Source organism: Anastrepha ludens, chromosome 6 (genome assembly GCF_028408465.1).
Source record: "Anastrepha ludens isolate Willacy chromosome 6, idAnaLude1.1, whole genome shotgun sequence".
Classification (NCBI taxonomy): domain Eukaryota; kingdom Metazoa; phylum Arthropoda; class Insecta; order Diptera; family Tephritidae; genus Anastrepha; species Anastrepha ludens.
Window position 1 is genome coordinate 126,856,285 of NC_071502.1, and position 223,857 is coordinate 127,080,141.

At 37.1% G+C, this 223,857-nt stretch overlaps 10 protein-coding genes across 39 annotated transcripts; 3 read left to right on the top strand and 7 right to left on the bottom strand.

Moving 5' to 3' along the window:
* Positions 1 to 9,698: 9,698 nt before the first annotated feature.
* Positions 9,699 to 13,206, bottom strand: LOC128866738 (RNA polymerase-associated protein Rtf1). 2 transcript variants are annotated; one of them, XM_054107699.1, is made up of 5 exons: positions 13,023 to 13,206; positions 12,072 to 12,936; positions 10,698 to 11,983; positions 10,455 to 10,620; positions 9,699 to 10,393 (listed from the first exon to the last, which is right to left on the bottom strand). In XM_054107699.1, exons 1-3 carry the CDS (start codon positions 13,095 to 13,097, stop codon positions 10,782 to 10,784), a joined length of 2,142 nt encoding a protein of 713 aa, XP_053963674.1. In that variant the 5' UTR covers positions 13,098 to 13,206; the 3' UTR covers positions 9,699 to 10,393; positions 10,455 to 10,620; positions 10,698 to 10,781. The 2 variants fall into 2 exon arrangements, with proteins under 2 accessions (XP_053963674.1, XP_053963673.1); XM_054107698.1 differs by having other exon boundaries at positions 10,683 to 11,983.
* Positions 13,207 to 15,959: 2,753 nt separating this feature from the next.
* Positions 15,960 to 16,911, top strand: LOC128867693 (methylosome subunit pICln). Its single transcript, XM_054109137.1, has 2 exons — positions 15,960 to 16,183; positions 16,243 to 16,911. The coding sequence occupies exons 1-2, from the start codon at positions 16,065 to 16,067 to the stop codon at positions 16,826 to 16,828; spliced, it is 705 nt and encodes a 234-aa protein (XP_053965112.1). The 5' UTR covers positions 15,960 to 16,064; the 3' UTR covers positions 16,829 to 16,911.
* LOC128867694 (uncharacterized) lies at positions 16,895 to 17,785 on the bottom strand. Its single transcript, XM_054109138.1, has 2 exons — positions 17,263 to 17,785; positions 16,895 to 17,198 (listed from the first exon to the last, which is right to left on the bottom strand). The coding sequence occupies exons 1-2, from the start codon at positions 17,635 to 17,637 to the stop codon at positions 17,115 to 17,117; spliced, it is 459 nt and encodes a 152-aa protein (XP_053965113.1). The 5' UTR covers positions 17,638 to 17,785; the 3' UTR covers positions 16,895 to 17,114.
* A 3,963-nt stretch (positions 17,786 to 21,748) lies between these two features.
* On the top strand, positions 21,749 to 48,380 carry LOC128866355 (E3 ubiquitin-protein ligase Smurf1). Of its 7 annotated transcripts, none has more exons than XM_054107004.1 (12): positions 21,749 to 22,013; positions 22,087 to 22,557; positions 38,759 to 38,908; positions 39,014 to 39,157; positions 39,222 to 39,260; positions 43,956 to 44,192; positions 44,250 to 45,226; positions 45,292 to 46,648; positions 46,845 to 47,034; positions 47,092 to 47,291; positions 47,373 to 47,536; positions 47,613 to 48,380. In XM_054107004.1, exons 4-12 carry the CDS (start codon positions 39,103 to 39,105, stop codon positions 47,895 to 47,897), a joined length of 3,504 nt encoding a protein of 1,167 aa, XP_053962979.1. In that variant the 5' UTR covers positions 21,749 to 22,013; positions 22,087 to 22,557; positions 38,759 to 38,908; positions 39,014 to 39,102; the 3' UTR covers positions 47,898 to 48,380. The 7 variants fall into 7 exon arrangements, with proteins under 7 accessions (XP_053962979.1, XP_053962980.1, XP_053962981.1 ...); XM_054107005.1 differs by having other exon boundaries at positions 38,759 to 38,903; XM_054107006.1 differs by lacking the exon at positions 38,759 to 38,908.
* Positions 48,381 to 48,747: 367 nt separating this feature from the next.
* On the bottom strand, positions 48,748 to 51,309 carry LOC128866358 (damage-control phosphatase ARMT1-like). Of its 2 annotated transcripts, XM_054107016.1 has the most exons (7): positions 51,034 to 51,309; positions 50,863 to 50,968; positions 50,684 to 50,780; positions 50,354 to 50,622; positions 49,407 to 49,870; positions 49,216 to 49,355; positions 48,748 to 49,159 (listed from the first exon to the last, which is right to left on the bottom strand). In XM_054107016.1, exons 1-7 carry the CDS (start codon positions 51,123 to 51,125, stop codon positions 48,978 to 48,980), a joined length of 1,350 nt encoding a protein of 449 aa, XP_053962991.1. In that variant the 5' UTR covers positions 51,126 to 51,309; the 3' UTR covers positions 48,748 to 48,977. The 2 variants fall into 2 exon arrangements, with proteins under 2 accessions (XP_053962991.1, XP_053962992.1); XM_054107017.1 differs by lacking the exon at positions 51,034 to 51,309 and having other exon boundaries at positions 50,684 to 50,740; positions 50,863 to 50,937.
* A 69-nt stretch (positions 51,310 to 51,378) lies between these two features.
* On the bottom strand, positions 51,379 to 54,206 carry LOC128866356 (damage-control phosphatase ARMT1-like). 2 transcript variants are annotated; one of them, XM_054107014.1, is made up of 8 exons: positions 53,988 to 54,206; positions 53,811 to 53,955; positions 53,638 to 53,743; positions 53,322 to 53,418; positions 52,988 to 53,262; positions 52,465 to 52,928; positions 51,806 to 51,945; positions 51,379 to 51,739 (listed from the first exon to the last, which is right to left on the bottom strand). In XM_054107014.1, exons 2-8 carry the CDS (start codon positions 53,900 to 53,902, stop codon positions 51,588 to 51,590), a joined length of 1,326 nt encoding a protein of 441 aa, XP_053962989.1. In that variant the 5' UTR covers positions 53,903 to 53,955; positions 53,988 to 54,206; the 3' UTR covers positions 51,379 to 51,587. The 2 variants fall into 2 exon arrangements, with proteins under 2 accessions (XP_053962989.1, XP_053962988.1); XM_054107013.1 differs by having other exon boundaries at positions 53,811 to 54,205.
* Positions 54,207 to 57,730: 3,524 nt separating this feature from the next.
* LOC128866357 (damage-control phosphatase ARMT1-like) lies at positions 57,731 to 60,020 on the bottom strand. Its single transcript, XM_054107015.1, has 7 exons — positions 59,737 to 60,020; positions 59,537 to 59,642; positions 59,345 to 59,441; positions 59,001 to 59,269; positions 58,465 to 58,928; positions 58,227 to 58,366; positions 57,731 to 58,170 (listed from the first exon to the last, which is right to left on the bottom strand). Exons 1-7 carry the CDS (start codon positions 59,841 to 59,843, stop codon positions 57,992 to 57,994), a joined length of 1,362 nt encoding a protein of 453 aa, XP_053962990.1. The 5' UTR covers positions 59,844 to 60,020; the 3' UTR covers positions 57,731 to 57,991.
* A 2,510-nt stretch (positions 60,021 to 62,530) lies between these two features.
* Positions 62,531 to 72,179, top strand: LOC128866359 (synaptojanin-1). 10 transcript variants are annotated; one of them, XM_054107026.1, is made up of 6 exons: positions 62,531 to 62,657; positions 63,334 to 64,120; positions 66,463 to 67,895; positions 68,188 to 68,697; positions 68,769 to 69,906; positions 70,448 to 72,179. In XM_054107026.1, the coding sequence occupies exons 2-5, from the start codon at positions 63,445 to 63,447 to the stop codon at positions 69,903 to 69,905; spliced, it is 3,756 nt and encodes a 1,251-aa protein (XP_053963001.1). In that variant the 5' UTR covers positions 62,531 to 62,657; positions 63,334 to 63,444; the 3' UTR covers position 69,906; positions 70,448 to 72,179. The 10 variants fall into 10 exon arrangements, with proteins under 10 accessions (XP_053963001.1, XP_053963002.1, XP_053963003.1 ...); XM_054107027.1 differs by having other exon boundaries at positions 70,821 to 72,179; XM_054107028.1 differs by having other exon boundaries at positions 70,928 to 72,179.
* Positions 72,180 to 72,205: 26 nt separating this feature from the next.
* Positions 72,206 to 78,264, bottom strand: LOC128866360 (outer dynein arm-docking complex subunit 4). 3 transcript variants are annotated; one of them, XM_054107030.1, is made up of 2 exons: positions 78,001 to 78,264; positions 72,206 to 73,023 (listed from the first exon to the last, which is right to left on the bottom strand). In XM_054107030.1, the coding sequence occupies exons 1-2, from the start codon at positions 78,127 to 78,129 to the stop codon at positions 72,388 to 72,390; spliced, it is 765 nt and encodes a 254-aa protein (XP_053963005.1). In that variant the 5' UTR covers positions 78,130 to 78,264; the 3' UTR covers positions 72,206 to 72,387. The 3 variants fall into 3 exon arrangements, 2 of the variants coding, with proteins under 2 accessions (XP_053963005.1, XP_053963004.1); XM_054107029.1 differs by lacking the exon at positions 78,001 to 78,264 and adding an exon at positions 73,247 to 73,886; XR_008454925.1 differs by lacking the exon at positions 78,001 to 78,264 and adding an exon at positions 73,937 to 74,027 and having other exon boundaries at positions 72,934 to 73,023.
* An 18,742-nt stretch (positions 78,265 to 97,006) lies between these two features.
* LOC128867815 (mucin-12) lies at positions 97,007 to 223,326 on the bottom strand. 10 transcript variants are annotated; one of them, XM_054109348.1, is made up of 17 exons: positions 182,833 to 182,848; positions 182,571 to 182,769; positions 180,158 to 181,439; positions 115,796 to 115,832; positions 114,077 to 114,559; positions 113,191 to 113,208; positions 112,890 to 113,015; positions 112,474 to 112,805; positions 112,227 to 112,395; positions 111,291 to 111,485; positions 106,984 to 107,050; positions 104,908 to 105,156; positions 103,406 to 103,668; positions 102,957 to 103,306; positions 101,499 to 102,876; positions 101,026 to 101,435; positions 97,007 to 99,548 (listed from the first exon to the last, which is right to left on the bottom strand). In XM_054109348.1, exons 5-17 carry the CDS (start codon positions 114,248 to 114,250, stop codon positions 97,763 to 97,765), a joined length of 5,517 nt encoding a protein of 1,838 aa, XP_053965323.1. In that variant the 5' UTR covers positions 114,251 to 114,559; positions 115,796 to 115,832; positions 180,158 to 181,439; positions 182,571 to 182,769; positions 182,833 to 182,848; the 3' UTR covers positions 97,007 to 97,762. The 10 variants fall into 10 exon arrangements, with proteins under 10 accessions (XP_053965323.1, XP_053965316.1, XP_053965321.1 ...); XM_054109341.1 differs by having other exon boundaries at positions 102,957 to 103,668; positions 180,158 to 180,333; positions 181,053 to 181,439; positions 182,833 to 182,847; XM_054109346.1 differs by having other exon boundaries at positions 102,957 to 103,668; positions 181,053 to 181,439; positions 182,833 to 182,847.
* Positions 223,327 to 223,857: the final 531 nt, after the last annotated feature.

Below are 223,857 nucleotides of genomic sequence, written 5' to 3' on the forward strand. Positions count from 1 at the left end.
ATATTACTAACGAAATATTGAGCAGAGGGCCTTTAATATCTAAAATGTAGCCAATACAAATTCATTCAAGGTGGTGACACTAGCAGATTTTGTGTTTTGTGTGTCAAAGTAGTCTACTTCCTTGTTTTTTTTTTTGTTTGTTTGCATTCACCCAATTCCACATGGGAATGCATGTGCAAGCCGGCGCGTGCTTAATTCATTCTGCTGCTTCTCTTTGTTTTATTTTATAATTATTATTAGCAGAGCATATCGGTGCCGGAGAGAAAGTGAGGTGTTGGCTTTCCATTACTACCACAAAAGGTTTGTTTTTAATTACACATAAATATAGTCACAAATAAGTCTTTTAATTTTACTACTATGAAAAATAATTAACGTTAAATATTGTTAACGTTAAAAATGCCCTGTTCCATGGGCCTATTTCACTTATATACTAACACCGAAAAGAAACAATACTCACTTATAAACACACTTTATTAATTGAAGATTTGATTTATAGCTATTTTTAATAAATAATACTCCGAATTTTCTTAAAATTCTAAACGTTTTTAATACCGTGCAAAATAAATGTGCGGGACAAAGCGTCAAAGGAAAGAAGTGAGAAAAGAATAAAGCGAAACACGAAAAAACGCAGTCAATTAAAAGAGAACAATTCTTATAAAGGGTTTTTCAATTGGCGCGGGTCGATTTTGGAGCCCTGTGACAGCCATTTTGTTGTGGTGACATCTGTCAAATCTTTTGTTTATTATTCAGTTGTTTATGCCAAATCATCATGTCAAGTTACACGTTTGAACAGCACGTTCAAATGATAAAACTTTATTATCAAAATGAGTGTTCATTAACGCAAACGTTGCGCGCATTGCGCCCATTTTTCGGTAGACGTGGTGGCCCTTCCAATTTCTTATGGAGCTAGACGACATGTGGTTCCAGCAGGACGACGCTACGTGCCACACAGCAAACGCCATTCTATTCCCTTTCAACATCTACCCGCCCTTATTGAAAACCCCTTTATTATTTATTTTAGTAAATAAAAAAAAATACGCAGGAGAGAGGCATATCATAATACTGCGGTTAGAGAAATAATTTAGTTGATATTCTACACTTTTCTGTAAATTAATACTTTCATAAAGTCTGATATCCAATGGTTGCCTGACTCCGAATAGCTCCATTTTTTCTGCAGAGGCATAGGCATGTACAAACAGCTTGTCAGTATATCTAGCGTTGAAAAATATGTATATGACACTATAGGTCATTTGTCGAATCAGGGATAAATTAATAGAATATCCTAACAAAATAAAGTTTCTATGTATACCTAGCCATATAGGCATCCCTGGAAATGTAAAAGCTGATGCAGCAGCCTAAAATACATATTGCAACCCCTCCATCACTTTCGACACATCCTTCTCGAATGACACCCTAAAATGATCAACCTTCATTCTTCCCACTTGAAAAAGGTTGAATAGTCTCATTTTAATCATCCACACCCTGTTGTTGTTGTTGTTGTAGCAGTATCTTCGCCCTGTCAGTGTAGTGTAATCACCGGTCGTCTTCGTCTAGCTCATCTAACGCTAGGCCCAGGAAACTAGCTGTTTCGACGGGTTGGGTCCAGAGGGAGAGAGGTGTTAGATGAGTGGGTTTGATAGGGCATGTGAAAAGGTGGTTAGTGTCGTGCGGGGTGCCTTCACATGCTGGACATATGTTTAGTATGTCGGGGTCGATTCTGGATAAGTAGGAGTTTAACCTGCTACAGTATGCAGAACGTAATTGTGCCAAGGTTACGCGGGACTCTCGGGGAGGCTGGAGCTCTTCGTTTACATTAGGTGGTGGTTGGACTCCGATAACGGCATTCGGAGGTCGGGAGCTTAAGAAGGTGGTAAGGGTCTCCCGACGAATGTCGTTTATGGCCTATCTGTACACTGTCTGATCCAGGAGTGGTCTGTCGGTTTTGTCCAGGATCTCGTCCACGTAGTTGAGGAAGTACCTCCTGATGTGCCTGGGAGGTGGCTCAGGCTCAAGCAGGTGTCTGCATGGGTGAGGCCTACGGTGACACCCCAGAAACTGCTTGCTGAGCAGTTTGTTATGCTCCTTTACAGGAAGCATGTGAGCCTCGTCATGCAGGTGTTGTATTGGGGACATCAGGAGACATCCTGTCGCGGTCCTAATAGCAGTATTTTGGCAGGTCTGGAGCCTCGTCCACTGCGTATCACTGGTTCCTGGCGACCAGACAAGCGCAGCATAGTTAATAACCGGTCGGCCTATTGCTTTGAAAGTCGACAGCAACATTTCTTTGTCTTTGCCCCAAGTGCTGCCGGCAAGCGACTTTAGGACCTTGTTGCGATTCTGTACTCTCGTTGCAATAGCGGTTGTGTGCGCGGAGAAGGAGAGTAAGCTGTCAAAGGTGACTCCCAATATTCTGGGGTTGTTTACCGTCGGTATTGAGGTATCATCGACGTTTACCTGAAGTGGCAGCTTGACCTCCTTTGTCCAGGTGGTAAAAGGGTCGCCGTGGATTTAGTGGGAGAAAGTTTAAGTGTTTTTCGCAGTGAAGAAGCGAGAAAGGCGGGCGAGGTAGTCGTTTATCTTAGAGCATAGGCCATCAGTGTCATTGCCCGACGCCATTATCGTGCAGTCGTCGGCGTATGAGACCAGTGAGACTCCCTCTGGTGGCTGGGGGAGTTTCGAAATGTAGAAATTAAAAAGCAAGGGTGAAAGGTCACCACCCTGCGGTACTCCCTGCTTTATTTTTCTCTGTTTTGAAGTTTGGTCTCGAAATATCACCGACGAGTGACGACCACTCAGGTAGTTCGCGGTCCACCTCTTCAGCCCTGGCGGGAGTGTCGACTGTAAAATGTCATCTAGTAGCGTGGCATGGCTGACTGTATCGAAAGTCTTTTGTAGATCCAACGCTACTAGGATAGTTCTCTCGCAGGGGCGGTTTTGGTTTAGTCCACGGTTTACCTGGGTGTTTATGACGGTGAGTGCTGTGCACTCTTCGGAAATCATGCTGGTGTGAGGTGTTCTGTAAGGAGTCGGAGTAGAAGGGCTTCAAGTGTCTTCACTACTGGGGAAAGGAGAGTTATCGCACGATAGTACTCCCCTTGGTTGGCGGGTTTCCCTGGCTTCAGTAGTGGGACCACTCTCCCTGCTTTCCACTTGTCAGGGATGATGAGAGTGGCCATAGACAGGTTGAAGACCTTGGTGAGAAATTCTACTCCCAGTGGACCCAGCTTTTGTAGCATCAGCAAGTTTAGCCCGTCAGGGCCAATGGCTTTAGATGGTTTCATATGTTTGATGCCCCCCTGAACCTCGTCGCTGGAGAAAGCAAGCGGCGCACTGTTGTATGCCAGTTTGTGCAACCATCTGGTGGCACAACGTTTGGATCTGTCGGCCGGAGGATGCAGTATAAATTGCCGGCTAAAGTAGCTGGCGCATCTCTTCGGATCCGACGAAGTACGACCGTTGAAGGTGATATCCACCTTGGCGTTGTGCTTCGTCGGGTTCGACAGGGACCTTACGGTGGACCAGAGCTTGCTCACACCAGAGGTGAAGTTGCAGGACTTCAGATGCTCTACCCATTTGATCCGCTTGTGTTGGGTTAGAAGTTGCCGGGTCTCTGAATTGAGATCCTTTATTCGAGGATCCCCGGGATAGGCATGGCGTAGGCGATCACGCTCGTTCGCCAGAACAGCTGCTTCAGCTGAAAAATCGGGACGTAAGTCCCGGATCCGTCCAGCGGGTATGAAGCGAGCCGCGGCGGCTGTGATCGCCTTGCGGAATGCGCGTTCGCCTGCGCGCACATCGGTGGGACTATGAACGCTAGGCCACCACCGTTGTCTCGCTCGCGGTCCTTTCTATGCACGTTGTAGCCGTCCCTGGTAATCAGGGGGGAGCTAGCGTGCAGTTTTGTCTCCTGGATCGCAGCTATCTTGATACCATACCGGTTTATGAAATCGACTATTTCGTCAATCTTGCTCGTGAGTCCGTTGCAGTTCAGTTGCAATAGCTTGAAGCTTTGCGGGAGGATGGTCGTAACTTGGAGGGTGAGGGATGTGTGATGTTGTCTACGTTGGTCCTGCTGTGCGTTCCGCAAAATTGGTTGTGGCCTGATGTTGACTGGCGGCCGCGCCACTGGGGCTGGTTGCGGGTGCAGAGCTCTGCAGCAGGGGCAACGAAGTCGCTTGCCGGTTCTACGTTACCGGAATGACTCGGGTTTTCTCATTCCCATGGCAGCCGGTTCTAAGTTAGCGGAATGACTCGGGTTTTCTTTCCCGACCAAGGGCTGCCGCCCCAGTATACTAGCCCTGTCTAGTGTACCGTACTTTACCATAAATCTCACGTCACAGGAGCAACTCATAGCAGCCAGTTTGCTCCAAATACTTCTCTTCCGGGCTGGCGTCGAACCCAACCCCGGACCTGAAGTATTCTACTGCTGCATTTGCCACAAACGGCTCCACCCGAACTCCACCTCGGTTAGGTGTAACCAGTGCAACGGGTGGTGCCATCTTAAGACCTGCTCAGGCCTTAAGACACACAGGGAGTGGTCCACAAGGTATGTGGCCACGTGTTGCTCCCGCTCACAGGCGGCCCCCGCCTCTACGGCTACACTGCCCTCAGTGCCGGCACTTCACACCGCCGCCACTAATAACACCTCCACGGTAAAGAGCCCCCAAGAGCAACACAACTCCCTTTCAAACCCACAACCCTCCTGCTCCTACCCCAGTGCGGGGACAAACCAGCAGCTCTTGGTCCCCCGCACAGTCTGCTCCGTGTGTCAGACCGTAGTGCCTCGGAACTTGTCAACAGTTCAATGCAATTCTTGCAGTGGCTGGTGCCATTTTCGGAGGTGCTCCGACCTGCACACCACCCGTGAGTGGACACGCGACTACGTTGCCCCCTGCTGCAGAGCTCTGCACCCGCAACCGCCCCCAGAGGCGCGGCCACCAGACAACATCAGGCCATTACCTATTTTGCGGAATGCACAGCAGGACCAACGCAGACAACATCACGCATCCCTCACCCCCCGAATTACGACGACGCTCCCGCGAAGCTTCAAGCTTTTGCAACTGAACTGCAACGGACTAACGAGTAAGATTGACGAGATAGTCGACTTCAGGAGTCGGTTCGGAATTAAGATAGCTGCGGTCCAGGAGACAAAACTCCACGCTAGCTCTCCCCTGATTACCAGGGACGGCTATAACGTGCACCGAAAGGACCGCGAGCGAGACAACGGTGGTGGCCTAGCGTTCATAGTACACCATTCAGTGCAGTATCGTCGTATTGATGAAGGCATCGACCGCAGGGACAGCACCTTAGAACGTCAAGGTATAGCTGTCCGGTCAGGCGATGCTGAGCTCGAAATATATAATATTTACATACCCCCTGTCACCTGCTGCCCGGCAGGATATCTCCCCGATATTGGTGCGCTCATCAGGGGAGAAAACCGATTGATAGTACGTGACTTTAACGCGCATCACGATCTTTGGCATTCAAGCCTGGGGGGACAGCTATTGGCAGAGCAGATAGACGATTCAACGTTCAGCACTGTAAACGACGACGCCCCCACTAGGGTAGTGGGCAATTGCAGCAGCTCGCCTGACATAACAATTGCTAGCGCAGGTCTGATAAATAGCATAACTTGGCGACCTATGCTATCGCTTGCATCAGACCACTTGCCCATTATCATCTCGATCGAGAGACCTGCCGACTTTGTTTCCGCGGATCACCGGTCATACATCAACTTTAACAAAGCTGATTGGACCAGATTCGCGGAATTTACCGAGAACATCTTCGCAGCCCTACCCACTCCCACCGATGTGCGCGCAGGCGAACGCGCACTCCGCAAGGCGATCACAGCCGCCGCGGCTCGCTTCATACCCGCTGGACGGATCCGGGAGTTACGTCCCAATTTCCCAGCCGAAGCAGCCGTTATGGCAAACGAGCGTGACCGTCTACACCAGGCCGATCCCGGGGATCCTCGAATAAAGGATCTCAATTCGGAGATCCGGCAACTGGTCACCCAACATAAGCGGACCAAATGGGTAGAGCATCTGAAGTCCTGTAACTTCACCTCTGGTGTGAGCAAGCTCTGGTCCACCGTAAGGTCCCTGTCGAACCCGACGAAGCACAATGACAAGGTGGATATCACCTTCAACGGTCGTACTTCGTCGGACCCGAAGAGATGCGCGAGCTATTTTAGCCGGCAATTTATACTGCATCCTCCGGTCGACAGATCCAAACGTTGTGCCACCAGACGGTTGCACAAACTGCCCTACAACAGTGCACCGCTTACTTTCACCAGCGGCGAGGTTCAGGGGGCCATCAAACGAATGAAACCATCAAAAGCCATTGGCCCCGACGGACTAAACATGCTGATGCTGAAAAAACTGGGTCCATTGAGAGTAGAATACCTCACAAAGGTCTTCAATCTGTCCATGGCCACTCTCATTATTCCTGATAAGTGGAAATTAGGGAGAGTGGTCCCACTACTGAAGCCAGGGAAACCCGCCAACCAAGGGGAGTCTTATCGTCCGATAACTCTCCTTTCCCCAGTAGTGAAGACACTTGAAGCCCTTCTACTCCCACTCCTCACACAACACCTGACTCCAGCCCCACACCAGCATGGTTTCCGTATAGTGCACAGCACCACCACGGCACTCACCGTCATAAACACCCAGGTAAACCGCGGACTTAACCAAAACCGCCCCTGCGAGAGGACTGTCCTAGTAGCGTTGGACTTACAAAAGGCTTTCGATACAGTCAGCCACGCCACGCTACTAGATGACATTTTACAGTCGACCATCCCGCCAGGGCTGAAGAGGTGGACCGCGAACTACCTGAGTGGTCGTCACTCGTCGGTGATATTTCGAGACCAAACCTCTAAACAGAGAAAAATAAAGCAAGGAGTACCGCAGGGTGGTGTCCTTTCACCCTTGCTTTTTAATTTCTACATTTCGAAACTCCCCCAGCCACCAGAGGGAGTCTCACTGGTCTCATACGCCGACGACTGCTCGATAATGGCGTCGGGCAATGACATTGATGGCCTATGCTCTAAGATAAACGACTACCTCGCCCGCCTTTCTCGCTTCTTCACTGCGAGAAATTTAAAACTTTCTCCCACTAAATCCACGGCGACCCTTTTTACAACCTGGACAAAGGAGGTCAAGCTGCCACTTCAGGTGCACGTCGACGACACACCAATACCGACGGTTAATAACCCCAGAATTCTGGGAGTCACCTTCGACAGCTTGCTCTCCTTCTCCGCGCACACAACCGCTATTGCAACGAGAGTACAGAATCGCAACAAGGTCCTCAAGTCGCTTGCCGGCAGCACTTGGGGCAAAGACAAAGAAATGTTGCTGTCGACTTTCAAAGCAATAGGCCGACCGGTTCTCAACTACGCCGCGCCTGTCTGGTCGCCTGGAACCAGTGATACGCAGTGGACGAAGCTACAGACCTGCCAAAATACTGCCATTAGGACCGCGACAGGATGTCTCCTGATGTCCCCAATTCAACACCTACACGACGAGGCTAACATGCTCCCGGTTAAGGAGCACAACAAAATGCTCGGCAAGCAGTTTCTGCTAGGGTGTCACCGCAGGCCTCACCCATGCAGACACCTGCTTGAGCCCGAGCCACCTCCTAGGCACATCAGGAGACACTTCCTCAACTACGTGGACGAGATCCTGGACAAAACAGACAGACCACTCCCGGATCAGACAGTATACAGACAGACCATTAACGACATCCATCGGGAGACCCTTACCACCTTCCTAAGCTCCCGACCCCCGAATGCCGTTATCGGAGTCCAACCGCCACCCATCGCAGATGAAGAGCTCCAGCTTCCCCGAGAGTCCCGCGTAATCCTGGCACAATTACGTTCTGGATACTGTAGCAGGTTAAACTCCTACCTATCCAGAATCGACCCCGACATACTAAACATATGTCCAGCATGTGAAGGCACCCCGCACGACACTAACCACCTTTTCACATGCCCTATCAAACCCACTCATCTAACACCTCTCTCCCTCTGGACCCAACCCGTCGAAACAGCCAGTTTCCTGGGCCTACCGTTAGATGAGCTAGACGAAGACGCCCGGTAATTTACACAACACTGACAGGGCAAAGATACTGCTACAACAACAACAAGTCGCTTGTCCACTCACGGGTGGTGTGCAGGTCGGAGCACCTCCGAAAATGGCACCAGGCACTGGAAGAATTGCATAGGACAGTTGTCAAGTTCCGAGGAACTACTGTCTGACACACGGAGCACACTGTGCGGGGGACCAAGAGCTGCTGGTTTGTCCCCGCACTGGGGTAGGAGCAGATGGGGTGCGGGTCAGAGAGGGAGTTGTGTTGCTCGTGGGGGCTCCTTACCGTTGAGGGGTTGTTAGTGGCAGCAGTGTGACGTGCCGGCACTGAGGGCAGTGTCGCCATTGAGGCAAAGGCCGCCTGAGAGCGGTAGCAACACGTGGCCACATACCTTGTGGACCACTCCCTGTGTGTCTTAAGGCCTGAGCAGGTGTTAAGATGGCACCACCCGTTCCACTTATTACACCTAACCGAGGTGGAGCCGTTTGTGGCAAATGCAGCAGTAAAATACTTCTGGTCCGGGGTTGGGTTCGACGCCAGCCCGGAAGAGAAGTATTTGGAGCAAACTTGCTGCAATGAGTTGTTCCTGTGACGAAAGATTGGGAGTGGGATACGGTACACTAGACAGGGCGAGTTTACTGGGGCGACAGCCCTTGGTCGGGAAAAACCCGAGTCATTCCGGTAACGTAGAACCGGCTGCCATGGAAATGTATACACCCTTATAAGCCCTGATTGTAAAAAATCCCTAATCCCAACTTCCCTTTCCAAACACCAAATCACAACTTTCATACGTCTCAGACTCGGCCATACTGAACTAACACACGAACATCTTCTCCTCAACTCTCTTTCCCGGACTTGTCAGTTTTGTGGAGGGCATCTCTCAATCCAACACATTCTAAACCTCTGTCCAACACTAACCACCAAACGGACTACTGAATTTGGTACTATTGTACCATCCACTCAATTAAATAACGTTACCTTTGACAATGTGATTAAGGTATATAATTATATGAGATGTATTAATACATCAAACCTTATTTAAAAGTCATTTTGTCATTATTATGAAGCATTGAAGGCCCTAGTAGCCAGCGTGCTAATTAAGTTAGGGTTATATTGTATATATCCCCTACAAATAATAACACATTTAGGTCTAAGTAACCGTTTCGCAAGACAAAAAACCAACAATGAATTTCCATAGAAATTTTGGGACTTTTAAAGAGTTAAATCTTTGTAAAAAAATTTGTAGTAAAAATTTTGACCAAAAAATCGCGCTTTCTTGTTTTGAAATATACATGGTACACAAAAAAAAAAAAAAAAAATATATATATATATATTTTTATAAAAAATCACTTGATGTATTCCTGAAAATATCCTACTGTTTTATTTATTTATTTGAATGATGCGCCTTCCCAATTTGCCGTAACGTCAGTGCTGCGGATAAACAAACAAAAAAAAGAGGAAAAGTAAGTAGAAATCATCAAACAAACACCAGAGAACTTTATAAGCATCCGATCTGTAAAAGAACACCAGAAAACTGAGCGAATTACGTGGGAAGCAACAACACAAAATATCCTACTTGAGTTGATACCATCGGTGAGTTAAAAGCGCATAACTATGTGAGGCCCATTTATCTTGTATTCTATCATTCTTGAAGTATAACCTTACTTGCTAGTGACGAATCTTTAGCAATAACATAACAAAACATAGGACATGACACGTTTTTACGGGTATATCCGTCAGCCAATTTGCGTCAGCAGTATTCCACAAAAGATTTAAATCATAACAAAATGTCTGTAATAGTACGAGACATGGAGCAAAATTGCTAATACCAGTCCTGTCCATCTCAGACAAGCTAAAATTTTTAGTCGCCTAAATCAACAAATTTTGGGAATTGAATTTTATTATTTAAGAAGATGTATATTTTTTTACATCTATTAATCGCCCAAAATTTGTGATTTCTAAATACATGTGCAGAGCTAATTCGGCATGCGATAATATTATATAATTCTACTATTATGATTTTCTGACAAGAGGAAAGTACATGTGAAGCTCGGCTTAACCTCATACTATTGTCACGATTTTATGGCAAAACGTAAATTTTTTTTACCGACATTAATCGCAAAAAATACAGTTTTCCATGTGTAAGGGAAAAATATAATCAGTATAATTACAACAATATTGCGGCCGTTACTTTCTGATGTCCTGTTGCTTCGGCTGATTAGATGACGCAATATTGCAGAAGTTATGTTGAACATGTTGTTTGAAAATCAGGACTAATAACTGCGTTTCATTTGAATTTAATTTTGCGCTAAAAACAATAAATAAACAATATTAAACTTTAAAGTAGTATTTATTAAAAAAATACTTACTTTTCCTCTCCGCAGATAAAACTTCGACATATACTGGGCTTGATTAGCTAGTGGCGACCACCAAATGTCGACAGAACGCATGACGTGTTGCAGAAATTTTTTGACAGAAAGTGATGCTATTTCAGACCAAGTAAAACTGCTGCAATTATTGCAACTGGAACACACTCTATATATTGAAAAAAAAAAAAAAACGAGCTAAAAATATATTATTCATGCACATATATGTACCATTGTAATTCCAACCACAAATCCAATTTTTTTTTTATTAAGACAGCTTAATTTCTTTGAACTGACTATCGTTCCATATAATAAAATTCAATTTAAATATTATCGTGTGGTCGGTACCGCATTCAAAAGTGATACGTCCAAGTCGATATCAAAATCATGCAGAGCATATAGGCTGTAGTCAGCTTTGGGTTCGGTTGGTTTTGAAGCACTAGTAGCACTTTCCTCTACTTTTCGTTTCACCGCTGGAGGAGCTGGTGACTGGTGAACGGAAAGTTCTTCTTTTTTATCAGCAGATTTGAAGCCCATGCGCGGTTGTGTAATACGCCGTGTGAATGGATCCGAAATTTTTAAACCTCTATTAGCACGAGCTTCTTCCAAAATTGCCTTTTCAGCATCCTCTACGTTTCGTTTTCTATTGCGATCATTTATATAAGAGATTAAACTAATGCTGCTAGATCGCTTTTTATCAAGTTCTGAAGCACGACTTTCAAGTTCGTCAATTTGCTGGCCTAGATCTTGTGCTACATCGTAGTCACCGCGCAACATTGCTGCATCTCTCTCTTTCATCAGACACGTCTTTCTCATTGCATAATTAGTCGGTCTATTTCGAAACCGATTTTTTTCCTCAATTATTTTGTCAACGTCCTCATCCTTGAACTCGTAATTAAGTGCCTCCTTAATATCCTGTTGCTTCCGCTCTATCATGTCTACTGTTGGCATCGTCACGTTTTGTTGTGTACATATATCGCGCCATTTAGTATATTCACTTTCTGTGAACTCTTGATTAGAAATAAACTCTAAACGAAACACACGTTCCTGTGTACCGTGTTTAAGCCTCAAACCACGATTTGTTCGAGTTTTTCCCAGGCTGTAAATTTTTGCAGTTTCTACTACTCCAACTATTTCAGCTACCCTATAAACTGGTTTTTGACCGTTGTTGCCAATACTGATGCGCACAAAACAGTTCATAACTGTGCGCTCGAACATGGGGAGATTAATAAACCGTTCCATTTTGAACCTTGATAACCGTAATTTGTTTAGTTCTTCTCGAGTGCTAATATATACTGGTGATCTTATTGTATCATCTTCGTCTTCAGATTCGCTAGAAGATTTACTGCTACTCGCTGAGCGTGAACGCTTCTCTGATGGCTTCTCGTCATCAGAATCACTACTGCCTGAATCATCTGAGTATATTTCAGAAGCTTTAAGTTTTACGGATGATTTTCCTCCAGAAACACCTTCCAACTCTTCTTTCTCATCTTCTCGGTCGCGTTCCGCCTGACGCTTAGCCTCTTCTTCCTCTAAAAAAAATATTTTTAAAAAATGCAAGGACGTTTTTATTTGTATATATGTATGTACAAAATGGTGCGAGTATATACAAAGTTTTACCTCGTTTAGCTTTGCCTTCACGCTTCGCTTTTAGCATTGCCATAGCAGTACTACGCTTATCGTCAGTCCGATTCATTTCAACATTTTTCTTACGCTCTTTGGAACGCTCTTTATGATCTAAATTGTCCACAGCATTCTGATCATCTATAGAAGACTTTCGGTCAACCAAGGTTTCCCCAGCTAATGATGTTTGCTCCCCATCATCTTGAACCACATTTGGTGATTCCTTTTCTACGTCTGGCTCTTTTTCAGCAACTATGTCAACCTTTTTCGGTTCAATTGGCTCTTCCTTCTGCTTCTGTTTAGATTTTTTCACCACTTTCTTCTTTTTATCTTTTTTTCCACTTATTTTTGTGGTCTTATCCCCACGTCGTGCAAGTTTTAATTTTCGTTCAATTTCCCAGCGCGTTTTTAACAAATCTCTTTGTTCAATACGTTTAAAAATCTCAGTTTCACGCTCTTTTTCAGACAAACCATTGAGACGTTTGCGATCTTCCTCATCTCCCATGAGATTTTCATCATAACCGTCATCAAATTCAGAATCAGAACTACTACCTGTACTTTCTCCGGATGAACCTGAATCGGTTGAATTGCCATCATCTCTATCATCGCTGTCCGAAACTTCCCCTTCCTCTCTATTTGTAGGTTCAGTTTCTATTGTATTGTTTTCATTTCGGTTGTTATTTTCTTCTAGATCAGAGGAGTCAGATCCCTTGTTAACTTTTTTTATTCGTTTCTTCTTTCCAGCAGTAGAAGTGCTTGCACCCTGCGCCCAATCCGAGTCTGAATCAGATTCGGACAAAGCAGTTGCATTATTTTGAACCATATTTGTTTTGGGCTTTTTCTTAGCTAAAGACAGTAATTCCTACAAAATGGATTGAAATTATTTTTTTCCATAAAATATAAATCTGGATGTGATTAATATAGATTTTCTGCAAATGCTGTTCATACCGACTCGAGATTAGACTCATTATCACTAGAATCGTCATCAGAATCGATTAAAGTTTGCTTTCGACGCTTGCCCATTTTTTTAAACAAGTATTGTACAAAACTAATTACTTTTCGCTGAGAAAAAACAAATGACGACAATAAATTGCGAACACTTCCAAAAAGTCAATTTTTTAGAGAGGAGAACTTCTTCAGTAATCATTGAACTTATCGATAACCACTCTATTGATTGCCACATTAGCGAACATGTTCGTCAGCCAAAAATTCATCAGTTTGAATCAAGGCGAATTGAATACTGAAGGTGGCATCTTCTCAAAACAGTTACTTTATTTTTCGAGAAGTATGACGTCAGGCACATTTCCAATACAAGTCAAACGAACAAAACAAAAGAAGGAAGAGAACTTGCATGCTTGTGAAAACTTAGTAAATGGCTTGGTACCCTGTGATTTGTGATATATAAACTAAACCAATTAATGAAAACGGTTAAATTATAAGAGCATACATGAATGTAATGCCTTCACATCCAGTTTTTTTTTCTTTTTTATGCAGATGATGCCGTGGCAAGAATGTGTATGTGTGTGTTTAATTTCTTGAGTTTGAAAGTTTCTATTGTTTTCGCCTACTATTCCTCGTCACAAACAAATAATTCCCTTGCTTTTGTTGGTTTATTCATGGAGCCTGACAACACAGCGAATTCGGAAGGCACAGCTTTGTATTCTATCATCCTTGAGCTTAAATTAAGGTTCATGGTGAAGGTTACGATCCTTGGGATATTTATAGTTCGTGCTAAATTGTGTCACTTTGAGAAATTTGTATTTTGCACAATGGCAACATCAGTGACCCATTCACCACCAATGCAGGCGTAAGGCAAGGTCGCCCTGACACGCCTTTCTTCGCCATCGCCCTAGAGGACGTTACGACCCAATTTACCCTGTACAAAAGAGGCATCATATGGAGTTTCACCATATATCTTGGGGACCTGGATTTAGCCAATGACATCTGCCTCCTCTCTCACAAACTCACTGACATGCAAGCAAAGATGAACAGAATAGTCACGTTGGTACGCACTGTCGGACTGGAGGTCAACATCGTACCAGCGAAACTGCGAATATTCAGCTCATGTGTGAAATCTGTGTAGTGTAACGGAAGTGAAACGTGGTTGGTCCAAATCCATCACAACGAGGCTTTCGTCAACAAATACCTCCGTATCATCTGTACAATATTCCGACCTAACACCATTAGCCGCATTGTGCTGTGGAGATAAACGAATGAGGAGCCTATTCAATAGCAAATCAAACGCAGAAAGTGGCGTTGGATAGGTCACACGTTTAGAAAAACACCAGATAGCATCACGATAATAGCACTGGACTGGAACCCGCAAGGGAGCAGAGGACGCGGTCGGCCAAAGATCAGTTGGCGAAGGTCGATGTTACGCGAACTAGCAGATGCCGACATCACATGGGACGGCGCAAAAACAACAGCCCAGAACAAGGATATATACAAAAAAATAGAAAGTTTAATGAAATCACGAAAAATGCCAGCTACGCATTACCACTAATATATGACACTCTCGACACTTTATCCAGTGCGAAATGGTTTTCCACGCTTTATTTAAAAAGTGGTTACTGGAAGGCAGAAGTTGAGAATTACTATCAGCCTTCAACATAGGAGATCATTTGTGGCAGTTTTCTGAGATGCCTATCGGATTATGCAACGCACCTGGATGACGTCATCAGCATGGGTAAAAATTTGAGCGACCGCGGTATTACGATATGCGAAGTTTCCTTGGACCGTGCACGTATTACCGTCGTTTTGTTCCAAGATTCACAAATGTTGCCCGGAGCAACAGAACAAGAGGGAGCGTTCCAGCAGCTGAAAAATATTCTTTGTACTGCGCCAATGTGGGCGTATGAGATGCTAGCGCGTACGGAACAGGAGGAGTACTTAAAACATTTTCAAAAATACTTAGAGGAGCGTTCCAGCAGCTGAAAAAGCTTCTTCGTACTGCGCCTATGTTGGCGTATCCGGTCGCGGCAGAAAAGTTCGATGTGGATGGAGATGCTGGCGCGTACGGAACAGGAGGAGTACTTAAAACATTTTCACAAATACTTATGCGGTCGATGATTCCAGTTAGAACAGAACGTGCAGCATTGAGATGATTATTCCAGTTCAAGCATACGGGAGGGCAAATTTCTCGGAGGATCGAAAATGTCAGCTGTCATATGTAGAAATTAAAACAATTGTTAAGCACATGTATAAATACAAGCAAAGAAGAATGCGTGCAAGGGAATGAGTCTTAAATTGAACAAAGTGATATAAAGTGACTAGAGATTGAAACTAAATAAATCAAGCAAGATGTGTTACCATTTGCTTATGTAGCAATCCAGTGAAAGAATTCGGAAAAGTTATGGACCCGTTTATTAGAGAAAAACTATGGTTCATAAAATTTGAAAAACCGATTTAAGCTAGCTAGTGGGTTTAAACTAAAATGTGTTTTAACGTTGGACAATGGCTATGAACTATTGTGTTTTCATTTCTTAGAAAAAGTGTTATCTGTTTCAAACACAATTTTGTTTTGCATTCGTCATTGCGTAACAAGAATGATAGAATACAAATTTACGCCTTCCCAAATTGCCGCGACGTCAATGCTGCAAATACACAAACAAAAGAAGAGGAAAAGTAAACGAACGAAGGAAAAACTGTTAAATATATCGCAAAAAAGCAAAAAACAAATCGTTTGAAAGTATTGTTATTATTTACATTTATTTCACGATTTAACAGGTGTTTAATAAAAATCACAATATTCAACAAGCTATTCACTCAACATTCACAAACAAGTAACTTATTTTTCTTTTATTTGTTTATTCGCAGCAGTGGCGTCAGTGGTTTATAAAATCGCGGAAAATAAAGTAACTGTTTTAGGAATGGGTGATGTGAAAGCACCCTAATACATTTTTACTATTAACCGCCGTGGGCTATTGTTTTTCGTTCATTATAAAGTGCCGGCTCTTTTTGTTGCTTAAAGTTTGCAAATCGTTCAGAGTAATGGCTTTAATAGCACATATAACCCCACCTGCAGAAGGCCTGATTTACACTGCTAGAAATATAAAGTTAAAAATTGGCGAGAAGATTATTGGAAAGGGATCATTATATATAAGTCAAAAGTATGATTCGATTGAATGGTGTACATATGTTAGACATTATATGTATCTACTTTTTTTAGTTCTTTAGGGTGGCAAGCGGAAGATATGAACGAAGGTATATCCATATTTTGGAAACAAATTAGTATACATGGTATATCAGCAAATCCAAGCAAATGCATATATTTCATGCTAGACCACAATCTTGAGTGGCGCGGGGTATATGATAAGGCAACGCGGGTGTCTGCCAATATTAATCACAATGGCAATGTTGATGGCGCAGAAGGTGGTCAGGGGGATGATAATGGTTTTCCTATGGAGCAGCAACTAGATAATGGAAGCGATGGGGATGTAGATGAAGGTAATGCTACTGATGAGGAAGACGAACATAATAGTGACCAATTGACTGAATGCTGGCTTATTCCGGATGATGTGAACACTGTTGATATTATGTTTCAAGCAATGAATGAATGTCAAGCATTACATCATGATTCCGCAGACAGTATTTCTGAAGAAAGCGATTTTATGGATGATGAAGATGGCGAGAGTTTTGGTAATGGCATTGGTCCGGCTGGGAATGGTGGAAGAGATGATGCTGAAGAAGCTCAAGGGGGAATGCGTAACTTAAATTTAAACGATGACGAACGATTTGCCGATGCGGAGGAGTAACCATTACAACTAATCTAAATTAATAATTTAGTACTTAGAAATTTCTGAATAAATATTGCTCATCCATAATTTTTCTAATTAAAGTTTGAATGTATATTTTTTTAAGTCGTTTATGGATATGGTCAGTACAAAGCGGTATCTGTAATGCTAAAAAGTTGTTATTGTAGGATAAAACATTCCCCATTCATGTACGGGAGTGCTGATGTAATGACCTTTCTTGGCAGGATATATAGTAAATCCGAGTTGTTCCGGTAACGTAGAACCGGCTGTCGGGAGGGAACGCATGCTAAAAAGTATTTTCCTTTGCTTCACATCTCCTTTTTTTCTCTATCTCAGCTTGTAGCGATGTGTCTGATATAGATGCAGTAAACTGGAGGGATATACATATACACATTATTATAAAAATTACACGGATTTGTATGGTTTAAAAATACCTCTTCACATATATCGAGCAATTGCAAGGCTTGCTTGTATGTGTCAGCTTTAGTTGGTATTTTATCATAATTCCAATAGCAGAACTTTTCGAAGTTACCCGTTACATATAAATTGCGGTGTTCAGCATTCAAAGGCTTTTGGGATTCTTGCAATATGAATGCCTTGTGTGTTTCAGGCACCTCCAGTGTTTCACCCTTTAGTGGAAAACCACGAACAGCGTTTGTTAAAATGCCGTCATGCTCCACACTTGTATAAGAATTGAAGTAATTATTTACGTCTGTTGTACCGTCCCCGTTTACTTTAACTGGTAAAAAATGTAGATCTAAAGTATAACTATTTGCCAAATTTTCACGCACTTTGAATAAAATCGACATTGGAATAAGTGAATTTATCAGAGCTGCTTAACCAAAATGATAGAATACAAGATTGCGCCGTCCCAATTTGTCTTTACATCAGAGCTGCGAATAAAAAAACAAAAATGAGAGGAAAAATAAGCGAAAGTAAATGTAAACTGAAAAGTGCGGTGATACGCGATGCAGAGAACGTTAATGTACGTGTATTCATCAATGTTCTCTGCGCGATGTACAGAATACGGAGGGTGGCGCCTTCCGAAAACCGTTACTTTGACAACCAATGACGTCAGTACTGTAGACAAAAGGAAGAGAACTTAGTTGTTTGTGAATATTCAGTAAAGAGCTTGGTGATTGCTGTGATTTTTAATCAAAATAAAATAATAAAGTTCCGCTTGTTAAAGCACGAATTATAGCAATACAAAATGAGTAATTCGCTAAGCATTTCTCTAACTCTTCATAATGAAAATATAAGCACTTATTTAATATTCCTTGTCTTTTTCGTAAATTAACACACATATTTATAAATTAACACACATATAGTAACGGCAATCGCCATGACGATATTCACGATTCACCACATTTTGACAAATAATTCTAAAAAATGAGAAATATTACACAATTGACTATTTTCGAGTGGCCGTCAGTGATTTCTTTAATTTTAGATTTATAATTTATAAAAATTGGTATATAGCCGGCTGAGGCGCGTGAATTGGACTTATAATACGTTCACATATAAGTAGGAGTTCACAGAGAGAACGTAGGTTCGAATCTCGGTGAAACACCAAAACTAAGAAAAATATTTTTCTAATAGCGGTTCGAGTATATTTCTGATAGGAAAAATCTGCTCGTAATGTGCGAACATTACCATGATATGTTATCGGCGTTTGGAAAATGCGGTCAAGTTAGACAGTACGTTGTATTCGCGCTCGGCCAAGTTCTTGGAGAGTCCTTTTTGAAAAGACTTGTTGCATAGTCTGGAAAACTATAATTAATCAAGACGCTGCCAAAGTGAGCGTCACAAAAAATACCAATTAGCTGTCAATCATTCAACATGAAAGCCTATTGTTTCACAGATGACTTATTCAACACATCATGGCATGAATTGCCAAATTCATTAAATTTGCTGTCTTGATTGGCAATTTCGTTGCAATTGACCTTTGAAAGCAATGAAAAATTTGCTTGCTTACAAGCGACTTATTACCAGTAATTTCTATTGGTTGTTAGAAATTTTATTTTTGTACTACTGATATTATCTTGTTTAGAGTCCCTTTGTGAGATTTCTTAATATTCTTAAAAGCCATGTTTCAATAATAAAAGGTTTGCTTAGTAAGCAGCTTTCTCATTCCCTCTTAACAAATCGGCTCCCTTAGCAAGACACTGGGTTGCTAGCTCTAGAAATTTTGACTGAAAGTGGAGGAAAAAAGAGGTTGTCTGTAAAGTCGGTTTACTGACGATAGTTTAACGTGACAACGTCATAAGAAAATATTGATGGAATGGTTGCAATTTTCAAAACAAAATTTTAATTTTATTTGTTTGATAGATATTTTGTATGGATATAGAGGAGGAGGTAAATGTAATTGCAATGGAATAGGTCAAGTTACATTTACACAAACGTGAAAAATGACGAAACATTTATTAAATTCATGAAAGATATCTTCAAATTCGATTGTGCATCAGACGTTAATAAGTCAACAACACTAAGAGGCACCATCATCGATTTGCCTTTTTCAAGACACTTTACACTCGAAACACTCCCTTTCATTTCCTACTTTTTCTATCATCGTCCTATTCTCAACAGAGAAATGGTTCATTACCATTCACACAGAAAGAAGGCATTTGCCAATACAAGTATGTGAATTTATATACCTACATATGCGCATATACATACATATATATGCTCACTCAAGTAGGACAGAGCCAGATGTCGAACGTTGCCGAACGCGGGGGCCGATTGTGCTCTTTGTCGTTCGTTCCGCGCTCTCGCTTGCAGTTCAAGCACATTAGCTTACATTTGCTTGCGTACGGAATAGATTCGTATATTTGATATGTCCATATGACTTGTATGCATCTTTACATATAGATTTGTTCTTTTTGAAAATAGTGCGAAATTGTATATGTATATGCATGTTTATATACATATATTAGTATACAACATATCTTATAAGGTATGTGGTAAATATTACCATACATTTTTTCCTTCATATATAATAAAAAAATTAATAATAATAACATTAAAACAACAGGTATTATTAACAAACTTGGTTTTATTTTAAATTCTTCAAGTAAATCAAATTAATAATAATCAATAAGAAGGCATATGCAAATACAAATACGTGAATTTATATACAGGGTGGCTGATGAAAGCCGCTACCAAAAAAAAATTGAATAACTTTTTTTCGTTTTAAGTTATCTGTTCCAGTTTTGTTTTAATTTGCAGATTGATCTTTAAAATTTATTAAAATGGATAACTGGGACACGCAAACAAGAATTTGGATAGTCCGCCGCTATCACGCACTGGAGTCCGTAGTTTTGGTACAGAGAGAGTACAGGCGGATGTTTGGCGGCGATCCCCCGAGCAGATGAGCAAGGAACAGTCGCAAGAAGGCCTTATCATCGAAACCTACCAGTTCGGACGGAGGAAACGATCGCTGCTGTAGCTGCAGCTATACAAAGCAATCCAAGGGTTTCAACAAGAAGCTTATCTGCTCAACTTGGTGTCAGCCGACAGTCTTTGCAAATAATAATGCACAAAGATTTAGACTTATTTCCCTACAAAATTCAAATGGTTAACAAACTGAATGCAGCAGACTTGCCGATTCGCTTGGAATTTTGCCAGAAGATCCTGCAAATGGTGGAAGAAGACCAAAACATGTTAAACTGCCTTGTCATGTCTGATGAGGCCCATTTCGATTTAAACGGCAATGTGAACAAACAAAATTGTCGAATATGGAGTACTTCTAACCCACAGATACTCCACGAGACGGAATTGCATCCTCTTCGCGTGATAGTGTGGTCTGCGGTTTCTTCACGCTGTATTGTCGGGCCTTATTTTTTTGATGAAAATGGTCACACCGTTACGGTTACTGGAGACCGTTATTTGAAAATGCTGAAAGAATTTTTCTATCCAGAACTACGCCGAAAGAGAATTCCTTTCAACTCTGTGTGGTTTCAACAAGATGGGGCAACGTCTCACATAGCCCAGACTGTTATGACAGAGTTGCGACGAAAATTTCCCAATAAACTGATTTCAAGAAACTCCGAATTTCGTTGGTCCCCCAGGTTGCCTGACCTTACTGCACCTGACTTTTTCTTGTGGGGTTTATGTAAACAAGAAGTTTATAAAACAAAGCCAACAAATTTGGATGAACTAAAACAATCCATTCGGGCAACAATTGCGGCTATTCCTGTCGCAACTCTCAAAGCAGCAATGAACAACTTTTTACTAAGATGCCGCACTTGTGTCAACGAGCATGGGGGGCATTTAAATTCAATTATTTTTAAAACTAGTTAAGCTACATTTAATAAAATTTATGACCTTCATTCATCAGCCACCCTGTATGTACATATGCGCATATACATATATATATACGCTCACTTAAGTAGGAGAGAGCAAGATGTCGAACGTTGCCGTTCGTTTGCTTTGTTCGTTCCGCGCTTTCGCTTGCAGTTCATTCAAGGTAACGGCAATGAGCAAGGTAACGACAAATGAGCAAGGTAACGACAAATAAGCAAGGTAACACTAATGAGCAAGGTAACGACACATTTTTTCGTGCGTGCAGGCGGCTAAATCGAAAACAAAATAAAATCTTGGATTATGTGAAATAATTTCTTTTTTTAATATTAGACTTGGCAATTTCCGCTAATCACTTCTATCTATACCATTATTTACATTCAAATATTAATTAAAATTTATTTTTTAAGCCGTTCGCAGTTTGTTTCCATTTAAGTAACAAAATACTATTTTGCTACCATTTTTACCAAAAGAATTTAATTTTTTCCTTTTTATGTCAAAATTCGAATGTCACTAGTGAGCCAACCTTTAATAATTGAATCATGCTTAAAAGCAACCTTGTTTGAATTAATATTCACAATAGCTTCAAATTCACCACGAAGGAATAATAAAAGGGAATCCCGATAAGAAATTGTTCAATAAAAATGGCGTTTTCCATTTTGCGATATTTTGCAATTGCTGTAAAAATTACTAATTAATATTAATAACAATAAGAGGTTCTGAAATTTTGTTTCGTTGATTTTATAAATACGTTGCTGTTGTTTTAGAGAAAAGAAAAACTCTTGTATTAAAAATTGCAAATGTGTAACCAATAAGCTCAAATATATATACGTGATCGAGGAGAATAAAGTTTATATTCACACATGCATATATTCTATACGCACTGGTATCGGATTGAAAAATTCTTATATCTAATTTCAAAAGCGAATGAGAATTCTAATGACGATTCCCTCATTTAGGCACAAAAAACATGTTCATATACACAAATGCCCATTAGAACAGGAAATGCGATACGTTTGCAACGGAGTACCACAAGTTTCGCACGGTTTTTTTGACTTCATTTTTATGAGTTTCATCCATTTCCTGCTCTAGTTCAATAAGTTGCACATCATGCAGGCATACCTTATTAATTTGAATTGGCTATATGATCCGACTATAAGTACATTAAATTATGATCGTAAAGTTCTGAAAGAGTGAGTTATAAATTTGTTGTCTAGTGGAACAGGTAAATAGTACATATGGGAAGAAATATGTGAACTTAATTAAATAAAAATATCTGAAAATATTGCGATAATATTCATTTGTATCCTAAAAGTGCACTAACAATAGTATAAGAGAAAGGAAGAAAGATATACAAAATTATGGGTATATTGTACATGCACACGTGGAAAGAGTATTTCAGGATTATACAAATATAATTACATTTCTAGGTAAGTAAAACAATATATATATGTACTTTTGTTATGTATTAAAATACTTAAATTTTTCATTTAAACATAAATATCTGAAGCGTTTGTAATCTTACATTAGTATAAATCCCAACATTTCAAGAAGGCACAAATGACCGTTTTGCGCCACCCTCCTCTGCCTGTAATCTTGACCTATGGAAATCCTAACCATCTTATTTGTGTATATAAATCACACATATGAAGAATTATTCAGATTAATAAAAAAGGTTGATTATTTCGTTTAAAACATTGCAATATATTTCAATAGAAGGTACAAAATTTGCATATATACCTATCTACATACATATAGCGGTGCTTACACCCTTTCGTGAACGTTTGGCCCAGTCCCTCCTCTATTTTGTGGTGTGCGTCTGGAGGTCTTTCCACAAACGGAGGGACCTACTACACTCGGCGGTTTACAATAGCCTACCGCTATTAAAAAAAAACTATAATTTGGGGTTCCATGCCCGGTGTTTCGAACCCGGGTTCTACTGAATGGTAGTCACTAACCAACCCATTACGTTATGGTGATATATACATGTATACAATTTTTATGAATATATATATGTAAATAAAAAAGGATGTACAAATATTATTTTAAATATATATATATTTTCCAAAAGTTCTATTTATATACAACTCTCTGCACAACGAGGTGGACTTTTACAGCGGATCACTCAATCCCATGGCAGCCGGTTCTACGTTACCGGAATGACTCGGGTTTTTCCCGACCAAGGGCTGCCGCCCCAGTACACTAGCCCTGTCTAGTGTATCGTATATCACCCCACCCCTTACGTCACAGGAGCAAACTCTCGCAGCAAACCTGCTCCAAATGCTTCTCCTCAGGGCTGGAGTCGAATCCAACCCTGGGCCAGAGGTATTCTACTGCTGCGTCTGCCATCAACGGCTTCACCCGAACTCCACCTCGGTTAGGTGCAATAAGTGCAACGGGTGGAGCCCCCTTAAGACCTGCTCAGGCCTTAAGTCGCACAGGGAGTGGTCCACACGGTATGTGGCCACGTGTTGCTCCCGCCAACAGCCGTCTGATGCCTCCAAGGCTACCACACCCCCTGATAGGCCGGCACTACCAACCGCCACCACAACCCACACCTCCACGGTGAGGAGCCTATCGGAGCAACACAACTCCCCTTCAACCCCTCCCATCCCTTCCTGCTCCAACCCCAGTGCGGGGACAAACCAGCAGCTCCTGGTCCCCCGTACAGTCTGTTCCGTGTGTCAGACCGTAATACCTCGGAATCTGGTATCAGTCCAATGCAATTCCTGCAGTGGCTGGTGCCATTTTCGGAGATGTTCCGGCCTGCGCACCACCCGTGAGTGGACAACTGCCTACGTTGCCCCCTGCTGCAGAGCTCTGCACCCACTACCGCCTCCGGAGGCGCGGCCGCCCACCACCATCAGGCCGCAACAACCACAGTGGATTGCGCAGCAGGTCCAACGTAGACAACCCCACGCGTCCCTCACCCCCCGGATTACACTGACCTCACCGAGAAGCTTCAAGTGCAGTATCGTCTCATCGATGAAGGAATCGACCGCAGGGACATCACCTTAGAATGTCAAGGCATAGCTGTCCGGGCAGGCGATTCCGAGCTCGAAATATTTAACGTATATATACCCCCTGTCACCTGCTGCCCGGCAGGATATCACCCTGATATAGGTGCGCTCAGCAGAGGTGAAAACCGATTGGTTGTAGGTGACTTTAATGCGCATCACGATCTTTGGCATTCAAGCCTGCCAAATGATCGTAGGGGACAGCAATTGGCAGAGCAGATAGACGACTCGACATTCAGCACTGTGAACGACGACGCCCCCACCAGGGTAGTGGGCAATTGTAGCAGCTCGCCTGACCTAACAATAGCTAGCGCGGGTCTGATAAATAGCATAACGTGGCGACCTATGCTGTCGCTTGCATCAGACCACTTGCCCATTATCGTCTCGATTGAGAGACCTGCCGATTTCGTTTCCGCGAATCACCGGTCCTATTTTAACTTTAAAAAAGCTAATTGGGCCGGCTTCACGGAATTCACCGAGGACACCTTCGCCGCTCTTCCCATCCCCACTGATGTGCGCGTGGGCGAACGCGCATTCCGCAAGGTGCTCACAGCTGCTGCGGCTCGCTTCATCCCAGCTGGATGTTATAAGGACATCCGTCCTCATTTCCCAGCAGAAGCAGCCAGTTTAGCAAACGAGCGTGACCACCTACGCCAGGCCGATCCCGGGATCCCGCATAAGGGATCTCAATTTGGAGATCCGGCAACTGGTAAATCAACATAAGCGGACTAAATGGGTTGAGCACCTGAAGACTTGTAACCTCACCTCCGGAGTGAGTAAGCTCTGGTCCACCGTTAGGTCCCTGTCGAACCCGACGAAACACAACGACAAGGTGGCTATCACCTTCAACGGTTGTACTTCGTCGAACCCGAAGAGATGCGCGAGCTATTTTAGCCGGCTGTTTACACTGCATCCTCCGGGCGACAGAACCAAACGTCGTGTTACCAGAAGGCTGCACAAACTGACGAACGACAGTGCGCCACTTACTTTCTCCGGTGATGAGGTTCAGGGGGCCATCAACAAGTCGAAATCATCGAAAGCCATTGGCCCTGACGGACTAAACGCGCTGATGCTGAAGCATCTGGGACCTCTGGGAGTAGGATACCTCACAAGGGTCTTCAATTTGTCTCTGGCCACTCTCATCATCCCTGACAAGTGGAAAGCAGGGAGAGTGGTCCCACTACTGAAACCTGGGAAACCCGCCAACCAAGGGGAGTCTTATCGGCCGATAACTCTCCTTTCCCCAGTAGTGAAGACACTTGAAGCCCTCCTACTCCCACTCTACACGACACACCTGGCCCCAGCCCCACATCAGCACGGATTCCGACGAGTGCACAGCACCACCACGGCACTCACCGCCATAAACGCCCAGATAAATCGCGGGCTTAACCAAAACCGCCCCTGCGAGAGGACTGTCCTAGTAGCGTTGGACCTAAAGAAGGCTTTCGATACAGTCAGCCATTCCACGCTACTAGATGATATTTATCAATCGACACTCCCGCCAGGGCTGAAGAGGTGGTCCGCAAACTACCTGAGCGGTCGGCACTCGTCAGTGATTTTTCGAGATCAAATGTCAAAGCAGAGGAAGATTAAGCAAGGCGTACCGCAGGGTGGTGTCCTTTCACCCTTGCTTTTTAACTTCTACATCTCGAAGCTCCCCCAACCACCAGCGGGAGTTTCCCTGATCTCATACGCTGACGATTGCACGATAATGGCGTCGGGCAATGACATCGATGGCCTGTGTTCCAAAGTGAACAACTACCTCACCGACCTTTCTCGTTTTTTCACTGCGAGGAATCTCCAACTTTCCCCCACCAAGTCCACGGCGACCCTTTTCACCACCTGGACAAAGGAGGTCAAGCTGTCCCTTAAGGCAAAAGTCGACGACACACCAATTCCGACTGTGAATAACCCCAAAATTTTGGGTGTAACCTTTGACAGCTTGCTCTCCTTCTCTGTGCATACAACCGCAATTGCCACTAAAGTCCAAAATCGCAACAAGGTCCTCAAATCGCTGGCCGGCAGCACTTGGGGCAAAGACAAAGAACTGTTGCTTTCAACATTTAAGGCAATTGGCCGGCCGGTTCTAAACTATGCTACGCCTGTCTGGTCGCCTGGTACTAGTGATTCGCAGTGGACAAAGCTTCAGACTTGTCAAAATACCGCCATTCGGACAGCGACCGGGTGCCTCCTGATGTCACCCATACAACATCTACACAACGAGGCACAAATGCTCCCAGTTGCGGAGCACAACAAATTGCTCAGCAAGCAGTTCCTGCTGGGGTGTTACCGCAGGTTTCACCCCTGCAGATACCTGTTTGAGCCTGAGCCGCCTCCCAGGCACGTCAGGAGACACCTCCTCGACTACGCTGACGAACTCCAGGACAAAACTGACCGAAACCTACTGGACCGGACAGTATTTAGACAGTCAATAAACGACATTCACCGGGAGACCGTTACCACCTTCATGAACTCCCGTCCTGTGAATGCCGTAATCGGAGTCCAACCACCACCTATTGCAGATGAAGAGCTCCAGCTTCCCCGTGAGACTCGTGTAACATTGGCACAATTACGTTCTGGATATTGTAGCAGGTTAAACTCCTACTTATCCAGAATTGACCCCGACATACCAAACACATGTCCGGCATGTGAAGGTACCCCGCACGACACTAACCACCTCTTCACATGCCCCCTCAATCAGACTCATCTAACCCCCCTCTCCCTCTGGACCCAACCTGTCGAAACAGCATGTTTCCTGGGCCTACCCCTAGATGAGCTAGACGAAGACGACCGGTGATATACTTACACTGACAGGGCTAACTATGCTGTTAAAACAACAACAATACCTTCGTACCAGATATTAAATCACGTCTATTACCATACCCCTAGATCAAACAACATTTCGTTTTTTTTTTTTTTTTTTTTTTTTTGAATCAATTAATTGTTACAAATACCCAATTAATTTGTTTAAACCTTCCCCCTCAAAATTCATTTTTTCTCTTTTCATTAATTGTTACCAAGTTGTATATTGCCGATTGGCGTTTGTGTATTAAATAAATAAATAAATATTTTCCAAAAGTTCTATTTATATAGCGGGAAAAAAATCAAATATTTATTGATTGGAGGTTTGAGTTTATCTTACACGTATACGTATGTTTTAGTCAGTATTGACAATCTTTATGAAGATGTTTCTTTAAAAATGTGGAAATGGGAATTCCGAACTTCGAATCAGCTGTATCGTGCACATTTGACATTTGTTTTTAAGGGGGAAAAAGTAAACAAATTATCCATAAAAATTAAAATTAAATTGAACAAACTGTAAATTGCTAAATTGCTGCGTTTATCTGCAGAGGAGGCAGAGCACAAAGTTATGCCCGAAGGGATTGCGCAACAGCAACTAAGAGGTGGAATGATTCCTTTAGAGTTGCTTGAGCCTTTGTAAGTTTCAAGGGTATCTGAAACAGTTTTTAAGGGCACTTTCTTTGACGCCCCTCTGCTAATTTTCGCTCTTTTTTCTCTCGGTAGTTCTCCAGAACCGGACAACAACCCGTAGCTGAATCTCCGGGCATGAAACACTAAATAATAAAAATAGTTTTTTTCTGAAAGTGGTCGTCCCTCTGTAATCAATAGCAAGCCTCTGAGTGCATTTCTGGCTCATAAAAACGCATTTGCCGTTCGGAGGCACAAAATTCTAGTTCCCTCCATTTGTGGAAAATATCAAGGTGCACACCACAAATAGGAGGAGTAGCTCGGCCAGGCATTTTTAAAGAAGTGGGCCGAAGGTAAAAACACTTGGGCTCATTATAATGGTAACTGTTCTCCACTATTTTTCTAATACAATAATATTTTTTGGCAATGCTGCTGGAGAGAAAGTTCTGAATAGTTGAATAGCTTCAACCGTATCGTATACAAGATGGGAAGTCGAGCTGCAATCTGGTTTGCCGAGCTCCCAAAGTTACCCATAATTCTATCTTAGATTTATTATCTTTATAATTGTTTGAACGCCGTAATTATAACTCGCAATTATTTCCCGGTATCGCGGTTTTCCTAGTGGGTAGGCGGAAGATGAAAATGCCAGACAATCTAAATCCTTCAAGCATTAAAATATTTAAATTCTACATATCATTTACATGAATAAATGGTCGCTCCGGTAACGTAGAACCGAACGTCGTGGTTCGAGTCCAATCAATTGATTTCACTTAATATCTTAAAGTAAACTAAAAAAAAACCTGAACTCGTTCTATTTGTATGTTTTATATGCGTATGGTATACATAGGCACCACACTTTAACTACGAATATGTGTGGACAGATCATTGAGATATTTTGAGTGACAAATTACACTAGTCTACAACGAAAAGTATCCGAAATAATTTAAACTAATATCTGCTTCTCTGTCCATGCAAAATTCGGATTGATAACTAAAATTAATTTATTAGTTTGAGTTTTCGAGATATCCTAACCTAAAAGTGCAAAAAACCCCATTTTTGCCCATATTTGAGGTTATGTAGCCTTGCAGATGTTTTCTTTCACCAAAATTAAAGGATGGCATCTTTAAATACAATCCTTCTTTTTTCAAATGGCGTTTTGTTTGCTCAAATATCATTTTTTTTCGCAGAGATATCGCATTTTGAAATTTTCATGTTTCGAAATGTTCCTACACCTGAAAATCGATTAAGATAACATAGACATGATATATTCGATTACTAATTTTCTTGAATTGAGTCTTATTTTTCTTAAAATTTTGTCTCACACCATAAGTGTGCTGACTCACCACATCCCTACACTATCTAACCTTTGGGTACCGAGTCACACACAGCCCTAACCCCTAGAAACCACCCCTATCATACCGCGAGCAGGCTAACCCACATAACCGCAAGCAGGCTTTCCCACAAACTCCAAATTTACATACTATTAATCCATATATTTCAGGCCCTCAAACCCAAGAAAATTAGTAAGCGACTATATCATGTCTATGTTATCTTAATCGATTTTCAGGTGTAGGAAAATTTCGAAACATGAAAATTTCAAAATGCGATATCTCTGCGAAAAAAAATGATATTTGAGCAAACAAAACGCCATTTGAAAAAAGAAGGATTGTATTTAAAGATGCCATCCTTTAATTTTGGTGAAAGAAAACATCTGCAAGGCTACATAACCTCAAATATGGGCAAAAATGGGGTTTTTTGCACTTTTAGGTTAGGATATCTCGAAAACTCAAACTAATAGAGCAATTCTGAGGCCAGATTTGGATTCAGCGCATCATAAACCTTCGGAAATATATAGTCTGGTTTCTGGGTCTGAATGTTGGTTAAATTTTGTCGGCCTGTGTTATTTGTATTCGTTAACTAAATTAGCCTTCAATCTAAATTAAGAGCGTATACGAAAATTCTCTTCCAAAGAGAAAAAAAAGCAAAAAAGTTAACGAACGGAAAATTAGATATAAAACCATAAATATTCTGTATTACAGTGCACTCGCGATAACTCGAACTAATTAAAACAGGCGCTGTTCGATTTATCGAATTTGTTCGACTTATCAATTGAGTGTGCTATGTTAAAAAAACAGTCATTGATATCGATTTTTCGATCGATTGTTGAAAATGGAAGCCAGTAGAAAATTTCTGTAGTATAGTTTCGTTATACGAATTACATTTTGGTCCATTGGCTGGATCAATGGTGTCACATTCGGCGGCATAAACATAGTTAAAATTAAACCATCCTCGGACTTTAATTCGATTTCGTTGGGATGTGATGGGGCATTATCAATTAGAAGAAGAGCCTTCTCAGGTAGTCCCCATCTTTCAAATTTTTTCTTACCTAAATATTAAAGTCATTTAACTTGGTTAAAAAAATTGTTTTAATGAATCTGGATTTTACCTGCGGCACGAACGAATTATGAAACCAGTCTTTGAAAATCGCGAAAGTCATCCAGGCTGATTTGGAATTTTTGTACTCCACCGGACAGTTAAAATTTTTGAAAACACGAGGATTTCTTGCTTTGTCAATAACGAGAAGTTTAAGCTTATGGTTGCCGGTAGCGTTAGTGCAAGCCATAAATTGCCTTATCTTTCTTTTTTATAAGACTTATGGTGGACTTGGCTACCCCATATTCCTTCGCTAGAGAAGTAACACTACGTCCACGTTTAATTTTGTTAAGGACTTCAGCCCTCTCTTTTAATGTTAAACACTTCAACCTTTTACGATCCATTACTCACGTGCACTGATATACTACAAATGACAAATTTAAAGCAATTTGGTCAATGCAAGATGTTGTTCCCAGAAAACTAACGGGATATTAACGCCGAAATATTCATATGGACAATACACTAGTATACATATAATTTATATACATATACTATTACATATGTATCTATGTACAAAATGTACATGTTTGAAAAGAATGTGTGTACAAATTAATTTGTTTTTTTGTTCGAGTTATAGCGCTTTTTTATTGTTCGAGTTACAAAGAAGTCAATAGGGGAAAAAATGTGTTCGAGCTAGCACGTCGTTCGACTTAGCGGCTATTCGAGTTACCGCGAGTGCACTGTATATACTTATGTTTTTTGTTGTTAAGCTTTCCATTTTATCGTTTCCAGATTCCTCAAAAAATAAATTTGTTAGTTTACAATCATATGCACAATGCTCAAAATGAATGTCTCTCTTGCATCGAACTGTCAGTCTTCTGTTTTGAATTCCCTTTTTAGCGTTTGTTAATTTTTTTTTTTAATCTATATATACATATCTTCTATTTATCTACACTACCGGTCAAAAGTTTGGGTTCACTTTAAAAATCGTAAAAAAATTTCAAATAATCATGATTTTCTTCGTCAAAGATTTTTTAATATTGTTATTTTACAGAAAGTAATTGTGTTTAATACAAAATATGTTAACTTTTAAAGAAACCCGCAAGTATTTGTTCATATTTTCGTTTCCTTGAAATATCCGCCTTTGGCTCGTATTACAGCATCGCATATTCTGGACATCCTATCAACTAATTTACGCAAAGATTCTGCTGTTATTTGATTCCAGCAATTTTGTAGAAATGTCCAAAGTTGTTTTGTATTAGTAGGTTGCAATATTCTTACTTCTCTGACCAACTCGTCCCACAGGAACTCGATGGGGTTACAATCCGGCGACTGAGGATGCCATTCCATATGTTTGAGTTGTTTTTGATTTTCTTTGGCTGCAATGTAATCCTGGCAAAATTTTGAAGGGTGCTTAGGATCGTTATCCTGCTGGAAAACGAATCCACTGCCCACAAGTCTTTTCCCACACGGAAAAGCGTGCCGTTGAAATATGTTGTGGTAGACTTTTTGTCCATGATACCCTTAATTTGTACAATGTTTCCAACTTTTTCTCCAGCAAAGCATCCCCAGACTAACACTAACCCTCCACCATGCTTAACTGTGGGAACAACACATTGGTTCATCATGCGTTCACCGACAAACGGCCAATATGTTGGCGGCGTCGTTTGTTGAAAATTTCAAATTTGGACTCGTCCGTGAACAAGACTTTAGACCATTGTTCAGTTGTCCACTCTTTATGTTTTTTAGCCCAATTAAGTCTCTTTACTTTATTTTGCTTTCGAAGTAAAAGTTTTTTGGCGGCGACGCACCCTTTTAGGCCGTAGTTTCTTAGTCGTCGCTGTACCGTCGAAACAGATACTGGAGCCTCGCGCGAGGAATTGAGTTGTTCGCGAATTTCAGGGGCTGTTAGAAAACGATTTTTTTTTGCTTACAACACATATGAATTTATCCTCTCCATTTGTCGAAGTTTTAGGCTTTCCAGAACGATGACGACTCTGATTGCACCCAGTATCGCTCTTTCTTTGTAACGTTCTCATGACAGCATTTTGAGAGACATTACATTTCGAAGCAAATTTTCGCGTTGAATAGCCTGCTCCATATAGTGCTACAATGACTGCTCGTGTTTCTACACTAAGCTCTGCTTTCCGACCCATTTTAAATAATAAAACAAGAAATATGTAGTTTTATTTAAATTTTAATGATTGGAAGATAATTTTGGTATAACGTCGACTTGTACATATGTAAGTTTTTGTAAGACAGTTATTTTTTGGAATACAAAAAATTGTTTTACTTACCTTTTTGATAACAAAGAATTAGAAATATAACTCTTGAATCGAGTTTTGCAGCAGTAAGATGTTACGCGTAATAGGCACTAGACGCATTGACAGAATGCAGCAAGTCATAACCCGTTAATGCTTGATCTACGCGTCTCCCACAGTCACTTTGTAAACAATAACATTCTCCTAAACTCAAACTAGTAGCACAACGCACGTTTTAAAAACAAAACCACTAATAAGCCGACTTTATTGTGTAAAATTCCAAAATAATGTAAGTGAACCCAAACTTTTGACCGGTAGTGTATATATATAAAAACTAGCAAACCCGGCCCGCTTCGCTGGGCACACTAAAATATAATAGATATGGTTTAGAACAGAAAAGATATGGTTTTCATATTATTTATTTCTTTATTCTTTATTCAAGCGCTTTGGCATAAACAATATTTTTTGTTTTTCTTTTTGTTTTTGAGTAAATATAAAATATAAATTGAAAATCAGGAAAAAAGAAGATTGTTTTTAAATTTCAAATCAACGCAAATGAATAACTAAGAAACAATCGTCTTTTTTCCTGATCATCGAAGAATTTTTTGTTTCAATTTATATGTTTTATTAAGCATTGGAGCTTTTTTAACCATTATCCATTTATATTTTTCAAAAAAAAAAAAAAAAAAAAAACGAAAAATTTTTTTTTTCCACGAACACATAATTTCTTTTGAACATTCGGATTCAAATTCTCAAATTTCGTAAGAAATTATTCACTGTTCCAAAATCCACTCCAAAAAAATTCACAAAAAATTTTTACACTTTGCCCTTACGTCTTCCCCTTATGGCATCCAAATCAGAAAGAAATATTGACACATTGTAACTCACACTGTCAATTTGACAGTTCAGTTCCGCCCCAAGCGTTATAAAAGTAAACGACATTATGGCTGGTTCAAAAGAACGCTGTACCCGTTGCCAGTGTTCCGAATTACAACCAAACTTTACGAAACCCATTTTCAATACTTACTTAACAATGTGTGTAAAGGTTTAATTCGGTGCAAAGATACGGCGGGTCCACGTTTTGGCATATATTTCGAGATCCTAGTCATCAATAGGTATGAAAATTACCCCGTATTAAAGCACTTATCAACAGCTTTAATTTGATACCCATATTGTACATACACAACCAAAGGTTACCCGGGTCCACGTTATGACCTATATCTCGAGACCCCAGTCACGGAGCGGCATGAAAAATACTCTGTACTAAAGCATTCACCAACAGCTTCCATTTGATATCCATATTCTACAAACACATTCTAGGATCCACGTTTTGATCTCTATCTCGAGACCCTAGTCACGGAGCGGCATGAAAAATACTCTGAACTAAAGCATTCACCAACAGCTTCCATTTGATACCCATATTGTACATACACGTCCGAAGGTTACCCGGGTCCACGTTTTGACCTATATCTCGAACCCTACCCACCAATAGGTATCCAAACTATACGAAAACCATCTTCAATATCTTCTTAACAATGTGTATAAGTTTGGTTTAATTCGGTGCAAAGACACGGCCGGTTAGCGAACACACACAAAAAATAGACTTTATTTTTTTATATATAAGATGAAATTATGTTCGTTTGTACGCATTTTTTTGGGCCGATACGAGGACAATTTTATTCGTTCTTTTTTCATATTATAGGGATCCACTAGGGGAAGGTTTTTAACAAAAATTTTTTTTTTTTAATATTTTCTTCATATAAAAAAATCAAAATATTGTACAAATTGTGTTTTTAGTGAAAATTGCCGCAGAACTTGCTTGATTCTTAGATTAAGATTCGAATTAACATTAATTTTATGTGTACAACTTTTTTTTGAATAAATATACGAATTTTTCGTTATTGTGAAAAGATTTGTGTCGTATTGCTAAGTTGCAAATTTTTTTCGACGGAGAGTAAACATAAACACAGGGGTTTGTACGCCGAACTACTGATTTGTGTTTTGTGTGCAGTTCATTTGTGAGAGCAACGAGTGTGTTGACCAAGGATAATAGATTTACCAAGGTTTGCCAGACAAGAAACAGTTATTCGGCTCTCAGAGAATTTGACAGAAGTTGTTTTTGGGTTTCGTCAAACGAGGCAAGGATGATAGATTTACCAAGGTTTGCCAGACAAGAAAACAGTTATTCGCCTCAGAGAATTTGGCAGAAGTTGTTTTAGGGTTTACGTCAAACGAGATATACATTTTGTAAGAACAAAGGAAATGTTCAAACGGTTTGTTTACGAATACCGCACACCAGAGCACACCACTTTATACCTTTCCCCATGTGATGTGGTAGAAAAAATTTGTTTTTTTTTTTGTTTTTGCAGTTTCAAGCAGACCTGGTAAATCTATAGGCCTTGTGTGTTGACAGTTTTCTTTGGGTATTCACATCGATAATATTACAATAGAATACATTGTTCCGGATTGATACGAATTGAAAAAAATAACATTACATTTTCGGAATGGCAGATTTAAATAAAGTTGTGGATTTATTTACCGAAGAGGCTGAACAAATGAATACACAAAATTCAGATAACTCCAACGATATGAGCGTGTTTGAAGACATGGGAATTCAGATCGATGAGGACAATGTGATTGTTGTTTCAGACGAAAATTCAACGAACAACGAGTCAAAGACGGAAATTGTTCATCACGAAGCGAAAACACAATCCGAAGTTCTCAATCGAGTTGTTGTAATGAATTAAACACATTTGTAATATCAAATTTAACGAAATTGAATTACCCATGTTGCTGTTGGCGATACAATCATGAATAATGTTAGCCATGGAACTGGTGGATTGTTTTTCTTCGATGTTCCTGGGGGAACAGGAAAGACCTTTTTGATTTCATTGATATTAGCAACATTGCATTGGCACTCGCTATTTCCGGAATTGCGGCTACATTACTTGAAGGCGGTCGCACAGCACATTCTGTATTAAAGTTGCCTTTGAATATGCAGGTAAATGAAACATCAACATGTAATATTTCGAAAACATCTGGAATGGCAAAAGTTCTTAAAGTATGTAAGCTCATCGTATGGGACGAGTGTACTATGGCACACAAGAAACCATTGGAAGCACTTGATAGAACTTTGAAAGATCTACGAGGAAGCCAAACAGTCTTTGGAGGTGTCATGATTTTATTGGCTGGAGATTTCAGGCAAACCTTACCTGTGATCCCAAAATCTACGGCTGCAGATGAAATCAATGCATGCTTAAAATCATTGTATTTATTGAGACATGTAAACACGCTTACACTTGCTACAAACGTACGTGTTCAACTACAGAACGATCCGTCAGCAGCTGAATTTTCACACCAATTACTGAAAATCGGAAATGGCCAAATGTCTGTCGATCCAACAGGAATGATTACATTGCCTAACAATTTCTGCACTTTTGCACAGTCTAAAGAGGCATTGATACAGAGTGTACTTCCAAACATAGTTCAGCATTACAAAAACCATGATTGGCTCAGCGAAAGGGCAATTTTAGCTGGGAAAAATAAGGACGTAAATGATATAAATGAAGCTATTTTGGATGAAATACCTGGTGACATAGTTGCATGTCGTAAATTATCCAACTGAATTCTTAAACTCACTCGATTTGCCAGACCTACCATCTCATAATTTACGATTAAAAATTGTAGCACCGATTATTATGCTGCGCAACATTAATGTGCCACGACTTTGCAACGGTACCAGACTCGCTATGAAGAAGCTAATGGGTAACGTTATCGAAGCAACAATTTTGAAAGGGAAGTACAAAGGAGAAGACGTTTTGATACCCAGAATTCCACTGATTCCGACGGATTTACCATTCGATTTCAAACGTTTGCAGTTCCCATTCGCCTTGCCTTCGCTATGACAATTAATAAGGCGCAAGGACAGTCTCTACAAATGTGCGGTATTAATTTAGAATACCCAATTTTTTCTCATGGACAATTGTATGTAGCTTGCTCACGAGTAGGCAAACCATCGTCATTATTCATTTACGCGAAAGATGGAAAAACCAAAAACGTTGTCTACCAAAAAGTGTTACCATAAAGTTCGAATGAAATTGTATCAAAGAATTTGCTTTGTTTCGTATTAATTTTATTCTCTCTCAGCAAATCATTGAATTTATCGCCTAGCGAAGCGGGCGAGGCTACGCTAGTTTCGTATAAATTTTATACATTTGATTTATTAGGTTTTTGTTATATTTAAAAAAAAAAATCCAAAAAAATTTAGCATGAAAAATATTGCGAATATTGTAAAAAAATAAAGTGACTTAATTATGTAGGTACAAGCGTATATACAGTAGGTTCTGTTTTTATGCGGTAGATACGTTCCGCAAGAAACAGCATAAAAAAAAACAGCATAAAAAAAGCTACTAGTTCTATAGTTAAACTATAGATACGTTTTAGAAGTGCTAAAACCGCATAAATCTGAAATAATGTAATAAAATCGCATAAAAAAGGGCACTAGTCCCATATTATAACTATAGATACGTTCCATAGACCGCATGAATCTGAAATAATTAAATAAAATCGCATAAACAAAATATTGTATTTTTGAAAATTATGTCTTTATTTAAGAAACGTCAGAATCGAAAAATAAATTTAAGTCAGAAATAGAATCAGACAATACCCGCATGTTGCGCGTTCGTTTAGGATTTGGCGTAAAATCACTTTCGTCACTTGAGGAAATGTACACGTCTGATCTAGATAGTTATGCAGGCGGTTCCATACTTGTAGGGTTAGCATTTCTGATGTAATCTGTGATGAGTTTTTGCTTAGCTGGTTTAGAATCTTGTTTATATGTACAATTCCCGATAGGTCGACATGCATTTTGTAATTTAAAAAAAAAACCGCACTATTTCAAAACCACATAAAAAAAGCCGCATAAAAACAGAACCTACTGTACTATATACACACATATGGTCATTAAAATAGGTGCCTTTATCTATTGATTTTCTTGTGCCTCTTATTTTTATAAAGTGCAATTTGGTGTGGCCACTGAATTAGGTATTTTACGGATAACTGTTGCATTTTAACTACTTAAGCGAAAAATATTGAATGTAACGTAAGTAGCGAATTAGTTAGTTCATTTAATAACTAATAATTAATATGAATTTCTGTCAAAGATGGGTCGTGCGCATTGGGCAGTTGAGGAGTGGAGGCTTGTTGTCAAGAAAAATTGTACAAATTTATCGCTGAGTCACTTGGACGGTTCAAAAATTTGGTTGTAGGGCAAAAAATCCACAGAACGACGTGCCAAGAGGGATCTTTTATAGTCGTCAAAAGCCATTGCAGCTGAAATCAACAACGTAGTATCAGTGAGAATTTTACGGCGTCGATTGTACAACATGAATTGCTCGTAAATTCGCTCTGTTGGAACAACCAAATTTAAGGAAGAGGAAGAGCTTTGCTCAAGTGAATAAGTCATGGTGTGGACCAGCGGATATGAAAAAATGGTATAACATACTTTCGAGCGATGAAACAAAAAAAAATTTATTTGGAAATGATGGGGATCGAAATGGCAGACGTCCTAAAGGGCAACAAGCACGGTGGCGTCAACATAATGATTTGGGGATGCTCTCTTGGTATGGAGTAGGATCTATTTACCTCATAACCAATAAAATAGACAAATATATTTACAAGGACATACTTCAGAAAGTGATACTACCTTTTGCTGAGGAGAATATCAGATGTCTTTTTATACAAGATAGTGAGCCACAACACTCCTCAATGTTAGTTCGGTTAGTATGGTTTTTATGAAATAATGTTAAAGTTATAAATCGATCAAGCTAGTCAGCGGGAAGGAAATATTCAAAAATAAGAAAACTTTATGGCAAAAAATCAAAAAATAAGGTAATCCACTCCCAACGAAATCTGCCGTAGGATTATCCATTCTATGCCAAATCGAATACAAAAAGTGATTTACAATCAATAATTAAACTTGGATCATTTAAACAGCATTTTGAATAAAATCACTTAGTTCTTGTATCGTATCTATTTCTATTTTAATTACCACATGAATATTTCCTTTTTGTTCCTATTGACCTAGCTGAAGTTTTAAGATATCCTTGAAATATTATATTAATATATGAAGTAAAGAAACACAATCTAATATCTCTTATTATTAATTTAAGAACTTGCATTTTCCGTATGAACGTGGGGGTACATATTTTAATGATCATATGTGTATGTACATACATACATTAAATTTAGGGAAATTGAACGATCACGATTACCTTCACTTCTTATAATGGGTAGAACAACTAACTTTTCCCGGTTAGAGTGCAACAACCACAACAACATTACGAGAAAAAGAAACGCTATAAGATTAAAAAGTATTTATACAATATTACAAAGTAGGTGCTGGTAGGTATTTATCTGATATCGTTTTTATCTTTCAGAAATTATTTAAACTGTTCTTGTAGCTGAACCATTGTTTATTATGTAATTTTGTTGCTATCGTTTAAATTTAAAAAATATCGTAATATTTGTTTCGTATTTTACTTTTATTTTAGGTGAATGCGGCTGTAACAGTTATAAAAAAGGACTCATTTCAATAAGTATCAATTTTGAGCTTATGTAAATAATGACGACGTTTCTGCATGCTGCATATTTTAAACTACTTTAATAAAGTGCTAAGCTATGTAGTTTCAATAATATGTTAGGTGAATCGATAAATATGTATTTGAAGATTTTTTGTTTGATTTTTCTTAAATAATTCCTTTCCACTAAAATTGCGCTTGTTTATTTTATTACTCATTTACGCTTAGTTTAAAGCATAGACATAATTGGTAATATAAAATTTGAAATTGTACGCTGTTTTTGAGTAGGCGAAGGAGTGTTAGTTAAAATATATAATATGAATAAATTAGATTATCCCCGGCGGAATGGAGCCCACAAAGTACGAATAACGAGTAAGTTGTTAACAATTTATATTAATTCCATAAAATGATCAATAATTTATTAATTATATTTCAGTATTGTGTGCACGGAACTTGGCTCGGAAGGATTTATTTCGTAAGTAGTCATATTTACTTATAGTAATAAAAGAGTTAGTAAGTCAGGCTTGAGTTTTGTCTTAACCTTTAACCTCTTGCGCTGGCAATTGATTTCCAAAGACAGGTGACTGTATCGTGTAAACCAATTTATGACGAGCTTTTGCTTGGAATAAGTTCTATTAAAGCTTTTTGCAGTGTGTGTTTAAAAAGTGCATATATGTAGTCACAATATTTAAGTGAATATAAACAAAATTAATATTTTAAGGAATTTTATTAATATTATTTTATGTATATTTTTATATACAGTGAGATATATTTCAAAACCATCAGGAATATGCAATGCAACAACATATTCCCACACAGTTTCTGTTTCGGGCATACCTGACATCTTCGCTGAGGCTTTTGTTTACTTTGTCCCCACTGTTTTGCCTGCAAACGCCATGGTGTGTTATTTAACTATTGGAAATGACTATTTCTTAGATTTCGAATTTGTTTTGTATTTCGAAATACTTTTTACAGTTAATTCAGCAGGTAACAAGTCGACAAGCACGTCTTTCCAGCGCAAGAGGTTAAAATTAGTTTTTTATTATATATTAATATTTAAGATCTTGCAGATGTTAGCAAAACTTTGGCTGATAAACGTTGTGAAATGAGCCAAATTTGATTGAAATAGATACTGGTATATATATAGATATATTCCGTTTTTAAACTAATTGTAATGGAACTTTAATGCAGAAAACTATATCACGTAAGCGGCTTGTCCAGCAAGATAAAAATTCTTGTTTTTCCATTACTTATGTTGAGTATAACTGAGTAGAAATGAAGCGTAAACATAGCAATATGCATTCCAATATATCTGAATTTGAAAAACGTTTTCAGATGTACTATATTCAAATTCCGTGCGCTTGCCCTAGTTGTTGTTTTTGTTATAGAAGCAGAAACATTCCCCATGCATATATGAGGAATGAAGTGACAGTCCTTGGCCGGATATAAATCCGGGTCGTTCCGGTTACGTAGAACCGTGGGAATTTATTTTATTCTCGGGTGCTTATACCACCTCTTTCTTTGCAAGTAAAATTGCCGAGGCAGAGTCCGTAGAGTCATTCCCATGACAGACGGTTCTACGTTACAGGAATGATTCGGGCTTTGACCCGACTAAGGGCTGCCGCCCCAGTAAACTATCCCTGTCTAGTGCACCGTACCTAGGCAGAGTCTGGTTTCTGCACTGACAGTATACCGGAAGTAAAATAAAATTTTATGTTTGGATGAGTCATGCTTGTATGGTGTATGAGAAAATAAAAAAAAGTAGGTTTACAGTAGGTTTTCCAAGTTGAACAGTAAGCTAGTCTCGTTTGTAGAATTAATGTTAATCGGACGATAATCGCAGAATTGGTTGAATATTCTATTAAGAAATATCCGTTCAGGGGCACACCTCAAAGCGGGGCTAATCTCCCCACTTCTCTGGAACCTCACAATTTTCCAGATACTTGAAAATATTGGAGGAAAGATAATTGCATACGCCGATGATGTTGTAATACAAATCTCGGGGAAAACACTCCAACATTTTGTTAACTTCAACAAAGATCTCTCAACAAACTCCCACTTTGGTGTAATAGTCGAGGAGTAGGAGTAAATCCGGAAAAAGTGGATCTGATACTTTTTTGTCAGGAGGCATAAACCTGTTCTTAATCAAAGATCTCAGGGGGAAACGCTCTAGGCCTCGTACTGGATAGGAAGCTAAATTGGGAACTCACAGTTGCAGATACGGTAAGGATAGCAACGACGGCATTGTACTCCTGCAGAAGGTTAATTGGGGAAAAATGGAGGATGGAACCTAGAATAATACATTGGCTCTACACAGCTGTAGTCCTCTTTTATTTTATTGTAGCAGTCCTTGAGAAAGGTGTGAATATTAAAAGGGTTGACAATATTCAAAAAATTCGCGTCTACCATTATATGCGACACTAAACTTCTCTCCACTAAATCTACAGACAAAATATCGCTAGCAGTGCAATCGCAATAAGGTTGAACACATTAAGTAAGTGGTCAAACATGGGCTATGGCCACGTTAAGATCTTGACTGGTATTTCGGAGCTTTCCGGACTGGGACTATGCACTACCGCCTACAATTACCATTGCAATGTACACAACCCTCCTTATCTCAAGGGACGAGTGGTACGGTGTGAGACAGGGCGAGTACGTCCATGTATACACAGATTGCTCAAAGTTCGAGGGTACGGTGGGCGGAGTTTTCGGCGGAGATATCTACATTTTCACTGATAGCCAGGAGGCGATGAAATTCCTCACAAAGCAGTCGACAGCCTCTATGGTAACCATGAGATGCCGCTCTGCTCTTGACGAGATAGCTGATTTATTTCACCCAAAGTATGGGCGTACAGACACATATGTAACTCCTCCAGAAGCTATCTAAATGAGGTCGATATATATTCACCACGTTAGGTAGACAATTTTGTTACGCGTTTGAAGAACTCAGTACTGTGAAATCAGGGATTTTCTAAAATTTTTAAAAAGTTTACTTGGGTTTTGGGAGAGACAAGTTTTAACAAGTTTCTCACGCTGCATCACAATGGGCTATGAGCTGAGTGTGTCCTAATATAACATAACCTAAACTCTGCCGTTTTGAGGTCGCCTAAACGTGGGAAAAATTTGAAGACGATCGTGTTTTTGTGATTAACGTAAATAAGACCCCTATCAGGTATTACGAAGATTTGAAAGTTTTTGCAAATTTTGAGTTCGTGTACTTTTTTTTTTTTGATGTTTCTCTAGAGAGTATTGTGAGTTAATTCTCTTGCAAGTTGTTGCTGGATATCTTTACCCTGGAGATTTATTCGAACAGACTATAAGTTCAGTAAAGAGTCGCCGCTGTACCCGACTGCGCTTGTGCGTGACCACCATTCGGTAGGGCCCGGGTTCGAGGGACATAGTGGTCGACCTTCGGCAGGCAATGATAAATCTCTGAAAACATTGCTGGCATGAAAAAGCTTCTCATAAAAAACCATGTGCCGATCGGAGGCGGCGTAAAACTGTAGGTCAGCCCATTTATGGAACAAACACCCATTACAGGATGTAAGCGCCAATTATGTATATATATGTAAATATTAGAGCTGTAAATTCTTCAGAATAAACAAATATAAAACGATAAGCAATATGCAAGTGCACGAAGGCAAGAGCCCTCGCCCAGTAGGCGAAAGTACTAGAAAAACGGTAAAGTAGGAAGAAGAGAGGATAGCAAATGGCCCAACAAAATTTACACAGCCATGGTAGGCAGGTAGGTGAAATGGTTGAAGTGCCAGCCTGGCTCTCCTCAAGTAGCACCGAAGGGCCGTTTGATACCATTATGAGACCGCCAACAGGCAGATATCTACAGCCAGCTGTTGATATAATGGAGAAGATTGATGAGGTTTAGTCGTCTAGCTGCCAACCCCGGACATTTGCAGAGGAAGGGCTCAACAGTCTCCTTCTCTGAAGGGTCCCCACAGCTTCTGCAATGTGGGTTAAATGGTAACCCTAGCTTTTTGGCGTGTGTGCCGATGGTCCAGTGACCGGTAAACACAGCTTCGAGTTTGGAAATTGAATGGCGAGGAGTCCAAAGCACTTTTTGAGTCCTTCGTATATTGTTCTGGGGCCAAAGGGGTTTCGAAATAGAACATGAAGAAATGGAGCTCCATTTTTTCTGCGCTTTCCTGAGAAATAATTTGTACAGTTTCCCTTTAACAACTGTCAGGAATGCCGATAACCGGGTAGGAGATCTCTGAGGCTAATTCAGTCCCCTTCCTGGCAAGCTCATTGTTGTTGTTTTAACAGTAATGGCTCATCAGCAATTTCACTTCCCTCTATGTTCCTGTGACCTGGAATCCAGATCAGAGAAATCTTACCTGCATAGCCAAGAGATTTGGTAGAAAGGAAAATTGTTATTATTGAATTGATTATATTATACAATAGAATTGAAAGAAACTGCTATTTTAGAAGTCTATCCTCAAATTGTAAGAAATGTTGTACATTCCCTTGATTTTAGGGTACGTAAGTTGCGCAACAAGCCTTATTTATCAACGAAAACTATTCGTTCCCACGATAATAACATTTGGGATACTGTAATTTTTACAGATGAGTCCAAGTTTAATTTATATGGGTCCGATGTTTTGCGTTTTGTGCTCATTGCACCTCACACTATGACGCTCAAATTTAAAAGTAGAAATGTATCTATCATGTTTTTAAGCTATATACATACAACTTAAAATGAAAAGATTTTAATATATGAACGCGTAGCTTTCAAAAGTAGTACTGTTTTAGAAATACCATCTTGATCAAAAAGTTCCCGGAATATATTCATACAATATACAAGTTTATTCCTAAAAAGTGATGTTATCGCCTTGAAAATACTCCCCATCGACTACAACGTGCGTTTGATCCGGCTCTCGAAAAATTCATGGAACCATATTTATGGTATAGGCATCATTGTGAAAAATCGAAAACAAGATGGCATAACTTTTACAAATGTCAAGCAATGGCGTTGCAATTTTGGTAGAAATGTTAATCACAGATGTGGCTCACAAAAAAAAGAAGAAAAAAAAAACAACTCAAATCAGTTGATTTAGAGCGCCACCTGGCGGTTGTTCCGGGAATTTTTTGTCACTTTGCAGTTTCTAACTTATCTTCAATCAAAATATGATTCGATATACTTTCTATATTTCAGGGCTCCCTGATCCATTTGCCAAAGTGCAAGTGGATGGGACAGCACAGGTCTATACCACGGATATTAGTAAGTCGTCTCTAGATCCCAAATGGAACGCGCACTACGACCTTTTTGTAGGTAGTAACGATGCTGTTACGATTACTGTATGGAATCAGCGAAAGATACATAAAGCTAGTGGTTTTCTCGGCTGTGTACGCATACCTTCGGATTCAATACAGAGGCTGAAGGGCATGGGATGTACGTCAGTATTTTCATTATTATACGAAAATTTATTAAGTATCTTAAAATTTTTAGTTACGCGCTTGAATTTAGGCAAACTGTCTCCTGAAGATGATGATATGGTTCGTGGCCAGATTATAATTGCTTTATTGTCAAAAGATGGTCCATGTGGTGGCAATCCTTTGGCAGTAGTAGGTCCCAGCGGTGACATTCGCGGTCCATCGGAGGATGATTCGTCTGAGGACAGTTTGCCAGAAGGTTGGGAGGAGCGTCGCGCGGGTAATGGTCGTGTATATTATGTTAATCATGCAACGAAATCAACCCAATGGGATCGACCCAATACGCGTCATCGTCAACGCTCGGCTGGGCAACATAGTCAAGTTACTAGCTTGAATCAGCCTGCTGGTCCAACTCGCTCGACAACTTGTACAAACCTTCTTAATGGCCAAAATAACTGCAGCAGTGGGAGAAATGGAGGCGAAGCAGCCGACGAAAGACGTCATTCCACGGAAATACTCACCTCATCGAGTGTGGGGAGTAGCAGTATTAACAATGGTAGCAATACAAACACTGCCATTCAATTGGGCAAAGAAAATTGTAGTCCAAAGCGGTTAGAGAAAGATATTAGTAATATGCCATCGGCAGTACCCAGCACAAAAAAAGCAATCCAACAGGCTCGGGCTAATAATCAACAAAATCAAGCATGTGCTAGCGTGGCTAAAGTATCTGATGGACCTCTGGCAGCCACACAACAGGTGCGAGGAAATGATTATATAGCACCGGCAACAAATACAATGACAACCACAACAGCAGCAACAGTTTCAACGACAACAACAACAACACCCACCACGTCTTATTTTGTGAATTCGGAGGGTGTTGCCCATGGAGTATCACGCAATGACAATCAGGGGAAATCATCGAAGTCAGAAACAATATCACATACCAATCAAGGGGCGTCTTTATTTAATGGGCATAACTTATCGGAGTTAGGTGATGGACCTCACACTTTAGGAACACCGGCAACACCTCAGCGTCAACATACTCAAAATCAGGTGATTGAAAATAGTACCTTTATTGTATTTTTAAGTTTTATATTTTTGGTTTATGACATGGTTAGGCCAATGGTAATGCTAGTACGAGCGGATCAAATACTCCTCTGTCGCAGACAAATGGTTGGAGTACCGAAGCAAGTGAACAACTTTCGTCGACGATACCTACTACTATGCTACTAAGTCCGACATCAGGCAATGGCAATGCTTGTGGAAGCAGCGTTGTTAGCAGTGTTGGTCTGGTGCAGAGATCCAACTCGAACTCGAACTTACAATTATCAACACAAGCAAGTTCAACGCCGTCAAATGGCAATCAATGCGAGAGGGACCGTGATCGTGATAGAGAACGTGAACGAGATTCACGTAATGGGGGTATACCGCCTACAAACTCCATTGCTTCAACAGCAATTACTCCTGGTCAACGTTCACAGCGACGTGCTACACGTGGTAGTGAAGATTCATCGCGTCGCCGTTCTTCGCGAAGCACGCGAGCTGCTAATAGTAGCGGCAGTGGTGGTAGTCATCGATATGCGATTTGTAACACCAATGGTGCTAATCTGACAGCACGTCCTTTTATGGACCTACCCGCAGGTTATGAGATGCGTACAACTCAACAAGGTCAAGTGTACTTTTTTCACACTCCTACGGGTGTATCGACTTGGCACGATCCGCGCATACCTCGCGATTTCGACACGCAACATCTAACACTTGACGCAGTGGGACCTCTACCTAGTGGTTGGGAACAACGAAAAACTGCATCTGGAAGAGTATATTTTGTAGATCATAACAATCGGACGACACAGTTTACTGATCCCCGATTTAATTGCAATATATTGCAAATGATACGACGGGGTACGCTGTCTAGTAATGGAAGTGGTTCCAGTGTGGTGGCTGCTGTGGTTTCAACGGGTAATGGTAGCATTGTACAGCACCTTTCTCCTGCAGCCTCCCATCCGCTGTCTGGTAATAATAGCGGAGGAGCAAGCAGTAATGGTGGTGCTGCTAGTGGAGGTTCTAGTACGCCTCATCGCATAGCAAATAGTGCGGCTGCCCCACCCGCAGATCTTCCACAAGGTCTTCTAGAAGGTGCTGAATTGTTACCAAAATATCGTCGCGATTTAGTTGGAAAAATGCGCGCTTTGCGTACCGAACTGCAGACACTGCAACCACAGTCCGGTCACTGTCGTCTTGAAGTGTCACGTAACGAAATCTTTGAAGAGAGTTACAGACTGATTATGAAAATGCGACCTAAGGACATGCGCAAACGTTTAATGGTAAAGTTCAAGGGAGAGGAAGGCCTCGACTATGGCGGCGTTGCGCGTGAATGGCTGCACTTACTCTCACGGGAAATGCTTAATCCCCAGTATGGATTATTTCAATATTCACGCGATGATCATTATACGTTGCAAATTAATCCAGACTCTGGTAAGTAAAGAGAATGCACTTCGCATATCTATATTTATATAGTTTCCAACGTGTGCATGTGGTGTAAAATGTGTAATGTTGTTGAGTTACATCACTTACATACATATGTGTGTACTATGTACATTTGCTAAAACAGAGTTGAGCTTTATAAATAAAATACTAATACTTTATTTTCATAACCAAAATTATGTTTCAGGTGTTAATCCAGACCACTTATCATATTTTCACTTCGTTGGGCGCATCTTAGGAATAGCGGTGTTTCATGGACACTGCTTGGATGGTGGCTTTACGACACCTTTTTATAAGCAACTACTTAACAAACCCATCACATTAAGTGATATTGAAGGGGTTGATCCAGAGTTGCATCGTAGTCTAACATGGATGCTGTAAGATAATGAACTGATGTTCTAAATTAAAGTCTAAAACAAAAATTCTACTTTTAGCGAAAATAATATAACAGGTATTATAGATTCCACGTTTAGTGTGGAAAATAATAGCTTTGGTGCATTGGTAGTTCACGAACTAAAACCATCAGGTGCCTCAATACCAGTTACCGAGGATAATAAGCGCGAATATGTCAAGCTTTATGTGAATTATAGGTTTATGCGCGGTATTGAGCAACAGTTTTTGGCATTGCAGAAAGGTAACTAAAAAACCCAAAGCATGTTTACCTACATGTATGTACAACTTCTATATTTATATACGTGTTTGGTTTTTGTATTAGGTTTTTGTGAACTCATTCCAAGTCAACTTTTACGCCCATTCGATGAGCGAGAGTTAGAGTTGGTGATTGGAGGTATTTCGAGCATAGATGTTAGTGATTGGCGCATAAATACAAGACTGAAACATTGCACACCGGAAACGCCACAAGTTATTTGGTTCTGGCAGGTAAGGTTTGAATGGATTTATCGCGTTCGAATTTCTACACATATTACTATGTATTTCAATCTCTACTATCTTTTAGGTGGTGGAATCCTATTCCTCTGAGATGCGAGCACGTCTTTTGCAATTCGTAACTGGTTCATCACGTGTTCCATTGCAAGGTTTTCGAGCGTTGCAAGGCTCAACTGGAGCAGTTGGACCACGCTTGTTCACCATACACCTTACTACAGATGTGCCAACGCAAAACTTGCCAAAAGCACATACGTGCTTCAATCGCATCGATTTACCGCCTTATGAAACGTATCAGTTGTTGTGCGATAAACTGACGCAGGCTGTGGAGGAAACTTGTGGATTTGCCGTAGAATAATTGCATAAATAGTGGTTACCTGGTGGTAGAATAAAACGAATAAAATACATACCTAACGACTATTGCGGCAATAAATAGGGCCCATTCGTAAATGATAACATGTATTTTTGCATTACTTGTTTAGATGGAATGAAAGAACACACATCACTGCTACTCTCATTTTCCAATTTGTTAATTTATTAGTTTTTATTGATTTATTGTTGCCGACTTGTGTTGTGGTTCGTAAGCGCCGCAACGTAATTATACATACTCATGTATAAGTAAACATGCATACATAATATATATGCTTCCCAATAAAGATATACACATATACACCTATATGCATAAAGTCTTTGTTCACACACATTTATACAGTTAGCCGAGAATATCAAAAACATATAGGTTTCAAAGCTATAATGAGACACACATTTTATTTGTAGTTTTAACATTCTAAGTATATCTCTTGTGTTTTTGAATTAATAAAAACTGGAATCTATTCAACTATATTGAGGAAAATTATTAAGACTTTTAATGAAAAGCTCTTTAACAATTACACCTTTGCTCATATAATATTAAATTTGACCCTCATCTCAAACAAGTATAGGAATTATTTTGTACGTACTTTTATGCCGACCAAATAAGGCAGCTTTTGTATAAGAATGTTACAAACAACGTAAGAAAAACCATACACCAAAATTGAAACTTCACAATACTGAAGATGCTCAGTCTTCACATCTGTCATATTCTATTACTTAATTTAAAAGTTTATATTTATTTATATTTTCAATCCGAAAATTCTCTTATATTTTAAAATGTAGCTCAATCTCAAATACATTTGTACGAGTATGTATATGGATTAAAAACTATGTTTTTGGAAAAAAAAAGAATTCTTGATTGTTTTCTTTCAAAGTAATGATTTCAAAAAAGACTCAATAAATTTGTAAAGTATTGTACAACAATTCACAAGAATTCTTTTGATTTTTATTTTATGGCTTCATAAATAATTGCATAGAACAAAATGTTCGCCAATGCTTTTCTCCATCTCCATCAATTAAGTGAAAAAGAAAGGAGCAGATATAACAATTCACCTGAGTCTGCTTTCTATTCTGATGATTCTGGACAACTGCAATAGTTTTTTTCTATGAACTGTATGGTTCCATATTCGCCCCCAAGCCTCCAATCCTTGTCGATTTTTGTTAAAACTTCATTTTTCTCGGGACTTAAGCCACATATTATTTCAGTTTTTACGATTCTTAAACTGCATATGTTAGCTGGTTGAAACCCTTCAATTCCATCAATATATTTAATATATGAATAAAGTAATGTTAGAGGCAGTTACCTCGAATGCAAGTTATGAAAGGCTCCGAAGCATCCCAGAGAAAATCCCCTATTAGTTTTCTATAATTACAGTCACCCTTTATGATGATCATATAAGCTTGAGCTAGTTGTCTATATAAATCTGGACGAACATCACGCATTCTAAACGAAAATCATAATTATTTTAACAAGAGTTGATAAAAAAAGCTATACCTATAGAACTCGTAAGGACTTGTCCAAAAATATTCGGTTTCCGCTACTTCGAATTTACCATCGCTCAAATATTGAAGCCACAATTTAGCATATTCTTGTGTACAACGTCCAGTCTGTTTTTTTAATTGATCAAGTGTCCAGTAGAAATCAGAAGCCGTCGCATCCGTAACAAACCAAGGAACAGCCTTTAGATGAAAGCGAATTTTATCCGCCAGCTTAGTTTCAAGCAAATAATTGGCCAGCATGAAGTCAACAACCAGCTCATAACCGGTGTTGTCTGAAATGAAATCCACCAACACAGGCTTGGAATGGTCTGCTGATTTAAAACAGTTAATGATCGAATTCGAGCTATCGATTATTATGTTTTTCTCGTATTCTCGTAGGTGTTCGAAGGGGCCTTTTTTTTTTACTTTATATTTCGTTGTATCGGCTGATATATCACATTGATTACCCCATAGATTTAGCTACGGAAACGATGGCAGTTTATTTGACACTCTGAAGATTGATAGTCTTAAAAGCTAGGAATGTTTGTATTGGTTTCAGTTTAATAATAGTATAAAGATAAAATACAAATTATTGGAGTTTTCGATACACTATTTGTTTGTTTGATCTACACTTTTTTGGGTTTTAAGAAGATTGTCAAGTTTCAATTGAGGTATAGAAAACCGAAAGTATTTTAGATAAGTGGAGACAAAACTATATTAAGATGGGATATCTCATCTAGAAGCTTGGCTCTCTCAACAAAGAACCCGAATTGAAGAAACACTCATTATCTGGATGGTAAAAGGAATTAGCCGTTAAATGGAGAAACATTACAGCATTCTTAGAGAAAGACAAACATATAAGATTATTGTCGCCTATTTGTTTTTATTTTTTTATTTCAAAAGTACTATTTAGAATTTACTTGCATGTTCACGTGTTTCTATGTATTTACATGCGATACATACCCTTAGGAGAAACCGTAATACATCATCGGAAGCCTGAACCGCACGTATTCCAAATAGCATGACTTCTATTGTTGTCGAAAAATTTATTAGGGCTCTCTCTTTCTTTAAAGCATAGTAGTCGAATTTTTTTAAGGTTTTCGTGTTTTCTAAGTAGGAAATCAATCGACGGAAGACGTAACACTCAGAATAAAGGAAGCAAGTGCCAAAGAAGGTGTTTTGGCCTTCCTCTAGGTTTAATAGGAAGTTGTTCCACAAATCTTTATCAGGCTCTGTTTATGGAGATTATAAAATAGATTTTTTATATTTAAAGTAAATAAGAAATGCATTTACCTGTTCCAGCAAACTGGTGAAATATTCCATTGTTTTCCATTCGAATTTTTAACTGACCTATTTTATAAATAACCTTTTTAAAATCTCCTCGAGATTCCTATAACAGTTTACAAATATTTTTTGCATCTCGCGGTGAATATACATATTTTAAAAATACATTTGAAGATACTTTTCCCTACCTCACCGTATTGTGACACCAGTGTATCCAACTTGTCAATTAAGCTATTCTTAATCTCAGCTAAATGACTTGGGAGTCTATAACGCAATACATAATAGGCAAAGCTTCTGAAAACGGTAAAAGTCCAAGATATATAAACTGCACATGTATTACTGCATTTGGTAAACTTAACTGCTTGAATCGGGCTGATATAAGCGAATGCCGTGCAGTCTTTGAATTTACTATGCCATGTTTGTTGTCGAAATCGAGGTCTAAATTAGACATATCGTGCAGTTCACTTTGTTTGCTTACCGAAAATTGTGACTAAGCTTGTAGATTTAGATGTCGTAACATGAGATAATTGGCACGATTAATTTAATAGTAATCATATAATGCAGTTTTTTAAATTATTTTAAAAGAATATGTATATTTATAATACTTTTTATTTTTTTGGAAAACGAAATCTGTCACAAATATCTACATATGTAAATACATACATACAACAAAACCGTATTGCAGCAGACATACTATGTTTGAAAAAAATAATTAATGAAGTAAAAACTTAAAACATTTATGTCAAATGCCCACTGTCTTTATTATTATACATTTAGATTATATTATGTTATTCTACATATGTACATATATATCTACATAAATGCTAGGTTTAAATCTTCTGATGAAATCAAGCAAATTTCGGAGTATGCATATATACATACATTTATAGTATGTGCATATGTATCAGGTAAATCATTTGCCCGAAAATTGAATAGTTCCGTAGTCACCAGTTGTCATCCAATCTTTATCCTCCCTATCTAGTATATCTGCTTGCCCCTTTGCAAGACCACATATCAAATCGGCTTTGACAGTACGAAGGCTACACACATTTGTTGGTTGAAAGCCTATAGGTTGTAAATTTTTATTTCACATTAATATGATCTCGGATAAATTTTAAGTAAAATGTTTACCTCTTAAACATGTTGTAAAAGACTCTGTAGAATCCCAAGAAAAGTCACTGATAAGCTTGCGATAGTTTAGGTCTCCCTTGAAAATCACTAAATGAGCTTTAGAAAGTCTTGCATACAAGTCCGGATCGATTGCAGGCATCCTTTGATGAAATATAGAGAGTAAATAAACATTCGGTCATTAGTAATTAACAAACCTATCATATTCGTAGGTACTTGTCCAAAAATATTCGGCGGCCGCTGTAGCCGAATGGGTTGGTGCGTGACTACCAATTGGAATTCACAGAGAGAACGTAGGTTCGAATCTCGGTGAAACACCAAAATTAAGAAAAACATTTTTTTAATAGCGGTCGCCCCTTGGCAGGCAATGGCAAACCTCCGAGTGTATTTCTGCCATGAAAAAGCTACTCATAAAAACTTGAGACTGTAGGCCCCTCCATTTGTGGAACAACATCAAGACGCACACCACAAATAGGAGGAGCTCGATTAATTTAATACCCAAACAGGGTGTACGCGCCAATTATATATATTATCATATATTATAATTATATATATATATATATATATATATATATATATATATATATATATATATATATATATATATATATATATATATATATATATATATATAAACATTCGGTCATTAGTAATTAACAAACCTATAATATTCGTAGGGACTTGTCCAAAAATAGTTTAAATTAGCCACTTGGAATTTATTTTCCACAACAAATGTTTGCCATTTTTTGCCGTAGTCTCGTAAAGCGCTCGATGTATGATCCTTCATAAATTGTAAACTCCAACGAAAGTCATTTATTGTTGCATCGGATATAAACCAGGGGATAGCTTTTAAGTTGAATCGAACCGCGCTAGCTAATTTGCTTTCGATTAGATAGTCGGCCAGTATAAAATCGGTAAAAAGCTCATAACCAGCATTATCACAAATCATCTCAATAATCACTGGATTTCCACAGTCTGCAGATTTAAGACATTCAATAATCTTAGAACTTTGATCAACAAGTATCTTTGTATCCAAATTTCTAACAAGTTCGAACGGATTGCCATGAAGTTTCACCTCTTTTCCAGAAGAAATTGATAGGTCGCAACGATTTCCCCACAAATTCAGCTTAAATTTTATTACACATAAACAAATGCACATTTTTATCACAGAAACATTTTGTATACCTTCAACAAAAGTTTTAAATAATCATCGGATATATGGGTTTCCATAGTTTTAAGATCGCGAAGTATTTCAAGCATTGAATCCGTACTGGTTACAAAGGCATTCCGTTTATTATGTGAGAAGTAATCATATGCCTTAAGGGTCGTGTGGTTTTCAAAAAAGCAGTATAGACGTCGATACACGTAGCATTCAGCATATAGCCAACAAGCTCTTAAAAATGTGTTAGAATCAGTATTCAGTTCCTTAAGAAGGTCATTCCAAAGGCTTTTGTCCCGTTCTAATAGAAATATAAATTATTTAACAGTGAAGTTTAATTTAACGTGAAAGTGCTATTACCATTTCCATCAAATGTCTTCATTACACAATCGTTTTCAAGTTTATATTTTAGCTTTAAAATCCTGCTTATAATAGATTGTACGTCTTTTCGAATTTCCTAAAATATTTTTATTTTATTGTAGGGATTTAATTATTGATGAACAATAATGCTTTATATAATGGATATAAAATTTTCGATTTAGAATGAATTTTCGCAGGAATGACACTATTATAATTCTTGACTTGGAAATAGAGAGATGCACATTTATATAATAAGCTTATCATCGCAATATATGTATGTACATACTACATACTAAATACATACGCGTATACTAACCTCTCCGAACTCAGCAATTATATTTTCAGTATTTATTGATATGTCTTCAGCGATATTGTTTAAGATTCCAGGTAATCGGAAGCACATAGTTTTGTAGGCAAAACTTCTGTTTTTTATGAGAAAGTGTGAATTACTAGCAATGAATAAGTGCTTTCCAAGAGATTTTACTTAACTGTTTGTACCGCGCAGACAAAAGAGTATGCCTGGGAGTTTTGTTATCAACAATATAGAACGGGCAGGCCTTCATTAGGTTTTTGCTGGTCATTTTCACAGTTAGAACAAATTCAATAATTTGTTTCGAAGCCAATAAAGTACGAGGCTTCATGATTCAATTATAGAATCATGACGAGGCTTTACTCTTTACACATAAACTTAACAACTGATGCAACCAAATTTTCTGACGTATATTCCAAACGTAATTATTTTATAACGACGAGCTAAAGATGTACAAAATACATCAATGCATCGGAAACATCGATGAACAGTTATCTGAAGTTTATGATAAGCTAGCTTATGGAAGTTGGACGTAGATTTGAAGAGGAGTTTATGAAGTGTCTGTCTACAGTGCTACATATTCGTTTAAACGCATTGCATTTTTTTCGTTTACGTTAGAACTGTTTTAAGATTACAACAATAACAACAACAAATATTCTTCCAAACTATTCGTTTAGGTAACAGTAAACCATCGTTGCATTTGTTTCTTATCTATTGCTTTTTGTTGTAACATAACGGGTCTCTATTTAAAATTATGCTTAAAAATGCTACATATTCGTATAAACGCATAGTTTGTTAAAGACTGCAGTAGTTAAGTTAAAAGTGATTAACTTGTGAATATTGTTTGTAACTGAATATTTTGGTAAATTCTTACAATGTTTTTACACATTCATTCAAATTTCTTAGTTAAATTAAATTTTTTAACCTAATTTTTTCAGATTTTCTAAAATGCCTAAGGCAAAATACTTAAATGATGAGGAACGGGTATTGGTCAGTGTTTACCACGAGGAGGGCTATTCCAATCGTGAAATTGGACGAAAAATTGGAAGATCGGAAGGAGTTGTGCGTGCTTTCTTAAAGAAAGCAGGCAATTATGGAATAAAGAAAGCAACAAGAGGCAACACAAAATTGTCACAGCGTGACAAAAACAAAATAAAGTATGAGGCTACGAAAAATTTTTTGAATTGCACACAAATAAAAAATAAATTGGGTCTTCCTGTAACGGCAAAACACACTTTACACATTTTACGAAGTGATGAAAATATAAAATGGAAAAAACCAAAGTCTAAGCCAATGTTAAAGGAACATCAAAAAAAGCTCGTTTGGAATTTGCCCGTAAACACATTCATTGGACTACGGAATGGATGAAAGTTGTGTTTTCGGACGAGAAGAAGTTCAATTTAGATGGCCCTGACTCACACTCATGTTATTGGTATGATCTACAAAAAAATAATGTACGCATGTCGAAGTGTGACTTTGGTGGTGGCAGTGTTGTGGTGTGGGCAGCATTTTCGTCAGCTGGCAAGGCTCAACTGTGCTTTGTGCCGTCAAAAATGAACTCAAAAACGTACACCGATATGTTAGAAGATGCCCTCATCACATTTTTAGATGAAAAAATGGACGAAGACAGCATTTTTCAGCAAGACAACGCTTCCATCCATGTGCCAAGAGAGTCTCGAAATTGGCTTAAGGAGCAATTCTTTAAGAAAGCACGCACAACTCCTTCCGATCTTCCAATTTTTCGTCCAATTTCACGATTGGAATAGCCCTCCTCGTGGTAAACACTGACCAATACCCGTTCCTCATCATTTAAGTATTTTGCCTTAGGCATTTTAGAAAATCTGAAAAAATTAGGTTAAAAAATTTAATTTAACTAAGAAATTTGAATGAATGTGTAAAAACATTGTAAGAATTTACCAAAATATTCAGTTACAAACAATATTCACAAGTTAATCACTTTTAACTTAACTACTGCAGTCTTTAACAAACTATGCGTTTATACGAATATGTAGCATTTTTAAGCATAATTTTAAATAGAGACCCGTTATGTTACAACAAAAAGCAATAGATAAGAAACAAATGCAACGATGGTTTACTGTTACCTAAACGAATAGTTTGGAAGAATATTTGTTGTTGTTATTGTTGTAATCTTAAAACAGTTCTAAAGTAAACGAAAAAAATGCAATGCGTTTAAACGAATATGTAGCACTGTATGTGAGCGCACTGGCTTATCAGTTTAATTAAACTCTATTAGAGTTTAGTTCAGAGTTGTTTTTAATAGTTTCAAAAATCTATAGACATAATGTACTTGTATAATTATTACATTTGACCAAGGAAAAAGCGCATTATATTCGCAAAAGTGTTTTTCAAACCTTCACAAGCAGTGAAACTGTTACAAGGAAGGTGGTTTAGTAAGTTATATTTATGCAAAATTTATAAAAATATTGATATTTTTTCTGATTGACTTTTCGTTGTACAATTGTATCCGATAGAAACCAATTATGATTTCATTCGAAATATCGAAATTATCCACATATTTGTTCTGCATATCGTAAGCTTTAGATTTATAGCATACCCGGCTTTGTATTTAGATTAAATTAACATTTTTTCGGTCTTGCTACTGCTTATTGAAAAAAAAAAACATCAAATAGGCAAATAAATGCTATAGGGAAATTCATTTGATAAATCCACTATGGAGCAGTCAAATTTCATAGCTTTGCGTAAAACTTTATTGGATCTACACCCTTTGAGTGATTTTACTTTAGTGCATCTGGTTTGTAACATTCCTTTCGTATAGCAGTAGTGCGTCATTAGAAAATCGAAAATTTTCGAGTTTAAAATAAATATTAAGCTCTGTAAAGCGATTGCAGCGAAAGCAGCGACACGCGTGAATGCTATATCGAAATGGAATAAGTATCTTGGCCATTCTGCCATACTGAACAGGAACACTGTTATCTCTTCCGACATAGACTATCATGTAAGTCTTCCATCATCCTTGCTATTCTCCTATTCACTCCCAACTAGGGAAGAATGGAAGACAAATCTTACCGAAATCGATGGCCCTCTGATTATATATACAGATGGTTCAAAACAAGACGGCAAAGTGGGATTTGGAATCTTTTCCCCTCACATCAATCTATCATTTAGATTACCCGACTACTGTAGTGTATTCCAAGCGGAAGTATGCGCTATCTGGTATGCTGCGAAAACTCTCTTAGAAAATAGAATATCACTAGAGGATATCCGCTTTTTCACCGACAGTCAAGCGGCCGTTCGAGCACTCAGCTCCTCTTATACCCACTCAGATGTGGTTCGATCCTGTCTCTTATCTCTTAACGAGACAAAGTGTTCAGAATTCTGTCCAAGTTATCTGGATACCGAGTCACAGTGGATTCGAAGGTAACTGCAAAGCTGATGAGCTCGCAAGAGCTGGAGCTGCGCAATCAAATGTCAGTAACTTACCCACAATCCACATTCCGCTCTCAACATGTAAAATGCTCATTGATCGAGAATTTCACAGCATTGCTGATCGGAGGTGGCGAGTGGGAACTACTTGCGTTACGACCAGACAAATCTGGCCATCCTACAATCTGAAACAGACAAAAACCCTTATAAGTCTTTCCAAACACGAACTAAGGCATATAATATGTCTTATCACCGGCCACTGCCTTTTGGGCACTCACGCACGTCGGCTCGGGGTTCCTCAAAACGACCTGTGCAGATACTGCGAGGACGAAGATAAGGAAGTATCGAGCAGACATTTGCTGTGCAGTTGTCCCGGTCTAGCCAGAAGTCGACTCGCTCTTCTAGGCTCTCCAACAATTGACAATCTTTCAGTACTCTCGAACCTGAAAATCGAATCTCTCATCAAATTCTCGAAACGAATTAATATCTTTGACCAAAATCTACAATAAAAATCTCGGTTAGGTGGGGAAATAATATAACATAATGACCTCTAGGGCAACACAACGGACCCAACTTGCGGTCTATGTGGCACTCCGATGCGGGGTCACCCTTAAACCAACCAGCCAACCAAGCTCTGTATAATTTAATTAGTTTCCGGGTGTCATAGTTTAGAAATAAGAGGCATTTCCAGATATTTAACGATAACAAACAAGCGATTTTAATAACATAAAATTTCACAATTTTTTTTTGTTAGTGAAGTGAAAAATTTTTAACACGTACTATAAGTCTGATAAGTTTTTGAAGTAATATTACTACAATAGACTAGAATTTCATTTCAATGTCGAGTACATAAAGTTTTATGAGACCCTTAATTATGTCATGAAATATGTATATGTATATCTTGTTTATATTATTCCTAAGGTAAATTAAATTGCGAAACAGTCGGTCTTGTAAATTAATGGTTATCGTCGGTAGATGCAGTTTGTTTATTTATAAACTGTATGGTACCATACTCGCCAGTTGTCATCCAATCTTTATTGGTTTTAAATAAGTTTTCGGCTTGTCCCTCAAAAAGGCCACAAATCAAATCTGCCTTCACAGTTCGAAAGCTAGCAAGATTAGTTGGTAAAAAACCTAAAAGAAATAATAATTTAGTTTATTTAAGTAATATTTGCTTGATATAAGTTTACCCCTGAGACATGTTGTAAACGACTCAGTATATTTCCAGGAGAAATCGCCTATTAACTTACGGTAGTTGAGATCTCCCTTAAAAATAATAAGATTGGCTTCTGAAAGTCTATCATATAAGCCTGGATTGATATCGCGCATTCTATAAAATATACGTGGTATAGATTAGTATAAATAATATATCTATTTCCATAATCGCCTACTATTCTACTCAAAACAGCATGCCACATATCTTTTTACCTATAGTATTCATAAGGACTTGTCCAAAAATAGTCCAGGGGTGCTATTTCAAATTTTTTTTCATTCACAAATTTTTGCCACTTTCTACCATATTCTTGTAAAACATGTGCAGTGTGATTTTGTAAATATTGTAGGGTCCAGTTAAAATCGTCGATTGTAGCATCAGAAATGAACCAAGGGATGGCCTTCAAATTAAAACGAACTTTATCCGCCATTTTACTTTTAATCAGGTAGTCGGCAAGCACGAAATCGGTAAAAAGCTCATAACCAGCATTATCACAAACGAATTCCACAATAGCTGGTTCATTTGTATTTACCGATTCCAGGCACTCAATAACTGAGCTTGAAGCATCAATGATAACTTTATTGTCAAAACTACGCACAAGCTCAAAGGGATTGTCTCCAAGTTGAACGTCTTTACCGGATGTGATAGACAGGTCACAGCGATTTCCCCACAAATTGAGCTTAACAATGTTTTATAAATATAAATATTTACGTTACCAATGATGAAAACTATTAAATGAAGTCAAAATTACCTTTAGCATTAAGCGAAAAGAATCGTAGGTACTTTCAATTTCTTGGAGAACATTAAGTATTACTTCAATGCATTTAATGGAATTAACAAGAGCATTTTGTTTTTGTTTAGCAAAATGATCAAACGTGGTTAGTGTATTAGAATTTTCGAAAAACGAAGACAAGCGACGATATATATAACACTCGGCGTATAGCCAACAAACCTTAAAAAAGCTAATTTTTCCTTCACAGAGATTTTCGATGAAATGATTCCAAGCCTCTTTATCGGGTTCTAAAATTAATAATATACATATGTATACAAAATGCATCTTGCATTCTAGACTTAATATATACGAGTATCACTTACCTTTTCCAACAAAAGTTTCCAGCGCTTTGTCAGTTTGCAGTTGATATTTCAATTTCGAAATTAAACCAATAATATTTTTTATTTCTTCTCGAGACTCCTAAAAATTAAAATCTATTAATACGTAAATATATATATATTCTTTCTATTTTTATTTTTAAGGAGAGTTTACGAGAACACAAATAAACAACTAACCTCACCATACTCTGACACCAAATATTCCTTATCTCTAGTTAAAGCGTCAATTATGCCAGTAATCGTTACTGGTAGTCGAGAGCGCAAAGTGTAGTACGCGAAGCTTCTGCAAATTAACATAATTAGTTTTTGAAAAGTTAACTAAATCAATATACATATGTATATACATATGTAGGTTTTCATATATAATTTTACTTTACCTTTTATAAAGGCCACACATTAAAGAATGCGGGGGCGTATCGAAATCCAAAATGCCATATTTAGCATCAAATTCAGCTGAGGACCCTTTATTATTGATAATGGACATGTTTTACGATATTCTTTTTGGCACTAATTAGCACTAGAAATAGCTGCCTAGAGAAAATGTGTGCTCTAGGGATATCAAAACCTTTTATATTTTAACTCACTATTAACATTCAAACTGACTTAAGAATGCAGCAAACTTATAACTGTATTAAAATAAATTCTAGGTTAAGTTAAAAATATGTAATTTTTCTTTTTTAAGTCCAAACAATATTTTTTCTTTGTTATTTATAGGCTTTTGACAGATTTCATCCAAAGTGAAAAGATCAGCTGATTTCTGAACGCTTAGTAAACAGAGAGCATATCTAAAATGGAGAGAGTAAAAAGCTGGATGCCATATTTCAAAATAAAATTGAAATGGTTCTTCACACAGACGCCTTTGAAAACTAACACTGATCTGGCCCTGAAGGTTATTTCGTTGCGAAAGCAAAAACAAACTTAAATATATTAATAAACGATTCAGGAAAGAATGAATAAATATAAGAAGGTGCCGTCCAGTCCATTCTTCTAACACGAGCAGGAAACTTAACACCAAAGAAACTAATTGATTCTAATTAATTGCTGCAATTTTGCGATGTATTGTTAATTTTAACGTTTACGGAAACGATTCAGTTTATTATGGAATATGTAATTATCAAAATAATTATCTTTTCGTTTTTATGACAAACGAAATCTAATCGGTTACTTTAACCAACTGTGGTTTCGCCTTCGAAGCTTTAATTTTTCGAAAGACGAATCTAGTCAAGGTGACTTCGTTATAACAGCTGATTTGCTTTCTTTTTTCTTGTGATTTGGTTGTTTGTTAAAGTGTATTACTTCTTTGTTGTTTTGTTATTCAAACTACTAAATTGCAAAAACAATATATATATAAACATTGTTGTTGCTCTACCGAAGTTATATCCTATAAATTTGCGTCGGTTTCTCGTTTACATGTTCCCAGCACTGTTTAACGTCAAACGAAACTAAATTATTTTCAAATGTTACTTCCATTCGTTAACAAACCGAAATCGAAATTGTCTGCGAGTTTAGTTAGAGAAGAAGAAAATACATTGCTGCATTTTGTTTTCATATGTTCTTTGGATAAAGCTTATAGGGTCAGCGGATTTAAAATCGAATTGATATACTGTACTTCAACTTATTTTAGAGGCATTCATCTAGAGGTGTACACTTATGTAACGCTGAAATTTAAGCACATCAACAATGATAGAACACAAGATTGCACCTTCTCTTTTGTCGCGATGTCAACACAGCGTAATATATATATATACAATTGGCGCGTACGCCCTTTTTGGGTGTTTGGCCGAGCTCCTCCTCCTATTTGTGGTGTGCATCTTGATGTTGTTCCACAAATGGAGGGATCTACAATTTCAAGCCGACTCCGAATGGCAGATATTGTATTTCTATGAGTAGCTTTTTCATGGCAGAAATACACTCGGAGGTTTGCCATTGCCTGCCAAGGGGCGACCGCTATTAGAAAAATGTTTTTCTTAATTTTGGTGTTTCACCGAGATTCGAACCGACGTTCTCTCTGTGAACTCCGAATGGTAGTGACGCGGTCGCCGCAGCGAATAAACAAATAAAGAAATATGAAGAGCAAGCGAAAGCTAGTGGAAAGACAAAGACAATCAATTATACACACACACATAAATTTTATTGTCTCGGCGTATTGGCAGGAAAAGAGAAAATAACTGTATTTGGAGGTGATTTCACAATTTAACATGCATCATTTCACCAATATTCACCAAGGCATTCAATGCACTAGTAACTTGTAAACAGAAGTTTGTTTATTTTCTGTACTGACAGTACTGTCTTCGGAAAATAAGAAAGTAGCGGTTTTCGGTTATACCGTGCAAACCTCTCGAGAAATATTTGTGTAATTCCATTAGACAGGGTCGCTTTCTGCCAACGCTTAATTTCGAAATAATCAATTTTCGTTTTCATGTTATGATAGTTTATACTTTCAAAAATGTGCTCGCAATTTTTTTGTATTGAAATTCGTTGTAGTTTAGACGTTACAGTCCTTTAAAACGATACCGGTTTGGAGTATGACGCCCAGGTATAAGAGCGTTAACAGTGTTTCTCTCCAAACTATTTTTTCGAGTTGGCGTTGGTAATTTCTAAAAAAGGGCTGAACCGATTGATTTGAATTTTTAATATGTTATTGAAGAGACTTGTGACTCTCGCGGCTAGCAGAATTATAATTTTATAATCAATTCTTCTGTTTTTTTAAGAGCGAAAACGTGAAAAAAAACTTTTTTGTTTTTATTTTTCCAATTAGCAAATAAAACATCTAGAAAAAAAGTTTTTTTTCTAAATCTGCTACCCACCATAGCAACATATCTCCTGATGAATAATCGACTGACTTTTTTTTTAGACGTACCCGAGCAGCCTAATCAGTTACTCCAGTGGCATGTGTTACGTCATGGGAAGCAATTTTTTTATTGTTGTCATTGGAAAAAATATTTTTGTTTTTTGTAAATAAAGAATTGATTCAGTGAATAAAAACTATTTTTAATTGATACCGATTGTTTTTCTTCAATTTCTAACGCCTTAAATTTTCACGTCTCTAGACCAGAAATCCCCATATTATTTCAACGCAGATATTTGGTGTGTGCAAATAAATTCTATTATTTTTACCAACGGCAATACTGTAGACATTTTTAAATTGCTCAACACTTACGAAGAGAGTAAAAAAAAAATTTCTGAATTCAATTGTCAATCCGTCAAAAATATTGCATTTGCATTTGCATTCGATTTTATAAACTATTGAAAATTTGGAGAGATTTCAATAGTTTATGGCTTATATTATTATTACAAGGTACAATATGCAACAGTGTTTTTAAGAGATTGGTTGTGATATAAAGAAAATAGAGTAGACAGCTAGATATAAGCGACGAACTGAACTACTTTAATTTGAACAGCAGTGAAAAATCTATATCACAGTTGAGTTTCCTGACTGTTCTGCGTTTTGAAGGGGCGGAAACGCTAACTAGCGAAGTATGTGTAGTAACATAGGAGATAGAGAAAATTAAAATTTGCCATCCGGAGCCCTGGTGCTTATATATAGAATTGTTAGTGGATCGATTGTGATTAAAATACCAGTAGATGTATATATTTATACGTTTGTATGTATTTTATAAATGCTGCTGTTAACAATTATAGTCATCCATCGTCCTTCCAGGTAACAGGAGGAAGCAACCGGAGAGCAGCTTCGTGTAAAAATAAACATATGTATATACGACGCTTTCCAGAATCGAAGAACCTTTGTTCTTTTAACATTTCTGAAGTCAAATATGCGTCAGTAATGTTTATGGAATATACCATTGGTATTAATTAGATCACGCTGATCCTAATGCCAATAACATACAATTTATTGATATAAAATCGATTGTAAACGTCATTTGCAGAACAACCTAACTTATGTACAGTAAATCCATCATAGAACCGCTATTATTTGTAAAAATCTATTTTCTTTTTTTTGTTTTTAATTTCAGATCTTGTTAAAGGACGATAAAACTCGGAATAAGTAGAAGCCACAAGAGTAGAAAATAAACAAAATACGAGTAATTTTCTTGAAATCCTTCTCAAATTTGTGGTAATACCAAATGGCAATGTCAAAAGTTATACGGGTCCTTGAAAAGTCTATCCCGCCATCACCATACAGCGTTCTCCTCGAGCATCGAAATAAAAGTGATAGCATTCTTTTTGAATCGCATGCAGTTGCTTTGCTTACAAATCAAGAAACGGATGTAATTCGTAAGCAATACACAAAGTTATGTGATGCATATGGTTGTCTTGGGGTGTTGCAACTGAATGCTGGAGAGAGTACAGTACTATTTCTAGTGCTTGTTACGGGCTGCATTTCTATGGGAAAAATCTGCGATGTAGAAGTTTTCCGAATTACACAGACACAGTTTGTGGCTTTGCAAAATGCTGCGCCTAATGAAGACAAAATCTCTGAATGTCGAAAACTGCTGAATTCGGGCACTTTTTACTTCGCTCACTCGAACATTTCGATGTCCAGTAGTCTGCAGAAGTTCGATATAACATTATGTGCCCAACGTCGCCAACAAATATCCGAGACTGATAATCGATTCTTTTGGAATCGGATGATGCACATACATATGCTCCGATTTGGTGTGGACTGCCAGTCGTGGTTGTTGAAGGCAATGTGTGGCTCCGTCGAAGTTCGCACTGTTTACATTGGAGCTAAACAAGCTCGGGCCGCGATCATATCTAGATTAAGTTGTGAGCGCGCCGGGACTCGCTTCAATGTGCGGGGTATGTAATATATCCTTTTTTTTACTTTCGTATCCTTTTTAGTAAATAAATTTAGATGATTTTTAGAGGCGGAGAACATTAAATTGGGGACACTTTTTTTTGTCAGCCGATTGCTGAAATACCATTGAAATACCATACGTTTAACGCGCTTTATGTTTGTAATATTTCTCTCACTACTTCGTTCATGCGATTTGACTTCTTTGTTTTATTTTATATGTCAATAATGCAGCAAATTAACCGCGAATTGCATGAATAATACACATTTTCCGGTGTTGCTTGTTGCTTCTCCGCCTCTAAAATAAAGACATATCTTATATACTACAAAGAAAAAGTTTTCAAGAATCATCATAGGCCAGAAAGGAGTTAAAGGATCGCATATATAAATGTTCCCACGGCACGTAATGCGCTTTCCCATTCGTAATTCGCTTTGATATTCGTAATTCACTTCCCAATTACTCGTCGAATTACGTAATTCACCATACAAAATTTTTAGAGCAAATAACTTCATTTGTAAATATTATACAATATTTACCTTGATTTTACCGAACAAGTCGTACTTTCCTAATTAGCTGTTAAACAAAAACAAAATTAAAAAACGTGGAATAATAACCAGAAAAAGTTAAACTTTAAAAATGAGAGGAAAAAAAGATATTAGGAAAAAATCGTTATGTTGAGGAGGTTGCTTGATGTGTTAGAACTGTGGAGCAGAGTGCTATATACATATGTATATGTAATTGGCGCTTACACCTTTTTTAGGTAGTTCGCAGATCTCCTACTTGTGTGCATCTTGATGCTGTTGCACAAAGCTTTTAAGCTGACTCTGAACGGTAGATATTATTTATGAGGAGCTTTTTCATGGCAGAAATACATTCGAGGGTTGCCCATTGCCTGTCGAGGGCCGACCGCTATTAGGAAACACTTTTTTTTTGTCATTTTGGTGTTTCATGCACGGAGAATTGAACCTACGCACTTCCGAATGGTAGACACGCACCAAGCATTCGGCTATGGCGGCCGCCAAGCCCTACTCTTGAACTTCAACTCCTCTACCATTTCTAATAGTATGTAACTGTTTTCCCGGTAGCTACGCAACTCATTTATCTTCTCGCTCCTTATTTCTACGAGTATTAGGGCCCTTCCGTCAGTCTGCTGTCATTTGGGGAGAGTTTTTCGTATTGCTGGAAAAAGGAAGGAATAAATTAGGTAAATCTCAGCTTTAAATTCCTTTTTTCTCCATAAACATTATCACAACAAATAATAATAAAAAACAAAGACGAAGCACAAAAGGGAGAGGTGCCAAAGGAGATACGGATGTGTCGTGGAAACAGGGTAATTCGCGAATTATCTAGCGAACTACTTATAGAGTGAATTACGTGCCGTGAGAACATATCATTCAAGGAAGTGTAAATTCCCCATGTCTTAAAAGAGGATATGAGACAGTTGAAAGACAGAAAAAGGTGGTCTAAGAACTTACGGACTAATGAGTCTATGATAAGATTGAATTATTTGCCAAGAATGGTAGTTTCTCTACACCGTGATTATTTGCAAAGTATGGTTTGTGAGTTGTTGTTGTTGTAACTTCATAAATGTTTGGGGACTATTTCTGGAGTGACAATCCTTGTCCGGCTATAAATGGTTTATGTTTTCTGTGAAGCCGGTGAGTCACTGGCAAAGACAAAGTGAAAGCTGTTAGTTAATCAACTTTTCTGGAAGATACTGCTAATCCTGAAGGAAATGTATTTATGGGAATATATTATTAGAACAAATATTTAAATCTTAAATTTGCGAAACCTGCAAGCAAGAAAATTAGTTGATTGTGGCATATGGTTGACATTTTAGATATTTATAATTTAAAAAATGGGAACCGTGAATTTCGGAATTAAGGTTGTTGATAATAGTGGTGATGATTGGTGAAGAAGAAAGCAGTCCTCTCTTTCGATACAGTTAGCCATTAGTCGCGACGTCCAGCTGGGCCCCGTTCGTGGGCTCTTTGCCATCGAACTCGTGCCCGGAACTTTCGCACCCATCAAATCTTCCTTATCCGGATCAAATATTCGCTGCTCTTACGTTTATCGGTTTGGGATAAACTTGAAATTTAAAACCTAATTCTACTTACCAAATTCTTACGGGTTTTTTGAACGAATGGAATTTATATTTTTTAGAGGATAATGTTAAGTTCAAAAACTTCTTTTTTGAATTAAAATAAAAAATACATGTGAATGTGTCTATGCGCATATGGATTTTGGTATATTTTTTTTTTAATTTAGAGCTTGTCGTTTATGTTAAAATATTTATATTCTTGAGTAATTTCAACGCCTACATATATATTTACTCGTGTTTTTAAGGCACTAATGATGAAGGACACGTTGCTAACTTTGTTGAGACGGAACAAGTAATTTATGTGGATAGTGATGTGACCAGCTACATCCAAACTCGTGGCTCTGTTCCATTATTTTGGGAGCAACCGGGTGTGCAAGTGGGTTCGCACAAGGTGAAATTATCGCGAGGTTTTGAGGCTGCAGCCGCAGCTTTTGACCGGCACATGACGATGATGAAACAACGTTACGGCTACCAGACGATTATTAACCTTTTGGGTACTTCAATGATTGGAAGTAAGGAGGGAGAGGCGATGTTAAGCAATGAATTCCAAAGGCATCACAGTATGTCAACTCATAAAGATGTGCCACATATTATATTTGATTATCATCAAGAATGTCGAGGTGGAAATTTCGGAGCTCTTTCGAAACTTAAGGAGCGCTTGGGAGTATGCGGAGTAAACTACGGTTTCTTCGATGCCTCTCAGGGACAAGTGTTGCGCGAGCAATTTGGTGTTATTCGTACGAATTGTCTCGATTGCTTGGATCGTACAAATTGTGTGCAAACTTATTTAGGTTTGGATATGCTCAATCAACAAATTGAAGCCTTGAAGTTGGGAGAGAAAAAGCAAAATTTTTCTAGATTCGAAGAAATATTTCGTCAAATGTGGATAAACAATGGTAACGAAGTGAGCAAAATCTATGCAGGTACTGGAGCTATACAAGGTGGATCTAAACTAATGGACGGTGCTCGTTCCGCAGCTCGCACCATACAAAATAATTTGCTAGATAATTCGAAACAGGAAGCAATTGATATTTTATTGGTTGGATCAACACTATCATCAGAGTTGGCTGACCGAGCTAGGATATTATTACCATCAAATATGTTGCATGCACCAACAACGGTTTTAAGAGAAATGTGTAAACGTTATGCTGAGTATGTTGTGGCCCGAACCTGTCGAGTTGCTGTTGCAACGTATAACGTTAACGGGGGCAAACATTTCCGGAGTATTGTTTTTAAAGACTCTTTGTCTGATTGGCTACTCGATTGCCATTCATTGGCACGAGCTAAAGCTCTGGTCAACGTGAATAACCCTTCGGAAAATGCCTGTGCACCAGTCGATATATATGCGATTGGTTTTCAAGAGATCGTGGATTTGAATGCCTCCAACATTGTTGCCGCTAGTACAGATAATGCCAAATTGTGGGCAGAGGAATTGCAAAAGACAATTTCACGGGACAATGATTACGTACTTCTCACTTATCAACAATTAGTCGGTGTATGTTTATATATATATGTTCGACCGGAGCACGCACCATTCATTCGTGATGTGGCAATTGATTGTGTGAAAACGGGACTAGGCGGTACTACCGGCAATAAGGGAGCGTGCGCTATACGATTCGTTTTATACGGAACTTCAATGTGCTTTGTTTGTGCACACTTTGCTGCCGGCCAGTCACAGGTAATCACGTGTTTGAATTTATATTTCATCCTTTTTTACTCAAAAAAACCAATTTAGAAATTTTTAATTGTATTTGTAAGCCACCAGTTCAAACGAAATTGTGGGAGGGGAGAGTGTAGATCTACTTGAAGAAAGACCAAAAATGTTCAGAAAGCATAAACAGTATGAAACAGATGTTCCTACTTCTATTTAGTTTGCTTATATAGATTTAAAAACCATCGAATTTCTCAATTACAATTTTACGATAATGAGCTTTAATCAAATTTAAATTTGGTGTATCAAATATTTGTAGGTGGCTGAACGTAATGCTGATTATGCCGAAATTACACGTAAATTGGCATTTCCAATGGGCCGCACTCTCAAATCACATGACTGGGTATTTTGGTGTGGAGATTTTAATTACCGCATTGATATGGAGAAGGATGATTTGAAAGAAGCTATACAAAATGGGGATCGGCAATCTATTCTAGTTAATGATCAGTTGCATAAAGAGCAAGAGGCGGGCAACGTATTTGGCGATTTTCTCGAAGGCGAAATAAATTTCGATCCAACGTACAAATATGATGTATTTAGTGATGAATATGATACATCGGAAAAACAACGTGCACCTGCTTGGACTGATCGTGTATTGTGGCGTCGACGCAAGGCTTTAGCCGCCGAGACAGATGTCACTAGTGTTGAATGGAATCCGGGTAAACTTATCCATTATGGTCGATCGGAATTGAAGCAGAGTGATCATCGTCCAGTGATTGCTATTATTGATGCAGAAATTGTTGAAATCGATTCACAACAACGACGAGAGGTTTACTTGTATATGTCTTAGATGTTTGTTTTGTTGCATTAATTTCTATTTTATATACTTGTCGTTTTCAGGTGTTTGAGCAGGTCATAAAAGACTTGGGACCACCTGATTCTACAATTGTAGTACATGTGAAAGAGAATGCTATTGATGATAATGGGCCTACCATCTATGATGAAACGGTAATGTCTACACTAATTCAAGAATTGTCGAAGATGGGCGAGGTTACTTTGGTACGTTATGTGGAAGACACAATGTGGGTAATATTTCGGGATGGTGAATCTGCTTTGCACGCTAGTAAGAAACAGTCTATATATATTTGTGGATTGGAATTAGAGTTCGAATTGAAGACGGCGAATTGGCAACCATTAGTTGATAATGAAATTGAACTTTGCACTACAAATACAATCCCATTATGTTCTAATCCTCAAGAACAAGCAAAGATATTTAGTAGCTCACCTGATGTGCCGCAGCGACCTAAACAACCTCCGGCGAGACCTGCTCCAGCTCGCCCGCCAATGCCTATGTCGCCCAAAAATTCACCACGTCATCAACCACACGTTGGTGTTATAAGCGTCGTTCCGGAGATGCTACAATCGAAATCGGCAAAACCTCCTATGCCCCCGCAACCACTAATACCACAGCCGTTGCTGCCAATACCAGTATCCCAGTCAACCCAGAAGAACCCAAACACGGCCGCAGGGATTGGCAATTTGGGAACCAATAATGATGGAAATGAAAGTATTTCGTCTTCTAAGTCACAGTCACCTATAGAAACACAGCAAACGTCGCCATTGCACTCTACATCTGCTGTTTCATCAATTGGTTTAGCTGAAGCGTCACTACCTCCCACACCACCACGTCAAAGCAAAAATGTCACACCAATATCTACACCAACACGTCAATCGCAACAATCATCCTTCGATGTACAGGAAGGCACATCAACATTCTATGATGGAAGCGTCTTTAACATTTATGAAGAAATACAGGACGAAATACCAGCACCTAGACATCCACCACCACCATTTCCTCCTGCAGTAAGCCAAGAAATTTCATCGAATGCTCCAATTGGTGAAAGTCCACGTAGGCAAGTACAGCAGACTCCGATAGGTCCACCACCGCCACTACCGGCGCGACGAGGACCGCCACCTATCCCAAATCGCAGCGGAAATGCACCACCACTACCTACACGACCAAGCAATAACAATTAAAGTAAGTATTTAAACTAACTTTTTTCGAGTTTTTTGGTTACCAACTAAAATATCATGGCTTAATGATCAAATTCAAGTTGTGATGAAATAGCACTAAATACTTAATAAATACTCGAAAGGCTCTATTCTCAATTTGTGATTCGGTTCCTTAATATTTTACTTGTTTTACCTGCAATTCGCATAAGGTTCCTAGAAGAGCTCGATATAAGGCCAATATAACCGGTGACCCCATACGAGTTATATCTTCGTTATGCAAAACATAAAGGCCTCATGCAGTCCGAAATGTAGCTAAGGGGAAAACTAGCTTCAGAACTAAACAGTTATGTGCTTTGTATTTAATTCTAAAATAAAAATTATTATTAACTCCGTTACCTTCTACTTTTTAATACTTATTAAAAAAGTAGATGCAAATTCCAAGTTATTTAATTTTCATGAATAGAGCCGTTTATGTATTTACATTCCTAAGATCATGTCGGGGAAAATCAGAACAATGTCACTGGGTCTATCGCTTATGTATTTACACACCTATTATTATAATATAGTTATACATGCTAGTAAAAATGTCCTTGGTCCATGGGGCTCAACCTTTCCAATGAGGAGATCAGAACAGCAGAAAGTAAGTATGTAAGTAAACAAAACCTTTCTTAAAGAAATCATTATTGTTAATGTTTGCAATACAAAATGTTTTATAAAATAAAATAATTTTTTTTCTCAGCATTTTTTGGAAAATTTGGCTTAAGTTTTAGATATGCGTACATAACTATGTATAAACATTTCACAATAATATTGTAATTTGTTTGCCTTGGTGAAAATGATAAACAAATATGTAATTTTGGTTAGATAGGCATCGGACCATGGACGTTCTCTACCCTTATGTATCATATTCGTAATCAACATTGTTATTATTATTTTCAGTCTGTGAGAAAGAGTAACGATTGTATCCAAATGGTGGAACCAAATTACGATACTTTGGTTTCGTTAGCGACATATTAGAAAATCGTATTGTAACCGTTTCATTTCAGTGATTTTCTATGCAGCTATGCAAGAGTATCCTTAACATTCGACAGAAAATGTGCACATGATGTGACATAATCTACTCAACCATAAAGTAAACAACAAGATAAATATAAGGTATTGCTTAACTTGTAAGATAATCGTGTGCTTCAGTAACCCAACTAATTTTAATTTTAGTATCCGCAACCTTATTAACAAACGCTAAAAATTTCTTTTTTTGGTTTGAAAATTGAATGATGTTTTTGTCTGTATTACAAAATTTTCATTCTTTATTATTTTTAAAATGGAAGTTGTTAGAACTAAAACTGGAAGCTCTAAGAGTAGAAATCAGATTAGAAATATAGTTGCATCGTAATTCCAATACGAGTAGAAGTTTAGTCAATAAAAGTTAAATAAATGCTCTAATACATATATTTATATGGTAATTTAAATTACCGTAAAACAAACACTGTTTATAATAATCACTTAAGAGTTCCTCATTTAAATTTTCGTAGTTTATTTTAATTAAGACCAATTAATAATTTATTATCAAACAAAATTTCTTATCAGTTATTTCTAATTATAATAATTTGAAATACAACTTTTAAAAAATACCACGGAGTGGTTATCACAAAATAATATAATTAAAGGACCTGTAAAGACCTGTAACCAGAAACCAAGCCAGTAATCTCTTAAGTTGAATTCTAGTCAAAAGGCTAAAAAAAAATGTTGAATAAACAAATTTAAATAAAATAATACAATATAAAATAAAATAATACAATATAAAATAAAATAAAAGAAAAAAAATAAAATAAAAGAAAAAAAATAATTCCGTTGAGCTTTTATTGTTAAAAGATTATTATTATTATTAAAACTATATTATACGAATAAATTTGAGAAATACTACAATGTGCGGGGGACGAGGCCATTTTACACATTGTTAAAACATTTAATAGATATGTAAGAATGCAAGTCGGGAAATTATTGTTGTTGCTAGAAAAATACATTCCAAATAAGTATTTTTTAAACAAAGGCGGAAAGCAGTAAGAAAAAATGATAGAACTTACGAGCCATTGTTATTTTTGCATAGTTGAAATATAAAATTTTTGCTTACCGATTGCAGAAAATCTTTATTTACACAACCTGCATTTCACAATTGCGTATATGTATATCTACCATACCAGATGTACATATGTGTGAAAGCCTATGCACACATGAAGAAATGTACTAATATTATATATATTTAATACATACACATACATGTTACATTTTGAAAAATATAAGCATATATAAATAAAACAATAGACTATAACAACACATAGCATTTTTTATTTATCTCTACAGAAAAGCGGCAAACACTTTTTGCTCGTAGACGAAATCGCAAAGACGTATTAAGTCATTATAGCCAATTTGAAGTATACTAAAATTATAAAGTTGCTCCATGTGTGTATGCACATATGTACAAAGATGTTCTGCGTAAACTAGTCTTCTAAAACCAGACTGGTAAAGGCTCTTGTGGTGTATCTTTGTAATTTGGAAGTGCAGTACAGGGTCGCTGTTGGCGCCAAAATTCTTGTCGCTTTTTTAGAAAATCAACGGCTTCTTTTGCGTAAGTTGAAATACTCTCGGTGCTTGTATCGGCACGCACTAAGTCGGGATGCTTCAGTAGATTCTCTAAGTACTCTTTGTCAACGCACAATTCGCCTAGCAGTTTTCGTGCATTTCGTCGCTCCATCTCCACATTGGATAGTTTTGAAGTATTTATTTGCGATTTTTTGAGTACTTTATATTTGGTCGAAAACTCGTTACGCGTAGCTGCCATGTTGCGTGCCGAGCTTTTACCTATGGTATTTTCAATAGCCTCCTGTGTCTTTTGAACGCCTAACCGAAATGAAGACAATTCGGGACGAGTGCGCAAGCCTTGATGGAAAAACATTAGGCTCTGTTCGAATTGGCCGAGAAAGTAGAGTGCTTCTGCCTTTTGGTAGATGGCGCGAATATTATTTTTGTCCTCGGCGAGCGCAGTTTCCGCGTCCTTTAAAGCCTTGGATGGATCTCCCAGCAAAAGGTAACATTTACTACGTGAAACTAGCGCATTAATATCAATGGCGTTGAGTTCGAGTGCCTGAAAATCGGTAATAAGACTAAGCTGTTACAATAAAGTATGTATGTGGCATATATGCACATATATATGCATAGGGATGTATGTACATATGTAGGTATATGCATAGATTACTAAATAAATAAATTAGTAAAGGTACCAAAAACAATTTTCAGTACATGGGTATACTCAAAAAGTCATTCGGAAAATTGCTATTTATACGGTTTTGGAAATTTTTTATTCCAACCTGAGAAAAGAAATGTAAAGCATTTTCTGGATTTGCGTTTTTAATTTCCTTTAATCCTAATGCTATGATGGAATTAATGTCTGCCTCGTCAGGTATTTGCATTATTTCATTGCGGTCTTGTTTTTGTTTTATCTGCAGACTTTGTTTAATGTCGTAGGTCCCAGCACTAACAGCTGCTGCTCGATCTTTGTCCGTATAAAAGTCGACAAAATTTTCCTTGGGCTTCTTTTTCAACAACTGATCTTCGATTTTTCTTCGTGCTGCACGCAATTCCGCCTCTATCCGGTTTCCACGACTAGATGTTCCAACAGCACTACCCTTTTCAACTTCATCAGCAAATTTCACAGCTTTATGATTGCGAACCAAGCCTCGACCACCTGAAAAAGCGTTGGACGAGGCGCGCTTGTAGTTAGAATCACCCTTACGAGACAGAGAAGAAGCCCTTGTACGACCAGTTTTGCGCGGAGACTCCTCTAAAGACTCTTCATCTGCAGTCACTCCAATTCGTATAAAACTTTGAAGTAACTCTTGCTCCTTATCCACAGCTAAAATATTTATTAAAACATTCGACATATTCAGAGAGGTAAAAATTATCCTTATTCTATTATTACGAATTAATTTTCACGTCAACTTTTACACTTTGACTTTGGTAATATAGCTGAGCTGCAATGAATAGGCAAATAAACTCACCTATTGAGATGCCTCCACATTAGGGTGTAGTGAAAGAACGTAACGAGTAAAACGAATGTTTATTTTCAGAATACGGCTAAAAACTGAAAAAAAAAAATTTTTCAAAAATATAATTTTTGGCTATATGACTTAAATTTGCTTGCTTGATGAGTGAATAACTCAGTCAGTTTTATTCGATTTTTGAAGGAAAACATTCGTTTCACTCGTTATTTGTATCTGTCCAGGACTAGTACAGTTTTTATATAAAATAGTGCATAAAAACATCGCCAAAGTTGATATAAGGTAAAAAAGTGAAGCAAATTATCCTTGCAAGGAAATTACGGATAATTCTTAAGTTTTCTTAATTAGCATACACAATTGAAAGGTCCAAATACTGGTTTGAAATTAAAAATAAAATTTCATATTTCGGTTCTGTTGGTTTTACTCGGCATGACATACAAGAATAATATCACCACTTCCCAGGTACTTCTTCTTCATTCTTTATTGTAACTCTGTGTTTTTTAGTTAGTGAATACACTCCGAAGCTGCAGTCTATCCTGCTCTCAAGTTATACATAATTTAATATCGCTTGTTAATAACCTCTCTTTATATCCAAAAAATGTTCCACTAATGGTCGATCAAAATTGATTTCTTGAATATTAATGTAAAATACTTGAAACTAAATTAGCATTTGTTTCCACCCTAACATAAAACACATAGCATTAAGCTTAAATGTACTGCGTTTTTTTGTTGCCAGGAAACATTATAAATCGATAAGCTTCGGGCGTTTTAAATCATCTCTCAAAAGAATAGCTGAATGTTAAGAAAAACCGTTACGCAAGGATGATTAAAACCTATAGCAAACACTAATATATTTAATCTAACTGTTAGAAATAAAGAAGTAATTACTGGGCAACATATTTAATGAATTTCTTATATTATAATACTTTTTGGCTTTACCTGAGCAACGGGATCGGGATTCTAAATTTTAACCCGAGATTGCCTTTCTCGCCGTACATTTAAAGCTAAAATCTGTTTCTTTCAGGTTAAAACTTAGGAGCTTTGGGTTAGAGCTTTTGCTTCCTTTCTAATATACATACAGCCCGGTTCACTTGATTAGAGGCAATAATTTTTATGGGCGAAAATGGTTATTAATGTTCTGATAATTCAAGTGAAGTCTATACTTTGCTCGAAAATAAACATGCATCAAAAGCAGTAAGACTTCAGCAGCTGTAATGCTGCGCTTGATTTTACATTTATTATTTATAAGCTTAACAGTTTGTGTTGCCACCTTGTTTACAAATTACTTCGGAAATACGTTAATGAATGGATATCCTGAAGAAATTTGGTCCGGTGTAATTATTTGAAATAAAGCATGCTTGTCTTTAAATTGTTGCCGACTCTCTTAAATCTAACGAGCAAGCCATTCCCATAATTTTCCAATAATGTTCAGATTGGGGGAATAAATCCAAGTTTTGACCCCACTTGATGTGTGTACAGGTACATTATTCTGTTGAAAGGTCCAATTAATAGCTCCAAATGTTTTATGAATATCGGGGAAATAAAATTCCAACAGAGCTTTATAAGTGCTTCACGTCATTTAGTAGTACGATATCGATCCCCATGTCATATCACTACCAAGAAAGTAATTGTCGACTCAAGTACCTTTCCTGAAAAAAGTAATTGTTTCCATCCGGCCCACCCAGATTGAATTTCATTTCGTCACTAAATACTTTTTTTTCCTTTTACCGGGGTCGTTATTCGTAACAGAGCCATGTGGTCCATTGCAAAATCGAGTCGGCGTTCTTTGCGAAATTCAATATTTAAAGTGGTTTTGTTTTGTTTTTGTAATTTTGTATGCTTCAAAATAGCCCTTCGAACGGTAGATTTGCTGGCTGCAACATTTGCTATATCTTTATATTTTGCTGTTGTCGATGCAATCCTAAGGATTTTGCGGATTTTTTTCGGTGTTAAAGCCATCGCATTTCTGCCTTTGCAGTTTTTACCATAGGAGGTACCTGCCACCAAACTTTTTGTTTATTTGGCGATTTGAAAGTCCGTCTACGGTCAAAATATATTCATTTTTCGTGATCCGTTAAACCTTTCTGCTTTCCTGTTTTAATAGAATTAAGAAGTATTCGACCAAGTACAATGAATACTTAAAAAACGATTCTTTTTCACAGCTTTGATGCGCAAATAATGCAGGCAAACTGATTGTCTCTATTCAAGTGAAGCAATAAATCAAGCACAATATTTCAACTGCTGAATTTTACTACTGCGAAATACCATTAAATGGAATAATATTTTGATACATGTTTATTTTCGAGCAAAGTACAGTCTTCACTTGAATTATCAGATTACACAGGCCAACAACCAAAAAACTTGTTCGATAGTTTTAACTAATTACTTTGTAATTTGGTGTCCTGATTACGAAAAAAATTATTAAAAAGTTATATCACCCATCAATTTTTCACATTTTACAATTAAGTGAAAATTAAGTTTATGTACCAAAATGTATCGGATATATTTCACAGTTCTGCGAGGTACAGCTTCTAAAACCGCTATGGGTGTTTCCTGAAGGTTTTTTAAGCTGAAAACGAATATGACTTTGAAAATGCTCCAGCACGTCAGGATTTTTGGCAATTTGAGGTTAAATAGTCAAAAAATGCAGATTTTGGCCATTTTTTTAATTTTTTTTTGAGCAAGGTAAAGTTTTGTTTTAATTTTCCACAACGGCATCGCAAAGTACTACTATTTAGCTTTAAAATCCATTTTTAAAAATATTTTTGTGATTAATATAAAAAAAGTTATACTATTTTGAATTCGCCCTTTACAGGGGCGTTAGAGAGTTAGAAAGGTTGAATTTGCGTATCTAAAAGTGTCTAATTCAAAATAGAATAACTTTTTTTATAGTAATCGTAAAAATATTTTTAAAAAAGGACCTTAAAGCTAAAGAGTAGTACTTTGCGATGCCGTTGTGGAAAATTAAAAAAAAACTTTACCTTGCTCAAAAAAAAATTAAAAAAAATGGCCAAAATCTGCATTTTTTGACTATTTAACCTCAAATTCCCAAAAATCCTGACGTGCTGGAGCATTTTCAAGGTCATATTCGTTTTCAGCTTAAAAAAACCTTCAGGAAACACCCATAGCGGTTTTAGAAGCTGTAAAAAAGCGAGATTTTGCAGGCCTGTGTTATTAGATCATATACGGTTGCTTTAATAACCACATTCTCCCATAAAAATTATTGTCACTAATCAAGTGAACTGGGTTGTATGTAATTATATTAATGTAATATAATATGAAGCTTTGGGCGCTTAATGTTTTCCATATTTTTTTTTGGCAACAAAAAACAACAATTATATATATATATATATAATTGGCGCGTACACCCTTTTTGGGTGTTTGGCCGAGCTCCTCCCCCTATTTATGGTATGCGTCTGGATGTTGTTCCACAAATGGAGGGATCAACCGTTTCAAGCCGACTCCGAACGGTAGAGGGGCGACGCTATTAGAAAAATGTTTTTCTTAATTTTGGTGTTTCACCGAGATTCGAACCCACGTTCTCTCTGTGAATTCCGAATGATAGTCACGCACCAACCTATTCGGCTACGGCGTCCGCAACAATTGACTAAATGTAATTAAGCTATTAGATTTTAAACAAATGAAATCAAGTGAAATAAGTTGGTTTTATAAAGTTCTTTCTTCCATAAGTACTCATAAAATCAAATCTAAGGAAGAAATTACCATGTTTCCCAGTATTTTATCATAATTCCATTCTTTCAAGGATTTAATATGACAATGACAGAAAATATTGCACTAATATTACACATACCTCCCGCTTTTACTGTTTTTCCGGAGAAAAAGCCCGTATCCAATTCGAAGTCCTCTAAGCATTTCGGTCTATTACAATTTAATCGATTTTGCATGTGATTTAAAAAAATTAGTAATTTTTCAATCTGAGTTACGATATGAAATATTTAAAGGAATAAAGTAATTTTTTTTTAATTTCTTGGCAAATGAAACTATCTCTCCTTGGTTAAAAACATATGCAAAAGCTTAAATGGTTTGAATTTTTATATAATTACCTGATTGTAACCGGTTAAAGCTCTACCATATTCTCGCACCTTCATATGGTTGTGGGACTGGTCACAAAGCAGTTTTATGTTAGTTTCCATCTCCTCAAAGGGGTCTACTTTGGACTTTTTGCGCGGCATTTTTATAAAGTAATTTCACTCGACAATTGATTCAATATAGCCAATATGAAATATTTCCTTCGGTGAAATTTAAACGTTAATTTCATGTAGAAACTTAGAAGTAGAAGTCGTATGCTTCACGAGGAGATCAGGACAGCAATAAGTAACTAAGTATTTTTATGATTTGAACCTTTAAATAGGAATAAAATTGTTTGCTAAATTTATATGTCTTTCTGCTTTCATTAACAGAGCTATACTGACTTTTAAGTTTTTAAGTTAACGATTTTCTTGCTGCTTAATGAAATACATCAAAGAGAGAAAAGCAACTTGTATTAAGGACAGAAAAACTTCACCAAAGTAAACTTCGACAGTCTCAACGAATTAAAATGAAGGTATTTACATACTCAATAAATCTGTGGTGTATATACCCAGTGGGATAATTAACAGGTCCTGTCCTTATAATTAATTAGGCACTCTGACTAGTTTGAGCTCTGCACTTTGTCATACTATTGAGCGCTGAGTTGAATACAAATTTGTATAAGAAGTGTTAATTAATTCTCTAAGCGCATACATACTCATATTTCTCGGTGGACTTTTGACATATATACAATTTTTATTGTCTATTAAATTGTAGTCGAAGTTAGTGATCAAACTTCAACTCTTACAAATTTGACCTCAGTTGAAATAAATCAATGGGAAGGCCATATACGTATGCATTCGCAAATAGTTTTATTTAATGTGAAGTAATGAAGGGAGTGCCAATTGTGAACTAGGAACTTGTGCCACTAGTTCTGGTTTTCTCAGTATGATTGACGTACGTAAAAGTATATGGGTTGACAGTTCGTAAATATTTACACACACATACCCCCACACACAGATATTGAGAAGTACACCGAAACATTTTGGTTGCATGCGATGACAAGCGGCAATAAACTTTAATAAACAACCGTTAACTCCTACCAGCGGTGTAACCCTAAGAAATTGTTGATTTGTCTGTCTCTTAGTTTTTAAAGCATTTTCCTTGTATGATTTGCCCCATCTATGGTACTACCCAACAAAATCAAACATTCGAATTGTTTTGATTACTCCTTAACTGTGACAACAATTTCACAAAGAACTTAATTGTATCAAAAAATGTGCACATACATACATCTGTATGCGTGTTCAACAAATTAACTGCTTTCAGAGATCCTTAGCTCTGCGCCTGTGAAAGTTATGAGTTACTAAATTGCATGCTTATAACAAAGTTCTTCTACTTATACACACATTTTGTGATTTGCCGACTTACATACATATGTAAATGATACCCACTTGGAAATGTGAGCATTTTTATAATTAATTAAATTTTGGCTACTCTTAAAATACTTGTTTCTGTCTGTCACGCCCAATGTTTCTTAAAACATATAAAGAGTTGCCGGAAATGTCGTCCTAGATACTTAAGGATATTATTATTTATGTTATTTCTCATTGTTTCAAATATTGTCCTTTTAATAACAGAGCATTTTACCTTTTCAGACCATTGGTTCCTCTCTTTTCGATGAAGGTGCTTATGAATCTTTAGCAAATTTTTCTAGTATGTCACGTACATTTTGATGAAAATATAAATTGGCTATGTTTGGCCGCCCTTGGAGGCAGACATCGAAAGTAGATTGATTCTAAAGAATCTTGTTTTAGCAGAACACAGCTAAATTATAATAAAAACATCATTTTAGAATTTACCTCTACTTAAACTATCACATAGCATTTCAGATACAGTCAAGTCAAATAGTGTACTGTGTACATATTGTGGTTCACTTGATTAGGGACTCTATTTTAGCAATCACTTAATGCTATCTGCTTTCAAGATAATTTTTGCATAGGATTGTAATGTACTCGTATTTACATTATTTTAGAGATTTAATATCGGAATAGAATATAATGGAAACCGGAATATAATATAATGGAAAAGTTTACAAGTCTGGACGACAATTATTGAAATACACAACATACATGTACGGGGAATGCCGTTGAAGTGACAGTCCTTGGCCGGACTGGTACGTACCTTTGGGTATTGACTTAAACTGCAAATATTTCTTATATTATGTCTTCCTTTTATGTACAAATGAAAGCACTATAGCAGAAATCTGCAATTAAGTTTGAGAATACTGGAGGCGATTCCAGTATGTAATGGTAATAATACAGATATAGAAAGTGATAACGAGCACGAGATCCCAATAATGGCAGTATAATGGAAATACTCCAATACAAGAAATATTAGAAGACGAAAATGTTGTGCACAATGAACTTGAAGATAGCAATATTGAAGAACCTGCAAATTACCATATGTTTAAGCTGATATTGTGGAAGTACGACCCTTGAGAAACAGCAACAACCGCAATAATGTTGAACCAAATCGCCACTCGAAGTCAATAGGACATGAAATAAGTATTTCCGAATTCTCCTTACCTGAAGGACCTTTTACAAGATTGTTTGAATCATATACTATACCCATGGAATATTTTCTTTCGCTTATTGTGACAATTTTTTAGTAACCAATTTGCATGGAACTTAATCCTCGATCGTTGCCAGGAGAGATCGGAAAGGTAATATTAATGACATTAAGTGCTCAATAATGGTAAAAGGCCATAATTCGTTGATGGATGGAGAAGCTCATGCTGACCAATTGCGGAGTGCTTATAGTCAGAAAATTTGATATGTGGTAGCACCACATTTTTTCGAGTCTGTTGGAAATAATTTTCATCAAGGCTTAGTCGGTAAAATGTACGCTTTTGCAATTAGGAGATCTGTCAATTTAGGATTGAAGAGTCAAAAAAGTCCAAACGCAAAATGTAAAAAAAAAAAATAAATAAATAATTGGCGTGTACACTTCTGTTAGGTGTTTGGCCGAGCTCCTCCTCCTATTTGTGGTGTGCGTCTTGATGTTGTTCCACAAATGGAGGGACCTACAGTTTCAAGCCGACTCCGAACGGCAGATATTTTTATGAGGAGCTTTTTCATGGCAGAAATACACTCGGAGGTTTGCCATTGCCTGCCGAGGGGCGACCGCTATTAGAAAAATGTTTTTATTAATTTTGCCTTCACCGAGATTCGAACCAACGACCTCTCTGTGAATTCCGAATGGTAATCACGCACCAACCCATTCGGCTACGGCGGCCGCAAAATGTAAAGCTCGCAGACAAAAGCCAAAAGGCGCAGAGGGTAAAACGAGCGTATGCTAATTTTCGTTCACGTACGAGATTGCACAAAATCCAATCGAAACCCTATTACAAATATTATATTATATATAATTTAATTTCAATAAGTTATTTTTTCGAGATTTCTGTTCCGCAAAAGTGTCTTTAACATCATCGAAGTTATGATCGTTCAGCACTAGCTGTAGTCACAGGAATTGTGAGAAATAGCATTAATGCAATGCATACTTCAGGAAAGCTGCAAGACATAAAATAATTTTTTATTATTAATAAATCAGCAAGTTCTCTAATACACGACAATTTTTCTATTTCGTTTCTGAAGGTGGATCGAAAACTTAGAATTTCTCTGCCAAATGATTCAGATATGTATTTTTTATAAATCTCAACAAATTCTAGAGCATTTTTTAAGAGATCAGTATCATTTAAAACTTTTAACGTAGAAGGTTGTAAAACATTGAAATTTGAATGAAATTGGAATGAAACGCGATTTTAGTTGGTTTATAATGATGTCCAATACTCGATAAATCGATATTCACTCTGAACAAACTTTACGGATCTTGGAGGCGCTCATCTTCGCAGAGCTCGTCAAAATGGCGTTTTACCTTCCTCTGACGAGTATTAGAAAATTCAGGGGTGATGCACCATTTTTCAACTACACTATTTGCTTCCATCTTTAAATTTTCAAATTCATATCGATACCTTTCCAATACTTCTAGGCAGATTTTCAAACGTTTTACGGCATTTGAAAGATCGGTGGCTTTAGACTGAAGTGCTTTAGATGCTGCATCGATAGTAAGTAGGATCTTGCAATGGAAAACCAGTAACATAACAAAATTGTAGTTATCGATCTTCTTTTTGAGTGAAACAGCTTCATTTCTTTCATCTGATTTGCAATTGAACAGGATTGTTTTCGTTAGCGCTTTTTGCACTTCAACAAACCGAACTTTTAAAGCAAAAACGGCATCATGACGTCCTGCCCATACAATAACGGTACAGTTCACACATTTGATCAATTTTTGAAATATCTTGCGTCGTATCGAATATGATAGAGTAGAATGGTGCTTCATTTATTTCATTTATAAGTGCATTTTCTACTTTTAAAACCAGGACAGAAATAAGCTCATTTTGTATTTTCTGACTTAAGTATTTTATTTGGCCCTTTGGTTTATTTAACAACTCTTGCAAAATCGAATCGTATTTTCCTAATAACTCAACAATACTCAAAAAGTTTCCTTTGGAGCTTGGATTACTGCTATCTGCGTTTTCACTGTGGCACAGTGCGGCCGATTCCCAAAAAGCTGGCCAAAAGTCGAAAAAAAAGTTTCTAGATAGAGTTTTTTTGTCTTTGGGTTGGCTACAGTAATGCCTTGAGTAGTGAAAACCGTTCATAGCAACGTCCTGTACCCTAAGTATCCTCTGTATTTTCAGTCGCAACGTGGCCTTCATTTGAGCATCGTATTACTGTCGATGAATAGTGAAAGTTGTACACATTTGAAAGATTTTGTAATGGAGTAAATTGAACAAAACCAAATGGAATCATCTTCGGAAGGTTAGTAAAATACGAGAAATCTTTAGTACATATCAATACCTCGACACAAAATTTTTAGCTGCAGCAATACGTAGATACATTTTTTGCAATTTTTTTTATAAAATTTGAGTTTTCAAACTGTATAGTAATACAACGCTGTCATATGCTGCTTTGAAACCTATTAAAGGTTACTCAAAAAAGTAATGGTTACTGAATAAAACAAGATTCAGCTGCTACCACTTGCTACCTTGCGACCCCGAAAACATATAAATTTACATGCATCTTGATTATGTTCTTGAATATACGCTATTTCACGTGAGGGGGTGGCCAATAGGGGTGGAAGGGGGTGGATTTTCAAAATTTTAAGATCAAATTCGTAATCAGCGACCCTGAAAACATAAATTAACATGCATTTTGATTATGTTCTAGAATATACGCTATTTCACGTGAGGAGGTGGCCAATAGGGGTGGAAGGGGTGGATTTTCAAAATTTTAAGATCAAATTCGTAATCAGCGACCCCGAAAACATATAAATTAACATGCATCTTGATTATGTTCTAGAATATACGCTATTTCACGTGAGGGGGTGGCCAATAGGGGTGGAAGGGGGTGGATTTTCAAAATTTTAAGATCAAATTCGTAATCAGCGACCCCGACAACCACCGAGTAAGAAATTTTGAATCAATTACTTAATTTTTTGAGTTTTGACCAGCTTTTCGGGAATCGGCCGCACTGTGTGTGGCCACGAAAGGCTAAATTACATATTGAAAGTGTCAAAGTAACATCAAGGAGCCTAGAAAGTACTTGTCGCCAAAAGGATTTTTCTTTTTTGATCATAGACTCTTGCTCTTCATCGGGTGTTCCATGTAGTCGCCACTGTTGATACGTAAGACAGGAATCCAGATGAATTTTTGATGTCTCCTGTCTTTGTATGTCATCTACAATATATTTCCAGTCGTCATATCCCTCAATCCAAACATTTTGTATATTCTTAGATGCCCGATTTGCGAATAACCAACACGGTTCACAATACGCACTCTGGTGTATTAAAGAATAGGAGAGCCATGTACGTTCAAGCTTGACGCCAGACTTGGAAACAATACCTATAGTAATGTTTTTCTATAAAAGATATATTGTTACTATCTTTTAAGAAAGGGCCATTAGGTTTGCAATGTCCGTTTTCAATCACGAACCTTTTCACTTGATTAGTTACCTCTTTAAAATTACCCTTATCAGTAACATATGGCGAAGATACAATATTTTTCATGCTAGAATATAATTCACTTTGATTTTTGCCGGTACCTTGTTGTGGTTGTTCTGGATCTGGATATTCTCTGATGCTGGGTGCTGCATCTGATAACACTGGTGTACTTTTAGTAAGCTCTGATTCCTCACTTCTGGAGCCCTGCTCAATCGATTTTGTATTATTTAAGTCAACATTTTTCAAATCATTTTTTCTTCAGTTTCCTTCTTTCTCTTTCGTTTCTCATATTTTCTGGAACTAGACATTTTAATATTTAACTTTCACAATAAACTTTACTTTGCCACTATTTTCATATTCAGTAAAATAACAAAATCAAACATTCAAATCACCAATCGTTAAAATATTCGCACAAAGAATACGCAGTCAGTGAAGCCCTCATAAAAAAATATCAAATCCGGGATTCCCCTAACATAGTGTGGCCAACTCACCCCCGCAGTAGCGAGACGAAAAAAAAACTAAACCGGGAATTCCCCGATTACACTAGTTTACACCAAAAATGGTGTTTTGGGCAATAGTGCAGATATTACCTGCAATTTCGAAAACAGTGCGCCCCATTTCTTTGAAGTACATAAATTTCGAAAGGCAGACATACGACCTACATGGCAATATATAACTCGTGTCAATGTCGTAGTTTTCGCAAAACAGCTGTTGAAAGTTAAAAAAAGGCATTTTTGACGTTTTTTACTAAATTATCAAAGTTTATTAACTTTTTTCTGGAACAAAAATTTTTTTTATATTAACATAAGGTAGGTTTTCTGAAAGACAATTTTGTCACCTACATTTTAAGCCTAAGTTTGTCTGAATCGACGAAAAATTGTAGAAGCTATGACCCATAAAGTCAACACGTGTGATTTTGCAGCTTTTGACTTGGCTATGTTTGGGGTCGAAAATACGCTTTTACTCTCAAACTTCTTCTTTTATGTTGCACGGAATCTTCACGAAGTTGCATCCAGCAGTAGTCGCTCATCATTCCTTGAAAAAATCCAAATGACTGTGAAGTAGGTGAATTTTTAACGACATGCGAGCACCTGTTAACAAAAACAAAGTTAATTGTAAATTTTCCAATAATTTTCCAATCAATTTATATGATAAATATATTGTGGAGTATGTACGTTTTACAATACTAAACAATAGTTTTAAAGTATTTCATCATTGTATGAATCAATTGACGGTCGTTGTTGCTCCTGTTGTTTCCCAAGAATCCATGAACAACTTTTTGGAAAGCTTTCCAAGCTTTAGTTTCGGAACTGTCAAGGCATTGTTGAAATTCTGTGTCCGTAAACAATTTCTTTATCTGTGGACCGACGAATATACCCGCTTTTGTTTTCTCTGTTGACAATCTTGGGAACTTGGTTTTCAAGTATTTAAGGGCTGTGTTTTCCGGTTTTTTTGCCAAAGCTTTCACAAAATTCTTCTTTACCCCTATGTCGTCGTGCACAAATTTATACTTGCAGAAATATGGCGCCACCGAAAAATATACACAGACGTACAATGGTCATACCTAGCTCTTATTTAGCTGGAATTGGTACAATGGGCAAATAAGCCTATTCTGCGACATATATATGTACATATATATATATATATATATATTTATTTGTATGAAATAAATATTGTTTTTAATTATAGTGAGCCTAAGAACAGTTATTTTGCGTGAATCAATACGCAGGCTGGCATGATTTACTTTTGTGCGAAACCGTATTGTATACATCAAAAGGATATACGACAGACGATGAAATTGTCTTCATTCACATAATACGTTATAACTTCTACAATTTTTCGTCGATTCAGACAAACTTAGGCTTAAAATGTAGGTGACAAAATTGTCTTTCAGAAAACCTTTCTTATGTGGATATAAAAAATTTGTTTGTTCCAGAAAAAAGTTAATAAACTTTGATAATTTAGTAAAAAACGTCAAAAATGCCTTTTTTTTAACTTTCAACAGCTGTTTTGCGAAAACTGCGACTTCCATTGACACGAATTATATATTGTATATATTATGTACTTCAAAGAAATGGGGCGCACTGTTTTCGAGATTGCAGGTAATAACTGCACTATTGCCCAATTGGGAATATCTCGGAAACCGTTCTTTGAAAAAAAAAAAAAAAAAAATTCATTTTTGGTTTCAGCGACCTCAAATTAGTCTAAAAAACGCTTTTTGGTCGAGGACCATTTTTGAAAGTGAAAATTCGTAAACTAGTGTTATTAATGCTCACCCGCGCTGCCAACGTTCCGCTCCAAAATATGTAGAAACCAATGGATGCATTTTAAAGTGAATAAGAACTTGCAGTTATCGGTATTTTGATTGACGGGTTTTTGACGGTCATAAGTAAGTAAAATTACTCGTCACGCGTGCTTCTCTAAAAATGAATAAACATCTTTTTGTTAAGTTCGGTTGAAATGCTTAACGATTTATTGATTGGGTTTTAAGCAGAATTTATAAAAATGTACTTTTCACATAAAAAAAATTACTCATGCACAATATAAAAAAATTCTTGAGCTCGCGGCCTGGTGGCATTTTGCCACCCATGCCACCCTATTTTTACGCCACTGGTAATAAGAAGGATTTTGCAGTGAAAAATTCAATTTTTAATTTCCTACGGATCTTAGTTTACAAGGGGATAGATAAAAAATTATTTAATAAAACCGTTGCCATCTAATTATTTTGTTATATGAATCGCAGTGTGGTATCAATAATATTTAAAATAAATATGTTTTTATACATACTTACTTTTATATGCACGTTCACTCGGTTTATCAGACGGAATGTCGATGTTAAATGAGTTAAGCGCACGCGAGGCAATTTAGGCTTTTGATAATAAAAAATTTCCTCCTCCTCCTCCTCCTCATACATATATGTATATGCATTTGTCGAGCTCCTCCTCCAATTTGTGGTATGCATCTTGATGTTTTTTCTCTTTATGTATGTACATATGTATATAAGATTATGTGCGCATGAGTAGATATATTACTTTAATAAAAACTGTGGAAGCCTTTCTAAAGCAGGGGCCCATGACAGGCACAAACTAATCTCCGAGTGTATTTTTAACATCATCAAGCTTCTTATAAAAATTATCTACCGTTGGATGACGGCTTGACGCACACCACAATTTGGAGAAAGAACTGGGCCAAAAACTCAAAAAGGGTGCAAGCACCAATTATTGTATACATGTACAGTAGATTCTGTTTTTATGCGGTTCTTTTTTATGCGATTTTGAAATAGTGCGGTTTTTTTTTTAATTAAAAAATGCATGTCGACCTATCGGGAATTGTACATATAAACAAGAATCTAAACCAGCTAAGAAAAACCTCTTCACAGATTATATCAAAAATGCCAACCCTACAAGTATGGAACCGCCAGCATCACCATCCAGATCAGACGTGTACATTTCCTCAAGTGACGGAAGTGATTTTACGCCAAATCCTAAACGAATGCGCAACATGCGGGTATTGTCTGATTCTATTTCTGACGATGTAGATTTATTTTTCGATTCTGACGTTTCTTAAATAAAGATATAATTTTCAAAAATACAATATTTTGTTTATGCGATTTTATTTAATTATTTTAGATTCATGCGGTCTATGGATCGTATCTATAGTAATAATATGGGACTAGTGCCCTTTTTTATGCGATTTTATTACATTATTTCAGATTTATGCGATTCTTAGCACTTTTCAAACGTATCTATAGTTTTACTATAGAACTGGTAGCTTTTTTTATGCTGTTTTTTTATGCTGTTTCTTGCGGAACGTATATACCGCATAAAAACAGAATCTACTGTATATCATCAATAAAAATTAAAAGTAAATATAAATAAATATAATGAAATAAAGGAGAGAACAGGCAGCCTTGCCGTACGCAAGCACTGGTGGGATTGCTTTCCCACAGATTACCATTGCGGAAAATCCTGCATTTAAAGTTGTTGTGGTGCACGCTTACGAGATATGTTAGTTTCGCCGGGATCCTTCGAGCGTGTAACGCGTCCCGCTTTTACGATAAATGCAATCAAAAGCTGTACTGTAATCTACAAAGGTTAGTTGGAGGGTTGTCTGCCACTCTTGTACTTGCTCCACAATGGAACGTAAGGTATTAATCTGATCTACGCAGGAACGCTTGCTTCTGAAACCTGCTTTCTGTTTTCCCAGGGAGCTGTCTATGGTGGTTTTAATGCGATTTAACAGCACGCTGGACAGGTTCTTAGACGCTACTGACAGCAGCATAATTCCTCTGCAGTTTTTGACCTTTCTTCAGCAGGATGACTAATATAACCAGTGATCGGGGAGCTCCTCTTCATCCCAGATTGTATTGAGAATAGGCTGAAAAAAAATTGCAGACAGTTCTGGGCAAACCTTAAAAATTTCAGCTGGTGGACAGTCACAGACGGCTGCTTTATTGTTTTTGAGGGCTTTTATTGTAGCAAGTATCTCCTGTCTGTATGATGGGGAAGAAGCTATTTTCACCGACCAGGAGGAATTATGGTTTAAAGATCCCAGCAGGGAGCCATTTGAGCCATTTTGTTGATTAAAAATTTCATCAAAGTGTTCTCTCCATCTTTGCAATTGCTCATCTTCAGTTGTTAATAGACTTCCATCTTTCGCTCTGATTGCGCGAGTTGCTTTTTGACGATCTCCCGACATTTTTCTTGTTATTGCATACAGTAGGTTCTGTTTTTATGCGGCTTTTTTTTATGCGGTTTTGAAATAGTGCGGTTTTTTTTTAAATTACAAAATGCATGTCGACCTATCGGGAATTGTACATATAAACAAGATTCTAAACCAGCTAAGCAAAAACTCATCACAGATTACATCAGAAATGCTAGCCCTACAAGTATGGAACCGCCTGCATAACTATTTAGATCAGACGTGTACATTTCCTAAAGTGACGAAAGTGATTTTACGCCAAATCCGAACGCGCAACATGGGGGTATTGTCTGATTATATTTCTGACTTAAATTTATTTTTCGATTCTGACGTTTCTTAAATAAAGATATAATTTTCAAAAATACAATATTTTGTTTATGCGATTTTATTTAATTATTTCAGATTCATGCGGTCTATGGAACGTATCTATAGTAATAATATGGGACTAGTGCCCTTTTTTATGCGATTTTATTACATTATTTCAGATTTATGCGGTTTTAGCATTTGAAACGTATCTATAGTTTTACTATAGAACTGGTAGCTTTTTTTATGCTGTTTCTTGCGGAACGTATCTACCGCATAAAAACAGAACCTACTGTATATATATATGGTATTAATATATATATGCTAACCATGTATATGTAAATGTTTATGTGTATACTGCGCATACATATAAATGTACATATATAAATGTGTTTGTATGCACGCAAACTTTTTCGATAAAGTCCAATAAATAAATTAAGTATAAGTAGTTAATAACTGCTAGTTACCAATGCAGACTGCTAACGATTCTCGAAGAAAAAATAACTTGTTGATGAAGTCATCAATATGCTTATACATACATATATGCATGTACGAGTATATGTAAATACCTACATATCACCTTCCAAAATTTGTAAATGCTTTATTGTTACATTGTAACAAGTAATGTAGGCTCCGGTGCGCAACTGGCATAACATGCCATGACTGCGATCTTTTAAAAATTCAGTGTACGTTTGTACGTCTTAAAACTTCTGAACTAGACTACCGATTAGCGCAAAACATCCAGAAGTGTTATGTGAGTTATGAGAGTGCCATAGGACCCTTCTCCTCACCACATGTCGTGCAAAAAGCGTGCCGGACGCCCGAGCACTTCAATAACAGACAAAAAATTAATGAAATGAAGAAAATTGTATTTATTGGCCAATCGTCAAATCACCGTTAGAGAAGTTGCTGAGGACCTAGACATATCGATTGGCTCGTACCATTCGATTTTTTTCAATGATTTGGGCGTGAGACGGGTCGCCGCGAAATTCGTACCAAAACTGCTCGATTTCGACCAAAAGCAGCATCGCATGAACATTGCTAATGAGATGTTGGACTCTGTCCGCGACGAACCAAATTTGCTCCAGAGGGTCATAACTGGTGACGAATCGTAGGTTTATGGTTATGATCATCTCAATGAAAGTTGCCGCACGAACCAAGACCGAAAAAAGCGCGCCAAGTTCGGTCGGATGTAAAAGTTTTGCTTACCGTTTTCTTCGATTGCAGGGGCGTTGAGTATCATGAGTTCTTGCTACAGGGTAAAACGGTCAATAAGGAATATTAAATGCAAGTTATGCGCAATTTGCGGGAAGCAGTCCTCCAGATTCGCCGGGGTTTGTGGAAGAACAAAAATTGACTCTTGCATCACGATAACGCCAAAAACAACACACTAATGATTCCACAGCCACCGTAATCCCCAGATCTGGTTCCCTGCTACTTTTTCTTGTTCCCGAAGCTGAAGAGGCCCACGAAAGGACGACGCTACGCTACGATTGACCAGATAAAGACCGCATCGAAGGAGGAGCTGAACAAGATAAAAAGAATGATTTTTTGAAGCGCTTCGAAGATTATTATGCACAAGTGCATAATATCTCATGGGGATTACTTTGAAGGGGACAAAATAGATATTAATGAATAAATAAATAATTTTGAAAAAAAACACAAAATTCGCCATACTTTTTGACACACGGCCGCCGTAGCCGAATTGGTTGGTCCGTGACTATCATTCGGAATCAAGAAAATAGGGTTTGAATCTCGGTGAAACACCAAAATTAAGAAAAAGTTTTTTCTAATAGCGGTCGCCCCTCGGCAGGCAATGGCAAACCTCCGAGTGTATTTCTGCCATGAAAACGCTCCTCATAAAATATATCTGCCGCTTGGAGTTGTCTTGAAACTGTAGGTCCCTCCATTTGTGGAACAACATCAAGACGCATACCACAAATAGGAGGAGGCGCTCGGCCAAATACCCAAAAAGGGTGTACGCGCCAATAACAGTTAGCAACATAAATAAGTATACAGGAGCCTGATTTATGGAATTGTTTGACGCTAACGCTTTGCTTAATATGTAATCAAAATACTTCACACATGGTAATTATGTACTGGGATAAGCTTTCATATCGTATACATTTTAGGTGCCGTTATCCACGCTTTGCTTTGTCTTTGATACCAGCAAAATTTATGTCACAAAAGTTAGTATACAGCAAACGATAGCATAACATTTACTTTTTTATAAAGCTATAATTTTGTTGCTTTTTAAAATTTTGTCATTATTTGGATTAAATATGACTTTTGTATTTCATTCATGTAAATAAAACACAATTTTGCTATAACTTAGGTTGTTTGAAGGAATCGATTGGGGGAAAATTGAAAACGTATCCGGTGTATACTTACTTCTGTTACTAACTGTATATATATGTATATATGTTTAATATAATACTCGTATATATACATATGTATATGTATTTATATATCCTGGACATGAGGGATATGAGGCAAATATGTCTCTAATAATTGGTCCCGAGCCTTTCTGTGGATTTACAAAAGGCCACATCAAAGAAGTTCTTAGAAAGTTGGAGGAGAAGAAACTCGTTGAACACTAGCAAAATTGTATCGGTCAGCGACAAGCGAATTTCAGGATTTTCTGAAAAGCTTTTGCTCAGCAGAGAGACTTAAGACTTTTAACTCTTTACTTTACAGTCCATTGTAGCCTGATATATGACTTAAATAAAATTTGCATCTGTCGATTCTGTGAAATGTACACTGAAAATTAAGAACATATTCTTTGTGAATGTCCTGCACTAGGCAGAGAAAGTCTACACCACCTTGGTGGTATTGCAGCGAATTCAAATAAATTGTGGAACAATAACGGCCTTAAAATATAGGAAACCTCAGGAGGCTTTGCACAATAGATCTCTTTGTCCGTAGTGCGCAGTAGTCTAATAATAATATTTATGACTTGCAAATTCTAAACGGGAAGTTCTTCCAATTCTGCAATGAAAGCCCATAAAGCATAAAGGTAAGAACTGTATTTGAGGCAAGCATACGGTTATTTAAAAAAAAGTGAAATTATTTATTTCGTATGCGTATTTGTAGGTTACTGATTCTTGTAAAAACCATTTGCGACTCGGATGCAACATGAAGTCGTTGGGTCCACTAAGAAGAAATACTCACCGTACCCCTTATTGATTATTACGAACGAGAGAGGTTGAGGAGGCTTAGCGAAGATACCAAGACGCTCAGCAAAGAGTACAGCATGGAGCTCCATATTTGCAAAGGTGAGCATGATGTATGTACGTAAAATAAATTACATTGGTTGTTGTAATTGATTATTGTAAGTTTTATTCCAAAATTGTTATTTTGTGCTCTTACTACTGTTACTGTAGTTATTAGTACGACCAGTTCACACATTATTATTATGTATGTATGTATGCTTTAATGGGATTTGGTGTATCCATTCATCAAAACAAATGTGTCTCTCTGTATGGATATGTTAATATTTAAATGTATTTTCAAATGCAGGAGAATAAGTGTTCATTTTTTATGAATAATCAGTTTAGCCTCACCGAAAAATTTCGATTTTGGCACTATGCACTTATTGTTACATTCGCATATATTTAAATAAGTTGTAATATGCATGTTCACAATGTGCCAGTTGATCTAGCGATGAGATACAAATTTTAACAGTTGCGTTGTAATAGTTAAATTGTGCCTTTAACCGGGGTTAATCATATAATATATTGCACCTCATCTACATACTACATCCATCTTCTTGTAGAACAATTGCTATTACTTGAATTAGATATTTGAATATAAATACGTACATTTGTTTGTACGAGTATAGTGGCTAGCAAAACTGTTAGTTTTTTATTATTACATACTATTTTCCACGTATCTCCAACTAATATTCATTTCCAAATTTCACATTTCTGCTTCCAATAATTCATGTGTACGTGTTGTAGATAAATAATTATTTATAAGTATATGTATATGTAATTTGGTATGTTGCTTCCAGCGCCCTCTCTCGTATACATACATATACACATACACATACATATTCCCGCTTAAAGTTAAATACCTGGAATTAGATGTGTTTCATCGCTTGCTATTCGTACATTAAACGAAATAAGTAAGAAATAGTTATTCACACTTTACTACAATGCAATTGCATTACATATTATAAATTTATGAGTCAAAGTGAAGACCCTAACATAAGATCCGAACGTAACAATGATTATCAGTCACATTTATGTACATTAACGGGCTTTCAATGCTTTTGTTGGGTCTTGTCAGTCAAGGTAGTCTCGTGATTGGAGCGAGCACTAAAACATATTTTATATTTGTACACACATACATATGTATGTAATATACATATGTATATAGCTACTTGAAACGTAGAGTGCGTTTATAATTCATCGAACAAATACATGTACATACATATATTATATATACTTCAGGTAGATTTATTTATAAATACTTAAAATTTGGATTTAATTTGTGTAAAAGCAATCGAACGAATGGAATGCAGTTTCCTTTTAAAATATAATAAATATAAGATAATCATATTGTACAAAGCAGATGCGTCTAATTGAAGTGGTATGTGTGGTTGGTGTAATAATTTTTCGAAACTATTCAATGTACTGACATGAGTATATTTACGAATATGACTTCCAGTATTAGGAAAATCGATCTTTATTTTATCCATATATGCACATGTAGTGAGCGTTGTCACGACCCTATCTAGAAATCTCTCCTATATGTACATTAGTTTCGAAATATTATTAAACATAGTTCCATTTCACTTATAGTGGAAGTAGAATAGTGGCAAATTATGTAGTACATCTTGATAGGATATTGATTTAGTTACATACATACATACATATGCAGATGTATATTTAAATATTTAATTTATACTCGTAAATATGCTACACCCAAAAGTTTAGACTCCCATTTTTGTGTTATCCGTTTATGTTAATTCAAAGAAACATATACCGGTTTGTGGCTAATTATCTTCTCCAATGTATTTACGTTATATTAAGTTCGATACTTCGGGGCAGAGTATTGCATAGTTGGCATGACATCTCTCATAAGAAGTCAGATTTGCATACTAATGCGAAAAATTCAAATTGGAAAAGGAGGCATACGTAATATCTCCCATACAAATAAGAATTTTTTCTTACTGTTTATCTCTGAAATCGCATATGCTAAGTTACCGGAGTAGGAGTTAAATAATACGCCATATTATTATATCGAGGTGAATATTTAGAAAGGGAGCGGTATACCTTTCTAACAAAGTAATATGACCATAACTTCATACAATCCGTATGCGCCCAGTGAGATTTACTCTTGAGCTTGGCTTCAGTGACATCCAGATTTGAGTTGAATGAAAAATAATAGTTCGCTATAATAACAAGTTTAACTGAACGGATAAGTGCTTTAATAATTTAACGAAATATGTCAGAAAAAACTATTTTGGTGCAATATATGTGTTATGTGTCATTGAAATCGAGTGAAAATAACTAACTCTTTATTGGACAAATTTTCGACCACTGGCAACACTAATAATAACTAGTAATAACATTGTTAGACAAGGTTTTTGCCACCTGCTATGCTAATTAAGACTTATAGATATATACTACATATCCTCATTCTAAAACAGAATTTTTCCGGCCACCGAAGATTTGTTGTAACAGTTACTTATGATTTTATTGTATTTTCCGCTAATATTTCTGCCGTTAAAACAGTACCAAATTGTGAGTTTAGTAGGCAACACCTAATCGTTGTTAGTTTCTCAACATGCAAAGGAAGTGTATTAATCATCTTAACAGTTTTTGCTATGTATAGTTAACTGTGGCAGCCGCCGTAGCCGAATGGGTTGGTGCGTGATTACCATTCGGAATTCACAGAGAGCACGTTGGTTCGAGTCTCCGTGAAACACCAAAACTAAGAAAAACATTTTTCTAATAGCGGTCGCCTCTCGCAAGGCAATGGCAAACCTGCGAGTGTATTTCTGCCATGAAAAAGCTCCTTATAAAAATCTGCCGTTCGGAGTCGGCTTGAAACTGTAGGTCCCTCCATTTGTGGAACAACCTCAAGACGCACACCAAAAATAGAAGGAGGAGCTCGGCCAAACACCCAAAAAGGGTGTACGCGCCAATTATATATATATATAATGGTTAACTGTGGATCGCAACGGTTCAGGTTTTATGTACTTGAGAGAAAATTTTCCTAAAATAAGTGACGGCTAACTAAAGGAAGGAGTTTTCGAAGTTCTTCAGATCAGGGAATTGTTCAACGAAAACATAATTGAGTTCGTTAGAGAAATCTTCTTGGAAACGTTTAAAAAATGTCACGCAACATTTTTTGGGGAACCACAAAACAAGCAACTGCAAGTATCTGATCAGTAGATCAAGCATTGGGTTGCAATATGTCACTTAAAATTTACTTTTTATACTTCCACCTCGATTTTGTTCCCCAAGAAGCTAGGAGACATGGAGAATTGTACCATTAGGATATTTCCACCATGCAAAAACGATATTTGTTGGGCGCTTATCTGCGAAAAATCATATTAAAAATAAAAAAACATATTTTCAAGACATAGTTGAAGCTAAGATTTTTCTTATAAAATATAAAATGCCTGTCACAAAAAAAAAATATGTTTGCCAAATTCCATCTTAGACAACCTAAAAAAAGTAAAGAATACCAAAAAAGTGTATGTGACAAATTAAAATTTTGTCGTTTAGTGTACTTAGAGAATGACCGAAATTCGACCAGGATCGGCCACAAAAGTTCAGTTCCGTTTCGGCTCGGCTTCGGAGAAAGGGCGCACACTTTCGCACTTCGCTTTGCTATTTTGGTTTTTTATTATTAAAAATAATGATTTTTTTAAGTCATTGCATATTTGTTTATCAGGCCATTGGTGTTCAATGTTTGGTTCAGTTTCAGCTAAAGTTCGGGTCGGTTCGGCCTTAAAAATTGATGTTCGGCTAATTTCTCTAAAAATAATAATGATGATAATGATAATATTCTTGTGTGCATCTTGAGGTTGTTTTACAAATGGTAAGCACTGAAACTGTGTATCATAAAGGAACGGAGTATGGCATTTATCTTACTTCTTTTTCATAGCAGAAATGTAACCGGAAGTTTGCAATTTCTTGCTGACGAGCGAACGCCACCATAATTCAATTGTTCACCATGGTTGTATATAAGACAAAGAGGTTGTAAACTTGCACAGAGAGACATAGTTTCGGGAGTTGATAATATTTATAGCAGTTTATATTGTTTTCATTTCTTCGGATGTGGAAGAAGTAGTTAACCAACTGTAAATAATTTTACTTTTTACAAACATTTTTTTTACTTATAGTATATTCTTGTATGAAAACTAACGACTTATCTCCACCGATCTACCTCTTCAGGGTGCTGTATTTAAGTTTTTGGGTATAAAAGATAGGTTTGAGAGCATAGGAATAACAAATTTAGAATCTCTTACAAAAAATTATTTTGTTTTAGTTTTGGATATTTTAGATGACTTAGTTATATAAGTACTTATATATATTATATATTGAATTTAAGAGCCTTCCACTTCTCTCAGGAAACTATGCACATATTTGTGTAGATATGTACTAACATAACATCTCTACAGTGCAGTGGTGCATTTGAAAACGACATGATTATTTTACGTTTCCAATTTTTTGCATAAATTCGCGTCCTATACATACAGTTGGAATACGTTTCTGCTCGAATTTTATTTTTATATCGGCTTCCTTCTATATTTGTTTCGTTGGAAGTTAAGAGTTCGGTGCGTTTAGATGATTTATGCAATTAGAGTCTATTATGTATTAAGTTTTTTCCGTTTTCGTTTTCCTGGTAGTGACTAAGTTAAATAGTGGGTGTGAGTAGAGCTGGTTTGTACAGCATGCGCTGAGCTATGCATTTAACTAAGGTTGCTAAATATTGAGTGAAAAGAAATATATAATATTAGTTTTGTTATTTAAACTGAAGTTTAATATTTCATTTAAGTGTAAATATCAGCCTTAAGAATATGTGGAAATTTTCACAGCGATTTCTTGTATAACATGAATCATTGTTTGTGCATCATCTGTTCAGTGCACGGATGTTTGTGTGTGCGTATAATTATGGCTTGGTTCTTAGCTTTCCATATGCATTTCAATATTTAATAACATTATTTTATTTATAAGATTCATTTAACACATAGTCTTATATTATTAATTGTGGCATTAGAATTTACTATCTTTATTCGCAAAACTCGTATGCAAATTTTACATAAGCATTTATGAAAACTTCATTTTACTTGTCAAGATAATTTTCACTTATTGTACTTGTGCATTTTGTTACTTCGTAATTAATTATGTATACATATAAATTTTTTGTTAAAATTGCTAAGTTCAATTATCTTTTCCAACATATTTTCAGTAATGTCTTAATGAAATAATACTTAAAGTTCTTATCTGTGAATACTGAAATTGCGAACAGTAATCATTTAAAGCAAATAGTTCCGAAATAGTTCCGAATTTAAAAAGTTGCCTGACTATTTCGAGATAAATTGCAATAAAACAATAACAGTGTCTAGGCATACAGTATTTATAAAACTCCATACATATATAGAGAGTTTTAGCACTGGGAAGTACTCTACCTTTCCTCCACAGGCTCTAGGCATGTGTATGTATATGTATGTGTTTATATATATGTATATTTATATTTAAATAAATTCCTTCAGTGTAATCGGTGGTGTGTGGGTTTAGAAGCTGCGCCTACGATGCGTACGCGACCCAGCGCACCAACATTGGCCGAAACTGCATTCACTCCGGTGGCGCCGCTTCCACTTCCGCTGCTGCCACCTCCAGCTCCGTGCATTTGAATGTGCGTGCGCATCTGCAGCTGATATTGTTGCTGTTGTTGATGGTGGTGCTGAGATAAAGGCATGTGATGCAGCTGCTGTTGTGGGGCGTGTTTGATGTCGTTGCAGTCACAGAATTGTGGAGGCGGTGCTAGTACAATATTTTCTGTGCCTATGGGTACCACAACATTCGCGTGGACACTGCTGCTTGGCGTAACGGTGCTCGAGACCGCACTGTTGTTGCTGACGCTACCGCTGCTGGTCACGCAAAGTTCATTGTCGCTGTCCGCTTCGATGGGGGGTGGCAGTTGCATTAGCGACACGGCTACGCTGCGGGTGGCGCGCTGCATAGCAATGGCTGCTGCCTGTTTTCGAGTCAAAGAATTGTGGCGCTGGAAACCTTTGGCTGGTGGCGATGGACTTAAATCACCATCATCATCAGAACGCTGTTCATGCTCCGATTCATAGACTGCAGACGTCATTTCGTGCTGCGAATTTTTGTGCAGTTGCTGTTGCTGTTTGGTGACTATGGCCGCTGTGTTTGCACTTGTAACACCAGCGGCAGCTGTTTTCGCCTTCAGTATTTGCTGCAAATGTTGCTGATGCACCAATTGTTGTTGATGTAGTTGTTGCTGTTGTAAAAAGATTTGTTGCTGAGTGGCGAGCAGTTTCTGATTTGGATGCAAATGCTGTTGTGGTATATTTATGGGAAGAATTGTCGATCCTTGCAGCTGCTTGGGGTGATTCGAATGAGGCTGTTGTTGTGCCGTTGTATGGTGCAGGGGCGCATGTGGCATGCGACCAGTTGCGCTTGGATGAGCTTTGCTGCTACTCATTTGTGGACTTTGGGTAATTAAGGTTTTAACTTTTGTTGCAGACATTTGTTGCTGCTGCTGTTGTATTACAGGTGCGTGCTGCTGCTGCACCATTTGCTTTACGGTCACTGTTGTAGCCGTTGCTTTGGCCTCGAACGCAGCGGCTGTACTGGCGACTGTGGATGTTGGAGTTTTCGTCGCGGCAGCAAATACTGCTGCCGAAGCATCTTGCTGAGCTTCACTTGGTGCTGTTGATATATATGATGTAGGTGGTGTAGCTGGTTGCGGATTCACTTCCGTCATATTGTATGGTGCTGATACAAAATTGGATGGTGCTGTATTATTCGTTTTGCTGGGATGAGAAACAGAACCTGAAGGGGCGGCATAATAAGCATTGTCCTCCTCAACTAAATTCGACTGCGTTGTAGTTTTTTGCTCCATTTTGGTTGCCAGAGTTTCTTGATTAGAAGTTGGTTTATATTCGCTAACGATTGCAATACTTGGCTTTTTCTTAATTGTATCTGTAGATTTTGAAGTGATTCCCGCGACAGCGGCTGAAACACCGGCAGCTTCTTGATCACTACTTACACCTGAGGAGCTGTTGTCGCACTCCTCCTCATTAGCTGGATAAGCGTTGCTACTTTTATTTTTTTTCTGATCTTCAGAGGCGCTATCAACAGATTTGCTTTGTCTCGTGGGTCCGGTGTCGGCCGCAGGACTTTGACGACTTTCGCTTTTAAGGAAACCATTAGGTGAAGACTTTGACTGTTTTAAATTGTTGCGTACACGTTGGATTTCATCAACGGATAATGAGTGAGTGATAGATGCAGAACCTGAGCTGCTCCCACTAAAATAAGATAAGATCACATCATTTTAAACTAAAGCTACATAAATAAAATACATATTTTTATTTTTATTTAACACCTATTATAAATGTGGAAGTTTCTACTTCTACATATGTGACATAGACCACTTTTTAGGCTGGTTTTCTGGGTTTACTCAAATCTGTGTATGTGCTTATGCATCCTAGTGCAAAGGCTTATAGATTTGTATTAGTCCTGTAAGACTCGTTTTTTAACTAGTTTGATACACATCCTTTGTTGGGTGTTTGTTAGAGCTAATCCCACAAAATGCAGGGTCTCTCAGTTATATACCGCCTCCGGATGGCAGATGGTCTTTTATGAGGAGCTCTTTCATGGCGGAATTAAAAAATAAAATAAATAATTGGCGCGTACACTTCTGTTAGGTTTTTGGCCGAGCTCCTCCTCCTATTTGTGGTGTGCGTCTTGATGTTGTTCCACAAATGGAGGGACCTACAGTTTCAAGCCGACTCCGAACGGCAGATATTTTTATGAGGAGCTTTTTCATGTGCAGAAATACACTCGGAGGTTTGCCATTGCCTGCCGAGGGGCGACCGCTATTAGAAAATGTTTTTATTAATTTTGCTTTCACCGAGATTCGAACCAACGTGCTCTCTGTGAATTCCGAATGGTAATCACGCACCAACCCATTCGGCTACGGCGACCCATGGCGGAAATGCCTTTGCCTGTCAGGGGCCGACAGCTATAAAAAAACGTTTCTACTACCATTTGATGTTTTATGCCCACGGTGGGTTTAGAATCCGGACCCAACCGAATGGTAGTCACGCATAAACTATTCAGCTACGGCGGGTGGCAATACAATTTAAACAACTTTAGCACTTATTGGCAAGTTTTGACAATGTATTTATTTATTTCCAAGTTTTAAACTTTGTGCAAAGTATGCAGTTTTATAGCCCATTGAATTTTGGTATAAAAAATGCTAATTTGGAATTGAATTGATTTTTAAAATTTGTTTTGCTTTCTCTATATAACATTGATATATATGTTTAAAAATGTATAAGTTTTGATGAAATTTGTGACATTTTGTTTTTTTAATTTGTCCAAAGTTTTTAATTTCACAATCTTGGAACTGCATATACATATTTTCACAAAAGAAAAATATTAAAATTAAATAAGAAACAAATAAAGGGCCTCAATTTGCCAATAAAGTTTCATGCTATATTACAATTATTTAGGTAATTAAATATATTATATATCAGGTATTAGAATAGAAGAACTTCTTGTAAAATTATGGTGTAATCGTATAGGTATAAGCGTTTTTGGATAATTAGTTGGACGTAATCCTTTCGAGATTTTCTGACCTATGCAAATATTGGCGGGACTTTTCTATAATTAGGAGTTCTTAAAAACCATATATGTATTTAGAGTTTTCAAAATACAGTTGCATTTTTTGTACAAAGGTGCCTTGAAATGTGCCTTAACATCAATTCTGAAAATGCTCACCTTGCTTGACTATTTCCGCTCGTCTCGGGTACCTCGATGAGTCCAATCTTCTCGTTTAATTTAGTGTTCCGAGCGACCAAAATGGAGTTCTCATCCTCACCATCAGACTCACTGAAGCTGTAATCTGGCTCTGGTATCGGAGGTGCGGGTCCCGTTGCTATATTATTATTGTTTGAATTTATTTTCTCATCGTTTCCGTTTTGTTGGCCGGCATCATCTGGCGTTTGTTGTGGTTGTTGTTGTTGCTGCTGCTGCTGCTTTGCTTGGCTAATGCTTGGTTGAGCATATTGACTATTGGACATCTGCTTTTGAGCTTGCGTAGAATGAGTTGTTGGCGGCGTATTTGAGTCGAGTTTCTGCGGCAGCTGCTGTTGTTGCTGATTTTGTTGGCTATTTTGGCTTTGGCGGTTCTATAAAAGGCATAATATTAATAATTAAGCTTTTGAAATTGCTTACTTTGTATCTTAACTAACCTCTTGTGCTTGTCGTAGTTTCCATGCCATCACATTGCGCAGCTCTTGTGGAGATGCATAAATTTTGGCATTAGCAGAGGGGTTGAAACTCGATTGAACTCCATCGATTGCGGCTGCGGTGACGGCATCATTTTCAGCTCGCTTCTTTAGTTTTTGCTGTAGCGATAGCGTTGATTCATACTCCGATGTACTGCGAGTTTCCACTTTAACTACTTGACCGATGGGAGGCGGTGGTGGGGGGTGTGTCGGTGGCGGCATATTTAGACGTTGCATGGAAGCATGTAGAGTAGCGACATCATCTTGAGAGTGGTGCCCTTTGCTTGCTGCAGCCCAAATCGGTGACGTCGAGCCACTGAAATGTGCGTTCAAGTCTGGAGTTGAGTGAAAACGCTTCAGGTCACGAGCCCCTGTGCCGCCCACGATTGGTATGGAACACGGCTTGCCGCGTAATGTACCGTTTTTAATTTTTGTTTTGCGCTTCATTTCTGCAACACTTCCGTAGACTAGCGGGGCCTTCATAGGGGAATTAGTTCCGGCAGGCGGCGTGGCTGCACCACTATCTGTTCCAGACTGGAAGCGAGAGGTGGTCATCATAGTTGAGTACCGATTCGAACCATCAATTGTTTCGCCTTGTTGGCGTTGAAAGAGCTCCTCCAGTTCGGCGGCGGTTATGCGGCTAGATGTTGGCCTTGCTTTGATGCTAGCTGTGCGTAATTGTACCGGAGTTCCGGGATGAGTAGGTGTGGGTGTTACTATAGACTCCACGGATGAAGATTTAGTATGCGGAACATCGTCATCATCTTTTTCTCCACCATTCTCCAGACCAGCAACCATGGACTTTGCCCGCGCTCGTCCAACACTTAACGTTGTTTTTGGATCTCGGCGTGGTGGCATTGGTGCAGGCATTCGGCCGCTACCACCACCCACACTACCAGCTACAGCGATCCCAGGTCCCACAGACATCTTACGTGGTAAAGTTGCGCATTGGCGATGTGATGCCTGTGGCGTACTTGGTCCGCTAGGCAACTGATGATTGCTGGGCAAAAATTGGGCTGAAACTTGCATTTGATTAGGGTAATGAGGCGAAATAACAGTCATTGATACAAGTGCCCCTGCAGAACGTATCATTTCGACAACCTTTTCATGTGAAGCTGCTCGAACATCTTCGCTCCCGATGGAAAGAAGAAAGTCCCCTGGACGTAAACCTGCCATATCAGCAACACCCCCAGGATCTACGTCGTCTAAGTATTGTAATGCCGGAAAGCGGTCTGTTGGCTTTAATTGCATGAGCGGTGATGAAGCTTTTGCACCACGCAGTATGAAACCAAAACCCCGCTTAGCGCGATGCAGTACAACCGTGCGTGGTTCATTAAAACCTCTGGAAATAGAAAGGTGAATTATCAAATAATATGTTGAATTATTTCTAAGCCTTCAATCAGTTTACATATTTGTACTTACGTTTTCTTCATGCGTGGGGCCGTGGCGCTGTTGTATTGACTAAATGATTGTGAGTTATTGTGGGTTCCACCACCTCCGCCTCCGACACCACTAATATTACCCATTATCATACCTGCACTTTTAATACTTGCTGTATCAGCGTTCCTACCATTCATCGCGGAGCCAGAGCCATTGCTATTTAGCGACATTGAAGGTGAGTGATGGGCATGAGCAGGCGCGATGCTGGAGCGTGGCAGTGTGCCAACTCCGTTATTTGAAGTACTCGCAGTTGTATTGCTACCAGTGATACTAAGATGAGGTGATACCTCTTGATTCAATGCGCTATTTATAGAGCCACCTATTGACGCGTGCTGTGAATAAGGTGACCGACAGCTGGTATTGTTACTGCCACTGATAACAGGCATAACAGCCATGGATACATTTGTAATGTTTTTCTGCCGTAAGCTCACCTCCTGTACACAGTCGGCTGGAAAGAAGCCAGATTGATTCGATCCTCGTATATATCCTTCTAGAAGACCACAATCCGTGGATCCCACCACTTCAATCACATCGCCTGGCTGCAGTGTAATGTGGCCTACGGTACTATCAGAATACGGTTCCATGCATACTACCGTGGTGCTGGGATGGCCGATCGAGCACGCAGCAGAATCCGAATTAGTGCCGACACCGGACGAGTCACTAATTATGTCGCTGGTGTCACCAAGGGATTTGTCTGTTATGTGAAAAACATGGTTAATAAATAAAAAAGCTGCTTTATCTACATAAGTGCCAATGTATCATACTATGTAAGTATGTATGTAAAAATTACCATGTGTCGAATGATAAATGTTTCGGAAATATCTGGCGTTTATAAACATACTTTTTGTATGTAGCTATAAAATCCTGGTTTTTAATAGTGCATTTAAATATCACCGTCGTGGTTATTTTTATATAAGTGCAAATTTATAGACAATTTAAGAGATGCAATCGCATAATTTTAAACCATGCAGGAAGCCTAGTGAATAATGAAATCTTATGGAGATGTGTATGTATGAGGAAAAATTTCGTACATATTTCAAAGTTTTTTGAGAATTATTTTAGAGTCGATATTAGTTATACTATATGTGTTTTTGAATAGTAATAATGTTTGAACTATTCAGAATACAAAACCTGTTACATATACAGACGTACACATACATAGACTATAAATTAATTCAAATAATTTATTTATAAAAATCAATAGCATTCAAGAAAATTTTCGGGAAACATTTCAAATATTCTAAATAAGAATAGTTTGGAACAACTTAAATAATAGAACTAATAAAAAATGTAGGATACTCGCACTTATATGTTATATGAAAATTATTGCTTAAACGAATGGAATCATTGGTTCATTTATAATAATGATATTTTGATAGTGTGAAAAATTTTATTGGCAATGTTGGATTTATATACATATCTGTACTTTCGTAGTCTTAGTTGTAAAAACAAAGAAACAAAAGTCGGCCATTGTGGCACAATTTAGCAATTTGGCAAATCCCTTGCTTGTGAAATGGTGCCCTCGCGATGGATTTACACGACAATTTGAAACTACTGCTTGGTTCACAGAGCTATTCTCGACAGCTTTAAGTACCGCCTAATCCACAAATTGTAACAATATTAAGACTGTGTCGCACACAGGCTTCGGTTTACCTCGAATATGTAGAGCACCTCTTTATTTTGTATCACAAATGGAGGACCCTGAAGATTTTTGAAAAAAATTTATTGCCTGCCGAAAACGACCGCTATTAGAAAAAAACGTTCTATCACTTTCGGCTGGCGGCCACTTATGTTATGTGTATGAAAATAGTTATTAGTTAGTAAAAAAGTATAAGATGAGTGAGTTAAGTACATATCACAAATATAAGTATATTTAACAGGATTAAGATGCTAATTTGTAATTTATGAAATGTCGAAGAATCGTGTGTAATACCTGTTACAATGCTGATGTCATCCTCGTGTGAACGATGTCCTGACGATCCTTCCGAAAGGCTTGAACTAGCCGAGCTGTATGGGATATGCTCGGATGGACATGGTGATGGTGGCCCGTGATGGCCACATGTGCCGTTGCGTGACAAGGTGCCTATTAGGCTGCCCGCGCAACTACTTGCACAACTGCCACTTGGCCAACCCACGGCTGAACGACGTTTTGGATTATAACGTGGTGGTCCACGAAAGGGAACTAAAGAATGCGGTTGGAATTATTGAGTACTTATTATGATTTATTCTTGTATGAGTATGTAGCTACATTTTAGGACTTTTATCTTATTTCTTTTCACACTGTATTTTGCTTTGAAAAAATATTTGCACGAGTGCAAGGGATTTCGCACACAGACGGTCGATTGCAAAAAGCTCGAATAACTTTAAAAAGGATGAGTACAGCTGAATAGCTCAATGTCGGTTTTAAACTGGCTAAAAATACACTTTTCGTTAAAGAAATCTTTCAGTTAGTTTTATAGCACTGAGTCACACATTTTTATGGGGCTTGAGATTTTGATGAGTTTGGATTTACTATTATATATTTTTTGTTTGTTTTTACTTACTGTTTCCGCAATTCCGGATTCAATATAATATGAATTAATATATCTGACTTAAAAAGCTTACAAAAGTACATATGTATGTATATAATACTTTATAATACTGAAACTCTATTATGCTTTCTATGACATCATGTTTAGTTTGAATGCATAAAATACTACATCAGTTTGGTCATATGCATATTCATCTTTCGGAAATACAGAAGATATATGATATTTATATACCTGTATTTATGGGTGTATGATTGTGGAAAAATTTTTGTGAATATGATTCTGTGAATATGTTTAGTTCGTAACGATATAAACAAAGAACACATACACTGTGGGGCAAACGAATAAAAAAGCATGCAAGGAGTAAGCCTAAACAATTGACTTTAAAAAAAAATTTTAATAAAGCAATCGTAAAAGTATCTGTAATTTATTACTTGCGTACGCATATGCCTGTATGTATTTAACAGTTTGACAAGTGAGCAATAAAGATTGTGAGATTGTCAAGCAACAGAAATGTTCACGAACAATTACATATATCTACATATGTATGCACTTATTTAACGGTGATTGGGCGTTAAATGGAATATTCAAAATCAAAATTTTAGCAATGGAATAAATCAGATATGGTATGAAGTGTAGAAAACCCAATAATAATTTGAATACAAATATAAGTAGTGTGCGTTCAAACTTCTTTATCACAGTACTAAGAAACATATCGCTCATTATAATGTTAATTTATATTTATAATGCTGTGTAAGAAAAGCTGCATAATAAATTTCGAACCCATTTTTATCGGATATATAACTTGTTGAGTCATGACGTTCTTCCAGCAAACGAGCGATATGTCTTATCATATACGCATAATAGCAACAAGTATGTATGTATGAATGTATGTAATACTTCTTGAGATTTGTTTCAAGAAGAAAGAGAAACAATAGCGGCCGTTACTTTAAAAGACTTGTGTATGGATGATGTTCGCGAAAAGACGTTTTGAAATCATGTAATAAATATTTCAAAACAAATTTCAGTGTGAAAGAAGTTGAAAAACAAAATGGTTCAATTTTATGACGGATAAAATAATTAGATGATGATGGATAAATTACAACTTTAACTCTATTATTGCAGGAATGTACAAGCACTATGTAGTAGTTTACTGTATTGGTGCATAATATTATAATCTACTTTTGAACTGATTACACGCTTCAAAATATACGAAGGAGTATGACTGAATGTATTCGTACGCATGTGAGCTAATTTGTCTCTAAACATGCTTTTACTTTGATCCTTTGATTGAATTTAGTAAATCGCAGTATATAAGTCTTTACGTACGTATTTAGATAGGTATGTTTGACTGAGAGTACAATTTTTATCAGTCAAAGCCCCACACTTTGATTGTAGAGTAGTGCCATGTACTTCCATGTACCTACATACATATGTGTGCATACCTAATGGTAAATTTTACTTTTCCACTTTCTACTCACCAACATCATCAGGCCTATAAGTCTGTATTATTTCAGCAAGTTCCATATTTCCGGCTATTACGGCCACCTTATTAAGAGAAGAATTGTGTGATTGTTGTTTTTATAAATGTATATATACACATGTACATATACACTATATATATTTATGCAAATATATCTGCTATCATTCACAAAGCTTCCATGTGATATATTATTACAAAGTTTTAAAAACTCCAAAAATTTACAATACTTTTGGTTTTCAAATATGATATTAATTGTCTTTGTGAATGACGACAACAAATGTTTTACCAAAAATTAAATATATTTATATACATATATACATGCTATAACCGCATGTACAATGATAGCTACTACTAATGGCTATTCTCAAAGACTCTATATACTCGTAAGTAGAAATAAAAGTAAAAAAAGCATTTAATGTATATTTGTACTAGATAATATTAAGCTCTTCCACAGTATAAGTAGACAATAGCTAACAAAAACATTCGAATCAAAAATTTCTTATACATGTACATATTGACTGTTCCTTTCAAATTTAGATTAGTTAAGAAACTTGTGCAAACGAAATTTTTTTATAAAAAACTAAGATATAGCGCCATCTCTTCGGAAATTTTTAAAATGTTCAGCAATGGAGGATGGTTCCATGTGTAGAAGTCCACGCAAGTGGGAAAAGTTACTGATCACCATTCACTTGGGAATGGCCAGGACGATTCTTCTGCATATGGTTAAAGCAGCTCACAACGGCCGGGATTAGCCCACGTATCCTCTGGGTAGCTCCGAACATCCGTTCGGGAGTGAGCTAACGTGAGAAGGCGAAGCATTCCAGGATAGCTGGTTGTGCGTTGGGTTTGGGACCCGCCACTTAAAAATCCCCCCCAATGAAAAGTTTAAAAAAGCCTCGGATGAGACCTCCCTATACTGATGACGACCCCTGCAAACGAACTAAGGACTATGATTTGAGGGCATGCACCTGGAATGTCCGGTTTTTTAACATATCGCTAATTTGCGCCCACGCCCCGACGGAGGAGAAGGACGATACGACCAAAGATTCCTTCTATGAGCGCCTGGAACGTTCCTATGAGCGCTGCCCCCGCCACGACATAAAAATCGTGCTTGGCGACTTCAACACCAGGGTGGGCAAGGAGGGAATTTTTGGTCCCACAGTCGGAAGATTCAGCCTGCACAACGAAACATCCGGTAACGGACAGAGGCTGATCGATTTCGCCGGGCCCCGAAACATGCAGCACCAGATTCCAGCATAAGAAGATTCACCAAGCCACCTGGCTGTCTCCTGATCGAAAAACACGAAACCAGATCGATCATGTTGTGATAGATGGAAGACACGCTTCTAGTGTATTAGATGTACGTACGATCCGAGGACCCAACATCGACTCGGGTCACGCCTCTGTGCAGCAAAAAACGTGCATCTACCTACGCAAAGAATGTTCGACATCGAAAATCTGCAATCACAACAGACAGCCAGAAGATTTGCCACTCGACTGTCACTCCTGCTCTCAGAGAGTACTGCCCAACAAACCGACATGCACGAACAATGGAGCAACATTTCTCGTTCTCTACGTACCGCCGCCGAAGAAGAAATCGGATTCCGGCGAGCCCGAAAAACAATTGGTACGACGAGGAATGTCATGCTGCCGCAGAAAGAAAGGATGCCGCCTATAGAGCCACGCTGCGATCGGGCACAACGCGAGCCATGTGGGATCGCTACAGAGAGCTGAAAAAGGAAGAGAGACGTATTATCCGAAAGAAGAAACGAGAGACCGAAATACGTGAGTGCGAAGAGCTAGCGAGCGTATTGTGTGAAAGGCTGAAGCCCACCGTCAACCAACTGATTGGACCTTATCAGTGTGGCTTCAGACCTGGGAAGTCTACCATCGACCAAATATTCACAATACGCCAAATCTTGGAAAAGACCCATGAAAGGAGAATCGACACACACCATCTTTTCGTCGACTTCAAAGCTGCATTCGACAGTATGGAAAGTAGTTACCTGTATGCCGCGATGTCTGAATTTGGTATCCCCGCAAAACTAATACGTCTATGTAAGATGTCGTCGCTCAACACCAGCAGCGCCGTCAGAATTGGGAAGGACCTCTCCGAGCCGTTTGATACCAAACGAGGTTTCAGACAGGGTGAATCGCTGTCGTGTGACTTCTTTAACCTAATGTTGGAGATCATCGTACGAGCCGCAGAACTTAATCGCTCAGGCACAATATTTGATAAGAGCGTACAATTGTTGGCGTATGCCGATGACATCGATATAATCGGCCTTAATAACCGCGCTGTTAGTTCTGCCTTCTCCAAACTGGATAAAGAGGCAAAGCGAATGGGTCTGGTGGTGAACGAGGACAAAACGAAGTACCTCCTGTCTTCAAACAAACAGTCGGCGCACTCGCGTATCGGCACCCACTTCACTGTAGACAGTTATAATTTCGAGGTTGTAAAAGACTTCGTCTATTTAGGAACCAGCATTAACACCGATAACAATGTCAGCCTTGAAATCCAACGTAGAATCTCTCTTGCCAACAAGTGCTACTTTGGACTAAGTAGGCAACTGAGCAGTAAAGTCCTCTCTCGACGAATAAAACTAACACTCTACAAGACTCTCATCATGCCTGTCCTAACGTATGGCGCAGAAGCTTGGACGATGACAACATCCGATGGAGCGAAGCTTGGAGTGTTCGAGAGAAAGATTCTGCGTAAGATTTTTGAACCTTTGCACGTTGGCAACGGCGAATATCGCAGACGATGGAACGATGAGCTTTACGACGACATAGACATAGCGCAGCGAATAAAGATCCAGCGGCTACGTTGGTTGGGTCATGTCGTCCGAATGGATACAAACGCTCCGGCTTTGAAAGTATTCGATGCGGTACCAGCTTGTGGTAGCAGAGGAAGAGGGCGGCCTCCTCTGCGTTGGAAAGATCAGATAACTTGGCTTCACTTGGTGTGTCCAACTGGCGCCGGTTAGCACGAGAAAGAAACGACTGGCGCGCTTTGTTAAACTCGGTCAAAATCGCGTAAGCGGTTATAGCGCCAATTAAGAATTAATTGATTAAGAAGAAGTTCAGCAATGCCATACTGTGAAATGCGTATGATATTTACAGGGTTACTCTTACTGTTACTGACCATTTTGTGACCAGCAAAAAATGGTTACCACTTCTAATGACCACAATTCTGGTGCACTGGTAACGTTGTCAAAAGCGTACAACCCACCATAGACGATTTAGTTCTGTGTGGCAAATCACCATTTTTAAAAGCAAATCAGGGGTCAGTGGGCATACAAAACGGCAGAGAAGTTCTTTGTGCGCCTTTAGGAAGCAATTGCTGAATTAACTGTTTGCATGCTTCTTTTGGCATGCGAAAATGTTGTTCAAAGTTATTCTTAGGTAAATTAAAAGCAGCACTGCTGCTCCGAAGATATTTCAATTACCTGAAGTTTTCATCTTCTTGATCAATTAGCAAAAAAAGCGATGAATTTGATAATATACAAGCTTTTCTCTCGAAATTCGCGTGTTAAACTTCCTTTTGATTCCAAGAAGTAAGTACCCGCTTGCCGCTTTCCCTTTACCACTTAATGTGCAGGTAACAATGGTGAGCAGAATACCAAAATGGTGTAAAAGCTGTCAGCAAACAAAATGTTTGTTACTAGCGCACAATAGACCTGCTAGATGTAAATCATTTTAGTTATTACGTCATCTTTGTTGGTATATTATGATCTGCGGCTGGAAAATAAGTTTCAAATAAAGCAGCGGATGGTTTTTGTGTTAAACTTGATAAACGTTGTACCGAAATGCACCAAATGGTTCAATAAGAATGTCTTGCTGATAATTTATACCGTAAAAGGAATTTTAATCTGGTACCAGGTCGACCACAGCGAAAAAGTAAGTGGTTTCATTGAAATATAATCGTTTGTCAAAATCATTGGAATTGAATAGGGAATTCTTCAGTATTGTTTTGTCAATGAGTTTTTTATTCTTCAGGTCCTGTACCACACGCGATAAAGCACCATCTCACAGGACAAAAGCGAGTTAACTGGTGTGGACAGCAGCAAAAGGTTAATATTGATTCATACAAAAATCCTTGTCACAAAATAAATGTACACTGGCGTTTTTTTTTAAGTTCGTTTGCTTTTGTATTTCCAATTTAAGTGCTGATAATGTTCGCAGTTGAACTCTAAGATACATGTACAGTTTTACGATTCGAATGTCAATGTGTTAATTATTATTATTAATATAATTCCATGTTAAATATGTTATTTGTGAAGCAAAGTTTGGAAAAATAAGTACCTGATAGGGAGTTTGATTGGCATAATTGAGGGCGGCACGTTGTGTACCACGAAATAGAAGCATTCTAGCACAAGCCTCTTGGTTGTTAACAGCGCATACATGCAATGGTGTGTTACCGGAAGCGTTACGGCCATCCATGTCCGCACCATAAAACAATAAATGTTCCAAATGGTGTACCAGACCATGCCGACAGGCCTACCATTATTCCATAGGTTTATTTATGTATATATGTTTAAAGTATACACATATATTTATGTGGCATAATGCATTGAGTTGAAGTTGAAGTATTATATAAAAAGCCAAAGAAATAAAAATTACATATAGTTTTGAATAAATAAATTTCACTGTAGTTTTGTAAACGGCGTAAATTAGAATCTATACAGAAACAGAATTTAGGTTACACATCTGTACTATGTAGTTACGTATCTATGTATGCAGCATACAAATCTTACGAATAAATGTAAAAGATAATGCAAATTATCCCATACTTAACCAACACCATTTGATTGTACCTTGACAAATATAGTGTATAGCAATTTAGTTGTTAGACAAGTTCCTCGCTTATGAACATAATTTATTTTTTGTAATACTTTTAGGAGCTCTGAATGATTATTATTTCTCAATACGCAAGTTTTTAGAAATTTGCAAAGGCGTTACTTGGTATAGTTATAAATTTATCATAATAAATATGAACAAAATCTACTTCTATGAGCTTAAACGTTATTCTCATTTGTTACTAGTTGCTGATGCTCTCCGTTTTCTATTTCCGATTCCTATATTGAAGTATTCTTGTTTTGGTCAATTTTTGTCATGAATCGGTAAATGTTATTTGTTGATAGTACCCAATTGCTCAAATATTCAATTAAACCCGTTCACAATGATTGTACTTATATTTAAAAAACTTCTACAATAATTTCCATGCCTGCGAACACTCACCTGATGCACCTCGTTCCAACCCTGAGTGTCTTGTATACCCAAAGTGGCGTGATCGTGCAATAAGCTCTCTGTTACCTTCGAATCGCATTTACGTGTTATTGATATATAAAGGGGCGTTATGCCACGTGCGTCTTTATAATTAGGTGACGCGCCCAATTCTAGTAATGTCCTGAGTGGTTTTAAATAATAAATATGTCATTTTATTTTTTTCCAGATTAATTTATCGGAAATTTGTTTGTAAACTTACGTTACTGCCTCCAGAGAGTCCTTTTCAACGGCTCTATGGAGAGCTGTGGTGCCGTCTTTGGTGCGATAGTCCAGCAAAGCGCCACCATTTACCAAAGCTATTAGTAATTTATTTGGTTTTTTAGCTGCAGTCGCTACCGTTAACGGAGTTTCGCCACTTTCCGGACAATGAAAGTTGGGATCCAGTCCCTTGGCACACATTTTTGCTATCTTCTCTACATGTCCTGCATTGATGCACTCAAGAAATCGGCGTAAGTTGGCGCGAGTATGTAATGCCTTTAACTGTCTTTCGTCCAGGTTTAGCATTTTGTAAACTCGTCTCTTATACTTAAGCTATAAATGGAATGTGAGTATTAATATTGGCTGGCATGCACATATGTACATATACATATTATATATGAGGATGTCCGTATCTACCTCTAAATAGCCGACAGGGCCGTTGAAGGGATAATCGCCTAGGCGACGCTCTTCATCGAGAAATTTTCCAGCCTTTCCATTCAAAGGAGGACAAAAGAGCCCATAGTTAAAGCTCTCCTTGAGTTCCTGTTAAATAATATAATAAAAGTGATGTAAATGTTTATGAATAAAATACATTTGTTTCATTCCCAAAACGTCAAATTGCATTACATAAATATTTAAATAAAACATAAATGCTTGTAAGCAGTTTTATAATTATTACTTTATTCAGCGTGCAAGATATCGAATATTCAACACCAACCTTAAACCAAAAGGCCACCTAGGTATGTTTTAGCAGAAAATAATATAAAACATTAATCCAGTGTTGTACAAGTATAGTTGTGGAGCGATCATTTCACCAAATAAACGTTCATATGCAGTAGTGTGGCGGAACCGTTCAATTGTCGTCAAGTGTCAAAATATGTGCAGACATTATGTGAATATTAAAAGTATTTGTGTACGTTGATTTGTATTTATTTTGCGATAAAAGCAAATTGACAAAAGCGTAATAAGAAGAGAAAGGCAAAATAGACATAAATTAAGGAAAACAAAATAGAAACGCTTTCATATCAAACACAAATCTAAGGACCATAATATTTCATTATTCAGCGCTATCAAGTGCGTGAGTTCTATTGCAGATTCGATTTAATAAGAAGTTCGGAATGGATTGAATCTGGGAAAAGTGTCGGATGTAACAAATGCAAACAGAAACAAATTAAAGCTGAGGAAAAGTATTGCTGGAAAATTTAACTAACATCTTTACATCTGACTCATAATACCTTTGTCAAATTATTTTTAGTATTTTTAGAAAATTTCTAATTAATTAATTACTTGTTAGCTTTTGCCTGAATTCGGTGATATCGATAGATTTGGCGAGTGCGCTAATTTTTTCTAGATTTGTACTTGATTTGAACATTCACATACATCTGTATCTAAAAACTCAAATAAAAATATTTATGGGTTAGTATAGGTATAAATTGTAAAATGTTTGGTATTCGAAAGTTAGTGAATATATATACATACATAATATTCGAAATCAATGTTACGTAAAAGGGGCAGCTACGAAATTATCAGTTATATTTTGATACCTTTAACAGGGTAGGGTCCGAGGAAGCATATGCTAATACGATTTACTTTGCTTCACTTACCTTTGGTAATGAGGAGAGCACCTGTTGTTTGACATCCCAAACTAAACGATCCGAAGGAAATTGCAGGCATTTGTAGACGTTCAGTTCGGGCACATGAACCCGCACCAGTAGCCAACCGTCTCTGGGCTCTGGTGGTGGTTCATCGTCAAACACCGACCCTGAACTGGAGTCCATATTGGCCGGGTTTTGTTTGACTTTTGGCGTGGGTGGGTGGTAGGTCGTAATTTTGAATGATACTTTATCTCAGTATCGACAAGAAAAATATTTCTCTGCTTTATGGGTTTATGGTTAGTGAATTTTAGTGTATGGAGAACTTATTTCGGCTCGCTCTTGGGTGATGCTCTGCCTTTCTAAAATTCCCAATAAATAGTTTTATTTTATAATTTATTTTAGTGTTCTTAGCTTTAACAATTGTATTATCAATACTAAATGCATTTCGTTGTAGCGGCAGCCCAATTTTATGGTGCTTCATTGGTGGGTTAGCTGCAAAGGAAATTATTTGAAAAATAATTGCACTTTACTTCTTGTATATTTGTTTAAAATTTTGCACATATATTCTTTATTAGTTGTTTGACCTGCCTCTCCAATTTGCACATGATTGTCATCAAATCCGCGGTCACCTGAACGATATTCATGCATAAACCCACTCGTATACGGCGGTCTTAAGCTTAAATATCTTTTTTGAAGAAACACTTCGGTTTTTTATAGCGTGGAAGTAATAGATATCATATTAAAATTTTCATTTGCGATATTTAAACTGTTTCAAACGATGGGAGGTCTATTATACTATTTTTATTAAATGCATTTATTTTAATCGAGCACATTTGTATTGCATGTTTAACCGCTTAATGATTTTGAACGAACAGCGCTCGCGTGCAGTGGGACATCTATAACGTACCGACCTGAGTGCTGCTCGCAGGCTTCGACTTGTTTGTATTACATACGAGACATGAATGAATCGTGCTTGCCAATCGCACGACAATATAAACCAAATACAAAATAAATAAAAAAACATGATTTTTGGTCTGGATGCTTCTGCTAGTTCTTGTGAACGAGTCACTGTTATAGAAATTTACAATTTTCAATATAAAAATCATAAAATTATTTATTTGATATTAAATACCTTAAAAATAATTGTATTCTTTACCGATGACGTTTTCTAAATTTACCGCATGTGTCGCGTCCAATTTTTAGCTTAAATGGTCAAATACTTGGGTGATAACGAACTTTATCAGGAATATATTTATAGCAAAACGTGCCATGTATACCTACTTAAGTTTTTAATTATATTCAATATATAATATATATATAAGTGCATACATAGAAATGTATTCTTATGTATGCATATGCGTTGTTAAATAAACGTTTAATTCAGATATTGAATACGCTCACAACTTGGATTCAATTGAGGTGAAATGAGGGAGTGCAATTAAAAATTTTACTTGTACATTTTCTCTCATAAGGAATTGACTACTAAGTTATTCTATCATAAAATCAAAACATGCCCCACAAATTGGTTGAGAAGCTGGGCTTAACATCTTTCAAGAACATATGTGCTGGCCTTACATTATAATCAATAATTAACTTTTTCTTCGCTTTATATTTAACGTTAAAAGTTTTTTTTAAGTGTTAGTCATTAGATGTGTGTAAATACATACATATGTATGTATGCAGGCGAGGGGAATATCTATTTGAAATAAACACTCTTTAATGACTTACCGTTGCGATATTGATGATTCGCGAAACTCAGGGATATCTGAAAGAAATTAAGTACATATGAGGTATTTAATTAAAATCTTTGAAATATTTACATAGGGAAATACATATATTTGCAATCGAGTACTTACACACACACACACACACACATATATATATATATATATATTGTATATATATATAAATATAATATATGTATATATATCAGCATTTTATCAATAACTATTGTATTTTCACAATTTTTTTCGCAATTATTTCATCTTTAATTAAATACAACTTAAGAATTTGAAATTTCTCGCTTTCTTATTAGAAATTGAAAAATTAGTATGATGTTCCAGTTGAAGAAATGGCTCTACGATGCATGCAAACAACGTAGACTTGAGAGAAAGGTGGGAACTCTCACTCGAAGTAAATCAACTTTAATCATTGATTGTAAATATGTACGTGCTCATTTCACACATTAATTACATAAACAATCACTGCATGAGTATGCAGATGAATGCCATAAAAAACCAATGGCAGCAGCGTCACAGATTCAAAGCTAACAATATATGTAATATGGTATGTTTATGCATATGTAATAGGTATGTAATATACATATGAATGCAGGCCCATATGTATCTTCGAAAGAAAAATTTTTAGATGTAAAAGATGTAGATGATGCTGTAAGTCATTGAAAGGAAACGAAATATGTCAAAATAGTTACAACAGAGGCTTAACATATGTACACATGTCCACATGTAAATGAATGTGTGTAGTTAAAGGAACATACCTATGCGTGCAGGTATAGTTGCAGTTTTAGCAAAAATTGCTTGCGGCAATCTTTGCCGCAACACTTCTTGCCACTGCATACGAGTACACGACTATCATCATTAGCTACATACATATGCACATATATACAAACATAATACACATATGTATATATGAGTTATTTGGAGCAATGAAAAGTGTGAAAATGAAATTGTGACAGGTTAGCAATTGAACTGACACGTCTTAAATGGATTAGAGCAAAGCATGAAAATTATTAACAGGCAAGTTATATCGCTTGCTTACCGTAACGACAATAGGATTTTCCTTTTTAATAACTATTTTAATCGTACGTGTGAGAAGATGAAACTTACTTACTATTCTGAATTCCAGTTCTTTTTTTTTAATTTTATCTACAGATATTTGAGCGTTGTCAACTACTATATTAAATTACAAAATTTCAATAGCTAATTATAATTAATAATATTAATTCATGAAGATCGAGATATTCAACTTTTGTACTAAGGCAGTTTTTTCTCCACTTTGATGTCGAAAGCAAATAGTATGATTTTGATCATATTAAAGGAAGCATCACGTTTCTCTGAGATCCGAGTATTTTCAGAAGCGCACGCTTTTCTTCTGTCGCCATTGAATATATATATATATATATATAATATATAATTGGCGCGTACACCCTTTTTGGGTGTTTGGCCGAGCTCCTTCTCCTATTTGTGGTGTGCGTCTTGATGTTGTTCCACAAATGGAGGGACCTACAGTTTTAAGCCGACTCCGAACGGCAAATATATTTATGAGGAGCTTTTTCATGGCAGATATACACTCGGAGGTTTGCCATTGCCTGCCGAGGGACGACCGCTATTAGAAAAATGTTTTTCTTAATTTTGGTGTTTCATCGTGATTCGAACCGACGTGCTCTCTGTGAATTGCGAATGGTAGTCACGCACCAACCCATTCGGCTACGGCGGTCGCCATTGAATACAGTCTTAAAAAATGTAATCCGAGCTTATCATAGTGAAATGGAATGGCTTAAAACTTTATGCCGCTTCTGAAGGAAAATTTACTTTTAACAAAAAAGACAATTCTTCGATGTTTTATGACCGCTGTCAAGATTGAACACGCGAAATGTGGGTTACTATGCTGTGGTAGTGGTATTTGAAACGAAAAGGAGAAGCTCCTTCCCTGAACCAATAACTACAGATAATATGAATATAACTAATCTTCTTCTATAGTATTATTTTAAAACATGGCGCTTATTCTGACTAAACTACAATATGTACAGATATGAAGTATACATATATCAAAAGAAAGGTTTTGATGAGCATATTTCCGGAAAATTATAAAAATTAAAATTGGTTAATTTGTTCATGAAATATTTGCGTGTAAAGTTATCAAAATTTTCATATTGATAACAGCGATGTCTATGCAAAGCGGGATGACACACAAATATACGCATATATATGAGTACGTTTGCTTTGTTTAGCTCTCTTTCTAATGAGCACAGCATTGTATACATTTGGGCATTTTCACAAAAAGGTCAACCACGAGTGCAAAACTCAAACTGTTCCTGAAAACTTTTTGTTGATGAATAATAAATCTCAAATGTGTTTACTTTATAAATATAAAAGAATTTTTCTTTTCTTTTAATTTTGAGCCGAAATATACAACGAATATACAAAATTTACAAAAATCGAACTCTTTTGACCAAATATACCAACTTTTTTCCTTGTAGTATTCCCTTATTCAAAGCAATACTATGATGTTTTTATAATTTAAAAATCTTCTACTGATAGTAACATAATGTTTAACAAGCAGGGAGACTTAGTGGAGATCGAATAACGGTAGTTTTTTTTTGATTACTTCTGCTTATATTCGTATGTCGCGTCCGTTACCGAAAAATAGCATTTATTGTTCTCATTAGTGCAAAAAGTGTTGAAGTATAAATTGCTTTCAGACTTTAAGCAAATAACTTATTTCACTTAAGAAAAGTAGCCATTGACTCTCGACAAAAACGATTAATAAAATTTATTGGTGTTTGAAATTCGTCGCGTCCGTTACCGCGAACCTTAAATTTTAAATAAAGTCGTAGAGATTGCACAAGATTAAAATTGAAATTAAAAAGAAAAATTTAGCAGCTAATGAAATTGTTATTCAAGTTGATTTTGCTGAAAATTATCGCTTGACATGCCAAAACAAAATTCAAGATGCCCACTTTAATTATAACCAAGTAACAGTGTTTACGTGCGTAGCTTAGGTTCTTGGTGAAACCAAGTCCTATGCTGTTATCAGTGATAGAATGACTCACAGTAAATTCGACATTTACTGCTTTATTTCCAAAGTTATCAATATCTTACAAAACCAGTACAAAGGAGTTACCAGCATTTATATTTTCTCTGATGGAAGCACTTCCCAATTCAAAAATAAATTTATTCTTTCTAGTATTCCAAGACTTGCAGCTGAATTTCATTGCGGAATCTTAGAGTGGAATTTTTTCACCACTTCACATGGCAAAGGTTCTGTACACGGAATAGGTGGCGTAGTTAAACGAAAAGTTGGGCAAATCGTTAAAGCAAGAAATATCATTCTCGGTGATGCCTTATGCTTCTATGAATGTGCTAAGAACAACATTGATGGAGTTAAAATTTTGTATATCTCTGGAACACAAATTGATAGTTTTTCTAATCAACTGTCAGAGTTATGGCAAAATGTTCCAAATATCAAAGGAGTTAAAAGTATGCATTGGTTTTCATATTTCGACATTAAATGTATTGAAGTTGCTCGGACGGCCTATTCATTAAAGAAAATAATTAAAATAGACCATCATAAAAACTAGTAACTTTCTTCTTAATTTTTTAAGTCGTTTTTACTGTAATATTACTTGAGTTTTTATTTTCAATAAAATTGAAGTGTTATAATGAAAAAAATTCTATTTCCTAGCTCATGGAAAATTTTGTCGCGTCCGCTATGTCGCGTCCGTATTTCTTCTATACTCAATTAAAAAAAACGAAGAGAAATTTATCATATTTCATAAACCTACGAATAACAGTCATCTGTTCGCATTTATTAACATATATATTGTATATATATAAAAATCCTTAATTTGCTGAATTTTGTATATTTCTGAATGCGCCTCAAAAAAACTTCTATTTTTTGTCGCGTCCGTATCACTTTATAATTGCTTATAACTACGTACTTATTTGTAAGAGATCTTTCCCGTATATATTAAAATCTAGCACTCCGTCAGCCATTTAAAACAATATCAATATATATAAACTTTTACTTTGTCTTCATTGTTTTGGACTCACTTAAAAGCGTACAAATGTCGCGTCCGTTACCGTGAAAATGCCCATTTGGATTCTCAATAATTGTTTTGTTTTGTTCTCTTTACTAATAAATATGTATTCATGAACATAGTCCCAACAGGTGCTGCGAATTTTTTTCAAAATTTTGTTGTGATGGCAATAATTGGTATGAATTGACAATTGACTTGAAATTTGTCAATTCACTTAAAACAACGGTAACAGTGCAAATTAGAAAGAGACAGACGCAAAATAGAATTTATTTTAAGAAAAAAGTACATCCATATTTAATTTTAAAATATGCCTAGAGACGACCAAGAAGAGTTCGTAGAAGAGTTCCTACTTTAAGTGGAGGAATAGAGCAGGTACATAAGTAAGTGATAAATGTTTGAAACGTCACGTATTGGATATGATTGGTAGAAGCATCCACTTTTGTTTTCGTTCATATATGGTACAATTGAACTACAATATATAAACGTATGTATGTATTTAAAAATTTTGTGCAAAACTCAAAATTTTAAATATTATAGTTTTAAAAAATGGGTAGAGAGAGACAAATTAGTTATTTATTTGATACTATTTCAAAGGTAAACTGTATTTGGGCTATTCTCAGACAAATTTTATAGTAATAGACGATGCCCAACGCCATTTAAAAGAAAACTATTACCTATCAAATCAACGAACTTTTTGACACAGATATACATTTTTAGGTGTTTTTTTTCTTTGTATTGTATTCTATGTGTGTACATGTACATTTTTATGTATGCAGCCATTATCTAATCATATATGAATATGAACTTTGAAAATTTTTTTTACCATTCTTCTTAAAATTTTTTAAAACGTAAAGATCTGTGAAAAAAAAATTTACTTTTTCAAATCCAAGAAATTTTAAGAATGGCAAAAAAAAAATTGTATAAATGTGTTGGTGAATGGCACACGACTTATCATAAAACAAATGCATCCGAATTGTTTGCACGCGGAAGTGTTATGCGGAGAGGCTCAGGGAAGGCGATTTCTATTGCCTCGTATAAATTTGCAGCCGAGCGAAACCACACTTCCTTTTACGTTGAAGCGCCGCCAATTTCCCATTACAATAGCCTTCGCCATAACAATAAATAAGTCCCAGGGGCAAACATTATCACGGGTGGGGCTTCATTTAAAGGAGGATTGCTTTGCTCACGGCCAACTTTATGTTGCGTTAAGCCGGGTTAGATCCTGGGAAAATATACGAGTTCAAATGGGCAATAACGAAAACTTGACGTTGAATGTAGTTTATAATGAAGTAATTTAAAAACAAAAATTACTGATTTAACTGAAAAGAATTTTAAAAATGTTATATGCATAAGTTCTTACATATTACATATGAATAAAAATATACACTTTTCTAATCATCATAACTTTTAATATATAAAAGTGTCACATATGCTGTTTACTTTCCGTGGGAAAAAAGCCCACCCGCTTTTCGGGGGTTACATACTAGTATTGGAAAAATAATAAAAAAAACATATATATCTGACAGAATAAACCATCACTCACTGTTATGTATTGTTTTGTAAGCAATATAATAGTATTGGATACAGTAGAATTGCGTATGAAGATTCTGCTTCTAGCGGCTTGGCTTCTGAACGAATCGAACACTTCGATTATTCATTAGTTGACTCAATTGACTAGCGCAAACTGTTTGTCTTTCGAAGACTTTTTCTTTTGGTTTTTGTTTTTGCTGTTCTTTTGTGATGTTTTATTTGCTATTTAATTTTCAAGGACACCATTTATTTAGTTCGCCATCATTTGACAGATTTTTTATAACATTTATGTTGACTCTTTTTCTCACGCTTCACTGATTTTTCTATTCAAACTACCCGTATTGTTTTGAATGACTTTTTTATTTCGCTTTGTTCAGTCATTTTGTAAAAAAGCACACTTTAGTACATTGTACAATATATAAATACATGCATGTATACATATTATTAGTACTTTTGGGCTTCATAGTTCGTCGTAAGCCTTTCTTAAATAGTGTGGGAAGCCAAATGGTAAAGTAAAAGTCATATGTTTTATATGGGTATTAAATTATAAACTTAAATTTTCAGTTGCTACAGATTAGAGCTTCTTATTGATTTAGTTATGCGAATTGCGAAAATTAACTTATGACTTAGGCAAATCCATCAATTTCGGCTTAGCCTTCTTAGTTCGGCAGAGTCGTATTTTTAAGCATAACCTTTTTTAAGTTGACTAACAACCGAAAATATCCAAAAATATTTTCTAAAAGAATAAGAGAGTAATATTGAAATAAATACATACTCGTATGTATATTATGAGTGGCGGTATACTTATGCTGGTAAGAAGAAGTAAATATGAGCCAACGACTGTCAGTTGCTTACCGTGGAACCTTCTGTCTGCGTTTGTAGCTCTCGCTTCTGCGCTTTTGTATTTGCCGGAAAAGTTTTAAGTGTAGAACTATTGAAACGAATTGTTGCGAAATTTCACACGAAGCTCGTAAAACCCTCTTTTGGCTTTAGTAGCGAATTATTGCAATGTTCTGTCATTTACGGTCTTACTGACAGAGAAGAATTGGGAAAACGGACTGTCAAGATCATCTGGTTTTTAGAGCATCCGCCAAATTTATCGGATGTTGCGCCGTTGATTTCTATTTTTTATTCTTCTGATTACTTTCTTTTTCCTGTGAACGGGAAAGGGCACGTATCCTGAAGAAGCTGACGTAATCAGGCTTCCAATATTGTTTCGAAGAATGAAATATGAGAGCGTTGCAGAAATAGAGGTGTATGTTAAAAGCAATCCTAAGCAAATATTATATTTAAGAAATCGAAATAAAATGTCTTACAGTTGTGAACATGGTGGTAAATTTGATTTTGGAAAATGCTTCGTTTTCAAGATAATTGCAAAAAACCAAGGCATTCACATGGGACGAAAACAGAAGTGGTTTTCGGGGCAAAAAATTCAAACGCCGATATCAGCGAACCTGAGCGAATATTTCAATATGACTAGGTTTAGAATTTTGCGCATTGATGCCTTTTAAAAGTATTATTAATATTACCCAAAAAATATTTACACTAATTTTTCAACTAAACTTTAATCGCTTTAACCGCACGCGACACGTCGCACCTGACATTCCATCATGATATTTATGTGGTTTCTGTTGCTCTTTTTTAACAAATTATATATGTATAAACACACTTAGCAAACATGTTTTTGAGTCAGCAGAAGTATTATATAATGAATCAGATCACATAATATCAATAAAGTTAACAAAAATATGTAGTACTAAATATATATACATATATTATATATATAATTGGCGCGTATACCCTTTTTGGGCGTTTGACCGAGCTGCTCCTCCTATTTGTGGTGTGCGTCTTGATGTTGTACCACAAACGGAGGGACCTACAGTTTTATGGAGACTCCGAATGGCAGATATTTTGTATGAGGAGCTTATACAGGAGAAATACAACCGGAGGTTTGCCATTGCCTGCCGAGTGGCGACCGCTATTAGAAAAAACTTTCTCTTAATTTTGGTGTTTCACAAAACAATTATTACTCCTATCTGGAAATACGGAATAGATATATGGGGAACGGCTAAAAACACAAATATTCAGCTCATACAACGAACACAATCCAAAATATTACGAAATATAACAAATGCGGATTGGTTTATTTCCAATGAAGCCATGCATCGTGACTTAAACGTAGACACTATCCAAGAAACAATCACAAAATGTAGCACTAAGCATATACAGCGACTGTCAGTCCACCAAAATGAAGAAATGCGTAAAATAGCACCGGCAGAAAATATCAACGAAGATTAAAGCGACTTACACCGACTGATCTAACTATAAGATTTACAGTGTAATCACAAAAAACAATAATATCTTCTTCTTACATTGGTAAAAGAACATAATAGACCCTAATTGTACAAAAATTACATATTGTTAATATATAACAGACTGTAATAAATAAAGGGGAGATATAAAAACAAAAAAAAAAAAACCGAGATTCGAACGTACGTTCTCTCTGTGAATTCAGAATGGTAGCCACCCACCAACCCATTCGGCTACGGCGGCCGCAAGTACTAAATATATTAAACAATAATAAGTTTAAATAAAAATACTATCAGGAATATCTGGGAGTGGGTTATGAATGCATACATTAAATTTGATTGTTAACCTATAAAAATATGCTAAAACAATGTACAGTTTTAACTTTTGATATTTTGTCTGCGGTGAATCTTCTTGTGGAAATGCCCATATGTAGTTTAAATTTGATTTGCTAGTCAATTAGTTATTCGGACTCGTATGGGTGCCATTGTGAATGGGTGCTTGGTTGCTTGGCTTAACATACACATGTGTATGTATGAATACATTTATATGAGAGCCCCACTGATGAAACCGACAATTTTCCAATAAAATCTGAATAATTCTTAATCACCAACAACAAACAGATAACAACAGCAATTGCTACCGAGAATATGCTGCAAGAGCTAATCGCACATCTCATTTATATATTAGTAGGTATGTTTGGAAGGTACATACGAGGTGTGTTCAAAAAGTATCGCGAATTTTGTGTTTTTTCAAAAATTATTTATTTATTCATTAATATCTATTTTGTCCCCTTCAAAGTAATCCCCATGAGTTTTATGCACTTGTGCCAACGTTTTTTCCTATCTACAAAGCATTTCAACAAATATTTTTTTTTATTTTGTTCCGCTCCTCCTTCGATGCCGTCTTTACCTCGTCAATCGTAGCATAGCGTCGACCTTTCATGGGCCTCTTCAGTTTCGGGAACAAGAAAAAGTCACAGGGGACCAGATCTAGAGAATACGGTGGCTGTGGCATCATTAGTGTATTGTTTTTAGTCAAAAAGTCGCGCACAAGCAACGATTTGTGAGCAGGGCCGGATTGTGAAGCAAGAGCCAATTTTTGTTCTTCCACAAATCCTGGCTTTTCTCGAGGATTGCTTCGCGCAAATTGCGCATAACTTGCATTTAATATTCCTTATTCACCGTTTTACCCTGTGGCAAGAACTCATGATACACAACGCCCCTGCAATCGAAGACATCGGTAAGCAAAACTTTTACAGTCCACCGAGCTTGGCGCGCTTTTTTCGGTCTTGGTTTGTGCGGCAGCTTCCATTGAGATGATTGAGCTTTGGTTTTCACGTCATAACCATAAACCCACGATTCGTCACCAGTTATGACCCCCTGGAGCAAATTTGGGTCGTCGCGGACAGAGTTCAACATCTCATTAGCAATGTTCATGCGATCCTGCTTTTGGTTAAACTTGAGCAATTTTGGTACGAATTTTGCGGCGATACGTCTCATGCCTAAATTATTGAAAAAAATCGAATGACACGAGCCAATCTATATGTCTAGGTCCTCAGCAACTTCTCGGCACGCTTTCGTCGTTCACATCTTCTTGGCCATCTGAGAACATTTTGTACCACCGATTTGGTCCAAAGTAGTTTCTTCGTATGACACAGTCAACATTCGGAATGCATCCGCGCACTTAATTTCGTTTTTCACACAAAATTTGATACAGGTTCTTTGATCCATCTTTTTGAATAGGTAAAGATCGAAGACGAGCCGAAACACGTGCAAGCAAAGCAGCTGTCAACAACTAACTGAACATTCAAAATGGCCGAACTCGTCGGCATGAGGGAGAGACATGAGTACCAACATATCGCCACAAAAAAATCGAAATTCGAATATACGTAACCTGCGAAAATTCAAAATTCGCGGTACTTTTTGAACCCACCTCGTACATACATGTATACGTATATAGAAAACGGAACGAAAGGGGAATATACGAACTAGTTCGTATACCGTTCATAAAACCTCTGTGGAAGTTATTACTTTATAGGAAAATTCCTATCAACTATTCATTCTGCAGGGTATCAACCATAGGATGGAATAGGATATTTAAGTACATACTTTAAGTACTAATCATTGCAGGATACGCACCACAAAGCCTAGCACAATTCACTCCAACAAATTAACAAAATACAAAACCAACAATGCTCCACATTTATATAAATCAACACAAATGGAGCAACGGAAAGGCGGCAAAATATATAAAACTGTGATAGTTAAAAACTACAACTGGAATTGGAGTAAAAAGTATTTGTCGAGACACCTTGGATTGAATACACCACAACTGGAAGCAACCGCAATAACAACAATACATGCAATTACTTATATTTTTACACATATACATACCTACACATATAAAGAGTTATATATACATAGTTCTCATCAGCGGAAAGCTGCGAAATGCCCCTACTTTCGTCTGCACACAAGTATTTACTTATAAGGAAGGCAAGAGGGCGTCAAGGCATGCCAAGTGATCCAATATGTTCAGGGGCGATGCAGCAAACAAGAAATTTGCAAAAGCAAAATAAAATAGCATTCGCAGCCTTAAAACAAAGCAAAAACAGCCACTTCAAAGAAAACAGCAACGGCAAATGTAACAGGACAGCCAACAGGCAAGACGTGCAGGTATTAAAATATAAAAAGAAATAAAACAGATAACAACAACATTTAACAATGCAACATGCAGACAAACAAAATTTTGCAATTAGTGGCAGAATTAAATGCGACATCACCATGAACTGCAACAACAAACAGCATGGCTATGGATGGCGTTCGGGAGCTGGGGCTTGGTCGTTGGTGGTTAGGCGAAGGTGGCTAGAGTATGCCCTTTAGCAGAGGTCATTAACACGTCGTGTTTGTAGAAGTGGTTAGAAATGTTTGAAACGAAAGCTTCCATGCTTGAAAAATGATACTAGCCCAAAACGTTGAAAGACGAGTTGTTATTTAAGAAAATGATATGTAATCATTATTAAAAAAAAAAGGTTGTCTGTAAAGTCGGTTTACTGACGATAGTTTAACGTGATAACGTCATAAGAAAATACTGATTGAATGGTTGCATTTTTCAAAAGAAAATTTTAATTTTAGTTGTTTGATAGATATTTTGTATGGATATAGAGAATGAGTTAACATTAACATAACATAATATACTTTAACATAACATAACATAACATAACATAACATAACATAACATAACATAACATAACATAACATAACATAACAGAACATAACATAACATAACATAACATAACATAACATAACATAACATAACATAACATAACATAACATAACATAACATAACATAACATAACATAACATAACATAACATAACATAACATAACATAACGATTGCTTCAGGAAATCTCGCACACCATATCACAAATTGGTCAGTGAATGTTGAGGCCATTCAAAATTCAGATCACAGCGCAATAACTTTTAAAATCGAAAACAGCTCCAGCGTTACTGCTGCAAAAAGTACATCAACCTATCTATACAACAATAAGACAGCCAACTGGAAGAAGTTCGAAGAAGTTTTAGATGAGCAGCTCAACATAAAAGATATTTTAAATGTAGACCTTGCCAATTGTACCGCATATGATCTGGACAATACTGTAGAATCTCTTACTGGAATTATCAAGAAGGCGTGCTCAATATCTATGAAAATTCGAGGACGTGGCAAAGCAGCAAATCCATGGTGGAATAATGAACTCGAGGATCTTAAGAAAAAGTGCATCCAACTTCATCATAAGCTAAACAACTCAAAAAATACTCAAATTTCGACAGCAGTTGCTATGCAACATTCCAATGCTAAACGCACATATGCCGCTGCACTAAAGAAGGCATCAACTGAGCACTTCCGAGAATTCTGCGCACAACAAGGCAAAGAAAATGTCTGGTCACTGACAAATCGATTAATTAAGGATGCACCATTACATCGACCTCCAATGACGCTTCAATATAGCGGACCATACTCTGACACCAGCGCCGGCACAGCTGAAGCTCTCCTGCAACATTTCTTTCCTGACGACACCGTTGACTCTACGCGTGAACACCTCCACCGTCGCAATAGAAACAAACATTACCTTAACACACCCAAGGATGAACCATTCACTGAAGAAGAAGTACTCGAAGCGTTAGTAACCATGAATCCAAATAGAGCCCCAGGTTTAGATAACCTAACCTTGGCTTTTACAAAGAAATATTCCAAATTTCTCACAGCTCTCTATAATGCATGCCTCCGGGTGGGTTACTTTCCAAAAATTTGGAAAAAGGCTTACATTAAAATTTTACCAAAGCCAAACAAAGTTGAAACTAATGAGCTAGGATCTTACCGCCCCATAGGACTCCTTCCTGTGTTCGGAAAGCTGTTAGAGAAACTCTTTACCAAACGCCTTATATATCATGCTGAATCGAATCAACTTTGGTCTCCAAAACAATATGGTTTCAAAGAGCAGACCTCAACTTTGGATGCTTTGCGTAACGCAATTGAAACTATTGAGAAGGAGAAGCGTAAAAAGCGGCAGGTAATTTGTGTGTCTCTAGACATTAAAGGTGCGTTTGATCACGCTTGGTGGCCGGCGCTCTTAAATCAGCTAGAACGAATGCAAACTCCGTCTAATATTTACAGGCTTATTATAAGCTATCTTACAGATCGCAGCGCTTCACTAAACTACGCCGACGCCACTGCAACAAAAGCAACAACTAGAGGCTGTATCCAAGGGTCTGTATGTGGTCCAATTTTTTGGAACATTATCATAGATGAGCTTCTTTCTATGCCGCTGCCTGAAGGGTGTGAAATTCAGGCCTTTGCAGATGACATCCTCTTAATAGTCAGCGCCAAAACTGTAAAAGAACTGCAATTTTACGCTAATGATGCTTTGCGCCTAATATATAATTGGGGAAAGAATGTGAAGTTGACTTTTAGCGACACCAAGACATATGCTATGGCATTTAAAAGTAATGCTAAACAAGCTGAACTATTTTTAAATGGCAATCGACTAATCTTCGTCAAAGAAATTAAGTACCTGGGTGTAGTAATAGATGATCGACTGAGATTCACCAACCACGCTAAGTACGTTGTCGATAAAGCTCAGCGAGTATATAAAAACTTATGCCGATATGTTAGACCCACATGGGGTGTACACGCAGACAACGTTATCACAATCTATAAGCATGTTGTGGAGCCAACTATAACTTACGCTGCAAGTATATGGGGCAAAGCTATACAGTTTAATTATATTCGCTCGTTCCAAAGAACTTTCGCTATACGAGCAATCAGAGGCTTTCACACAGTTTCGGCTAATTCGGCTCTGGCGCTTGCAGGATTCACACCGCTGCATCTGAAGATAAAAGAAACTATGCAAATCGAAAGTGTCAAATTATCCGGAGTATATGATGAAACACTAAACGTCATGCTTGAACAACGCACTACACCAAAAAATCAACTACATCCTTCCGAGCGTCAGTCTATACGTTTTGAAAGTATAGCATCACAACAGGAAGCTGACAATACTATGGACGCAAATGCGACCCACATCCATACCGATGGAAGCAAGTTAGAAACAGGCGCTTGTGGATCAGCTTTTGTCGTTCATAAACAAGATGACGACTGGACGTCACGTAAATTTAAATTACATGACACATGCACTGTCTTCCAGGCTGAAGCTCTAGCAATTGACACTGCACTTAAATGGGCTCAGAATGAATTGAAAACTGAAAAGCTAGTCATATATAGCGACAGTCGCTCTTGTTTGGAAGCTATCCAAAATCGGAGCAACCCCAATCCTTTAATTGCATCAATTCATCAGCACCTGTACCTTCTTCGCCAGCGACACAGAATTGACTTTTACTGGGTCAAATCGCACATCGGTATTGAAGGAAACGAGCGTGCAGATGAACAGGCAAAAGAAGCAGCAAATCAAGGAGTCGATCCAGTATATACTGCATTTTCCTTAAGCTATGCTATACGGCAAATACGTTCTCAAATATACGAGTCATGACAGCAGGAGTATGCCGACGATACCACTGGCTCCATTACAAAGATTTTCTTTCCAATTCTTGAAGATGCGCAACTATACCGACAACTCTTTGGGATATCATTTGAATTGACACAGCTCTTTACTGGCCATGGTTTCAACAAGGCATACTTAAAGCGATTCAAAATCATTGACGAAGACTGGTGCCCGTGTGACCAACTCACTGTGCAGAGTATGCATCATCTTTTGCACGACTGCCCACGCTTTCACAGTGCACGACAGAGACACGAAACATTCTGTGCACAATATGATATTCCAGCATTCAACATAAAACAAATTTCAAAATATCCTAGTTTGATAACATCATTTAATGAATTTGTCAAAAAAAATAATTGATAATTTAAAAAACTTCAATGCTTCAAACATTCCTACCTAATGTCTTAATCATAATAGTAATATAGTAGAATAACCATCTAACTGCTTGTATCCAATCGCAGGCATTTTATTTCAGTTAGTTTTGTTAAACTATAAAATATTTATGTAATTGAAAATACTTGTAATCTATCTGAATGTTATACTGCACATATGTATGAAAATATTTGCTCTAGAAAACAAACTAATTGAAATAATAAATTACTCGAAACGCAGTAAGCGCGTAGAGCCCAAGGAAAAAAAAACATAACATAACATAACATAACATAACATAACATAACATAACATAACATAACATAACATAACATAACATATCATATCATAAAGCATTCACCAACAGCTTTCATTTGATACCCATATTGTACATACACGTCCGAAGGTTACCCGGGTCCACGTTTTGACCTATATCTCGAGACCCTATCTACCAATAGGTATTCAAACTATACGGAAATCATCTTCAATACCTACTTAACAATCTGTGTAAGTTTGGTTTAATTCGGTTCAAAGACACGGCGGGTCCACGTTTTGGCATATATTTCGAGACCCTAGTCATCAATAGGTATGAAAATTACCCCGTCTTAAAGCACTTATCAACAGCTTTCATTTGATATCCATATTGTACAAACACATTCTAGGGTCCACGTTTTGGTCTCTATCTCGAGACCCTAGTCACGGAGCGGATGGAAATACTCTGAACTAAAGCATTCACCAACAGCTTCCATTTGATACCCATATTGTACATACACATCCGAAGGTTACCCGGGTCCACGTTTTGACCTATATCTCGAGACCCTATCTACCAATAGGTATCCAAACTATACGGAAACCATCTTCAATACCTCCTTAACAATGTGTGTAAGTTTGGTTTAATTCGGTGCAAAGACACGGCGGGTCCACGTTTTGGCATATATTTCCAGACCCTAGTCATCAATAGGTATGAAAATTACCCCGTATTAAAGCACTTATCAACAGCTTTCATTTGATACCCATATTGTACATACACAACCAAAGGTTACCCGGGTCCACGTTTTGACCTATATCTCGAGACCCCAGTCACGGAGCGGCACGAAAAATACTCTGTACTAAAGCATTCACCAACAGCTTCAATTTGATATCCATATTGTACAAACACATTCTAGGGTCCACGTTTTGGTCTCTATCTCGAGACCCTAGTCACGGATCGGCATGAAAAATACTCTGAACTAAAGCATTCACCAACAGCTTCCATTTGATACCCATATTGTACATACACATCCGAAGGTTACCCGGGTCCACGTTTTGACCTATATCTCGAGCCCTATTTCCAAAATAAAATATAATCCATGTTACTCGTGGATGATGTAGCTTTCGAATGGTGAAAGAATTTTTAAAATCGGTCCAGTAGTTTTGAGCCTATTCATTACAAACAAACAAAGTTTTCCTCTTTATAATATTAGTATAGACAACATATCTTATAAAGGTATATGGTAAATATTACCATACATTTTTTCCTTCATATATAATAAAAAAATTAATAATTATAACATTAAAACAACAGGTATTATTAACAAACTTGGTTTTATTTTAAATTCTTCAAGTGAATCAAATTAATAATAATCAATAAGAAGGCATATGCAAATACAAATACGTGAATTTATATATGTACATATGCGCATATACATACATATATACGCTCACTTAAGTAGGAGAGAGCAAGATGTCGAACGTTGCCGTTCGTTTGCTTTGTCGTTCGTTCCGCGCTTTCGCTTGCAGTTCATGCAATGCAATGAGCAAGGTAACGACAAATGAGCAAGGTAACGGCAATGAGCAAGGTAACGACATATGAGCAAGGTAACGACACATTTTTTCGTGCGTGCAGCCTGTTAAATCGAATTATAAGACGTTATCACGTCAAAACATTTTATGTATGGTGGTGCGAAGCCCACTGGGAAATGCTAGTGTAATAATAAAGTAATAATAAAAACATTAAAACAACAGGTATTATTAACAACTAGTCGTCACTAATTATAAATTCGGTAAGGATGATGATGATACACTTGGTTTTATTTTAAATTCTTCAAGTAAATCAAATAATAATCAATAAGAAGATATATGCAAATACAAATATGTAAATTTATATACATATGCGCATATACATGCATATATATGCTCATTCAAGTAGAGCCAAATGTCGAACGTTGCCGAATGCGGGGGCCGATTGTGCTCTTTGTCGTTCGTTTCGCTTGCAGTTCAAGCAGGGTTGCGACCAATGAGCAAGATAACGACAATTAAGCAAGATAACGACGATTGAACAAGATAACGACGAATGAGCAAGATAACGACGATTGAGCAAGATAACGACACATTTTTGCGTGCGTGCAGCCGGCTAAATCGAATTATAAGACGTTATCACGTCAAAAAGATATATAATATATACTTATTTCTTACTTTTTTGACGTGATAACGTCTTATAATTCGATTTAACAGGCTGCATGCACGAAAAAATGTGTCGTTACCTTGCTCATATGTCGTTCCCTTGCTCATTGCCGTTACCTTGCTCATTTGTCGTTACCTTGCTCATTGCATTGCATGAACTGCAAGCGAAAGCGCGGAACGAACGACAAAGCAAACAAAGCAAACGAACGGCAACGTTCGACATCTTGCTCTCTCCTACTTAAGTGAGCGTATATATGTATGTATATGCGCATATGTACATATATAAATTCACGTATTTGTATTTGCATATGCCTTCTTATTGATTATTATTAATTTGATTCACTTGAAGAATTTAAAATAAAACCAAGTTTGTTAATAATACCTGTTGTTTTAATGTTATAATTATTAATTTTTTTATTATATATGAAGGAAAAAATGTATGGTAATATTTACCATATACCTTATAAGATATGTTGTCTATACTAATATTATAAAGAGGAAAACTTTGTTTGTTTGTAATGAATAGGCTCAAAACTACTGGACCGATTTTAAAAATTCTTTCACCATTCGAAAGCTACATCATCCACGAGTAACATGGATTATATTTTATTTTGGAAATAGGGCTCGAGATATAGGTCAAAACGTGGACCCGGGTAACCTTCGGATGTGTATGTACAATATGGGTATCAAATGGAAGCTGTTGGTGAATGCTTTAGTTCAGAGTATTTCCATCCGCTCCGTGACTAGGGTCTCGAGATAGAGACCAAAACGTGGACCCTAGAATGTGTTTGTACAATATGGATATCAAATGAAAGCTGTTGATAAGTGCTTTAATACGGGGTAATTTTCATACCTATTGATGACTAGGGTCTCGAAATATATGCCAAAACGTGGACCCGCCGTGTCTTTGAACCGAATTAAACCAAACTTACACACATTGTTTAGTAGGTATTGAAGATGATTTCCGTATAGTTTGAATACCTTTTGGTAGATAGGGTCTCGAGATATAGGTCAAAACGTAGACCCGGGTAACCTTCGGACGTGTATGTACAATATGGGTATCAAATGAAAGCTGTTGGTGAATGCTTTATGATGTGTTATGTTATGGTATGTTATGTTATGTTATGTTATGTTAAGTTATGTTATGTTAAGTTATGTTATGTTATGTTATGTTATGTTATGTTATGTTATGTTATGTTATGTTATGTTATGTTATGTTATGTTATGTTATGTTATGTTATGTTATGTTATGTTATGTTATGTTATGTTATGTTATGTTATGTTATGTTATGTTATGTTATGTTATGTTATGTTATGTTATGTTATGTTATGTTATGTTATGTTATGTTATGTTATGTTATGTTATGTTATGTTATGTTATGTTATGTTATGTTATGTTATGTTATGTTATGTTATGTTATGTTATGTTATGTTATGTTATGTTATGTTAATGTTAACTCATTCTCTATATCCATACAAAATATCTATCAAACAACTAAAATTAAAATTTTCTTTTGAAAAATGCAACCATTCAATCAGTATTTTTTTATGACGTTATCACGTTAAACTATCGTCAGTAAACCGACTTTACAGACAACCTCTTTTTTTTATATCGCAAGAAATTTTTCATATTAAGTTTTCTTTATAGAACTCGTAAAATGTTTAAACAGTTGAATTAGTTGATTTTTTTCATTCAATATACTTTCTAAAGATGTCACATTAGCCTTTTCTGTACTTTTTTAAAATTTGATTGTGGTGGTCACCTACATACATATATACAGGTAAGGTGAAAGAGCCGATAAAAACTTGTAATTAAACTTTGATTCTTTAATTTCCATTTAAATTTTTTACGCTAAATAAATCAGGCTAAAATAAATAAAGTTAAAAATGTTTTTCCAGTTTCTCCTGGAGCATTCAATTTTTTATTATATTTGCGTCCAAAATGACTTGCAATTCGATAAAAAATTGATGCGAAAGTTGATTGCATCGCAAAATAAAATTGTTTTCTTGAGGGCGAATCATCAATCGATACGAATAAAAATTCATCGCACTGACGGTTTTCGTTGATTTTTGACCTGCGATGCAAAAATTAATTAGCGTATGAAAATTATTTAAAAATCATATTTAAACAAAAATAAAATGTGTATGTACCAGTTGTTGGATTTATCATTGGTATGTTGATTTGATAGCCATCGTCCCCTCTGCAAAACAAAGTGGGGTATTGCAATACATCATAACAGCGATGGAGTTCTGAAATACGTTGTTATTGCTCATTTCTACGATACAAAACAATATCTCGTGGCTGAAACTGTAACAACAATAGCTACTTCATCAATCGTTGGTACATTGAATCGTCTGGCGTGCTCCCAATTGGTGATTTATCGGCTTTTATTATGATTTTGTGGCCATCGGTGGGCATCAGATCGAGTGCCACTTTGAACAATTTCACCAATTCATTGTGTTGATGGAACATTGTTTGCAATTCATTCACGATTGATCTTCTCGTATTCGTCGAAATTGCACAGCGCTGATCTAATTCACGATTCTCATCACCAATAAAATATATTTGCAAAAATTGATGGTCACCATCTGGGAATGGTAGCAAAGACCCAGCTCTATGGTATATTTGACCTTGAATCTGTAAAGTTCGAGAAATATATGTAGATAACGGATCTGAATTTTTAAAAACATTTTAACTGGTTGTAGTACATAAGAATGCAATCTCTTAACCTGAAGGCGAGTTCCCAATTGGTCTATATCTTGAGTCCTTAGTTACCCAGCGAAAAGAAAAGTCCTCTTTTCATTAGCATTTATTAACAACTTACAATGGATACTCATGTGGTTCAAACACATTCTAGGGTTATCCAGGTCCACGTTTTGGTCTATATCTCGAGACCCTAGTTACGAAGGGGCATTAAAAATACTCTAACTATAGCAATCATCAACAGCTTCCATTTGCTACCCATATTGTACGAACACATCCTTAAGTTATCGGGGTCCACATTTTGGCCGATATCTCGAGACCCTAGTCACGGAGCGGCATCAAAAATACTCTATACTATAGAATCATCAGCAGCTTCCATTTGCCACCCATATTGTACAAACACATCCTAGGGTTATCCAGGTCCACGTTTTGGTCTATATCTCGAGACCCTAGTTACGGAGGGGCATTAAAAATACTCTAACTATAGCAATCATCAACAGCTCCCAATTGCTACCCATATTGTACGAACACATCCTTAAGTTATCGGGGTCCACATTTTGGCCGATATCTCGAAACCCTAGTCACGGAGCGGCATCAAAAATACTCTATACTATAGAATCATCAGCAGCTTCCATTTGCTACCCATATTGTACAAACACATCCTAGGGTTATCCAGGTCCACGTTTTGGTCTATATCTCGAGGCCCTAGTTACGGAGCGGCATCAAAAATACTCTATACTATAGAATCATCAGCAGCTTCCATTTGCTACCCATATTGTACGAACACATCCTTAAGTTATCGGGGTCCACATTTTGGCCGATATCTCGAGACCCTAGTCACGGAGCGGCATCAAAAATACTCTATACTATAGAATCATCAGCAGCTTCCATTTGCCACCCATATTGTACAAACACATCCTAGGGTTATCCAGGTCCACGTTTTGGTCTATATCTCGAGACCCTAGTTACGGAGGGGCATTAAAAATACTCTAACTATAGCAATCATCAACAGCTCCCAATTGCTACCCATATTGTACGAACACATCCTTAAGTTATCGGGGTCCACATTTTGGCCGATATCTCGAAACCCTAGTCACGGAGCGGCATCAAAAATACTCTATACTATAGAATCATCAGCAGCTTCCATTTGCTACCCATATTGTACAAACACATCCTAGGGTTATCCAGGTCCACGTTTTGGTCTATATCTCGAGGCCCTAGTTACGGAGCGGCATCAAAAATACTCTATACTATAGAATCATCAGCAGCTTCCATTTGCTACCCATATTGTACGAACACATCCTTAAGTTATCGGGGTCCACATTTTGGCCGATATCTCGAGACCCTAGTCACGGAGCGGCATCAAAAATACTCTATACTATAGAATCATCAGCAGCTCCCATTTGCTACTCATATTGTACGAACACATCCTTAAGTTATCGGGGTTCACGTTTTGACCTATTTCTCGAGACCCTGGTATCCGATTCTTAAAATTTCAAAACACAAACCATCTACTGAATAGTCCAAACAAAGCCTAAAAATTTGGTTTGGATAGGTGAGCCCGTTCTTGAGTTATAAGATTACCAAGGAAATGTAACTTCTTTTTATATATATTACATATTACATATGAAGGAAAAATTGTATGGTAATATTTCCCATATACCTTATAAGATATGTTGTATACCAATATATGTATAAACATGCATACACATAGGCTATGTTCAGAAACGCATTATAATGCGCAGTACTTGCAGCGCTGGCAGCACTGTCAATGTGACAATTCATGCAACTGATAGATTTGTTGAAAAATTGCAAATAGATTTGTTGCATTTATGAATGCGCGGTTCTGTAAAATGGAATTGTTACTAAGTTGGGTCATGGACGATGTATGTGAGGAAAAAACCGATAGTCTTTTATTAAATTTAAGAAAAAAAAAACCGTGTAAAGCTTAAAAGAAGGACATATCTTGTCAAAAGTTTAATATCAAAAGTTTAATATCTTTTTTTTATTCGCTTATATGTGATGAGTGATCATCTACGACCTTAGCCCAGAGCTCGCTCTTTTTCCTCCTTCCCGATGTGAGCTCGTTCTCCATGCTCAGTCGGACTCTGAGCAGTAATTTTATCTCCGATGTACTAAAGTAATAACTAAAACCAAGAAAAGTATAATAAAATAAAGTTTAAATATCGTATTTTTCATTAATTTTTGTATTAAAAGCTAAAATAAATAATTAAATACCCACTTTTCATCAGACATTGTACTAGCGTATTTATTGGCAGTGTGAAAATTTTTGCTGCAAATAATGCACGACTTTTGATACAAAAATGACGTTTAAGAACGCGTTGCATTTGCAGTACTGCCATATTTGCATTTTTGAACGCACTGCTCACTCTGAAATGGTATGTTGCGCATTATAATGCATTGTTGAACATACCCATACAAATGTCCTAAGCCAAAACATATAAATATGCATATACATACACATACAATTTCGCGCAATTTTCAAACAAAAAGAATAAATCTATACGTAAAGATGCATACAAAAAACATATGGACATATCAAATGTACGAATCTATTCTGTACGCAAGCAAATGTAAGCTACGTAAGTGCTTGAACTGCAAGCAAGAGCGCGGAACGAACGACAAAGAGCACAATCGGCCCCCGCGTTCGGCAACGTTCGACATCTGGCTCTGTCCTACTTGACTTGTTGACTTATTAACGTCTGATGCACAATCGAAATTGAACATATCTTTCATGAATTTGATAAATGTTTCGTAATTTTTCACGTTTGTGTAAATGTAACTTGACCTATTCCATTGCGATTCCATTTACCTCCTTCTCTATATCCATACAAAATATCTATCAAACAAATAAAATTAAAATTTTGTTTTGAAAATTGCAACCATTACATCCGTATTTTCTTATGACGTTGTCAGGTTAAACTATCGTCAGTAAACCGACTTTACAGACAACCTCTTTTTTTAATTTTTGTTGAGATAAAAATACGGTTGCCTAGCCCTTCCGTTTATTTTGGTATAAGAGCGATTCCCCCAAACTCTAGTGGATGTTTCACCCAAGCTGTTTTGTTATGCACCAATGCGATCGAACCAAATCGTATCCTAACATTCGCTATCGCTGAAACTCCATCGCTAAAAATCTCTAAATTAAATTTAGCACTATTTTCAAAACAAAAATGTGAAACTGTTTTTAGCAATTTTAATTGGATGAATTAATTTAATTTTTAGCGATGAACCAAATGAACTGGATAATATATGTATGTACATATGTAAGCTGTTCCAATTCCAATCTATATACATATATAAAAATGAAATGATGTTCGTTTGCACGCATTTTTTTGGGCCGATACGAGGCCTATTTTATTCGTTCTTTTTTCATATTATAGGGATCCACTAGGGGAAGGTTTTTAGCAAAAAAAAATTTTTGTTTAATATTTTCTTCATATAAAAAAAAGAAAAAATCAAAATATTGTACAAATTGTGTTTTTAGTGAAAATTGTGGCAGAACTTGCTCGATTCTTAGATTAAGTTTCGAATTAACATTAATTTTATAATTGGTTCAGCGAAAGAGCAATTTTAGCTGGGAAAAATAAGGACGTAAATGATATAAATGTAGCTATTTTGGATCAAATACCTGGTGACATAGTTGCATATAAGTAAGTCAATGGACACTATTACTGATCAAGATGATGTCGTAAATTATCCAACTGAATTCTTAAACTCACTCGATTTGCCAGGCCTACCACCTCATAATTTACTATTAAAAATTGGAGCGCCGATTATTATGCTGCGCAACATTAATGTGCCACGACTTTGCAACGGTACCAGACTCGCTGTGAAGAAGCTAATGGGTAACGTTATCGAAGCAACAATTTTGAAAGGGAGGTACAAAGGAGAAGACGTTTTGATACCCAGAATTCCACTGATTCCGACGGATTTACCATTCGATTTCAAACGTTTGCAGTTCCCTATTCGCCTTGCCTTCGCTATGACAATTAATAATGTGCGGTATTAATTTAGAATACCCAATTTTTTCTCATGGGCAATTGTATGTATGTAGCTTGCTCACGAGGCGAACCATCGTCATTATTCATTTACGCGAAGGATGGAAAAACCAAAAACGTTGTCTACCAAAAAGTGTTACAATAAAGTTCGAATGAAATTGTGTCAAAGAATTTGCTTTGTTTCGTATTAATTTTATTCTCTTTCAGCAAATCATTGAATTTATCGCCTAACGAAGCGGGCGAGGGTACGCTAGTTTACTTAAAGACTGTGGCGACGAAAAAAAAATGCTGCTAAAAAATAACTCAACAAATATAGATAATTTGTATAATGTTGGTTTTATAAAAGCCAAATTTGACATTGTCGTCTGCGGAGGATAAAAAAGACAGAATCGCATTTAAGAAAACAGTGTTTTAGTGTTTAGAAATTTAGAGTTTAGTGTTTAGAAATTTAGAGTTTTAGTGATGGCAAATACTAGAATCCGCTAGTAGCTCTGCTTATGGACTCATGGTGGCAAAATTTCTTATAAATTGAGCTAAAACGTATTGAGAAAATCAAAAATCAAAAAAGCAGTATGGGATTGTTAGACTTTTTGTCTTATGAATAAACAAAGAAAAAGAAAAAAACAATTCCAAAAACCTATGAAAAGCCAAACTTGCAAAGGTTATTGTACATTCCTACATAAGTAGGTGCATTGAGACGCTAATGTACTGGATAGTACAATAAATTTAAATTTTTTATTTTCTGATTTGTAGAGTTGGGTGATCTACTGTTTTTTATGATTATTAACAATTATTAGGGTTTCGAGCCCCTGGCTCGAACGGAGCCCAACGACTTTCAACTTTCATACAATGGAAGGTAAATAGTCTTATGAAATAGATAAAATATATACGACAACTAAATGTAAAATAATCTCCAAATGCCATGGTACAAGGCCACTTTTAATTAATCTTGATCTATACTATTATTTTATATAAAAGGGTTTGTGTGACCTGTTTTACAAAGGTGACGAGTTTTTAAACTAAAGGAGCCCGTACATTGTATAGTTTCTTTTAATATTTCTTCTCTCATTTCGAATTGCTCGGGGAGAATCTTGCTACTCTTGCTACTTGGCAAGCCATTATATTCGGGGTCATAAGTTATTTTTAATTTGACAGTTTTACATAAACCCAAAATAAACAAATATGTTATCGATCTATTATTCATTTATTCAAAATTGGCAGTCAAAAGCGATTGACATTTTCAACAACTTCAAAATTGGATTGTAATGAAGAGTCAGCATATTCATGGTTTAAAAAGAGTTTCTTAACGTTACTTTTCTCTCCGGGAAAGGTTCCAAGCCATATTGTCATTTGGATGATTTTCTTCCACTTTTCCCTGGGCCAAATATAGATGTATTTGTGCACAGTTTGATTTGAACTGACTTTATGTACAGCCGGTCGTCGATAACACCATGAGAGTATACACCTACTATTTATTTATTTATTTGTTTACAAGAAATATAATTATCACAGCACATTTAAGGTAACTGGAGCAAAGGATATCGGCATACACCTACTATTTCAATTGCTTTGTAACCCTCAATCAAAGAGGTAATTTTGTATATCTTCTCTTTCCGCTTCTTTGTTACCCTCAGATGGGTAGCTATCTCAGGTAGTTCCGCATCGCTTCCATTGCTTTAGGAGCAATTGTTGATCACCGGTTCGCGCTATTTTGACAACTGTATTACGACTAATTATGTGTAATCATCTCCAATTGAATTCACTTTTTGCTTTCTGTTTAAAATGATCACAAATGTTAGTAAGTTTGCCCCTATGAATACGAACAACTAAGTGGTAATCAAGTGCATGTGTATTTAAATGAAATATCCCCGATAATTTACTTCGTATACACTTCTACGTGTGTATATATTTATATGCTCATGTATTTAGAATTTCAATTGCAATTTAGTTGTGTGGGTACTGTGCAATGGAGGTGGTTAGAGTAGAAAGCTATTACTTGCTGTGATGCAAATAGTGTGACATATGGAAGTGGGTTTATGTATACGTATGATACTTGATACACATGCAGGTACATACGTACATATATTCCTCTTGAATGGATATATGTACCTATAGTTTTGTGCCGTCCCCAATAACAGATGGTTTTTATGAGAATGCGCTTGGAGGTGAATTCGCATTCTACGGAGGGGAGTTGAGTTAGTTGAAGGAATTGAGAACGCTTTATAACCAATAGGGGTGGGACTATTCGAATAAAAATTATTCGAATAATAAAATCTTTTATTCGAGAGGTATTCGTAATTCGAATAATATTTATTCGAATTTTTTATTCGTTTATTCGAACAATGCTATTCGAATACCTCACTATTCGAATACCTCACTATTCGAATACCTTACTATTCGAATACATCACTATTCGAATACTTCACTATTCGAATATTTTTGGTAAATATTTATTTAAATTAGCGGACTACTAATCGGTTTATGTACAAGTGCATGCTCCATGAGAAGGGCCAATGTAATTTTTATATTTTTAAAAGCATTTTCTCCCTGATGTTAATGAATATATAGTGAGGTGTTCGAATAGTAAGGTATTCGAATAGTAAGGTATTCGAATAGTGAGGTATTCGAATAGTAAACTATTCGAATAGTGAGGTATTCGAATAGTAAGGTATTCGAATAATGAACTATTCGAATTATTTGAAACGAATAGTATTATTCGTTTTATTCGAATAATGTTTATTCGAATATTATTCGAAAATAATCCCACCCCTAATAACCAATGGTCCTATTATTTTAACTGTTACACTTCTAATTGGTAATGCTCTAAAGATATCTGATGTGGAATATTGAAGTAAATGAACACGAAACTTTTCTGCTGTCACTCATAATTCACCCAATAAATATTATGAAAAATGTCATCAGTTGCAGAATGAGGGTACTTAAATAGATATGATACAAGTGTTTAAGCGCTAAATTAGTACAAGTTGCAGATTACTTGCTGAGTCAGCAGGGACTGACCAATAACACTATTTTTAATAAACATTAAAGCCGTTGAACACCACTTGACCACTTGTATGACCCTTTCCTGCCCTAAATTGGATGTTGTGCCGAATATTCAACATCACCAACATTCCTATACTTTTTAGAGGTGTATACCATATACACACATGGCTTAAAAACGAGTATTTCGAGTGATAGCTTCATATTCCGATGCCCTTCTTCAAAATATCTTTTGCTAGCCTTTGCACCATCGTTCAACCACACTTTATTGCAAATGAAAATTTTATTTTCAATTTGGTGTTCGCCTAAAGAAACTAAAAAAAAAAGGAATACTGAATTATTCTTTCTTCAAACCATAATATAAGGGTAATAACTGGCTTGGCACCACTAAAAATGTTCCCTGAATCATATAGTTTCTAATGCGGATCGAGTTGTATTTAATTGTAATATTATAACATTAATTGCGTAAACGGATCGCATATTTTAACCCACATATAGGCCGATAATTATTACAAGAATTCGCAAATATAGTAAACTATAAGGGCGACCTGTAAATTTAGCGCTTTTAAAATTGTTTTAAAGACTTTTAATCAAATAATTATGTTTGCAACTGGTACCAATCAACTCATTATCACACTAGTACGAGTCATTTGTCATAAGGTTGGTCATTCAACTTTAGTTCCGAGTTAAGGATGTTTATTCAGTACATAGTTTGCACATATGTACTTATGTTTATTGCGTGTGTAGCATTTATGTACATCGTTTTGTTTAATCTAGGTGTAAATTATAAACATATTCGGTACGCGGGAACTGTGTAGTTAGTTTACAACAATAATTTGTGCCTGTTCTAAAATTATCGAACATAATTCAATGGCCATCGAAAGATATTTAAGCAACTTTAAGTGGACACATACATACATATAACCAAGTATTCTTCTGTGCAAGCATAGATGTTAATACCTGTCATCCAAATAGTTGGCTCACAACTTATTTGACTAAATTAATTCGTTTACAGTTATACTTTGCCATAGGCATTTTATAACTAAATACCATTAACAGTCATTCACACATATGCGTGTAATATACATATGTACATACATCCATATGCATATTATTGTCAATGAATTGATAATCTTTATTGCCAGTTTCAGCATTTAGTAACTCATCGTTCGGCCTTCATTTATTTTTGCACATGTAAAGAAATATTATATTTACCATAAGGAGTTGGTCGATAAATAAAGGTTGTGTAAATATACGAAGCGATGACATCCAATTTCTACTATTGTCAAAGTCACGATCAAAATTTCTTCTTTTCTAATAATTCAAATTGCAATGCAATGTTAAATTACAGGAAAACCTTAAAACTCTGTATATATGTATTTAATGGATTTTAATATACAGTTTATATAGAACATTTGTTTGCTCTAATGAGCAGATTTTGTGAGTAATTGAAAGAGGAGAGATATTTATACAGATGAATATATGTATGTGCATGTGGGCAGGTATGCGAATATATGTAGAATGAAGTGAAGACTGAATTAAATTTGTAAAGAACCATGTTTAAATAATTCTATCATCCTATTTGTAATAGTAAGGTAACTGTTAAATTAACTTTTATTGAAATATGTACTATTTTTAATTATTTATAAATTATAGTATATTCAATGTTTATGGAAAAATTAAACCATGGTGAAGTTTTGTTTATTGGATGCTGTTGTGTAGACTGTTTAAATTAGATGGACAGCAAAAAATATTAAATGGGTAGAGAGACGTGAACTAAGAATTGGGTGTAAAATAGTTTACACGCAGAAACAGAACAGAGCAGTTGTACGAAAATGTGTCAAAAGCAAAGAAAATCAATAAAATCAAGCCACAAACTCTCTAAAGCCTGAACTTACTCAGTTCTTAGCGTTTCTCTTGAAAATCATTCAATGAATTCAAGAAGTCAATGAATGTGGTAAAGTAAACATAATATACTGTTACATATGTATGTGTGTACGTATACAACGAATATATATAAACCAATGTAGCGCGTGAGCCAAATATGTTGGCGTGTTAAGGCAATGCAGCGGACGCAGGCGAGTGAGTGGGATAACCGGTTGTATGTACTTGCAGAAGCGGACGTATTCGCAGCGCGTCAAGCTTTCAGTTTGAAACGCCGTGAAGAAATTGTGACAAGCATATATATATGTATGTACATATACATATGTATTGATGTGAATGTACATGTTTCGGAATGTAAACAGTCTGACGAAGAAATAATAGTTATTTTTGTCCGAAATTCACAAAAGTCTATACAAGTTTAAATCCTGCTGTGCTAATTTGTCGCACAGCTTATCAAATATTAATTAAAAGCTTCACTAAAATCAGCTGTATTAGCTTGTAGTAAGCATTCAGTCTCTTGAAGCAAAAAACTTAAAAAAAAATTTTTTTTATATTTTGACCCACTGAATTCCCTCATATATAGAGGTTTCAAATTACCTATTTTAAAACTTTGTATCTAAAATTCAATGGAAAAATTTTATATGTTGACACATAGTTCATAAACATATATACATTCGTGCGGGCTTTACGAGCAGCGACATGTGGTTGCTGAAGCTTTCCTAATCCACATATCAACTGAAATCCTAATGGGCGCAAGCAGCAACGCAAAATGTTAACTAAATTGTACCAGTATCTACATGCATTTTTAAATGAGCTAACACGAAAACAAAAAATGTACACATACCTATACAAATGTGAATTGTTATAGGACAGCAAAAATTGATACTGCAATAAATAGTTTTAAGATATAAAAGTTTAAAAACAATTCGATATCACATTAGGTACTTAATGCTACATTGGTAACGAAAAGCAAAGGTAACATCTCAAATTTAACCGCATTCCCATTTCTAACCAGTTTTTCGTAGTAAAAATGGAAATTCAATTTAAAATAGTCGGCAAGAGATAATTAAAATGACAAGGCCGTGGTACTTATATACATTTAGTATATATATGGTGTGTATGTATAACACTAGGTATGTGTGTTAGTTTGTACGTATAGTGTTAGTTGTTTTAGTTATGCTGATATGCTGAACCCTTGTTATGAAAAAATTCACTATTTTTGGTTAAATTAAGTCGCTTGTGGATAATAACCACGAATTTTGCATTTAGCTTATTTGATATGATGCAATATAATTATTATTTTACCCAAAAGAGGTAAATTATCTGACTGAAAGAAATTTTACTGACTGATTTTGAAGAAAACTGAGCTAAGATAAAATATAAATAATTGCAATTTACTTTGTGGTGAGAAGAACAGCTTTCGACCTTGCTTGATCTAACTGTCATTTTACCCTCGAAAAAAGTTAATTTAATGTTTAAAACTATATTTAAATTTCACTTTCCGTTTGTTATTTAATTTTTTTTTTGGTACCAAGACGGAAATAAAAAATTGTAAAAATCTTCAAGAAATGCAGTTATATAAAAATATTTTCCTTCAAGAAACACCAGCCCTCAAATATCATAAAATGGGTTTGTGCTCCAGTAAAAAAATAAAAACCTGAAAGCAATCGAACAAGACTTTCTTAATTCGTCAATAATTGCGTATTATCTCAATTTCTTAGATTCTGTACAATTCTGTTCATCCACCCATATGAGTCAAATCCAGATTTAGTTTCTTTACTTCCATAGTCAATTTAGTACTATGTTTTAGTAAGAACCAGCTTTGACACAAATTTATTATATTCTTTTGTCGTGTGACAAATGCATGTTTATAAATTTGCATTGAAATATTTTTGTTTTTGTGTTAACTTTCAAAATTAAGAACGGCAGAAGAGCAAAGAGCAAGTAAATTTCGAATAAAGTTATGTACTTCATGATATATTGATACACATCTGTGTTCAAAATAATAGCAGCGCGAAATATTGCAAAGCTTTAGTATGGATATTTTTTTATGTCACAGCGAGACATAGTAAATTGAAAACTTTGCAGCCATTTTTCTCGACATTTTGGTTTTTTGAAAATATTTTGTGTAAAAAACGTTTTTAAAAAACTGAATTTTTCACCAACTTCTCATATATAATACTTTAAAAAAGAATTCAAAAAGCGTTATATGCGCTAAACATCCCATTTTCATAAAAACAATTACTATAGGTACCTTTGAAAGACAAAATAGTTATGTGGTTCATAGTGAAAGCGAGTGAGTGCTCGGAGCTCCGCTTGGGGAACCTAACTCTGTATCACAATCTCTTTCAATATCTTGGAAGTAAAACATTTTTATTAGGGGCACATTCGATAATTTCATTTGGCACATTCGTTAATTTCTGTTTAATAAATATACAATATAACCGGCTTATTTTCGACTACGATATGTATACATAAGTAATATATGTACATATATACATATGCCCACATGCCCTCCACATAATCCATAATACATAAATTGCCTTGTATGGGGTAATAAGGGTACTCCTACATATTTGTCTTATGGTTGGACATTGTCTGTCGTCTTTTATTCTCATTTTTGGTGTCAGGAATTGTTTGCTATGCAAAAACAAATGTGAATGCAAGTTTGTGATAATATGGCCGGCGGTCGTTGACAACAATGGCAATCAAAAATGTTCCGAATGTCATATAAACTTTGACGGTGTATGTTGTCAAACAATTCGGTGTAAAAAGGAAGACTACACGGAGAAATAAGAGTTTACAATTTTAATCTCACCACATTGGTCAGCCATGCACTTACATATGCACACATTAGTTCTAACATTCTATAGGTGGGAGTATATGAGTACATAACTGTAATGAGTACATAACAGTATGCACATGTGTGCATCAAACAAGCATTTCAACCAGTTTCAGGTTTTTATTTTTTGCGAACCAGCTTTTGTGTAAAAGCGTAAATCAATTTTTACTCTTCACTTACCAATTAATCTTCATTATTTCTTTGGTTTAGACAAATTATCGCGTTAAAAGTAACCAATAACTAAGCTCTTCTTGTGCTTTCATTTGAGAGCTATAAACTACAGTTTTGGTGTTTTCAAAATGCATACATACATACCTACATATGTTCCATGAAACTAACGTCATAAAAAATATATACTTAGAGTTTTTGTGACAGTTGAATTTTATTCTTTTATTAAAAACGGCTGTGGGATTATCGAATAACAACGTGTTAGACCCGCGATTAAGTATTTTAGTCAACAATGCGAAATTTCGCTAAAACAATCCCATTTATTTTTTGCAAAATTCAAAGCTCATCCATTGAATAACACGAAAATAAGATTGGGCAGCGGGAAAAGTTAAAGTAGACCCGAAAGTTATAGTGGGAGTTCTCCAATAGGCTAGGCTAATATTGTTGTTGTGGCAGCATAAGCATTCCATATATGTACATGCTTATCATGATTCAATTATTAAAGGTTTGCTCATTAGTGACATTCGATTTTTGACACTCCCTTACAAAAGGTTGTATTTAAGAGGGTGCATAAAGTGGAAAAAATTAAATCCTTTTTGTAAAAATGGTAGCAAAAAAGTATTTTGTTACTTAAATGGAAACAAACTGCGAACGGTTAAAAAAATAAATTTTAATTAATATTTGAATGTAAATAATGGTATAGATAGAAGTTATTAGCGGAAATTGCCAAGTCTAATATTAAAACAAGAAGTATTATTTCACATAATCCAAGATTTTGTTTTTTGAATTAATTTTTAAATTTAAAACCGATCGCGAAGTTTCGCCAATATGAAACTATTTTGTTAAAAATAAATAAATAATTGACACGTACAATTCTGTTAGGTGTTTCGCCGAGATCCTCCTCCTATTTGTAGCGCGCGTTCCACAATTGCAAGGACCTACAGTTTTAAGCCGATTCCGGTAGATGTTTTTTTATGAGAAGCTTTCTCATGCTGGTACTGTGCTTTGCTAAGCCTTCTCTGGACACTTCATCCATCCATTGGAAGGTGGGCTCATTGGAAACAAGTTCTGTCAATCCCAACTTTTTTATAATAAGGACTGCAATGTTATCGATTGCGTCGGGACTATCCAATTATTCTCCCTGCCGTAACTCTTTAGCAAACGCTAGCTCTTTGCAAAACATGAATTCCGTCTAAATCACCACAGAAATAAAGCTTTTTAAATTCTCCACTCATCAATCTCAGATTTCGTCAATTACTCTATCTTGTCCTATGTAAATATGTATTTCATGTCATACTACCATGGTCCTGAACATACCGATGAAAACTATTTAGCAAGTTGTTGCTCGTAAGCAGACCATATTGAAAATGAAATGTTCTTGTACAAATTTTATTTTTCCTCCACTTTTACTCAAAATTTCTAGAGCTAGCAACCCAGTGTCTTGCTAAGGGAACCGATTTGTCAAGAGAGAACGAGAAAGCTGCTTACTGAGCAAACCTTTTATCATTGAATCCTACACGCTTATATAGTGTTTGGTTATAAACTCATGTCGTTCGCGTAACGCACAACCGACTGTCGTGGGAACGTTAGTACACCGCAGATCAGAATGCTCGGTCAGTGCATAATGCATCCCCCTTCTATTCAAAAAGAAAGAGCAATAATAATACTAATACACTCCGAATTGTGGTGTGCGCTATAAATAGAGAGATAGTTTTTGCAATATTTTTATAATAATAGCTTAATATCGTACACATACTAAACGCCAGATTAAAACTTACATTTTCTGCTTCATATTAATATTTCCCGAGAGAAATTTTTACATTTACTTTGAATTTTCCTTCTCTACCATTGCCAACCCAAACCCACTTTTTGCGATTCTGCGAATTGCACCAAATCCTTGTCATTTTTTGAAATAAATATTAAATGCATATATATTTATTTTTGGTGTTCTTGTACGAATAGATCATGCGCCAAGTAATCTGGGGAAATACATACAAACATGCATAAATATGTAGGTATGCATCGACGCGGAAGTTGAATTTGGTCCATTTGTATGACATTAAATCTTATATCTGCTTTCGCAAATATCAATACAGTAGGTTCTGTTTTTATGCGGCTTTTTTTTATGCGGTTTTGAAATAGTGCGGTTTTGAAATAGTGCGGTTTTTTTTTAAATTACAAAATGCATGTCGACCTATCGGGAATTGTACATACATATAAACAAAATTCTAAACCAGCTAAGCAAAAACTTATCACAGATTCATGCGGTCTATGGAACGTATCAATAGTTATAATATGGGACTAGTGCCCTTTTTTATGCGATTTTATTACATTATTTCAGATTTATGCGGTTTTAGCATTTGAAAAGTATCTATAGTTTTACTATAGAACTAGTAGCTTTTTTTATGCTGTTTCTTGCGGAACGTATCTACCGCATAAAAACAGAACCTGCTGTATACACAAATATATATGTATGTACATATGTGCACTAAGTACATATATGCATATATATGTATGTGTGTATATTACAACCAAAGGAGGAAATTAGCGCATAGCAGAGAGTGTTGTAGAGTTAAGGGGCGGCACTGAGAAAAGAATGGAGAGTAGAGAAAATGATTTTAAGCGCCACTGCATGCATACATCAAATATTATATATTGTAAGATTAGACACATATTAGCAGGTTGTACATAAGTATGTCTGTGCATACATACACACATAGATGAGTAAATATTTTTGCAGTTATAGACGTACAATAATAATGCATGAATATGATTATAACTGCGATTAAATTGGTATTACTTGTGCTCGTACATGCATGCGTACTGATTGATGAGTAAAGGCGTGGTAAATCCAGTTACCTGTACGATAATTCAAGTTAAATAATGACAAAAAACTCAAGTAGCAGCCCTCATATATTTATAAATTTATGATAAGAAATCACTAAGCGTTGGAGTTTATCTTCCTTCCCATAATATCCAGTTTATTATACACTACTTACACAAGTATATTTTGTGTCATAACAACCTACACTTTTAATAATATCTCGCTCGTACGAAACATGATTGTTGTTATTGGATAGCAATGGATAGTATAAGCCATCTTTCTATTTCTTGCCTTTCCAATTCGGCCTCCATTATGGACTGAAGATACCAAACAGACAATGGCTTGGATTCGTATGAGATGCCTGAAGTAATGGCATAGAAATTGCATGCATACATACATATGTACTTATGTATGCACATAATTTAGTGGTATGGAAAGTATAATTTTTTTTCTTATATTTACTTGTACTAATAAAAATACTGGGAAAAGAAAAACTGAGAAAAGCTTTTTTAAAGCCCAAATTTTATCAGCTTGGATCAGTTCCGTGTTTGCTTCAGTAGTGTAATGGAAAGTGCATTTGGAAAAAAAATTTGGTTCAGAAAACTACTAGGAAAACTAGGACTTTTGTATAGTATCTAAACTTTGAATGAAGCTACATATACATACATATATATGTATGCATGTAGACCAATTTACTTAGTCAAAATATACACTGCATTTATAAAAATTCTACGCGTATTTAAATACTCTTTATGTACATATATGTATGTATGTATGTACGGAGGCTTGAATATATTTTTTATTTATTTAGATTGCGTGTTTTGACGTGATAACGTCTTATAATTCGATTTAACAGGCTGCACGCACGAAAAAATGTGTCGTTACCTTGCTCATTAGTGTTACCTTGCTCATTAGTGTTACCTTGCTCATATGTCGTTACCTTGCTCATTGCCGTTACCTTGCTCATTGCATTGCATGAACTGCAAGCGAAAGCGCGGAACGAACGACAAAGCAAACGAACGGCAACGTTCGACATCTTGCTCTCTCCTACTTAAGTGAGCGTATATATGTATGTATATGCGCATATGTACATATATAAATTCACGTATTTGTATTTGCATATGCCTTCTTATTGATTATTATTAATTTGATTCACTTGAAGAATTTAAAATAAAACCAAGTTTGTTAATAATACCTGTTGTTTTAATGTTATAATTATTAATTTTTTTATTATATATGAAGGAAAAAATTTATGGTAATATTTACCATATACCTTATAAGATATGTTGTCTATACTAATATTATAAAGAGGAAAACTTTGTTTGTTTGTAATGAATAGGCTCAAAACTACTGGACCGATTTTAAAAATTCTTTCACCATTCGAAAGCTACATCATCCACGAGTAACATGGATTATATTTTATTTTGGAAATAGGGCTCGAGATATAGGTCAAAACGTGGACCCGGGTAACCTTCGGATGTGTATGTACAATATGGGTATCAAATGGAAGCTGTTGGTGAATGCTTTAGTTCAGAGTATTTCCATCCGCTCCGTGACTAGGGTCTCGAGATAGAGACCAAAACGTGGACCCTAGAATGTGTTTGTACAATATGGATATCAAATGAAAGCTGTTGATAAGTGCTTTAATACGGGGTAATTTTCATACCTATTGATGACTAGGGTCTCGAAATATATGCCAAAACGTGGACCCGCCGTGTCTTTGAACCGAATTAAACCAAACTTACACACATTGTTAAGTAGGTATTGAAGATGATTTCCGTATAGTTTGAATACCTTTTGGTAGATAGGGTCTCGAGATATAGATCAAAACGTGGACCCGGGTAACCTTCGGACGTGTATGTACAATATGGGTATCAAATGAAAGCTGTTGGTGAATGCTTTATGATATGTTATGTTATGTTATGTTATGTTATGTTATGTTATGTTAAGTTATGTTATGTTATGTTATGTTATGTTATGTTATGTTATGTTATGTTGTGTTGTGTTGTGTTATGTTATGTTATGTTATGTTTTGTTATGTTATGTTATGTTATGTTATGTTATGTTATGTTATGTTATGTTATGTTATGTTATGTTATGTTATGTTATGTTATGTTATGTTATGTTATGTTATGTTATGTTATGTTATGTTATGTTATGTTATGTTATGTTATGTTATGTTATGTTATGTTGTGTTATGTTATGTTATGTTATGTTATGTTATGTTATGTTATGTTATGTTAACTCATTCTCTATATCCACACAAAATATCTATCAAACAACTAAAATTAAAATTTTCTTTTGAAAAATGCAACCATTCAATCAGTATTTTCTTATGACGTTATCACGTTAAACTATCGTCAGTAAACCGACTTTACAGACAACCTCTTTTTTTTTTTAATTAAAATTGTGTACCTAATAGAAACTTATGTGCATACATACATATGTATGTGTTTGAGGCAGAACTTTAAATCAGTAAGACATTTACTTACCCATACATACACATATTATTTACCCTCACCAGGGCCGTGGAGAGAGTATTCGGGCCCCGGGGGAAACTTAAGATGCAGGCCCCTTCATATTTTTTTTATTTATCAAAATGCGTATTATGTTATAGTGATATAAAATTTAAACATTGAAAAACTCACTGATAAAATTTTTGATAGAATTAATTATGAAATATTGATTAAAATGAATTTTAGAAAACTCTTCAGCAGATCTGAAATAAAAAACGCAGCTGGAAAAAGTTAAAATTTTTTATTCATTTTGTGAGCCTTACAAATATTTGAAAATGACTGCCACGATGCTTAGAATTTTGCTTTTCTTGCTTTAGCTGAGGCAAAAGCTCTTATAATATCATCGAAGTCGAGTTTCCTTGCTAACTCAGATTCCAAATACAAAGTTGCCAATCCTGTTACCCGACTCTGAGTTAAACAAGAACGATGGTAGTCTTTGATCCTTGATAAAGCGCTGAACGATCTTTCGGCGCCGGCAACCGATACTGGCAGGGTGCAGAATATTCCCAAAGCAATGCATAGGAATGAGAAAATGTTGTTTATGTTTTTAATTGCAGTAAACCGATTTTCAATACCAGTGATAACTGAGTCCATGATGACGAGAAATGTGTTTAATCTAATCATCACCATAATTATTAATTTCCTTATAAATCAGTAGCATAAAGTGTTCCTTTTTAATAAGAGCTCAATAATATACACTTTTGTATCACCATATCTATATATATGAAAATGAAATGATGTTCGTTTGTACGCAATTTTTTGGGCCGAAACGAGGCCAATTTTATTCGTTCTTTTTTTCATATTATAGGGATCCACTAGGGGAAGGCTTTTAGCAAAAAAACTTTTTGTTTAATATTTTCTTCATATAAAAAATGAAAAAATCAAATTATTGTACAAAACAAAACTTGCTCGATTCTTAGATTATAGTAAGTTTCAAATCGACATTCATTTTATGTGTACAACTTTTTTTGAATTTTTCGTTATTGTGAAACGATTTGTGTCGTGTTGTAATTAAAGAGTCGAATACAGAAATTTCAAATGATTCGAATGAAAATAATGTTTCAATTCAATTGAGAAATGCTTTCCTTGACCAATTCTATATGGAAATGAATGCGTTTGCAAACGATGTTTTCGGCTATGAACAAATGTTGGAATCGAATGAAAAAGGAAAGAAACGCGAAATGATAAAAAAAATTCTTGGAAAATTTAAAATGAATGGTGCTTCATTGGAAAAATTCAAAGGTAATAAGAACATACACAAGATAAAGTTAGAATTTGAATTTTTAGATTTATTTTATTTATTTCTAATTTTTTCAGAAGTATACCACACAACAACTCATTCCAACTCTGATTTTGAAATCCTGTTGGAATTGGTGATCGATAATTTTGTCACTATAATGGTCAATGGAAATTTGCATGTATCAGACCCTGCATATTATTTACCATATCAACTTTTTATGGAACATATGGACCAAATGAACACAAAAAAATAATTTAGTTTTGTTTTGATTTTTTGCAACATTTTGGTTTTCAGTTAATACAATAAAAACAATACTGTTTTTTCGTGAACACAAGTGAACACAAAATTCTAAATTTATTACGTTGTTTGTTAGTATTTTTTTTAGAAAAAAAGTAAATTTTTTGGTTTTGAGGAAATTTGTTTATTGTTGCTATTTGTGAAAGCGTAGATATTTGTAAGTATTTGACTATAATCCTAAAAGTTAATGGAATACCACTATGACACATAGACAACATTTTTTCAAAGGGGTGTTTTTCAAAAATTATAAAAAAAAATTATTTTCAAAACTTTTGAAGAAATAAAGTAAAATAAAAAAATTTCGAAAGCATGAAATTTTTTCAAAACCAAATTTTCCTCAAAAAGATAAAAGAAATTTCTTCGAAGAGGTGTTTTTCTAAAATTACAAAAAAAAAAAAATTTCAAAAATTTTTAACAAATAAAATAAAATAAAACTTTTTCAAGGGTATGAAATTTTTTCAAAACAAAATTTTCTGAAAACCAAACAAAATTAAAAAAAAAAAGGTGTTTTCAAAGCATTTCATATTCCACTATTAATAGAGAATACATTTTTCGAGGGGGTGTTTTTCAAAGCGGAAAAAAATCTCTGCACTTTTGCACAGTCTAAAGAGGCATTGACACAGAGTGTATTTCCAAACATAGTTCAACATTACAAAAACCATGATTGGCTCAGCGAAAGAGCAATTTTAGCTGGGAAAAATAAGGACGTCAATGATATAAATTCAGCTATTTTAGATCAAATACCTGGTGACATAGTTGCGTATAAGTCAATGGACACTATTACTGATCAAGATGATGTCGTAAATTATCCAACTGAATTCTTAAACTCACTCGATTTGCCAGGTCTACCACCTCATAATTTACGATTAAAAATTGGAGCACCGATTATTATGCTGCGCAACATTAATGTGCCACGACTTTGCAACGGTACCAGACTCGCTGTGAAGAAGCTAATGGGTAACGTTATCGAAGCAACAATTTTGAAAGGGAAGTACAAAGGAGAAGACGTTTTGATATCCAGAATTCCACTGATTCAGACGGATTTACCATTCGATTTCAAACGTTTGCAGTTCCCTATTCGCCTTGCCTTCGCTATTACAATTAATAAGGCGCAAGGACAGTCTCTACAAATGTGCGATATTAATTTAGAATACCCAATTTTTTCTCATGGACAATTGTATGTAGCTTGCTCACGAGTAGGCAAACCATCGTCATTATTCATTTACGCGAAAGATGGAAAAACCAAAAACGTTGTCTACCAAAAAGTGTTACAATAAAGTTCGAATGAAATTGTGTCAAAGAATTTGCTTTGTTTCGTATTAATTTTATTCTCTTTCAGCAAATCATTGAATTTTTCGCCTAGCGAAGCGGGCGAGGATACGCTAGTTATATTATATTTATTGGCACCAAAAAAAGTCTGTGACGGAACTCTGGTAGAAGTATTATTTACTATATTTTTTCAAGCAGGAAATTTCTTGGAATTACCCTCGCGTCCGGGCCGCTCTGAAAACTCCGGGCCTGGGGGAAAAAGTTCCCGATCTCCCCCTTCTCGTCGGGCCTGACCCTCACACTAACTTTTCAACCAAGTTTTCAAATTTCGAGATCTTTTTTGCCGCAGCCGTGGAGTATTCGTTATGCCAATGTTAACATACATACATACAAATCACGAAAATTGCTTATCGCTATGGCAATTTGATTATTTTGAGTGACTGTAGGCCACGGAAGGAAGAATAAAAGCAATCATACATATGTGACATTGTTTTTATGTACACACATACGTACACATGTACGTATATATACGTATTTATTGCTTATGCGAGTAATGTGAGTTTCTTTTGCTGGTTGCTTTTATTTTTTGTATCTGGTAAATGTAAAATGTTTAGGTTATCAAAGCAATCGCTCGACGAAGCGGTATGTAACGTACATATGTCATTCGACTTTTATCGGGCAGACATTCTTTTAACTCGTAGAAGAAATATAAGTATATCGTTGAAAATTTCTCTACAAAATGGTGAACAAACAGATAAACCAGAAAATATGCATACGGTGAGATGTCGACAAAGATTCTGAAGAACAAATACATACATGTGTAAGATAACTTATATACATATGCATGTTTAATTTAAACGAACCGCGCACGTGGGAACCGGTCCATATTTTTTTCTTATGTTGGTAGGACTGTAAGTCAATAAATTATATTATTTATCCGTTTTGAAGAGTTTGAGAGATGCTGTACGTCGTAAATGGCCGGAAATGTGGGCAAACAATTTTTGGATTTTGCATGATGATAACGTGCCATCGCACCAAGTAAATACCAGGAGGATATCAAAGAGAAAGCAACGAAAAAGCAGAATACCTTCCCTTCGTCGGCCTACCAGGGGTGCATGAGGCCTGGCTTAAACGTTGGCACATGTTTGTTGCTTCGGACGGGTCATATTTTGAAGGAGATAAAATAAATTTGCCTGAAATTTAACTCTGTTTTGTTTTATTTAACCGTTCCTGGTACTTTCTGATCATAGGGTATATATGTATATGCACACATACATATATATATATACATACATATATCGCACCCTAAATACAAAAGGGGCACAACTCAAAATTTTCCACACTCGAGCTTGACTTGTTTACAGTAGCACAGAACACAGACAGTAGCACCCTTTTGTATTTAGGGTGCGATATGTATAATTGGCGCTCAGACCCTTTTGCTTCTACTCTTATTTGTGGTGTGCTCTTGACGTTTTCCGACAAGATACCGTTATTAGAACAAACTCTCTATTATTTGGTCTTTCCTACCCGAAGTTTCGAACCCGAGTACTACCGAATGGTAGTCGCACACCTACCCACTCGGCTACGACGGTTGCCAAAATTATTTATTGACTGAAAATGCCATAGCACAGAATAACAGTAACGAAAGGAATGGAACACAAATTCTCAAGATAGCTATATTACTTACACTTTTGGTTGGAAATAATGTTGGTCTGGTGTAATATTGCTGTCGCCATTTCAATGAACGAATACATACATACATACATATGCATGCATACATACTATGTATGCAGTGCCTTTTATTTATTACAACGTGAAACTTATGCGCATATGTACATATGTATGCACTCGTATGTACATATGTATGTAATTGCTTACTTCTTGTGTTACAAATGCTAACTGCATACCACCTAGATCATTGATTCTTTCCAAAGCTAGTTGGAATTTTTTAATAAAGATATCTGGTACAAATATATCTTATTGTAGCTGAAATTATTTTCGAATTTTTAAAATTGGTACTATAAAGATATCTCATGTTTGCTAGAAGTTCGCGCGCGCCATGCTAAACAAATAGAGAAAACCGACTTGACACTTTTTAATTTACTTCTAGTTAAATAAAGACATTTTTTCATCTAATGATTTACCGTCAATTGATGCCGCCACGAATTGTTTATACTGCATAAAATAAGTTTTCTATATATTTATTTAAAACATTTGTTTTCTTTATTATAATACTTTTGCAGCAAATGACGGACATGTTGTCTACTTTCTTTTTAAACACCATTATTGACTTTCAATTTAAAATCATTTTGTTGGTAAAAGATAACATTGGCAATATTCTTCATTTATGTATGTATATACGAGTACATACTACAAACAATACTTACATATGTAAGTATATTCATTTGCATGTTGTCAAACCCAAATTTCTAGAGATAAACTCTCCAAGTGTCGTGATTTACAAGCCATGTGCTAACAAAACTGCCTTTGATTGATGCCTTGATGAACAACTGATTCTACACTCGTATATTGCTTTTCTTTTCGCTAGCGACACAAGTGTCGTGAAGAATCGGATGATTGGCGATAGTAGTTTGCGATTGGAAGATCAGATTTTTTCTCTGTTATGTCTACTATGTTAGTATGGGTATGAGCAGTTCTCCCGAGTTCATGGTTTTGGCAAGTATTCTATGACGCCTCTTCTGCAAATTTAATTTTTTTCTGTGTGGTAAAGTAGTTAGCTTTAATGGCACTGCGTAGTAAATAGAGAATTATGTAGTTTCGCAATTTGGAATTTTTGGAATTACGTGTGAGAAAATTTGTTTTTCGCTTTTGAATTTTTTCTCACGATAATATAAATTGTGGAAAAGTATTTTACCCACAAAAATTAATATTGCAACGAATTATCTTTCCAGCTTAAGTAACATTTATTTGAAATAGAGTATAGGAGCATGTTATTTTTTGACGTGATAACGTCTTATAATTCGATTTAGCCGGTTGCACGCACGAAAAAGTGTATTGTTACCTTACTCATTTGTCGTTACCTTGCTCATTTATCGTTACCTTGCTCATTTGTCATTACCTTGCTCATTTGTCGTTACCTTGCTCATTTGTCGTTACCTTGCTCATTATCGTTACCTTGAATGAACTGCAAGCGAAAGCGCGGAACGAACGACAAAGCAAACGAACGGCAACGTTCGACATCTTGCTCTCTCCTACTTAAGTGAGCGTATATATATATGTATATGCGCATATGTACATATATAAATTCACGTATTTGTATTTGCATATGCCTTCTTATTGATTATTATTAATTTGATTTACTTGAAGAATTTAAATAAAACCAAGTTTTTTAATAATACCTGTTGTCTTAATGTTATTATTACAATATTAATTTTTTTTATTATATATATTTACCACATACCTTATAAGATATGTTGTATACTAATATATGTATATAAACATGCATATACATATACAATTTCGCGCAATTTTCAAAAAGAACAAATCTATATGTAAAGATGCATACAAATCATATGGACATATCAAATATACGAATCTATTCCGTACGCAAGCAAATGTAAGCTAATGTGCTTGAACTGCAAGCGAGAGCGCGGAACGAACGACAAAGAGCACAATCGGCCCCACGTTCGGCAACGATCGACATCTGGCTCTGTCCTACTTGAGTGAGCATATATATGTATGTATATACGCATATGTATATAAATTCACATATTTGTATTTGCATATGCCTCCTTCCTGTGTGCATGGTAATGAACCATTTTTCTGTTGAGAATAGGACGATGATAGAAAAAGGAGGAACTGAAAGGGAGTGTTTCGAGTGTAAAGTGTCTTGAAAAAGTCGTAAATCAATGATGGTGCCTCTTAGTGTTGTTGACTTATTAACGTCTGATGCACAATCGAAATTGAACATATGTATCTTTCATGAATTTGATAAATGTTTCGTCATTTTTCACGTTTGTGTAAATGTAACTTGACCTATTCCATTGCAATTCCATTTACCTCCTCCTCTATATTTATTTATTTATTTATTTATTCATCAATTAAAGTATAACTTAAATAGATTACTAATATTAAAGCTTAAATATAATTTATGGTAAACAATACTGTGAGATACATTAGTCACAATTCAAAAAGTGTATCTCCAGATTAAGTCTTGATTCGAAAGTCTCTCGTGAGTTAGAGAATATATCCAAATGTTTGCATAATTGGTTAGACTGTCTTATACAACGTGTGAGCGGTTCATTTCGACTAAAATTGGTCTTGTGATAAGGTAAATGGAACATATTGCTGAGTCTTAGGTTACGAGTTGGACAATTAAAGAGTATTAGCTCCAGCAAGAAGTGACATTTGATATGATTCGTAACTATGTCTCTTATAAACATTACCGATGAAGTTTTTCTCCGCATTTCTAAAGTTGGCAGTGCTAACAAAAGACATCTACTTTTATATGCAGGCAAACTGCAAGGCCAACGAAGTGAATAAATAGCAAATCGAGTGAAACGTTTTTGAACCTTCTCAATTCTTAAAGATGAACCCATATGGAATGGATCCCAAATGATGCTGAAATATTTGAGGTTTGATCTCACAAGAGAAAAATACAAATTTTTCAGCGTAGAGATATCCTGGAACTCCCTCGAATTCCTTATTACAAATCCAAGCATAGATCTAGACTTGGCAATCATAAAGTCTATATGTTTGGAAAATGACATTTTTGATGTAAATATGACCCCCAAGTCTTTCTTTTCGTAAATTTGTGTGCGGGTGGTAGCGCCCAACTTGTAATCGAAATCAATCGTAACTTTTCGTCTACTGAATGACATGTGCTGGCATTTACCAGCATTAAGAGGTAAGGAGTTATTATCACACCAAGCTTCCAATCTGGCTAAGTCTTCCTGAAGTCTTATGCAGTCAGTTACTTTCTCTACCCGACTGTAAATTTTCAGGTCATCTGCATACATCAGACAACGTGATGTCTCGAAAACGTCTGGAATGTCATTAACAAACATTAAGAACAATAGTGGCCCAAGATGGTCACCTTGAGGTACGCCTGAGGTAACTTTGATGGCATCAGATTTTATGTTATTTATACGAACGAATTGAGTTCTATCTGTTAGATAAGATGCAAGCCACTTGAGTAAGCTAGGATGAAGACCAAATGAACCCAGCTTTTTAAGTAGGATACTATGGCTGACTCGATCAAACGCTTTCGAAAAATCAGTGAATATGACATCGCATTGTTGGCCTGTTTCAAATTGGTTTAAGACATAATTTGTAAATAACCCTAAATTCGTAACAGTAGATCTACTCTTAACAAAGCCGTGCTGATTAGGCGATATGAGATTTGAAATTTGGAAGAAAATCAAATCATAAACTAGCTTTTCAAAGAGTTTAGGTATGCAAGAGATTTTGCAGATAGGGCGATAATTTTGGACTTCCGACTTACTTCCAGACTTATGTATCGGTATGATAAACGATTTTTTCCAATTATGGAAAAACTCACCAGAAGCTAGTGATTTATTGAAGATAATTGTTAATGGTTTTGCTAGCGATGTAGCACAGTTTTTTAGTAATATAGGAGGGAAGCCGTCTTCTCCAGGAGTTGGGTCATTTGCCAAGGCCGATAGGCTCCTGAGTACATCATTAGATGAGAGCTGGAAACCTTTATTTGTTCGTGAGCTGTTAAAAGAGGTATCTTCTATTCCGGTGTCGGATTGACGAACATAAACAGATCGAAAAAAATTGCAAAAAGATTATTAATTTTTTGAATGTCCGACGACGTTTCCCCCAAATAATGCACTTTTTCTGGAATTCCAGTGGTTTTCTTCTTACCGTTAATGAACTGCCAAAAAGATTTACAATTTTCTTTGATACCACTCTCTACTTTAGAAATGTAGTTCTGATATAAAAATTTGTTCAGAACATCGAATTCTTTTTGCAAACGATTGTACGCTTCATAAAGTTTTGCGTTATTTTTAGATTTGCGGTATAATTTGTATGCTTTGGTTTTTTTATTGTTAAGATTAATGAGCCTAGAATTGTACCAGGCCGGTTTGGACTGATTTTTTGCAGACACTATTGGAACAAACATATGAATTGCACTTTCTAGTCTTCCTACGAAATCATCATACATCTGTGATAGTACGGGTTTGTTTAAGACAGTTTCCCAATCTACCAAATCCAATGACCGCGATATCTGGTTGAAATTGGCTTTATAGAAGTTATAATTTATGCAATTATTAATAACTGATTTGATATAGTTTATATGTTTAAAACGTACACATAACGCTTTATGGTGTATGGAGTTAGGAAGAGGGGGTGAAATAAAATTAAAATTTTGTTTTGAAAATTGCAACCCTTACATCAGTATTTTCTTATGACGTTGTCACGTTAAACTATCGTCAGTAAACCGACTTTACAGACAACCTCTTTTTTTTTGAGTGTTTAAAAATAGTGCGTCTTATTTTAGTTAATAGCATATCATTTTTATTTTCTTATAATTATATAAGTAGGCATGTATATTTTAGCATTCAACTTGTTTTTATTAACATATGAGCATTACATAATTGGAAGCGTGCACTGGCTTTTATGAGCTGTTTATGTTGTTATGTTGGCTTCTGTAACCAAATTCAAATGTCTGAGTTCACATTACAACTATTTTTAAGTTGATTAAAAATACAATATAAATTTGTAGTTCAAAACATATTTTATTTATTTATTTCTTCATTTATTCTTGCATTAGAAAAGAAAAAAATTACGAAGATTAAGTACACAATAATTTTTTACATAACATTAAGAAATTGCAGCAACATGTAAATATCATATGTATGTATAGCAACCAAAAAATCTGCGTTCATTTTCAAAACGAATGGAAAAAGGTTAATAAATAATATACAAAAATTAGGACTTCCCTCAGTCTATTTGGCCGGTCAATAACAACAAAGAATTAAAAGTGAGCAAAAACGAGAAAAAGTCCTAATAAAATAACGGTATTATTAAAACAAACAAAGTGCCAAAGCAGTCTTTCTGGCTACTGTATTTATATGTTGTTGAAATTAGTTACCGGTATGTAAAAATAAAGAATCTCGTGAAGAATAAATAAAAAAAGGTTTTGAACTGTAAACTTATATTCGGTTTTTAATCAACTTAAAAACATTTGTAAGATGAACTCAGATTTAAAGGGCTATGTGTATTTGTATATACATATGTCGTGAGTAAAAAAGTACAGTGCCGACGTTCATAGCGTATGAACCTCAACACTCATACTGTAGTAGCTAAATGGCGAGATACTGAGCATTCCATGTTTGACTTTAATAAATAAATAAAATCCTCGGTTCAAGTCCTGGAAGGGGCAGCAGTTTTTTTAATAAAAAATAAAAATAAAAATTTATTTGATTCAGTGCAAATAAATATTTGTATCATTTAATATCGAATCAGTTTGCTTGACTGTTTACCCTTATGTGATAGATAGTACACTTATCTCTCTCTTTTTATACAATTTTTTGACGTGATAACGTCTTAGAATTCGATGTTGCCGGCTGCACGCACCAAAAAATGCGTCGTTATCTTGCTCATGGGTCGTTATCTTATTCATGCGTCGTTATCTTGTTCATGCGTCGTTACCTTGCTTGAACTGCAAGCGACATCTGGCTCTCTCCTACTTGAGTGAGCATATATATGTATGTATATACGCATTTGTATATAAATTCACATATTTGTATTTGCATATGCCTTCTTACTGTGTGCATGGTAATGAACCATTTCTCTGTTGAGAATAGGACGATGATAGGAAAAGTAGGAAATGAAAGAGAGTGTTTCTAGTGTAATGTGTCTTGAAAAAGTCAAATCGATGATGGTGCCTCTTAGTGATGTTGACTTGACTGATGCACAATCGAAATTGAACATATCTTTCATGAATTTGATAAATGTTTCGTAATTTTTCACGATTGTGTGAATGTAATTTTCTTTATATCCATACAAAATATCTATCAAAGAAATAAAATAAAATTTTCTTTTGCATTCCATCAGTATTTTCTTATGACGTTGTCACGTTAAACTATCGTCAGTAAACCGATTTTACAGAGAACCTCTTTAACCTCTTTTTTTTACACGAATTTGATTTAACATAAGTTCAAAAGAAAAAAATAAACTATTTTACACGAATTGAATCTAATAGAGCAAATAGTGAGTTTTTTCGACGCATGCCCGCAGCGTTTAAATTAGTCTCAGGAAAAGTCTCTGAGACTCGCTAGATTTTGCTCTCGCCATTTAATAATTTATTTCTTATAGAATATTTAATGAACTAAAATGTGTAAGCACGAAATAAATTCTTAAGTGAACTCTAAAAATACTTTTTTAACATTGTTTTCACTTAACTCTCTTTTTATACGAATTTTCATCGTGTAAAAAGAAAATTAGGTGTACGCATGAAAAAACAATAAATCCAAAATATTTGCGGGTCTTAGTAATGCCATAAAATTTGAGTTTGTTTGGTATTAGAGCTTGTATGTGTGAGATAAGCACACATGAGGCCCGTGCGCAGACCCTCAGATTTAGGGAGGTTCCAACTTTTGTTGCAGTGCTATTTTTTTCATATCGATTCACTAAGATGTGCGCACGGGCCTGGCACACATAGACTTATATAAGTACATATGTATTTAAATATTATGATTGAAAATAAGTTCAATCTTTTCTAAGTATTAATGTTATATCAAATACTTTAAAAATTACTATGTTATTATACTTAAAATTGTGGTTTTGTTTTGGTATTCGAATGTCCACAAATTGCGAAATAATTTTGAAAACAGCAACATTTTTAGTATGGATTTCTGCTTACAATTTTTAAGCATTACCGAGAAGCTTAGCTTTCACGTCGAGGCTGTTAGTCAAAACGCCTAGTTGGTCATTTTCCTTTATATTTGTTGTACAAATTAAGCGATTCGCATTATGAGTGAACCCGTAAGCTTTTATTTGAATATGAAAAGCCTTCACGCTTTCAAATATATAGGAAGGTATTTTCAGCGGTGATAATACCACAATGTTGTTTTAAATTCTGTGGAATGTGCAAAACAACGCAAAACGTTATACCAAAAGTAATGATACCAAAAAAAAAAAAGTAAGGAAGATATTTGCAAAGATGATCCGGACCCTAACCTACCAGAATAACGTTGTTTTCTTTATACGAAAGTATGGTGGTTGTCGTGGTTGTCTGAGTTGTAACGGTGCCTAGGTAACCCAGTTTCTTTGTCAAGCCAATGCAGTTGCTGCTGTGCCTGTGAATTGGGGTTAAGTGGGGAAAAACGAGACCAAAAATCATTGCGCTTTGGATAGTGTTTGTATATGCAAAAGTTGCAGCGAAGCTTTGAGAACTTTTATACTTGAGCTCATGTTTCACTATGCACATATTATGGAATGTGTGTTGAAAATAAATCATTTCCATCATTTTCAAAATCGAATACGCGAATATTTAAGCTCCACAGCTTTGAAGAATTTTTCTGAATATTTATTTCACAATTTAATTGTTACTCAATTATCGTCCATATTTGTTGCCTTTGTTTTCTATTTCATAGCAAATTTTCCTGAAATGAATGTATGTTCTGGTAATAATTAAAAAAAAAATAAACTCAGCAGACCTCAAACCTAAAGCAGCGAATTCGGTTGCAAAAGTGCGAAGCGCCAAAAGGCAGACGTGGTGCTGCGTCTAAAAATAAAAGCCAAATAGCCGTATACGCTGATGGAATCGCAATCCTTTAGTGATTGTGAGGAAATTTTAGTTAGAAATGAAATGCAAACATCGCAAGAAATTAAGTACTTATGATTATAGATGTACATATATAGAATGTATAAATAGAGAGCAGAACGCCGACAAACAATTAGCATCAATTTTTTACCCCTTACACTTCCCCGGTAACACCTAAATCGCTTAGGTAGCTTTAATAATAATTTCAATGCTTGGAAACAAGCTGCAGTAATTATATTTATATCAAAAGTCAAAGTAAGATAAATTGACCAGAAAATTAACTTGTTTACTAGCTACCTGCAGTCATGAAGCTCGAACGTTTAGATATTAAGGATAAGGATAAGTTAAGTGTGATATTTGGTGTTATAAAGTAAGCTGATAATGTTTAAGTCAGAGTACGAAATAATGTTGTATAAGTTCTGCCAGGTGCTCGCGCTTTCAAACTTTCTTGTCCGTTTCTAAAAATGTAGTACCCTGACAGTACGAAATTCTTCCAGCTAATATCAAAGTACAGTAGGTTCTGTTTTTATGCGGTAGATACGTTCCGCAAGAAACAGCATAAAAAAAAAACAGCATAAAAAAAGCTACCAGTTCTATAGTAAAACTATAGATACGTTTCAAATGCTAAAACCGCATAAATCTGAAATAATGTAATAAAATCGCATAAAAAAGGGCACTAGTCCCATATTATAACTATAGATACGTTCCATAGACCGCATGAATCTGAAATAATTAAATAAAATCGCATAAACAAAATATGGTATTTTTGAAAATTATATCTTTATTTAAGAAACGTCAGAATCGAAAAATAAATTTAAGTCAGAAATAGAATCATACAATACCCACATGTTGCGCATTCGTTTAGGATTTGGCGTAAAATCACTTTCGTTACTTTAGGAAATGTACACGTCTGATCTAGATAGTTATGCAGGCGGTTCCATACTTGTAGGGTTAGCATTTCTGATGTAATCTGTGATGAGTTTTTGCTTAGCTGGTTTAGAATCTTGATTATATGTACAATTCCCGATAGGTCGACATGCATTTTGTAATTAAAAAAAAAACCGCACTATTTCAAAACCGCATAAAAAAAAGCCGCATAAAAACAGAACCTACTGTATATCGTTAAATTTTTTCGCTCAATAACTTTCAATCAATTCATAGGGCGATTGGTAAGAACTATTGGGCAAATGATGGCCTACTATAAGGTGTAATTTTTCTCGAAAAAAGAAAACAAACCGATTATTATTACAAAGCCAGATTGTGAAAAATAATTGAAATTGAGAAAATGAAATAAATTCACACAAAATAAGAGATGGATTGCCATTGTATGGCGGGAGACCAAGGTTGATTTTGTTTTCAAGTTGTAAATTTAATGCCTTGCCTTTGTTGTCCTCAGATCGTCCGCTAAACACTGAATTTTTAAACCTTACAACCATACGTAAAGAACTATTGCTCGAAACGAGGTCGAATATACTTACAAGTCTATGCGCTCATAAGCGCGTGTGTATGAAAATGGCGAGACAATTATTGGTGGCCTGGATAAATATCTGTATACATATAATGATGAGGCAAAGGAAAGATTAAGGAGTAGTTTTGAATAGTTCTATTATTTCCAAAGCTTGTGGTGCGTTTTATTATTGATTTTAACTTTGCGTTTACATAATATACGAGTATGTTTGTTAAACGTAAACAAAATATTGTGCGACTAAGCGCAAAAACTGTATTCATAGATTAGTCTCCAGGAGGTATGACATTAATTCAACAATTTCGAAAGTAAAGCTGAGAAGAAAGTCTCAATAAACAGTCCATCCATACTCGTACATGATGACAATAGCATAATTCGAAGACTATAATTTAATACTCTAAAGGCTCTGTTTCGAGCCCGTACTTGAGGCATGTGCATTTTTCTAATCAAAAATGAAGTTAATTGTGAAATGTTAATTAAAAGAAAAAAAAACTAAATATTAAAACCTAAAAACGTTTAGAGCGGAAAAAATAATATATACAACTTTTGCCTTTGCTCCCTGCCCTAGAACTCCAGAGCCCGAATGCGGTACATTAACGTTGTAACCTAATCACTATTGCTCTCCACACAGATAGGCATAACTATAGATTTCGAATTCTGAGCCCGACTAGTCCCATTTCGTAACTGTTCGGGTACAAAAGAGCGAAATTAGTAATAACAACCACACACACACACATACACGTACGAATAATAAGCTTTAGTTGGTGAATAAGTGAAAGTTAATGGCATTTTGCGCTGAAATCACTTTTATTTTTAAATGGTCGTCGCGAAAGCAGAAGGACGACGTCGTAGCTCGTAATTGCAACTATATACAATTATACGAGCAAGCTTATGTATGTATTTATTTATATGTGTGTATGGTAGGTAGAAGTGCATGCAGTACATATATGTGTATATGACTTTGAAATAGAGACTTGAATAGAGAAAATAATGAGAATTGCATTCTAATAAAAGACATCTCATTAAATTTCATACTTCGACTTTCACTGCTATATAGACAAATGGGTACTCTGAAAAAATGGAAAAAAGGTTTTTATTTATTTTTTATTTATAATGTAAATGAATGAAACTTGGCAACCAGGCTTATTGAACAAAGGTTAAGAGCAAATATAATAGAATAGATATACGAGGTGTGTTCAAAAAGTATCGCGAATTTTGTGTTTTTTCAAAAATTATTTATTTATTCATAAATATATTGAGGGGAACGGCAGAGCCGATTAACTAGCGAAAATCGGTACCAAATTGACTGATGAGTACATAGACAATAATATAGATATACCTTTGCAAACATGTACTCCTAGACTACGTATCCGCGAAGAAATTGTAAGAGTAGCGAATGAAAGATGGCGTAACGAAGCCACTTGCAAAATAGCCCGACAGATGTGGCCGACTCTTAAGGGGTTATATACCTTGTGAGCCCGAAAAAATTGACGATTGTCATAATTTTTTTTAAATATGGTTAAGAACTTTTATTAAATGAGGCATATATCATACTGAAGGGTAACTCTCGAAGAATACATTTTGGTGTTTTTATTTTAAAAAATGTTATTATTTATTTTGATATCGCAACTCCCCCGAAACGCCGTTTTTTTTGCTAAACCAACTTAGAAAGCGGAAAAGTGGCAGGCGAATAGTTTCAATAATATATGACATTAATAAAAATAACAACACATACATAAGGCGACAGTCTCAGCCGCATTCTGTTTAACGTATTAGTGGACGAAATAATCAATGATATTAGATCAACAAGAGGTTATACAATCGATGGCAAAGATATGAAAATTTTATTTTATGCAGATGATGCTGTTATTTAATCGGATACGGAAAATAATGCCCAAAGACTTTTATTTGCATTCGAACAATCGGCAATAAAATTCCACATGCAGATTTCCGAAACAAAAACATGCATGACTATGTCAAAACATCCTGTAAGATGTAAAGTTGCCGTGGTTGGACGGAGTGTCGAGCCAGTTGTGAGCTTTCAATATTTGGGAACTACCATAACATCACAAAGAGATCTCCCCAATGAGGTCAAAACTCGAACTGTGAAAGCAGCACGCATTTCTGGCTTTTTAAGGGACATAGTGCGGAGGAATAAACACATTAGCGTGAAAAACAAAACGTGAATTTAAAAAACATATGTCTGTCCGATTATGACTTACGGTATCGAGGTATGCGCAGACACAGCAGTTACACAGCGTGCCCTTAATACTACGGAAATGCAGACTTCTTCTTCTTAATTGGCGCGATAGCCGCTTATGCGATTTTGGCCGAGTTTAACAAAGCGCGCTAACCGGCGCCAATTGGACACACCAAGTGAAGCCAAGTCCTTCTCCACCTGATCTTTTCAACGCAGAGGAGGCCTGGTACCGCATCAAATACTTTCAAAGCCGGAGCGTTTGAATCCATTCGGACGACATGACCCAGCCAACGTAGCCGCTGGGCTATGTCTATGTCGTCGTAAAGGTCATACAGTTCATCGTTCCATCGCGTACGATATTCGCCGTTGCCAACGTGCAAAGGTCCAAAAATCTTGCGCAGAATCTTTCTATCAAACACTCCAAGTGTCGCTTCATCGGATGTTGTCATCGTCCAAGCTTCTGCGCCAAACGCTAGGACGGGAATTGTAGAGTGTTAGTTTTGTTCGTCGAGACAGGACTTTACTTCTCAGTTGCCTACTTAGCCCTAGTAGCACTTGTTGAAAAGAGAGATTCTACGTTGGATTTCAAGGCTGACATTGTTATCGGTGTTAATGCTGGTTCCTAAATAAACGAAGTCTTTTACAACCTCGAAATTATAACAGTCTACAGTGACGTGGGTGCCGATACGCGAGTGCGCTGACTGTTTGTCACCCTGTCTGAAACCTCGTTTGGTATCAAACGGCTCGGAGAGGTCCTTCCCAATTCTGACGGCGCTGCTGGTGTTGAGCAACGTCATCTTGCATAGACGTATTAGTTTTGTGGGGATACCAAATTCAGACATCGCGGCATATAAGTAACTCCTTTCCGTACTGTCGAATGCTGCTTTGAAATCGACGAAAAGATGGTGTGTGTCGATTCTCCTTTCATTCTTTGCGTAGGTAGATGTACGTTTTTTGCTGCACAGAGGCGTGTGCGCAGTTTGGCTGCAACAAGGTAATGATCCGAGTCGATGTTGGGTCCTCGGATCGTACGTACATCTAATACACTAGAAGCGTGTCTTCCATCCATCACAACATGATCGATCTCGTTTCGCGTTTTTCGATCAGAAGACAGCCAGGTAGCTTGGTGAATCTTTTTATGCTGGAATCTGGTGCTGCAGACTACCATGTTTCGGGCCCCGGCGAAGTCGATCAGCCAAAATTTCCCTTCTTGCCCACCCAGGCGTTGAAGTCGCCAAGCACGATTTTTATGTCGTGGCGGGGGCAGCGCTCATAGAAGGAATCTTTGGTCGTATCGTCCTTCTCGGGGCATGGGCGCAAATTGGGCACAAGCGATCGCGCTTTGATGCGGATTATTGCGAGACGCTCGTCCACCGGAGTGAACGACAGTACTTGGCGACGAAGTCTCTCTCCCACAACAAATCCGACACCGAATTTGCCCTCCTTTACATGGCAGCTGTAGTAGACGTCGCAAGGCCCTATGGTTTTCTTACCTTGCCCCGTCCATCGCATCTCTTGGATGGCAGTGATGTCAGTCTTTACTCTCACGAGGACATCAACCAGCCGGGCAGAGGCACCTTCCCCATTAAGGGACCGTACATTCCAGGTGCATGCCCTCAAATCATATTCCTTATTTCCTTTGCAGGGGTCGTTATCAGTAAAGGTAGTTCTCATCCGAGGCTTTGAAATTCTTTTCATTGGGGGAGATTTTTAAGTGGCCGGCCCCAAACCTAGCGCACAACCAGCTATCCTGGAATGCTTCGCCTTCTCACGTTAGCTCACTCCCGAACGGATGTTCGGAAGATACCCAGAGGATACGTGGGCTAATCCCGGACGTTGTGAGCTGCTTGAACCATATGCAAAAGAATCGTCCTGGCCACTCCCAAGTGAATGGTCATCAGTAACTTTCCCCACTTGGGTGGACTTCTACACATGGAACCTGCTGACTCTCAGATCAATATGCGGCCACACAAGACTCGGATCACATACGCAATGAAGAAATAAGGGAAATGTGTGATCAACTGAGTAGAGCTGCATTGGATGTAGGAGTGCAAGAAAATATGACGTCCTCCTCAGCAATGGTACGAATGCTGGACATCAGAGTCGCAGAATGACTAACAATGAGCAATATACATGTTTATTTATTTATTTGTTAAGTACTAATGTATTACATGTCAAATGTTAGTGTTATCTTTTAATAAAAACATTTTTTAACGGTGTAAAAACAAGATTATATCTTAAATAAAGTGGAAGAATAAGATTTAATAATGAAGGAATTATAATATAAATGAGCGCTATTTTTTAGTGTGCAATCTTAAGAGGGTAACATTTCTTAAAGCATTAGACGCGAAACTGGTAGAAACACCTGTGCCCATTCTGTTGACTTCGAACGTTACTTTGAAATAAGTACAATATTTATATAATTAAGCAAAGATGATAGTGCTACCATCAGCCAATTGTTGATATGAGATCACAGAAACCAGCTGAGCTGATCGATAACTACAATGAACTTAACTTTGTTGGTACATTATAATGAAATGAAAACACAAATGTTGCACGGCGTTTCACCGCGCCCTAATGCACGAGTACATACCTATGCATAAAATTGAGTAAAAGCGAAGAAATATCAATATACATAATAATATAAATATATTAACGAATATGTATACAAGTTATTTGATTTTCTAAACAATGGTAAACAAGAACTTGCAGCTAAGGCCAGACAAAGTCATGAACACGTTGAAAACTAAATACTTGGAACTTCAAATGAGTACGAATACATTTGGTTATATCTATGAGATGTACGTATGAACAGGATGGTTGAAAAGTATTGAAAGCAACACATATTAGTTAGTTGAGTCGGAAATTATAGAGCAATTGTATGATATTATTTGGGAAAATTCAAGTTTGGCTATGTGTGAAACTGCTGCCACCATACATATCTCAGATGAACGGATTCTTCATATTTTATGTGATATACTAGCGGACCCGACAGACTTCGTTCTGTCAAATAGATTTTGAATGTGGCAGTTCATATTTCGACCCTAAGACGTTTTTAGTCTGCTGACCCTCACACACCGCCCTATCATCATGGTGACAGTTCTGTTCAGGAGAATTAAAGAAAAGGGTGAGCTCGTTTGACCTAAGTATCTTCGCTTCCACGAACTTTGGCCACCCTTTTGGGACCCACTAAAAACCCCGACTGGGATGTTTGCCAGAGGGCTTCAAACTAAGAGGGGAACTTAAGGTTCAAACCTGATTGAAAAATAATCTAAAGGGATAGTGGGAACCTAAAGGTGACAAATATTTATAAAGCGGGTGCTTCAATGACAAAACATAGAGATAATTAATTATTTATTATTATTATTATTAACATAGGGTTAATAACCGATATAATAAAGAATAATGAAATAAAACGTATATAAGTATTTTCAGTAATCGCTTTATTGAAAATCAACTGAATCATAATTATTAACAAAAATCTGCTTTATTTTTATTGTAGTGCTTTATGATATACAATGTTTTTTGTTTGATTACCTGGTAAATATACAAACAAATCTGATGGTTTTCCAACACTGGAACAGGCAACATGCAATTGACCATGTGAGATACATGGGTTTTCTAGATTAATTAATAATGTTTATCTTTTGGTATTCTTAAAATATGTTTAGAATTACTTAACTATTTTTATTTATTGTTTGTGAATGAAATCATTCCTTAACTCCGTTTAAAACTAAAACAAAGGAAAGAATATTGCGAGGTCAATCAAATCTATAGCTCTTACATTTTTTGACTTTTCAATTTGGTTGGAATCACGATATTATCACTTTTGTGTGAACGCATTATATCCTCCAACGCGAACACGCACACACACGAACGCGCAATATTTGTATGGGAAAAAGAAAAGGGCTGTTTTAGGGGTTTCCCGGAAATTATTCGAATTTTTCTCGTCGTACAAACCATCTTTGGACGTTAAGTAACTCTTTGGGCTCATTCAAATCGACGAGGCTTGTCCGCAGGCAACAATCTTTTCGTCAATTGAATCTTATACGGGAATAAATGCAAATCAATGCGGATAATTCGTTGTAAAGTGGTCCGAGCAATGCCCAACTGCTGAGAACGGCGATTTTGGGATGTCCTTGGCGACGCCTTGGTCGGTTTTGATTTGGGCTCTTTGGATTAGAAAGAGCATCACCAGTCGAAAACCTTTCATACAAATGTTTAATGGTGTCCTTAGAAGGCGCACTTTACACATTATTTAATTTTTTATACGCACGTTGAGTTTTCACAATTGACTTCTTTTGTTGAATGTAAATTTCAACAAATTTGGGAGCGCTCGCGTGGCGTGTACTGTTCCATGGTAAAAATCTGCTTGGTCTGACGCTTCCAACGCGGTATGTCATTAAGCGATCTGACGTCTCTGTCAAAATATACAGGGTTGCCAGATGGGTCCGTCGAATATTGGCAACCCTGTAGATTACATATGAAAAGGCCGTTGAACAGTAGTTTACAGATCTTCCGGAAAATCATTACAAAGCTGGTATAAAAATGTTTGAGGATAAGGTTAAGTAGGTAATAAGTATATTCAAGCTGGGGAAGACTATATTGAATAAAAAAAACTAATTTCATTTATAAATTTACATCACTTTATCTTTGCTTTCTTACTTTTCAACCAATCTTTACGTACATATGTATGTGGGCTTGTGTGATTGCTCGAGCGGTTTGGAATGTGGAAGTTTACTGCAGTACACGTTGCTCCGCTTTTACTCAAGACAAATGAAGCGAACGTATCGTTACACCAGGCAAAACGAACTGCCTAAGTAACAAACTACCTGCTTTCATATCTTTGTGTGGCAAGTTACGAGAATGTTGAAATGGAGCTGCACTCGGACAAAAACTAATAATTACTCAATATATTTGAAGTTATAAGCGGGTAACGGTATTCATATACACAATCAGAATTTTCATTTGTTCAACTGCTCGTGTTAAGAGTATGAAAATGAATTATAAGTCAGAGCTCTTCAAATCAGCATCACCACTATGTTTTGCTGTGTTTAATTGACCACACTTGGGCACGGAATTACCTTAAAAATCTTTCTCGCTTGCTTTGAATTTGAATTTGCTTCCGAAACTCTTCCTTAACGATGCAAACGTTTCGAAACAGATATTTGCAGAGACTGTTACGTGATTTAGCCATTTAATCTTATAGATATGCATATGTAGATATGTCCATACGTAAATGGTCAACTGTTGGCTGCTTATTTATTAGAACATATTATTAGTATAGAAAAAATTCCTATACCTCTGATTATAAGCATTTAGCATACATTTATTCAAATATTCAAACAGTAGTTGCAATACTTATGGAAATATTTGCATTAAAAAATAAAATGGTTTGTATATTTCGGGAATATTTCATTTAATTGTAAATATATATCGTAATATTTAAAAAATACTGTTTTCGAGAAGAATATTTAGATTTGGAAAGCGAGCTTAATAAATAGCTTTTTATCTGTGTGTTACAATAAGTTTGTCTTCATAGTAATGGTTTAGTGGAACGTTCATTAAGCCAGTTAATTAGAAATCAATTTTTTTAATAATATTCTAAGAATCCTGTATGGTTATGATCCTGATCAGTACTTAATGATTGTCAAATGGCATGAGTTAACCGATATTCCGCCACCCCCAGCAACTTCTCTAATTTGATTTGACGATTCTCCATAACAATTTTCTTCACTTTCTCAACATTTTCGTCGGTTGTTGATGTGCTGGGGCATTCAGAGCGAGCGTCGTCATTCACATCTTCTCGACCTTCTGTGAAAAGCTTGTATCACTTGTAAAAATTTTTTGATTCAAAGTACTCTCATCGTATGTCACTGTCCACATTTCAAGTGTTTTTGAGCATAATATTGGGGATATGGTAATTATGAATTCTATTAATGGGCACATACAGCCATGGACAGATAAATAACACAAATGTTAACCTTATATGTTAAGTTAAGTTTTTAGTACGAACTCTGCTTTGATCAAATAAATTTGTTTGTTTAAATTTAATAGGACTATGAATAAGTTTTACAAGAATGCGGTTTTACAACAGATGGCGTAACTTGATTATTATTCCATCGATCCACATTTCCAAACATTCATTGGAGAGCTACTGTCGTAAGGCACAAACGTCAGTATAAGTTTTTTATTTGAAGCGTAAACAACAATATTTTTACCACACTTGAAAATGTCGAATTTCGTGCCAAATAATGTGTTTTTGCGGGGAATTCTTCTTCATTATTTTAATATGAAGAAAAAAGCAGCCGAAAGTCATCGTATCTTGGTGGAAGTTTATGGTGAGCATGCTCTATCTGAGCGAACGTGCCAGAAGTGGTTTGCACGCTTTAAAAGTGGTGATTTTGGCTTGGAAGACGAAGAACGCGAGGGTGCGCCGCCAAAGTTCATGGATACCGAATTGGAGGAATTGCTCGATCAAGATCCGGCTCAAACGCAAGAAGAGGTTGCAAAAACTTTGGGAGTTGATCAATCAACCATTTCCAAACGTTTAAAAGCCATGGGAATGATCCGAAAGGTAGGCCATTGGGTGCTGTATGAATTGAAGCCAAGAGACGTTGAACGCCGTTTTATGGCATGCGAACAACTGCTTCAACGGCACAAAAGAAAGGGTTTTTTGCATCGAATTGTGACTGGCGATGAAAAGTGGGTCCATTACGACAATCCAAAACGTCGGGCAACGTATGGATACCCTGGCCATGCTTCAACATCGACGTCGGCGCAGAATATTCATGGCCTGAAGGTTATGCTGTGTATCTGGTGGGACCAGCTGGGTGTTGTGTATTATGAGCTACTGAAACCGAATGAAACGATTACGGGGGATGTCTACCGACGACAATTGATGCGTTTGAGCCGAGCACTGCGAGAAAAACGGCCGCAATACGCCGATAGACACGACAAAGTTATTTTGCAACATGACAATGCTCGGCCACATGTTGCACAAGTGGTCAAAACATACTTAGAAACGCTCAAATGGGATGTCCTACCCCACCCGCCGTATAGTCCAGACCTTGCGCCATCCGATTACTATCTCTTCCGATCGATGCAACATGGCCTGGCTGACCAGCACTTCCGTAATTACGATGAAGTCAAAAAATGGATCGATTCGTGGATTGCGGCAAAACCGACCGAATTTTTCATCTCTTCCGATCGATGCAACATGGCCTGGCTGACCAGCACTTCCGTAATTACGATGAAGTCAAAAAATGGATCGATTCGTGGATTGCGGCAAAACCGACCGAATTTTTCACAAAGGGAATCCGTGAATTGCCAGAAAGATGGGAAAAAGTAGTAGTAAGCGATGGACAATATTTTGAATATTAAATTTGTAACCATTTTACGTCAATAAAGTTTCAAATTTCGAAAAAAAACCGCACGAACTTATTCATAGTCCATTATTACCGTTATTAAGCTTACATTTATGCGAGGAATTTACCGATTTTTTTTTCGATGGAGTTTTTTGCGTTCTATTTTATTTATGCGTATTGCTGTTTTGAAGTGGATACAAAAATAGCACATTTTGACTTGTGCAGCGAAGAGTAAAACTTTAATATTGTAAGTAATTACTAAAAATGGGTCGTGAAAAATATTGCACTCCGGAGAAAAAAACTTTTAAATAGCTTTTTATCTGTCAAAACGTCGAATGGGTTGGTGCGTGATTACCATTCGGAATTCACAGAGAGAACGTTGGTTCGAATCTCGGTGAAACACCAAAATTACAATAAGAAAAACAGTTTTCTAATAGCGGTCGCCCCTCGGAGGGCAATGGCAAACCTCCGAGTGTATTTCTGCCATGAAAAAGCTCCTCATAAAAAATATCTGCCATTCGGAGTCGGCTTGAAACTGTAGGTCCCTGCATTTGTGGAACAATATCAAGACGCACACCACAAATAGGAGGAGGAGCTTATATATATGTATATACTTATGTGTCAAGGAGGTTTCGTGAGTTATCAACGTTCTCGTAAATTAATTAATTTAATTAAAATTAAATCGAAATTCTTTTTGACCATTTTTTTGTTTTAAAGTGGAAGTAAATAATAGGTCTATTTATAAGTTCGTGCGGTTTTACAACAGATGGCGTAACTTGATTATTATTCCATCGATCCACATTTCCAAACATTCATTGGAGAGCTACTGTCGTAAGGCACAAACGTCAGTATAAGTTTTTTATTTGAAGCGTAAACAACAATATTTTTACCACACTTGAAAATGTCGAATTTCGTGCCAAATAATGTGTTTTTGCGGGGAATTCTTCTTCATTATTTTAATATGAAGAAAAAAGCAGCCGAAAGTCATCGTATCTTGGTGGAAGTTTATGGTGAGCATGCTCTATCTGAGCGAACGTGCCAGAAGTGGTTTGCACGCTTTAAAAGTGGTGATTTTGGCTTGGAAGACGAAGAACGCGAGGGTGCGCCGCCAAAGTTCATGGATACCGAATTGGAGGAATTGCTCGATCAAGATCCGGCTCAAACGCAAGAAGAGGTTGCAAAAACTTTGGGAGTTGATCAATCAACCATTTCCAAACGTTTAAAAGCCATGGGAATGATCCGAAAGGTAGGCCATTGGGTGCCGTATGAATTGAAGCCAAGAGACGTTGAACGCCGTTTTATGGCATGCGAACAACTGCTTCAACGGCACAAAAGAAAGGGTTTTTTGCATCGAATTGTGACTGGCGATGAAAAGTGGGTCCATTACGACAATCCAAAACGTCGGGCAACGTATGGATACCCTGGCCATGCTTCAACATCGACGTCGGCGCAGAATATTCATGGCCTGAAGGTTATGCTGTGTATCTGGTGGGACCAGCTGGGTGTTGTGTATTATGAGCTACTGAAACCGAATGAAACGATTACGGGGGATGTCTACCGACGACAATTGATGCGTTTGAGCCGAGCACTGCGAGAAAAACGGCCGCAATACGCCGATAGACACGACAAAGTTATTTTGCAACATGACAATGCTCGGCCACATGTTGCACAAGTGGTCAAAACATACTTAGAAACGCTCAAATGGGATGTCCTACCCCACCCGCCGTATAGTCCAGACCTTGCGCCATCCGATTACTATCTCTTCCGATCGATGCAACATGGCCTGGCTGACCAGCACTTCCGTAATTACGATGAAGTCAAAAAATGGATCGATTCGTGGATTGCGGCAAAACCGACCGAATTTTTCATCTCTTCCGATCGATGCAACATGGCCTGGCTGACCAGCACTTCCGTAATTACGATGAAGTCAAAAAATGGATCGATTCGTGGATTGCGGCAAAACCGACCGAATTTTTCACAAAGGGAATCCGTGAATTGCCAGAAAGATGGGAAAAAGTAGTAGTAAGCGATGGACAATATTTTGAATATTAAATTTGTAACCATTTTACGTCAATAAAGTTTCAAATTTCGAAAAAAACCGCACGAACTTATTCATAGTCCATTATTACCGTTATTAAGCTTACATTTATGCGAGGAATTTACCGATTTTTTTTTCGATGGAGTTTTTTGCGTTCTATTTTATTTATGCGTATTGCTGTTTTGAAGTGGATACAAAAATAGCACATTTTGACTTGTGCAGCGAAGAGTAAAACTTTAATATTGTAAGTAATTACTAAAAATGGGTCGTGAAAAATATTGCACTCCGGAGAAAAAAACTTTTAAATAGCTTTTTATCTGTCAAAACGTCGAATGGGTTGGTGCGTGATTACCATTCGGAATTCACAGAGAGAACGTTGGTTCGAATCTCGGTGAAACACCAAAATTACAATAAGAAAAACAGTTTTCTAATAGCGGTCGCCCCTCGGAGGGCAATGGCAAACCTCCGAGTGTATTTCTGCCATGAAAAAGCTCCTCATAAAAAATATCTGCCATTCGGAGTCGGCTTGAAACTGTAGGTCCCTGCATTTGTGGAACAATATCAAGACGCACACCACAAATAGGAGGAGGAGCTTATATATATGTATATACTTATGTGTCAAGGAGGTTTCGTGAGTTATCAACGTTCTCGTAAATTAATTAATTTAATTAAAATTAAATCGAAATTCTTTTTGACCATTTTTTTGTTTTAAAGTGGAAGTAAATAATATAAGTTTTTTGTTTTTTATGTTGCTTTTTCCCCAATAAAAAATGATTATTTCAAAATATATTCAACTCTTTGTTTTCAAAGTCTAAATGTGCTATTTATGTATGTGACTATGGCTGTATAAGTATATCATTTCTGTGACTAGCAGAACAATCTTAGTCTTACACTTTTTCTCAACTTTTAAGGAGACTATAGAAAAAGATAATGTGATATGAGATTCTCTCATTTTCTGCTGAGAGCAGAGGGGATCGATCAAATTTTGTATGGTAATTGGAACTGAAAATAATTGCGATGATAATTTTAAAAAGGAAAGACACAATAAAAAACACTATACTATTTTAAATTGTATAAGGTTCATGCATATCATACCATGCAATATTTACTGAAGCTGCATCATTTTACTACCGATTCCCATAAGAACCTTCGGCCGAGGTATGATGCATCATATTTGGTGAAAAGCGTAACAAACAAAATATCGAAAATTATTATGCTGATTGTTATGCTGAAACTTTGGTAAATATATTTATTAATTGGCATATACGAAACAAGTACATAAGCGGCCGCTATTAGAAAAATGTTTTTTTTTAATTAATTTTGGTGTCACCGAGATTCGAACCAACGTTCTCTCTGTGAATTCCGAGTTTTACAATAATAAAGGAATTTAAATTTGTCAAATATTTTCTCAGGCCCGTTCACAGTAGCACACAAATTCCCCACTACTGCTATTGTTTTTAGTACATAGTGTAGTACACATCGAGTGTTCTCTTTCCGCTCGGTAGCAAAATTATGCAGTTCATATCATACCAAGCAGTGTTCTTTCATTAGTTCGTGTTCTTAATTTGATTAGTAAATTTATCGGATGATTGTTAATATTCTTTGACGATTGGTCATTGATTTTATTCTTACACCATTTCAATTCAAGATGTTTTTATATAGCATCCTTTACCTTCATCGCAGGTGTATTTATTGTTATGTGTGAACACTTTTTGTTGTTTTGTTTAAGTGATTGCTATTTATAAAGTTAACTCCTGTTTCTTCTAGCAACTATCATTACATAAAAGCTTCTTTGAACAAAGTTCTATAATTGGTTATGCCTTATTGCTCAATCATGTGAGCATTTTGGTGAAGAAAGGCCAAGTATTGGACGAACTAAAGTGGACAATGAAAATAAAGAGGGAATGTGTTGTATGTACTTGTGCATAAACACACGTAAGTATGTATATACGTCTGTACATACACAGTATATGTAGAGGGTGTGGATAGTAAAACATAACTAGGATACTGACCTTTTCAGACACAAAATACACAATTTCATAAGCACGACGTATTGTGTTGAGAGCACCTTAATGTTCGGCTGCTTTTGTTGTTATCCGTTCCCACTTTCGCATTTTTATAAACTCATATAACTTTTGCATTTATTTAGTTTTTCCTCATATACTCGCACAAATATATGCACCGCATACTGAAAACCACACGAATACAATATATAATATATAAGGGCACCGGAAAGGTTAGTGAAAAAGTTGGTTGGTTTTCGTTTGGTTCCTTTTGCGCTTTATGCAGATACTTTGATTGTAGTTTCTTCTTGCCGTGGTTCTAACACACATATACAGTTAACCACATTCCCTTATATATGTTTTTTCGGGTTATCGCGTTATAAGAGCACACGTAGCCACCCATCATGGGGGGCAAACAAAACGAAGGAATCAGTTAATGAACGCGATTTGAAAGGCAAAGGAAATAATAAATGTGTGAATGTTTCAAAAAAGAGAGAGATTTAATTTCATGAGAGCAAGTTCTCTCTTTCTCTCTATCTGATACAAATATCTATTTTTTATTCAATCGACATTTTCAGCAATACGGACATTACATACGGAATAAGGACATTTTCGCTGGTTTTATGGTAACTTCCCTTTTAAGTGGCTTATTGCTTTTGCTTTGACTTGACTTTCGTTGTTACGTTTAACTGTTTAGCTTTCCCAGCACATAACCTATTCACTTTACATTTTCACAGTCTTAACAAGGTATATACATACATATGTATGTATCTATGGCCAAGTGTACATGTACACAGGCTTTCCTCCCTTATTCGGATATTTCTTGCTTGGAAAAATTTCTTTAACATTCAAATTCGTTGTATAAAGAAATGGGCGTGTAAAAATAATTTCGTTGGTATTTTACCGTTTACACTCTATATTTACTCCGGTTAGCCTGCGGCGATTAGCATTTGGTGTCCGTTTTCTTCGAAGTGCTCAGTCAGTTCACTTGGAGCTTTTCAATTCACTCGTAATCGTCAGTCGAAGTACAAACTGTAGATTTACACATTTCTCCGTCGTGTCGAGCTGATACTTCGTTGTTGAAAGGAGACACGAACACTAACACTTTTATAACTATTCTTTTTTTACTTTTCAATGATTCCCTTATTGTATTTTTAAACGTTTTTTTATCACTTTTTCTGTATATCCACATTCGTTTTTGAGGAGCTGTGTGGCTATAGAATTGGCTGGAACCGTCGCGAGGTGCTGGGCAGTCCACTTAGAATGCACAAGTAAATTCCAGAATGAAATTCTGCAAAAAAAATGAGAGGAAAGAGCGAATTGCGTTATATTCGAAGTTATTAAATCATAAATTTTCGCTAAAATCTCAAAATATAAACGCTATGGTCTTGAAGAAGTACCGTAATAAAATTCATTTTCACATGTACCAATAAAAATTATGTTGGCCTTAATAGTGCATTGATTGATTGGGCTGAGTTAGGTAGGAGGCCTAATGTTGCTGTTATTTGTAAATTCTGTAATACATCATTCCACATATCGGTCATCCACTAATGGCATTAATCCATCTTAGATATTACAAGAATATTTGATGTAAACTTCAAAGTAGCAGCAATGTCTAGAACAGCAACAGAAACAGTGGCAAGCAGCAGTAGCAATTTACAGCTACAACTAACACGTTGACCAATACAAAAATAAATATGCTGTATTTGCCTTTTTTGCTTGTCAAGCTGGTTCAATAGCTGTAGCTGGTCACTGCTGGGCTTAGTAAATTGGTCAAACGGCAACATCGCCAAAACCAGAGCTTCAGCGGCAGCTACAACGACTTCGACGGCCTGGCCCAACATACAAGATTTGCTTAGACGCGAGCCAATACTTTGGTTAACTGTTGGAACCGACATATAATTTTCGTCAATTTCTATTTCTTATTTTTCTCGTCTCCTATGCTGCTAGTGATTGCTAGTCATTATTGTTTTGGCACCGATTTTCTGCCTTTATGGATGTTGTAGAGTTTTGCGGTTGTGCATTTTTCCAGTTTTTTGCTGTTGTCATTTCGCTGTACAGGATTTATCGTTATTGCCTTACTGCTTTTTTAGTACTCCGATAGTCATTTTTGTTGTAGCTGCAGCGCCTTACTGTCGGAATCTGGCCATCAGGGGAAATTTGTATGTGTGTTTGAAAACCGGTTCTTGCATTTCTCAATGTGGTTGTTGGTTTAGTCGTTGTGCTACTCTGGTCACTGTTTTGTCGTTACTTATAATGATTTGCTGATTAGCAATACTTGATAATTTTTTTAGAGTAAGAGTGTATGTACATATACATATATGCTTTTGAAAATAAATATGCATGAAATATTTTCTCATTCACTGCCTTTATTTTAAAAATACATATTTCTTTCTTAGCATTTTATCGGTTGAATATTTACATCGAATTTTAATTTTTTACTCGACTGCTTTCATTCTGCGGCTAGATTAATTTCATCCGATTCGGTTTGAGCCTAGCTGAAGCGAACATTTCACAGAAATTTTATCTTCACATTAATTTTTTATTCCACACACATGAACGGAAAGTTCTTAACGCTCGGAGAAAACCAGAAACTAGTCACAACAACATCTAAAAACGAACTGAAATCGAAACAGTCAAATCAAGTCAAATATGCCCCAACCAACTCCAAAGGTGCTATTTACCCGCAAGTGCAAACGGCTGCGAAGGTGGCAATTCGCAGATGTGAGCAACCGCGAGTATGTAAGAGCAGCTATTACAGTAGAGTTTCTACTCTCATGCAGTGGATGTATCTTCATTGAGCATCGTTGAGTGATGTAGAGAATGCGAAAATTCGTAAAAAATTATAAAGTGCTGAATGAAACTGTTCAGCTCGAATAATGGGAAATATCAATTTGAACTTTTAGCTCTTCTAAACTGTTCCCATTGAAGACAGTTTTTGATGTATCATAAATGCCAGAGCGATTACTGTTCGGTTTGGATTGAGCGAAGAAAGGTAATTTTTATCAAGCAAGATTATTACCAGAGAATGTTGGTTTTTATCGAAAGCGTTTACATACATATATACAAATGAACGCGTTTGTGCAATGTTTTAACTGAGAAAATGGTGTACACAATCATCAATTATGACACTCAATTTACTTATAACATATCCTAGCTATATTAGTTGGCTATTCCTCGTTACTTGCCAAGCAACTTAACGACCATTCTCACAAAAATTTATTTTATTTAAAAATGGTTTATAATTTCTATTTTGAGGAATATTTTGAATCTTTTTAACCTCAAAATTCAAGAAATTGGAAATCCAAATTTGCGTAGTAAATTCTCGAGTTGATGCATTATTTTCGCCAGTTCCCTATCGCACGAATGATTTTGATTGTTTTAAAGCTACTCTTTTTCTCTGCCTATCTCTCATTTCTCTCCCGAAACGATTGCTTTTTTCTTATCGCAGGTGGGTGTTGCTTTCTCATTCGCCTAGTAAGCTTTTGCTTACTTATTCTTATGTGTTTGTTTATAAATTCCTTGCTTGACAGTCTCGTTTCCATAGTGTTTCTATTACCCATTTCAGCTTGTTCTGTGTAGTCTCTTAACAGCCATTGGAATGCATGCCCGTGTAGAGTTTGTGGGTGGTGGTAGTTTTCGCAGTTTGTAGGTGGATCCCGGTTGAAATTTTTATGCTGTGTGGCATTCTTTTGATTGCAGTCTATTACGTGGTGTATCGCCTGATGGGAATATACATGCGTATTTGCTCATGTACATACATAGCATATACAATATTACAATCGAATTTTTTAAATAGTAAATCCATTATCATCACTTGATATTAGGCACCGATAAAAAATGATGTATTGTTATCTTGGTATAATAAGCATTTGAAAAATTGTTCCCATCATACGTGAAGATTAAGTAATAATAATTATATACATATGTACGTATGCACCATATTAAGTGTGAGATCTCATTATTTCTATTCGAAGAAGTGATTGAAAATTTAATACGAGAGCAATATTAACATTAAAAATGGAAATACAGAAGTGGAACATTAATAGATAAGCAATGTTTCTTTCTTGGTTACTTATTTTTTTATTTGAACACAATATGTTTACCTTATTAGCTTTGACATCGGCGACTTCGAATATAATTTATTAAAATTGTTAATCAATCGGCCCAGGAATAACTATTCTATTAATTTAATTTCAAAACTAAGAAATATTAAAAAGCTTTGTTAAACTCATAAATTGTATCTACTATAAAAACCAGGGAAAGTAAAAACTTTAAAGGGTTGTCCAAACTGACCCAGAACTTGGTGAAAAAGAAAAAAGTATTGTAGAATTAACTGTAGGCATACATATATAAGTATGTATGTACATACCTATTTATGTACGTATATATTAAAGAAACCATTTGTGGAACAACATCAAGACGCACACCACAAATAGGACGAGGAGCTCGGCCAAACACCCAAAAAGGGTGTACGCGCCAATTATACGAGTATGTATATATATTAAAGCAAAAAAGTGTGTTGAATATAGGCTACTGGGCTTTTAGTGGGTTAAGGCAATGGTAAAAGTGTGGACATTTTCCGATCCACTTAAATTCCTTGGACGAGGAATATTGTTAATGTTTTAAAATGATGTAAAGAAACTGTTGAGGGGAAGCATTTATTGTGAACACGTGGTGGCTTGCTGGCTGCTAGGGCTTGGCAGGACGTTGACGCAGCTGGTCAAAGACCCCCCCCCAACAAGTTATGATCTACTCCGTATGCCCACCTAAATTGAAGTAAATGAAATTGTCGACAACTACGTGAATAAGTAGTGCATGCTCGCAAAATATAAACAAGAAACATTTTTGTTATATTTATTCTCTGTTTTACGTGCTTTTTAAGCAACGCCAAAACCGAATTCATGGTTTCATGGTAATTCATGGTTTTTGCAATTTTTGTTTCCGCTATTTTCGTTAACGCTTTTTTCAATTTAGTGACTTTTATTGAAAATGTATAATCGGTGTTTGGAAGTTACCATTACAGTTAGACCCAAGGGCAAATAACTTTACAATAAATTACATTACTTTGATTTTATTACTGTAAATTATGTGGAAAGAAGAAGTAGTTTGTATGAAGTATTTTGAACAGAGGAAAGCTCGGTCTAAATTTGTAAGTAGAATCGAACATTTCCTATATTCGTAGAAAAGAAAAAGTAATACTGAAAATCTGGCTGGAGTCAAGAAATATGGTTTAGCAAGTTTAAAAATTAAGATTTGCCATCATTGCATTAAGCTATTTCTTGATAGAATTTCATGCCTATAATTTATTCCTTTAATACTATGAAAATCTTTGTTTTATTTATTAATATATAGAACTACATCTGAATACTGATATAAGATTGATGAATCTAGGAGAAAGGCTCATCAAAAAATCACCAACTTCAACTTTCGCGACTCATTCGTACTTACATATCTACAGGGTGAACGATATGAAGTGTTACCAACTTCACACTGCTTGTATCTGTAAAACAGCTCATGACATCAACGTCAAAATTGTTCTAATGACAGTTCAATATATTGTTTATAAGCCATCAAAAGCATTTGCGTCTCAGTTTTGTTGAATTTTTTTTCTGTGATGGAATTCAAACGTAATAGTTTGATATATATATATATTTGGCTGGAAAATCACAACCAGCCATTGTTCGTGAGCTCAGTCACCTCAAAATATAAATAAAATGTTTGTGTATCGCACTATAAAACGTTACAATGATACTGGTAGCATTGCAAAGCGCTATGGAGGTGGACCAAAAAAAAACCGCAACAACGCCAGAACTGGTTCGGAAAGTGAAGGCTCGACTTGAACGAAATCCACGTCGAAGTGGAAGAAAAATGGCCAAATAACTTGCGATAGCAAGACAGCATTCGACACATATTGAAAAATGAGATCAAGGTCAAGGCTTACAAGTTCCAAAAAGCACACGATCTTTCACCCCAGCAAAAAAAAATGTTCCGTGCGAAAGAGCAAAGGAGCTGTTGCGCTTTCACGAACGTGGCGAATTTCCTAACATTGTGTTTTCTGATGAAAAAAATTTCCCAATTGAATAGTTCATAAATAATCAAAACGATGGTGTTTACTTGACCGAACGCTCATACGAGAATTTGATACGTATGGCCCCCCGAAGCAATTTCCCATCGGAAGTAATGGTTTGGGCCGCAGTGACCGCTGATGGACGCTCTCCAATCGTTTTTATCGAGCCTGGTGTCAAAGTAAATGCGACTTATTATCGGGAATTGTTTGAATGTTTTAGAAGCTGCTTTAGAGCCGTGGACGCGCAAACATTTCGGTCGTAGACCATGGACGTTCCAACAGGACTCGACACCGTCTCATAAAGCTCGTGTGAACCAAGAATGGTTAAAAAATCATGTTCCACACTTCATTTCGTCCACACAATGGCTTTCGAATTCGCCAGACGCAAATCCGATGGACTATTTCATCAGGTCCATTTTGGAGAGCAAGACGAGGACTAAAAAATATGCCAGTATGGATGCGCTGTAAAAAGCGATTATACGAGAATGGGCCAAAATACCTCAAGATCACATTCGTGCAGCATGCAACTCATTTTTTGACCGTTTGAAGGCTATAGTCAGGGAAAAGGTGGTCATATCGAGCTAAAGTGAGTATATGTAAAAATTGTAATCATTTTTGAACAATTTTGTCTTTGAAATCAATAAAAACTAATTTCACACAAAAAAGTTATGGTGTTTTGAATCGTTCACGCTGTATTATATTATAATTGAGAATGGGCGCGTTTTTTAAATCTTGATACCTGATATTTAATTTATCTACCACTGAACTGGTTGGTCAATTGCCCAAGTTCTTTACCCGCTTTTCGTATCAATCGCTTTTGTACAAACCTACAATTATGAATTGCTGTTTTTTTTGCTTGCCACGTTTATGTTGCAACACCGCCCAGGTAAAGCGCAACTCTCTGAAGTTGGTGGCACTTCAAAGCAGGTCACTATTCTCGTGACATTCAGACATGTTAACCCATAAATTTGCACCAATGTTGTATATACATATATATGTATGAATGTTTACCGAATACTCGTGCATTCCTGATTACATATACTCTCGCATTACTCACACTCGAAAACGCGTTCAGTCGTTATTGTTTTTGGTAAATTTTTCCTTTCTTCACTTTCACATCTGAATGGAATTTAACTACAATTTTCATTACCACTGCACTAACCAGTTTTTTGCCAGTGACTTTATTTGGTTATTCCTAAGCCAAATTGAGTTTCGTAGTTATATTTTATTGATAGAGTTCTCAAACAAATATCCGTAAGTAGAATACGAGGGGTTGCTATTAAATAATGTTGACTAATTGCTTGATCTTCATAAAACTAGTGAATAGGCCACATCTAACCAGATTACTGTCAATAGTTATTCGCTTTTTTGTATTTATTACACACTTACCATTTTTTCCGTCAGACACAAGCAGAAGAAATATTTTTCAAGAGATTATTCCTTCTGCGAGAAAAATAGGAATTCAAAATTTAAAAGATGCTCGGAAAAGATAATACCAGGATTGTTTCCTGTGAGTTCGTGTTACAATCGGAGTTACCATGTAAAACTTAAGCTTATCCTAATACTGAGTGTATTCACATTATACGTTTTATTAATTATTCTTTCGAAATCTCTGCGACTCAATTTCGTCCAAGAAGAAGATCGATCAGGAAACTCATCGAATGTCCAAGTACTGAATGGGGGATAAGATGAGTAGGTCGAGGCCGAAAGAAGTTTTCTGGAGAACACAGGGGGAACTATGTTAAGCTAAGCACTGTTACAAACAGTTTTTTGTTTTGGAAGAGTATCATAATAAATCGATTAAATAAAGCTTAAATTACTCTTTAAATACCTTTTCATTAAGGGAAGTCGAGTATTGAGCATACAAATTTGCGACTATTATTTGTTTATTATCTCCACCAAATTAACAATCACCTTTATATAACATTCCCCTTACTAACATTCGTTTTGCAGCAGGGTTAGGTTATGCTGGGTTGTACCGTTTGTCCATTGTGGGACTCCTTCTGGTTTAGAGCCCATTGTGATGCTGCGTGGGGAACTTGTCCTTATCTCTCTTAAAACCAGTGCGAACTTTTAAAACAAATCGAAGATCCCTGATTTTCACAGTACTCAGATCTTCCAACTCACTGAAAAATTGTTTACCTAAAATGGTAGATCTACGTCTGGATAGAGTAGGATAGTGGCACAAAAAGTTCGCGGAATGTGTCTGCAAGCCCATCCTCTGAGCGTCTCTGCCTACTAGGCAGTGTACTTTTGGGAGAAATAACTCAATTATCCTTTAAGAGATGTGTGGCATTCTTAGAGGTTGTCGACTGCGAAAATGTGTCATCGTATCATCTTCAATTACATTATCATACTGTACCAGTGTCCAGACTCTTATTATTGCCATCAGTTCAGCCTGGAAAACACTGCAATAGTTGGGGATCCGAAAGCGGAAGGAGAGCCACAGCTTCTCCTAACATATACCTCCGCCCACCCTCCACTCGAGGTTTGAGTAATCTATGTATGTGTATAGGAATAGTATGTATATATTATATATATATGGCAGTTGTAGGCGGGAAGATATAGTCTACCAGTCTAGGAAGCTCTGAAATACTGGTTAGGATCTTACCGTGGATGTAGGCCATGTTTGACCACATACTTAAGAATTTCAAGCTTATTGCCATACTGCTAGCGATATATTTTGGTAGCTTTAGTGTCGAATATAATGCTTTCGATGGCAGGGTTGACACATTCTTCTCAAGGCCATTCCACCACACTATAATACCAAGGTAGAGAATTGGCGTAACAACCGCTAAATCGAGCAAGTGTATTTTGGATTCCATCCCTCCGTTTTTTCCCCAATTGACCTGCCGCGGGAGTCCATTGCCGTCATTGCTTTTATATATCATAAAACATCTAAAGTTTCTTACCTTTGCTAATATTTCGACACGTGGAAGGTAGGCCTCCTATACAAAGTTAATCTTGCCTTAAGTTTATTTTATTGTTTTGAAATAAAAAACAAGTATTAAAAACTCTCTTCAAATGTTGTAGCTCACTTTATTTTCAGGTGTTAAATATTTCCAAAGTGTATTAAATACATTTGAGTATTTCTTTCTTCAGAAAGGGAATCGTGGAGCATTTGGGTTATACGGCGATGGCTTCGGCGGAAACGGTATTGGGTATCTGCCTCCAGGATGAGATACAGCTGCGTTTGCACAATGTTCATATAGTATAAATATAAACATTATAAAGATTGCGAAAATAAAAAGCTTCAGGTTGAACATCTTGAACTGAGCCCCACTTTAAAATGCTGCAAATTTTATAGGCACATCAGAGTTTATACGAACCTCTTCTTTATCTCTTGGGGAATCACAATCATTATATATACCGTAAAATATAAAGGCAAATGTCAATTCCGCTCTGGCGTGATTCCCCAATTGGAATCAACTGATTGAAAGTAACCCAATAGGAATAATCTTTGCGAGAGCACATGAGTAAAAATCGCTCATTTACTTCAACAGTGTCAAAACTCAAAAACCAAAATGTCGCGAACAGCTTCAAAGTTTTAATTATTATGCTTTCCTAAAAAGGCATTACACAGCATAAAAGAAGAGCTTTTAATCATTTCTGCATACTTTTCTAAATTTTTTGTTGGACTATACTCTATTGAAGAAAATGAGGGATATGTATTTTTTATTACATTTTGAAAAATATTTTACTTAAATATTTGTATATTTTACTTTGATTACGATACCTTATGAAAAATAATAGGCACAAAACAGATGTGTAAGAACCTTTGTATGCACATATGTATTTCTTTTCCAGACGTACCGTGTTCGTATACGAGTATATTTATGTATATATATCTGGCAATATGTATTGTACGCAAAAGAATACCTTATTGTTATTATCAATTTGTTTTTATTTCCTTACATGTTTGACGATTTAAAAATAGTGGTGCTCTCGTACGCGGTGGTTTGTACGAATTGTTACCATTCTGGTACTATAAAACTTACAAAGAAACTGCCAATGGCGAGTTTTATGTTATCCTCCGTTATAAAATATATAGGGGGCTTCCCATTGCAGTCTTTAAGATGTGTTCTGTTGTCTCCGTAATGATACATTTGTAATTCTAGTGTTTCTTCACTGTTCATTGTCCAATTGCCCAATCTTCTATGTCATAGCTAGGGTTGTAAGGACTCATTGATAATACTTCTCGGAGTCTTCTTACCTCCGAAGTACATTCTATCTTTTTTACAGAAGTCTCCCTAAGACGATATTTTAGCCACCCTTATGTCATACTTACATCTACGTTGGCAATCCTTATATTCGCCCAAGAGTTGGACCTTCTTGCGTATTATATGTTGTATTGTATTCAGGCCCGACGAGAGGGGGGGGGCGATCGGGTACTTTTTCCCCCGGGCCCGGAGTTTTCAGAGGGGCCCGTACTCGAGATTATACGTTTTTATATGAATTAGACATCATTTGAAAGGGCCCGCATTTGCAATTTTCCCCCGGGGCCCGGCCCTGATTGTATTATATTTAGTGCAGCATTCACTTCCCAGGTTTGCTGCATAAGTGAGCCACCATGGAGGTTTCGGTTTCTCTCTTCTGGCTCTCACAGAGCAAGTTATTTTCGCTGTCTGTTGACACGCTGAAGTTAGCTCAACGTTTGCGCCGGATTTCAGCTTTGAGTGAATTAGGTATATGGTGGCATACTCCCCAGTTTATGCGTCTGCGGTCAACAGTTGGTATTTAAACACTATGGTCTAAAAAGGAGTTATTTTTAGATACTTTCCAATGGAACCTCCCTCCTAGTAGATGTTACAGAAATGGGAATACCACCTATATTGCTAATTTGAAGATTTTACATATAATGAAATCAAAAATTGGCTACACGGTCGTCTGTGTCTGAAGTGATCCAGAAGTGATGGATGCATTAGCATCCGCACCCAGTATCAAAGGAATATCCCGTCTGAAGAGGTCTTCTATCACAGCCCTTGTGAGCAGGTATGTAGGTGGTTCCTCTGCATTGTGTGTGATATAAGAAGAGGCAAACCATATGTTGACGTGTCAGCACCGCTAAATTGTATCAATAAGTTCACATCAATGTATTTCTTTACCTGTATGTACAGCAAGGTCTTACCTTCGCTGGTGACATACAGTCAATCACATCCCGTGGATGTGTAGACGAATATATAAGTATGTATGCATTTATGTACGAATGTATACATATGTTAAAAATGTAATATATGTGTGTCCTACAGGCCAAATGTCCTTTCACGACCAGGGGGCATAGCTGAGCTCCAAGCTGCCGGGGGGTCGGCAGGTTGCGGATAGCCGGAAGGCCTGTAGTAGCAGGTTAGTTGTGAATAAGTCTTGACAAATAAGCAACCCCCGGCAAAGAGCGGCAGAGGAGGAGAAAGTGGTATCTCCGTTGATATCTCTGCGACAAGGCGACTAAACACCGCCCTTAAATAGATGCCCTTCGCGAGGGCGCCATGACAAAAAAATCCAGGAGCGTCGGACTCAAATTGAGCGGTTATCCTGGTCAGCGCCTGTTCTCCATAGTAGGAGCGGCTGATTACAACATGTTAGCGTTGCCTACGGGTTATCAGGATCGATACCAGTAAGATCCTGATTATGGCATACTGGTTTGGAAGCAGAAAGCGATCGGGCTGGAGCAGTGAATCTCTGTAATCTGAGGAAGCTGAGTGAAATCTAGTTGAAATGACTTACAGAAGGGTTTGCTGCTCCTCCGCTCTATTAAAACTTGGCAGGTCTCACAGTGCGCTCAAAACGCGTAGTCTTCAGTTACTATGTAGGAGTCTTGAAGTCTGGCTCTGAATACTGGTGCCCATAAGGACTAGTGTCAACCCTAGTATGGCCTCCCTGTTTCATAGATAACCATAGGACTTACGGAAACTACATACACGCGTGGAGATAGCGGTTGTGAGTTGGGGCCCATATAGAATGGACAAAAATGAAAAAATTAAACAAAAACACGAAACAAAAAACAACGGAAACGTGAATTCCGAAACTGAAGAAGCATTTAAGCGGATACTAAACGGAGGACAACGCGTCGACGCTTAAAACGAGCCAACGCCGTACAAGCAGATTGACAGCGCAAGCAAGCAATGCACCAAGCGGAATTATTAGAAATTATGTGTAGCATAATAAAGCGCACACACACCGACGTAATCACACAGCTCGAAGCCGTAGAGCGAAGGGCCAGGCTAATATCGACACCGGTGCGGATGACTCAAGCAGCACTACAAAAAAGTGTGAAAATACCCGCTAAAAGAGCCAGAGATAGAGGCAGCCCTAAAACTGTCGCAGTGCAGACAGCAACTAAGTCTCCATCTGCTAAAAAAAGGAAAGACGACAGCTACCCGCATACACTGATGTTTCCCGGGACCAAGGAAGAGTGGACGAAAGTCCAAGGAAAAAAGAAACCTAGGAGAGATAAAAAAGGTGGCAGGTATATTAGACCCAGGCCTGATGCGATCATCATCGAAAAAAAGGCAGATATCATGACATACGCGGACATGCTGCGTTTGGTAAAAAATAGTGTAGAGCTCAAAGATCTCAGCGAAAAGGTAAAAACCATGCGGCCTACACAAAAAGGTGGACTTGCGATCGAACTAAAGAGGAGCTGTCGTGCGGCCATAAAAAAAGCCCTAGAAAATGTGGCCACGGTCAACCTCAAGACGCACAACACTACAATTCAGAGCAGAGGACTTATTCCGGATCTGAGCACAGATGATGAAATTCTCAGCGCAATAGTAGATCAAGCGCATGTGAAAAGCGTTGATAAAAGCTCAATAAAAAGCAGGCGTAACACACACGGAGGCACAGAATCTGTGTACACTTTGCTGTCCGTGGATGACGCCAAAAAGGTCCTGGGGCTTGGACACATTAAGGTTGCATGGATTCGATGTCGCGTGTCGGAAGTAATCTCCCCTAAAAGGTGCTACAAATGCTGGGCGTTCGACCACGTTTCGAATTCGTGCAAAGGAAAAGACCGTACGAAGCTTTGCAGACGGTGGGAATGTAAGGACACCTTGCAGCAACGTGTATAAACGCTGAAAAATGCGTGCTCTGCGACGGAGCCCACCCAGCTGGAAGCGGCAAATGCCCCCGATATCAAGAGGTGGTGCGCAAACTTAATGCAATCATTGTCGAGATCTGCTCGCTGAAAATAATGTTGCTCTTCTTTCCGAGCCCACAGTTGGATGTCGCACCTTGATGCGATATGGGTGGTGACTGACAAGTTTCCTCAATGCAAGAAGCCGATACCAGACTCCGGCTATACGTGGGCGAAATTAGATAGTGTTTATTGTGTAAGCTGCTATGCGCCGCCTAGATGGCCGTTAGAAACCTTCGCACTCATGATGACGGCCCTCGAGCTGGAGCTAAGAGGGAAGCGTCCAATCCTCGTTACTGGGGACTTTAACGCTTGGTCGAGAACCTGGGGTGGAGGAAACCTTCGCGGCATTGGACCTCGTATTACTTAATACTCCCGGAATTTTCACTTTCGATTGCTATAGTGGGCGGTCCATAATTGACCTGGCATTTGCAGACCGCGTAACGGCAAATCGAGCGAAGTGGAGGATCGAAAAGCCCATCCACATACATAGTGACCATCTGGCCATTATAATAGAAATACAGGAGGATAGGCGAAACTATGAAAGATGGAAGACACGACAAAAGTGGAAAAAACGGCCTTCAATGCCGGGACATTTAGGTCGGCATGGGATGACGCTTACCTTCCCGCCATGAGTGCGGGCGGTATGGCGGAACATATGGCCGCCCAGATAGAAGCCGCTTGTGATGCATCGATGCCCAGATATAGATACGGAGACAAACGGAAACCTGCCTACTGGTGGGCTGCTGAAATAGCTGATATGAGAAAAGCCTGCATCAAGGCGCGAAGAAGAGCACCAAGAGCGCGTCAATGACCAACTGAAAAAAGCCATTAGAGAAAGCAAAAATCGTTGTTTCAAACAAATGCGAGATGGTGCAGATACTGACCCCTGGCGACTGGCGTATAAAATGGTCATGCAAAAGGTGAAAGGCCCTAGAGCACCGCAGCCCGCATGTTCACAATTGCTGCAACAAATAATAGTGTCGCTCTTTCCTCCACAGGGGGAAACAAGCGACGAGGAATACGGCATAGATGCAATTCCAAACGTGCAACCGGTGACACCGAAAGAAGTGCTAAACACACCAAAACGTGTAAAAGACTGTAAGGCGCCTGGCCCAGATGGGGTTCCTAATATTGCACTTAAAACCGCGATACGGGCTAAACTCCAGATGTTCGCAAGCCTATACAGTGCTTCCCTAGCTGAAGGAACCTTCCCGAAGCGATGGAAATTGCAACGATTGGTGCTGCTACTTAAACCACGCAAGCAGCCTGACCAACCATCCTCATACAGACCTCTTTGTATGTTGGACACAGTTGGAAACATTTTTGAGTGTACCATATGTGATCGCCTGCAGGAGAGCTTAGAAAGCCCCAGCGGACTCTCTGATGAACAGTTTGGCTTCCGACGAGCAAGGTCAACCGTGGATGCTATCCGAATAGTCACAGACATAGCTCGGGAGGCTATCAGCGGGGGAAGCTCCTCCATGAAATATTGCGCAGTCATCACATTGGATGTAAAGAATGCTTTCAATTCGGCAAAAAGGTCTAACATACTGCTAGCCCTAAAACTTTTGAAAGTGCCATGTTATCTCTTGCGCATCATCAGAAGCTATTTCAGCAACCGTATTCTACAGTACGATACTGATAATAGACCAAAAAAGTACGAAGTTACTGGTGGGGTCCCTCAGGGATCGGTCCTGGGGCCAACACTCTGGAACGTTATGTACGACGGGGTCTTAAAACTGAAACTTCCCGATAAGATGCTGATGATATTGCGCTGGTAGCAGTAGACAAGCGGTTAGATCAGCTGGAAGCAAAATGTAACGATGCAACAGCGAGAGTACAGCGATGGCTCGGTAATGCGGGATTGGAGCTGGCAGCCCAGAAAACAGAGGCCGTGCTTATAAGCGCGCGGAAGCAAAAAAGGATTATGAGAATCACGGTTGGTGGACACGAAATATTCTCACAGGAGGCGATTAAGTATCTCGGAGTCATGCTCGACACGAGGCTAAGCTTCAAGCATCATCTGGCAGCAGTTAATTGTAAAGCAGCGGCTGTAAATGGCGCACTAGCGAGAATTCTGCCTAACATAGGTGGCCCGCAAGGAGAGAGGAGACGACTCGTATCGACAGTGACGGACTCTATCGTATTATATGCCGCGCGGATATGGGCTGAGGCTAAACATAGCCATATGCGCGAGGTAGTTCGCACCCACAGACGCGGCGCACTACGTATGTCATTCGCTTATAGAACGGTATCAGACGACGCAATATGTGTTATTGCTAGAAAGATACCAGTGGATATTCATGCGATGGAGCTGTATCGTCTCTATGGAGTAAAAGGAGTGAAACCGATGATAGCAGAAAAGGCGGTAGAAAGAACGCGATTGATGGTCGAATGGCAAAGAAGATGGGATGAGTCAACCAAAGGTCGGTGGACTTACAAAGTCATACCGAACCTTGAAGGGTGGATGAATAGGAATCATGGCAATATTTACTACTACCGAACTCAGATACTCACCGGACACGGCTGCTTCCTTGAATATCTACACCGTTTCCAGCTCGCCGACAGCCCTTTTTGCCCGAGTTGCTCTAATACAGTCGAGAGCGCAGAACATGTGGCCTTTCACTGCAGACGTTTCAGTGAAGAACGAGCAATACTGGCGAAGGCATTCGAACACCCGCCATCCCACGCAGGATTCGTCCAGGATATGTGCTCGACCATCACTAAATGGGACGCCGCAAAAACGTTCGCGGCATCAGTCGTGACGAGGCTCAACCGCATTGACTGGGAAAGGAAAGCCCAGAAACGACAGCAACAGTTGCTACTGCAGCAACAACAGCGGCAGCAGCAGTAGACGCAGAAAGATAGACTAAGTATTCAATACTATTAAGATACTAAATTAATTAGGTAGCAAGGCCCGCTAGATTATTTCTTATGTAATGTACTTAATCCAGCTAAGTCAAAATTCGACAGTTCTTAGGAGAAAAGGAAGGAGAAAAAAAAAAATAGAAAACAACCTTATAAATATAAAGCCTATTCGTTGATTACAAATTTTTTGGTACCTTTGCTAGCAGGTGGACAGTGGAGATGAACTGTTTTAGACAAACCGACGACAGACACAGACGCTTGAGCCAAACACTCACAACAGTACCGAACTGAAGACAAGACAATAGTTTGTGAGTATCGGACTATTGCATTTTCTCAGATGTTTAACTCCCCCACAACCGCTTTCGAAGCCAGTGGGAGAAGTGGCGATGGCGTAAAATCTCCATACGCCCACAGGAGCGGAACCTGCACGGAGGAACCTGTTGTGTCAATAGACATAAACGCGGATCCACCTTGAAGAAATGCTATCGCGGTTCCAGGGTGGAAATCAGCCGAGGAGGAGGAATGTTATAGTGTTAGTGGGAGCATGCCCCACATACCATTGGTGTGACGGAATCTTTGATGATGTTTCAGACATTTTGAATTACACCTCCTTATTAAAAAAAAAAAAAGTCACTCACATTCAATGTCGGTCAGATGCATACGAAAACTTCTAGTCATAATATCTATGCTATGATGAAAGAAAACACGTTCTACCTTTTTCTGTTTTTTCACAAAAATTGTTCTATTTAAAAACAACAAAAAAAATATATTATATTCCAAGTTGCTTTATAAAATGTAAATGTATAAAAAACTGAAAAAGGCCACTTCTCTGTCTCACATTTAAAGTTCGGCAAACCATGTTTTTCAAATATGCATACCGTTATTTCTAAATTTTCTATATTTGTATTAAAAGTTATTGTTCATTGTTGCCTTGTCAATCATTGGGTGAGTTATAAAAGTATTTTGCAAAATGCCGCGTAATGTTAAACAGTCTACATTGGAGGAACGCAAAATAGACATCCTCGAAACCTCTCTTAACATCTTTGCGTTGCGAGAAGGTCAGTGAGCTGGAGCAGGTATCCAACCCCGTGAAGTAACCAAAGCTTGATGCTGAAGGTCGTTCAAATTAACCTTCACAAAAGCAAGGAAGCCTCAGTTGAGCTCCTTCAAAATTTAGAGGGGGTCAACTACGACAAGGCTCTGGTCCAGGAACCATGGATCGTTTCGGGAAATGTGGTGTCTGGACTGGACTCACCAAACTACAACACAATCAATCTCTCCACAGGTGACCTGACAGTGATGACTATTCAGGGCTGCAGGAATGAAATACTACTTCATGAGCCCTACTATATGTCACACGAGAGGGAAGCTCTTTATTCTACAAACTAACCTAGAAATAGCAAACCGGTGCGACCAACCAACATTTATTGGACCCACCTCTAACTCTACGATTGTGGAAGATTGGAGAGTATTAAAAACGCCATCTTTCTCCGACCACAAATACATACAATTCAAAATAACATTCTCGCCCAAGCTAAGGAGTAAGACCTTTAGAAATCCTAGAAATACAAACTGGGATCTGTTTAGGAAAGTGCTATTGCAAAAACCATTGAGACCTTGCCCGTTCAACTTCTGAGTTGTTGAATTTAGGCCAATCAGTTTTACCTCATTCCTCTTGAAAAAGCTTGAGAAAATCCTCGACACCCACATTAAAAAAATTAGGATGTCAGACTTTGTGTCTAAGGCACAACACGCATATACTAAAGGCAGATCCACAGAGACGCGATTTTGGCCGAGTTTAACAAAGCGCGCCAGTCGTTTCTTTCTCGTGCTAACCTGCGCCACTTGGATACACCAAGTGAAGCCAAGTCCTTCTCCACCTGATCTTTCCAACGCAGAGGAGGCCTTCCTCCTCCTCCAGCTACCACCAGCTGGTACCGCATCGAATACTTTCAAAGACGGAGCGTTTGTATCCATTCTAAGGGCTTAGATAAAACAAATACATGGATAAAGAATCTTTTAGGTTGTAGAATAATACGTGCGGAATGGAACTAAGCTAAACTCACTAAACTAGCATGTGACTCCACGCCACAAGGTGGCGTTCTATCGCCACTGCTCTGGTTACTCGCAGCTAAATAGCTATAAAAGGAATTTGAAGGCACGGCATCTCAGACAGGCTTAAGGGGGATAAACGGCATAAAACGGATATGATACTTTTTATTAAAAGTACAGGATTCCAAATTGGTACCCTCTGAAGCTAAACGGCGTAGAACTCCTAAAGACCACGCAAAGTACCTTGGAATAATTTTGGATAGCAAACTATCATGGAAGCACAATATATTGGAGAGGAAGAAAAAGGCCAGTAATGCACTATATGCATGTAGGTAAAAGAATGCTGGGAGTTACATAGGGTCTATCTGCTTCAATAATGCATTGGCGCTGCTCAGATGTAGTAAAGCCAATATTACTCTATTGTGCTCTAGTGTACTGGACTGCATTGAGAAAAACGACACACAAAACAACTATGGAAAGTTTTGGTGCACACCGAATGACAGGGACAATTAAAACTACTCGTACGGCAGCACTTCGTAGAATACTCTACTTACGACCGATTGACATTGTGGCAGAAGGTCCAGCAGCTAGATCTGACGCAACGGGTGAATTTCCTGTAAATTATTCGGACATAGCTCAATAGGTATGAGTTATCGGACCAATACGGATTGTATGAGTCCGAAATACAACTGGGTGAAGAGATTCTGAACAACAATAGAAGAAGAGGAGTGGGAAAGAAGTATGAAACCTAGCCCGAATACGCTTAACATATTTACCTTCTTCTTCTTCTTAATTGGCGCGATAACCGCTTTCGCGATTTTGACCGAGTTTAACAAAGCGCGCCAGTCGTTTCTTTCTCGTGCTAACCGGCGCCAATTGGACACACCAAGTGAAGCCAAGTTATCTGATCTTTCCAACGCAGAGGAGGCCGCCCTCTTCCTCTGCTACCACCAGCTGGTACCGCATCGAATACTTTCAAAGCCGGACCGCTTGTATCCATTCGGACGACATGACCCAGCCAACGAAGCCGCTGGATCTTTATTCGCTGCGCTATGTCTATGTCGTCGTAAAGCTCATACAGCTCGTTCCATCGTCTGCGATATTCGCCGTTGCCAACGTGCAAAGGTCCAAAAATCTTACGCAGAATCTTTCTCTCGAACAATCCAAGCGTCGCTTCATCGGATGTTGTCATCGTCCACGCTTCTGCGCCATACGTTAGGACAGGCATGATGAGAGTCTTGTAGAGTGTTAGTTTTGTTCGTCGAGAGAGGACTTTACTGCTCAGTTGCCTACTTAGTCCAAAGTAGCACTTGTTGGCAAGAGAGATTCTACGTTGGATTTCAAAACTGACATTGTTATCGGTGTTAATGATGGTTCCTATATAAACGAAGTCCTTTACAACATCGAAATTATAACTGTCTACAGTGACGTGGGTGCCGATACGCGAGTGCGCCGACTGTTTGTTTGAAGACAAGAGTTACTTCGTTTTGTCCTCGTTCACCACCAGACCCATTCGCTTTGCCTCTTTATCCAGTTTGGAGAAGGCAGAACTAACAGGGCGGTTGTTAAGGCCGATTATATCGATGTCATCGGCATACGCCAACAATTGTACGCTCTTATCAAATATTGTGCCTGAGCGATTAAGTTCTGCGGCTCGTTCGATGCTCTCCAATATCAGGTTAAAGAAGTCACACGACAGGGAGTCACCCTGTCTGAAACCTCGTTTGGTATCAAACGGCTCGGAGAGGTCCTTCCCAATTCTGACGGCGCTGCTGGTGTTGAGCAACGTCATCTTACATAGCCGTATTAGTTTTGTGGGGATACCAAATTCAGACATCGCGGCATACAAGTAATCCCTTTCCGTACTGTGAAATGCTGCTTTGAAATCGACGAAAAGATGGTGTGTGTCGATTCTCCTTTCATGGGTCTTTTCCAAGATTTGGCGTATTGTAAATATTTGGTCGATGGTAGACTTTCCAGGTCTGAAGCCGCACTGATAAGAACCAATCAGCTGGTTGACGGTGGGCTTCAGTCTTTCACACAATACGCTCGATAGAACCTTATAGGCGATATTTAGAAGACTAATCCCACGGTAATTGGCACAGATTGCAGGATCACCCTTCTTATGGATTGGGCAGAGCACACTTAAATTCCAATTGGCAGGCATGCTTTCATCCGACCATATTTTGCATAGAAGCTGATGCATGTACCTTACTAGCTCCTCGCCGCCATGTTTGAATAGCTCAGCCGGCAGTCCGTCGGCGCCCGCGGCTTTGTTGTTCTTTAGCCGTGATATTGCTATTCTCACCTCGTCATGATCGGGTAGCGGAACGTCAAATCCGTCGTCAACGATTGGGTTATCGGGATCTTCACATTCTCTGTGACATGCGCAACTGTCACTGTTTAACAGGTTCGAGAAGTGTTCCCTCCATAATTTAAGATTGCTCTGTACGTCAGTCACCAGTTCGCCGTCTTTGTTCTTACAGGAAAACGCCCCGGTCTTAAAACCTTCTGTAAGCCGCCGAACTTTCTGGTAGAATTTTCGGGCGTTGTTCCTGTTGGCCAGTATCTCAAGCTCTTCGCACTCACGTATTTCGGTCTCTCGTTTCTTCTTTCAGATAATACGTCTCTCTTCCTTTTTTAGCTCTCCGTAGCGATCCCACATGGCTCGCGTTGCGCCCGATCGCAGCGTGGCTCTATGGGCGGCATCATGGCAGCGGCATGCATGACATTCCTCGTCGTACCAATTGTTTTTTCGGGCTCGCCGGTATCCGATATCTTCTTCGGCGGCGGTACGTAGGGAACGAGAAATGTTGCTCGTTCGTGCATGCCGGTATGTTGGGCAGTGGTCTCTGAGAGCAGGAGTGAGAGTCGAGTGGCGAATCTTCTGGCTGTCTGTTGTGATTGCAGCATTTTGATGTTGAACATTCTTTGCGTAGGTAGATGTACGTTTTTTGCTGCACAGAGGCGGGTGCGCAGTTTGGCTGTAACATATTTACCGCCGGCTCGAAAATGATGGACCGAGTATGTGCAGGGATTTATTGCGCAGAGCTGAACATTAGGCGCCCAATTAAGCTCCCAGACTATAGCTGTATTTTTCAATCAGATAAATTCGCAGTAGGAAAGGCTGCAGAAATAACACTAGCAAGGACATCGAGCAACAAAAATACAAAAAATACAAAAATACATATATACGTTGACAGTCAAGCGGCAATAAAGGCAATAAACTCATATGAAATTTCATATAAAAACGTTCTTAGGGCCAGGGAAGCCTTAGAGAGACTAGCCGCAGACAGACGATTACACATCTATTGGGCACCCGGACATAAGGGCATTCGCAATAGACGTTGGCTTATTACAAGAAGCCTACTACAAGGTTAACCTCCATCTGGTACCACTAAGGACCAATAGGTTTATGTGATGGCTTTCAGCCAGTCAGGTCAACCTAACCTAACCTATGGTATTTATTTGTGCATGAAAAGAATGGAGGAAAAAATGCGATCAATTTGGGTGCAGGACTACTTAATGTTGTCATTTGTCCGCTCATGTACACACTGCAAAATTTCAAAAGAAATGAGAACAATTGTAAACTTCGGGGCACACAAACGCAACCGATTGCAAAACCCGAAGGGAAAATCGTCATCTTCGCCACACACACGCAACCGATTGCAAATTGACAAATTTCAACAGATTGTTTGGATTTGTTCTCCATCTGTGCCCAAAATTGTGGAACAGGTTAGAAACTCCGGTTTGATTCGCATCAATCTGTTGACCAAACGACCGGGCAGCGAAACAACGATAAGAAAAAATGCTGATGTGAAAACTTGTTTCGAAAATAAGCCAAAACCAAAACAACTAAAAAGTTTTCACATTTCTGTGGAAAAATATGATACGTATGCATATACATATGTACGTATATATTTGTTTGTATATACACATTTATGTACATATTATGTGAGCATGTACTCGTATATTTGTTGCAGCACGTCTACTTAATGAAAGTAAAATCAGTTAAAATACCAACAACATTTTTATATCACAAAAACCATGGAGTGTTATTGTTATTATTGCATTTTTGTTTATCTTATTTCCATGTGGCTATTACCAGTTTGATTGCGGCAAGCCATCACAAACAGCCCCAGCTGCACGCAGCGGCACACTCGTCGGTTCGTTAATTCGTTTGCGTTTTTGTTGCTGGGCTTGGTTGATTGAACATTGGCAGAAGCACCGGCAGTAGCATCTGAAGCGTTCATCTCCTTCGCAACTATTGCAAAAGGAATTACGTATGTACTATATCTGAGATATTTGTGGGTGCATTGTATCAACCTTTCTTTGCCAGCTGCCATTCGCTAAATATCTTTCTTTGCTGATAAGTTTCAGAAATGTATACATACATATATAGAATGCATGTACGAGTATAGGTACATACATATGATTAATGCAGGCCAATATATGATTTTAAACATTTTGCTAAAAAGTCCGAAATTTGTGCTCGATTAGATAGGATGCACCTCGGCAGGCAATGAAAAGCCTTCTAGTGAGTTTCTGTTGTAAAGTTCGGAGACAATGTAATAATACTTTCACATATAAGTAGATGATCTACTTTTTCGAGCTTAACTCCCAATCCGTAATTAAAAACCGCGATTTCCCATACAAAATTTCTCTCCGAAATCCGATATTATAAAGTAATCCTAGATAATAACCCTACTTATCGACATACAATCCTGTGCTTTCTGTGCCATAGATCTAGTCCAGTCAAAAGAGACAAAAAAAAATAGCCAACTAAGTAATTTTAGGAGTATGCGAGTTTATGGTTTTATTATGTAAAACCCATCACTGTGAACTTAAATTTGAGTTTTCGGGGTTGGGGGTTGTGTCCCGCGGCCGCCATCTTGGAAATAAGGGTGCAACTGGTTTTTGCGATTATCTCGTGAATTTCGAAAGTTACGAAAATTTTGTAAAATACAGTGCACTCGGGAAAACGTCAACACTAGTTTACGTCAACATCCCAAAACGTCAACCCTTAATTTTTTACATTGTCTACTCTAAAACGTCAACCAAACCACAAAGCTCAAAAACGTCAACTTTAAATAAATCAAAATTTTGAATTAAGCAACAGTTAAAATACACAGTTTTGATCACACACACACATTTATTTCATGAAATTAGTTCAGAATTCGGGTATTCCCCTTATATTTAAGTACATACATATTTATGTATGTAGAATAGAAAAAAAATTCCATCTCAATGTGTTGTCTTTTTTATGTTCAGTGGATTTTTCGTTCTCGTAAGTGCCACATTACCAAAATGTGTTCAAAACAACAAAAGGGTGCAAGTGCGGTAGCTTTAGCAAAACAATATGGTATCTCAAAATCAACAATTAGCAAGATAAAAATGAAAAAAAATAAAATGTTGGACTGTGTCAATAATACGCTTTCCGGCCCGGGAAAAAGAAAGACATTAAGAGCATCAGAGTTGCCGAAAATGGAAAAGCGCCTGTATCAATGGTTTGTAAAGCAGAGAGAAAAGCATTATCCGGCTGCTTAAAATAACTGGAGAAAAGCTATCTTCACAGCCTTTGTTGGTCGAACCATTTAAAATCAAACTTAAACAAAAAATTGCAGAAATGGGTCTTTGCCATGATCAATTGTACAATGCTGATGAGTCTGGCTTATTTTGGAAAATTTTGCCAGAAAAGTGCCGAAAAAACTGCTCCGGGCGTAAAGACAGAAAAACAACGCGTTACTTTTTTATGTTGTGCTAATGCTTCCAGAAATCATAAGCTTAAATTGTTGGTGATTGGGAAGGCAAAAAATCCATGCATTTTCAAAAATTTTAACTGCCCAACTGAGTACAAGTTCCAAGTCCTCATGGATGACATCAGCTATTTTCTACGATTGGTTTCACAAATCCTTTGTGCCACAGGTTAATATTTGTTCTGCTACAGAAAAATATCGCTTTTAATAGCTAAGATTTTCTAATTTTAGGAAACAGATTTTCTTTTAAAAAAAAAAACAATAAAACCAAACGAAGCTGTCGAAATATTTAACCGGGCTTTGGATTGGGCTCAATGCGAGAATGTTGAGCAAAATGACCTAAATGTATTAAGACGTTTACGAGAGAAAGCTCTCCTCCAAGTATTGGAAAGGAAAAAACAAGAAACAAAAATAACCGATTTTTTTTAGATGCATAAGTATGTATGTGAAATGTGATCTCTTTTGAAATGCGTTCCTTTAGTTTTAGTTAGGCTGAAAGCCTTTTTTGTTCTTTTTTTGTATTTGTTTATGTTTAGTTTAAGTTTATAGTCAATAAAAACGTTTAAAGCACACTATCAATATGTTTTTCTATTAAAAGTTTCTACATTCATAAACGTCAACAATTTGTTAAACGTCAACACTCGTGGTTTTAATTAGTTGACGTTTTCCCGAGCGCACTGTACATTCATTCAAAACTTTTTATTGTAAAATTAATCATAAAAAAGTTATAAACAAAATTACGCGAAAAATTAAAGGATGAATTTTTTTCAAGCGTAATAACTTTTTTTTTATTGATTTTATGGAAAATATACATTTTTTATAGAGCATTCTTTTGTGAACATTTTTGTCCAAAAGTTTTTTTCGCTATCTTTATTTAGTCTTATGATTTTGAGCTGCTAAGCGGAGCAACCATTACATTAGCGAAGCGCGTACATGATTACACAGGCCAACAAAATTTAACCAACATTCAAACCCAGAAACCAGACTATATATTTCCGAAGGTTTATGATACGCTGAATCCAAATCTGGCCTCAGAATTGCTCTATCAGCTCTGGTTTTCGAGATATTCTAACCTAAAAGTGCAAAAAACACCGTTTTTGCCCATATTTGAGGTTATGTAGCCTTGCAGATGTTTTCTTTCACCCAAATTAAAGGATGGGCATCTTTAAATACAAGCCTTCTTTTTTCAAATGGCGTTGAGTTTGCTCAAATATCATTTTTTTTTTCGCTGAGATATCGCAATTTGAAATTTTCATGTTTCTAAATTTTCCTACACCTGAAAATCGACTGAGATAGCATAGACATGATATAGTCGATTACTAATTTTCTTGAATTGAGTCTTATTTTTCTTAAAATTTTGTCTCACACCATAAGTGTGCTGACTTACCACACGCATCATAAACCTTCGGAAATATATAGTCTGGTTTCTGGGTCTGAATGTTGGTTAAATTTTGTCGGCCTGTGTAATCATGTACGCATGTTGCTTCGCTTAGCACCTCAAAATCATAAGACTAAATAAAGATAGCGAAAAAAACTTTTGGACAAAAATGTTCACAAAAGAATGCTCTATAAAAAAGCTCTGATGTATATTTTCCATAAAATCAATAAAAAAAAAAGTTATTACGCTTGAAAAAAATTCATCCCTTAATTTTTCGCGTAATTTTGTTTATAACTTTTTTATGATTAATTTTACAATAAAAAGTTTTGAATGAATGTATTTTACAAAATTTTCGTAACTTTCGAAATTCACGAGATAATCGTAAAAACCAGTTGCACCCTTATTTCCAAGATGGCGGCCGCGGGACACAACCACCGACCCCGAAAACTCAAACTTAAGTTCACAGTGATGGGCTTTACATAATAAAACCATAAACTCGCATACTCCTAAAATTACTAAGTTAAATCTTCTTTTGACTGGACTAATCATTATTTTTACGAGTGTAAAGAAAAACGTCAAAGTAAAAACTAAATAAAATGGATGCCGGCAAAGAAAACAGGTTTGTAGACATAATTCAAATACAACATTTTTTAGGTATTTTGCGTACTATGCGTTCAAATAACAGAAAAAAGCGTGTGACCCTAAACGTGTGTCCTCTCATTATTTATTACCCTTTCACAACTGTATTTACAGCTTATTGTCAATTTTGCAGGTAATCTGCCATATGTGAGCAGGTAGATTAATTTTGAGGATTTATTGGTAACACAGGCCGACAAAATTTAACCAACATTCAGACCCAGAGACCAAATATTTCCGAAGGTTTATGATGCGCTGAATCCAAATCTGGCCTCAGAATTGCTCTATTAGTTTGAGTTTTCGAGATATGTTATCTTAATCGATTTTCAGGTGTAGGAAAATTTCGAAACATGAAAATTTCAAAATGCGATATCTCTGCGAAAAAAAATGATATTTGAGCAAACAAAACGCCATTTGAAAAAAGAAGGATTGTATTTAAAGATGCCATCCTTTAATTTTGGGGAAAGAAAACATCTGCAAGGCTACATAACCTCAAATATGGGCAAAAATGGGGTTTTTTGCACTTTTAGGTTAGGATATCTCGAAAACTCAAACTAATAAATTAATTTGAGTTATCAATCCGAATTTTGCATGGACAGAGAAGCAGATATTAGTTTAAATTATTTCGGATACTTTTCCTTGGTGACTAGTGTAATTATTGCATATGTGAGCGTACTTTAAAACTGTAACCCAACATCAAGACGCACACTACAGATCGGAGGAGAAGCTTGGCCTACCCAACAGAGAAAGTTCAATACAATTACATATATGTAAATACAGTGCACTCGCGGTAACTCGCTAAGTCGAACGACGTGCTAACTCGAACACATTTTTTTCCCTATTGACTAGTTTGTAACTCGAACAATATTAAAGCGATATAACTCGAACAAAAAACAAATTTATTTGTACACACATTCTTTTCAAACATGTACATTTTGTACATACATACATATGTAATAGTATATGTATATAAATTATATGTATACTAGTGTATTGTCCATATGAATATTTCGACGTTAATATCCCGTTAGTTTTCTGGGAACAACATCTTGCATTGACCAAATTGCTTTAAATTTGTCATTTGTAGTGTATCAGTGCATGTGAGTAATGGATCGTAAAAGGTTGAAGTGTTTAACATTAAAAGAGAGGACTGAAGTCCTTAACAAAATTAAACGTGGATGTAGTGTTACTTCTCTAGCGAAGGAATATGGGGTAGCCAAGTCCACCATAAGTCTTATAAAAAAGAATGACAAGGTTATTTTAAAAGCAGTAAACAACACGTTTTTGGGTCCTGGGAAGAGGAGAACTTTAAAAGCTTCTGAGTTTCCTAAAATGAAAGCCGCTTTATACAAATGGTTTCTGTGCCAAAGAAAAAAGAATTACCCAATAAGTGGACTCATCTTGAAAGAACATAACATGAAAAACATAATTTACAGGTCGAATTTACGCTTTATGATGTTAACAAATGGAATGATGGTGCCGAATTTACCGACACAGAAGTAATAATTGAAACTAGTGATTCTGAGTCTGAGTTTAACAACACAACTGAGACATTTGAGCGGATATCATCTGAGGAGGCAGTTAGCTCTATCAATAAGGTAATTCAGTGGGCCACAACTGAACAAGTAAGCCCCGCAAAGGTTAACACTCTTCAATTGCTGCGTGAAAAAGTCATATTCAACATTGCTGCAGGCAAGAAAAGACAAACACACATTACAACTTTCTTTTCGGCCTAACTTTTCTGTTAAAGCTGACTTTTTTTGTGTAATTGACACAAAGACTGCCAAATATTTGATGAAAAATATTGAAACGAATTAATTATTTTAAACATATTCATGTTCATATCCATATGTAAATAAATAAATAAATTTAATTGAAAAAAATCGATATCGATGACTGTTTTTTTAACATAGCACACTCAATTGATAAGTCGAACATATTCGATAAATCGAACAGCGCCTGTTTTAATTAGTTCGAGTTATCGCGAGTGCACTGTATACATATACACATATGCATACATATGTATGTATCAGTATGTAAGAATATATGTATATTTAAATTTTAAACTCTTTGAAATTGCTATATAATTTTTTGTTGTTATTTTTGAAGCTCGGTGTTAAGTGCTTTTCTTTTTATACACGAGCAAAAGGTGAGTTTTCACAGCGGGCAACAACGATAACATTAATAAAACGTTATTTCTCACACCGGTATTTCTCACACCGTTTTATATATTTCTAAGCGTATACATATATAATTATGGGGATATACGTATTGCCAAGAAAATGTTCCTACTTGATTTCTTTTAATTGCTTCTCGATTTTGAGAGTATTGGTGGTAATTTCGGCATTATCCAAATATGTTAACGTATATATTTATTTATACCTATACTGATGCATACAAATACATGCATATCTATGCACACTATTTTTAGTTTGAAATATTTGGTTGCTGTAAAGCGCATAAAATTCATTAGAGTTGAAGAATAAAATCTTCTTGGCGTAAAGTTCTGAAATGTAGGTCACCAGAAGTTCCAGTGCACAACTAAGCGGATGCACTTGTATGTAAACTTAAAAAAAATATTTAATAACTAATTTGTCTAAGGAATAGGGAACTTCTCCAATGATTGTTTTGTATCACCACTCGTACTCAATTGTATGTTATCTTTTACGAACGGTTGACTGATACTAATACTGATATGATATTGATTGATTTTAGCGAATATTATGCAACACAGCCCAGTCTGCATGACGAGTTATCACAACAGTTAGCCAGTGTTGTGTATTGTTTTGCATAGCTGCTTTAGCTGTTTCTGCTATTGCTTCCTTTGTTTTTACGCTAAGCTAACGTAATTTTACCAAAGCGATGATGATGAAAGCAACAATAGCCATCAGCAACAATTTCAATTCTGCAACACATTGAAATAAACGGAGCGGCACATTCGCTTGTAGGTCGATTTGCCAGTAACAACATCAGCAGCAGGAACAGCATCCAAAAAATGCTCCGATGCACATCTTACTGAAGCATTGCGTGTTTTTGCGCTGTAAATGACTCTGATATACATACAGGGTGCATACGGAATTTGAGGACTTGCATATGTCCGAGCTGCCTAACTCCCCAGACCTTAACGCCCTGGATTAATACGTATGCGGCGTAGTTGAGCGTGAAACATCCTCACAACACTATTTAGGTTGCAATTAATACGTTATGGTCAATATGCAAGGAGCATTTAATTCGGGCATGCAATGGTTGAAGTTTTTACAGCTGATGGAAATTTTATTGAATCATTTCATAGATATGACTATAATAAGTTAATTTTGTGTAAAAAAAATTCGTGAGCTTTCATCAAATTTTGTTTAAAATAAAAACTAATTGGTTTTACTCTCAAGCTGCCCGCAAATATCGCAAGCACCATGTATTTGTAAACTGAAATATATGCCCTTGCACACATTTCAGAACATTACAAATCTTTATTGGTTAATTTCTTGGTGCAGCGTTGATGTTTTGTAAATTTAAACAAATAAATCACTTATTTACTAGACTGAGAGAAAAAGAGTATTCAGAAATTCAGGAAATTACATAATGTGTATTAAATATTCAATCATATGGTGGTTCACCTGCTTCAATGTGGTCTCTCGTAGTCTGATTATGATACCACGATAAAGGTAACACGGAAATTATTGTTAATCGCCTAAAACGCCCTCAGGCTAAATGTGAATAGTTTATCAAAAATACAGGCTACAACACCAGTTTTGAAAAGATTTCTTTTGCTTTCTTAATTTTCATTATCTATATATATAAAAATGAAATGATGTTCGTTTGTACGCAATTTTTTGGGCCGAAAATTTTCTGAAAACCAAACAAACTTTAAAAAAAAAATGGCGTTTTCAAAGCATTTCATGTTCCACTATTAATAGAGAATACATTTTTCGAGGGGGTGTTTTTCAAAGCGGAAAAAAATCTTTTTTAACAAATCAATTTAAACTTTTACAAAAGTATGAAATTTTTTCAAAACCAAAATTTTCTCAAAAACGTTAAATTAAAAAAAAAATAGTTTTTCCAAAATATTTAATTTACAGCAATTAACTGAGAAGAAATTTGTTAGAGCGGAGTGTTTTTCAAAACTTAAAAAAACACTTTTTAACCAAAAAAATAAACCTTTTTTCAAAAACAACAGGAAAGATAACATTGCCTAACAATTTCTGCACTTTTGCACAGTCTAAAGAGGCATTGACACAGAGTGTATTTCCAAACATAGTTCAACATTACAAAAACCATGATTGGCTCAGCGAAAGAGCAATTTTAGCAGGGAAAAATAAGGACGTGAATGATATAAATTCAGCTATTTTAGATCAAATATCTGGTGACATAGTTGCGTATAAGTCAATGGACACTATTACTGATCAAGATGATGTCGTAAATTATCCAACTGAATTCTTAAACTCACTCGATTTGCCAGGTCTACCACCTCATAATTTACGATTAAAAATTGGAGCACCGCAACATTAATGTGCCACGACTTTGCAACGGTACCAGACTCGCTGTGAAGAAGCTAATGGGTAACATTATCGAAGCAACAATTTTGAAAGGGATGTACAAAGGAGAAGACGCTTTGATATCCAGAATTCCACTGATTCAGACGGATTTACCATTCGATTTCAAACGTTTGCAGTTCCCTATTCGCCTTGCCTTCGCTATTACAATTAATAAGGCGCAAGGACAGTCTCTACAAATGTGCGATATTAATTTAGAATACCCAATTTTTTCTCATGGACAATTGTATCTAGCTTGCTCACGAGTTGGCAAACCATCGTCATTATTCATTTACGCGAAAGATGGAAAAACCAAAAACGTTGTCTACCAAAAAGTGTTACAATAAAGTTCGAATGAAATTGTATCAAAGAATTTGCTTTGTTTCGTATTAATTTTATTCTCTTTCAGCAAATCATTGAATTTTTCGCCTAACGAAGCGGGCGAGGATACGCTAGTCTATATACATATATAAAAATGAAATGATGTTCGTTTGTACGCATTTTTTTGGGCCGATACGAGGCCAATTTTATTCATTCTTTTTTCATATTATAGGGATCCACTATGGGAAGGTTTTTAGCAAAAACAAAGTTTTTTTAAATATTTTCTTCATATAAAAAAAAGAAAAAATCAAAATATTGTACAAATTGTGTTTTTAGTGAAAATTGCCGCAGAACTTGCTCGATTCTTAGATTAAGTTTCGAATTAACATTCGTTTTATAGGTATGTACAACTTTTTTTGAATAAATATGCGAATTTTTCGTTATTGTGAAACGATTTGTGTCGTGTTGCTAAGTTGCAAATTTTTTTCGACGGAGAGTAAACATAAACAACAACATGTTTATGATACAATCATGAATAATGTTAGCCATGGAACTGGTGGATTGTATTTCTAGGATGCTCCTGGGGGAACAGGAAAGACCTTTTTGATTTCATTGATATTAGCAACAATTCGATCAGATAATAACGTTGCATTAGCACTCGCTTCTTCGGGAATAGCGGCTACATTACTGGAAGGCGGTCGCACAGCACACTTTGCATTAAAGTTGCCTTTGAATATGCAGGTAAATGAAACACCAACATGTAATATTTCGAAAACATCTGGAATGGCAAAAGTCCTTAAAGTATGTAAGCTCATCGTATGGGACGAGTGTACTATGGCACACAAGAAACCATTGGAAGCACTTGATAGAACTTTGAAAGATCTACGAGGAAGGCAAACAGTCTTTGGAGGTGCCATGATTTTATTGGCTGGAGATTTCAGGCAAACATTACCTGTGATCTCCCAAAATCTACGGCTGCAGATGAAATCAATGCATGCTTAAAATTATCGTATTTATGGAGACATGTAAACACGCTTACACTTGCTACAAACGTACGTGTTCAACTACAGAACGATCCGTCAGCAGCTGAATTTTCACACCAATTACTGAAAATCGGAAATGGCCAAATGTCTGTCGATCCTACAGGAATGATTACATTGCCTAACAATTTCTGCACTTTTGCACAGTCTAAAGAGGCATTGATACAGAGTGTATTTCCAAACATAGTTCAACATTACAAAAGCCATGATTGGCTCAGCGAAAAAGCAATTTTAGCTGGGAAAAATAAGGACGTCAATGATATAAAAGAAGCTAATGGGTAACGTTGTCGAAGCAACAATTTTGAAAGGGAAGTACAAAGGAGAAGACGTTTTGATACCCAGAATTCCACTGATTCCGACGGATTTACCATTCGATTTCAAACGTTTGCAGTTCCCTATTCGCCTTGCCTTCGCTATTACAATTAATAAGGCGCAAGGACAGTCTCTACAAATGTGCGATATTAATTTAGAATACCCAATTTTTTCTCATGGACAAACGTGTGTAGCTTGCTCACGAGTAGGCAAACCATCGTCATTATTCATTTACGCGAAAGATGGAAAAACCAAAAACGTTGTCTACCAAAAAGCGTTACAATAAAGTTCGAATGAAATTCTATCAAAGAATTTGCTTTGTTTTGTATTAATTTTATTCTCTTTCACCTCATCATGTTGGTCTCCTTGTCGCGGGGATGAGGCTTAAGTGCTGGTTTGACCCCCATATCATGGGGACCAACCCAATACGAACTAAGAGGGAAGCTCCATATGAGGATTGGCTAGCCATCCACCCGCTTCATGGCAAAATTGGTGGCCATCCAATCACCATATGAAGATCACCGTACCGACGTACCTGTTAATCCTTAACCCTCATCATCCCATCATCTCCTCTCCTCGCCCGCTCCCCTAACCCAAGGTGTCATGCGACCCGTGCCTATTGGGTGGTTTGCAGTCAGGGGGTTTTCTGTCCGACTGTATTTCTACGGAGCTACCTCGATACCGGGTCACCTCGGGTTATAATCATGACCTTGCCGTGGTATGGGGCGCTGCCACGGCCGACCATCATGTTTCCCCTTCCTTTTTATAAAATCACCATGTCTGCCACGGTGGACGGTGATCGTAAGAAACAGATGGAGTCTTTCAATCAAAAAACCTCAATGGACAAGCAGTCCCTAAATGCAAAGGAAGCTATTGTTTCCACCCCCAAATCTGGATCAAACCAGATTTCTTTTAATACGACGGAAGCTGGGATAACTAAACCTGGTGGAAGGGTCAGTACATCGAAGCCCTTCACGGCTAGCCCATTTCGTACGGCGGAAGCTGGTGCTGAGGACAAACCTGGCAACAGCAGAAGTGGCGGTACTCACAATAAACCTACGGCCAAGAAGTCAATTTCCTCTACCACCAATACCGGGACTAGCCCTGGTAAAGGTGGCAAAGCTGAGCCTGAAACGACTGATACCTCCGCAGTAGCAAAGCCTGCACGGCATGGCTACAAGGAGAGACGTGCTGCCTTCAGGCTACTGGAGCGCCTGAAAACGATTCCAGAGGGGGAGTGGTCTGTTAAACAGAAGCACTCATTTAGCTGGGCGACAAGGGTAACGGAGGAGTCCCCTCGGGGTTCTGACCCGAACCCAAAACGTCAGTTGTCGGACGACCCACCCAGCAACCCCAGCACGCTGAAGAAGCCCCGGAACAACAAGACTTCTCCAGGTACATACAGCGAAGCTGTCAAAGGCCAACAGCTATGGACGGTGGTTGATAAAAGCAACCCTGACGGCACTATTTCGCCGGACAATTGGAAGAAAGTGGAAGCCAGGCTCTCAAGCGTTTTCTTCCAAATTCTGAAGGAGAATCCTTGTCCAGCTCCTTTCTGTCGCGATAGTGGATGGCATCAAAGCCATGTGAAGCTTATTGCCTGTGCCGATCAGAGATCCACTGATCTTTACAAAATAGCCATCTCAAGGATTGGCGAAGTATGGCCTGGGTCTAAACTCGAGGTAATTTCAAGGGATGACATCCCCAGTTTACCAAGAGCTAGGGCCTGGTTACCAGCGGAGCCATCAGACCCTCAACGAATCCTTGAAATACTTCGGGTATGCAATCCGGAGCTTCCTACATCGTCTTGGAAGGTCACAAAGCTGGACGATTCCAAGGGCGAGTACCGAAGCGCTACTTTCGTAGTCTGCAAGGACTCGGTGGACGCACTGGCGCGATCTGACGGTGTAGTAAGCTATGGGGTTTCGTCCATAACTCTGAGGGTCTACAATAAGGACAAGGCGCCTAACTTAAAGGACCCGGTTGGAACTGAGATAGCCCCCACGGCGGAATCTGGCTCCGGTCCTAACACTGCTACAGCGCTACGGAAGGCATCTGCTGACGGCAGTATCTCTTCCTTGTTAGATAGAGTACTTGATACTACTCTCACTGATGAGGAAGAGCTACTGGCATCAGATTCAGATGATCCCAACAAAACGGTGGTGGAGAGGAAGCCCAGTAACCATGAGGTTACGGGTTCTTCAAATTAACCTTCACCACTCAAAGGTTGCGTCCGCCAACCTCATAATCCACCTGGCGAAAGGTGGACATCATATTGACCTGATTCAAGAACCATGGGTATCACATGGACTTGTGCGCGGACTAAGGACTCAAAAATATAAACTGATGTATGCTCAAACAAGAGCGTGCGTACTAATAAGAAAAGGGATAAATGCTTTCATGCTCTCTAATTACAGCGACACCGATCAATTGACCATTAGCCTGGAGTCGGGAAATGAACGGATGTGGCTATCTTCCTGTTACCTCTCACATGACCACGAGGAGCTACCGAGATTAATATTCAAAGATCTGGTAGCGCAGGCGCAGAAGCTTGGCGCAAAGCTAATTATTGGTGCGGATGTAAATGCGCATCACGAGATATGGGGCAGTACTGATACTAACGCTAGAGGTGAGTGTCTCTTTGATTATCTGATAGGTACTAAACTGCAGATTTGCAATAAAGGTAATAAACCTACTTTTGTCATTAGTAATAGACAGGAAGTGTTAGACGCTACTTTTGCTTTTGACTCCGTTATTAACAGAATTAGGAACTGGAAAGTTTTGGAAGAACATTCCTTCTCTGATCACAGATATATCTCGTTTGAGGTTAGCAAAAATCTACCGAAACCTAAGCCTGGTAGAAATATCAGGAAAACAGACTGAGAAAGGTATATAGATTGTATCGGGGTTACCCTAGGAACATTGGTTGACAAGATTACCTACAACACGAATGCTGCCTTGGCGGAAGCCTGTCCCATAAGAAGACTGAGGGGTAAAACCAAGTTTAAGTGGTGGACGGTTGAGCTAAGCAAGCTTCAAAAAACAAGCCGAAGCGCTTTTAATGCGGCAAAGAAAACACGTCTCGATGAAGATTGGAAAGGCTATAAAGATGCTCTGAGAATCTACAAGAAGGAAATCAGGAATGCCCAAAGGCAATCTTGGAAATCCTTTTGTAAAGAGGTTGAGGGGGCAACTGAGGCCTCCAGACTTCGTAAGATTTTAGCGGGAAGCCCTCAAAATTGGGAACTGCTACAGAAAAGTGATGGTACTTTCACTAGAACCAGTAAAGAGTCTCTAGAACTTTTACTCGACACTCATTTTCCAGGCTGCTCAGACATTACTGGGCATGACATGGAAGATGCAGTACACTGTCGTGAAGTCAGAATAGATGCTATATCTGAGGATCGGCTCTTATGGGCGATTGAAAGTTTCAAACCTTTTAAATCACCGGGCCCAGATGGTATTTACCCGGTGGAACTGCAAAAGGCCGCCAGATATCTAGCACACGGGCTACTAGCAATCTTCAAAGGTTGCTTTCCCTACGGTCATATACCTCTTAAGTGGAGACAAGTCAAAATTGTTTTCATTCCAATAGCTGGTAGAAACTCACATACCCATCCAAAAGACTTAAGACCGATATCTCTCTCCTCCTTCCTATTGAAAACTTTGGAGAGGTTGATAGAATTTCACTTAAGCCTAACTATAGATAGAAATCTTATCTCTACGTCACAACATGCCTACACGAAAGGGAAATCGGTAGAGACAGCGCTACATAACCTTATTTACACGGCAGAGAGTTCACTGCACAAAGAGGAATTTACTTTAGCCGCTTTCCTTGATATTGAAGGGGCCTTTAACAATGTTGAAGGGGGGGCAATTACTGCAGCACTCACTGATCTTAGGGTAGAACCGGGCTTGGTAGGCTTCATTGGCAAAATGCTAAATAGCAGAATGATTGAAGCGGAACTAGGAGAATCGGTGCTCAGGAGATTGGTAAGTAGAGGTACACCGCAAGGCGGAGTCCTCTCACCGTTTCTATGGAACGCAGTTGTAAATAAACTTCTATTAATACTGGAATCGGTGGGCTGTAAGGTGATAGCTTACGCCGACGATGTTGTTATTGCTGTCTCTGGTAAATTTGTATCTACATTAAGAGACCTAATACAAAATGCTCTAGATATACTTTCTAGGTGGGCAGGAAAGTGTGGTCTAGGAGTCAACCCAGACAAAACACAACTCATATTGTTCACTAGGAAACACAGAATCCGGCTAAGCTAAGATAGGATCCAAAATGGACACCGGTGTAGGATCAGGGTTATTTTGCGAAGAGCTTCCTATTAGTGAATCCTTTAAATTACCGGATCACTGTAGCGTTTTTTAAGCGGAAATAAACGCTATTCATGAAGCCTTAAAATGGTTAAAGATAAACAGAATATCATCAACGGATATCTGCATTCTATCAGACAGCCAAGCTGCCCTACGAGCCCTGGATGCATTCCAAACAACATCAAGGAGTGCCTTACGATGTCGCCAATCTCTAAATGAGATGGCCAAACAATATGATTATGCTGGGTCCCAGGCCACAAAGATATACCAGGGAACTGTAGGGCAGACCAACTTGCAAGAGAAGGTACCTGTATGCCAGACATAAGTAATTTTATGGAGATACCTCTCGCAACTTGTAAGCTTCTCATTAAGGACGCACTAATCAATTCTGCAAATCAGAGATGGATTAGTGCTAACACCTGCGAAATTGCTAGACAAACATGGCCAAGGCTAAATTTACGTCTGTCCAAGAGTATTATAAAACTGAGTAGACTTCAAATCAGGACCTTAGTAGGGGCCCTCACAGGACATTGTCTCATAGGAAATCATGCAAGGAGATTAGGCGTATACACGCATGATTTCTGTCGTAGCTGCAGAAATGAGGAGGAATTAGAAACAATTCAACACCTTTTTTGCACATGCCCGGCTCTAGCCAGAAGCAGAAACCGACTTTTAAAATCCTACTTCTTAACGAATATAGATAATCTATACACTTTAGGTGTCAACAACCTTTTACGCTTTGTCAAAAGCTCAGGATGGTTCAATATGGAAAGGGAAATGTAGCCCAGCCCCCGCGGCTCACAACGGACCCATTCCGTGGTCTAAGTGGCATCGTTGTCTCTATGTGCGATGCGGCTGCCAAACCTACCTACCTACCTATTCTCTTTCAGGAAATCATTGAATTTATCGCCTAGCGAAGCGGGCGAGGGTACGCTAGTTTTTTATAAAAATATAGTTTCTTCTGCGGCAAATATAATATTATCTAGAAGAAAGTTTAAAATTTTGTACAAGACTTATAAAAATTCAAAAAATGTCGACAAAATTTCAAGCTTCTTAATCAGAAATTAAAAAAATGGGTACGCAGTTTTATAGCCGCCGAGGATTCGCACGTGGCGAATTGATGAAGCAACTGGTATACATAAACATATCTTGGTAGCACTGGAAAAGAACTGCCAAAAATTACATTTGTTTGAGTATTGGTCCCCGTCATACACCTAATTATTTGTTGCTTCAACTCGTTACTTGTGATGCTCATGTTCTGTCACCACAGTTTGTGTTCTCGTTCTTCTCAATATTGTTGCAGACTTTATACTAAAAACTAACAATTGCAAGGTGTATGAACACGGGTAGCACGAAAAGAGAATTGAAGTTGAATATTGAGGCAACAAAAGTCGCAGTCTAATAAAACTCTTTCGAAATAGAGTAGGCAGAACTGAAAGTAGTGAATTATCCAGTTTTATGAGGATTAGCCTTACTCGCTAGCGTTTGCATTTGCTTTCACATGCAAATCGTTCATCAAGTGAGCAGAGCTCAGAGATAGCGATCATAGAAGTGGCGAATCGAAGGCGCCTTATGCCAAATGGGCACACATCAGCTTGAATAAAGCTTTCTTGCACGCTCACTTTAACCCGTCCAAGTTTTTCATCTTCGGAGACCTCAAGTAAAATTGTCTGCTTAAAATTGATGTGGAACAATTTAACCATTTTACTGCTTTTAACCATCTTCTGGATTAATACTATCTTCGGCAAAATTGATCTTTTTAATTATTAGCGTTTGTTCCTGTTGAGTAACATTTTTGTAAAATTGTTGGACTGTGTTATTAAAATTACAATGTTTTTTTCACCTCTAACACTTTGGAAAAGTTAAGTTTTTTGCTTGATGTATGTGTTATATGCATATGTTTTGCTTTTTTAACAAAGTTTATTGAACTTCTCCGTAAATATGAAAATATGGACTGTAGTGAATTGTAGATGAAGTTTGCATACAATAAGAGATAGCAACAATAGCAAAAGTCACTTCACTCAACTACGTTCCCCATGCTAATTTTGGGTGTCCACAAACAACCACAGATTTTTTGTTCGTGCGGTAAAATTGGCGGTATACATATATATAATTAAGTATTGAAGCCCTCAGTTCTTCTGGCATTCGTTCTGACAAGCGCTACTACCGATGTTGAATAGGCTCTGGCGTTGTGGGATTATCAACTTATTCTAGCCTGTATGAATACACATTTTTCGCGCTGTCGTTTAGTGTATCACAGTTCTGAACGAGGATTTTTGGTTGCAAGTCAGCAATCGTTGGTTACTTAAAAATAGAAAACAGTTAGAGTAGAGTTTTTATAAATTCCGTACATATATAGATTTAAAGTAAAGTATAAAAAATTCTTAAAATTGTAACGAATTCGATATATTACACGCTTAAGTGCCAAGGAATTTTCGTAGGTAATAAATCATGTTGATTGATTAAATGAACTGAATATCTTAAGCTGGCTGGGCTGTTCATGAAATAGTCTCAGCTACATATGAGCCTACTTTCAAATATTAATCCAGGTTCACAATCCTCGAAGCTTTGCTATTTCTTGTCCCGCAAAGCGTCTTCAATAAATACTTGAACAACTTTATTTTTGGTATAACTCAAGGTTATTGCTAGAAATCATAATATTAGTTGTTAGCACATGATACCTTTCGCCACTCCTTCCTCCCAAACCGTCGTTCCTATACTGCTTCCCTTTGCCTTTGTCTGTTACGTCTACGCTAATACTTGTACATTTTTAACTGAAACGTATAACAATAACAGGAAAACCCGGCGTATGAGACGATTGCGGGTGTTCGTATTTTGCTGCACAGTGGGTGTTGGGTAATTTGTGAAGTGCAATGTAGAAGTATATATTATACAACGACCGAAGCGACACCATGGATTTGTGACCCTAGAATACGAAACTAAATAGAAATAAAGGCAAAGAGAAGATTATTGCGAATTCAACACAAACACCAATTCCATTTGGGCATTCGTACAAAGTACAGTTCCGTGGTATTTGGGCCAATCTAGTGAAAAGAGTAATTCTAGTCTAGTTACGATTAGCTTAGAAGTAATGTTACAATTGTCGGAGCCAATGATGGACGACGGTAATGTGTCAAACTTACTTAGACCAATAATAGTCCTGATGCAGTCTAATTTACTACAGGCATCGTAATAGGGTGCATGCGTTTGATCAAGCGGGTGCTTGGGAACACAACGTGCTTACTTGATATTTGCTGGCCCTTTAGGTAGCCAGAAATCTTGCCGCATTGCTACTGCAATTCTTTATTTAATCTGTTTTCGTTGCTGCTTCAAAATAAAAGACACCTACTTAGTCACGTAAATCGCAAATTTTGTTTGAAAGGAGAAAATATGGTAATTTATTCTTTCACCCACATGCAATTAATTTCTTTCGCACATATTTATGCAACGTCTAAAAGTAGAATGTGATTTAATTTTTACATTAGTTGAGGATATGGGAAAGGGGAGCATCGTAGTCAAGGAACAAAAACCATTAGTGCTAGTTTGGTAACTTCAGGAATTGAATAGACAAGGAAGCCAGAAGTAGCATTTATACATACAGGTATGGCTCCACATAAATACATGAATGCACACAATTAAGTACTAACAGCTACGGAGGCAGTATCTTTTGGTGATACGAAAACTCTGCAACATAAAGACATGCCAATAAATTTCTGAAGGCGGTTGATATGCTATAGACCAAAAATGATAGAATTCATGACTGCGTCTTTCGAAGGGTCGTTACGTCGGTACAGAAAATAAATAAACTAAAAGGAAGAATAAGCGAAAGCAAGTGGAAATCCAGGAATGATAGGATAAATTATTTGCACATGTACACATTTGCCCACAAAGGTCTGTTTATTTTCTGTACCGACGTCACTCAATTGTCAAATTCGCCAAGAACAAATTAGCGGCTTTCGGAAGGCGCCACCGACTGTATTTTCTACATCATGCCGTAAGTCTACAAGCCATAGAGTATCCCGGATGCGAGGGTAATGTTCCTAAAAATCCATGAATTTTATAAAATTGCAAGAAAGATGAGAGTAACATAACAAGAAATACAAAAGACACTTTTCTTGCGTTGTGCAAATAAATATTTATTTATTTCGGAATATAAAAAATGCCATATTTAAATAATAATATAATTACATTAAAAATCAACATAATATAAGCTGCTTTAAGACCTGCTGGTAAATCTTCCTTTAGATGCATACGTTCGGTGAATGGTCATGAGTCTAATTTCTTATTTTTCATGCCTCAACTCACAACTACACTTTTAACGCAACATTTTGTAGTTTTCATTTTAATCACATAGTGCTGCTTTTGTCTTTTTCACCCTTATCGCATTTAGTGATTTATAATATAGTTGCACTTCATTTTTTCCAAATTTATGAATACAATGAATACAAGTTTTGCCTGAAAATTTTCACTTTATTATGCCACCCACGCCTCTCATTTCATGCCTCATTAAAATTTAATTTTTATTTTATGTCAGAATTTGTCAAAACTGAATGAAACTTTTCCAAGCGCAAACGTTGTTGGTAACGCCAGGAATGTTCCACTACGTCACATCACATGAAATATCGATCGAAATTCCTTTGCCTCGATTATTTGCCGGAGTCGAAAGGAATCACGTGACTGCGAGGTAGTGGCAGTTTCCCACGTTCACACTGGCGCAATTAAGCTGATAGTAATTTGACCGGTCTATGTAGCTTACGCTGTATATCCTATAATTTACGATGAGTTTCTCTTTGAATATATGTACATACATATGAAGTTGATTTGTATTTGTTACTAAGTTTGTTTCGTTGTCGATGAAACATGCATATTGTCATAGTTTTCATCCGATTTGAAGACCAGTTGCCTCCATCAGAAGCTAAAAAGTTTAGGTTGCAAAATTACAGCCACGCATGGCTAGCGATTACTCTCATATTTGGCTTTGCATCAGATATATTTGTACATATGCACATGATAAAACTTTTAGTCATGTATGACCTTCCAACAAATAATTACACATAAACAGTTAAACCCACAAATAGCCGCCCGCACCATAAAAGCGCCAAGTGAGCGAAAGATCGCGGACTTAAGCCACAAAACGACGGGTATGCTACTTCAAAATCGGAAGCCAGGACCTGCGAGTGATTATATGTATGTACATATATGTACATATATTTGATCAGTTTTAGATTTGAATGTATACGAATTGCGAATGATAATGCGTGGATGAGCTGAGAAGGGTCGCAGACTAAGATGACACGTACAATTTTCATTTCTATGCGAGTTTCGCATTCAGCCAGCTATTTAGAAAACGTGAACTTTAATGTAGTCCAGGACACGTGTATAGTTGTATGTGTACGTTATATATATGTACTAGGGTATACAACATTCGTTAGATATTTGGCCTAAGTTCTCCTCCACTTTGTGGTGTGCGTCTTGACGATGTTCTACAGAAATACGCTCGATGGTTTACCATTGCCTGCCGAGAGGTGCCCGCTATTAGGAAAAAAATCTTCTATCATTTGATGTTTTATAGCCCCAGTGGGTTTCGAACCTACCCCCTACCAAACGGTAGCACCCACAAAGTCATCATTATTTAAATTTCCAATAATTAAGTACATATTTACAGGCGGCCGCCGTAGCTGAATTGGTTCGTGCGTGACTACCAGTCGGAATTTAGAGAGAACGTAGGTTCGAATCACGGTGAATCACCAAAATGAAAAAAAAAAAAATTCTAATAACGGCCGCCCCTCGACATGCAATGGCAAACCTCCGAGTGTATTTCTGCCATGAAAAAGCTCTTCATGAAAAATACCTGCCGCTGGGAATCGGTTTGAGGCTGTAGATGCCTCCATTTGTGGAACAACATCAAGACGTCCACCACAAAAGGAGGAGGAGCTCGGCCAAACACCCAAAAAGGGTGTACGCGCCAATTATATACTTATATATATATATAAGTATTTGACAGGCAGACAAATTAGTTTTCTCCTGTAAAGCTGTAGCAATTTAGAGACTTTCGGTTTAAAATGTCAAAATTTGTGAAACGTAAATAAAGGAAGGTTTAGAAAATTGTGATTTCAATAATCGAAAGCAAAATTGGAGAACATGTCAATAAAATTTTGAGTAAACTAACATTGAAAATATTTTCTGCATGTTTACACTTTTTGTCGAATGTTTTCTATATTTTCGAACGCAAAATATTGTTTGAAATGAAATGTGAAATGACATTGTAAAAATAACACAATTTTTTTTTAATTGAAATTATTTTCTTATGAATTTCCTTACTTTACTACTGTATCTTAAGATGCAATCATTTTAATGGTTATATTTAAAATTTTTTTAATTTTGTGTACAATTATTTTTAAATATGTAGAGAGCTCAAAAAATAAGTGAACAATTTTCTCATTTTTCTTATTGCTTTTGTTTTACTTTTTTATTTTGTTGTATATTTTTGTATAACATTTATAAATCTACATTTCACGGACTTGATGCCTCGTAAAGCTTTTATAAACCACCGCAGGTTGTTTAGAATTCCATTGTGGTCTATGATTTCTTTCTGGTTTTTAAATTAAGATAGCGGATATTATAAACTTCTGGCTCAAAGATCCTTTTTATTTATACGTACCTGGTATCACCATGATCCTTTGCCACTTCATCGGGTTTAATGTACCAAAGCCACTATTTTATCGACAACTACACACCGACACTCAAAACTAAAGACTAATTAAAAATTTTCACTTTAACTTCAATTTTTCCAATCTTAGAGCTTTCTCGCTTCTATATCAGCTATCCTTGTCTTTGTTGAAATGTCTGTTTCTCTTCTTATACTGCATTTTCAATGTCATTGCGGTCCCTGCCAAATCTTCGTTGATGTAAACAACTTATGTAAGTCTGTATAATTTATTGCATTTGACTTGTCTATAAATACATGTATGAAAGCATAATATGCATATATGAGTGCTTCCCTATCCAGCTCTTTCAAACCAATGTTCTATACTATACATGTATGTATGCATGCCAGCATAAAATCTCATTTGCTTAAAAATTTTGCTTAGTTGCAAAAACAATCCGTTTTACTACATTTATAATCATATACCCCTCAAGATTTTTGTGGACTAAAAAGGCATCGAATTTTTAACGCTCCATGTTTCCTATTTCCAATTGGTTTTGAACACAATGAAGAGATCAATAAATGATTCAAGCACTGAGCTGTGACAATTTCGAGACTAATCAATGATAAAATGTCTATATAT

What these genes read in the sequence shown, in the direction of transcription:
- LOC128866738 (XM_054107699.1), bottom strand. Translation starts at nt 13,097, where the DNA reads ATGGGCAAGCGTCGAAAGCAAACTTTAATCGATTCTGATGACGATTCT. An exon ending in ATGAGTCTAATCTCGAGTCG is followed by an intron (nt 12,937 to 13,022) that starts GTATGAACAGCA and finishes TCCATTTTGTAG; the next exon opens with GAATTACTGTCTTTAGCTAA. An exon ending in TGAAGGCAAAGCTAAACGAG is followed by an intron (nt 11,984 to 12,071) that starts GTAAAACTTTGT and finishes TATTTTTTTTAG; the next exon opens with AGGAAGAAGAGGCTAAGCGT.
- LOC128867693 (XM_054109137.1), top strand. Translation starts at nt 16,065, where the DNA reads ATGGCTTTAATAGCACATATAACCCCACCTGCAGAAGGCCTGATTTAC. An exon ending in TCATTATATATAAGTCAAAA is followed by an intron (nt 16,184 to 16,242) that starts GTATGATTCGAT and finishes TACTTTTTTTAG; the next exon opens with TTCTTTAGGGTGGCAAGCGG.
- LOC128867694 (XM_054109138.1), bottom strand. Translation starts at nt 17,637, where the DNA reads ATGTCGATTTTATTCAAAGTGCGTGAAAATTTGGCAAATAGTTATACT. An exon ending in TGCTCGATATATGTGAAGAG is followed by an intron (nt 17,199 to 17,262) that starts GTATTTTTAAAC and finishes ATATCCCTCCAG; the next exon opens with TTTACTGCATCTATATCAGA.
- LOC128866355 (XM_054107004.1), top strand. Translation starts at nt 39,103, where the DNA reads ATGAATAAATTAGATTATCCCCGGCGGAATGGAGCCCACAAAGTACGA. An exon ending in CCACAAAGTACGAATAACGA is followed by an intron (nt 39,158 to 39,221) that starts GTAAGTTGTTAA and finishes ATTATATTTCAG; the next exon opens with TATTGTGTGCACGGAACTTG. An exon ending in GTTTTTGGCATTGCAGAAAG is followed by an intron (nt 47,292 to 47,372) that starts GTAACTAAAAAA and finishes TTTTTGTATTAG; the next exon opens with GTTTTTGTGAACTCATTCCA.
- LOC128866358 (XM_054107016.1), bottom strand. Translation starts at nt 51,125, where the DNA reads ATGTCTAATTTAGACCTCGATTTCGACAACAAACATGGCATAGTAAAT. An exon ending in ATATCAGCCCGATTCAAGCA is followed by an intron (nt 50,969 to 51,033) that starts GTTAAGTTTACC and finishes TACCGTTTTCAG; the next exon opens with AAGCTTTGCCTATTATGTAT. An exon ending in TCACCAGTTTGCTGGAACAG is followed by an intron (nt 50,623 to 50,683) that starts GTAAATGCATTT and finishes CTCCATAAACAG; the next exon opens with AGCCTGATAAAGATTTGTGG.
- LOC128866356 (XM_054107013.1), bottom strand. Translation starts at nt 53,962, where the DNA reads ATGAAGCCTCGTACTTTATTGGCTTCGAAACAAATTATTGAATTTGTT. An exon ending in AGTCCCTACGAATATTATAG is followed by an intron (nt 51,946 to 52,464) that starts GTTTGTTAATTA and finishes ATTTCATCAAAG; the next exon opens with GATGCCTGCAATCGATCCGG. An exon ending in TTTTACAACATGTTTAAGAG is followed by an intron (nt 51,740 to 51,805) that starts GTAAACATTTTA and finishes TACAACCTATAG; the next exon opens with GCTTTCAACCAACAAATGTG.
- LOC128866357 (XM_054107015.1), bottom strand. Translation starts at nt 59,843, where the DNA reads ATGTCCATTATCAATAATAAAGGGTCCTCAGCTGAATTTGATGCTAAA. An exon ending in TGGTGTCAGAGTATGGTGAG is followed by an intron (nt 59,442 to 59,536) that starts GTTAGTTGTTTA and finishes TTTAATTTTTAG; the next exon opens with GAGTCTCGAGAAGAAATAAA. An exon ending in GGAAACTTTTGTTGGAAAAG is followed by an intron (nt 59,270 to 59,344) that starts GTAAGTGATACT and finishes TATTAATTTTAG; the next exon opens with AACCCGATAAAGAGGCTTGG.
- LOC128866359 (XM_054107026.1), top strand. Translation starts at nt 63,445, where the DNA reads ATGGCAATGTCAAAAGTTATACGGGTCCTTGAAAAGTCTATCCCGCCA. An exon ending in GACTCGCTTCAATGTGCGGG is followed by an intron (nt 64,121 to 66,462) that starts GTATGTAATATA and finishes CGTGTTTTTAAG; the next exon opens with GCACTAATGATGAAGGACAC. An exon ending in ATTCACAACAACGACGAGAG is followed by an intron (nt 68,698 to 68,768) that starts GTTTACTTGTAT and finishes TGTCGTTTTCAG; the next exon opens with GTGTTTGAGCAGGTCATAAA.
- LOC128866360 (XM_054107029.1), bottom strand. Translation starts at nt 73,819, where the DNA reads ATGTCGAATGTTTTAATAAATATTTTAGCTGTGGATAAGGAGCAAGAG. An exon ending in CTTTACATTTCTTTTCTCAG is followed by an intron (nt 73,024 to 73,246) that starts GTTGGAATAAAA and finishes ACCGATTTTCAG; the next exon opens with GCACTCGAACTCAACGCCAT.
- LOC128867815 (XM_054109345.1), bottom strand. Translation starts at nt 114,250, where the DNA reads ATGGACTCCAGTTCAGGGTCGGTGTTTGACGATGAACCACCACCAGAG. An exon ending in GACTCTCTGGAGGCAGTAAC is followed by an intron (nt 112,396 to 112,473) that starts GTAAGTTTACAA and finishes AAAACCACTCAG; the next exon opens with GACATTACTAGAATTGGGCG. An exon ending in AACTACGACAAGCACAAGAG is followed by an intron (nt 101,436 to 101,498) that starts GTTAGTTAAGAT and finishes TGCCTTTTATAG; the next exon opens with AACCGCCAAAGCCAAAATAG.